Below are 273,465 nucleotides of genomic sequence, written 5' to 3'. Positions count from 1 at the left end.
TTGTTTGCCGTTTTGAGTCTTCTCTGGACAGAGGGGACTTTTGGTCGTACTGCACAATCTTTGAGACTTATTTTGTGACTGTGTAGGGGATGAGATTCCAAAAGCACTTATAGTGTTTATCCTGTATCAAAAATTCGGGAATACTAGCTGAAAACGTAAATGTAACAACTCTTGAATTGTTGACAAACATTTGAGTAGTTGTAGAAAGCAGTCTTTTGAAGACTTTTAAGAGTCACAGCAGTCCAGTTTGGTCGACAAGGGTGATATTTGGAGCAATATGATGTTTTGATCGTTTCGTTTTCTTAAGACGAATTAACTTTTTTAGGCAACAGGAGTAGGCATTAGGGCTGATGCAATTGCTGAAGGAACTGGGTTTTTGGTGATATTACATCTGTGGTGTGGATTTAGTCCCTACGGTGACAGGGTCGCTCAGTAAGGGAATATTCATTTGTGGAACTGTGTTACATATATATGTATTTAGATACCAGAAACTGAACACTTCGCTTTGGGGATGAAATCTTGTAGATATGTCTGACAGACACTTAAGTGAGTTTACTTTTTTAAAAAATTTATTTATTATTCATTTTTGGCTGCATTGGGTCTTCGTTGCTGTGCGCCGCCTTCTCTAGTGGCGGCGAGCCGGCCTCTCATAGCGGTGGCTCCTCTTGTTGCGGAGCTCAGGCTCTAGAGCGCAGGCTCAACAGTTGTGGCGCACGGGCCTAGTTCCTCTGCGGCATGCAGGATCTTCTGGACCAGGGCTCGAACCCGTGTCCCCTGCATTGGCAGGCGGATTCTTAACCACTGCGCCACCAAGGAAGCCCATGAGTAAGTTTACTTTTGACTGATAGAATGAACAAGAAAGAACAGTGCAATGTGGTACCATACCTAACATCACACCTCTAATTTTTTGTTTGTTAGCCTATGTGCTTCCCAAGCTGTATGTGAAACTGCATTACTGCGTGAGTTGTGCCATTCACAGCAAGGTAGTCAGGAATCGTTCTCGGGAAGCCCGGAAGGACCGAACACCTCCACCCCGATTTAGACCTGCTGTGAGTATCTTAAAGGAGATGTGGAAGCCAGAGGGGTAATGGACAAAAGATAAGGAAGGACCCAAGGAATATCAAATTAAGATCTCTGCCTGTGGGTGGGATCAACTAAGTCTGTAAAGACCTACACCTAAACATTTGTTTAGAGATACTTTTGAAGAATAGCTGTAAGAATTTGTTACAGATTGAGTAGTGTAATCTTTTTCCACATTTATTCATGCTTTTATGGCCCAAATACATTGTTAGTGATGGGAGGGTAGTGGTCAGGTTCTTTGAGGGGGGACTCTTCCGTGCATGGTTTCTTAAAATTCTTCATTTCTTTATCTTCCAGGGTGCTGCCCCACGACCTCCACCAAAGCCCATGTAAGGAGCTAAGTTCTTAAAGACTAAAGAAATACTGTTCCCTGGAAAGACAATAAAGTGGAAATTATACTTTATATGGCATGTTGAGTATGTATTGTCAGGTGGAGGGGGGGTGTATGTCATAGAATTAATTACTTTTACCAAGTATTCAGTTGTGGAGTGCCACATGATGTTTTCATGGGGTGAGAAAGCTTATCCAGGTGAGTTAAACCTTTTGTATTTCTGCCTTTGGCCTCCCCAATTTGCATAGCTGAAGGCTGGGGAGAGGAGTTAAGGCATCTGTGAATGTTAGATTAATTCAACCTCGCAAGTAGTTTAAGCTGGGGTCTTTAAAACAGGGAGGAACTAGCAGGGTAAGGAGTGTTATTGAATCAGGAAGTGATTTAGACTGAGGTGTGCATACCCCTGGTGGAGGACAGAAGACTTTATTTACTAGGAGCGGGTGACTTGGATAGCTTAAGGGGTCTGTATTCAGATTTATGTAGCTTAAAGGGTCTGTATTCAGATCCTTCATAAAATTCACCTGTCTACTGTGGTCTGCTGGTAAGCCAGTTCTCACTCAGCCTGCATCTTTCTATGGTACATTGCTCTATGGGGTGAAAATGTACAGGACACGAGGCGTTCCTAGAAATTTGTGGAAGTTCCAAGAGAGGACGTTTCCATGCAAAGTATGGGAAAAGGCTGTACCTAATTTTATCTGTGTGACAATGGTTCATTTGTTCCAGAATTCAGAAATTAGAAAGTTACCGGCTAGGGATATACAGTTGAACCTTGAACAACATGGGTTTAACTCTGTGGGTTGTACTGTTTTGTTTACAATAAACACATACTACACAGTCCACAGTTGTTTGAGTCCTCAGATGGTGAAAGCACAGGCAAATAAGAAGGGGTAACTCTAAAGTTATATAAGGATTTTTGACTGGGTGGTACCCCTAACCTATGTATTGTTCAGGGGTCAAATGTATGTTTATTTGAAAAATTCGTTTGGGAATGGATTGCTAAGGATTTTGCTGGTTAGGTTATGTGATTTTTTTTCCCCCCTGAATTAAGCTAAACTAGGAGCTTGGAAGTTTTGATTAAAATACACATTGTTTGGGAATTCCCTGGCAGTCCAGTGGTTAGGACTTGATACCCTCACTGAGGGCCTGCATTCAATCCCTGGTCCAGGAACTAAAATCCCACATGCTGCACTGTGCAGCCAATAAAAAATAAAAAAAATAAACATTGTGGGAAACGGTTTGTTAAAACACTGAATGTAGGCAAGAGTCTCCATCCGTTGGGGAGACCCACAATATCTGTGCTGCTTCATTCCTCTACACTGTAATGACCCTGTTACACCAGGGATAAAACATTGGATAGAAAAAAAATAGGGTTCAAGGTGAAAATGAATGCTGAACCTGGTGGTCCTAAATCCCAGCTTGCTCAATAAAGCCAGATTCATGTAGTAAATCAGGATCATTTGCGTGCAGAGATTTCTCTTGCGATGTTTATAGGCACAGCTTATCCTTTTCTCAGGGTAGGTCTTAATTGGCTCTCCCATGAGTTTAAAAACTGATTTAAACTAAGAGCCTAAGAGCTAAGAATTGTTTTAGCTGTTTATCTATTGGTACTTGAGGATAATCCCAAACTAACTGATTTTGGAGTACTAGAAGTAACTCACAAAAGGGCTTTTTCCATGTGCTTCAGGTTCTAAAATAGCCCCATCCCACCTCCCAATCCACCAGTTACAAAGAACTCAAATGGTGTCTGATGGGCAACCAGGATATCCAATTTCTACGTATGGGAAAGTTACCTCCTGTATAGACATCCATCTATCCCAGAAAAGAAAGCCACTTAAGTTGTCAGAAGTAGCCCACAGGTCAGTTTGAGTTTCTCAAGGTATTTGGACTGCAAGATCAGCAGCCTTCTCTGCTTAAGCTATCGTGGACTGATGTTCTAGTAGTTGATCACAGAAAAGATGATATAAACCTTTGAGCCCCTGCCTCCACCCGCCACCCTTCACCTCCAACTTAATTTATTGAACTGTTAGGAGGGGGAAAGTTAATTGCAGTCTCAGCACCTCCCTAACATTTCAGATGTGTTCTCCAGTCTCGATGTGTAAAGCCAGGTAGACCCCTCTGGGCTCTTCCAGGCATTGGCCCAATGTGCACCTGTGAGGTATTGGATTTCAGGTCAATTCCCTGTGGTCAAGATTCATTGAGAACCAAAGCAATCTTAGGAAAGAAAAATGGAGCTGGAGGAATCAGGCTCCCTGATTTCAGACTATACTACAAAGCTATAGTAATCAAGACAGTATGGTACTGGCACAAAAACAAATACAGATCAATGGAACAGGATAGAAAGCCCAGAGATAAACCTATGTACATATGGTCACCTTATCTTTGACAAAGGAGGCAAGAATATACAGTGGAGAAAAGACAGCCTCTTCAATAAGTGGAGCTGGGAAAACTGGATAGCTACATGTAGAAGAATGAAATTAGAACACTTCCTTAAAACACTTCCTGACACCATACACAGAAATAAACTCAAAATGGATTAAAGACCTAAATGTAAGGCTAGACACTGTAAACCTCTTAGAGGAAAACAGGCAGAACACTCTGACATAAATCACAGCAAGATCTTTTTCGACCCACCTCCGAGAGTAATGGAAATCAAAAAACAAATGGGACCTAATGAAACTTAAAAGCTTTTGCACAGCAAAGGAAACCATAAACGACGAAAAGACAACCCTTGGAATGGGAGAAAATATTTGCAAACGAAGCAACTGACAAAGGATTAATCTCCAAAATATACAAGTAGCTCATGCAGCTCAATATCAAAAAAACAACCCAATCCAAAAATGTTCGGAAGACCTAAGTAAACATTTCTCCAAAGAAGACATACAGATTGCCAACAAACTTGAAAAGATAACTCTATCACTAATGGTTAGACAAATGCAAATCAAAACCACAATGAGTTATCACCTCACACTGGTCAGAATAGCCATCAAAAAATCTACAAACAGTAAATGCTGGAGAGGGTGTGGAGAAAAGGGAACCCTCTTGCACTGTTGGTGGGAATGTAAACTGTTACAGCCACTATGGAGAACAGTATGGAGGTTCCTTAAAAAACTAAAAGTAGAACTACCATGTGACCCAGCAATCCCACTACTGGGCATATACCCTGAGAAAACCATAATTCAAAAAGAGACATGCACCACAATGTTCATTGCAGCACTATTTAACAATAGCCAGGACATGGAAGCAGCCTAAGTGTCCATCGACAGATGAATGGATAAAGAAGATGTGGCACATAGTATACAATGGAATATTACTCTGCCATAAAAGGAAACGAAATTGAGTTATTTGTAGTGAGGTGGATGGACCTAGAGTCTGTCATACGGAGTGAAGTATGTCAGAAAAACAAGTACCGTATGCTGACGCACGTATATGGAATCTAATGAAACAGTACTGGTGAACCTAGTGGCAAGGCAGGAATAAAGACGTAGAGAACGGACTCAACGCAGTGGGGGAAGGGGAAGCTGGGATGAAGTAAGAGATGGCTAGTGGGAAGCTGCTGCATAACACAGGGAGATCAGCTGGATGCTTTGTGAAGACATAGAGGGGTCTTAGAGACCCCTCTAGGTCATAGAGAGGATGGGAGAGAGGCTCAAGAGGGAGGGGATATGGGGATATATGAATACTTACAGTTGATTCACTTTGTTGTACAACAGATACTAACACAACATAGTAAAGCAATTATACTCCAATAAAGACATTAAAAAAAATTCATTGAGGTCCTGAAACACCCTTTCCTTCAACCTCAATTCCTGGATTTTCACTTTTCTTTGCCTACCTCTCCATAGCTTAGCATGTATGAGGAAAAAATTATTCACTGCCTATCACACTATTTAGGTTAATGTGTTTTTTAGTTTACACATTTAGCTTATTTATTCTTTCAGTAACTGTTAGGTGTAGAGGGGTGTGCATTTCATATGCACTAACAAGCTAATAGGCCTCTCAACAGAGACTGAGCAATAGATGAAAGCATGGGCTAAAGTCTACTTTCATTTATTTGTTCAGTAAATACTAATTGCCCATGTGCTTGGCACTTTGCTTCTGAGTCCAGGTTGCCTATTAAAACAGAGGCGTCCAGGGACTTCCCTGGTGGTCCAGTGGTTAAGACTCCACGTTTCCTCTGGGGGAGCACGGGTACCATCCTTGGTCAGGGAATAGCGAGGCCAAAGAAAAAACAAAACAGAGGCATCCGGTTAAGAACCTAAGAGAGCTGAGTCGCGCCTCTGACACATTGATCTGTGTGACCTTCGCTGAGTTACCTAACCTCTCTGTCTTCAATTTTCTAATCTTTAGGACAGTCATTCCTATATCATAGTATTTTGATGTAGTTTAAGTAATATAAAATATTTATTAAGTACCTACTATGTGCCAGACATTTCTAAGTGCTAAAGACATAAGCAGTGATCAAGTTCCTGGTCTCAGAGCTTTTTTAAAGAAAAAATTTTATTTATTTTTTGCTGCGTTGGGTCTTCGTTGCTGCGCGTGGGCTTTCTCTAGTTGCGGTGAGCGGAGGCTACTCTTCGTTGCGGTGCACAGGCTTCTCACTGCGGTGGCTTCTCTCGTTGAGGAGTACGGGCTCTAGGTGCGCAGGCTTCAGTAGTCGTGGCATGTGGGCTCAGTAGTTGTGGCTCGCGGGCTCTAGAGCTAAGGCTCAGTAGTTGTGGTGCACAGGCTTAGTTGCTCTGAGGCATGTGGGATCTTCCCGGACCAGGGCACGAACCCGTGTGCCCTGTGTTGGCAGGCGGATTCTCAACCACAGCTCCACCAGGGAAGCCCTTTTTTTTTTTTTTTTTTTTTTTTTAAACAAGCTTTTATTGAGAAATATCTTCGACATTATTTTGGGAATTGTCCTCCTTCTCAAGAGTGTATCTGTCTTTGTCTCTCTCTCTCCCCCTTATAAATCTAAATGTTATTTCATCACTAAATGAAATATATTAATAAAAAATACAGAGAGGAACATATTTAATGAGCAGACTTTTAAAAGATGATTCATATTCAATAGATCTCTATGTAGGGAAGCCCTTTTTTTTTTTTTTTTTTTTTTTTTGCGGTACGCGGGCCTCTCACTGTTGTGGCCTCTCCCGTTGCGGAGCACAGGCTCCGGACGCGCAGGCTCAGCGGCCATGGCTCACGGGCCTAGCCGCTCCGTACATGTGGGATCTTCCCGGACCAGGGCATGAACCCGTGTCCCCTGCATCGGCCGGCGGACTCTCAACCACTGCGCCACCAGGGAAGTCCAGGAAGCCCTTTTTTTGCTTATTGATATCCAATTGTTGCAGCACTATTTGTTGAAAAGACTATCCCTTCTTTATTGCATTTCTTTGCACTTTTGTCAAAAATCAATTCACTATATATTTGTAGGACTATTTCTGGACTCTTTTCTCTTCCATTGATCTATTTGTCTGTCTTTATGCCAGTACCATATTATCTTGACCACTGAGGCTTTATAATAAGTGCTCCCTCAGGTTGTACTCCTGGCTAATTCCTTCTCATCTTTGGCCCTCAGCCAAGACCACATTACTCTTAGAAGCCCTCTCTGACACCTCCAAACAAGAGTTGCTGCTCCTTTCTGCTCTCCCATTGCACCTATCCCAGCATTGGTCTCCCTTTATGGTTACTGATGGTTTGTCTCCCTTTCCATATAGATCGTAAGCTCTTTGAGGACACGACCTCCAGGGGTCCCAGAAGCACTGTTTGAAAAATATTGGAAACAAAACAAAACGAAACCCCACACACAAATGCTATAATTGCAGAATAGCTCCAAAAGCAAAGAATGTGACACTGAAGAAACCAAACCGTTGGCTATTAGGAAGTATCATCATGTAACCATGTAATGGGAATAATTCCTTTGCTGATGTTAAGAAGGAGACTGAGAGTGCAAATACATAAGGTGCAAAAATGCTGGTATTGAAAACCGAGCATAGAAAAGTTGAGGACCCTTATCTTAACCACCTAGAATGGCCAGTGGGGACAGAGGCTTAGAATCTGCTGCCCAGATCCTCTGAGGACTTTCCCTTCCAGCCCCTCTGTTCCACTGGAGCGGGTACGCGGGCCTCTCACTGTTGTAGCCTCTTCCGTTGCGGAGCACAGGCTCCAGATGCGCAGGCTCAGCGGCCATGGCTCACGGGCCCAGCCGCTCCACGGCATGTGGGATCTTCCCAGACCGGGGCACGAACCTGTGTCCCCTGCATCGGCAGGCGGACTCTCAACCACTGCGCCACCAGGGAAGCCCCTAGGTGCTTTTACCTCCCAACTCTGGCATAGTTCAAATGTACCTTGCCTTCTGTATGAAGGTCATGATTTTCTGGTTATTCCTGCTCTCCCATTTCTAATCTTTTTTTTTTTAACATCTTTATAGAGGTATAAAGATATAATTATATATCTTTATATATAAGATATAATTGCTTTACATTGTTATGTTAGTTGTTGCTGTATTACAAAGTCAATCAGCTATATGTATGCATATATCCCCTCCCTCTTGCATCTCCCTCCCACCCTCCCTATCCCACTCCTCTAGGTGGTCACAAAGCACCTGAGTTGATCTCCCTGTGCTATGCGGCTGCTTCCTACTACCTGTTTTACATTTGGTAGTGTATATATGTCAATGCCACCCTCTCACTTCGTCCCAGTTTACCCTTTCCCCTCCCTGTGTCCTCAAGTCCACTCTCTACATCTGCGTCTTTATTCCTGTCCTGCCCCTAGGTTCTAATATTTAAACACAATAAATTGCGAAGCCCAGATTTGGACCTATCCAATTCCAAATTCTGCCTTCTTTATCCTTCGCTGAGCTGTCTCCTAAAGCGAAAGTGCCAATCTATGTATTTCTTTTTTTAAAACATTTATTTATTTATTTTTGTCTGCGTTTGGGTCTCTGTTGCGGAGCATGGGCTTTAGGTACGCGGGCTTCAGTAGTTGTGGCTCGCGGGCTCTAGAGCGCAGACTCAGTAGTTGTGGTGCACGGGCTTAGTTGCTCCGCAGCATGTGGGATCTTCCCGGACTAGGGCTGAAACCTGCATCTCCTGCATTGGCAGGCAGATTCTTAACCACTGCACCACCAGGGAAATTCTGTGTATGTATTTTGAGCAGCACCTATCCCCAGCAAAAGAATCAACATCAGTTACTTCTGTGGGACAGTCCCTCCTAAGTTAACTCAGGAGACCAAAGTATAAAACTGAGGGTTGTTTAATCAAAACAGGATTAGGGCTGAAGTAGTAATTTGCCCCTCTCTACTCTAGGGACAATTTTATCTAGGAAAAATCGTTTCTGTATAAACACAGCACACCCTCTATTACTCTATAAGCAGGATACCTTCCTACTAACCTTTCTAAATTGTCATTTAAAAAAACAAAAATGAATTTGCAAAAAAAAAGCATTTGCTGTGTTTGTACATGGAACAGTTCTGGAGGATTCTCAAGAAACGGTAGCAGTGGTTGCCTCCAGGCTGTGGACACTGGTCCAAGCCATCATCGCCTCTCACCTAGATTACAGCAGTGACCTCATAACTGGTCCTCTTGCCCCTACTCTCACCCCTTATAGTTGATTCACTACACAGCAACAAGACTTGATTATTTAGACAAATAAACCCAATCCTGTCACTCCCCGACTCAAATCCTTCTAATAAGCTTCGTTCTGCAATTAAAGTAAAATCCCAGCTCCGTGCTGTGAATGTGAGCCTCTGCATGATGTGGCTCCTCGCTTCTTCTCTGACCGCCTGCCCAGGACCCTCTCTGCTCCAGCCACATGGACTTCCTTCTTTCTGTTCCTCAGACACTCCAAGTTCATTCCTACCTCAGGGCCTGTGCTCTTGCGGGTTGCTCTGCCGGGAATGCTCTTCCTTCAGATCAACCACAACTGGTCCTTCTTGTCACTCAAGGCTTGGTGCACGTGTCACCCGACAGAATCCCCCTCTGAGGATTCTGTCTAAAGAAGCCCCTCCCCAGGCACACCAGTGGTCACTTCCCCAGTGCCTTGTTTTGTTTATGTCATGCCACTTACTACTGCAGTTATTTCTTGAGTTGTCTGTTGACTGTCTACCCTCCCTAGAATGTAAGCTCCTTGAGGGCAGAGGCCTTATCTCGTTTTACTACTGTTTACTCAGTGTTTAGAACAGTGCATGGCACTGAATCAATGAATGATGTCTGAGGTCACATAGGAAGGTTTCAGGTCGTGGACTGTTTTGTTAGTTCCCACGGTTGCTGTAACAAATTACCACAAAGCTTGAAACAACACAGATTTATCATCTTACAGTTCTAGATGTCAAAAGTATGAAATGGGGGCTTCCCTGGTGGCGCAGTGGTTAAGAATCTGCCTGCCAATGCAGGGGACATGGGTTCGAGCCCTGGTCCAGGAAGATCCCACATGCCGTGGAGCAACTAAACCTGTGCACCACAACTACTGAGCCTGTGCTCTAGAGCCCAGGAGCCACAACTACTGAAGCCCGTGCTCTGCAACAAGAGAAACCACCACAATGAGAAGCCCGCGCACCGCAACGAAGAGTAGGCCCCACTCACTGCAACTAGAGAAAGCTCGCATGCAGCAACGAAGACCCAACGCAGCCAAAAAATTTTTTTAAAATTTAAAAAAACAGGGCTTCCCTGGTGATGCAGTGGTTGAGAGTCCGCCTGCCGATGCAGGGGACACGGGTTTGTGCCCCGGTCTGGGAAGATCCCACATGCTGCGGAGCGGCTGGGCCCGTGAGCCATGGCCGCTGAGCCTGCGTGTCCGGAGCCTGTGCTCCACAACGGGAGAGGCCACAACAGTGAGAGGCCCGCGTACCACACACACACAAAAAAAAACAATTAAAAAAAAACAATAAACAAAAAACACAATTAGAACAAGGGAGGGACTTCCCTGTTGGTCCAGTGGGTAAGACTCTGCGCTCCCCATGCAGAGGGCCTGGTTCGATCCCTGGTCAGGGAAATAGATCCCACATGCATGCTGCAACTGAGAGTCCGCATGCTGCAACGAAGATCCCACGTGCCACAACTAAGACCTGGCACGGCCTAAATAAATAAATATTTTAAAAAGAAAAACAAGGGAATGACCCTGGCATAAACTACGTGGTCCAGAGGACTGACTGCAGTGAGAAGGACTCTGGGATCTCCCCTCTGCTCAGGACACGTGGCTGTCATTCTAGCTGAAGGCTTTTCTCAAACTGACCCCTTTAAACATAGGCAGTTCATTGTATGTGAATTATGCCCCAATAAAGCTGTTTAAGAAGAAATGTCTTTCTCCATAAAGAGACCATCTGGACCAATCCCATCATATCTCCCCTTCCTTCCTTCCTTCCTTCCTTCCTTCCTTCCTTCCTTCCTTCCTTCCTCCCTCCCTCCCTCCCTCCCTCTTTCCCTCCCTCCCTCTCTCCCTTCCCTCCTTCCTTCCTTCCTTCCTCCCTCCCTCCCTCTTTGGCTCCCTCCCTCTCTCCCTCTCTCCCTCCCTCCCTCTCTCCCTCTCTCCCTTCCCTCCTTCCTTCCTTCCTCCCTCCCTCTCTCCTTCCCTCCTCCTTCCTTCCTTCCTCCCTCCCTGCCTCATTCCCTCCCTCTCTCTCTCCCTTCCTTCCTTCCTTCCTTCCTCCCTCCCTCCCTCTTTGGCTCCCTCCCTCTCTCCCTCTCTCCCTCCCTCCCTCTCTCCCTTCCCTCCTTCCTTCCTTCCTCCCTCCCTCTCTCCCTTCCCTCCTTCCTTCCTTCCTCCCTCCCTGCCTCATTCCCTCCCTCTCTCTCTCCCTTCCTTCCTTCCTTCCTCCCTCCCTCCCTCCCTCTCTCCCTTCCTTCCCTCCTTCCTTCCTTCCTCCCTCTCTCCCTTCTTTCCTTCCTTCCTCCCTCCCTCTCTCCCTTCCTTCCTTCCTTCCTTCCTTCTTTCCTCCCTCCCTGCCTCTCTCCCTCCCTCCCTCCCTCCCTCCCTTCCCTCCTTCCTTCCTTCCTCCCTCCCTCCCTCTTTCGCTCCCTCCCTCCCTCCCTCTTTTGCTCCCTCCCTCCCTCCCTCTCTCCCTTCCCTCCTTCCTTCCTTCCTCCCTCCCTCTCTCCCTTCCCTCCTTCCTTCCTTCCTCCCTCCCTCCCTCTTTCGCTCCCTCCCTCCCTCCCTCTTTTGCTCCCTCCCTCCCTCCCTCTCTCCCTTCCCTCCTTCCTTCCTTCCTCCCTCCCTCTCTCCCTTCCTTCCTTCCTTCCTCCCTCCCTCCCTCTCTCCCTTCCTTCCCTCCTTCCTTCCTTCCTTCCTCCCTCCCTCCCTCTCTCCCTTCTTTCCTTCCTTCCTCCCTCCCTCCCTGCCTCTCTCCCTCCCTCCCTCCCTCCCTCCCTCCCTCCCTTCCTTCTCCCCATTCAGTCCGACACTGCTGTATGCCTCCTTGCCCACCACAGTCCCAGCCTGTTCCCTCTGCTCTAACTGCCTCCTCTGTGCTCTTCTGAATCCCCACTTTGTGATGAGCACCCTCGGAAGACTCCTTTGTCTCTTGACCTTAACTGAAACCTACCTGTGTCTGTCCAGAGCACACCTCTTTGCTGGCTGCCTTCTCCGGGTTTCTCTCATACTCCAAATAACTCAGGGGCAGGGGGTTGGGGTAGTGTCCCATTTGCTCCTTAATGTCTTACAGACCACCCACTACTCCCTTCTGCTGGCAACCCCTCTGCTCTTTACAGACTCACTCAGTCAGGCTCTGACACCCTCTCCCTCCATGATGCTCTTGTTCGCCCCTCAGGTCACTGACTCTTACTCACTGAAAACTTCAGCTCCTGATTCACTGTCTTCTTCTGCAGACCATCCTCTTTTATTATTCTTAGTGCCCTCAACATCCATTTGGATCTCCCATCTAATACTCTGACTTCTCAGTTTCTTGACCACCTTGCCCTCCGTGATCTTTCCTCTATCCCACCAGTCATAACTTAGACCTTGGCATCACCAAAAAACTGTGCCATCTTAGAAACTTCAAACTTAGCTCTCCAATAACCACCTCACCTTCAGGTCACTGGCTCAACCATGCTTACCTCAATAGTTTGTCTCCTTCACATTCACCTCCAATCCATAGATCCTACTATTTCCTGAGCATCCAACAGTCTCACCTACTTCTCCAAAAATCTTGGTTTCTTTAATGGGAAATGGCCATTAGAGGACTTCCCTGGTGGCACAGTGGTTAAGAATCTGCCTGCCAATGCAAGGGGACACAGGTTCGAGCCCTGGTCTGGGAAGATCCCACATGCTGCAGAGCAACTAAGCCCCTGCGCCACAGCTACTGAGCCTGCACTCTAGAGCCCATGAGCCACAACTACTGAGCCCACGTGCCACAGCTAACTGAAGCCCACGTGCCGAGAGCCCATGCTCCGCAACAAGGGAAGCCACTGCAATGAGAAGCCCTCGCACCGCAACGAAGAGTAGCCCCTGCTCCCTGCAACTAGAGGAAGCCCACGCGCAGCAATGAAGACCCAATGCAGACAAAAATAAATAAATAAATATTTTAAAAAATGGCCGTTAGAGAGCACCATGAACTAGGAGAACTCATTACTATCACGTTGGTCACTCTAGGTCTTCTCAGTGGACAAAGCTATGTATGTATAGTGTTCATACTGACTTTTCTAGTTCAAATTTGGAACTATAAAACTACCAAAAAAATCTATATTTTCTTTCTTCCATCAAAAATTGTGGTTCTTTGGGAGTTCCTTGGTGGTCTAATGGTTAGGATTCGGTGCTTTCACGGCTGGGGCCTGGGTTCAATCCCTCGCTGGGAAACTGAGATCCCTGCAAGCTGTGCAGCACAGAAAAAAAAAAAAAAAGTGCTCCTTCTTAGAGATTGCCCCTAAGTTTACATGATGCTGTTTCTTCCCAGGTTCTAAATCACATGCTTCACACTCTAGCCACAGGCAAACAGGCACTAAACAGGCATTAGTCAGAATTAGCTGGAAGTTGAAGACTTGAGTCTTTGATGTGTCTGGATGAATTTTTTTGTTTTGCTAGTGGGTATATGTTTTCATCTGTGGATGACTTGCTTGGAGTGCAGGTTTTGGAGACCTTTTATATAAAGGTATGAAGAGTTGGGTTGGCTACAAGGCATGGAACAAGGAGTTTCAAGCAAGGGCAGACCTGCTCTTACCCTGAAGATTTCAAAGGCATTAATGACAGCAGTAATCTTGCAGCTTACTAGTTGACAGGCAGCTGGATGGATGCTCATGGGACAGAAGATCAAACAACTTTCAATTTTAATAAATCTCTATAAACCAAATAATAATAATCATGGTTCTTAAGGGCACAGAAATAGAGAAATAGAATATTTCATAATTTCTTATTTGCTTTACCCCACATTACACAGTCTCAGAATACACCAGTAATACCACCTCCACCAATTATGATTACTGAAAACAGATTAAAAAAATTTTTTGTAATGCCATCCCCATTCTCCTCCCATTTTTTATGGTTATAATATCTACATTGTCAGATCATATGGTCATTACATACTACTATACTCTCTCTTTTAACCTTTATTCAGTCTCAGTTCTGCAAATAAATAATATTACAATGTTCACACACAACACTTATGTTGATGTCTCTCTAGGAAGTTTGGTTGTCTGAAGTGCATTTGCTAGTGGATTTCTTAGGAAAGACTCATGGGAACAATACTCCCCGAGTTCCTCCATATTGGTAACAATTTGTCTGTGGCCATTATAGTTGAAGGTTAGTTTGCTTTGGCTCACATGTACTTTTCTTGAATATTTAAAATATGTCAACTTCATTTTTTTCTTACATAAAGCACTGCTGTCAGAAAGTCTCATAATTATCTAACTTGTCACTTATGAATCATACTCTTTTTGTCTGGTCATGGATTTTTTTTTTCCTATAAGTCTAGTAATTTTATTAGAATATGTCTTGGTGTTGGTCATTCTAGGTCAAAGTTTTTAAGTATCTTCTATATTCTTTTAATATGTAGTTCTGAAATTTTTAATTTTAGGAAAAGTTTTCTTGAGTAGTATTTGGTGTTTTTTTTCTGTCCCCTTGCTTTGTTTTTCTTTTTCAGAGATTTCTATTAACCTGTTAGTGGGGTCCATGAAGACACTCAAAGAAAGTTACCTAAGGATAATTGGAGATGAGGCCTTTGGCAGGTGATTGGGTCATTAGGGTGGAGCCCTCATGATGAGATTAGTGCCCTTATAAGAAGAGACAGGAGAGACTTTGCTTCCTCTCTCTCAGCCATGTGAGGATACAGGGAGAAGGTGGCTGTCTATAAGCCAGGAAGTGGGTCCTCCTCAAACACTGGATCTACAAAGCCTTGATCTTAGACTCACCCTCTAGAACGATGAGAAATAAATGGTTGTCATTTAAGCCAAAAAAAATAAATAAATAAAAGACAATATGAGCCAAGGGTTGTATAATATCTTCCTTTTCCGTCTTTAACATTATCATTTTCTCTTAAATCCTCTTAACTTCATTTCTTTTTACTTTAAAAATTTACCTCTTTTTCATCTTTTTTTAAGGCATTATTTATTGTGTTTATTTTCTCATCATGTTCCTCATAGTTTAGTCTTTTTTTTTTTTTTTTGGTCTCTCTGTGTGGCTTGCAAGATCTTAGTTCCCCGACCAGGGATTGAACCCAGGCCCTCAGCAGTGAAAGCGCAGAATCCTAACCCCTGGACCGCCAGGGAATTCCCTAGTCTTCATTTCTAAAATGTTTTTTCTTTTATTCTAATTTTTCCTCGAGTTCTACCACTTTAAGCATTTTTGATGTTGTTAATTTCATCCATTTTGTGTGCCTATTTCTCTGGCATGCTTTCTTTGTCTGTAGGGATGCTTTTCTGTTTCTGATTCTCTTTTTTCTAATAGAAATTTTGTATAGGATTTAACTTGTTACTTTCTGTTGCTCATTTTTACCTGAATTTAATATTTTGAAGGATTTGTTCAGATAGCTTTCCTATCTAGACAGAGCTCCCTCTTCTGCTGCTTTGAGTAGTGTTCAGAAATATAGTGGCTTGCTGTCTGAGATTTCCAGCTTCGTACCGCACCCTACTTTTCTCCGGACCTTCTCTTCCTTTGTCTCTGTTGTCCCTGTCCTGCTCAACTTTGATTCCTCTCTCATCAGTCTTTCTTCAGTATGGGGCCTATCCTGAAAGGAAGCCCTGGATAGTCAGTTTGGAGAGTTCAAAGGGGGTGAAGTTACTCCAAACTCTTCAGTCCTTACTGACATGCACAGGCCCTTGTCTTCGCCCGCCACTGGGGGGGTGCAAAACCTCTCTCTGTTTCAGCTGCCATTGTCAGATTGGCCTGCCAGGCTTTCTGTTTGGAGCTTCTCCTGTTCTCATATTCTCTGACACCCCGGTTGCTTCCTCAGCTCTCTCCTGCATAGACACCCATAACAAGCAGGTCCTGTGACTTTCGGTGTTCATTCTCATTGCTTGTATTTTGGGGTTTGTGGGGATACCTTGTCATCTAATTTTTTTATAAATGTTGCCCATGGGACTTCCCTGGTGGTGCAGTGGTTAAGAATCCGCCTGCCAATGCAGGGGACACAGGTTCGAGCCCTGGTGGGGGAAGATCCCATATGCTGCGGAGCAACTAAGCTCATGTGCCACAACTACTGAGCCTGCGCTCTAGAGCCCGGGAGCCACAACTGTTGAAGCCCTCACGCCTAGAGCCCGTGATCCGCAATGAGAAGCCCGCGCACCGCAAGGAAGAGTAGCCGCCGCTCGTGGCAACTAGAGAAAGACCGCACGCAGCAACAAACACCAAACGCAGCCAAAAATAAATAAAAATACAAATAAATAAGTTTATATATTAAAAAAGAAGAATGTAAGTTCCATGAGAGCTCAGGAACAGCACCTGGCAATATAGTTGGGGCTCAGTAAATATTTGGTGAAAGAAAAATGTTCCACAAAAAGCAGCTTATTTTGAGGTTGAGAGAAAAGGGTCAGTTTATGGCAGATACACAAAGCGGGATAGAGAAGTGGTAAGAGATAAGGCTGGAGGATTGGACCACATCAGTGTAGGGCCTTGTAAGCCAATTAAGGAGTTTGCCCTTTATCCTGAAGGCAATGAAAATCCTTTAAAAGATTTTAAGCAAGGGAGTGGTCTGATGAAATTTCTGGGTTTTTTAATACAGATTTTTACCTTTTAATACATTTATATATTTATTTATTTTTGGCTGCCTTGGGTCTTCGTTGCTGTGCACGGGCTTTCTCTAGTTGCGGCGAGCAGGGGTTACTCTTCGTTGTGGTGCGCGGGCTTCTCATTGCAGTGGCTTCTCTTGTTGTGGAGCATGGGCTCTAGGTGCGTGAGCTTCAGTAGTTGTGGCACGCGGGCTCAGTAGTAGTGGCACATGGGCTTAGTTGCTCCTCAGCATGTGCAATCTTCCTGGACCAGGGATTGAAACTGTGTCCCCTGCATTGGCAGGCAGGTTCTTAACCACTGCGCCACCAGGGAAGTCCCAAATTTCTGGTTCTTTTTGTTGTTTTTTTTTTTAACATCACAAACTTCAGTAAGGAGAATGGATTGTGGGAGACAAAACTGGAGACAAGATTAGAATCCATGGGACTAGTCCAGCATTTGAATATAAATGATGAATAAAAAACTGAATATAGTGATCTGATTTTCAGATAGCTTGCCCAGTGGAAAACATAATCAGAATCCAAAAAGCAATAGAATGGCCAGAAGAAGGATGAATCTCACAGAGATGATAATTAGCCAAGATAAATGAAAGCTCATTCGTTCAGGCCCCCAATTCATAACTGATGAACAAGGATAGGCTGGTTTAATAACAGCTTGTCGAAGATAAATATTATGTGATATCACATACGTGGAATCTAAAAACTAATACAAATGAACTTATTTACAAAACAGAAACACTCACTGACATAGAAAACAAACTTATTCCAAAGGGGAAAGTGGGAGAGGGATAAATGAGGAGTATGGGATTAACAGATACATAGCGCTATATACAAAATAAACAATAAGGATTTATTTTATAGCACACGGAACTATATTCAATATCTTATAATAACCTATAATGGAAAAGAATCTGAAAAAGAATATATATATGTATAACTAAAACATTTTGCTGTACACATGAAATTAACACAGTGTTATAAATCAACTATAGTCCAATTAAGAAAAAATAATAGCTTGTGTAACAGCAACACTATATGAAGTGACACTATGATGAAACTAACCAAAAATGTTAGTTTACTTTTTTAAAAAACAAAAGTATTTTGTTTTTAAAATTCACATTGAGATATAATTCACGTATGATATAATTAACTCATTAAAAGTGTACAATTCAGTGGTTTTTAGTATATTCACAGATATGTGCAACCATCACTACAGTCAATTTTAGAACATTTCCATCACCTCAAAAAGAAACCTCATACCTATTCGCTATCATCCTCCTACCCCCAGTCATCCGTTTCCTAGCCCTAAGCAACCACTAATCTACTTTCTGTCTCTATGGATTACCCTTTTCAGGACTTTCATAAAAATATAATTATATAATATGTGGCCTTTTCTGACTGGCTTCTTTCATTTAGCATAATGTTTTCAAGGTTCATTGAAGTTGTAGCATTTATAAATACTCCATTCTTTTTATGGGCAAATAATATTCAATTGTGTGGATACACCACATTTGGTTTATCCATTTTCTGTTGATAGACATTTGGGTTGTTTCCATTGTAGGGTAGGCAGAAATTTACCTCTATCCATCTTAGGTCCTCAGCTAGGGCTCTTTAACAAAAAGATGGATTAACGAGAGAAAAACAAACAAGTTTATTAACACATGCAGTGCATATCACACATGAGAAACTTCAACGAAGAGTAACTCGAAGCAATGACTTAGAACTCTGGCTAATATGGCATCTTCAAGAAAAAAACAATAAATTTGTGGAGAAATGATAGGACAAAGGAAAAGGGTTTTATAATGAGAACCTGCTGTATAGCACAGGGAACGCTCCTTAATGCTCTGTGGTGACCTAAATGGGAAGGAAATCCAAAAACGAGGGGATGTACGTATACATATAGCTGATTCACTTAACATTGTAAACATTATAGCTGACTAACACAACATTGTAAAGCAACTCTACCCCCAATTAAAAATATATAAATAAATAAAGGAAAAGGGTTTTAGGCTTCTAAGGGTGGCCAACTGTGGGAAGATAAATATATGCGAGGAAACTAATGGAGTGAAGTTTGTTTGCAGATTTCTCTGGTGCTCTCTCTGGGCTGATAAGCATCTAGAGTGTCTCTAGTAAAGGAGAATTTATATCCTGCCTTCAGGCAGAAAAGGAGGAGTGTAGAGAGAGAAAGCTTTTTCTGTGTTTGCTTTATTCTTTTTTTTTTTTTAATATTTATTTATTTATTTGGCTGTGCCGGGTCTTAGTTGCGGCATGTGGGATATAGTTCCCTGACCAGGGATCAAACCCAGGCCCCCTGCATTGGGAGCACGGAGTCTTAGCCACTCGACCACCAGGGAAGTTTCTGTGTTTGCTTTTTGCCTTCAGCTCAAAATAATTTTTTTTGTCAAAGAGGCATATTTTGAGATGATATATTCTGATTTCCTTCACCATCTTTTGGCTAGTATAAATAATGCTGTAATAAATATTCGTGTACAAGTTTTGGTGGGAACATATGTTTTCATTTCTCTTGGGTATATAACCAGAAATGGAATTGCTGGGTCATTTAATTTAGGCTTTGGCTCCATTAATAGACATAGTGTTCAGGATGTGCTAAGTGATAACCCCATCTGTCATCTGATATTCAGTCTTGGGCTACACACTTTAACAAACTGGACCACGTACAACCAAGAGAGACAGGGGCAATAAAGAAGAGATTGTTAAGCGAGTCACTTGAAGAACAGTGGGAAGACCTGGAGACATTTGGCTGGAGAAAAGAAAACGAAAGGGGAAAAGAGAGACATCGTCAAATATCTGAAGAGTTGTGACATAGAAGAGGGATTAACCAGAGGACAGAATGAGGCCTACTTGATAGAAGTTACAGAGAAATATAATTGGTCTGATGATTTTCCTTCCTTCCTTTCTTCTTTCCTTCTTTCCTTTCCAATTATTTTATTTTTTGACTATATAAAACATGAACAAAACAGAAAGTACAAAAGGATATACAAGTGATGTCTTGCATTCAGTTCCCCTTCTTATAGGCAGTTTCTTGCATATCCTTCAAGATATACTTTAAACATATGTAAACAGATTTTTTACATACATATATATATATATATATATTTTTTTTTTTTTTTTGGCTGTGCCACACGGCATGCAGGATCTTCCCTGACCAGGGATCTTCCCCATGCCCCCTACATTGGGAGCATGGAGCCTTAACCACTGGACCGCCAGGGAAGTCCAGATTTTTTACTTTTTAAAAAGAAATTTTGGGGAATTACCTGGTGGTCCGGTGGTTAGGACTCAGCGCTTTCACTGCTGGGGCCCAGGTTCCATCCCTGGTTGGGGAACGAAGATCCTGAAAGCCGGTGTGGTGTGGCTAAAAAAAAAAGAGAAAGAAATTTTGTGGTTTTATTATTTTTTTATTATTATTATTTTTTTTTGCGGTACGCGGGCCTCTCACTGTTGTGGCCTCTCCCGTTGCGGAGCACAGGCTCCGGACGCGCAGGCTCAGCGGCCATGGCTCACGGGCCCAGCCGCTCCGTGGCATGTGGGATCTTCCCGTGCCCCTGCATTGGCAGGCGGACTCTCAACCACTGCGCCACCAGGGAAGCCCAAATATTGTGCTTTTAGAGAGAGTAAAAACATTTCTAACTCTCATAGTGGCCCAACCCTGTAATGACTGCCTAAGGCATTCCCTATCCTGGGGCTATTTGGGGAAAATTGGCAAACAATCATCCTTTAATCTTCTGGGGTATCCTTCTCTTGCAGTTTATTTGTTGGAGAAACTTGGATTGTTGTCCTATAAAATTTCCTGCATTCTGAATTTTGCTGACTGTGTGGTATCTTTCCTTTGGCCTATGAATTTGTTGTAAATTGGTATTGGATTGAGAGGCTGATCAGATTCAGATTTGATTATTTTGGTAAGACTCCTTCATAGATGATAGTGAGTTCTTCCATCAGGAGGCATATAATATCTGGTTACCTCTTTTTGTGATGTTAGCAACTGTTGTTGCTCAAGGCTTAAATCCATACATTCATTAGGAGTTGCAAAATGGTGATATTATAATATCCCTTCTTCATTTATTGGCTGGCGTATTCTGTTAATGAGAAACTTCCCCTCAGAGTAGTAGTAGGCTACTCTGATGTATAGTTCATATAGGAAAGGCAAGATAAATGTTTGATACTTGATCAAAAGTTTTTAAAATAATGGGTTGGTTCCCTCTTATCTTCCAATGATGACTACTTCATATTTCTTAAAAGAACATTATGAATTCATGGATTTATTTCTATTTAATGTGCTCTAACCCATTGTGGTTATTATCCTAGTTACACTGAGATGGTTACATTGGGATTCTCTTCAGGTTGGCTCTTGAGTTCTTCTGATATAACGTTAGTAGTTTTTGATAGCTTCTCCCATTGTCTCTTCAATCCATTATAAATCAAGTTTAATCCACACCATTTGAGAGAAATTTGTTAAAGTCTTCAAAAACCTCCATATGTGATCAAATCTCTGGCCAGTTCTCAATCCTCACCCTTCTTGCCCTCCCAGCAGTATTTGTCCCTGCTTATTAAAAGTCTTTCTTTGCTTTTCTTCTGAGACACTCTTCTCTCTTGGTTTTCCTCCTACTTCATGGACACATTTGCTCTCTGTCTTCTTTGAGGGATCTTCCCCACTTCCTAACCTAGGGAGTGAGAGTAGACAGTGAAACAGTTCAAGGACTGAGCCCTAAGACCCTTCACCATTTAGAGATCAAAAAGAAGAGGAAGATATAGCAAAGGAAGAGCAAACTAAACCTAAAGCTAGCACAAAGAAGGAAATAATAAAGATTAGAGCAGAGGTAAATGAAATAGAGAATAGAAAAATAATAGAGAGGGACTTCCCTGGTGGTCCAGTGGTTAAGAATCCGCCTTCCAATGCAGGGGATGTAGGTAAGATTCCACAGGCTGTGGGGCAACTAAGGGCACGCGCTCTAGAGCCTGTGGGCCACAGCTAGAGAGCCTGCGAGCTCTGGAGCCCCTGTGCCACAACTAGAGAGAAGCTCGCATGCCGCAATGAAGATCCCACGTGCTGCAAGACCCAATGCAGCCAAATAAATAAATAAATACTTCTTTTTATTTTATTTATTTATTTTTCTGCGGTATGCGGGCCTCTCATTGTTGTGGCCTCTCCCGTTGCGGAGCACAGGCTCCGGACACGCAGGCTCAGCGGCCATGGTTCACGGGCCTAGCCGCTGCGTGGCATGTGGGATCTTCCCGTGCCCCTGCATCGGCAGGCGAACTCTCAACCACTGCGCCACCAGGGAAGCCCAATAAATACTTCTTTTTTTAAAAAAAGAAAAATAATGGAGAGAATAAGTGAATCCCAAAGTTAATTATTTGAAAAGAACAAAATTGACAAACCTTTAACTAGTCTAAGAAAAAGAGAGAGAGACACAAATAACTAAAATCAGAAATAAAAGTGGAGCCATTACTACCAACCTTACAGAAATAAAAGGACTGTAAGAGAATACTGTGAACAATTGTACACCAACAAATTAGATTACCTAGATGAAATGAGCAAATCCATGGAACACAGGAATTACCAAAACTGACCCAAGAAGAAATAAAAAGTCTGAACCTACCTATAACAAGTAGAGATATTGAATCAGTAACCAAAACCCTCCCAACTGAAAAAATGTCCAGGACTAGGCTTCACTGGTAAAATCTACCAAACATTTTAAAAACTGACATCAATGCTTCTCAAACTCTTAAGAGAAGGAAGAAGAAAAAGGAGAAGGTGAGAGAAGAAGAAAATCCCTAACTCATTCTGTGAGGCCAACATTACCCCAGTACCAAAGCCAGAAAAAGACATCACAAGAAAAGAAAATTACAATCAGGGTCATTCCGTTCATTCAAAATATTGTACAACCACCACCTCTATGTAGTTCTAAAACGTTTTCATCACCCCCAAATAAAACCCCATATCTGTAAGCAGTTACTCCCTGTACCACTCTATCCCTAGCCCTGGCAACCCCAATCTTTCTGTTTTTATGGATTTATCTATTCTGGATAATTTATATAAAAGGGATCAAACAATACGATCTTTTAAGCAGGCTTTCTTTCACTTAGCATAATGTTTGCAAGGTTGTTTTTGTTTGCTTGTTTGTTTGTTTTTGGCGGCACCATACGGCATGCAGGAATCTTAGTTCCCCCAACCAGGGATCAAACCGAAGCCGGGACTTCCCTGATGGCACAGTGGCCAATGCAGGGTACACAGGTTCGAGCCCTGGTCGGGAAAGATCCCACATGCTGCGGAGCAACTAAGCCCGTGCACCACAACTACTGAGCCTGTGCTCTACAGCCTGCAAGCCACAACTACTGAAGCCCGCGCGCCTAGAGCCCGTGCTCCGCAACAACAGAAGCCACGGCAATGAGAAGCCTGCGCACCGCAACGAAGAGTAGCCCCTCCTCGCCACAACTAGAAAAAGCCTGAGTGCAGCAACAAAGACCCAATGCAGCCTAAAATCAATCAATCAATCAATCAATCAATAAAACGTTGTTCTCTCTTAAAAAAAGACGGCTTCCCTGGTGGCGCAGTGGTTGAGAGTCCGTCTGCCGATGCAGGGCACATGGGTTCGTGCCCCGGTCCGGGAAGATCCCACATGCCGCGGAGCCGCTGGGCCCGTGAGCCATGGCCGCTGAGCCTGTGCGTCCGGAGCCTGTGCTCCGCGACGGGAGAGGCCACGACAGTGAGAGGCCCGCGTACCACAAAAAAAAAAAAAAAAAGAAAGAAAGAAAGAAACCGAACCCGTGCCCCCTGCAGTGGGAGCATGGAGTCTGAACCACTGGACCACCAGGAAAGCCCCCAATGTTTTCAAGGTTTGTATCATTAGGTATGATATTTGCTGTAGATTTTTGGTAAGCACCCTCTATCAAATTTTTTAAAGTTCTTATCTATTCCTAGTTTGTTAATTTTTTTAATTTCTAATTTTAAAATTTATTTTTTATATTTTGGCCGCGCAGCCTGCAGGGTCTTAGTTCCCCGACAGGGATCGAACCCGGGCCTCAGCAGTGAAAGCACCAAGTCCTAATCACTGGACTGCCAGGGAATTCCCATGTTTTTTCAAAAATCATCAAAGGGTGTTGCATTTTATCAAATAGTTTTTCTGCATTCATAGAGAGGATTACATGATTTTTCTCCTTTATACTGTTAATGTAGTAAATTATATTATTTGGTTTTCCAGTGTTAAACCACACTGGAATTACTGAAATAAACCCAACCTGACTACAATGTTTTATAATTTTAGCCTATCAATGGGTTCTGTTTGCTAATATTTTGAGTAGCTAATATTTTGCATCAAAGTTAATGAGAGATGGGCCTGTAATTTTCCTATTTCTTAATAAATTTGTTCAGGTTATATTGTCTCATAAAATGAATGGGAAATTGTTTCCTTTTTTCTATTATCTAGAAAAGTTTTTGTAAGATCGTCCCTAAATGGAATAATTCACTAGTACATCTATTGGGGTCTAGAATTTTCTTGTGGGAAAGTTTTTATATTATGTATTCAATTTCTTTAATAGATACAGAACCATTCAGAATTTTTTGTTACTTCTTTGATCAGTTTAGGTAAGTTTTGTTTTCCTAAGAATGTTTCTATTTCAACCAATTTTTAAAATTTAATAAAGTTACTTATAATATCCTCTTGTTATCTGTAGAATCTATAGGAAGTCTCCTTTTTTATTTCTGATATTGGAACAAACTTAGCTTTGTTGATCTTCAACACTGCATATTTATTTTGTATTTCGTTAGTTTCAGCTCTTTTTTTTTTTAATTAATTTAGTTTATTCTTGACTGCGGTTGGGTCTTAGTTGCAGCACATGGGATCTTCGTTGTGGCATGTGGGATCTTTCATTGTGGCACGTGGGCTTCTCTCTAGTTGTGGCGTGAGGGTTTTCTCTCCCTAGTTTCGGCACCCGGACTTCGTTGCCCAATGGCATATGGGATCTTAGTTCCCTGGCCAGGGATCGAACCCGCGTCCCTAGAGTCGGAAGGCAGACACTTTACCACTGGAGCACCAGGGAAGTCCCAGTTTCAGCTCTTATCTTTATTATTTACTTTCCTCTACCTTCTTTGGGTTTTTTTCTCTTTTTCTGACTTCTCGAAATGGATGCCTATGGCTAGGGCCACCATACTGGACAACAAAGATCTAAAGGATGCAAAGGTAATGGTCCCCATTGTATCTTAATTTAATTCACCAATCTGGTCCCTGCAAAAAAAACAATAGATCCTGGAGGATTACAGTGAACTATTGCAAACTCAACCAACTACTTGCTCTAATTGCAGCTGCTTTGCCACATGTGGTATCATTGCTAGAACAGAAAAATAGCTAGGCCTCAACTACATGGTATGCAACCATTGCTCTGGCAAACACATTCTTTTCCATTCCTATCAGAAAGGAGAACAAAAATAGTTCACATTCACTTGGAAAAGGCAACAATATGCATTTACAGTCTTGCCCCAAGGTTATGTTAAATCTCCTGCCCTCTGTCAGAAAATAATCTAAAGAGACCTGACCAGCTGTACATCTCTCAGAACATCATTATACTGATCTGCTATATTGATAACATCATGTAAATTGGACTGGTTGAGCAGGAAGTGGCAAGTATGTCAGATGCCTTTTGGTAAGACACTTGCTCTCCAGAGGGTGAGATGCTAACTTTTTTCAGAGTTCCCTCCAGATTAGTTGCAGCATTGTGACTGCTCAGCTGTCCAACTTCTCCTTTCCAATCCTGTTTCCTTCCTTTCCTGCAAGTGTTGATCCCAAGAGCACTCACTAATAAACTGCCTGCCATCTAATCTCCACTTTAGAATTGGCTTCTCTGGAAACTCAACCCATGATCAAGGGAAAAGCTTTACCAGGCAAAAATAAACCATAAGCAAATTGGGATTTTAATGTGATAAAATTCAAGGCAAATAATTATGGAACAAAGGAGAGAGTATTACATAACAATAAAATAAAGAGAACAAGAAAATATAGCCATCATAAATGTGTTTGCCAATGTAGCCTCAAAATATATAAATTTTAATAGTTAATTTTGGGCTTCCCTGGTGGCACAGTGGTTAAGAATCCACCTGCCAATGCAGGGGACACGGGTTCGAGCCCTGCTTGGGGAAGATCCTACATTCCGTGGAGCAACTAAGCCCATGCACCACAACTACTGAGCCTGTGCTCTAGAGCCTGGGAGCCACAACTACTGATCCCGGGTGCCACAACTACTGAAGCCTGCGCGGCTAGAACCCATGCTCTGCAACAAGAAAAGGCACCTCAGTGAGAAGCCCACGCACCGCAGCGAAGAGTAGCCCTGCTTGCCGCAACTAGAGAAAGCCTGCATGCAGCAACGAAGACCCAATGCAGCCAAAAAATTAATTAGTTAATTAAAAAAAGACAAACAATAAGCAAAGATATAAATAAAAGATCTGAATAATACAATTAATAAGCTCAATATACTATATATGAAGAATTCTACATATAACAAATAGATAATACACTTTTTCTAGCACATGTGAAACATTTACAAAAAATGACTACAAAATTACAAAGGAAGGTTAATATTACATTAAAAAAAATCAGTATCGGGCTTCCCTGGTGGCGCAGTGGTTGAGAGTCCGCCTGCCGATGCAGGGGACATGGGTTCGTGCCCCGGTCTGGGAAGATCCCACATGCCGCGGAGCGGCTGGGCCCGTGAGCCATGGCCCTTGAGCCTGCGCGTCTGGAGCCTGTGCTCCGCGGCGGGAGAGGCCACAGCAGTGAGAGGCCCGCATACCGCAAAAAAAAAAAAAAAAAAAATCAGTATTACACAGCCTATGTTCTATGACTTTAATGCAATAACATGAGAAATTACTAAGCAAAGGATAACTTTTTAAAGTTGACAAATGTCTGGAAACTAAAAACATACTATTAGTAGTAAACTTTGTGTTAAAAAAGAGAAATTATGAAATACTTTAAATAAAAGTTTATCAAATAATCTAGGATACAACGAAAGCTTTAATTAGAGCTGTAGAATGTTAAATATACTTGAAAGAAAGCAAAAATTTTGGAAACTAATGAACAAAGCATTCAACTCAAGAATGAATCAACTATTAGAACTGGAGTTTTTAACATACCCTCTCAGACAAACAATAAGGTGAAATACAGAAAATCTGAAGGATATCGTTAAAAAGGTAAATCTGTGAGATATATGAAGATGAAATAAGAATAAAGAGGCGACTTCCTTGGTCCAGCTTTTAAGACTCCATGCTCCCAATGCACGGGGCCTGGGTTCGATCCCTGGTCGGGGAACCGGATCCCGCATGCCGCAACTACAGATCCTGCACGCGGCAATGAAGATCCAGCACATGGCAACTAAGACCCGGTGCAACCAAATAAATAAATAAATATTTTTAAAAAAGAATAAAGAGGATCATGTAATCAATGAACAAGAGAGGAAACAAAAAGAGAACTCTAGCTAGAATGATAAACAGGACCAAAAAAAAAAAAATGCAGATAAGCAAATTACAAAATGAAAATGGAACACAGACTGCACAGATACAACACAAACACAATAGGTTTTTTTTTTAATGTTAATTTAAATGTAGGTTTCCATTATGGCTTATCACAGGATATTGAATATAGTTCCCTATGCTATACAGTAGGACCTTGTAGTTTATCCAGCCTATATATAATAGTTTGCATTTGCTAATCCCACACTCCCAATCCTTCCCTCCCCCACCCCCCTCCTTGGCAACCACAAGTCTGTTCTCTATATTTGTGAGCCTGTTTTTGTTTCATAGATATGTTCATTTGTGTCATATTTTAGATTCCACATATAAGTGATATCATATGGTATTTGTCTTTCTCTTTCTGATTTCCTTCGCTTAGTATGATAATCTCTAGGTCTATCCATGTTGCTGCAAATGGCATTATTTCATTCTTTTTAATGGCTGAGTAATATTCCAGTGTATGTATATACCACCTCTTCTTTATCCATTCATCTGTCAATGGACATTTAGGTTATTTCCATGTTTTGGCTATCGTAAATAGTGCTGCTATGAGCATAGAGGTGCATGTATCTTTTTGAACTACAGTTTTATCTGGGTATGTGCCCAGGAGTGGGATTGCTGGATCATATGGCAATTCTAATTTTAGGTTTTTTTTAAATTAATTTTTATTGGAGTATAGTTGCTTTACAGTGCTGTGTTAGTTTCTACTGTACAGCTATACTTATACATATATCCCCACGTTTTTGGATTTCCTTCCCATTTAGGTCACCACAGAGCACTGAGTAGAGTTCCCTGAGCTATACATTAGGTTCTTACTAGTTATCTGTTTTATACATAGTATCAATAGTATATATATATGTCAATCCCAATCTCCCAATTCATCCCTTCCCACTTTCCTCCCTTGGTGTCCATATGCTTGTTCTCTACATCTGTGTCTCTATTTCTGCTTTGCAAATAAGATGATCTATGCCATTTTTCTAGATTCCACATATATGCGTTAATATATGATATTTGTTTTTCTCTTCCTGAATTACTTCACTCAGTATGACAGTCTCTAGGTCCATCCACATCTCTACAAATGACCCAATTTCATTCCTTTTTATGGCCGAGTAATATTCCATTGTATATATGTACCACATCTTTATCCATTCCTCTGCTGATGGACATTTAGGTTGCTTCCATGTCCTGGCTATTGTAAATCGTGCTGCAATGACATTGGGGTGCATGTGTCTTTTTGAATTATGGTTTTCTCAGGGTATATGCCCAGTAGTGGGATCGCTGGGTCATATGGTAGTTCTATTTTCGTTTTTTAAGGAACCTCCATACTGTTCTCCATAGTGGCTGCATTATTTTTAGTTCTTTGAGGAACCTCCATACTGTTTTCCATAATGGCTGTACCAATTACATTCCCACCAATAGTGTAAGAGGGTTCCCTTTTCTCCACACCCTCTCCAAGCATTTATTACTGTAGACTTTTTTTTTTTTTTTTTTTTTTTTTGCGGTACGTGGGCCTCTCACTATTGTGGCCTCTCCCGTTGCGGAGCGCAGGCTCAGTGGCCATGGCTCACGGGCCTAGCCGCTCCGCGGCATGTGGGATCTTCCCGGACTGGGGCACGAACCTGTGTCCCCTGCATCGGCAGGCGGACTCTCAACCACTGCGCCACCAGGGAAGCTCTATTGTAGACTTTTTAATGATGGGCATTCTTACTGCTGTGAGGTGGTACCTCGTTGTTTTTATTTGCATTTCTCTAATAATTAGCATTTTTTCGTGTGCCTATTGGCCACCTGTGTGTCTTCTTTGGAGAAATGTCTATTTAGGTCTTCTGGGGGAATTCCCTGGCGGTCCAGTGGTTAGGAGTCCGAGCTTTCATTGCCAAGGTCTAGGTTTGATCCCTGGTCAGGGAACTAAGTAAGATCCCATATGCCGCATGGCGCAGCCAAAAAAAAAAAAAAAAAAATTTAGGTCTTCTGCGCATTTTTTGATTGGGTTTTGTTTGTTTTGTTTGTTGTTGTTATTATTGAACTGTAGGAGTTGCTTGTATATTTTGGAAATTAAGCCCTTGTTGGTAGCATCGTTTGCAAATATTTTCTCCCAGTCCGTAGGTTGTGTTTTCGTTTTGTTTATGTTTTCCTTTGCTGTGCAAAAGCTTATAAGTTTGATTAGGTCCCATTTGTTTAATTTTACTTTTATTTCTATTGCCCTTGGAGACTGATCTAACAAAACATTGGTATGGGGACTTCCCTGGTGGCACAGTGGTTAAGAATCTGCCTGCCAATGCAGGGGACACGGGTTCGAGCCCTGGTCCAGGAAGATCCCACATGCCCAGGAGCAACTAAGCCTGTGTGCCACAACTACTGAGCCTGTGCTCTGGAGCCCTTCAGCCACAACTACTAAGCCTGTGTGCCTCAACTACTGAAGCCCACGCACCTAGAGCCCCTGCTCCGCAACGGAGAAGCCACCGCAATGAGAAGCCCAAGCACAAAGAGTAGCCCCCGCTCACCACAACTAGAGAAAACCTGTGTGCAGCAACAAAGACCCAACGCAGCCAAAAAAAAAAAAGCAACAATGGTATGATTTATATCAGAGAATGTTTTGCCTACGTTCTCTTCTAGGAGTTTTATGGTGTCATGTCATATTTAAGTCTTTAAGCCATTTTGAGTTTATTTTGACACAACAGTTTTTTAAAATTTTACTTACTAGATTACTGGTTTATTGTAAAAGGATACAACTCAGGGAGCAGCCTGATGGAAGAGATGTATAAGGCAAAGTATGTGGGAGTTTCCATGCCCTCTCCAGGTGCCACTCTCCCCACATGTCCACATGTTCACCAACTCAGAAGCTCCCACAACAGATTTTTTAAAAAATAATAACAATATTGGACTTCCCTGGAGGTCCAGTGGTTAAGACTTCTCGCTTGCACTGCAGGGGGCACAGGTTCGATCCCTGGTCTGGGTAATATTCCACATGCTGTTTGGCCAAAAAACAAAACAGAACAAAACCAACAAAACGATATTATTAATAACCATACACTAATGAATTTATAAGTCTAGGTGAAATGGATAAATTTCTGGGAAAATATAAATAGCAAAATGGATCGAGAAGGAATTTAAAACCAGCAAGCATTAAAGAAATGTAATGTTAATCAAAGGGACTTCCCTGGCAGTCCAGTGGTTAGGACTCCGTGCTTTCACTGCCATGGGCCCGGAGCAGCCATAAACAAACAAACAAATAAATAAATAAAGGTTTGAAAAATAAATAAATAAAATGTTAATCAAAGACTTTCCTGCCAAAAGTTTTGACCCAGGTGATTTTACAGATATGTTCTACTGATTTTCAAGAACAGTTTCTTACTACTTCATGCAAGTTTTTCAGAAACTAGAAAAGGAGTGTGCAGACAATTATTATTATTATTATTTTTATTTTATTTTATTTTATTTTATTTGTTTTTTGCAGTACGCGGGCCTCTCACTGTTGTGGCCTCTCCCGTTGCTGAGCACAGGCTCCGGACGCGCAGGCTCAGCGGCCATGGCTCACAGGCCCAGCCGCTCCGCGGCATGTGGGATCTTCCCGGACCGGGGCACGAACCCATGTACCCTGCATCGGCAGGCAGACTCTCAACCACTGCGCCACCAGGGAAGCCCCAGACAATTATTTTTTAATATACTAAGTTAACTAGTATTTTACTTAGGACACTTGTATATACACACATAAGTATAAGATGTATATATATATACATATACGTAAGATGGACCAGTAACATTCATTTCATGCGTTTTCATTATCCAGTTTTAGGATCAAGATAACAACTATTGGTTGGGTAATATTCATGCTGTACTCAGAAATTTTTTTTTAAATAAATTTTAATTAATTTATTTGTGGCTGCATTGGGTCTTCGTTGCTGCACGCTTGCTTTCTCTAGTTGTGGCAAGCAGGGGCTACTCTTCGTTGTGGTGCGCAGGCTTCTCATCACAGTGGCTTCTCTTGTTGCAGAGCATGGGCTCTAAGCACGCGGGCTTCAGTAGTTGTGGCACTCGGGTTCAGTAGTTGTGGCTCCCGGGCTCTAGAGCACAGGCTCAGTAGTTGTGGCACATGGGCTTAGTTGCTCAGCGGCATGTGGGATCTTCCTGGACCAGGGCTCGAACCCGTGTCCCCTGAATTGGCAGGCAGATTCTTAACCACTGCACCACCAGGGAAGTCCCAGAAATTATTTTTTATTTTTATTTTTTGCCCCAAGGCATGTCGGATCTTATTTCCCTGACCAGGCATCAAATCCGCACCCCCTACATTGGAAAGATGGAGTCTTAACCACTGGACTGCCAGGGAAGTCCCCAGAAATCTTTTTAATGTTCTTATTAGTTGTAATTGTGTATGTGCGGTTTTGTTTGTTTGTTTTTGCATTAATCACTCTTGCAGGGGCTCTTTTGTTTTTGTTTTTTGGTGCGGGGGCCGCACCGGGTGTGCATTCAGGATCTTAGTTCCCCACCAGGGATCGAACCAGCACCCCCTGTAGTGGAAGCCTGGAGTCTTAACCACTGGACCGCCAAGGAAGTCCCTGCAGGGGCTTTATGTTAAATGAAACTTACTTGGCATATACGTTTTACCTCTTCTAAGTGTTTATTTAACAAGGTCCATTTCAAAGGATTCTGTATGTAAAATACCTCCCCTGAAGTTTTCTCCCCTAAAAAATAACTTTTTAAAAAAATGCCTAGTTTTTCTAACTATGTAGTACTAGAATTTTTTAGTATTAAAAATTTACTACTATCGGGACTTCCCTAGTGGTGCAGTGGTTAAGAATCCACCTACCAATGCAGGGGACACAGGTTCGAGCAAGGGACACGGGCTCAAGCCCTAGTCGGGGAATATCCCACATGCCATGGAGCAGCTAAGCCCGTGTGCCACAACTACTGAGCCTGCGCTCTAGAGCCCGCGAGCCACAATCACTGAACTCGTGAACCACAACTACTGAAGCCCGTTCGCCTAGAGCCCATGCTCCACAACAAGAGAAGCCACTGCAATGAGAAGCACGCGCACTGCAACGAGGAGTAGCCCCTCTCGCCGCAACTAGAGAAAGCCTGCACGCAGCAACAAAGACCCAACTGCAGCCAAAAATAAATAAATTAAAAAAAAATTTTACTACTATCAACAAATGATGCTGGAACAACTGGGCATACACATGCTGGTGTGGGGCAGGGGGAGATAATGGGGAAGGAGGAATTGCCAAAAGGCACAAGGAAATTCTCCTGGGTGATGGATATGTTCATTATTTTGATTGTGGTTATGTATGTCAAAACATCACATTGTAGACTTGATATATGTGCAGTTTATTGTATATTAATTATATCTCAATTATACCTCAATAAATCGTTGCCAGGGTGGGGAAGTCTTTAAACATATCAAGATCAGAAACCATAAGAATAATAGTGACTAATTAGATTATACCAAAATTAAGGATTTCATAATTGACAGCTAATGATAAAATTTAGGAAGAGATATTTGCAATGTCTAAAATCAATGAAGGACTAATATGGTAAATACATATACACTAAACTGCTACAGGGAATTCCCTGGCAGTCCAGTGGTTAGGAGTCGGCACTTTCACTGCCGGGGCCTGGGTTCAGTCCCTGGTAGGGGAAATAAGATCCTGCAAGCCAAGTGGTGCAGCCAAAATAAATAAATGAATAAAATAAACTGCTACAAATCAATTTTTTTAAATGGGAATCTCAATAGAAAAATAGGCAAAGGAGGGCTTCCCTGGTGGCGCAGTGGTTGAGAGTCCGCCTGCCGATGCAGGGGACACGGGTTCATGCCCCGGTCTGGGAAGATCCCACATGCCGCAGAGCGGCTAGGCCCGTGCTGAGCCTGCGCGTCCGGAGCCTGTGCTCCGCAACGTGAGAGGCCACAACAGTGAGAGGCCCACGTACCGCAAAAAAAAAAAAAAAGAAAGAAAAGAAAAAGAAAAATAGGCAAAGGAAAATGAATAGGCAATTCATAAAAGGAAAACCAAAAGTAAGAAAAAATTTGAGATGTTCAAACACATTAAAGAAATGCAATGAGATTTTTTGTTGTTGTTGTTGTTGTTGTATGTGGGCCTCCCACTGTTGTGGCCTCCCCTGTTGCGGAGCACAGGCTCCGGAAGCGCAGGCTCAGCGGCCATGGCTCACGGGCCCAGCTGCTCCGCAGCATGTGGGATCTTCCCGGACCGGGGCACGAACCCACGTCCCCTGTATCGGCAGGCGGACTCTCAACCACTGTGCCACTAGGGAAGCCCTTTGTGTGTGTGTGTGTGTGTGTGTGTGTGTGTGTGGCAATGAGGTATTTTTAATTCATGGCAACTTGGAAATTTGAGTAATGTCAAGGACTTCCCTGGTGGTGCAGTGGTTAAGAATCTGCCTGCCAATGTAGGGGACACGGGTTCGAGTCCTGACTCGGGAAGATCCCACATGCCATGGAGAAACTAAGTCCGTGTGCCACAACTACTGAACCCACATACCACAACTATTGAAGCCTGTGTGCCTAAAGCCCGTGCTCCAGAGAAGCCACTGCAATGAGAAGCCTGCACTCAGCAAGGAAGAGCAGCCCCTGAGAGCCACAACTAGAGAAAGCCCCGCGGGCAGCAACGAAGACCCAACGCAGCCAAAAATAAATAAATAAAAATAACGTCAAGTATTGGCAAGAAGGTTGGGATATAGAAATCCCATTATTAATGGTGTGACATTCCAGAGACTGTGGAGCTCAATATGCAGAAGAAATTATCACAGAAACAAAGCAGACATGTGCGTACAAGGATATTTATTGCAGCATCGCTTGTGGTAGCAGGAAGCTGGAGGCAATCATTGGAGTAGTGAACAAATAAAGGATAGGGATTCCCACAATAGAGTATCTTGCAGCAGTTAGGAGCAAAGGACTAGAAGGCCATGAGGGGCGTGGTCAGAGAAAGTTTGTTTTGTTTTATTTTTTTAAGATGGTAGATATTACAGCATACTTGTATGCTAATAGGAATGATCTAGTAGAGAGAAAAATTGATAATACAGGAGAAAGGGGATAATACAGGAAAAAGACAAGAAGAAATGGACTGACGGGGCTTCCCTGGTGGCTCAGTGGTTAAGAATCCGCCTGCCGGTGCAGGGGACATGGGTTCGAGCTCTGGTCCCAGAAGATCCCACATGCCGCGGAGCAACTAAGTCTGTGCGCCACCACTACTGATCCTGCACTCTAGAGCCCGCGTGCCATAACTACTGAGTCCGTGTGCCACAACTACTGAAGCCCACATGCCTACAGCCCAAGCTCCGGAACAAGAGAAGCCACAGCAATGAGAAGCCCGCGCACTGCAACAAAGTATAGTCCCCGCTCACCACAACTAAAGAAGGCGGGTGCAGCAACGAAGACCCAATGCAGCCAAAAATAAATAAATAAATTAATTAATTAATTAAAGAAATGGACTGAGGTGTAGAACTGGAGGGTGGGGGTGAGGGTGGGGTGAGGGATGGGAATGGGAGAGTGACAGTTAGCTTAAATAGCAGCAATGACAATTCACTGTAACAAGATGGAAGTCAGAATACATAAGTGAGGATGGAGGTAATTTGGCCAGATTGGTGTGAGATAGATAAGGATGTCTTCTTTTGATTACTTTTCACAATAAAACAAGAACCAAAGGAAAAATAAAGGGATGCTGGATAACTGCAGAGAGCGTTCGTAAATAAAGCCTCCCTTCCTTCATTTATTGAGTCAGAGCAGCACCCAACAGAGATGGCCCCTTACTTGTCAGCTTTATCCAATGTTTACATCCCTGATGTTTAGCATAATGTACGGAAGAATGGATACCAGCAAGCACACCTGGCTATCTAGTCGGGGAGGAGAGGGTTAGGGTTGGTGATAACAGGAAGAAATACAGCTAGCTTTCAGTAATGAAGACCTCCCTGTCTTTTCTCAGTAAATACAAACGACAACCTTTAAGTAAATATGACTGCTCTACAAACAAAGAAACTAAGGAGGGTTTCCTCCTTCAGAACCAGAGCCTGAAGACTAACTAAGTCAAGGTGGATGAGTGATAAAATGAAAGTCCCCTTAAGTGCTGTTAGCTCAGTTATCACGGCAGTTTGATTCTGAGCAGGGGAAGCTCCAGTCTCGGAGTGACAGACGAAATCCTAGCAAAAAACCGAAGTCCCTTCTTCTGATCACCTGATCATCTCAGCATTGTCACCGGGTGGATGACCTTGGAGTAGTCTACATTTCCAGTTCTGTAAACTAGAGTGAAGTCCCCTAGGTCACATAATTTTTATGTTAAGTGAAACATTATCTAAGTTGAGGAAGCACTTGAAAACCACGTGGTATATGTATGTATGTGTTAATGTTGCTATTACTATTATGACTGTTATGTAAGTGGTCAGGGCAAGAGCAACGCCCAGAGGGCAAAGGTAGCCTCCAGAGAGGTAGCCTCCCCAGAGAATGGGCCCTCTAGGATGAAGATCGATACAAAGCAAGTTTAAAGAATTTTAGCCAGTAATCTTTGCTCGGAGTGAGAGGTGGAATTTTTCTTAATCAAAGTTGAAATGTTCTCGAAGTCTTCAGGCTTGAAACTCCGGGGAAGATAATTAGGGTCTCTGGGCAAGATCCGGAATGCAACGCCGTGTGGGGCCTCACTGCCGCCGGTTGGGCACCAGGGGGTGCCCGTCGGATCCACTTGGAGTCTGGCTAGGTTTGGGGCAGCCCCTCGCTGTGCGCCCCACCGCCTCTGGCCAGAATCCTGGAGCTAGTGCTGGAGGTGCCCAGGGTTCATGCCTTTGGGGGACGCAGTCTCTAGTGCCCTCTCCGCGTCCCCCTCCTTCTCCTCTCCAGCGACAGCCCGGGCCCGGAAGGCCTGGGAAAGTGAGCGCCTGTGGTGGGAACGCTGGCCGCCCCGACGGCGCGGTCCGACCCCAGTGTGCAAGGGGAGGCAGCTGTTCTCCCAGGCGGCCTTGGGGGGCAGCAGAGGGGACGGCGACAGGTGCGGGAGCCCCTCCCGGAGTGGAAGTGAAAAGGCGGGCTTCGGGGTCTGTTCCCAGGCTGGAAGCCACCCCCGCCCCCCAACCAAATCCCCGGGAGAGGCCGGGCCGGCGCCGGGTCTGGAGGAGGAAGCGGCCGGAGACACTGCAATTTCACGCGGCCTCTGGGGCTCGGGTTCCTCGGCAGGGTGCATGAGTTATGGGGTTTCGAGGCGGTTCCGGGGAAACTGAGGTGGCCTGAGCGGGCGGCAAAAACACCCTCCCCCTCAAAAACACACTCGGAGAGAAGCATTCACATTCAGACGGAAAATCCCCCAAGTGACCCAACCGGCTAGGGGAGTTGAGTGATTTGGTTAGTGGGCGAGGCCAACTTGCAGGGGGTCGGGCTTTGGAGCGCTCTCCCCACCCCCATTACCTTTCTCCTTTGGAAGCATTTGGGGGCGTTTGGAATCTTGGCCTCCCCTTACTTCAGCTCCCGGAGAAAAATTAGGGCGAGACCCGTCCTGGATCTGCGCGGCCAAGTTGCCGGGCACTGGGGCGTGGGGCGCGCTCGGGGCGGGCCGCAGAGGCTCCAGCAATCGCTACTCCAGCCTCGCGCCCGAGGGGGCGCGGCCGAGATTCACCCCCTCCCCCTGCGCTCCCTTGCAGACTACACCCCTCCCCTGCCATCCCGCCCCAAACTCCGGCTCCGGCTCCGGTTGCAGTTTGCAACCTCCTCTGCCGCCGCTACCAAGTCTCCGGCGGCTCAGGTGGCTCCGCTTAGATGTCCTAGTCCAGGGCCGCCCCCCGGCCGGATTGGGCTGGGCTCCCCTCACTCTCCGCTGGAGTCATGAGAGCGAACGGGGCTCTGCAGGTGCTGGGCTTCCTCCTCAGCCTGGCCCGGGGCTCCGAGGTGGGCAACTCGCAGGCAGGTAAGCGGTGCGGGAGCACCGGCAGGCTCGGAACCTGGGATTCCGAGACAAATTCGCGGGGTGCCGGAGGCCAGGGGCAGGAGCTCGGGCTGTGCGAGGCTGGGGGTGCGGAGCCCCGGCGCGCTGGGGCCCCCTGGGCGGAGACCGTCAGGATCAGGTTCTCGGCGTGGTCCGGGCGGGGACGGGATTCCCGAACCACTACCTTGCCCCGGCCACCTCCTCCCTGCCGTGTCGCGGACCCTCTGATTTGTCTCTCCGGATAGGGCTGATGCCGAAACAGTTCACACTTCTGAGGGGCCCTGCAGGGAGGGGAGCTGGGACCTCCATTCTGTAAACGTGAGGGGATGATTGGAGGTGGAGATCTTGGAAAGAGCGGGTCAGGGAAGGGGGGGGTTCTCGGTTTGTTCCCAACCTCCTGCCCCCAGGGGCTCAAAAACCTCCAGTTTTGTTGTTTTGCCGGCAGGGCGGAGCTGTGGAAGGGGGGAGGTTGTTGTTGTCTACTGTTGGAAAACAAGAGAGGCACCTCCTCTTCCGTGAGTGGGCCTGCCCTGTGGAGAGCTGAGATTAACCCAAGGGCCAAGTCCAGGTGACAGCAGGGTGAGAGGCCCCGCAGAGGCTGACTGGCCTCTTTCTCTCAAAATAATAAAGTTAGCTGGTCCCCGACTTGACCAAACTTTTTTGTCAAGACCCAGATCAATTCAACTAATACTTATTGAGCATCTACTATGTACAAAGCACTGAGCCAGGAGCTATAGGGTCAAGGACTTCCAGACGCTATTTCTCTCTGTCTTTTCTCTCGCCAACCTGAGGGCCAACAGGGCACCTGTCCTGTCTTCTGAGCTCCCTGTCCTTGGGGTGGGGCATCCTTCTTAGGCCCAGAGTCACCCCCACCCCCATTCTGTTTATTGTCTGGCTGTCTCTAGCAGTCTAGACAAGAGTCAGATTGCTCCTCTGTTCCTCCTCCCACTCCCATGCCAGCTGAGCCCACCTCTTTGGGGTGTCTCTGGGACCATGGACACCTGAGGGGTGCTGGGGTTGCTGGCACTGGAGGAACCCTGTTGATTTCCTCCCCTCCCCCCAGATCTCGGCTTGGGGTTTGGCACAGTCAGGGCCCCTTCCCCAGGGTGGGAGTGGGAGAAACACCTGTGCTTCCCTCACAGTTGCTGGGCCTAAATTTAGACCCTGGGATCTTGAGATGTGAACACTCCCAGCTGGTGGAGGGCGGGGGTCTGGGGATTGGAGTGGGAGAGACTGAGTAAAGTGACTGTGTATCACTGTCCCATCCAGACCCCTGGAATCTTCAGCTGGGAACCCAGGAGTCCCAGATCCTGGCCACCTTCCCTGAGGGAGACAGGAGGCAGGCATGGTTGGGTCTCTTTACCCTTTATCTGGATCCTGCAGCCTCTGGGCATCCGGCCCTGTCTCAGTCCTTCTATAGCCCCTTTGTCCTGGCTGTGATGGGGGGTGGGGGACTTTGGAGAGGAGGCCTCTGGTTAAGGAGGGGCTGGAGATTCTTGCTGTGACCCACCCCAGTGCTCTTTACCAAAGGGGGGGTCTGTGCCACTGGCCCTCCCTGTGCCCCTAATCCCTGCGTATAGCAGGGACTTTCTAATTCCCCTACCCCCCCTCTCCTCCCCAAGCTGCCTGGTTCCTCCTCAGAGGTGCTGTTCATACTCTCTTCCCACCCAGCCCTTTGCTCCTATTTGTGTAATATGGACTTTACCCTCAGGGTGGCAGGGAACTGGGATCTCCAACACCGTAGCCTCCCAAGCACAGACACAAAGTTTGCACAAACACATATGGGCAGGTGGAATGGATGGGGCCACCTGAAATCCTTCCAAATAAGGAAACCCAAGGACAGAACCAGTGTAGATTTCTGGGCCAATAGGGGAGCTGTGTACGTGTACAAGTGTGTGTGTGTGTGTGTGTGTGTGTGTGTGTGTGTGTGTGTGTGTACACGCCCACACCCCACTTCCCTGTGCAGAAATCGTGGCTCCCTTATCTGGGGAGAAGGGTTGGCGCCTTCACTTGGAAGAGGGGGTGTCCTGCCAGGAAGGGGGTTGGGGTGGCGCTGTTCCAGAAACGACTAACCTCCTAGTCGTTTCGTTTTCAACCCAAGGACCCTAGAGTTCCCAGGCTCCTCTGGGAGCTCCCAGCCTGTTTACCCCTCTGCTGGGTCTAGCTCACCCCTTTCCCTTCATGGGGTGTGATAGGGAATGGGAGCCCTTCAAAGGTCAGGTGGTCAGACTAGGGGTGCATCAGGGAGGAGGTGTTGGGGCCTCACCAATCTCCCTCCCTCCATTCACTCCTGCCTCCCACTAGGCTGCCACTGCCTCAGGGAAGGGTGGCTGGGACAGGTGGTATCTAACCCCCTCCCCACGGTCTTTCACTGAGCCAGAGGAGAGACAAGTTGTAGGGAGGGCTTCAGGGTCCAACATTTCCCATAGCCCCTATGTCCTCCATACTTACAAAGTAAAGTGAACCCCCAAGACTGACATGCCTCATGTACCTCGAGTCTAGGCTGTCCCTAATGTGAGTGAGAGTGCCATGTTGGAAACATTCTTTTTTTAAATTATTATTAATTAATTTATTTATTTTTGGCTGTGTTGGGTCTTCGTTTTCTGGGCAAGGGCTTTCTCTAGTTGCGGCAAATGGGGGCCACTCTTCATCGCGGTGCGCGGGCCTCTCACTATCGCGGCCTCTCTTGTTGCGGAGCACAGGCTCCGGATGCGCAGGCTCAGCGGCCATGGCTCACGGGCCCAGTTGCTCCACGGCATGTGGGATCTTCCCAGACCGGGGCTCGAACCCGTGTCCCCTGCATTGGCAGGCAGATTCTCAACCACTGCGCCACCAGGGAAGCCCTGGAAGGCTTCTTAATGAATCTCCTCTGACGATGAAATTGGGTAGAAGGCTTAGAATGGAGGCAGTCGGCTGCTGTTTCCATCCGGCTTCTCTGTATTTGCTGAAAAATACTCTAGGGCTGGAAAGTGTGATGCTGAGGGAGCTGGAGTGGGCTGGGACGGGGAGCAGAGTGAGAGGAAAGCCAGAGTTGATGAAGGGGGTGCGAGGTGGGCAGTCAGCTCCCTATCTTCCAGCTTTATAGACAGAGCTCACACTGAGCCCCCCACACTACCACCAGAGGCCCCCTGCCAGTGAGGTCACTCGTCTGAGCCCAAGGCTTGAGGGGAGAGAGGGGGCCAGCGGCTGAGGACAGGGTGTCTGGGGACAGGGTGGGGCAGCCCCCTCCTCCTAAATAGAATCGCCTCATTGTGGGCCGTACCGTGGCCCCAGGCACTGCCCCCGCCCTCTGCCCCCATCCCACCCTCAGTAGACACAATAGGGGCTGTGTGCTGCCCCAAAGAGATATTTATTCCAGGACCTAGAGAGGCAGGATGGGGGTAGAGAAGTGCCCTGGTTGGAGCGGGGGAGGGAAGAGGAGGGTAACCAAGCTGTGGTCCTTTTCTAACTTCTTTCTAGGGAGGGGAAAACAACCCCACATCCTCCTTGATTAACTCCTTAGCATCTAAAGTAGTACCCAGTAGAGGCACAGAGGAGGCCCAGGTGGGAAAAGGCAATCTTTCACCTTCCTGTTCAGGGGGCCAGTGAAGGGATTCTGGGAAAAGAGGAAGTTGAGGCTCTCAGTCTGGCCTTGCCATCTGCCTCTAGGGCGGAGGCTTGGAGGCAGCTGCCTCTGATCGTGCTAAATGTTACTGGAAGAGGGCAACCAAGGGGTGGTCCTGGGGGACAGGGCCGAAAACTTGTGTCCAGGCCTCTGCCATTCTTACCTCCACTTGGAACAGTGTGCCCTGGGACTCTGAATGGGCTGAGTGTGACCGGCGATGCCGAGAACCAGTACCAGACACTGTACAAGCTCTACGAGAGGTGTGAGGTGGTGATGGGGAACCTGGAGATCGTGCTCACAGGACACAATGCTGACCTCTCCTTCCTGCAGGTTAGAGTGCCGACCTCCTTCCTCGACCTCTTCCCCCTTGTCCTCCCTACAGAAGCCTCTTTCCTGTCCTCAGGGCTGGAGTTGAGCATTCCTAAGACTCCATGGTTCCTAAGATCCAAGCCAGTGTGTTTATGGGGCAATGATTGGAATCTGGGGCCTGTGGACTGGTCGCTGTAGCCGGGGATGCACAGGGGCTGGCCCTGAGAAGGGGGCAGGGGCACGTGGGGTTCTGCACCAGGGACCAAGAGGCACCTGAGGAGGTGAGGAAGGGATAAGCAAGGACCCTCCTGGCCTGAGGAGCCCTGAGAAGGAAAGGCTAGGAGCCTAGAATTCCTCGGTTATTTCTACAGCTTGTCTTCACTTGCAGAAGTCGTGTGGCGCCTGCTACTCCCTACTCCAAAACAGGACTTGGAAAAAATTAGAGGAGCTAGAGCTTCCTCAGTGCCTTAGGGAGGGAAAGCGGATTGACACTTCTTGCCCCACTCTCCCTCTCACCCACACGATCTGCTCCATCACAGTGGATCCGAGAAGTGACCGGCTACGTCCTTGTGGCCATGAATGAGTTCTCTACGCTGCCACTGCCCAACCTCCGAGTGGTGCGGGGGACCCAGGTCTACGATGGGAAGTTTGCCATCTTTGTCATGTTGAACTACAACACCAACTCCAGCCATGCTCTGCGCCAGCTCCGCTTTACTCAGCTCACTGGTCAGTTCCTGATGATTCCTTCCAGGCCTGCCCCTCAGCCAACCTGCTGACAGGTGCCTCTTTGATGATGACCCAAGACTGCTCCCTCTAAGTACCCCCGTTCAACGTGCCCACCACCTTGACCACCACGGTCTAAAGGTCCACTCCTCCTTAAATGATAGAGGGTCCTAACAGGGAGCTGAGGCATCTATCCCCAGGGAGGGTCCTTATGTCCTGGTGGGGCTGGAGTTGGAGCTGAGGCTGTTACACATTCTTCTAACTTCCGAGTACAGTGTCCCTTGATGTCCCTCCTTCCCTGGGAATGGGAATCCTCCCTCCCGCCCTCACAAGTCGCCCCAAGCTGGAGGACTAGAGGGGTTAAATACCACCTGGCCACCTTCTGATTCTGCCTGTCCCAGTCAGTTGAAAAACACACAGGTAGGGCACGCGGGGGTGGGGAGGTGTGGATTTGAGTCAGGGATCTACTCTCCTTCTTTCCCTTCCCCTCCCCAACTCGCTAAACCGGATCTGGACAGGTGTCTGAGGGGGAAGGACTTTCTTTTGGCCTGCTCCTCTTACAAGGCGCGCCTCCTCTGCAGTTTGGATTTAATTGGACATATCCGCCTGCCCATGTCCTCTGCTCAGACTGGTGGGGAGGCAGGGAGAAGGAGGACTTCCCTGACTAGCCCTTGACCCCGGCACTTCTCTTCCCTACCTCAGAGATTCTGTCAGGGGGCGTTTACATTGAGAAGAATGATAAACTTTGTCACATGGACACAGTTGACTGGAGGGACATCGTGCGGGACCGAGAAGCCGAGATAGTGGTGAAGGACAATGGCAGGACCTGTGAGTGGCCATGATCAAGACTGCCCCCTTGCCCCCACCCAACCAGAGTGACTCCTTTCCCCTCATCAGTATGTCCCTAATGTGAACCAGCTGCCACTGAACAAACCTTGGGCTCTAACCCAAGGAGCCTGCCAGGAGGGAGCAGGTCAGTCCCCTAGAACCCGAACCGCAGAAGCAGCGTGTGAAGGAAAGGGGCTAAAGAACTCTGTGCTCTGAGTGGGAAGCCAGGTCTCTGGACTGCACATCCATTTCTCTTTCCACTCCTACATCGTTGCTTCTTAGAACCTACCTAGCCCTGACCGCAGTCTGCCACTCCCTGTCCACTCACTCACACATATTCCTACTGGGTTCAGTTTGCCAAGAAGAACCAAATTCCTGGGTTGGGACTGGGCTGAGTGAGGCATGTGCCCCGGGCCCTCCCCTCAGCTGCCCTGTGGGTGGTGTGGAGGCGCGGCTCCACCCCTTGCTGACAGGTTCACTTGAGCCCAGCCCAGCTCCGCTGGGGTAAGGAGGGATGCTGCCCTGGCTCTTCGCTTCCCGGGACTGGGTGCCTGTGTGCTGACATCATACCCTGTTGATCTGAGCAAGCCTTTCTGACAGCCGCTTGTGCTACTTTCCCTCCCAACCAGGTCCCCCCTGTCATGAGGTCTGCAAGGGGCGATGCTGGGGTCCTGGACCAGAAGACTGCCAGACACGTGGGTTTACTTCATTTTAAAGACTTCAAACTCATATACACTTTCATATCCTTGCCCACCCCAGCCTGTGTCGACAGGGGGTAGCGATGAGCCTCTAAGGCAAGAGGGTGAGAGATAGCCTCAGAATTCAGTCCTGTGAGCCCTGACAGCTGTGCTTTCTCTCCGTCCGTAGTGACCAAGACCATCTGTGCCCCTCAGTGTAATGGTCACTGCTTTGGGCCGAACCCCAACCAGTGCTGCCACGACGAGTGTGCAGGGGGCTGCTCGGGCCCTCAGGACACAGACTGCTTTGTACGTACTGTTACCACCGCTTGCCTGTTCTGAAATGGGATGTGGGCTTTGGGGAGGAAGTAGGGGTCCATATGTAACATGAGTCTTATGAGCCTTCTGTGTTCCTAGGCCTGCCGGCTCTTCAATGACAGTGGAGCCTGTGTACGCCAGTGTCCACAGCCTCTTGTCTACAACAAGCTAACTTTCCAGCTGGAACCCAATCCCCACACCAAGTATCAGTATGGAGGAGTTTGTGTAGCCAGCTGTCCCCGTAAGTGTCTGAAGGGAAGGAACAATGGTAGTGGAACGAGGATTTTACATGAAATTTTAGGAGGCAAAATGGATCAAGTTGGGTGGTTAATAGAGGATATAGAGGGCAATTGGTTGTGATCATCTAGTCACCCCTAATGAATGACCCCTATGTCCCGTTCCCGCATCTATCTCCCCATGACTTCCAGCAATTGCTCCTAGCTCTGCTCTTTGGATCCAAAGAGCAAAGGGCCTTTCTAATCCATGAGACAGCACTTAAGGAACCTCGGGTGGTCGATTGGAGCAAATGCAGTGCAGAGCAGGAGGAAGGAGGTTCAGTTAGTTGGTAGTTGGCAGTGTTCCTCCCTCATCTCTAATGGTGCCCTCCTCCCTCCTAGATAACTTTGTGGTGGATCAAACATCTTGTGTCAGGGCTTGTCCTCCTGACAAAATGGAAGTAGATAAAAATGGACTCAAGATATGTGAACCTTGTGGGGGTCTGTGCCCCAAAGGTGAGTAAGAGATGGTAAGGAGTTGGTGAAGAGCTACCCTTTCCCCTGAGCCTACTCAGACTCCACCCCCCACACCCCCTCCCCAGTGAGCCTCTTCTGTGTTTACAGCTTGTGAGGGGACGGGCTCTGGGAGCCGCTTCCAGACTGTGGACTCGAGCAACATTGATGGATTTGTGAACTGCACCAAGATCCTGGGCAACCTGGACTTTCTTATCACCGGCCTCAATGGGTTAGAGATTCTGCTTTCATCCCCTGATCCCCCACCCCATCCACCTGCTCACGGTTCATTGCATTGGTTCAAGCCTTCGTATGTGGAGCTGATCAGGAATCTAGATCATAAAATCTTAGAGGCCACAAAGGACCTGACAGTGCTTAACTCCCCAGCCAGGGCTTGAATCCCCTCAGATACCCCTAAGCAATCCAGCCAGCTGAGTGGCAAGGGACAGGGACGTTGTGTCCTCCTTCTTAAAGGTTTCTAAATGTTCTTACTTAAATTGGATAAAAATCTGTCTCATGACTTCCAGCTGTTTCCCCTAGTTCTGCTTCTTGGTTTGGAGCCACAAAGAGCAAAGGGACATTCTAATCCATAGGACAGCATTTACAGTGAGTGAGTGAGTGAGTGAGTGTGTGTGTGTGAGTGTGTGTGTGAAACGTTAGGGCCACCTGTCTACTTTGGACAAACTTTTAGATCTAAAGTTGCAAAAAATGGTATAAAGATTTCCCATACACTCTTTACTCAGATCCCCCAAATGTTACCAATGTACCACATGTTTATCATTTCTGTCTCTACACACCACACACACTATATATACATGCTCTTGTTTTTCTGAACCACTTGAAGGTAAATTTCCAGACATGGTGTCCCCTCACCCCACTGAAATACACATTTCAGTGTGTATTCCTTGAAAACAAGAACATTTTCTTACAAAACCATAGTACAATTGTTTAAATCGGGAAATTAGCATTGATACAAAATGTTATCTAATCTACAGACCTTAATCACATTTCGCTAATAGTCTTGCTCACGTCCTGGATCACACATTTACATTTGGTGTCTCTTCAGTCTCCTTTAATCTGTCACAGGTCATGACCTTGACATTGCTGATAGAGTACAGGTCAGGTGATTGGTAGTGTGTTCCTCAGTTGGGGTTTATCTAATGTTGCCTCACACTTAGCTTCAAGTTATGCATTTTGATAGGAATACTACAGTTGTATTCTCAGTGCAAAGTATCAAGGAGGCACATGATGTTGATTTGTTCCATCATTGGTGATGATACCTCTGGTCACTTGGTTAAGGGGGCGTCTGCCAGCTTTTCTACTGTAAAGTTACTATTTTCCCTTTGCAATTAATAAGTATCTTGTGGGGAGATATTTGCCTGAAGCAGTTTTTATGAGAATTGCCAAATGATGATTTTCTAACTCCATTATTCCTCCTGTATTTATTTGTAGGCATTCTCGTGTGAGGGAGAGCCTTCCCTTCCTGTTTATTTACTTACTTGTTTGTGTGTTTAATCTGTGTGGATACTTGTTTTAGTCAACATTTCAGAGTCTCTTACAATCATCATTCCAGTTGTCCTTGGTCTGTTCATTGTGGGGCCCCTTCATGATGGCTCCTGTGTTCTTTGGGCTTATACCCCTCATTCTTTGAGCATTTCCTTACTTTTTTGCACAGGATGCTGTAGGCTCATGTTATATTTCTCCTGCCTCAGCCATTTCTCCCAAGAGTCCTGTTTCCTTTTAGTGGAGAACGCTGTTTGGAAACTAAGTTCTGAGGCTAGGCGTGCTCACTGCTACTTGGTTATGCCTCTACCTTGTTGACTGGTTTTTACTGTTCTCCTCAGAGACCCCTGGCACAAGATACCTGCTCTGGACCCTGAGAAGCTCAATGTCTTCCGGACAGTGCGGGAGATCACAGGTGAATGGGAGGAGAGCCTGCCCTTACTGAGTATACCACTTGAGAAAATCATGTGCCAGGCGTCAGGGGAGGGACCGGGCAAACCTGAGGAAGGAAGGGGAGAGGCTCCCCACTCATGTGCCCCTCTCCAACCCCTCAGGTTACCTGAACATCCAGTCCTGGCCTCCCCACATGCACAATTTCAGTGTCTTTTCCAACCTGACGACCATTGGGGGCCGAAGCCTCTACAAGTGAGTAAGGGGTGTGGAGGTCGTCGCATCTCCAGGCAAAGAACCCAGTTTCTCAGGCATCCTTGAGTGAAATGCAAGGCATGGTCTCATACAGTGGGAGTTTGATGGGGCAAAGGCTAAAGGAGGGGGGAGTCCCTCTCAGTGGGTTGATTAGCCCAGAGCAAATTTGTTGGATGGAAATGAATCCACTGCGTGCTCAGGTTTTCCTCTGTAGTCTCCCCTCTCATCCAGTCTCCTTGTTCTCAGCCGGGGCTTCTCACTGTTGATCATGAAGAATTTGAATGTAACATCTCTGGGCCTCCGATCCTTGAAAGAAATTAGTGCTGGGCGTATCTACATAAGTGCCAATCGACAGCTCTGCTACCACCATTCTTTGAACTGGACCAGGCTGCTTCGGGGGCCTTCGGAAGAGAGACTGGACATCAAGCATAATCGGCCCCGCAGAGACTGCGGTGAGGGAAAGGGCCCACGGACGGGGCGGTGGAATCAGGCAGGAGAGGGGTATAAGGGCTGCTCTGCCCTGCAAGTGGGAGTAGGGATGGGGGACAGAGCCAAGGAGAGGGGGACATTAGGCTGGAAGCAGTAATGAGCAAGAGTTCAGGAACAGGCTTGTTAGGAGACCTCAGACTCCTCCTAACCCACCCCTTCCTTTCCAGTGGCAGAAGGCAAAGTGTGTGACCCACTGTGCTCCTCTGGGGGATGCTGGGGCCCAGGCCCCAGTCAGTGCCTATCTTGCCGAAACTACAGCCGAGGAGGTGTCTGTGTGACCCACTGCAACTTTCTGAATGGGTACAGTGAGGGGGGAGAGTCAAGAAGGGGTTGGGGGATGGACCCAAGGGATGGAGCTGTTCACGTGGCACCTGAAAGCCTTTAGACAACTTTCTGTATATGCCTTGGTGGGAATTAGGTAGGAGGCCCTGTGGTTGGGAGATCAGAGCATAAAGGTCAGGCCTTGGAAGTGACCCACCTCCCTTTACCCCCGGCCCCCCACTGCAGGGAGCCTCGTGAGTTTGCCCATGAAGCTGAATGCTTTTCCTGCCACCCGGAATGCCAACCCATGGAGGGCACTACCACGTGCAATGGCTCGGTACAGTAGCAGCACCAGGATCTCTAAGGGAGAGAGGGCGGGGCAACACTGGAGGGTCTAGGGAATGATATGGCCAAATTTCAAGGCCATAGAGAGGCACAGGGAGGTCAGATAATGCTAGGGTCTGTGAATGGAGGATCCTAAATGGCTGGGCTAGTTCTTGTTGGGAAGTGTGGAATTGATCTTGGAATACCATACTTCCTGACCTTCTCTCTTCCACCCAGGGCTCTGATGCTTGTGCCCAGTGTGCCCATTTTCGAGATGGGCCCCACTGTGTGAGCAGCTGCCCCTTTGGAGTCCTCGGTGCCAAGGGCCCCATCTATAAGTACCCAGATGCTCAGAATGAATGTCGGCCCTGTCATGAGAACTGCACCCAGGGGTCAGTGATGGGATGATAAAAGGGTGTTGGCAGAGGGGTAAGAGTACAGAACTAGAGGGAAAGAAGATGGTGAGGAGAGCAGAAAGAAAGAAGGAACTATGACTTAAGAACCACTCCCAGCTGTGTAGTGAAGGATTGGAGAAAGGGAAACTCAGTAACAGCACAAAATGACGCTACAATTTGGGGAACCTGGAATAACCTCAGCTCAGGGGAGTTTCATTCAAGAGAGGGACTCAGGGAGGATTGGTGAGCCAGAGATGGGAGCCATGTCTTGGGATATGCTTTGGGCTTCAGGATGGGATGCCATGGTAGGGTCTGAAACAATGTACGTTGAGAGTGTTGGAATTGAGCTTCCTGTGGAAGTTTACCAAGCTCCCATTTAAGGAGGTGACTTTCTTCTCCAGGTGTAAGGGACCAGAGCTACAAGACTGTTTAGGCCAAACACTGGCACTGATCAGGTATGGTGGGCTTGGAGATTTAGGGAGCTGGGAATATTTGGGGAAGGGCCGTTACCTCCTGGGAAGATTAAGTCTCTATTCATTCTGGCCCTCTATATACAGGCTACTATCACTGGACCTGGGGACACAAGAATCCAGGCTTCTGGTCTTCCCTTCCTAAGATTAACTTGCAGTAGTCTTGGGGTGGAGATTGAGGTTAACCCCTTCATATTGCTCAAGGATATATGTAGATGTGAATGTTAACTTCTTGCCCCAGATCTGCGCTATACCTTTAGTACAGGTGTAAATGACATTTGTAAGGGAAGTGTAGACCCAGGATAATTCTGGGCTTCTCTGTCCCACAGCAAAACCCATCTGGCAATGGCTTTAACAGTGGTAGTAGGATTGGCAGTGATTTTCCTGATCCTGGGCAGCACTTTTCTCTATTGGCGTGGGCGCCGGATTCAGAATAAGAGGGCTATGAGGCGCTACTTGGAACGGGGTGAGGTGAGTGCCTAGCTTACCCTTGAAACATACCCTATACCATCACCCTTTAAGATCCTCTTCCTTCCCCAGAGCTTTGATCCCTTTCTTCAAGGAGGTAGTATGGTCCATTAGAAAGGACTCTGGCCAGAGAAATGGGAGACATGAATTCTAGTCCTGATTTTGCCATTAATATGCTGTATGACTTTGAAGAAGTTAGCTTCCTTCTCTGTGCCTCAGTTTATGCATGTATACAGAGGAAATAATAACATTCATCCTTACAAGGTGGCTGTAAGGGTAAAAGGGGATGATGTATGTGAAAGTGCTTTGAAAAACAGAGAGAATTGTATAAAAGTACTCAAGGTGATAGTATTACCAACTCTCTCCCAACAAAGGGAAAACCTGACCCTCTTGATTTCTGGTCTCATGAACACAAACGACTTCCTCAATCCTCAGGTCTTTTATTCCCCCATATGCCTGCAATGCTTTCCAAGACTAGAGACATTCCTCTTCCTGCTCCCACCCCTTTGGGCTTTGCTGCTCTTGGCATCCACCTCTGGGGAGGGGGTTGGAGAGGGACATGGGAGTGGGCTTTCCTGAGTACCTCCTTTCCATCTGTTCCAGAGCGTAGAGCCTCTGGATCCCAGTGAGAAGGCTAACAAAGTCTCGGCCAGAATCTTCAAGGAAACAGAGCTGAAGAAGCTTAAAGTGCTGGGCTCGGGCGTCTTCGGAACTGTGCACAAAGTGAGTGGCCCACAGGAAGTCTGGGGAGGTGGGAAAAGGATCTAGGGCAAAGGAGGGAAAGATTCAGAGACAGGACTAGCCTGGGGAGAATGACCTTAGGCTGACTCCTGCCCAAAATTTCCCAGGGAGTGTGGATTCCTGAGGGTGAATCGATCAAGATTCCAGTCTGCATTAAAGTCATTGAGGACAAGAGTGGACGGCAAAGTTTTCAAGCTGTGACGGACGTAAGTGAAGGCAGGGTGTTCTGTGTGCCACTAGGAGAGGGTTGATATTAGATACGATTATGTAGAAGCACGGTCTCGTGTTAGCAGATACTGTGTTAGCCATGTTGATGTCTTCGAATGTTGGGGGAGCCCTGGTCTGGTTTTATGTGACCCTGTTTGTTCCCAGGATGACCCTTCTTGTGTCTCTTAGCATATGCTGGCCATTGGCAGCCTCGACCATGCTCACATTGTACGGCTGCTGGGACTGTGCCCAGGGTCATCTCTGCAGCTCATCACTCAGTACCTGCCTCTGGGCTCCCTGCTGGATCATGTGAGACAACACCGTGGGGCACTGGGGCCACAGCTGCTGCTCAACTGGGGAGTACAAATTGCCAAGGTGAGAGGAGACTGGAGGAGTTCTAAGATGAAACTGCCTGTGGGCCCACAGGGAGGGGACCAGGAGGTTCAAGTGTTGAGAGGTGCCTTAGGGTTTGAGGTGATTCTGAAGCTCAAGGACCAATTTCCCCAACCTTGAGAATACTTCCTTCCCTATAGGGAATGTACTACCTTGAGGAACATGGTATGGTGCACAGGAACCTGGCTGCCCGAAATGTGCTACTGAAATCACCTAGTCAGGTTCAGGTGGCAGATTTTGGGGTTGCTGACTTGCTGCCCCCTGATGATAAGCAGCTACTGCACAGTGAGACCAAGGTAAGGTGACACAAAGGCTGGGTAAGGAGGCAGGGGTGGAGTGAAGCATGGGGACGGGAAGTACTCTGTGGTCTCTTTGAGAGGCTAGCAGATGCTGCAGGGTTAGTCCAAGGAGAAGAACCTGGAGATGCCAGAAATAAAAGTTTAGAGAGCAGCAAAGAACGACGGAGAACATGGGTTTAGAAATGCTAAGAAAATGTGTGGAAATCAGCTGGTGACACCTTTGTCTTTAATCCCCCAGACTCCAATTAAGTGGATGGCCCTCGAGAGTATCCACTTTGGGAAATACACACACCAGAGTGACGTCTGGAGCTATGGTCAGTCCATCTGGATGCCCACCATACCATCACTGGTCCAAATTCCAAAGATGCCTTTTGAGACCCTTTCTTAGAATCTCTAAGCCCTTCAGATCCTGGGTCAGATCAAGTTCTGCCTTCTCTTCATCTGCATGCCCATGTCTACTATTTTGCCATCAACTAGTCATGTCTTCCTATACCAGGAGTGACAGTTTGGGAGCTGATGACCTTTGGGGCAGAGCCCTATGCAGGGCTGCGACTGGCTGAAGTACCAGATCTGCTGGAGAAGGGGGAGCGGTTGGCACAGCCCCAGATCTGTACCATTGACGTCTACATGGTCATGGTCAAGTGTGAGTTACCTGCTGATTTCAGCCTTTTTTTTTTTACTCCATTATTGCTTCATTGGACTGAAAACCTAAAAAGCATAGATAAACAATGCTCAGTGATGAAAAGTGAATACCCAGGACAGCGGTGCATGCCCCAAACGGTCTCCGCCCAATAAACACTAAGCACTCTCCACATTATTGATGCCAATGGCATCTACGTGGATGTCAGGCTCCCCACACGAAGATGAGGGAACAAAGCGTCAGCCATTTTCTAAGTAGCTTCCCTCCCTACTCCACTCCCCTCTTATCGCTCTCCTTCCTACATCTTACCCCAGGTTGGATGATTGATGAGAACATTCGCCCAACCTTTAAAGAACTAGCCAATGAGTTCACCAGGATGGCCCGAGACCCACCACGGTACCTGGTCATAAAGGTGAGTGGAGATTAGGAGGTGCCAAGGAGATCTAGAGAAAAGGGAACTTGGCTGGAACCAGGATGTACCTTAACAATCAACCACCTGCCCTCACAGAGAGAGAGTGGGCCTGGAATTCCGCCTGGGGCAGAGCCCCCTGCTCTAACAAACAAGGAACTGGAGGAAGTAGAGCTGGAGCCAGAACTAGACCTAGACCTGGAGTTGGAGGCAGAGGAGGAGAACTTGGCAACCACACTAGGCTCTGCCCTTAGCCTGCCACTTGGAACACTTACTCGGCCACGTGGGGTGAGATTTTCCAGTTTCCCAAGACTTTCTGCACCCTAAGCCCTCTGTACACCTGCGCCCTCACGAATCCCACAGATGTCCATATTAACTATTCAAAGGCCGCTGTGGTGAGTAGATTTCTCTCTTAATCTAAACTTCTTCCTCACTTGTTTCATCCTAGAGCCAGAGCCTTGTAAGTCCATCATCGGGATATATGCCTATGAACCAGGGGAATCTTGGGGAGGCTGCCCAGGTAAGGTCTGTCTCTTTAAGAGGATGCCAAGAGGCTGGGTGGCAGTGTCTTAGGATTGATAGGGGTAGTGTGGGAGACTTTAGAAACCTCTGAGGTTTAATCAGTGTCCTACAAAACAGAAGGCACTGAACGACCCAAGCTCCTTCTAAACAAATCTCTCTTCTTCCCTCATTTCTGTGTAAATCTCCATGTATTATTTTCCTCCTTAGAAGTCTGCAGTTCGTGGGTGTAGTGAACGGTGCCACCGTCCAGCCTCTCTGCACCCAGTGCCACGGGGACGCCTGGCATCAGAGTCATCGGAGGGCCATGTGACAGGCTCTGAGGCCGAGCTCCAGGAGAAGGTATCCATGTGTAGAAGCCGGAGCCGGAGCCCACGGCCACGAGGAGACAGTGCCTACCATTCCCAGCGCCACAGCCTGCTTACTCCTGTCACCCCACAGTCCCCACCAGGGTTAGAGGAAGAGGATGTCAATGGTTATGTCATGCCAGATGCACACCTCAAAGGTGCCTGACTTTCTGTAGCGCTTTCCTCAAATCTTTCTCTAATCCTCCTTCCACAGGCTCCTCTTGATCCTTCTGTCTTCTCTGATCATATCCCTCCCTATTCATTTTTTCCTAAGACTCCCCCACTCCTCACTGCCTATTACAATGAAGTAATACCACATACCTAGCCTCTCTTCTCAACCCTCAGGCACCTCCTCCCGGGAAGGCACCCTTTCTTCAGTGGGTCTCAGTTCTGTCCTGGGTACTGAAGAAGAAGATGACGACGACGAGTATGAATACATGAACCGGAGGAGAAAGTGCAGTTCATCTCGTCCCCCTAGGCCAAGTTCCCTTGAGGAGCTGGGTTACGAGTACATGGATGTGGGATCAGACCTCAGTGCTTCCCTGGGCAGCACACAGAGTTGCCCGCTCAACCCCGTGCCCACCATGCCCAACGCCAGCACAACTCCGGATGAAGATTATGAATATATGAATCGGCGACGTGGTGGAGGAGGTCCTGGGGGGGATTATGCAGCCATGGAGGCCTGCCCAGCAGCTGAGCAAGGGTATGAAGAAATGAGAGCTTTCCAGGGGCCTGTACACCATGGCCCCCAGGTCCATTATGCCCGCCTCAAAACTCTACGTAGTTTAGAAGCCACTGACTCTGCCTTTGATAACCCCGATTACTGGCATAGCCGGCTTTTCCCCAAGGCTAATGCCCAGAGAACATAACCCCTGCTCACTGAGGTACTCAGGGAGCATCTGATGGCAGCTAGTGCCTCTGGAGGGTACCCCTCTTCTCCTTAGTCTGTCTCCCTCACAGATCTCAGCCCCATTTCCCTAGTCCTAGACAATTCCAATCAACCTTTGGAGGCCTTAAACACTCGGACACAAAATTCTTGTGGTATTAGCCAGCTTTGCACTTTTTCTCTTTCCCAAACCCAGGAAAGGAGATGGTTTTCCCTATTTTATGTGCTTTCCCAGTCCCATTCCTCAACTTCCTTGGGGGAACTCCCTGGCGATATGAAGGATTACTCCCCATGTCCCTTTCTCTTAGACTCTGACTTGTTGAGACTAGGCTTTAAAGTGTGCCTTTGTTGCCCATCAGACTTCGAAGGAAGAGGAAAGGGGGAAACCTGGCAGGGGAAAGCAAAATTTTGGCTTGTGACCCTTAACCCCCTAGAAAAAATGAGAAGCTTAAAATCTTGTGAAGAGGTTGGGAGTAGATATTAATGATTACTATTAACTGAGCATTTACTATGTGTTGAGCATCATGCTAAACTTTACCAACATTATCTAACTTAATCCTTGACACCAATTCTGTATGCTAGGTATTATCCCATTTTACAAATAAGGAAACTGAGCCTTAAAGAGATTAAGTAAATCAAATAGCAGGTCCGGATTCAAGATTTTCCAATGCATGTGCTCTTACTGTAAAGTATCAAGGAAAACTGATATATAAGTCAGAGCCCTTGAAGGGGCATTGTCTTCTTGTTTTTGCACTGAATCAAGTCTAACTCCAGCAACTACAGCCTGCTCCTACACCCAGACTTCTTATCTCAGAAGGTGGGAGTAGGGGGTGGTCAGAAGGAAAAATAACTGGGCATCTCTGTGTAAACCATAACCTACATGTGCTGTATATGATCTCCACCCAAGGGACGGATTCACAGTGGTCCCAAGAGCCACTTTTAGGAGCTATTCTCATCCAGTAGTGGGAAGCTTCCAGGTGGCATAGAAAGAGGACCCAGCTTCAGACTTCTGTCCCCATGGATGGGAAACTGGGGGTATCTGTTGTTAGCCCTGAAGTTTTTTTGTTTTGTTTTTATACGTCTGAATAAAAATGCCAACGTTTTTGCAGCTTCTTGTCTGTCAAATAAAAACCTTTAGTGTGTGAGGTAGACCGCCCCTTTTCTCTGTCCCTCAGCAGTGGATAGCTACCACTATATGCTTCTTTCTCTGTCTCCTGATAGGCCTACTCGGCCCCATGTAGCTTTCTCCAGCCCTACTTTTCCTTATTCCCTTAAGACCAGCATAGGGCACAGTCCTTCTCACTTAAGGGTTTTACTAGGAATCTACAGGGCAACCAACTGGGAATAACAAAACAAGCAAAAACAACACGTTTAGGAAGTTAGAAAAAGCCCTAAGAGGTGGAATACTGAAAACGCAAATGTTTTAGAACTCCCATTCTCTTAAATCTCCGTGAACACTTCCCCTAGGTGCCATCAAAGCCTGTTGTTAAACAATAGTGCCATCTTCAGTGGGAGTCCCGTCTCTAGATTGGGAGGCTGTAAACGGATAATCCTTCAGAAGTCTGGCTGCTCAGTTAGCCTCTGCTGCACAGACTCCTGATCTCCTTCCACACCCGCTCTGCCCCTCCCCGTTCTCGCAGCACCTGAGGACGAGCGGACTGGCCGGGCCGGTCCCTCCTGCCACTCCAGGGATCCGGGGAAGGCCGTACGCGCCCTTAACGCAATCTCCCCGACTCGCCTCTGTTCGGCTCCACCCTGCCCCGCAGCCTCCAAACACACTTCCCCGCCGTAGCTCCGCCCCTTCTCCCTTAGCCCGTCCCTCTCTATTACGGGTTCTCGCTCAGCGCTCCTGGTGATTGTGGTTTTTCCGGGAGAGACCACGCTTTTACTCACGCTCTCCAACGGCTCCGCCTTCCCGCCGGAGCCTGACCCTTCCCAGCGTGCTCGGCGATTCCGGCGTGCGAGGCCCTCGGAGGGCAAGGCCCCAGGGCCTGGCTTAGGGACGCGAAAGGCAGACTGGGAATTGTAGTTTGATAGCCCGCGAGGGGGGCTAGAGGCTGGCGGTAGGAGGGACTCGTTGTCCCAGCGTGCCCTGCGCCTCAGCCCGCGCGCTCGCAGTTTCTCGCTCTCGCCCGCCCTCCGCTCCCTAGCTTGCTCGCGCTTTTGCTCGCGCTCTCCTCGCGGATCGAAGGGACTGTGGCTACAGCCTGTGGCTGGGAAGGGCGACAGAGGCGGCGGTTCAGGAGAAACGAAGCTGCAGGGGTGGTGGTGGTGGGAAGATGTCGGGCGAGGACGAGCAGCAGGAGCAAACTATCGCCGAGGACCTGGTCGTGACCAAGTATAAGATGGGGGGCGACATTGCCAACCGTGAGTGCGGCCTCAGGGGTCCGGAGATCGAGGCTGGGAGGGAGGGGCAAGGGGGACGGTGTTGAGCTGGCCCCTGAGGGGCTGGAGCGGTGGGGTCATGCAGTGTGGGCTAGTGAGGGCCCCGCGCAGGTTTGCTGGAGGTGGCGTGGTGGGGAGGCTCCGTGTCACGCCTGGGACCTGAGAGGCTAGGCCTGGGCTGGAGTCTCTGGAGATGCGGGCGGGCGAGCGGGCGGCCGGGAGGGGCGGAGAGCTGGGCCTCCGGCCGGCTCCAGCCCTAGGTGGTTGGTAAGGAGGCGAGGCGTATCTCTTGCCCCTCACCCTTCAGTCCGGATCTCTGTCTCTGATTTTGGCAGCAACGAAGCCATCTCGAAAAGGAAGAGCCCCTCTATTTCGTAGCGGCTCTCCGCCGTCAGGAGCCTAGCCGGCACGTGTTGCCAGGTCCCCTGCGGATCGCCGGCTCTCTCCGCTGTGGTCCCTGACACCAGCTTCCCTACCACGTGCTTTGTTGTAGTTTTTCGTTCTTTACTTCAGCTCCTTCCTTGATGGGGGCCGCCTTCTACTCTTGGGCCAGCTCAGGGACCGTTGGAGGGCACCCCATAACTCTTGGAGATGTATCTCACTGTTCTCGAAGTTATTCATCACTACCTCCAATCTGCGCAGATGGCTTTAGTTAGTCGTCAAATTTGATTGTTCTCAAGGGTTTCACAATTTTAGGAGTGTTTTGAGGTCCTCCCCCCAACTAGGCAAACCTGTGAATAGTACTGTTAAAGGGGGGACTGATGTTAGAATCTCAGAATATTAGGACTGTGCTCTGACTTACTCAGTAGCTGCCCCTGCCACTCTGGACAGATGTCTCACTTTCTGACTTCTCTTTTTCCAATTTAAAACCCAGTTAGGGGGACAGAAAGTGCTTGTCTTTGGGCTTTTAAATGGTTTTGACAGTAAAGATAGGCATTTAGGATGCCTTTGATCCTATGGCTGAAAACCTGAGGTTTTCAGACTTCCAAAGAATCACCAAAACTTGGATCACAGAAATCAAATCTGAAGTCCAGGATGGGCCGCGGAGAGGGTATCCGGTGAACAAAACAATGCTTTATAACATAATGGACATGGAGTGGTTTGAATCAGAAAAAAAATTTTTTCCCTCTTGCAGTTTATAACTTCTGAGGCACTTGTGATTCCAGATACCAGTTTGAAACTCTTTTGGGTCACATACCTCTTTGAAACCTGCTAAAAGCAGAGCTTGCTGAAGCTCAGGGACCTTAGTTTAAGTCTCCTTGACTTGTTATTTGAAGAAATAAGTTTACATAAATTGGGATTACTAACATCTAATTGGGGTGTCTGGGAAGGGAAGAAGGTAGCATTTAACGGTGCATCAGCTTGGAGTCAGCAATTGCATGTCTATCTTCCTGTTGTCCCTGACGCCTATAAATTTCCTCCAGGCTGCTTTGCATGTATGTTGGATACCTTGGTGAGAACCCCCTTAAAGTTCATAATCCTGTCCTACCACACCACAGATACCATCTTTGAAAGTCTCCCTTGCCTAAGGAGACAGATGGTGCATACCCAGTTGTCACACTATATAAGGGAGGAAAGGGAGTGTTGGCTTTTTTATTTCAGGAAAGGAAGGTAGAGATTTCGAGATTATAGGGAGGTACATTGCAAGAGACAAAACTTATTCCCTCTTTCATCCTTTGAGCAATGGCACTAGGGAATATTAGAAACTCTAAGTCCAACTTCTAGGTGTTTCTTGGATGGTAACTTAGACAACACATGCAGGACTGATACGGGGTTCTGTTCCCAGGGGTACTTCGGTCTTTGGTGGAAGCATCCTGTTCAGGTGTGTCGGTACTGAGCCTGTGTGAGAAAGGTGATGCCATGATAATGGAAGAGACAGGGAAGATTTTCAAAAAAGAAAAAGAAATGAAGAAAGGTAAAAATAATCCCTCACGAATTTCCTAAGTTTGACCCTTATTCAGTCCTGTTTGTTTTATTGTAATGATGCAACCCCTACCCCAGCACTCGTTGAGATATTTGGAAATTTGGAATGGCAGGGGGGATTCAAGCAGTTTCCCACCCAATCCAAATTGATCAAACTTAAGCAAGACCCTGAAGAAAATCCACTCATCTTTCTGAGGGGCAACAGGGCTCCAAGAGAGTGAGCAAGGCAGTAAGGCTGATTGTCTCTTTACAGGTATTGCCTTTCCCACCAGCATTTCAGTAAATAACTGTGTATGTCACTTCTCCCCTTTGAAGAGCGACCAGGACTATATTCTCAAGGAAGGTGACTTGGTAAAAATGTAAGCTTAAACTATTTTAGAGCACTTGTCTTCTTCCTAAGCATTCACAGTAGTGCCAGTTGCTAATGCTGTACTCTGCTCTTGCCTTTCAGCGACCTTGGGGTCCATGTGGATGGCTTCATCGCTAATGTGGCTCACACTTTTGTGGTTGATGTAGCTCTGGTAGGTGGACCACTTTGAACGCTGTTCAGCCAGTGGGGAGTGGGGGAGGGCGCACTGCTGCTTGCTTCTTATCCCCAGCCCCACCACCACGCAAGTTTTGAGAGAGTATCTAGAGAAATGAAAGAGGAAAGGGTGTTTTCTCTCCTGACCACTGGCTGCGTGATGGACACAAACAGATATTAACTGAAAGACCAGCTGTGTTAAAGAGCTTTCCAGGAAGGCACTCACTGCATTTCCTTATCTACAGGGGACCCAAGTAACAGGGCGGAAAGCAGATGTCATTAAGGCAGCTCACCTTTGTGCTGAAGCTGCCCTACGCCTGGTCAAACCTGGAAACCAGGTAAGCTGTTGAGTCCAACTCCAAAGCTTGTTAGAGCCAAAGATGCATTAGGCATCTACAGCTATTCTATACTGAAAGAGAAGAGGCAGGAATTAAAGAGTAATACCAAAGAGCAGTTAAATCTGAGTGCCTACCTTAGATGGTATCGTGCTAGGTGTAAGGGGATATGTGGTCCCTTTCTCATGGAGCCTGTAGAGATCCTTTTTCATATTTTGAATGTGCATCTTTCCCCAAAATAATTTGAGATAGAGAGCTTACAATAAAACACAGATACCACAGTTTTAAAACTCAATTTTAGAAGCTTATAAAACAAAAATCATAATAGTACCAGTAAATTGGTGGCAAAGAGGCCAAAGCCCCTTGCAAGACAAAATTAGGAAGCCCAGGGATCATAAACTGCTCATGAATTCATACAATTTAGTGTGTTAGACTATTAATGGAGATTTTTCTCTAACGCTTAGATTTCAGAGACCTGTTCAATACTTAAAGCATCCTCTTTTTTTCTGTGCTCTCTTCTTTACACTTTTCATCAGTTTGTCCCCATTGTAACTTAATTGCATCATTTTTACTTAAACCTCTGTTGTAGGTTTCTTACAGTGGTACCTACTTCGTAGAGCTACCATAAAGCACTTTGAACAGTACTTGGCACATAGTAAGCCCTTGTGTCAGCTATTATTATTTTGCACGTTAATTATTTTTATTATTTATATACTGTGTCTTTTCATTATTTATATTGTGTCTTTTCACTGAAAGGTACTGTTAATGTAGTGGCTGTTGTCTAGCTGTGACATTAGACTTTCTGAATTCTCACCCTGTTGCCACCCCATACTGATTTTAAATAACTTCAAGTTCAAATTTCCTCATCTGTAAAGTGGGGAAAATTAAATTGTGCCTTATTATCACATGGCTGTGAAGATTGAGATCATCCATGTAAAAAAGAGTTTCTATACCCTTTCAACAGGTTAGAATTCCAGGTATAATGGACTAAACACTATGGTCAGAAAACCTGGGTTTATACCAGGTTCTTTTGGTTAACTGGTTTAACCCTGGGCAAATCATCATGTAACCTTTCTGAGCCTCAGTTTCCTCCTCTAGATTGGGTTGTAGATCTGCACTATTCACCTTAGAGAATCATTATCTAAGTAGACCATCTTCGTGAAAGTGCTTTGTAAAATGGTATGCAAATGTTATTTCTAGGTTGTAGGGATGATAGGGCCTATGAAATGAAAAACCAATGCGAATCATTGCACTTGCTTGAGGATATTAGATCTCTCAGTTCTTTTTTTTTTTTTTTTTTGTGGTACGCGGGCCTCTCACTGTTGTGGCCTCTCCCACTGCGGAGCACAGGCTCCGGACGTGCAGGCTCAACGGCCATGGCTCACGGGCCTAGCCGCTGCACGGCATGTGGGATCTTCCTGGACCGGGGCACGAACCCGTGTCCCCTGCATTGGCAGGCGGACTCTCAACCAGTGCGCCACAAGGGAAGCCCTCTCAGTTCTTTTATGCTTCTTGTTCTCATGGTAGACAACTTACTAGCCCGTGTATCTTATCTTTTATTTGATCTTGTACTTCTAGAACACACAAGTGACAGAAGCCTGGAACAAAGTTGCCCACTCATTTAATTGCACACCAATAGAAGGTGAGACCTCAGATAGTAGGGTTGGGGGTCTAAGTATGAGTGGTTTTGCAGAATTAAGACTTTTGCTCCCTTGAGGATCCATCTTGGCTCTGACATAATCCAAGCCAAAAACCTCAGTGCCCTGTGTTTCCATAGCCAGGCACTTTGCTCTTATTACTTGGGTGGGTGGGTTGGAAACCTTTTGGGATTCTAGGTGAGTGGTACCATAGACTTTGTCCAATCTGCAGGTATGCTGTCACACCAATTGAAGCAGCATGTCATCGATGGAGAGAAAACCATTATCCAGAATCCCACAGACCAGCAGAAGTAGGTGCCCTGTATGCCACCCTGTACCTTCTGTCATACCAGACTAGTCATGAATTTATCCTTCCATACTCCAGGCTAATCTTTTTTTTTTTTTTTCAGGCTAATCTTATCTACTTTCTACTCTAAACTCCAGGAATTATTTATTGCTCTTTATGGTTCCCTTTCTGTTCCTTTTAGGAAGGACCATGAGAAAGTTGAATTTGAGGTACATGAAGTATATGCTGTGGATGTTCTCGTCAGCTCAGGAGAGGGCAAGGTGAGGAATGTTTACCAGAGCTAGCAGGGTGGGGGGGTGGTGCTGAGGGTGTGTTCCAAGAGCACCAGACCAAAATGTGATCTTTTTTAGGCCAAGGATGCAGGACAGAGAACCACCATTTACAAAAGAGACCCTTCTAAGCAGTATGGCCTGAAAATGAAAACTTCTCGTGCCTTCTTCAGTGAGGTTGAAAGGCGTTTTGATGCCATGCCTTTTACTTTAAGGTACTACTGCACTTACAAGCTCAGGGCTTGGAACCAGTCTGACCCATAGACCACACACCCAGGAGCACTCTTTTATTTATTTATTTATTTTTAATTTATTTTATTTATTTATTTTTGGCTGCGTTGGGTCTTCCTTGCACGCGCGTGCTTTCTCTAGTTGCGGCGAGCGGGGGCTACTCTTCGTTGCGCTGCGCGGGCCTCTCATTGCGGTGGCTTCTCTTGTTGCGGAGCACGGGCTGTAGTCACGTGGGCTTCAGTAGTTGTGGCTCGCGAGCTCTAGAGCGCAGGCTCAGTAGTTGTGGTGCCAGGACTTAGTTGCTCCGTGGCATGTGGGAACTTCCCGGCCCAGAGCTCGAACCCTTGTCCCCTGCATTGGCTGGCGGATTCTTAACCTCTGTGCCACCAGGGAAGCCCCCAGGAGCACTCTTCCTTCCCCCACCTTTCCCTCCCTCTCTCTCCTTTCCTGCCTAGACTTGTAGCTCCAGCCTGTGTGCATGCCTTCTCCCCTCTGCCATCTCCCTCTCATAGAAGGTAGTGTAAAAAAGCAATCCTACGCATGATTTCTGCCTGAGGGTAGGAGTTATTTAAAAACATGAGCAAAATGGTAAGACATGATAAGGAGATAAGGATACCTGAATTTGTCTCTCCCTCCCTAGAGCATTTGAAGATGAGAAGAAGGCCCGCATGGGTGTGGTGGAGTGCGCCAAACACGAACTGCTACAACCATTTAATGTTCTCTATGAGAAGGAGGGTGAGTTCTAAGAAGAGAGTTGTACTTTGGAGCCCCTGATTATGGTCCCCTCCTCCCTATAGCTCACAGAAAAGAGGATGGATGACAAGGGAACATTTTATCAAAATACTTTGTTTCTCTCATAGGTGAATTTGTTGCCCAGTTTAAATTTACAGTTTTGCTTATGCCCAATGGCCCCATGCGGATAACCAGTGGTCCCTTTGAGCCTGACCTTTATAAGTCTGAGATGGAGGTCCAGGATGCAGAGCTCAAGGTTAGTGTGGGATGGAAAGGGGCGGGCACGTGGCACTTGTCTTGGGAGTGAGGAATAAGTGATGGGAAGGTCCTGAAGAGAGCTACAGTGCTGAGAGTAGCACTTGGTGTTTGCTCCACATTCCTCAAAATTTGTTTTCCTTCTTCTATATGTTCCAGGCCCTCCTCCAGAGTTCGGCAAGTCGGAAAACCCAGAAAAAGAAAAAAAAGAAGGTTCGTTACAGTCATCCCTCTCTGGCAGGGTGAACCTGATCCCTCTTTATTCCACCTTCCTGGGTCATGGTGGGTGTATAGATTTCTGTATGTCCTTATTTCTCCCCGTCTCAGCCCTGACCTAGAGAATTAGGATATTTTTGTCCTTGGTCCCCCAGACACTACCCTAAGTTGTTGGAAACTGACATGTCTTCTCCCTCTCCTTTCCATGAATATAGGCCTCTAAGACTGCAGAGAATGCCACCAGTGGGGAAACTTTAGAAGAAAATGAAGCTGGGGACTGAGGTGGGTCCCATCTCCCCAGCTTGCCACTCCTGCCTCATCCCCTTCCCACCACACCCCAGGCTCTGTGAAATGCAGTTCGTCTTCTCCACCCAGGACCACCAGCAGAGCGGGGTCTCCCTGTCCTCGTCCCAGTCCCCCAACCCAGCCCCCTTCCAACAACAACCAGCTCCAACTGACTCTGGTCTTGGGAGGCCAGGCTTCCCAGCCATCGAAGACTACTTTAAATAGAAAAGAGAAATTGAATAATAAAATCAGGAGTCAAAATCCATCGTCTTCAAGCCCCTCTTTCTAGCCTTTTTCTACTATTCTCTGCTTGGTCGAGGTTTATGACCCTACAACAGAACGGGGAAGAGGCTAAAGTAGCCGCCACCACTAAAAACTCAGCTGAAATGTTTTTATACCACTCCAGCGTCAGCATTTTCCCATCTGTTGGGGCTTGTTCCTCTCTCTTGTCCCACTCTCCCCAAGTATTTTATCAGGGCTCAAAATAGAGGAGCTATTCTTCAGACTGTTTTTCTTCACATGTGGCAGATTCCTTTTATGATCCAGGCTGTCTAGTCAGGCCCCTCCCATTTTTAGGAGCTGGAGCCTGCGTTTACCAAGGGATTCTCATCTATCAAATGGATCCTCATTTGTAAATCTTTGTAGTCAATTTTGTTCTGCAGGACATTTTTTTCCCCCTCCACAAGGCTGTAAAGAAGTAATCCATCTCAACCATGTCCATTTCTTTGGAGTCAGTGGGATTCCTCCCTTGCTCTATCTTAGAAACCTGAGTCGGAAGCTCCACTGTGGTTTTGTTCCCTGTATGAAATATTTTGACCTCCCTTTCTTGAAAGAAAGACCTGGAACCAGAGGAGCAGACTGATTGAAGAGACAAAACTCCTGGCTTTCTGAAGCTGTGGACTTGGATGAATTGCTAGGGGTTTGGAGAGAAAGTTGACGAATTTCAGTACCTCTGGCATGCTGTCCCAGGGAACTAGGGCTCCCGCTAACTTACAAGGTTTTTAAACACATTGAAAATGACATGGCGTTAAAATAAATTTTGATTTGCTCATAATCATGTGTCTTTGTTTGCTGCTCTTATTTGATGGCGGTGGGAGAGTGTGAGTTGAAGTGGTGATCATTTGGAACCTGTTTTGTTTTGTTTTGTTTTGTTTTGTTTGGCATGCAGAATCTTAGTTCCCCTACCAGGGATTGAACCCATACGGAATCTTAACCACTGGACTGCCAGGGAAGTCCCTGGAACCAGTTTTCTATAGCCATATTTTACCTTTCTAAAACAAGGAATACCTTGAGTTGGGGGGACATAAATCCTGGATTCTCTGAAAAGAGTACGTTTTCTATGGGAGTTTGTGATTTAGTTTTCTGACGTAAAAACATAAACCTTGCTGCCGACACTGTTCGGGACATTAATGTTTACTGCAAAAAGTAAGAACACTGTATGCAAGTGATTATCTTGATTTAGGAAGCCAGGAAGAATGCATTTAGTGTTATGCAATTTTTCAGGGCCAGCCTGAGATTGGATGGGTAATTTGTATTAGAGCTGCTTCCGCATGAGGCATTGCTGACCTGAAGATACTATGCTGAGTGAAACTGAACACATCCCTTCATGAGAACTTACAGAGAGTGGGCAATCAACAGGTGAGAGCCCAGTGGATTTGATATAAAAACAATCCTGGGGTTTTTTGTTTTCAAACACATTACCGTCTGCTGGTGACAATACTAGAACCGCTTAGGCACTTGGAACAAGGGCCCTAAATTTAGAAACCTTGTTTTTCCAGAGCTAAAAAGTGAAATTTTATAAAGGGAAACCACTAAAAAAGGGATTATAACAAGCCGTACCGTATCTTACAGTGAATAAGGTGAAGTCTGTATGATGAAGAGTTCTCTTTCATCCATAACTGTAGCCAAATCTTTGGGTGTCTTTTCCGGGTACTTCTGACCTAACCATACCGTGAGACTGGGAAGTTGTCTTGCCACCAAATACCATTCTTGCCCTAAAGAAACGTGTAGCTCATCTTGCTTCCCCTCTGTCCATTGATTTGATCTTCACCCTATGCAGAAGGAGAATCACTTAAGTATTTTCTGAACAAGATGCATCGTGGCCAGGAATATAGTGATAATCTGCCTCAGGCATTGTAGAGAAAGACCGGACTTGGCTAGGAAAAGAGTTTATCTTCGATTGTTACAAAGTTCTCTGTAGTATGACAGCTTTCTCGACTCCTCACTTTACATCCTTTCAATGTTCTGAAATCTTAGGACCTTTGTAAGTTCCAAGATCGAATCTCCCTGCAGCAATTTAGTTTAGAAAATAAGGTAAACCAGTAAAACAAATCAGGAGTTTTTGTTCAATCTGCACCTATCCATAGTAAAATGGAGGATATCGCCAACAAACTGCAACTCCCATGAAGCAATGAGAGGGAAGGCGGAAGTAGCTGCCCTTTGCTCGTTTGCACCTCTAGGTCTCTTATTGGAAATATGTGCTCATATTTAAATAATATAGTATCCTCATAATAAAACTGGGGAAAGGGGAATTTTGTAACTCAAACTCAAAATACTGTTTTCCAACAGAACTTTCCTAATTCAATCACTTCTCAGATACCTAAGGCCGAAACCCATTGTTACTCCCCGCGGGCAGCCCCGCCCCTAGGGGCAGGGCGAGACAGCGGAAATGACGACAATGAGCGTTCCATTAAATATCCGTAGGCGGGCCTGTAGTCCTCTCTCGGCCTTAGCGCCATCTTCGGAGGTGAGTGTCTGTGCTGCTGTGTTCGGTTTCCGAGTACAATCCACTAACATCTGATCTCTGCAGTTACCATCGTTATAGCAGACTAACTGCAGACTTTTTTTCTTTCCCCGTAGAAACCTCCGCGCCATGAGAGCGAAGGTAAGCAGTCCCTGGCAGTGATCTGAGGCTGCTAAGAATTGGCGATTGTGGGGGTAGACCTTGGCAAGGGAAGTCCGCCATCGTTCCGGGATCGCTGGGTTCTCAAGGGTGCCCAAGATATGTTGGGAGAGGAAGGATAGTTTGGGGAGAAGCAAAGGAAGTGGTGGGTAAGTGCTGTGGTGAGAGAGGCTGGGAGTGCGAGAGAGGGCGGGAGTAGAAGAGCGCATGCGGGATTCGGGGTTTCACGTCTGGGATCCGGGTGGGAGTCCAAATTGTTGATATGGTTACTCATATAATGCTCTTCATATCCCTGCCTAAACTTGTTACTAAAACTAATGATACCTTGTTTTATTGTCTGCCTCTGGTTATGATCGGTTGCCAGTGGAGGAAGAAGCGAATGCGCAGGTATGCTGAGACATTTCCAGTACAGGAGGGGGGAAGTGGAGCGCGCCTTGGATAAAACTTGGGAGGAACATTTGGTTTAGAAATCTAAAACAACTTTAGGTGAAAAACGTTATGAGCATTGACTGGCCAAAGCCAGGAGTTGGGACACAAGACGGTAGCATCGTATTGTTGATTTTACCCCTCCCTTGTGTTGTCTAGATGTAAAATGGGAGGGAAAGACTGAGCTCGGGTTTGTGGGCAGGAGGTGTATACTTATGTCTGGTTTTCAGGCTGAAGCGCAAAAGAAGAAAGATGAGGCAGAGGTCCAAGTAAACTTGTACACCCATGGAAGCCACAGGAGCAGAAACACGGGAAGCCAGAGGCCAGGGACGCTGGTACAAATTGTTGGACTGCTTGCCTACTGTCTAGAATTTGTCTCAGTGGATCTGGAACATCGATGGCCATTCTGATCGCCTCGACCGCCTTTGAGAGACCCACTTTGCTCGTATCAAAACGGCCCCTTTTGGCCCTTTGCCCTGGACCTTTTGACATACTGGACTAGTTCTATTCTCAGTTGTGGCTGAATGTAACATGTAACAATAAATCATATCTTTTGCTGTCTTAGCTGAAGAAAAAAATTCGCCTTGTGTGTTATGTGATTTTTATGGTTCCATTGGCTGGGGATTCTGTACCAGTACAGTCGACCTCTCTACCCCGTGATGTAGAGGAAGTCAAGCAAGCTCCTTAGGCTGCAAGTCGGGTGTGGGGGTTCTGGCCCTCGGAGCTGCTGGAGCATTGGGTGCCCTTTACTTCCTGGAAAGGGTGTTACACACGTCAGGGAGAGTGTTCAAGCTGATCTCGCGGGCACAGGGGCAAAATGTGGTTCCCCTCCTCCCTTGTCTAGGCCTGCATTACAAAGTCGTTTTGGGGGCTCTTGGCTGTTGGGTCAGGTTGCCATGGTGACACGCAAAGCTTGCTGGGAACTTCCTGCGGCTTGTCGCGCAAGTACTTCGCACACCATAGAGTGTGGTTCCGGGTCTGGTGGCTAGAGTGTCATTTCTTCCGCAGGAAGCGGAAGGGCGATAGGGTAGGCGGCTCTTTGTCGAAGCTAGAGGACCGGCAGGCGGCAGCAGCAACTACGGCGGCGGCGGCAGGTGAGGGAGGCGGGAGACTTAGGTGGAGGCCGCGCCCGGAGGGGAGGAGTCGGGGCCGGCCCAGCGGCTGGGCTCGGCCGGGCTACACAAGGCCCCCCAGGACCGACTTGGCTCTTCCTCACGTATCAGGGCCGAATCCCTTTTCTGACTGACCCCGCTTCGCGAGTAAACGCCAGCTCTGTGACGTCACAGCCCTGCCCATCCCCTCTGCTTGATGTCACCTGGAGTCCCCTTCCCCGCTTCACTAAGTGCTCCGTTTAGTGTCCTATTCACCTGGTCCCCGGCTGAGCTCCGGCGGCACTGCACAGAACCTGCCAGGCTAGAGACATGCTGCGGTAAACTCCTAGGACTTTTTTCGCAAACTCTGGGGTGTTGAGAAGCGTCACAGTCACCGCCCTCAAGTCTAATCCGCCATCCCATTGCACTGTCAGTCGCTGCCCTTGCACGGCTCCCTGTTCGGAGTTCCTAACCCCAACCCTAGGCCGGGCTTTGATCCCCACATCCTCCTTCACCTTGAGACGGGGTGCCCCTCACGCTTTGTTCACTTAGGGCTGGTTTTCCAACCCGTCCTCCTAGGCTCTCCAAATTAGTTCTGTTCCTTACTACTCTCTTCTTACTGGCAGCTTCTCCCTTTGACAGGGGAAGTTCAATTTGAATCCTAAGGAAATCTTGACGTGCCCAGAGCTCTTGCCATTTTGTCAGACTTCATTCTTATAACAACCACCCCGTAGTTCTCCATTCTTACCCCTTCTCACACCCAAGTCTCTGTTTTTCTCCTGTTCAGAACCCAGCAGTGATGTGGAGGTGGAGACCCACAGGAGCCCCGGACTTCACCTGAGCTACCTCAGGTATCAAACAATCCTGGGAAAGTTGGGTGGGGAGGAATATCAGATATGATTATCAGCTTCTGGTGGGACTTGTAACACGGGTCAGGCTTGGATAGATGCCATTTATTTTTCACCAGGTCATTTCCCTTTTAGTGAAAATTTGTGTCTTCTCTTTTCCCACTCTTTTTTGCTTGATTGTTTCTGTCTTTCTGAGACTACCTCCCTTTGGAGGAAGATGACCCCTCTTTTACAGATTTTCTTGCAACTCTGGCCTGTGACCTAGTCGGTTCATTTTAGGGTTCATTTTGTCTTGAAGGCAAAGTCAAGGCAATGGACCGGGTGGTTGGGGGCGGTCAAGGCCAAAGAAATTGGAAAGATTCCCTTATACTCAAGGGGAAACAATATAAAGGTTTCCTATTTGAACAGCAGGGGGAGCCTGAAAAGGCTAGGAAAGGCTTAGGAGGTCAGACACGTGGTAGCAGGGACTCCTAGTCTTGTTGGCTGTGGGGAGAGGACAGCGCTAGAACCAGGGCAGTGGACTGACGTTCTTGAGCTCTTTTGGGAAAGAGGAGACTTTAAAAGCTTTTATAGAGTCTGTAAGTAAAGAGCATCTTTATAGGGCAAGGAATGGTATGGTTTGATGTCAGTGGGATCTTCCGATGGAGGGGTAGGAGGGGTATAGAATGGGGAAAGAAAAGTCACTTGTTCCTGTGAAAGTAACTCCTTCCTATTGCCTTGATCTTGCCACAAATGGTTTTGTCCTTTTGAGGTCTATAAGTAGAGATTCCAGCTGTAGAACTCTTCCCCTGAAATGGAGGGGGAGGGGGCTGACCACCCTAGAGTTGAGAATAATGGTAATATGGGAGAGAATACCAAAAAATGACAGGTTTAGGTATTGCCCTAAAGCTGGTGATACCAGTCTTTCTACTCAGGATTTCGTGGGGTCTAGAGATCTGATAACTTCACAGAGTCCTCACCTGAGATCCCATGGAAGAGGGGGTCAGGGAAGTAATGTCACCAGTACTCCATTATCCACGGCCCTTAGTAGCTCAGCAGCTTATCTTAGCCACTGTTCTCAGTCTCCTCTTAGCCTAATGAGACACCAACAGCAGTTTTAATTTTGATTCCACAACTTTAATAAGGTCAGTTCAGAAGGGGAAATAAAATCCAACACTGTTCTCTCCCTGCTCTCTCCTTGGCATATCACCATTAGTGAGATGAGGTAGCTTCACCCCAGCTCCCTCCCTCCGACAGCCAGGCAAGTGTGAATCATTCTGACCTAGACCAGGTGCACAGGGCCTGGGCAAGACTTCTGACAAGCCAGCCAGTCCAGGCAGAATTCTCATCTGTTAGATTCTCCATCTCCAGAGCCATTATGCCTCTGGCCTGCCTCTTGCTGGACTGCCTGCCGTACAGTCAGCAAGAGTTTGGCCTCACTGGAGGACTCCTGTTTGACACAGCTCTCCTCTTTCCTAGCAGTCACCAAGGGTGGCAAGAAAAGGAAGAAAGCCCTGAGTTGGGGGGGACCAGGATGCCTGACCGGGACAGCTATGCCAACGGCACTGGGAGCAGCGGTGGAGGCCCTGGAGGCGGTGGCAGCGAGGAGGCCAGTGGGACAGGGGCAGGCAGTGGCGGGGCCAGCTCAGATGCTATCTGTAGAGACTTCCTGAGGAATGTGTGCAAGCGAGGCAAGCGTTGCCGCTATCGCCATCCGGACATGAGTGAGGTGTCCAACTTGGGGGTGAGCAAAAACGAGTTCATCTTCTGCCATGACTTCCAGAACAAGGAGTGTAGCCGCCCAAACTGCCGATTCATCCATGGCTCCAAGGAGGATGAGGATGGCTATAAGAAGACAGGAGAACTGCCCCCTCGGCTGAGGCAGAAAGTGGCAGCCGGCCTGGGCCTTTCACCAGCTGACCTACCAAATGGGAAGGAGGAGGTCCCTATCTGCCGTGACTTTCTCAAGGGTGATTGCCAGAGAGGCGCCAAGTGCAAGTTCCGTCACCTGCAGCGGGATTTTGAGTTTGATGCCCGAGGTGGAGGAGGTGCTGGTGGTGGGGGCTCAACAGGCCCAGTTCCCCCAGGACGACGTCATGACCTCTATGATATCTACGACCTCCCTGACAGGGGCTTTGAGGACCATGAGCCAGGCCCCAAGCGCCGGCGAGGTGGATGCTGCCCTCCAGATGGCCCCCATTTTGAATCATATGAATACAGCCTGGCTCCACCCCGAGGGGTGGAGTGCAGGCTACTAGAGGAAGAGAATGCCATGCTCAGGAAGCGGGTAGAGGAGCTAAAGAAGCAGGTCAGCAACCTTCTGGCCACCAACGAGGTACTGCTGGAACAAAATGCCCAGTTCCGCAATCAGGCTAAGGTCATGACCCTGAGCTCCACTGCACCAGCAACTGAGCAGACTCTGGCCCCCACCGTGGGCACTGTCGCCACTTTTAACCATGGCATCGCCCAGACTCACACTACTCTCAGCAGCCAGGCTCTACAGCCTCGCCCCGTGTCCCAGCAAGAACTGGTGGCCCCTGCGGGAGCTCCAGCCGCTCCCCCAGCTAATGCTGCACCGCCTGCTGCTCCACCCCCCCCACCCCCACACTTGAACCCAGAGATCACGCCACTGTCGGCTGCTCTGGCTCAAACAATTGCCCAGGGAATGGCACCCCCACCTGTCTCCATGGCTCCTGTGGCTGTATCTGTGGCTCCTGTGGCTGTATCGATGGCCCAACCCTTGGCAGGAATCACAATGAGCCACACCACCACTCCCATGGTGACTTACCCCATCGCCTCCCAGAGCATGCGTATCACAGCCATGCCACACTGATGGGGCTAATGGACATTCCCCTGGTATAGCCTCCCAGGGCTGGGGTCGAGGGGCCCTTACCTACCCACTCGCCTAGCCCTCCCAGGCCCTGTCCAAAGGGCTCACTCATGAACTAGGACAAGAGACTACAGGAGTTTGCTTCTGAGCAGGGGTTGGGTTGGTGTGTTTTCTCTCACCTCCCTTTTATGAGGGTCCTCTTGTCCATCTTCTAGCCTCACAGAGGGGGCTTGCATAGGAATGCAGACTGAAGCCAGCAGAGGAAGGACTGACTGAGGGGTTGTGTGTTCTCTGATGGGAATTTGGGGGACATCGTTGGTCTTGTCCTCTCTTCTGCACAGCACAGGTTCCAGCACTGGCTTTGGAAGAAAAAAATACCCTGCCCAGAGGGGAAGCCAGGAAAGATTGGGAAGTGGGTGGCCAGGAGAGAAGGCCTGATAGGAGCCTTCAGACAATTTGGGGCCTAGCTGAGTTGGACAATACAGGAACTGCTCCTGGGCCCATGGGAAGGCGGGGACCATAGTACTCCAGCCCAAAGACTAGGGGAGCATTCATTACCTTGGCTTGGCCTGGACATCCATAGGGCAGGGCCCACCACGTTCCAAAGAAATAAAAAAATATATTTTTAACAAATGGAGGCAGTGAAAACTTGCTTAGATATTCTGTGTGGAAGATGGGAGCAGTAAATTGATCTCCTGCCAAAATGAAATAAAGACCCCACTCTCACATAGTGGTAAGGATGGATGGAGGCCAGTGAAGAAGGGTAGGGACCCAGAACAAGATCAGATGGGGCTTTGGGGAAGGTATGTTGTGAGGTAAAAACATTGGAGCCACCTAGTCTTGTTTAAAAATAGTCCCATCTGTTTTGGTTTCTATCTGCAGGAACTATTCACAGGTTGCCTTAGTAACCAGGGCTCCTAGGGTCATTTAGGGGGCAGGTACTAAGAAGGGTGGATGTGCTGGGACATGGGAATGGGATATGTATCGACAGATCCTTCCCTTATTCAAACAGAGCAGGGCAGGTGGCAGTTGCTCTCTGAGTTGACAGCAGTTGATGTAACTCCTACCCCATCCCTTCCTCAGTCACCAGTGCCTTAAGCCTTCAAGGCTTAAGAGGTGCTGGGGAAAGGAGAGTTCTTCTGGGGACACAAGCCTCAGGGTTCGTCCCTTTCTTCCCTCTGCCTCCACATAGAACCACAGAGGTTTTAAATCCAATTAAGAGTCAGTAAGGCCAAGGGTCTCAGTAGCCAAACCTCAGTTCCTCCTCAGCTCATGGCTGATGGAGGGGAAACAACTCAAGTGTCTATGGGACAGTGGATTTGGGGGTAGAGAGAGTGATCCTGGTTTGTTCTTTCCCCATGATATCTGCTGCTACCTCTTGCTCTCTTGTCTGGTTGATCACTCAGGTTACACCTGGGGTTGGAGATGGTGGGCTAGGTTAAGGCCAGTCATTTAAAAAAAAGGGGGGGGGGGGCGGTGCTGCAGCACGAAAGACTAAAAATGGGCAAATACTGAAATATTGTTTGTGGATTCTAAAAACCACATATTGATAAGCCTGATGTTGATTTTCTGGCACAATTCTGGTTTATTAAAAGAGATGGTTTATGAGCATTTAGACAAATGTGATCATAGATATCAACATGAATTCATCCTAGCCAAACCCTGACAAGCTAACTTTATTATTTTTTTGCCAAGTATCTCTAAAGAGATAGATTTGGGAAACTGTAGATGTCGTATGTACTTTATTAACGTGCTCCAGCTAAAGACCACCAGGAATACACCTGCAATTGAACAAGTTGGGTTTAATGCTCATTGCAGTGATGGAGAGAGGATGCCATTTGGAACCACGGTGTGTCTTGCAAGAGGGTGTTAGGAAGGACCCTACAGGACTTGAACTTCATTAAGTGAGTCGGGGGAAGGTTCAAGGAAGTGGAGCTTCACTCTAAATTGAGTGCTGTCAGGGAAGCAGGGAAAATTTTATAATTGCATATCTTTATCTTCTCTAGAAAAAGGGCAGACTAAAGTGAAGCTGAAGCTGCATTAGCTGGGAGAGGGGGATGTTTGGTGTTTTGTGGTTTGCACACTGACCTTGTCTAGTGCTTAAACAAAATTGTGAAGTGATCTTGTTTTTTGCCTCACTTCATCACAGTCACTGAGTAGTCTTGTCTGATATTGGTGTTTTGTGAGATTGTGTCCAACAGTACCTGTGAGCCCAGGTCAGATCCTAATAATTCCAAAGCCTAGCTGTGTCAGGCCAGCTCCCAGATGTCAGGAACTGCTTTCCTCTTTCTCACCTGCTAAGTCATTGCAGATAAGAGAATAATTATGGGTCAGTTAACAGTAGAGTTTGATGGAATCAAAACTGAACATTTGTGCCTAGTAAATGTTGACTAGTACATTCATGTTAGAGAAATCCCTAGTCTCTAGTGATATACCCAAGGGCTATGGTTTTTTTTTTTTAATTGTATAAAAATATGAAAAGCCCAGTTACCAACAGTAACACAAGGAAACACTAAGTAATATGGAAAGTGTCTGTAACTTGTATTGACTAAATTAATACAAAGGGTCAATTTGGACTGACCGACCTTCCCTCTAAAAATTGCTTGAGCCTATCTGAGAAACAAATGCAGAGATCTATATTAGCAATAATTCATGTGAGAACAACATGGGACTTCCAATTGGCTGCAAAAAATTAAAATCTTATTCTTCATAATATGTCAGTTAATAAATATCAAGAGGCTGCTATGTTCTAGGTACCTTTCTAGAAACTCCATAAGGGTAAAAGAACCATAGTGCTGCATTGTAAATATAGTAGTTCTACCACGTCTATCTGAGTGGAACCAGTTCTGAAGTATTGTGTGTTCTTCTAAATAGTTTTTGCAGAGGGCCATTGGCAAACCAGTGGGGTATCTGAAAAAAACTGGCAAGAGAAGACTGAGGGTTGACCAAATAGATGTCTTCAGATATATGAAGGGCTACCTTATGGAGAAAAAGGTCCTGTGTTGCTGCATAGGAAATAAGCAGAGAGTTCTAGAAAAATTGCTAACATGTGAGTACTTAATATAAACCAAGGTACTGTGTTAGGCACTTTACATGCAATATTTCACTGACACAATGGGCATTATTATTATACTTGTTTTGCAGAGGAGAAAGACTTAAAGAGGGTAATCAACCCAAGTCTCCACAACTAGTAAGGAATGGAACTAGGAATCTCTTCAGGCAGTCTGACTCCAGACTCGGCATAAGAAAGTTCTAATGATAGCCATCCAGCAATGGAACCACTACTTTCCAGTAACTTACAAGGAATAATACAGAGGAAGTTTCCTCAAATCCCGTTGCCCCTTCCATCTTGGAGAGTAGGCTGGGACCAGATTACCACATCCAACCCTGGGAGGCAGCTGTAGTTTACATATAAATGCAGATTGCAAAACCAGGAAGTCTAAGTGCTCTCCTCGCTGAGACACTTCCTCTAACAAATGGCCATCCTTTTTCATGTTACCCACTTACTGCTTATCACCACCAGGTGGCACCTGGGCAGCAGAATTGTCAATGGGCGGGGACCCATCTTGTTTACTTGTTCCGGTGCCTTGCAGCTGCTGATTCTGTGGCTCCTGGGCCCCAGCTGGGAAGAGACCTTCCTGGGGATGAGCTTTTGTCCTCCATACACTGTCTTCAGTAGGAGGATCTGATGATCTAGATAGGATGAGAAAGGGGAAAAGTTTGAAAAGGAACTTCCATAGGTCACCCTCTTCATCCCCCAGCCTAAGGGATCCCTTCCCCTACTCCAGTGTTTGGCAAATTTCAGTTTATAGGGAGGTTTCCTTCTGAGGATGTTCATCCATTTTCCTGCTATAGTTCTGGTTCATCAAGTTGGTGGGCACTCACCTCCTCCAAACTCCTTGAGCTCCTTTTTTACCTGCTCATCTCTGAGAATACAGAGAACATAGGAGGCAGATGGAAAACTGTTCCTTACACAGTTCTGCAAACTGAAAGAAGCAGTTTAGATACTGTTTCAGAGAAGTAGAGAAAGGGAAGTGAGAAAATTTAAGATTAAGGGAGGGAGGGATAAGTTTTAAACAGCTTTGATGAAACATAGCCTGATGAAATCTATGTCCTGCAGAGCCAGATAAAATTTAACAGCTGTAAACCAAACAGAATAACACAAGCCCCACATACCTCGCATTAGAAGGTAATCATGACCAATCTGTCCCTCCTGGGCTTCCAATCAGTCCAGTTTCTAAGTCCCTGGACAACAGTACACCTCTAAGTCCAGTTAACTAGTAACAAGAGTCATCATCAATATACCCTGCATTTTTTCCTTCCTAAACCTACACAGTGCGATGTAGAACTTAGTTCTACATCTGACTGTATTCTAAACCTTCCTTATAACCCAGGCAAATGAGAAACAGAATTGTCTCATTACTCTTGATTTCCCATTTTAGTGTCCTAGCAGTTCCTCAGGGTCAGGAATTCTTGGAAAATGTAATCATTTCTGCGGCAGCTGAGACCCCACCCCCCTTGGAGCCAATTTAGTTTTAATTTGCTCTTTAAAATAGAGATGACTAATTCTTGGACATAGAATGAACTAACTTGGAGATTTCTAAAGAGAAATAAAGCCTCACTTCCTATTCACTCCGCTTTTTTCCCCCCTCCCTCTTGCCTGAAGGCTAGATTATCTCAATTCTGTAATTTTCGGGTTCTCCAGTTTTCTCTAGAGTCTGTCGTTACACTGCATAGACAAAATAGAGGACTGGGAACAAGATAAACAGGGTCGATCATCGAACACTTTCATTCCAAATAGGGTAATTTACTTTCCTTTTATAAGGACAACCAGCAAAAAAAAAAGTAGAAGGATAAGGAATGTGCTTAAAGTATGAAAACGTGGGAAAGGAGACAAATGAACATGTAGGAATCGCAGACCAAGTTCTGCCAAACCGTCTGAAGGGAGGGGAAGGAAATCCCGACGCTCCACAACCCCTCAACTTCGCAACTCCAGCTCTCTCTAAAACAGAGTAATTGCCGGTGCGGCTCTGCATGACGTCATACCATAGGCACTCCAATCCCACGTGGGGGAGCTCCTGGTCCCGCCTCTCCTCTTGAAATTGTACGCCGCTCCTCCCCCTCTTTCTGGCTAATCTCATGCTGCTCTTTAGCCTTTTTTCTCCTTTTCCCGCCATCTCAGACCGCCCATCTTGGCACTCCGGTCCAATCAGGAAGGTACTGCCTCTCCCGAGCCCTTTCCTCTCCCCGAGGCAGGGGGCGGGGTTTCGGTCTTTTGACTCCACCTTCATCTATGCGGCACGGACCAACCCGAACCGTCAGAACGAATGGGCGTGGCTCTAAGTCCCCTCCCCCATTCTGGGGTTTATGGTTTGTAGGCGGGGAATCTGGTCTCAGAAGTAGGCAACCTCTAGCTGGTCGCTGGGTCGGGCGGGTCCTCCCAGAGGTGGCAGCATGGACCGCTCTCCTGGAGACCGCCCCAGCCCAGTGGACCAGCCCTACGTTCCCTCCGACCCCCATGACCAGCCTCCCACTGCTCACGCAAAGCTGGACCAGAGTTCTGGGAACCAACCTGCCGGCCCAGGCGCCGCGGGTGAGGCCTTGGCGGTGCTGACTTCGTTCGGGCGGCGGTTGCTGGTGCTGGTGCCGGTGTACCTGGCCGGGGCAATAGGACTCAGCGTGGGTTTTGTGCTCTTCGGCCTCGCCCTCTACCTGGGCTGGCGCCGGGTCCGCGAGGAGAAAGAACGGAGCCTTCGAGTAGCGCGACAGCTGCTGGATGATGAGGAGAGGCTCACGACGAAAACTCTTTACATGAGCCATCGAGAACTACCTGCCTGGGTGAGCGACCACCCTCAATCCTCAGTGCAGCATAGTCCCCTTCTTGCCCCTTAGTTCTCGGGCTCTCCCTCCCTATCCTTAAAGTCAGCTCCGCATCTTGGGACGATGGGCCCCAGACTTTCCCCTTTGGCCCGCTAGCCTCTTACCTGCAGGGACGCGCCACTCTTTGGACCGACTATCCACTACCTGCCCCCCCTTCCACACGCCCGGATCCCGATTCTTCCACAGAATCAGGACTTCTTCCTCTACGCTTGGGCAAGAGCAATAACATTTGGGGAGCCCGTCTCAGCCGTGGCTCTTCCTCCAACCAAACCGCTCGAACGCCCCTCCTCGTTTCTGGTGCCACTCACACTGCTCCTGGGCGTCCCTGTTCCCGTTGCCGCTCAGTGGGTTCCCTCCTCTTTCCTGTCCTCCCCAAGACTTTTTTTTTTTTTAAACCTATTTAAGGCCATAAGGTTCTTCTCCCTCTTCCCGCTCATATCCCGAGACCCTCCCCGGGAGCATTGCCCAGTCGAGCTCCCGCACCCGGATGGACCCTCCGGCCCTAGCCTTCCAGCCTCAGGCGGCCTGGCCGCAGCGCAGCGGAGGCGGCTGCTGGACAAAGGGCGGGGGTACTGGGGGGAGGGTAGTGTGACTGCTGCAGTGCCCGCTGCCGCACTCCACCGCCCCTGGCCGGCCCCACCCTTTTCCGGGCTGCGGGCTGCGCCTGCTGGGTTGGGGCCAGGACCCTATTTCTACGCCCCCTCTCCTGTGGTAAGGGCCCTCGATGGCTTCTCAGGCCTTGCAGATGCCGAGCCCGTTACCCGGCCCTTCCCGGCCCCTCCCTTCCTGCTCCTCCCAGCAGAGGTGCCTGCCTGGGGGAATCAAAGTTGACACTAGGCAGGGCTTCCCTGGTGGCACAGTGGTTAGGGGTCCGCCTGCCGATGCAAGGGACACGGGTTCGTGCCCCGGTCCGGGAGGATCCCGCATGCCGGGATCGTGAGCCATGGCCGCTGAGCCTGCGCGTCCGCAGCCTGTGTTCCGCAACGGGAGGGGCCGCGGTGGTGAGAGGCCCGCGTACCGAAAAAGTTGACACTAGGCAAACACAGCTATGCTTCCCAGACCCTGGACTGGGGAGGAGAAAGGGGAAGAAATGGTCCCATGGGACTTGTAGCCCAGGCAGCAAGAGTCTCTGTTCTTCCTACTTCTCATCATGGAAACTAATTTTCCTCCTAAAGCAACTACCCCTCCTCCTCCCCCAGTACAAAGCACAGGTGTCCTTCCTTCCCATCAAGAGTAACACCGATTAAAAAGAAAGAAAACACCAGCCTGGCCCTGTATAGCTCTTCTGGCCCCTCCCTAACACAGGAGCCGCATCCTGCTTCACCTCTTGGTGTAGAAGCCCCAGTTCGAGGGGCAGAGGGAAGGCTGGTAAAAGGAACCAGGACTTCTCCAATCCCAGGATTTCCTCCTCAAACTCTGATTTGTCAGGACCTCCCCCTCCGGAAAGAATGTGCCCTTCTCTTCCCTCCTCCTCCTCTCTGCCCCAGCAGCTGTCATCGTTTCACACCCCTGAGCTATCTGCAAAGCAACTTTGTGTGGCTGACACTGTCAGCTCCCAGGGCCCCAAACCCCCTGGAGGAATGAATCCTCAGGACATCCCGGCCCCTCCCCCAACCCCTGGGTGTGAGGAGGCCCTGTCACACTTAGCTTTCCTTAGTGAGCATCCACCTGGCATCTTAGGAAACTACGGGCAGAGGACAGTGCTCCTCACTATCTCCACGTTCTCCACCTCCAGGTCAGCTTCCCAGATGTGGAAAAAGCTGAGTGGCTAAATAAGGTGAGGGTTGCTTGTCTTGGGTTTTGTTTTTCCTGAGGGGGAATGGGGTTCGCTCTCTTGTCAGACCCTGCCACGCTTCAAATCTAGCCTCCCCATGGGGAGGAGTCTGAAGGAACTTGCCTTTAGAGGGAAGGCAGTGCTCTCCTATGACAAGCTCCCTTTCCTCCCAGATTGTGGCCCAGGTCTGGCCCTTCCTGGGCCAGTATATGGAGAAGCTTTTGGCCGAAACTGTGGCCCCAGCTGTTCGAGGATCTAACCCCCACCTGCAAACATTTACATTTACACGAGTGGAATTGGGTGAAAAGGTACGTGTGTAGGAGGGAAAGTAACGACAGGGAAGAGATGGAGCAGGGGAGATGGGTGGCCCAAAGGGGCCTTTCCCTCCCCTCTCAAGCATTCATCTCTGCAGCCACTGCGCATCGTAGGAGTCAGGGTTCACCCTGCTCAGAGGAAAGAACAGATCCTGCTGGACTTGAACATCAGGTAATGCCACTCACCACTCTTCCCGATTCCCTTTCCTGGTCACTCTGACTACTTCACTCCCCTTACCCACTTCAGCCTAGTACTAATCCTCTGTTCTCTTCCTCACCAACTCCCAGCTACGTAGGTGATGTACAGATCGATGTGGAAGTGAAGAAATATTTCTGCAAAGCAGGAGTCAAGGGCATGCAGGTGGGGCAGTTGTCAGGGGCCTCCATAAGAAGCCTTTGCCCTAAGTTTCATTAGATATGGGGAAGTGGGAGGTTGGGAAAACCAAGGCTGGGGAGGTCTGGGAGGGAAAGAAGGCCGTTTCTGAGGAAAGGCTTTGTTCGTCTCTTCCTGCCCCAGCTGCAGGGTGTCCTACGGGTGATTCTTGAACCACTCATTGGGAACCTTCCTATCGTGGGGGCTGTGTCGATGTTCTTTATCCGACGCCCGGTAAGGGAAAACGTTGAGGAGGGGTAGGGAAGCGGGGGAAGCAGAGAGGACTGGAAGCTATGGGGAATGGGGGAGGGAACTGACAAGTAGGCTGAGGGTCTGGCAACTGTTGGATGGGTGTGACCATGCCACCATATGCTCTGTCCCGATCCCCCTGCTCTTTGCTTCCAGACCCTAGATATCAACTGGACAGGGATGACCAACCTGCTGGATATCCCAGGACTCAGGTATGAAGGATTTATCGAGCACCTGCTAAGTGTTCCAGCCCTGGTTTGGGGGTTTAAGGGATACAGAGCAGTAAAAGATGCAGCTGATGCCCTCTAAGAGCCTTGACCGTAGTTGGGGAGATCAGACAAATACCCCTGAAAAGTTTCATACTGTGATTTTTCTTCTGTGGGGGGACTGTGCATTTTGGTAGAGAATGAAGTGGGCTACAGACTCCTCAGCCAGGGCAAAGGGCAAAAGAAGAGCTGCGATGGCAGTGAGGAGGGGACAGAGCAGTAGGTGGGAAATCAGGGTAGAAGAGAAGCAAAAAGGTATTTTCAAGAAAGGACTTCCCTCTAGCTTTAAGGTCTCTCTTGGTTGTGGGAAACATAGTTGGCGGTGGGGAAATATTGACACACTCACCTCCTTTTCCAATCCCCCATTCAGCTCCCTCTCTGACACCATGATCATGGATTCCATCGCTGCCTTTCTTGTGTTGCCCAACCGATTATTGGTGCCCCTTGTGCCTGACCTTCAAGATGTGGCCCAGTTGCGTTCCCCTCTTCCCAGGGTATGGTCTCTCCCCTATTAGATAGATCATTCTCTCAGGAACCCTGTGGTGGGTCTTTAATTTCTCACAATATGATTCCTACCCTCAGGGCATTATTCGGATTCACCTGCTAGCCGCTCGAGGGCTGAGTTCCAAGGACAAATACGTAAAGGGCCTGATTGAGGGCAAGTCAGACCCCTACGCACTGGTGCGAGTAGGCACCCAGACATTCTGCAGTCGTGTCATTGATGAGGAACTCAACCCCCAGTGGGGAGAGACTTATGAGGTGGGAGAGCCAACAAGTGGGGCTATGTCAGATGGGGAGGCTCCAGGAGATTTGAGAGAATATGCTGATTGGATGATCTTCACACCTGCGGACCCTCATCCCTCTGTGTTCTTCAGGTTATGGTACACGAGGTCCCAGGACAGGAAATTGAGGTGGAAGTGTTTGACAAGGATCCAGACAAAGATGACTTTCTGGGCAGGTGAGACTCTGCCTGTGTTAGGATTCTAAATCCCCAGGGCCACCAAGGTCTCAGAGGTACTTATAATCCTTTTCCAGGCCTGGGAATCATATTTTCATTTTCCTTCCCAGCCTTCCCACCCCTCATCCCCACCACACACACATGCATATATATTTCCGGAGGGTAAGAAGGGAGTCTGAGATGTGCCAGTTATTTCTGTGTGGATGAGAAGGGGGCCAGTGAATGACATGTTGCTAATTGTAACACTCCCCTCTTTTCCCTTTCACTGCCCCCAGAATGAAGCTGGATGTAGGGAAAGTATTGCAGGCTGGAGTAATGGATGAAGTAAGTTGAGAGAAGAGGAAGGTGGAGGGTGCTGTCCCCCATTGTGTAGACGGTGGTTGCTACATTGGTGGGGAAGAGATTGGGTGTATATGATCTCTACTATACCTCACTTCTACCTCTCCCTCCAGTGGTTCCCTCTACAAAGTGGGCAAGGCCAAGTTCACTTAAGGCTAGAATGGCTTTCACTTTTGCCGGATGCAGAAAAACTGGAGCAGGTAACTAACACTGAAAACAGGAAGCTAGCAGGGGAGAAATACATAGCTAGAAGTATGGGGGGCTGGAGGGATGAAGGTCTGACTACTACCACCCCACACCAGGTTCTACAGTGGAACCGAGGAGTCTCCTCCCACCCGGAGCCCCCATCAGCTGCCATCTTAGTTGTCTATCTGGATCGGGCCCAGGATCTTCCTGTGAGTGTGGCTTCTGAGGGCAGGTGAACAGGAAGCCATGGGTGCAGCATTCCCACACTCTCCCTTCCCCTGGCCTGCTCTGCTTCAGTAGCAACAACATGTAACACAAGGGTTCCAAAGAGGGGGTCCAGGAGTACGATTTTTTTTTTTTTTTTTTGGCCTGCGTTGGGTCTCGTTGCTGTGTGCGGCCTTTCTCTAGTTACAGCGAGCGGGGGCTACTCTTCATTGCAGTGTGCGGGCTTCTCATTGTCGTGGCTTCTCTTGTTGTGGAGCATGGGCTTTAGGCGCACGGGCTTCAGTAGTTGTGGCACGTGGGCTCTAGAGTGCAGGCTCAGTAGTTGTGGCGCATGGGCTTAGTTGCTCCGCGGCATGTGGGATCTTCCTGGACCAGGGCTTGAACCCGTGTCCCCTGCATTGGCAAGTGGATTCTTAACCACTGCGCCACCAGGGAAGTCCCGTGAGTTATATTTTTAAATTATCTATTCAATCGATGTTTTCTAACTATTTGTATAAAGTTGTTCATAATATTCGCTTATAATCTTTATTTATTTTATTTATTTATTTTTGGCTGCATTGGGTCTTTGTTGCTGTGTGCAAGCTTTGTCTAGTTGCAGCGAGCAGGGGCTACTCTTCATTGCAGTGTGCGGGCTTCTCATTGTCGTGGCTTCTCTTGTTGCGGAGCACAGGCTCTAGGTGCACAGGCTCAGTAGTTGTGGCTCGCGGGCTCTAGAGCGCAAGCTCAGTAGTTGCAGTGCATGGGCTTAGTTGCTCTGCAGCATGTGGGATCTTCCCGCAACAGGGCTCAAACCCGTGTGCCCTGCATTGGCAGGTGGATTCTTAACCACTGTGCCACCAGGGAAGCACGAGGGGAAGGATTCTGATGACAGCTGTCCTTCCTTCACTGAAACAAAAACAAAAACAACCAAGATAGTGACTTCTGAATTCTACCCCCCCACAGCTGAAGAAGGGGAACAAGGAGCCCAACCCCATGGTACAGCTGTCAATTCAGGATGTGACCCAGGAGAGCAAGGTGAGGGCCAGGACAAGGATATCATTGTGCCAGGTGTCGTGTGTGTGTGGGGACAGGAGGAGGGAGGACTGTTCTTGGGATGAAGTGTTCTCTTTAGGATGCCTGTAAGAGGAAGGGTTTTCTGGAGAAACAGGACTGGGACTGTGGCATGTACCTTGATTACATCCTGCACATCTCCAGGCTGTCTATAACACCAACTGCCCGGTGTGGGAGGCGGCCTTCCGGTTCTTCCTGCAAGACCCTCGAAGCCAGGAGCTCGATGTGCAGGTGAGAGAATCACCTATCAGTCCCTCCTCGATACCCTATTCTGTCTTCTCAGATCTGCACCATTTCTTCTCTCCATCTTCTCCTTTGATCTCTATTTTCTCTTCTTGTTTTTTTTTTCGGCTGTGCCGTGTGGCTTTCGGGATATTAGTTCCCTGATCGGGGATGGAACCCAGGCCCTTGGCAGTGAGATCACGGAGTCCTAACCACTAGGCCACCAGGGAATTCCATGATCTCTATTTTCAGTCCACCTACCTAGACTCTCCACCTCTTCTACTCTCCACGGTTCCCCACCTGTCTCTCTAGAATCATTTTTATAACTGAGAATTGTGCACTTAAAATGAGTGATTTTTGTGGTATGTAAATTATGCCTCAAAAAAATTATTTTTTAAAAGAAGAGAAGGGGACTTCCCTGGTGGTCCAGTGGTTGAGACTGCGCTCCCACTGCAGGGGGCACAGGTTCAATCCCTGGTTGGGGAACTAAGATCCCATATGCTATGCGGCACAGCCAAAAACTAAACAAAAACCCTGTTAAAAGAAGAGAGGAACATATTGAGCACCAGCTAGACACCTAGCACTTTTTTTTTTCTGGTTTATTTTTATTTGATTTTAACTTTTTTTTTTAATTTTTAATTTGACATTGGAGTATAGGGTTAGCACAACATTGTGTTAGTTTCAGATGTACATCAAAGTGATTTAGTTATACGTATTCATATACCTATTTTTTTCAGATTCTATTCCTATATAGGTCATTACAGAGTACTGAGTAGAGTTCCCTGTGCTATATAGTAGGTCCTTATTGATTATCTGTTTTACATAGAGTAGTGTGCATATGCCAGTCCCAGCCTCCCTTACATAGAGTAGTGTGCATATGCCAGTCCCAGCCTCCCAGACATCTAGCACTTTTAAGGTCATAGAAAAATCACAAAATACAGTATCTGCCCTCACGAAGCTTACTGGCTAGTTTCAGAGAGGAGACAAACATATATAACCATCTAAGAATGATTCAACATTAATCATTGGGAGTAAAATACCCATAGTATAGTGCTTAGGATGGCCAGAGAAAGGTACAGAGGCTGGAGTAACTAGAGAGTCTTTGTGAAGGAAGTAGGATTTTCAGAGGGTCTTAAAGTATCAGTAGGATTTAAATAGGCAGAGAAGAGCAGAATGAGAACTTTCCAGGTAATGAGACCAGAAAGAGCAAAGGAGGAAGGGACTGTAGAGTAGGCAGAGGACTGTAAAAGGATGGCCTGGAGTGGAGCAAAAGGTTTGATTGGCACAGAGAGAATGAGTTGCAGCTGCGTCATCATTTCCGCAGTCTACCTCCCTTTTCCCTAATCCCTCACTCCATCCCCTCCTCCTGTGCCTATAGGTGAAGGATGACTCCAGGGCCCTGACTTTAGGGGCGTTGACCCTGCCTCTGGCTCGCCTGCTGACTGCCCCTGAACTCACCCTGGACCAGTGGTTCCAGCTCAGCAGCTCTGGCCCAAACTCCCGGCTGTACATGAAACTGGTTATGAGGGTATGGAGGTAGAGGGGAAGGGCCTCGTGGATTCCTGGTGGTATTAAGAGTAAGGAAAGGGGATCCTCTACGATGAAATGAGCTAGTGTATCTGAAAGCATCTAGCAGACGCACAAAAAATGTTTGTTGATCTAACTGGGGGAAGACATGGTGTCTGAGTTGGGTGAGTGTGGAGTGAACCCCCCAGAGATAAGCACAGCCAAGGCAGGGACCTAGTTTCCCTGTCAGAGCCCCTGCTCTGCCCCGCCCCCCCCAGCCCCCACATACCTTGCCTGCTGGTGGCTAAATGCACTGCTTTGATTTGACAATCACACTACCCTTCCCAGCTCTTGTACTTGGATTCATCAGAAGTGCGCTTCCCTGCTGTGCCTAGTACTCCTGGAGCTTGGGACCTGGACGACGAGAGCCCCCAGACAGGCAGCAGTGTGGATGCCCCACCTCGACCCAGTCACACTACTCCTGACAGTAACTTTGGGACGGAGGTAAGTCTATATCTGGAAAGTACTGGAGTCTGTTTGCCCACCCTACGTGCGCAAAGCCTGTTTCAGGGTTGGGTCTGACAGTATTCTCTCTTTGACCGCCACCTGGTGCCCCATCTGTCCCTTTTACAGAATGTGCTTCGGATTCATGTATTAGAGGCCCAGGACCTGATTGCCAAAGACCGTTTCTTGGGGGGATTAGTGAAGGGGAAGTCAGACCCCTATGTCAAACTAAAGCTGGGAGGACGAAGCTTCCGGAGCCGTGTTGTTCGGGAAGATCTCAATCCCCGTTGGAACGAGGTCTTTGAGGTCAGAATTGAGGGCTAAGACTCTTCCCAGTCTTGCCCCATTCCTCCCCCAGCTCTGAGAGTGGTCTAAAAAACTTCTGGGGTTCAGTTGACTGGGGGAGGTGTCCAGTCATTCTGAGAAGAAAACGAAAGGATCCCACTATTTTCTCCCACTAGGTGATCGTCACATCAATTCCAGGCCAAGAGCTAGAGGTTGAAGTTTTTGACAAGGACCTGGACAAGGATGACTTTCTGGGCAGGTGAGGCGGTCGGGGGGCGTCCAGCGGGGAAGATGGGCTGGGCCTCTGTAGACCTTGGAGACAAAAGACTTGGCTCTTGACCATAGACCTTAATCTTTCTCCTCTACAGGTGTAAAGTGAGTCTCACCACAGTCCTAAACAATGGCTTCCTCGATGAGGTGAGCATGGAATTAGAATCAGCAGTCTGTCCTGATCTTGACGCATGGTTCATTCTCATAGTTCCTGTCCCCACGCCCCCAAGTCTTAACCCTGCCCACTTCCACAGTGGCTGACCCTGGAGGATGTCCCATCTGGCCGCCTACACTTGTGTCTGGAGCGTCTGACCCCCCGTCCCACTGCTGCTGAGTTAGAGGAGGTAAGGAAAGATGCTGGAGGAAGGAAGGGACCCAAGATGGGTCAAGGTAAACTCTTCTATGAGCTTTTAAGGCATATGCCAGGCCCCAGAGTGTCAGTTACCACTCCCCAGCTCCCATGTGTCCTTCCCCAGGTGCTGCAGGTGAACAGTTTGATCCAGACTCAGAAGAGTGCAGAACTGGCGGCGGCCCTGCTCTCCGTCTACCTGGAGCGGGCTGAGGACCTGCCGGTGAGATATGCTCCCCACGCCCCATAGCTCCCTGGCCCTTCTTCTACATCCCTCAGGTTTGGATGCTCCTAGTGTATTTGGAATAGTAAATTCCAAATTCCTCTCTCCCAGGGTGGTGCTGGGGTGGGAAGAATTTTCTGTTCGAGGCCAGGAGGGTGAGGGCTGTCAAGTGGAGACATGGGGACATGGGCCACTGGCTGTGGATGTAATTTGTGAGGGGAGGGGGGAATCTGCCTAACTGGTCCAAATTTAAGAATAACATTCTCTTTCCAGCTCCGAAAAGGTACCAAGCCTCCCAGCCCTTATGCTACTATTGCCGTGGGAGATACTTCTCATAAAACTAAGGTATTAGGAAATGCTGCAGGACTAAGAATGGGAGGGATGAGAGGCGTAGAGGAGAAAATGTCAACACTGATCATACCCCTCATCTCCACCAGACTGTTTCCCAAACGTCAGCCCCTGTCTGGGATGAGAGTGCCTCCTTTCTCATCAGGAAACCAAACTCTGAGAGCCTGGAGTTGCAGGTACCGTAAATTCATTCTACAAACATTTTGCAGATTGCTGTCACAGGCCAGGCACTGAACCAGGCACAGGGCATTCAGAGATAAAAGATGTTCTTATCTTTTTGGAGCTCACACTCTTCTTTTAGGAGAAAAATAACCAGAGAATACTTCCTGACTGATAACTGCTGAGGTAAAGGCAGTGTAGGGAAAAAAGGAGGGGTTCTAACTCAGACAAGGGAAAAGGTGAGGTAAGAAAGATAGTAAGAAAGGCGTCCTTAGCTTAAGGGTAAATAGGCCCTGACCAAGAAAAGAAGGACAGGAAAACTCTTAAGGCTGAGAAGGGAATGGAGGAGAAAGAAGGCAAATTATACATTATAGAGGCAGGAAAGAGCAAGATCACAAAAAAATTATGCTAAGAATTTGGATTTTATCCTAAAGGCATAGGGAAACATTTGAAGGAATGAGAGGTAGCATTCAGATTTGCATCTTAGGAAGATGGTGTCGACATCAGGGTAAAAAAATGAACTGAAGGAAGGAAGCACTGGAGGCAGGTAGGTCACTTAAGAGACTGTTAGAGTAATTGAAGCGAGAACTGACAAAGGCCAGATAGTGTTTGGTGGTTATTTTGACATGGAGGGGGAAGAGGAACAAAGAACACCTTAGGTGTTAACTCCTGGGGTTTTAGTGTGGATGGACAGATAAAGGTGCCATTGCCAACACGGGGAATGCACCGAGCAGGAGTTTTTGAAATTGAGATGTCTGAGGGCTGTCCAAGGGGAGACAGCCATCTGGAAGGTAGATCTGTGGCCCACTGTGGTGTTCCTCCCTCTCCCTCTTGTTTGAGCATCATGAGCAAGCAACAGGTAGCAGCTGCAGTCACAAGCGTGAGTGAGATCTCTCAGGGCGTGTGTAGAGTGAAAAGAAGACAAAGGTTGGACATGCTGGGCGCTGCAACAGAAGGGCAGATGGAGGAAGAAGAGCACTGAAGTGTGGCCAGGGTGGTGGGACGCTCCCCAGGAGAGAGTGGGTTCCAGAAGCCAAAAGAAGAGTGTTTCAAAAGACAGGAAGTGGTCAAATGTTACTGAGAGGTAAAATTAGGTGACTGAAAACTATTCACTGACTTTTAAAACTAGGAGGTCACTGATGACTGGAGCAACTTCAGTGGCTGGAATGGAGTAGAAGCTAGATTTCAGTGGGTCGAAGGGTGACCAAAAAGTGAAGAGGTATGGGAGGTGGGGAGAGGATGGGGGAAGGTAATATAGGAGTGCTGACTTTCTCTATATGGAGTAAGTCAAATACCTTCCAAAGTTGATAGAACAGTAAGTAGAGAATTACATGAATAGAAACCAACAGAATGTCAAATAATGCGACTATTAACAACACTGGCAGAGGTAGAGAAGAGATGTAAATAAGCTCAATTTGTCATCTTGAATAGCAGGGAATCAGTAGATATTAAAGTTGGCAAATTCTGAAATAGAGGTATAAACATATTAGTTAGAATTACGCCAGAACAAAGAAAATAGGAAGGGCTCATTACATTTGGAGTATGGACATGAGGACAGGATGGGCAGGAAACAATTTTATTCTATTTTTACTATTCTTTTTTCTACCCTATGCAGGTATTACTGGGATAATTTGTGAAAGCTTAGGAAGTAAAGATAGTACAGTCTACTCTGGTTAAAAAAGAAAGGGAAGCAGGGAAGTGGGACCAGCAGCAACTATTACCACAGCTCCCCTGCCCTTCACGAAGGGGAGTCTCTCCAAAACCACTCAAGTGTCCAAGCATTTGGACCTGGAATGCCAGGATTAAATCACTTCTCTCTCTCTCTTTTTTGCCTCTGGCCTCGCTCTGCGGCTTGCGGGTTCCCCTACGAGGGATCAAACCCGGGCCCTGGCGGTGAAAGCGCCAAGTCCTAACCACTGGATCGCCAGGGACCTACCCAAATCACTTCTCTCTTGACGGCAGTCCTGTTGCTCCACAGGTTCAGGGTGAGGGGACTGGCGCATTGGGCTCGTTATCCCTGCCCCTCTCTGAGCTCCTCGTGGCTGACCGGCTCTGCTTGGACCACTGGTTTACGCTCAGCAATGGTCCAGGGCAGGTGCTACTGAGAGCACAGCTCAGGGTGAGTGCCAGGAGACAGTGGGCAAGGGGAGGGAGGGCGGGAGCAGAGGGTCGTGTCCTTCTAGCCCGGGAGCGGAAGGACTCTGCGTGCTGCTTTCTTGTTTACCTAGATCCTGGTGTCCCAGCACTCAGGGGTGGAAGCTTACAGCCACAGCTCCTCATCTCTAAGCGAAGAACCGGAGCTCTGGGGAGGACTCCCTCACATCACTTCCTCAGCCCCAGAGCTCCGGCAGCGCCTAACACACAGTGACAGGTAAAGCGCTGGGTCGGAAAGATGGGACTCAGTCAAGGATACAAAGGATAAGCTACAGACTCCCGAGGCACTACCTCCTCCCAACGCTATCTCCATCTCTCCACAGTCCCCTTGAGGCTCCAGCCGGGCCTCTAGGCCAGGTGAAACTCACTGTTTGGTACTACAGTGAAGAACGAAAGCTGATCAGCATCGTTCACAGCTGCCGGTGAGACTCCATCCCTCACATCCTCCAGGTTCTCCCCGTCCCTCCCCTCAGGTTGCCTCATCACCTCCTTCCTCCTGTCACAGGGCCCTTCGACAAAATGGACGGGATCCCCCCGACCCCTACGTGTCACTGTTGCTACTGCCAGACAAGAACCGGGGTACCAAGAGGAAGAGCTCACAGAAGAAGAGGACCCTAAATCCTGAATTCGATGAACGGTCAGTCAGTGAGCATTCAAGTGAAGAGATGGCAGGCTCGGGAAGGGCCCCTTCCCCTAACCCCAGTCCCTCCTCAGGTTTGAGTGGGAATTGCCCCTGGATGAGGCCCTTCGGCGAAAGCTGGATGTCTCTGTGAAGTCTAGTTCCTCCTTCATGTCAAGAGAGCGTGAGCTGCTGGGGAAGGTAAGAAGAGGGCAAAGGTGGACCAGGCAAAGGTGAGAGTTAGAAGTTGCTGGTGGAAAGGCTTGTAGTCCCTATTAGGGAGTAAGCACCCTGGTGACATTACTTTACAGATGTACTTTATAGTACTTTACTACCCAATTACCTCTGCACTGGTTTGGGACCAGAAGTGTGTCAAGGTAGGATGTGGTCTTTGGAAACATCAAAAGTAACATCTCACCCCTACTATCCCCCAACACAGGTGCAGTTGGACCTCACTGAGATAGACCTTTCCCAGGGTGCAGCCCAGTGGTGAGTGTCTGATGAGCTGGGGATGGGCTTGGATGCTTAAGTAGGAAAAATCCCAATCATAGGAGGGAAAAAGGATGTAACCCAAGCTGAGAACCACTGATCCTCGGAAGTATAAGAGCCCTCAGATCTTGTCTCATTTGTAAGAGGACACAGAAGTCATCTTTCTACCTGAGCCCTCTCTGCTTGTTCCCACAGGTATGACCTCATGGATGACAAGGACAAGGGCAGCTCCTAGGAGCCGGAGATTACCAGCCTGACTGCTCTGTCTCCTTGCCTCGCCTCTCGCTGCATCACCGCCTCAATGTGATGAGCCTAAAGGTTGGGGCCCGGGGGCAGAGCCTGCACCCCTCAGCCCTCTCACCTCCCAGGCCCATGCTAGGGCCTTTGCGTGACCAAAGAGGAGGACCGTATGTTACCCTTTACTGCACGGCCTTCATCCTTCTGGGCTCCTGGGGCAGGGACGTGAGCTGGCTATCTCCTGCTCTGCCTGCACATTCTCCTTTCCGCCCAGCTCCTCAGGGCCTTCTGTGTCTGTGCCTGGCCACTGGCAGTGGCATTAGCTCATGCCAAATACAGCTTTTTGAAAGACCTTTTTTCTCCTTCTTCCCAAACAGCAGTCAGGGAGGGTGGAAAGGCTAACCTCTCCAGCTGAGAGCCTCTTGGACTACTGCATGCAGCAAATGTACAGCCACCCAAACCCCATGTCCAGTTCTATACCCACTTTCCTCAAGCCTGTCCTGAAAATTACACCTGCTGTGTTGACTAGGGCCAGCCAGTCTCTTGAATCACTCTGGGAACAGTAGATTCCATCAACGCCTTCAGGTAGCCAATACCAGTCTTGGTGTGGGGCCTCTAGCTGGTGCTGTACAGGGGGCTTTGGAGGACCCAGGACAGCAGAGCCAATTTTCTGTCCAGGTGCCTAGGCTGTTAACTCACTGACTAGAAATGAATCTCTTAGCTTTGTACCAACTCTGCCAATCCACTGTATCTTACATTAAACGTCATACTCAAATCATCTGTGGCTCTTTTCCTTAAGGGCAGAGAATCCAGCCTACCCATCAGGTGTTTATTCCAAGTGTCAAAAGCCTTTATTCAGTTCACAAATGATGTCTGTTTATATTTTTAACAACTGATTATCAGTTTTTTTTTTGTTTTTTTTTTTTTGCGGTACGCGGGCCTCTCACTGCTGTGGCCTCTCCCGTCGCGGAGCACAGGCTCCGGACGCGCAGGCTCAGCGGCCATGGCTCACGGGCCCAGCCGCTCCGCGGCATGTGGGATCTTCCCGGACTGGGGCACGAACCCGCGTCCCCTGCATCGGCAGGCGGAGTCTCAACCACTGCGCCACCAGGGGAGCCCCCTGATTATCAGTTTATTAAAAAAGTTGATTTAAAACATCTGCCATGGTGACTTCAACCTCGACTCCTGGCTCAGTACTGATGGAAGTAATCTTATTAACAATCGCAGAAGGACTGTGCGTGTCACTGAGTCGCTGTGGATCCTCACCTGAAAAATGATCCCAAGTCCTAGAGCCTTCACCACAGGAATTTTCCTTGTAGTTATTCTCACAGTCTTGGTGGGCATCCGTCCTTTCCCCTTGAGAGTCTTTTCCTTTGCGCCTCTGATCAAGTCAGCACATACCTTCTCCGAAGACATTACGCTGTAGCTGCTTAGAGTAATTCTAAGTCAGTGAATCTCCACCTCTGGTTCTCAGAGTCTCTCTTTAAGAGCCAGGCCGTGGTGCAGCTTCCTGACCAACTTGTTCCTCCGTGAGAGCAAACGGTGGTGAGGTAGGCGCAGGTGGACTGGAGCTCCCTGCAGCTGAGACTGCTTCTTAGAGATTGAGTCAAGTTCATTAGTGGTCAGAACCTACTGTGGATGCAATCACCAAGATTGTTGGTAGCGTTCAGGGTGGTCAAGGGACCTGTGTGAATTAGCTGCTATTGAGTTTCTGGTGCGATTCATTCCCAGTCACAGTGATGAAGTCTGTTACCGATTATTATCCTCTGGGCTTTCCAGGGAAAGGATTCCTAAACCTGGTGAACTTGGAAGCTCTGTGCCACAGCACAGGGTCACACAGTATCAGTGGCATGTTCAGCCACATCCAAAAGGGCTTAAGGCCCCACCCAATGGGCAGCTACATGAGAAATATTTTATACCCATTCAGAGCTGCTCACCCTGAGCTCAGCTCCTTTCGGGACCCTTCCTGGAATGCAAGCTAGAGAGACTGTGCCCTATCCCTTCTAATTACCACGTGAAGGGAGAGTGAGATGGAGGAAGAGTGAACTACTGAAAACTGAGTCACTGGAATAGGAACTTGGAGATTCCATAACTGCCTCAGGGGAGCTTTATCATCTTCTCTGGAATTTAAGATGCTGTCCACTGGGAGGAGAGGAAAGGCTCAAGGGAAAGAACTAAACTCAGCTTCCAAGGAGTTGTCAAAATCCACCTTATTAGCAAAAGCTGAATTTAAACTCTATGCCATTGGGACTTCCCTGTTGGCACAGTGGTTAAGAATCCACCTGCCAATGCAGGAGACACGGGCTCAATCCCTGGTCCAGGTAGATCCCACATGCTGCAGAGCAAGTAAGCCAGTGCGCCACAACTACTGAGCCTGCGCTCTAGAGCCCGTGAGCCACAACCACTGAAGCCCATGTGCCCAGAGCCCGTGCTCCATGACAAGAGAAGCCACTACAATGAGAAGCCCCCGCACCACAACAAAGAGTAGCCCCAGCTCGCCGCACCTATAGAAAGCCCATGCGCAGCAACGAAGACCCAACACAGCCAAATATATATATATAAATAAATAAAAGAAACTTTATTAAAAAAATAAAAATAAACTCTATGCCATCAACTAACTCAGCTCCTAATTTTTTTTCCCAATAACTCCTTGGTACTCACTGCTGGTTCTTCTGCCATCTCTACTTCCTCCCCATAAACTTAAGAGCCTTGGCTGTGAGCAAGAAGTCTCTGTTGCCCTTCCCCAGACCCAAAAACTGAAGGGGTGAAAACCCCCAAAACACAGGGCAGAGGAACTTATATTTCTAAGGTCTCTCGTTTTATTATTCAATACTGGGCATGTAGCCCAAGGCCTGCTGTTCTAGCTGGCTTCAGAGATCTTGCAATGTGTGATTTTAAGAAGCACTCTTTACCTAGTTCATCACTTCCAAGTAATTACAATTCCAGAAAACTAAAGGACATGGCACAAATTCTTCCATCCCAGAAGGGTCCCTACTCTTTCCCAACCTTTTCAAGTTCAGGATACATAAGAGAAGAAGTACTGATCTACGTATTAAATACAAGATGAGACACAATTCAGTACACTGTTGCTCTTACACAAAGATGAAGTAAACTAAGGGTCATTAATCACAGGAATTAAACAAATGCTAATTTGTTATTTCTCAAACAGCTGGTCTTTGACACTGGCACCTCTTCCAGAGAAAGGCAGAGATGATGGCATATGGGTACACTGTCACTGATGTTTACAAATACTGCCCTCTTGGAATGTGGCTTTATTGGCCCAAACAACATGCTGTAGTTAACTGGGTGTGGCAACACATTTGTCTACCCGCCATTTGCCCCTCTTCCCTACCTACAGAACCCCAGAGCATTCTTAGTGGCATGGCAGTGTGCCAGCCCCAAGGGATTAATCACAATCCTCTTTGCTGGATACTCACTTTCCCAGCCTCCACTGCAACTCCGAGTGGCTCTATGATCCAGCTCTGGTCAATAAGATGTAAGAGGAATACACCTGGGGATGGAGCGCCAACAGAAGAGAGCCCTCACTGCTCCCTTCCTTTCTGCTTGGGTCATTAGTGGGAAGATGTGGCGCCTGGAGCTGCAAAGCTTTCTTTAAGGCCTGAGGTCGCTAACACAAGGAAGAAAAGCTAACATGATAACAGAGATACATATTTTATAAATTAGAGTTATATTATAACCTGCTTTTTTCACTTAACACATAAGCATTTTTACACTTCATTAAATATTCCTTGAAAATATAATTTATAATGGTCACAATGTGTACAGTTCCTTAGAATGATTGCCCCATAGTTTAACTGATTCTCTATTGTCAGAAATGAAGGTAGTTCTGCTTTGCTATTCACTGTGGGAACACAAAAGTATACACATCTCAAATGATTTCCTTAGGATAAGTATAATTGGTGGGTCAACTTATGTACTTTAATGACTTTTTTTTTTTTTGGCCACGCCACGTGGCTTGTGGGATCTTAGTTCCCCAACCAGGGACTGAACCCAGGCCCTCAGCACTGAAAGTGCAGAGTCCTAACCACTGGACCACCAGGGAATTCCCTAACGACTTTTATTTTTTTTAATTTTTATTTTTTTTTATTTTTGGCTGCATTGGGTCTTTGTTGCTGCGCGCGGGCTTTCTCTAGTTGCGTCAAGCAGGGGCTACTCTTAGTTGCACTGGGCAGGCTTCTCATTGCAGTGGCTTCCCTTGTTGCGGAGCACAGGCTCTAGGTGTGTGGGCTTCAGCAGTTGTGGCATGCGGGCTCAGCAGTTGTGGCTCGTGGGCTCTAGACCGCAGGCTCAGTAGTTGTGGCACACAGAAGTCCCCTAACGATTTTTAGTACAGTCTTCCAAACTACATTCTAAGGAAATTATATGAATTCTCTACTCCCACCAGCATTACACAAAAATGTTTTCCTATATTCTCTTTTGGATATTACAATTTTAAAAATCTTTGCCAAATGATGGGCAAAATTTTGCCTACTTTTACAGATTTTTCCTGTCTCTTCCCTCACTATCAGATTACCAATTGTCATTTCTGGGTGAAATTAGTAAGCTTTCTCTCCAGTAGCAGTCCCCCTACCTGTCAATTTTCTAATCTTCGGCAGGAATTCAGAAAACATTTGTGGAGCATTGCACTAGAAAGGTACTACTGAAATGTAAAGGTAAGACTGCCCTAAAGAACTAAAAACCAATCTGACACACAACACAAAGGCAACAAAAGCAAAAATAAACAAGTGGGACTACATCAAACTAAAAAATTTCTGTATAGCAAAAGAAACAACCTACTGAATGGGAGAAAATATTTGCAAATCACTTATCTGATAAGAGACTGATATCCAAAATATATAAAGAACTCAAACAACTCAAAAGCAAAAAACCACAAATAACCTGTTTAAAAAAATGGACATAAGATCTGAATAGACATTTTTCCAAAGAAGACATACAGATGGCCAATAGGTACATGAAAAGGTGCTCAACATCACTAATCATCGGGGAAATGCAAATCAAAACCACAATGAGGTATCACCTCATACCTGTTAGAATGACTATTATCAAAAAGACAGGACTTCCCTGGTGGTGCAGTGGTTAAGAATCCGCCTGCCAATGCAGGGGACATGGGTTGGAGCCCTGGTCCGGGAAGATCCCACATGCCGCAGAGCAACTAAGCCTGTGCGCCACAACTACTGAACCTGCGTGCCACAACTACTGAAGCCCACGAGCCTAGAGCCCATGCTCCACAAGGAGAAGCCACCACAATTAGAAGCCTGCACACCGCCAGGAAGAGTAACCCCTGCTCGCTGCAACTAGAGAAAGCCCGCATGCAGTAACAAAGACCCAACGCAGCCAAAAAAAACAAAAACAAAAAACAAACAACGATGCCACAACTAAGAGGTGGTGCAGCCAAAATAAACAAATAAATATATTTTTTACAAAGCTAGAAGTCATGATGCCATAACTACTTCTACTTGGCAAACTGCCAAAAGGCAGCCATAAAGGAAAGGAGGAGTAAAAAGATCAGATAAAACACATCTTCGAAATCAACTTCTGTGTAAGTGATGAAAGACACTAAAAGGCATCTGTTATGCCCTCACCCAGTCTTGTAACCAACCATATTATACAACCCATTTCTGTTCTTCCAAGCTTTCCCCAACCAGCATACATCACTTCTGCACTGCCCATAAAGTTAACTTATGCCTCACCTTTCTGACCTCCCGAGGGTTTTCTACTCTGACCCACTGCCTGCAGGCCCATGCAAGCCCCAATGTCCAGCAAGGTATGCCGCCAGGGCATTTACTGATTCAGCAAGTGAAGTTGGGCCTGCCTGGGCTGGTTCCCTCCCGACACAGATGAGACCTTTGATGAACATCTGGGGGATGTACAACAGAGGGAATATCACCAATATTTATAATAACTATAAATGGAGTATAACCTTTAAAAATTGTGAATCACTGTTGTACACCTGAAACTTCTGTAATATTGTACAACTATACCTCAATTAAAAAAAAAAAAAACAGATCTAAAAAACAAACAATCTCCGGAAAAGAGATGTCCAATGCTGGGAAGAGATGTCTTAGTCACGGGCTGGAGAACCCAGTCCTCCACTCCAAGGAGACCTGTGAGGAACCGACAAGGTGGCTGGCGCATACGCGGCGCAGAATGGAGAAATCTCAACTTAGAGACTGGGGCAGGTGACCCGGCTCAATTCCAAAATTTAACACTTACTTCAACTACCAGTTCATATCAAAAACTGTTCCAAGTCACTGTTCCAAGTCACTGTTCCAAGTCACACGGCTACTCAACAGCTTCTGTTCTCTTTCTACCAAACCGCAAGAGGAAGCTAGAGACCGCACCACTCTGCCCCGGGCAGTAAACGCTTCCTACTATTTGACCTCCATCCGGCCGGCTGCCACTGCAGCCTTTCCCCACGTTCTGCGTTCTCACCAGTGGATTCAGGAAAATATCCCCGCCCACACTAAACGCGTAACGCAGGCCTGAGCAAGGGAGATATCCTGAGGGACCGCGCGCGGTTTTAGGGTCAGGGAAGAGGATTGTAAAGTGCTCACTGCCTTTCGGTTCCGGGACAAGAATCACTTCCCAACGACCGTGAGTCACCAACCGCCGCCGCGGGCCGGAAGTCACTGAGCCGGCGTCCGCCCTGCTATGTAGGGCGGCGTTTCCCGTGAGCCCGCGGGCGCGCGAGGACTACGACTCCCGGCATGCTCAGAGGCCACGGGAATTAACCCTTCAGGGCCCGCGGATGCCCTGCGCCCCGCCTCCGCCCCTTACCTGGACCCCGCAGGGTGAGTTTTGGGGCGCTGGGGAGGGACTCTTTCCTTTATTTAAGGCTTAGGGGTGTGTGTGATGTACTCCCGGCTGGAGGAATGATTCTGACTTTCCTAAAATGAGACAATTTGCAGTAATGACATTCAAATTCTTTATTTGCGAGTGGGAGACCCAGCATCAACTCTCTGAATCCCAGGGCCTAAGAGGTATCACTACTATCTTCCTCAGAATGCTATCTAAATCGTCTCCTTCTTTACCCCCAGAACAAAAGTAACCAGCAACCCATCCCCTCTTCCGTACTCCCCCCATCGACTTTCACCCTTCCCCAGCGCCCCCAGCAAGGTTTGTAACCTGGCTACTGAGTCAGGGTTTTATTATCCCTCCGGTTGGGTGTGAGTACTCATGGAGCCCAGGGGACCTCTCGCATCGTTTTGGATTAGAGATTTTAGAAATTAGGCCCTTTGCCTCTCAGAGCCTGCCCTTCCCCCCAGGTGCCACCACGGAGTCCCTGCAGGTTCAGCAGGCACCCTACCTTTGTCTGACTTGAATGACCATAAGCTTGTGGACAAGGTTCGTTCCTTGATCCTTGCCTTCATCCCCACCTCTAAAACAACACTGGACACAGGGTACAATGCGGGGGGTGGGGGTCACACTCTTCTGTTGCTATTCTTTCTCTATATTGTGCAAAGTTCCAGTTCTGGGCTGGGAGGTAGGGGGTTAGGGACTTGAGGTATTAAGGATTATTAGGCTGTGGGGCCAACTACCCTGCTCCTCATCCATGGTAAGAGGGAAATGGAAGGGCTGGTTGTTTCCTTCTCCTTTCGCTACTCCCAGATTCCACTTGAACAATCCCAGTTCACAAGGCCCCCATCCCTGCCTCAGCCTTCAGGAGTCTAAAGCTGCTAGGAAAAAGGGCTATTCTGAGTCAGGCGGTTGGGGGCCTGAAATGCCTGGATGCCCTTCTTTGCCTCACCCCTATTTCAGTGTTTGTCACTGGCAAGCATCCTATCCTCACCCTGGAGGTTACCTCCCCCATTCGGGGCAGTCTCTGGCCTCCTCCTCCCCCCCCTCCCCCCCAAAGCGGCCATTGTTCTGGTCAGCATTTGGGGCGGGGTGGACAGAAGGGAGAAGACCTTGGGGCAGGAGTCCTGAACTGTAGGAGGCCAGGGGAGTGAGGGCAGGCCGTCATATCTCTCCTCTATCTCACCCTCCCCACAGCCAACTGGCTCCCTGCCCCTGCCCCCGCCCCTTGACATCCCAGACTCCCTGGCTATTTAAACAGAGATGGGTGCCCCCATCAGCACACTGTCCTTTGGCCACCGGACATCATGCCTCCCAAGAAGGATGTTCCCGTGAAGAAACCAGCAGGACCCTCTATCCCCAAGCCTGCTGCCAAGCCAGCAGCAGGGGCCCCTCCAGCCAAGACCAAGGCTGAGCCAGTGCCAGCACCAGTGCCAGCTGTCCTTCCAACCCCTGGGAAAACCCAGGAGCCCCCCATCGATCTCTCCAAAGTGGTGGTGAGTCCCTGGAAAATGAGAAAAGAGTTTGGAGGGGGTGGTACAAGGGTGGGATACAGCCTAGGGGACTAGGGGTATCTAGAAGGTAGGGAATCGGTAAGCACTGGATAACAGTGGCGCTTTCTCTTAGTACCCCATTTGGAAGCATCCAGGCTTATGACTCTGCTGTTGTCTTTGTTGTCACGTGTGTGTATGTACACACCCACACCCCCCCACCTTCTCACCGACCCTCCTGCTGGAGGCAGGGCCTGTAAGATGGGGAACATCTGGGTTCTGAGGACAGTTTCAAGGTGAAGGGAGGGAGCTGCTGCCTGTGCCTGGCTGACTATTCAACACTAAAGGCCACAGCTCTGAACCCCAGGAGGAAAGGCTGAAGAGGACAGACTTGTTAGACAATCACAGCTGGGGGCCAGGGGTAAATTTAGCTTTTGTTCAGCCCCCAGTTATGTGAGGGATGCAGGGCTCAGGGCAGTAGAGGGAGGGGAACAGGTGGCATGGGATTAACCCCGTTCCCTGGAAACCCTCCCCCCAATAATTCCTCCTCTTGGGATTCTCCCAAGGTCTGGAGCTGGGAATGGGACTGAGGTGGCTGGGCTCCCAGCCTGGTCCCTTTGGCCCCCTCCCCAGAAGTGGCTGCCAGTTGGTCGGGAGGAGTGTTGGAGAGGAATTGAATGAGCCCTGTCATCTCTCCTCACCTGCTCTTTTCTTCCACAGATCGAGTTTAACAAGGACCAGCTGGAGGGTGAGGCGAAGCCCCTGAGCCCACTGTCCATCCCAAGTCCCTCTTCAGATCCTCCTTCTATTCCCCTAACTCCATTCCTGACCTTGAAAACTCCCACACTAGTACTCTTTGTGTTCCCCGTTCTGCTCAGCTCAAGCACATAGTTTCTGAATCTCCTTTCTCCTGGTGGTGATGGGACCCCTTGTCAACACTGACCCCTCCTTATACTTCAGAGTTCAAGGAGGCCTTCGAGCTGTTTGACCGAGTAGGGGATGGAAAGATCCAGTACAGCCAGTGTGGGGATGTGATGAGGGCCCTGGGCCAGAACCCTACCAACGCCGAGGTGCTCAAGGTCCTGGGGAACCCCAAGAGTGATGGTAAGGGGACCTCTGGGACGATGCGGGTTTTCAGTTTGGTGGTGGAACCGAGGAATGTTGGTAAGGTGACAAAAAATGCTGAGGTGGGTCCCAGGACTTTAGAAACTGTCAGACGCAGGGGCAGAAAAGCATCGTGAATGTTGAAGGGATAAAACCCTTCATGGTGGGTATGGGAGCTGGGTCCTGGGTGACACTACAGTGACCTCTCCTTCACTTCTCTGATCTCCAGAGCTGAAGTCCCGGCGTGTGGACTTTGAGACTTTCCTGCCCATGCTCCAGGCAGTGGCCAAGAGCCGGGACCAAGGCACATACCAGGACTACCTGGAGGGGCTTCGGGTGTTTGACAAAGAGGCGAATGGCAAAGTCATGGGAGCAGAGCTCAGACATGTCCTCACCACCCTGGGTGAGGCAGGCACCAGAACTCCTGTGGGGCTGAGAGAAGGGGGTGAACTAAGGAGAAGCTTGGCTAAGTAGGCAGAGCCAGGGAGGGATTACTTTCCTGCAGATCATGGGCAGGAGACTGAGAAGGTCAGAGCCTTGGGGACAGTCTGAAGGTCTTACTCCTGTGGAGGCTAAAGTGTGTGGGCTGCAGATGCCTCCCAAAGGGCAGAGGAAAGGGGATGAGGTGGGAGATTTGAGTTTCGGTTTTGGAAGAGATGGTCGTACTCTATGATATGGTATGTCTCTTAATCCTCTGGAATTCAGTTTCCTTATCTGTCAAAACTTTCACCGGGTGTAACTGAGGTGAAACGGAAAGCAAGATTCAGGGACACGTTCAAGGCATGCTCATTACAGGGAGAGGATTCTCTTGGGGGACTGTTGCTGTGGGCAAGTCTCCAGGGTGGAAGAAGAGGAGGTACCACTCAGAAGAAAGAGGCCTAGGTTGATGAGGGAGGGAAGGCAGGGGCTAAAACGCCGTGTCTGGGGCTCAGGAGAGAAGATGACTGAAGAGGAGGTGGAGGCAGTTCTGGCAGGACATGAGGACAGCAACGGCTGCATCAACTATGAAGGTGAGGGGCCAGAGGAGCAGAAGGGACAGGGGAAGCGGGGAGGCAGGAAGTTCGAGGTATGTGGGTGAGGCATCCTGGGACCCATATTATCTAAAGTCAGGTGGATTATCATCAGGCCAGCTTCTGCAGCCCCTCTTGCCTCCTCTCTCTGCAGCCTTCCTGAAGCACATCCTAAGCGTCTGAGCTCCACAGGTAGGGCCCTCCCACTTCGCCTTGAGAGGCAAGCCTCCTTCCCTTCCCTCAGCCAGGGTGCAAAAGCAGGGAAGTACGTCTGCATGTCCTGCTGCGCGAGAGCTCCAGGATTTGGCAACTTTCATCTTTTTCCACAGGTGCAGTGGGGTCGGATACTTCCCCCCTCCCGCCCCCGCAGGCGAAAGCAAGTTCCTGCCACCAGGAGGCTATTGTTTCAAAATAAAGAGACGGTTCCTCCCTTGGTCTCCGACTCTTGCTTTCTTTATAGGTGGGGGAGGGAAGGAAGGAAAGGGAGGGCTCTCTTCTCCCCCCACCCCTCCCCAATCCGACAACCTCTGACTTTCTTGCTTCTCGGAGGAGCAGATTCCTCGCGCCCCACTCCACCCTCTTCTGCAGTTTCTGTGCCCCAGTTAGGGCTGCTCAGGAGAAATGAACAGCAGTGGGTGCCGCCCACCTCATTACTAATATAGCAGCGTCATCTGCATAAACCCGGGCCAGGATTCCTATTGGCTGGGTCGCCTGGGGGTGACGTAATTGGGACGTACTAAGACTAGGGTTGGGCCCGGAACCGGAGCCATTACTGCAGGAAAAGGTCCCGCAGAGCTGAGCAGTCAAGATGGTGGGGCCCAGCGCTGGGAAGATGAGCGGGATTTGGGGCGAGAGGCGGGAAGCCGGGGATAGGGGGCGGGGAGAAGGCAAAAGGTAGGGGGTAAAGGAACCTGAGGGCCTTAAAGGTTGGAGGTGGGGTTGGAGTGTCGGGGATCCTGTCCTGCTGGGAAGCGGGTCCCCAGCATGGAACGGGAGTTTGTGGTTCAGAGTTCTTGGGACGGGGATAGAAGCTTGGGGGATTGGAGTTAAGATGCTGACCGCTCCCCTCTTCTCTGAGCAGTGTGACTTCACCGAGGACCAGACCGCAGGTAGGTAATCTGACCCCTATTGAGGTCATGCTTCGGGAGAAGGACACTCCCTCTAGCACCCTCCAGCCACCTGTCTTCTCTTCAGCACCCCCAGGGGAGTACTTCGTGGATTCCCTTCTCCCTCCTTCTGGATCTTCCATTTTCTTTTCTCACTCTTTCTTCCTCCCTTCCCTTGTACTCTAGATCTGAGCCCCAAGCACTGGGTGAGTTTTAGGTGGTGTGGGCATGTGAAACAACTTGGTCACTAATGCCTGTTGTGTGTGGGGCTTGGGGACTGTGTATTAAGCTGCCTGTGCTCCCCTGTTCCTTAGTTAGCTACTTCTGCCTCTTTTCTCCTCCTGTGATAACTTTCCCCCTCCCCCAGCTTGGAATCGTGAAGGCTGTAGACAGCAGTGACCTGTTACTTTGTGAAAATGGAACAGGGGAGTTTGCTGAGGATACTTCTTTGTAGCTGTACTCTCTGAAAGGTCTCTGTACTGGAGGGGTGGGAAGTGGCAGGCTGGGATGACCCCAGTCCCAGGCTGCTGCTCCCACTTCCTTATAAGGACAGGGCCCAGACAGGGCGGTGGCAAATCCCTGCCCTGAGTAGTGAGGTGAGGAGGCTGGGCAGGCTACTGCAGGCGGAGGGTATGTAAATGGCTGGTACCTCTGCCAAGGGGAGGAAGGCCGGGTATTTATGTGGGACACCTGAGTCGGAGGAAGGGACGCTGGATCACTTAGAGGGTTTGGGTGCACAGCGGCATAAATATCTGGTTTCCTCAGCATGATCAAAGTGGAATGGGCCGCAGGGGCTGTAAGGGAGGGTTTGGGTCAACCCCCACGTGCCCAGTGCTGATGTTTCTGAATCCTCAGAGTTCAAGGAGGCCTTCCAGCTGTTTGACCGAACAGGGGATGGCAAGATCCTGTACAGCCAGTGTGGGGACGTGATGAGGGCCCTGGGCCAGAACCCCACCAACGCCGAGGTGCTCAAGGTCTTGGGGAACCCCAAGAGTGATGGTGAGGGTCCTTAAGAATAACTCTGCAGTGTGGTAGTGGGTCTGCAGTCCTTAGCTGATGGCTTCGCTTTGTCTTCTTAGGCCCTGAACTCAAGCAGCTCTTGTCTAGCAAATCCCAGATAAGATTTCTCCTGCCTTGAGTGGGAACCACATAATCCCCAGTCCTGAGGATGCATGTGACTTTGCTTCCACCTCCTTTATGGCAGAGATGAACGTGAAGGTGCTGGACTTTGAGCACTTCCTGCCCATGCTGCAGACTGTGGCCAAGAACAAGGACCAGGGCACCTACGAGGACTACGTTGAAGGCCTTCGGGTGTTTGACAAGGAAGGGAACGGCACGGTCATGGGTGCTGAGATCCGGCATGTTCTCGTCACACTGGGTAAGGCTCTGCCCTTCCTTCTTGAGCTGAGGTGCCACCTGATAGACCTCACGTGTCACCCAATTCCAGTACGCTCACTCTTTCTTCCCCTCTGCAGGTGAGAAGATGACAGAGGAAGAAGTAGAGATGCTGGTGGCGGGGCATGAGGACAGCAATGGTTGTATCAACTATGAAGGTGAGGGACTAACTGGGGTCTCACGGAGGAAGCAGCCATACAGGGCAGGTCAAGTGCAGCATTTGGGGCTTTCCCTGTCCCTGGATTCAGGCTCCAAAAAGTGCCAACAGGCAAAGGGCAGGGCCCAGCCCAGCCCAGCCCAGGAGTGGGAGGCCAGGGGGGTATGACAGGAAAGGAAGGGCTTATGTGGCATGAAGGGTGGGAAAGGGATGGGAAGTAAAATAAATGGATGTCTAATCCCTCGCCGCCTGACCCCTTCACCCCATGTCTGTGTCTTGTCTTCACCATTAATGTCTCTTCCTTCCTGCAGCGTTTGTGAGGCATATCCTGTCGGGGTGACGGGCCCATGGGGCGGGTACGGCTCCTCCCAGCCCCTCTTCTCTAGTTGACCTCCCCAGTGTTTTTCTTCCCAGCCTTTGCTCTCTAGCCCCTGCCCTTCCCCTACTACCATCTGACTTCCTCCTGGCATGTGTCTGCATGGAGCTGACTGGGGAGGGGAGGGGTTCCTCAAAGAGGAAGACAGCCTGGGGGTGTGGTACCTCCTTCTCCCCTAGAATGGGCTGAGGTTTTGCTTCTTAGGGCGCTGGTGTCTGGGAACTCACACCAGCCTATCCCAGTCTTGCTTCATGGTCATCCTTTAGCCCGGGAGCACGGGCAGCTGGCAGCGGGGGGTGGGTTGCCTGTCCCACTGTGCTACTGTAGCTGAAGTCTCTTTCCCGTCCTTCTGCTGGGCAGCTCGGAGGTACCCTAACCCAAAACTCTGTCTTCTCCTCCCGCCAATGGCTGACAGTAGCTGTAGGTGTAGTTGAGAACTCTTCTGCCTCTGCTGTGTTCTTGCTGCTCAGGGTGGGGTGGGGAAATAACAGCTGGTGGGAGGGGAACTGGGGGCTGAGAGGACTGGCCAGACTCAAGGTGGCCCCTCTGCAAACTGACCCCAAGGTTGGTTGCTGTGGGCACATTCCTTCTTAGGCTACCTTTGTGGTCTTGTGGTCTCCTGGCCCCTGGTGGACCCCTCCCCTTGGCCCTGCTCCCTGGATCACCCCCTCTCCTTTCCACAGAGCTCGTCCGCATGGTGCTGAATGGCTGAGGACGTTCCCAGTGTGCACGGAAACCACGCCTTCCCTGTGGGAGACTGTGTATGTAGCCCCGGAGGCCTCCTAGGTGCTCTTGTCACAGTAGTTTTCCCAGATTGTCTCTCTTGGATGATGTTTGCCTTCAGCATTCACCAAATAAACTTGCTCTCTGCCCTACATGCGGTTCTGCTTTCCTTCCTGAGCAGGGTGAAGGGGAGGACAGTCTGGGGTCAATGGACCAGAGGCTGGGGAAAGCCGGCCGGCAAAGGGCCTCTAGGAACCATCTTTGCCTGATTTAAGAAATGCTGGCCTTAGTTATTGATGCTACAAAGGCTACCCCTTGGGGATTAGGAAAGCCATAAATCCCTGTAGCACCAACGCTGGCCACCCTTGTGCCATCCCATATGGTGCCGAGTCCTCTCCTAGCCCTCCCCAGCACTGAAGGCCTTTTGTCGGGGAGCCCGGGGAGTGTTTATTGGCACGAAAGCCAGGCCATATTAGCACTGCCTGAGCCTGTCTCACTTCAGCAGGGCTAGGGGCCAACAGTAACAAGTAGCTGAGATGCCTGCCTTCTCCCCGCCTAATAAGGGAAGATATGAAGCCACCACTTCTGAAAGGATAAATAGACAAAATCTCTGGGATGTGAGGATGTCCTTCCAAGTCTTAAATGGCTATTTTGAGGGCAGGTGAGAGAGAGCCTCTGCCCAGTCCCTGCACCAGTCGTACAGTCTGGACAGCTGTGCTGCCCTTGGCCTGTTTGTTTGGGAGAGAGGCCCAGTGCCTCTGCAGCCCCACCGATCGCCACTGCGAAAGACTCCAGGAGTGCTGCCCACAGCCTGATTCCCCACCCCCCCCGCCCGGCCTAACAGCCACAGGTAAGAGAACACAGAAGGCATCCACAGATGGAACTGAAAGCAAATTAATTTATAAAAAAAAAAAAAAAAGAAAAAAAGAAAAAGAAGAAGAAAGAAAAAAGAGAAAATTTACAGAAAACTTTTGAACAGAAGAAAGGTGCCAAGACGCAGAGGAAGAGAAATATGGGGACACGAGGAACACAAGGCCTCGTGGGAGGAACCAGGAAGAACTGGTGGAGAGCCTGGAGTCACTTTCGCCTTCACACCAAGGACGAAGAGCGGGGAGCTGGTACTGGGGGCACTGGGATCCGGGGAGCAGAGCTGAGCCATGAGCTGCGAGCAGGGGGTCGGCCCTACCCTAGGTCGGGCACCCCCTCCCCGGCTGCTGCCCCAAATCCCAAGGAATCCCTAGCTACTGCCAGCCACGGCTCTGATGGTCTTGGTGGGAGAGGGAAGAGGTGAGCGGGGTGACCCACCCAGCCCTAAGAAGGAGGTGCTTAAGTGCTTTTGACAATTTCACGTTTTTAGGACTTCCCATCCTCTTAGAGCCCCTCTCCACATCTTCTGGGAGCCCGCTCGCTGACAGAGCCCAGGCAGGAGGCAGCATAGCCCCGAGCGCCCTTTCTTCCTCTACTGCCTGCCACAGGAACCCCCAAAATGTGTCCCCACCAAATACACATACGCTGACATCAACTACGCAGGAGACTTTAAAACACAAAGCTGACATTCAGAGGGAAAGGGGCCATTGGCTGAGCTGGGGTGGCCTAAAACAGCAACACCGAGGAAGCAGCAGAAGAGATTAGTGGGAATAAACTGGGGGTGGGGTGGCCAAGGGGGTTCGGGAGCTGCCTCAGTCACTAACGAGAGGCCGGAGGAGACAGGTATCTGCACCCTGTTCTATCCCCAGAGCTCTCCCCAGAACCTAAATTCCCCTTTCCTAAAACTCACCTCCCTCCTCAAAATATGTAAAAGTTGGATTTTTTCCACTGGGTGGAGGGAGCTCCAATGTGGCTTTTTTAAAATCTCTACTTCCTTTTAAAGAGCTTCACTTTTTTTCAATCCATAAAAAATGCAATAGTTTTGAGGGGATGTACCCTTAGAAGTGGTTAATTAGAGCCTTGTATAAACACTTCCCCCAGCCCTTCCTTTGAGGGCAGCATCCCCATCCTATCTTCTCTCCCAGACATTAGAAACATCTTTTCAACAGAAGTCCTTGAATAATCCAATATAAAAGTGCATGCCTCTGACAGGCATGGTGGGGGCTTTGGAGGGGCAGGAGGAGCTTTCCTTACGTAGTGATGAACTCTCCAGGCTGGGGAAGGGTCCCAGTGGTGGGGAGAGGGCTGTTCCTGGAACCTTGATATCCATGGGGGGTGAGGGAGAGAGATGTCTGGCTGGCTCCTCACTGTGTGGGTGGCACAGGGGTGACTGTGCCTGGACTCGGGGCCGTGGGGTCTGGAGGCAGGGGGGTGCCTGGGTCTGTGGAGAGAAGGGAGCTGCATCAGCTGGGGTGAGCAGGAGAGAGGGCTCCAGACCCAGGCCACCAGACAAACAACCGGGCATGGCATGCAATGGACAGGAGGTGAAAGAGTACCCACGGTGTACAACTTCCTTTCCCCGACACCCTTTCCCACCATACGCTGGGAAAACTGGGATACCCCAAATCATCCTTCTGCCCCCAAGGGAACTCTCTACATGGGGCACTTGAACGTGACGGGAACAAGCAAAGGGAACGCCAATCATCATGCAGACAAGTAGCCGTTTTTCCAGTTTACAACGGAGATGCTCTGTGCCACAGGACTCCTCCATGACCCACCAGTGAAAGGCCCCAGCGTCATCCCAGGGGTGGCAGCTGCCAGGCTGGGGAATGGTGGAGGACAGCCAGAGAGGCCCTTCCCTCCTGTGTTCTAATTTTACCAGAGCGTTCAAAAAGGGATTGTGGAAGCTCTAGTACCTGAGCCCACCCCCCCCTGCCCTCCAGCCCTCCACGTGGACCCCTCTCCCTCACCCTTCTCCCCTCCAGGACCCTTCTCACCTGGCAGTGGGCTGGCACTGGGCAGGAGGTTGCCCTGAACAGCTGCCACAATGGCAGGGCTCTGGGCTGCGGCGGATCCGAGCCCCGGCCCAAGAGGCAAAGAAGATGGCATGGTGGTGGTCGCCGGCAGGTTAGGATGTAGAGGGTTCGCCATGGACACAGGCAGGTTAGGGGGGGGGAGAGTGGCCGGGGCGAACGGGAGATGGTGGTGATGCCCATGCAGGTTAGGAGGAGGGGGGAGGTTAATACTGATGGAGTCGGCTAGGCTACCAAATGGGATGATGGATGGAGCAGGGGGGGGAGGCGGCATGCCAAAAGGCAAACCCAAAGGAGCATTACCCGCCACGCCTGGGTGCCCGCTGCCTGGCACTGCCCCTGGCATCATTGAGGGAGGAGTTTGTTGGTTGGGGAACGGTGAGGGGCCTGGGAATGAAAAGGAGAGATCGAGAAGATTAGAAGCATACAATCTCACTTGCCAACTCACTTTCACAGCGAGGATAACCTCGTCACTCCTAGGTGCCACCTTCCTTTTTCCTGATACTAGAATAAGTGGTAAAGCCTTGGAACAAAATTCCCAAAGTCTGGGACTGGGGAGGGATCCCTGCTGGCTTAGGGATATAACCAAGGTCAATCTACAGAAATCGAGGCTGAGCCTCATCTCCAGTCCTATCCCATATCCCCTCTGAGGGGAACTGGCACGGTCACCCGGATCCCTCCAGTCAGCGAGAGCTTCAGAACCCATCACTCACCGTGGGGTCCAGGGGGGGGTACCCCTGGTGGGACTGCCCCAGGCTGGGGGGCTCCAGCTGTTTGCTGCTGCTGTGGCACTGCAGTTGACCCTGCCTGCCCAATCTGTTCAGAGGGGCCCAAGCTTCCGGGAGGGGCCCCACTGCCCGCAGAGGCAGGGGCCATGGAGGCTGGAGCCAGAGCCAGGCCGTGGACAGCGGGTGGCCCAGCAGCGCCCGCAGGTGGGACAGGCTGGGAGCCCGGGGGCAGGGCTTGCGGGGGCGGCTGCTGCTGTTGGTGCATTTGCTGGAAGTGCTGCTGCCGGGCCCTCATCTCCGCGTACTTCAGCTGCTCCATGTGGAAGGCTTGTCTGTCGGCCAGGAGCTGCTGCCTCTGATACTCCAGCTGCCAGAGCCAACGAAGAACGGTTACTCGGGTTCAGGAGACCCCAGAGGCAAACGCCTTGTCCCCTGCTTTGTCTTCTGACAAACCCAGACTCTCGTTCTGCCAGTTCCCCACGCCAAATCTCACCCTTGTGCTTGGCTTCCTCCGTGCTCCCCCGCCCTCCCCTCTCCAATTCCCCCCACCAGGTCTTCTGGCTGCCCGCTGGCTTCTCACTGCAGTGGACTTAATCTGGTGGCAGCCCTTGCTCATTTCAGCTCCAAAGCTTTGAATCTGTCGTTACTTTAATCTGGAAAACCCCTCCAGTTCCTCTTGTCAAATCATGTTCTTTTCTTCCTTCAAAACTGGAGAAAAACTCACCACTCTTAGGAAGCCATCCCAGATCAAATCCCTAGCCTCTGAGCTTCAGCCTTTATTTCGTTCTCTCTCAGGACTTTTATACTTAATTGGAGACCTCTTAATTTGCATTTGTCAGATACCTGAAGCATTAACTGGTTTTGATGTCTCCATATTGTATGTTTGATATCTTCTATTGGGGAGATCAGGGTCAGAGTCCCTGTCTTCTAGTTCTTTTATATCTTCTCAAAATCAAAATGATTCAACACCTTGTCCATCCCATTCCCTTTCCAAGTTCACCTCCTGGATCTGAAGCCCTTACCCTCTCATCACGCCTTAAACCTGTTCAATCACTCAACAAATCTCTATTGGGAGTCTACTATGGGCCAAGCACCCTTCAAGGACCTGGAGATGCAGCAGTCAAAGAACCGACTAGAATGTGACCCCGGAGCTGACCTTCTGTGGGACCTCGGTCTCCAGGCTGCACCTGTGGATTGCTTATCCCCAGCTGCCTGGGCTGACTCCGGCTCCGGCCTGGGCTAGCCCGCTCTGCTGTGTTGCCCTGTTGGCCTCAGGCTCTCTGCACTGCTGCTCCCTCCATCCTAAACTGGGGCCCAGCCCAGTGTCAAGGTGGGACCCCACCAACACCCAGGGGACACAACTCACTGCTTCTCGCTCCCGGTCCATGATCGTCTCTAGCTCCTCAAAGTGCCGGAGTTTGATTTCCAACTTTTTCATCTGGGTCTCCACCAGCAGGGCCACCAGAGATTTGATCTTCCTCTCCTCAACGGCAGCCAAGTGCTAAGGAAGGAGGGGTGGGGCGGCCCGTCAGTGGGAGGACCCAGCTGAAGACGTTCCGGGACTGAGAAGGGTAGCATGGAGGCTGCCAGGTTTCAAGAAAGAACTTGCTGTGGTCACAACCCAGAAAGCAGCACAGGCTTGACCGATATTTTTAAAAGAACATGAAGAGAGAGAGAGAGTGGCAAAGGATAAGACAAGGTCAAATAATTAGAGGGTGAAAACAGGCCCAATGGTAAAGGCTTAAAAAAGCTTAGAGAAGAGATGACCGAGTCTCCCTCTCACGATCAAAAGGGAAAGGAAACAGGCCAGCGTCGTTTAAGGATGACAAGAAAGGATTTCTTCCAGGTGACGTGAGATGAGGGAAGGGGCACCTCCTCCCCTGGGTCTCTGGTCCTCACCTTGGCCTTCACGGCAGCGGCAGCCAGGGCAGCGGCCGCAGCGGTGGAGAGGTTGCCCTCGCCGATGTCACGCTCCACCTTCGTCTTCCTTTCCCCCTCCGACTCCACCACTTCCTTCAGCACTTCCTCCTGCCCTTCCTTGGGCTCCTTCTCCTTCTCAGGATCAACTGGGCCAGGAAAAGGGTCTTGAGCCCTACAGCCTCGCTTCCTTCCTGGACCCCAACCACCATGCTCGAGGCTCACCTATCGGGTCCCCGTCACTCTTCTCTGACTCCTTCTCGCTGTCGCCGTCTTTCCCTTTCTCATCATCCTTCTTGGGCGCCTCGCTGGTCTTCTCCTTTGCTTCTTCCTCTATAGCCCCAACTCCTTCTCGTGGTTCCTGGAGTCCCAGGAAAGGGGGGAGCATCAGGGCGCTGGTTCGCACACAGAGGGCCCAGACCAGGAACTGAGTTTACGCCTCTTACTTGGGAGGTCCAGCCCAGCCTGCCTGAGCTGAACGGAGCCGGCTCCCCCCACCGCGGTCCACGCCTGTCCCCTCTGCCCTCCCAGCCTGTGTGGGTCCCGCTATACCTTGGGCTCCTTCTTCTCCTCTGTGGCCTGGCCCTCCGCCCGCGCCTCGTCAGTCCCGCTCTCCTCTGGGCCCGGGGGAGAGGAAACGGGAAATGTCTGACACAGTCTGTCTACAACGCTCTTCCAACAGCCCCTTCTCCTAGCCAAGATCTTACTGGGAGGACCAGTGGGGAGCCACGGTACCTAAGGTAAAGCCCTGGGAAAAACAAAAGCCCCACCAATTCTCCCCATTCGTCTTGTGCTCTGAGGCCAAGTGGACGCAGGGATGGTGTGGGGAGGCCAGGTGGCTCAGGCTCTTGGTAAAAAGGGAGGAGTCCGGGAACGTGCCAGGTCTTACCAATCCGCTCAGGCTCATCAGAGGTGGTTCCTGCAATGCCACTGCTTTCCAGACCAAAGGCTGGGTCTGCTTTGCCTGTCACTTTGGCTGCTTCCTCCACTTTCCGAACGTGGGCCTCCACCAAGGCTGTGGGTACCTCTTCCTTCATTTTGGAGAACTCTTCTGTAAGACCCAGAGAGGGTGAGGCTGGGAGCGGGCGGTAGGCAGTTCTGGCTCTCCCTGTGAGAGCTTCCTCACAAGCCCAGCTCTTCATCTACACCTTCATGGAGCTGGACAGGTGCCTGGGCTGATGCCAGCAGCAGACAAGGCCAGGAAGGCAGCCAAACTTGAGGGGGTTTCACGGCCTGAGTACCCAGCCCTTCAAACGCAAACCGAGAGGGCCAGGACCCCTCCGCATTACCTAGGGCTGACTTCGCAGCAGCGGAGGCCACGCGAGGGTCGACGACAGAGGCCAGGAAGGCCACGGTGCTCATCACAGGGTTGCCGGACTGGCTGAAGGGGATGGGCTGGTAGGCCAGGGGGCCCAGGGAGGCCTCTGAGTCCTCCAGGTACGGGTCTTCAATGGGAAGCCGAAGAAAATGCAAGATGCATTCGTCCTGTGTGCGGCTTCCCACGTGCTCTGATACTTTGTTCCAGTCATCTTTGTACATTTCCAGTGCCTGGTGGTGGTGGAGACACAACCTCACTTAGCCACTTTCCTTGAAGGTCAACACCCCCATCCCACTAAACGGAGCTGCTTCAAAGCTCTCTGGGTTGTGGTATTTGTGTACTCTGCTGGATCCAAGGGGGATCTGCAAGTAGCACTAAGAAAGGACAAGGGGTTAACGAAATGGTCCCAGTCCCTGGCCTGGAGCTGGTCCTTGGGGCAGGTGCAGTGGGCGCCAGGAAAGAGAGAGGCTGGGGCAAGATCATGCTCTCCCCACTCACGAGTGCAGCCGGCCCCCTGGCCACTTCCGTTTTCATAGGGCTCCCCTTCCCTTGCCCTACTTACCTCCAGGAGTAGCAGGGTCTCCTGTTCTGTCCACTCTCGAGTGGCACTGGCCGCAGCTTTGCTCTGCAGGGGAAACACAGGTGGGTCAGAGGGAGGAGCCCGCAGCCTCAAGGAGCGAAGGTGCACCACGCCCAGGCAGCCCGCACCTCCGTACCTTGGAGGGGACGTTCTTCTTTGTGTACATGTCCGTGCGCAGCCCAAAGTTCTGCATGTCTGTCGGTTTCTCCTTGCCTTTATCAGGGAAGTTGAGCATTTGCTGGGAAGCAGAGGTCTGCTATTTGTGGAGGGGAAAGAAAGAGGTGAGTCCGAGTGACTGCCAGGAGCCAGGGGCAGACAGAGAGACAGGACAGACAGAAGGAGCTTCCTTCCCACAGCCAGGGACACCCCTGGGCGGGACTTCCTCCCTCACTGCTGTAGCTCCTCTGCTCTCATGGCTCTTCTTCCCGGGCAGGGGCCCCCCAATAAAGGGGCAAATAAGAAGCCCAGCGGGGTCTACACCCCACCTACCAGCTCTGGCTTGCCCTTAGCCGTCTCTGGCACCAAGTCATCCAGCTCTTTGCCCTTTCGCCCAGCCTTGGTATCAGCATCAACCTGGCGGCCCTGGGGGACAGAGCTTGGCGTCATGGAGGCTGGGCAGGAAAAGACCAGGCCGAGGCCCTGGAGGCCTCAAGAGCAAATGCCGGGCAGCTCGCAAGCTTGGGGGGCACTCATGCCACTGTTCCGTACTCCCTTAATGATTGTTTAGATCTGTAGTTGGCATGATATCCACTTGTATTCACATGGATCTTTACAGGTTCTCTTAGGATTTAGGAGCTGAACAAGTAGGCTCTAACCCTACACGTGTGACCTTGGGCAAGCCACGTAACTTTTCTTAATTTTTGTGATGTATGAAATGGAAGTGGAAAAAAAATGGAAGTGACAAAAATTATGAAGCAAAAATGAAAAAATGTTGGAAACGTGACAAAGTTAAAAAATTTCATGCAACTTAATTTTAAGCCATTTTTCTCTATCCGCTCCGTCCCCTAATTAGCCTGTCTGCTCCCCAAGGACAAGAAGCATCTCTTCTGCCTCAGCAAGTCCTCACAGTCTTGGGCACAAAGGCTGAGAGAGGGTGCTAAATACATGGGGCTGATTCCTGTGGCCCTTTGCATCCCCTGGGAAAGGAAGAAGCCTCAAAACACTCCTGAACCATTACCCTAAAAAACCAGAAAAAGAAAAGTACGAAGAAGCCCCGTTTTGCCCAATCCCACCCTGTCCCCACAGCCCCTCGCCCTACCTGCGGGGTCTTGGGCTGCAGAGGCACCAGCCCAGACGGTGTGTCAGCCAAGACGTGGAAGTGCGAGGTGGGCGGAGGCCCCATTGGTGTTGGTCGACTCTCGGCATCCACCTGGTAGTTAATAAGACCCCACTGTTCTAGGAAGGCATGGACTCTGTGAGGAGAGAGGCAGAGACACGGTCACACACGGGGAGGAGGGCTGGGGTGGAGCTGGGGCACCCTCTTCTCCACTCCTCCCACTCCCTGGGAAATACCGCCTCCTCCCAGCACCTATATGCCAGTGACACCCACGTCCACATCCACAGCGGGAGCCTCTCTCCATACCCACCCAGCTACTAAACATCTCCCCTTGCATTATCTCGCTGGGTAGGCTCCTTCACTACGGACGCGCCCCTCCTCCATTCCTCCGCACTTCCGAGAGCGCCCCTGCCATTCCCTAAATCACCCGTACCCGAACCTGAACTTCGCCTTTCTCTAGAGATGTTCTTTCCTGCTCGTCCCCTATGCTCCTTGCCGGCCTCTCTACATCAGCCAAGAGACATCTGTGGGCATTCATCCTCAGGTACCCGCTGCCCCTCAGCTGCAGACCCACCTCATGATGGCACAGACATCACCCGCCAGGTTCCTGCGGCAGGCAGTGGACGTGAGATACTCTTGGGGGTTCAGCCGGTAAGTGTCGATCATGAAGTTTCGATAGGCCAGGTAGCTTAGAAAAGAGAGAGATGAACGATGAGAGGGCTGAAGGGTAGGTAAAACGATAAGAGAGCTAAGGACTCCTCCTGTGTGACAGACAGAGAAGAACACCGCAGCTGACTCAATACACACTGCGGGTCACTGTGTGCTAGACACGAGGGGTTCAAACCTTTGATGGGGTTTTTAGTTAAATGAGTTATCTCCTTAGCTGTACTTGGGGATGTTTCATCCAACGTTTTTTGGCTGTGCCACTCGGCTTGCAGGATCTCAGTTCTCTGACCAGGGATTGAACCCAGGCCACCGCAATGAAAGCCTGGAATCCTAACCACTAGGCCACCAGGGAACTCCCTCAATCCAACTTTTGAAAAGGAATCAAAAGGTAAGAGAAAGTGCCCTTAATTCCAAAGGCAGCTGTTAAAGGGAAGTCCTGATCGGTGCCTCCACCTCCTCAGCATGGCGTAGTCTTGAGAAAACGTGTGTCAAAGGTGGAAAGGTCTAAGTTCAAATCCTAGTTCTATTGTGATGGCCTTCAACTTTTTGAACCTCAGTCTCCTCATCTGTAAAATGAAGTGTCTATTGAGAATTAGAAAGGTCTGTAGAGGTTTAGAACAGTGCCGGGCACACTGTACTAGCCCCCAAAATGGTAGCTATTGTGTGGTATAGTGTAAAATTTGAAAACATGAGCCAGACTAAAGGACTCAGATCCCAGCTTTACTACTCAAGAGCTGTGTGACCTTAAGCAAGTGACTTAACACCTCTACACCTCAGTTTCCTTATCACTAAACTGAAGATAACAGGACCTACTTCTAAAGCTGACATGAATATTAAATTATTCAAGGTATGTAGGACACTTAGGATAACGCCTGGGAGACAGTAAGCTCTCAATACATGTAGGCAATTATCATTTACTGTTTTACACCAAGAGTGCAAAGTGTAGAACAGTTCTAGTTCCAACTCTGCCTGCAGATCAAGTTGCACTCCTGTCATCTGTCACTACTTCCTCTGGAGAGAGTAAGGCTTTTTCACACACTGTTCTCCCCAGGAAGAGGAGGAGGAGAGAACCATACCAGGCTTCAGGGAAAGAAACATGGTGGAAGGGAAGGTGGCCCCGGAGCAGGGAGTGGGGAAGCTGAGGAGCAGCTGGGAAGCCAGCTGGTTCAGTCCTCAGAGGGCCTGGGCTCAGCACTAAGTCCCACCTGCCTCACCATATATATCCTGGAGCATCCCTAACCATGGAAAACACCAAACTGAAGCCAGGCAGATTTGGCCCGGCAGGAGGAGCCTTGAAGGAGATGAAGACTTCTGAGCCCCAAGCCCAGACTTTACAAAACACATCTCTCCATCCCTTAAATTCACAGACTTGGGTCTTAATAGTTCCTCCTCCCATTTTTTCCTATCAAAACCTACTCTAAGGGACCAATAGCAGTCAGTTATATTTTAGTCAAAGCTACTACTTATGCTAGAGACATGTGCATTTTAGACAGCATGAGTAATTATGGATGGAGAGGCTCTGTAGGCACCGGAGCAGATACCTGTTTTGAGCAGAAGAGGCATATGCTTAACATGGCCCCCAGGCAAATCCTAGAGAGCAGTGGTCACAGTGCTGGGCTGAGGCTGCCTGTGGGCAGAGACCATGTCTCTGTAAGCCTAGCACAGTGCCTGGCTCATGGAAGGAGCTCAAGAAATGTTTGCCACACTGGACTGGGAGGAACGAATGGGGACACAGGAGGCAGAGCATCATGAGCTGAGATTTCCTTACATTTCTGGAGTCTTGGACTTGTTCTTGCCGTTGAAGAACTCAGGGAGAGCCCGCCGCTCTATGGCATGAACACTGCAAGACAAGAAAGGGTGCATTCGGAGGCTCTAGAGGAGAGATGAGACCCCAAAGGGAGGAAAAGCCTGGAAGATGGGGCAGCAGGAAGGAATGAGACGCTTGGGGAGAACTCTCCGCCAGGGCTGGAAGACTCTGAGACCAGGAGCTTCCCTAAAACTGAACTGTACCCCGGTCTACCTGGCTGAGGAAGAGGTAACTCATTTGGAGGCAGGAGGAGGAACAACATGTTGATCTGTGGAGCAGGAAAATGAGGATTTAGTGAGAAGGTGGAGCACCGATACCTATTATAGTCAAACCAGGCAGCATAGCTTGGGATGATGATGTGATGGGTCTGTTCGGTCACGTTGTCCTCATGCAGGTCCGGATTCTTGGTCTGCTCCCCCTTGTTCCCCGTGCTGTTCTCATCCTCATCCTGCGAGTATGGAGGCTGCTGGACTCTCAGCATTCCCATCTTGCCCCTAGCAACCCCCTGCTTCTCCTATACCCCAGGAATGTGGGCACTAAAGACGGGATGGGAATGAACAGTTCTGGGCCCCGGGACTCAAAGCGTCAGAGTTTTGAGCAACAGCTAGAAATCGGGTGGGAGAAGTCTGGGCAGTGGAAAGTTCTGGGTAGAAGGAACTTTATAATCACAAGTCAGAATCACATAGAGAGGTAGGGCCTCTCTAAACTGGCTCCACCTTGCCCGTGGTCTCCATGCTTTCATCCTCTTGTTCATCTGAAAGAGAGAGACAGCAAGATAGCAGGCTGGAGCCTCCTCAGGGGCCACAGAACTAGTGTGCTTTCGGAAAGGCCCCGGCAGGCTAGGGGCAGGTGGCAGCCTCCCCTCCCCGCCTTTAGGCGTTGACCACCTGCCCCAAGCTCCCCATCTTACCCAGGTCAGTCATGGTGCCTCCTTTGACTGGGGCTGACTCCGAGTCCTTCTTAGTATTGACTGCCAGGGGAGAGAGTCATTTTCACAGACAGGTTCTGCCTAAATCAAGCCCTCGCCTCTCCACTGCTAACAGTTCCAGAGAGCTCACTTTCTCCAAAAGCTTGCCCCATCTGATCACAAAACGTAGCAACTTCCTCCAGTCACAATCATTCTGTGGCTTGAAACTTTCTCCCCTTCCTGCCACTTTCTCCCCTTCCCCAACCAAAAATTCATTTAACTCAACTTTTTTCTTATAAAGAAGCATCTTCTACTCTATGAACATTCATCAATCATTCTTGTCTTTGATTGGCCCTTATCTCCATTCATGTGTCTGTAAGTTCTTCATGGACTGAGACAGAGTCTGACCAAATCACTCTGTAGAGGAGTAGTTGGATCTTAAACATTTTTGAAAGCAGAGGACATTTTCCTCCACTGAATTCATACACAGCAGCTCAGGAGAAAACATAAATAGAGAGGAGAGCTGCTCTGATTGATGAGGGGGTGGAAGCCGGAACTCCTCTCTCTCAGTGGCCTCCCCTATCCTACTCCAGAAACCCACTCCTGGATGTCTATGGAATATAGACTGTAAACCAGTACTGCAGAGCAATGGTCTCCAAAATGGGGACGCAAAAGAGGGTCCACTGAAATACAGGCAAAGAATATCAGAACCTCTCTTTATATTTTTTAATCTTATCCTCTACATTTGCCCATTTTTAGACAATGTATGTGTTTTATAACGCTCCTAAAGTAGTGGTAAATAGTACACGTGTATAATTTGTGCTCAAATATATTTTACTGACGGTGTGTAATAAAAAAGAGTTTGGAGACAGAGCACAGTCCACAACTCAGATACGGATATGAAGTTCAAGGCTTGTCTGATGAAAATGGTTTCAGTAACCAGCTAAGCTGAAGGGAAAGATCCTCTACACCTGGAGCTGGGCCTGGGAAGTCAGCCCACCCAGGGGGTTTGACACAGGAAGAGCCGGACAGGGAGCGGGGGCCCAGGAGCTTGGTCTGGCCCATACCTGTCTTGGGCAATGTCACCTCTTCCACATTGGGGACCGGTGAGGGCTCATCCATGTCCTTTGTCAGGTCTTCTTGCTCCTCTTCTCTGTGGCCACGCTTTGACTTGGTGTAAGGTGTTGAGGGACTGGGAAGGAAAGAGAGTGAAAGAGAATCTAGTCACCCCTGGACAAGGAATCCCTGGAAGGTGAGGTCCAATGGAAGGGAAGCAAGAAAGACTCCCAAAGAGACGGTGAGGTACAACATGATAAATATAATTAACACTGCCGTACGGTACACATGAAAGTTGTTAAGACAGGAAATCCTGGGAGTTCTCAGCACAAGAAAAAAAAATGTTTTTACTTATTTATTTTTCTATTTCTTTAATTTATTATCTACATGAGACGATAGATGTTCACCAAATGTATCATGATAATCACTTCATGATGTATGTAAACCAGATCATGATACTGTATTCCTTAAACTTATACAGGGCTGTATGTCAACTACACCTCAATAAAACTGGAAGGAAATAAAAAAGGGAGAGAGAATCCTGAGGGCAGAGCTGAGCAAAGAGAAACCCATCACTACAGAGTAATGGGAAGAGGCAAAGGCCTTTCATTTGGAGATTAAGCTCTCTGTGAGTTTACTAGTGGCCGGGATCAGAAGTATCCACTGGACAGCTGAAGACCTCCTCATCCTCCCGCTCAGGCTCAGCCAGGTCAGGGCCCAGTGGTTACGGGAGGCAATTTGTCCTTCCTTCCTTCACCATGGTGTGGACAGAGCAGTAAAGGCGGGGGCGGGTTAGGGGCTGGCCTACCCTTTCTTAGCATTCTTCTTCTTAGCTTCTGGGGTCGGTGAAGGGGATGGGGAGCGCTTCCTCTTCTTATAGTTCCCCCCCTTCTTGTCCCGTCGATCCGAATCTGGGCTGTTCACCTGCAGGTTGGAGAATTGGGGCAAATGTCAGCCAACAATCTCCAGCAAAGACCTGTTCTGGGACTTGTGCTAAGGGATCAAGGAGAAAAGAAGAGCTTTCACCTCATCCGTCAGTGTCTTGGCTGAAATCTTCTTTCGGCGGGAGACAGGGTTTTTGTCATCATTTACTTCATAGTCTTCCTCATTCATCCATTCATTGAAGGTGTCTGTGTCCAGGATCCACTTTGCATGAACCTGAAGTACAAAGGCAGACTGTCCTGGAGAGAGGCCTGGAAGCCCCAGTTCTGTCTGCGGATCCTTAACAGAGGAGCCCAAGGGCACAGGAGCCTCTGCTTCACCTCCAAAAAGTGGTCTGGCCCTGGCATTCTTCTTGGGGGAGGGAGCACAGACAAGAAAAGCTCACCTTCCTAGGTTTCTCAGGAGTCGGAGCATCTTCCACAGATGCTTCAATTTCACTGGCTGGGATCCACGTGTCGTAACTGCCACGGGAAATTGAGCATAAAGCACAATCAATGGGATAGAGTTGTGGAAAAATAAAGTGCAAACCTTTTACCTTTCTCATTTACAAAAAGTATGGGTTGTTGGGTTATTTGTTGGTATGATTATTTTTCCAATTAATATTGGGATTCTTTTCACTATAAAGTAATAAAAATGACTATAAAATACTTCAAAAATAGAAAAGAATCACTCTAACACAAGTTCTTGTGACCCAGTAACTTTTTCTGTACAATTTTGTTTTTATATAATTGCATTGATACTAGATGTTATCGTACGTCCTACTTTTTGCAATATTTATCTACAAATCACGTGTTATCTCTATCAGTTTAAAGATTGCAAAATAGCCCACTGACTAGATATATAAATTTGCTGAAACATTTTCCCACTGTTAGATATTGAGATTATTTCTAATGTTTACTTACCAAAAATTATACTACGCTAACCATTTCACACAGAAAGCCCCAATCCTTTTAGACTAAGCCTTGTCCAATAAGTCCAAACTTCCCCCAAGACAGAGGATTCGCGTAATAGGTGGGAGGAGAACAAATTAACGTGAGACCTAAAAATAACCCTCGAAGAGTGCCTTCTCGCTTTACTAGATGTTCTAGGGCTTCTCAGTCTGGCTCTTGTACTTAAACCTGCCCCAGGAACCCATCCTCACCTGTCAGGATAGTAGCCCCAGTGCAGAAGAACCTGCTTATCCCTCTTCATGACTGGCCGTACCCATTCCTCTGGGGATAGAGATAGAGCAGAGAGAAACATAAGCTAAAGGGAGATACACACAAAATAACTCTGTACACAACTCCTGTTGCAGCAGGGGATCTGGAAATAGGAACAAAGGTGGTAAGAGGATTCAGGGCTGAAAGGAGAGAGGAGCCCAGGCACTGCATAGCTGCTAAGCAGTCCTCCACCTCCTAGTCCAAGCTGTCCACTGCAGTGACCAAGAAAACCCTGGTCTCACCTTCCTCCAGGTTCCCTGGGACAGGATACACAACATGGGAGGCATTGTTCTTATCCTCAGTGACCGTTCCCTGGATGGCACAAGGAGAAGCAGGTAAGTATGGTCCCCTCCGAATTACTCATGGATGTAAATAAACCAAAGTAAGGTTTAACCACAGATCTGCCTTCCTCATCATATTTTGCTCAGAATGGTATCGAAGTTGGTTTGCATTCTCTAAGCACACATCAGCTAAGTGGCAGAGAGAAACAGCTGGGATTGTGCAAATAATGGAGACAAATCAAAGAATTTTAAATTGCAGATAATCCTCTGAGTAGATAATCTGTCACACATGGGAAACGTACAGTCGATTTTATGTCCCTGTATGTCCCAACAACATCTGCTTGTTATTATAGAGTTCCAAAGAGCAAAGATTTCATTGATCTGAAACCAGGCAACCTCTAGCTCAGTGGAAGTAGATGCTCTTCCCCCAGGCGCATGCGGTCTCTAGGAACAGTGATCCAAATCTGCCAAGACTGGGAAATGGGAGGAACAGCGAAAGAGAGGCTCAAGGCTTTCATTCTAATACCTTTCCAAGTAGGTAGAGCTACCTCAGGGCTGCTGCTTGTACGGAAAACTTCAGAAAGAGAGTCATGGGGTTTCTAAAACCTCTCCTGACCCACCCACTCACCTGATGTCTCTTGATAATGTCTTTTAATTTCCCTAGCAGTTTGGGTTCAATTTCTGGGCACAGAAAAATGTTAGGTCGAGACAGGCAATTATTCTGTAGGGAGAAGAAATAAATGGGATGAGATTACAGGGAAGGGGTTTTGGATTCTCACCAAGGGAAGGGAGATGGATGGAGGAGGTTCCTATTACCTGCACCAAGGATTTCTCAATGGTCATGAACATTTCCACGTTGCGGTCCATGCGTGATGGATTCTGGAAATCGTAACGCCGCCTTGTAAAGAGGCAATAATCTAGTGAGTGGTATAGCTCAAGTCTGGGGATGAGGTCAGAGTATGTGACTTTTTTAACATGGGAAATTAGGAGGCAATCGTGCCCTCAGCTTTGCCAAAATCACCTGGGATCTGGGGTTCACTGATCATAACTCCGTGAATCACTTTGTACTTAGTGCGAAAGGACAAAGAAAAGCTTGAGATGCCAACCTAAGAATCCCTTTTCCTCTACAATACACACACTGATGCACATACACATACTCACTCATTCTTGGAGACTATTTTGGCTCTGACTCCCAGCCAACCTAGCAGGTCAGGCCTACTGACCTAGCAAAGTAAGAGACTTGCAAGAATGACTAGGCTCTCCCACCCCACAAAGACCCCAGGGAATCATAAAGGGGGATTCCCTCTAAACTACATGTAAGAAGCACAGAGAGAAGAGAAGGCATCTCACCATCCCTGGTCACTCTTGAATTTGTAGGCAGCTGCAAGTATGTGGCACAGGGAGCCTCCTGCTTTGAAATCTAGGAAACATTTGATCTACAAAATTGAGAAGGGAAGAAGTATGTGAGAGTTACATCCTAAATTTTCTTATGACTTTAACAATCCTTTCACAAAATCCTATGCTGAATTGATCTCCCTCTTGAAGCTGGAATTCTTTAACACCTGTGCCATTCTATCATGAGGCCTGGAAGAGAGGAGAGAAAGAAACCAATATTCACAAAGCCCCGCCATGTGCTTTACTGGGTTACCTCGTTAACCATTACAGAAACCCTACAAGGTAGGTGTATTAATCCCATGGAGAGATGAAGAAACCAAGACTCAAAAGGTATAAATGGCTTGTCCAAGATCACAGAGACACCAAGTGGCAGAGCCAGGATTTGAACACAAGCTTGTGCAAATCCAAATCTCATATGTTTTAACCATGCCATGAGTTTCATGACTGAGCTTAGACACCGTGAGATAACCTGTTGCACAGAATATTCCTAGGACAAAGGGAATGGTAAACTGGGGACTCTGCTAAGCCAGTAACACCCCAACCAGGGAAAGGGATGGTAGGAAATAACCCAAATCTCAAAAATTACGAAATTTACAAAAACACAAAAAAAACAACTCCCTCTCAGGTTTGGAGGCTTTGCCCCCGTGCTTTTTGCACTCACCGGCAGTTTAGTGAGCGGTGCATTGCTGACATGTTTGCCAAAAACTTCTTCCTGAAATTGTAGCAACTGTACAACCAGGCTAGACAGGGACTTGTTGGTAGGTGGTTCAGCTTGTATATACTGGGGAAACAGGGAAAAGGAAAGAAAAATAGACCCCAGATCAATTATCCACCATCTCCCTTATTTCTTCCCCAGGAGCTCTGGAAGCATCTGGGGCAGAAAGAAATAGTGTCTTCTTCCCCCACGTGTCTAGTCTCTAAAAAGAAAATGGCAGAAGGAAGGCCCTAGATGCCCCTCACCAAGAAGTTGAAATTCTGCTGCCTCCAGCCTAGGTTACCAGTCTTTGGTGTTGGAGGTAAAGGCAGTCTCCTACTCTCCCTCAGCAACACCCTAAAAATGGAGTTGCAGGACCCTGATCTCTAGACAACAGCACTGAGAGTTGTAAAATTCTGAAGATTCACGGAGTTCAGGCCACAGAAGCAACATTTTCAAGGCTCTAAGCGAGACAACAGTCTACTCCTTGGGGTAACTTTGTGGAAGGTCAAGATTCCCTCGATAATACAGCCTAATAAAAAAGATGCAAGGAAGTAAGGTAGGGCAAATGGACTGAGAGAATAGTTTGTACATTCTGCTTCTGCTAGGACTGGGCACAAATGTCTTCAGAGGCCTTGCTAGATGGAAAAAAAAGACCAGCTACTACCCAGCCTGGTGGGAAATAGCAAGACATCTGTCCTTTCTGAGGAAACTGTATCGGAGACAAGCAACCCTGGGCCTTCTTAAATATTTCCATATTATGCTACCTAGCATCCTAGCCTTCTGTTCTCATTTAAAAACTGTGCCAAGAGGCTAACTTTCTCTTTACCTTTTGACCCCTTTTTCCTCAACCCTGATCACAGAGAAAAGTGCACCTTTCAGTGGGAGGTGTAAAGAGATCCCTGAAAGAAAAGGCAAATGACAGAGAGCTAAGAGCTTGAAAGCTGAACCAGGTCACAGGCTGTCAACCCCCCCAGGGCCACAGACTAAGCCCCTAGACTGATCTCCCTTCCAAAAGGTCAAAGGTAGATGACTGGGAACCAGAGCCTCACGCTGGGGTACAGACAAGCCACAGACCCAGCAGCTGTTTGTCAAGATCCTGACACCCAGAGAGACCTCCCAGGCTCATGACCAGGATCAGGGGGGCGTTCTCCTAAACCACCCATCACACTTCCGACAGGCTGCAAAGCTGGGCAGGAAGAACTGGGGAGCTGAAGGAAAGTCAGAAAGAGAACCCCTAACTGGGGGTAGTGAGAAGGAAGAAGGGCAGACCATCTCCAGAGAAAAGCCCTATGTAGAGATGCTCCTTTCAACCAGGCCTATAGACAAAGACACCACCAGGAAGAGGTCTGGTAGAAAAGACAGGTAAGGCTTGAACCCTTTGTTCACTACATTATATCTCCTGTTATGGGATGGGGGACTACGGACATAAAGTGTGTCCTAGACTCTGAACCCCAAACCCAAGGCAATGCAAGGCCAGGTGGTGAGGTGACTTCAATGTGAAGCTGAGGAATGGTTTTATAAGGGGTAGCTGCCCAGGAACTCATATACCCTGACTCCCAAAGAGGTTCTGTTGCCCCTTGTACGGAGATGGGGGACGAGCGATAGACAGGTGATCCCGGGGTGGGGGCCTTTTTCAGGCTGATGAGCAGTCGAGGGCCTGCTCTGTAGCTGTTTACCCTCCCGCTTTCATCATCTCTCTGAACACACACAAAGCACCGGGGAGGCCTCAGCCTTGCTGGTACCTGGCCCCGTGGGGAGCTCTGGCGGGCACCGTGCCGGGCACGCTGTGTGTGTGTGGGGGGGGTGTGCATTCGGCACCCCGTCCACCCCCGGCCGTCTCTCCCGGAAAAGCCCGCAAAGCGATGGCTTATGGAGGGTGGGCAGCTGGCACCGGGACCCGCCGGGCCAGCGGAGAAAAACAAGGGGCAGAGGGCGCAGCAGTGGGGGCGGGGGCTGGAATCAGAGGCTGGGGGGGGCGGTAAAAGAGGCTGGAGGAGGGGCGCGGGGCGGCGGAGGGCGCGCTGGGGCCGCTCAGGACGCCGCGGGGGAGGGGCCGCGGGCCGCGGGCCGCGGGAGGGTGGGCAGGATCCGGGGGGGCCGCGGGCCCTCGGTCCCTTTGTCCCGCCCCCGGGCCCCGCGCGGCCCTGCCCGCGTACCTTTTTGTAGTTCTTGCCGAGCCAGAGCCGCACGTTGTCGAACTGGGTCACGGTGTCCGCGGCCTCGTAGTACTTCACGTTGGGGCCGCCGTCCTTCTTCCGCACCGCCATCTTCTCGGGCTCGGGCCCCGCCGCCGCCCGCCCCGCTCAGCTCCCGCCTCCTCCTCCGCCCGCCTCCCGCCGCCTCCCGCCGCCGCCGCGGCCGCCGCCTCCCGCCGCCTAGGATGGCCCCGGCCCGCGCAGCGCCCCCTGCCGGCTGGTCGCACGCGGCGGCGGCGGAGCGCGGGGCGCTGGGCGGACCCTGGCGGCCTCCCCGGCGGCGGCGGCGGCGGCGGCGGTGGGAGCTGCCGGAGCTTCGGGGAGGAGGCTGTTTCCTGGAGGGGGCGCACACTCCCCTGAGATCGCCCTTTACCGACCTGAAGCCTTTTCTCTTCTTGTCTTTCAGCCCGGGAAGTGGGGTACCTCTCTATCCTACCCCAAGGGGATGCCCGTGGCATGAGAAGCCCCCAGCCCATAGCTCCGGGTAGTCCTCACCTTGCCCATTTCTAACCCCACGGAACCCCTAATCCCAAGGAACCCCGGACCCCTTTCCGCAAGAAGTTCTTTCCTTTCATCCATCCCCAGGAGTTCCCCGTTTACGCTCTTTCTGAGCCTCCTTCGCCCCTAAGGCCATGTCCCAGGTCCGCCTCTCACTCCGTAACCCGAGGAGTCCCCTAGCCGCTACCCTGGGGGCCCAGCCCCTCCTCTCCAACTGCTTCCTCTGCAGGCCTCACCGTCGCCTCCTGAATAGCTTTACGCTCCTTGAGACCCTCATCTTCGTGGGGCGGGAGACCCTCCTTCCTTGGGTCACCCGGTCCACCAGACTCTATTCCTCTGAGCGGCGTGGAGGAAGAGGTAAGGAGCGGGGCGGGAGGAGGTCACAGGGTGTGTGTGTTTGGGCCTGGCCCGGCTTCCCTGTGTCGCACTCCCTCCGGGTCGCTATGCGGACCCCTTCTGTAAATGCGCGGCGGAGAGTGGTTTTGGAAGTCACGGTGGCCGAGTGGTTAAGGCGTTGGACTCGAAATCCAATGGGGTTTCCCCGCACAGGTTCGAATCCTGTTCGTGACGGCCGCTTTTTTTTTTTTCTCCTCAAGAGTGTGTGAAGGGAGCCCCTTGTCTTCCACGTGTCTTTCGTGCACTTCCCTTTGTCTCAGAAACAGAAGCCAGAAGGTCTCACCTCTGGATTTGGGGGGAGGGGGCGGGAATGAGGGTGACCATGAGAAGCGTAATTATGCACCACTGTATTTATTGGCTGCTAGGATACAAGGCACTTTCAGAGTTCTGTAACTTCAGCTTTGCAAGCAGAGTTTTGGCATACCTTGTTTCATTCTTTTGGGAGGGCATAGCAAAGGATTTGGTTGAAGAAAGGTTAAGTTTTGTTCGGGAATGTGAATAACTGTTGTGCTATAATAGTCAAAACTGGAGTTTCCAGGTAAAGAGGGCACCTCTGGATTTCATGACCAGACGTCACATCTTGTAGGCCTGATTACAAAGAAGACCCGGGAAACAAGGCATTCTCTCACTGGGATTGCTGTGAAGAGCTGCACCTCAGGTATCACAGGGCTAGTGGGGAGTAACCTATTGAATCATGAACGCTGCCAATCTAGCTGGAGCCAGAGTGTGCGAAGATAACTCACTTTTTATTGAGTGCTCATTATGTGTTCTAAATTCTCCATGTATTGGCTCGGTGCTTTGTGACAGCCTGGAGGGGTGGGATAGGGAGGGTGGGAGGGAGGGAGACGCAAGAGGGAAGAGATATGGGAACATATGTATATGTATAACTGATTCACTTTGTTATAAAGCAGAAACTAACACACCATTGTAAAGTAATTATACCCCAATAAAGATGTTAAAAAATAAATAAATAAAAAAATAAAAAAAAAATAAATTCTCCATGTTCCAAGTTCCTAGCTAGGGTATTAATCCTTCTCTAGCCTCTAACCCTCCTGTACTCACCTCAGCTCGTTCTTCCTATTCCCAATTGCTCACTGTGGGGAATATCTAGGATACCTGTTGAAGATGTTCTCTTTGTATTTTATTTCTTGCACAGCCACATCTCCAAGAAGGTTCCCCAGGGGGCAGGGGGGTTCAAAGGTAATTCACAGAGCTTTTTACACATTTACACTTTGGAGTTTCCCACCTTCCTATCATTGCTTATGCTGTTTTTTCCATTCATGCTGTTTTTCCCTCACCACTTCCTTCCCCCTGGCCCCCACACCATTATTATTTTCCATCCTCCCCGTCTTTTTACCCCTCCTCTTTGAGGTTCTTGATTACAACAGCTAGAACTTACCACCACCATCCACTAGGTTGAATGCAAGGCATCTCCTTTGACACGCTTCTGCAAAAATTAATTAAAATAAAATAAAACAAGTTACATTATTCTACCTCCTAAATAGTCTCAACTGTGTCCACTTTTCTCAGAGGTGAGTGCAGGCTGGACCCACCACTTGCTGAAGGTAGGGGTACTTTTGAGGACCACATGAGTTGATGTATATATAAAGCTTCACTAAAGCATCCACACTACCCCGGTTTAAGGTAGCCGGGGACCTTAAACCCTTCCATGGTTGCTTTTTGTATTTCATGATCTGGTCCCTTTTTTTCTCCCCACTTTTTCATATTCACTACATTTCATCCACTGGTATTCTGTTAGTTCCTGGTGGCATATAGTATTTTTCTGTGTTCATGCTGCTCTCTGCCTGAAATAATCTTTCTCATCCTTACCTTCTTCTCAGTCTCCACTTAAATGTTGGTTCTCCTGGGAAGTCTTCTCTAACCACCTGTCTCCCACCATATCCTATTCTCTAATCTTTCTATGTGAAATCCTTCTTCCCCCATAGAATATACACTCTTGGCACATATAAGCCACTCCAAAAAAACCTTTTTGCGTACATGGGTGTTTTTTAACATAGTCATGTGTACATGCTTTAATCTTCACTCAGACTGGACTGTAAGCTTCTTGAGAGTAAGGACTGTGTATTTTATTTGTTTGTACCTCCTCTACTAGGCCTTAGACATAGATGTGATAAAAAAAAATGTACTGAATGAATAGAATCTAATAGGTTCTGTACTGGACTTCCTACCAAATCCCATTTTGCACACACTCTCAAATTTAAATATCTGAAGAGCCAAGACCAAAATTGACCAGCAGAGGGCAACCGACAACTATGTTGTGAAGAGAAGAAGGCCCCCATGGTTTACAAAATGGAGGATCTGGACCCAGAATAAACTGGCTGAGGTTGTTTGGTACTTGAGATACTACTTTTCACTCTCAGATGCTTGACTTGTAACTCTGGAGGTGAGAGGCCAAGACTTTGAACCTTCCTGTACAATAGATAATTTCAAATTGTAACCATCCCCATAGCCCACCACCCACACAATTCCTTCACCCTTCCATCCCAACAAATCCTCTGTCTCTATCCTTATATTTTTCTTTGTGTTGCATAACCAGGCCCCCTTTCTCACTATTCTTACGTATTTACTACATTCTACCCACTGGCATTCTTCATTTTCTGGTTCAGTATTTGGCCTTGCTCTTCTGAGCTGAAGTTACCTTCTGCACCTTGGCTTGCAGTCCCACTCATTTCAACCTCCTAAGGAAGCTTCCATGAATATCCTTCCATAACAAGTTAAAATTCGCCTACTCTACTCATTCAATCCTTAATTAATTTAGGACAAACAATACTATACCTTCACTTGACACTTTCAAATCACCATGTTGTTTTCTACTCTTTTTTTTTTTTTTAAATAAAATGTGTATCCTCTGGGACTTCCCTGGTGGTCCAGTGGTTAAGACTCTGAGCTTCCAATGCAGGGGGCCTGGGTTCGATCCCTGGTCAGGGAACTAGATTCCGCATGCTGCAACTAAGACCCGGTGCAGCCAAATAAATTAAAAAGTAAATAAAATAAAATAAAATGTATACCCTCTGCCTCCAGCTCCATGCTATCTTTAATAGCCTGTGGTAGAAAACTTTGCTATGTTTGAAACCACTGATTTCTTACTGGGCTTGAGAGACATTGTACTTCCTTGCTTTTCTCGTAGAACACTGTTTCTCCATCTCATTTTCTCCCTTCTTCTGAGGAGTTTTACTAAAGCTTCATTCTTTTCCCTCCTCGAGAAAGAGAAACCCCAAGCTACCATTCCAGGCATGGCCTCTCAGCCACACCATCGTCCTATATCTCCAGCTGCCTATATGTCTGCACAGCTGACCTAATGTCACCTAAAACAGCAGTCCCCAACCTTCTTGGCACCAGGGACCGGTTTCGCGGAAGATGGAAGATGATTCTTCCACGGACAGGGGTTGGGGGGGATGGTTCAGGTGGCAGTGTGAGCCATGGGGGGCGGCAGATGAAGCTTCGCTGGCTCGCCCCGCCACTCCCCTCCTGCTGTGCAGACCCTTACCGGTCTGAGGCCTGGGGGTTGGGGACTCCGACCTAAAACACAAACAATACTTTTTCTTTCCCAGAATCACATTCTCAACTTTTTCCATTTGTTAGTACTATTCTCTCAATTCCATCTATTTCCAACCTTAAGAATTATCAGACATTTTCTATTCTGCCATGCCCATCATTCATCAATCATTGCTTCCTCCATCACATCATCTATTTCATGCTTGTGTTACAATGGCCTTCCAGGTGCCCCAGTTTCACCACACTTAAATCTCTAAAACACTGCTTTCATCGTATTAATCCCGTCTAGGGATTTCAGTGCCCTATCTGTTCAAACACATGCTCCTATTATCAATATGCCTTGCCTAAATCACCCATTTTTTAAATCCTTAATTCTTTCCAGTAAGATACCCTAATCTAATCAGGCTGGGTGTCTCCACATCACAGCCTAATTCCTTCCTTCTGTCTCTTCACCTTAAAACCAATGACTAGCTAATGCCACCCTATACTGATTTTTTCAGCTACAAATTCTTAGATCTTAATCCAAATTGCTTTTATGTGACTAAAAAGCTAGTGTGGGGAAATCTAACACACAGGAACTTATTATCCCCTTGCAAGTTGTTGACTTGTTCCAAATGTTAAGAGGCTTGGATCTCTGAAGTTTATCCAGTAAAGCAAATCATTAGAGGACTTGAGCTGAAATGATCTCAACCTACACTTATTTCAGGAATGCTCTCATAGCACAAAACATTTCTGGAACTCCTTCACAGCTAGTTTATGAGCCACATTTAAATGATTCATTACTTCAAAATTACTTTAAAAAAAAAAGCTGAGCACTAGCCACCTTTATCATGCATCTGTTTTCCAGATTCTGTTCCAGATTACTTCTGGAAGTCCCTAAGGTCACATTCTTCGCTTTCTTCGCGTTCACTCTAGTGGCTGTATTCATTCCTGGAATTTCTTGATCACCTTTGGGAAGATAACTCCCAAATCCACGTCTTTAACCCTAACTTCTTTCTCTTAAGCTGTAGACCCACATTTCCTTTTTCTGGCTAACCCCCTCTTATGGGGAAGCACTTCCAACCGATTGTTCCCCAAATGAGCTCATTACTTCACCCCGGAAACCTGCTCATCCTCTTCTCCCTATTCAGGTTAACGACACTTTCCTCTCATTCACAGATTAGAAACCTCTGTCTTTATCTGTGACTCATCTTTAGTTACATGCCCCTTGTTATGTGCACTGGTTGGGAGCCCAGGCTCTGGAATGACTTTCTGGGTTCAAATCCCAGTTCTTACTATTAGCTACGTGAATTTTGTCCTTTGTCTCGGTTTCCCCACATAGAAAATGGACATGATAATAGTCTTTTTTTATAAAGCTGCTGGGATGACTAGATGTTTAATATTTAGTTCGTGACTCACGGTACGTGCTCAACCTGGCTGTTAGCCCCTTTCCTCATTGCCAATATCTGATCCTATTTGGAACTCAGCTCCAATGATTCCTGAGAAAACTTCCCTCCTGCATCCCACCAGGTAGACAGTTGACCCCTTTCCTCCTGTTGTCCCATTGTACTTAATTCCTACCTATTAGCAATATGCTATTCTGTATTTCCCGTTATTTGTTCAAGTGTACGTCACCTAAGCTTTAAATTCCTTTCAAGGAATATACAATTATTTGTGTATCTCAAATGCCTAGAACCACGTCTGGCACTTGACTGGCATGCTGTAAATGTTGGCTGAGTGAATCTGGTCAGTTACTAAGGCCTGTTGATTTTTCTCCCCTCATGTCTCTGTCCTCTTTCCTGGTCTATTTCAAGTTCTAATCCTCTCACATGAATTACTGCAAAGCTTACTAATATTGTCACCAAATTTTCATTGTTTTCCCATCGTCATCAGAATCATGAATTGGAAGTCACTCCTCTTCTCAAAAACCTACCTGTAAAACTGAAGTCCAAATTCCCTGCCATGTATTCAAGGCCTACCAAGAATTGTCCCTAAATTATCTTTAGTTTTATCTTCCATTACTTCCTTCAACAAACTCTATGCTTCAGATTACACTAGTCTGTTCCCTCTTCAACATGTCCTTCACCTTCACTTGTTTTTATTCATGGTATTATCTCAGCTTAAAATAGAGATTGCAAACTCTGGTCTACTCCCAGAGAGATCAGTACCTTACCCAAGGTTACACATCACAGAGCTGTTGTCCTTGAAGTCTGGGCTCCTAGCCACTCCACTATCTTGCCTTCACATCTCCAGACCAAAACATCTCCAAATATGGCCCACAGGGACCAGAAGCATCATGTGAAAAATGCCAGTCTCTGAGTATCGGGCCCACTAAGCCCCACTCCCAGGTGATTCTGATGAAGTATAGAATTAATGACCTCTGCTCTAGAAATGGATCTTCCCTGACCACCAGATCTAGGGCAGAAACCCTGCTTTGTGTCTGTCCTGACCCTTACCCCAGTTTGTAATTACATTAATTACAGTTTGTAATTACATCTCCCCTTTTCCCAATTTATTTTTCTCCTAGGACTCATGCTACCAAACATAACATGTTTTTCTTATTATCTTGTTTCTTGTCTGTCTCCTCAACCAGAGTTTTACAGCCAGGAGGGCAGGGGCTTTGGTTGTTTTGTCACAGCTGTATGTATCTCCAGCACACAGGACAGTGCCTGGAGCTCCATAAGTATGGGTTGAATAAACTGATGAGTAAGTAAAAAAAAACAAAAAAACAAAAAAACTCTGGTGGATTCTATGTTTTTGTTTTGTTTTATTCTTTTTTTGGCCCACATTAAAAAAAAATATATTGAGCCAACATTTAAAAGTTGTGACATTTAGCATAAACATTAGGATGTCCAAAAGTTCTTGAAAAAATAATAGGGGCAATGTTGGGCCCCTGTTCTTGTATAGCAGTGACCAATCAGAGCTGCACTGCCTGCTGCCCATTCGCTCAGGGCACATATTTGTCGCCTAGCCAGTTTCAAAAATCTCTCTCAACAAATACAAGCGTACAGTGAAGAGATTAGGCTAATGGTGGGACAACTGGACCTATGTCCTGATGTTACACAACATAAAGAACATCTCTCCTGTGATGTCTTTTATCCCCAGAACTGGTTAATTTGAATCTCTCTGACTCTAGGGGATTCCCTGGTGGTCCAGTGTTTCGGACTCTGCGCTTTCACTGCTGAGGGCCCAGATTCAATCCCTGGTCCGGGAACTAAGATCCCACAAGCCACGCAGTGTGGCCAAAAAAAAAATAATAATAATCATAATCTCTCTGACTCTAGATCTAATCCTGTTTAGGAAAAATAGGGGTTAGAGGAATAAGTTAAAGGACGCTGTGAAGAAGCAATCAGTCAAATCCGAGACCACTCTAAACAACTGGCCCAATTCTCTTCAACAAATAAGTGTTACCAAAAAAAGGTTGTTCCAGGAATCCAGACTGAGAGAGTTAAAACACATAACCTTCTGTAATGGCATGGTTCCTGGATTGGATCCAGGGTTGGACAAAAATCAGCTCTAAAAGTACTTTTCTTAGACCAACTGGGGAAGGGTGAACATAGATTTGTATTAGATTAAGGATACGTTGTTAACTTTAAGCATTTGTTATTTTGGCAACGTAGAAAGATGTTCTGAATTTTCAAATGTATATACTAAAGTAAAAAAACAACAAACCCTCTCTACTTCCCTGCCCACTGTCCTGACCTTAAAAGTCTAGAACAGGTTGGCACATTTTGTGTAAAGGACCAAATAGCACATTTTAGGCTTTGTGGTCCGTAGTTCTATGGCAACTACTCAGCTCTACTGCTGTAATCTAAAAGCAGCCATAGACAATACACATAACACAAATGGGCATGGCTGTGTTCCAGTAAAACTCTTCCCACAAAATCAGGCAGCAGCATGCAACCTGTAGTTTGCCAACCTCTGATCTAAAACAAATACACCTCTTGGAGAAGTCTTTCCTGGAACCTATCAGAATCAGTGGCTTTATCTTCCCTCTGCTCACATATTGCTTGTGGTAAGATCCACTTCCCACATTTATGATGTCTTCTTATACACTCATCTCAATTAGGGAGTAAGTTCTTTGAAGGTAGGTGCCATTTGGCTACATGAACCACCCCCCCCAGCCCCACCCTAGTGAGTTCTTGGCGAATAGATATTCAATGAATACTGTTTCCAAAAAACCAAATCTACCTTAAAAGGAAGATTTGGCATCATTCATGACATTCAAAAGAATGAGCAGCAGGTTCTAAAAGTAATTTTGAAGCTTAAAAAAAAAAAAAAAGCACTACCGGTCTCATTAGAGTACATATATTGCCACTTGTGCTCTATACTGTGATACGTTCATCAGTATCTTCTAATCAGACCTCGTATGTATGAAAGTGTAGTAAATTCAGTGGGCACAGGAATGTCCTTATGCTTTTCTTTTTGGCGCCACTAAAGTATCTAGAGTGCTATTAGATTTGTGTTAGGTGCACGATAAATGCTCAACAAATTTATAATATGGTACACTGTGATAAAAGAGTTTCTTTCTCATGATAGGGAGGTGGCAGCAAATGCCTACAAAAGGGTTTATCAAGATTTGACAACCACAGCAGGTGCAGTCATTCCAGGTTCCTTTCCTCCTGTGTACTTTCTTGGTTAGGAGACACTGGGGGTGGAGGCTTCCCTGCCTTCAATGGAATCCCAGATTCCAAAGCAAAGGTGTTTGTGGGACAAGGGGGAAAGGTACTTGCATATCGTCTATAGAAAATGTCCGCAAATCCCAGAACACATAGGGAAGACATGGATTTGGAGCAAAGGTAAACCCTGAAAAGAGCACAATTCAGATGACAGGTGAGAGTGCTTCAGCTGTGCAGAACAGGAGTCAGGAGAGAAGGATGTAGGAGGGTACACAAGGCAAAGAAGATATGAGGTGCACACTCCTCCCAGATAGAACTCCTCCTAAAACAGAGGTTAGTTCTAAGACAAGAGTAGGTTACAAAGCAAGGAAGAAGTCAGGGGAATTAAGGTGAGAGAAAGGCCAAAGCAGAGGAGAACCTTCATGAGGGGAGTGATGTGAATTAAGAATTGAGAGAGTTGAGTAAAAGATTTATTATTAGTGCAGTCAACACCATGGAACAGCACATATATAACACAACTAGCAACCTGCAGAGACACTAGTGCAAAGGGTAGGGAAGCCTTAACTGAGCTTCCTGGCTCCATCTTAGGGTGACAACAGGAGGGTATGGGCCTGGGTAAGGCAGGCAGGGGCAGAGGGGAGTGGAAGAAATGTAGTAACCAGACTAAGTATAGCAGCGTTTTCAAATTCCTGAGCACAATGTCCTGGAGCTGGAACATATGACTGTTCCTCACCCCCTTCAAGCTGTATTCCCTCCTCCCCACAGTTCCAGTGGAGCCATGACCCAGCTACCCAGACCTACCACAAGCTGGCCTGGAAAAAGCTCCAAAAAGAGAAGCTTTATGGCCTCTCTCTCCAGCCCCACTTCCACCTGCATATCACGATAATCATACCCACTATTCCTCCCCTTCTCTTACTCTGCTAGTCACCCCAGGGATTAAGGAATGCCCTGGGCATCCCGAAATGCAGCTGAAGTCCTAAGGGGATACGGGTGAGACAGCACAGCCTGTACTCAGACATAATTTCTATCCCATCTTGCCTGATGAAGCTTAGAACCCAGCTATATATATATCTCCAAGGAAACCGGGTGTTGGGGGGAGTGGCGGGCAGGATTTCTTCAAAATTAATACTCGAAGTCCAGAGTTTTACAGTGAGACCCTAGATGGGCTGGGAGCAAAGTTCTCCAGAGGGCACAGCCATTGATGCGGGACTGTCACATCCATCACTGGAATAGAGGAAGCTCCTCATCTCAGATGGGCTATGGAGGACTGGGGCAGACTTCAGTTCAGCCAAGGGCTCCCTTAGCCTTTCCTATATTAAAGCCAAAGGTTGTGCTGAAAAGGAAAAACATAAGACAGACCCCATCCCCGTCCCACCCTATCCAAAGATCCCCACAATAGGAACAGCAAAAGAAAAGTTTTAAGTTTTGTAAATTTTTTTTTCTTTTTCCTTTCTTAAAAAAAAAAAAGTAAATAAATTAAATTGCCAACAATGTGGCTGGGCTGGAAAAGTGGGGTAGCCATAATCAGGCCATTCTTAAAAAAGAAAAACTGTGAGGGAGGGAGTGAAATATAAACAAACAATGGCCAAAGAAAATTATCAAAATAACTAGTTACAATCACAGGGCTGAGAGAGAGGAGTCTATGGAACTATTATGGCCTGTGCCAGAGGCAGTGCCTACCCAATTTCAGCAAAAGCCAGAGAGCTGCTTCCTGCTGAGCATATTCACCCCAATGGACTAACCCCTCACCCCAACCCTGTCATTCCCTAATCGTGAGAAAGTGTAGGAAAGAAGAGCTCATCTGGAAATTTTCGGCATCCCCACCTGCACACCTGCAGACCCGGCGGGAGCCCACACCTTTAAGGTGGGCTGAACAGGGTATTGCTTGGCACAGAGGTCCAGTCTTCCCCTAAGGGCCACCAGCGATGGCCTACTGGCCTCATTATTTCTAGGGTTTTGTTCCATCCTTACCATTTCTTTAGGATGTCTGCTCCCCAGAGCTGCCCCCTAAATGCTGTTTAGAGAGTCAAAGGCCTGCCTGCTCTGGATTCCCTGGTTTTGGAGGAGGGGAACAGTTAGAGATGCCTCACTCCATCCTGATCCTCTAGAGAAAATGAGTATCTTTGTGCTTTCTGAAAACATCTGGAACCAGGACCCTAGGCAGGAAAACAGAAATAGAGGTGGGGACTTTCCCAACCAGATGGAAAATATACAGACAAATTTTAGGGGAAGAAATTAGGCAAATGGAGGGAATCTGGGTTTCCCACCTGAAAGCCTGAGCAGAGTGCCCTGGGGCCCTCTTCAGTGGCAGAAGAGCAGGGAGATGTGTGGCTCTAGCGTTAGCCACGGAATTAAGGAAAGTGGGGAGGACTCAGGGCCCCGCTGCTGGAGTGACAGGATTTTCTGATTTTCATCTCTTCCAGATAGCCCGTCGAGATCTCCTATATCTCTTCCACGCCATGCGCAAATATCATGACAAGCCCTGGCTCCTGCACCATGTCATCACCCATGTGCTGGTTCTCACAGGCCATCACGACAACAGCCTGCTTGCCAGGGATGCGCTTGGCCACGTAGTTCTCATAGTAACGCCGGTTCATCTGTCTTGTCTCTAGTGTGGCCAGACCCTGGGGCCAGCTACGCTCATGGGCATTTTCGATCAGCTCGTTGACAATAGACGCAGGACAGCCACTCTCCACCAGGGAGCGCTTGATTACAGCCTGGAGTACAGCATCTGGGGTGGAGATCATCCCTCCCCAGCGGGTCACTCGTGCCGGCTGCAGGGAGTTCACCCACCTGTGTGGAGGGAGTTGGAGGTGGTCAGTCCAGCTCGTCCCCTTTCTCTGCATTGGCTTTTCTCCTAATAGGAACGACTGCCTGCTCTGCACTCAACCTAACTCGATTCCTCCTTCTTTCCTTCCATCATTAGTTCAGAAACTCCAGATCTTTCCCTAGTTGGTCCCATCCGAGTGTCACCACATGTTACTCACCAGATTAAACTCCACGAGAGTAGGGTTCCTGTTATTTTTCTTAAAAATCCCAATACTTAGCACATGGTGCCTGGCATGTAGTAAGTGCTCAACAAATGTGTACTGAATGAAGCAATTATTCCTCTATACTGTGTCCCTCGCAGCACTATTTGCACTATACAGACTGACTCACAGTTTAGTCTATGAACTATGCAGAACTCCAGAACTGAAAGGGATCTTAGACTTCGCTTGTTTACTTCACTTGTTTTCGCTGTATTTTAGATCACTTTCCTGGATTTGTACTCTCTTCTTCTCTGAACTGTAAGCTCCCTGAAGTCAGGGACAATATCTTCTCTTTTTGGTCTTCCTAGCACTCCCACAGCCTTTAATACAGGGCTTTGTACATGTGGGTACCCATCTAACTCTTGGGTAAGCTTTCCCTTCCAACCACCCAAAAGAATATGAGATCCTCTGCTAGGGTTGAAGGTTATCGCCTCCTCCTCTGGCCCTGTTCTTCATCCCAACACCTGAGAAGCAGTGGCCCCAGCCCAGGCCTCTTCTTACCCTCCCCCCAGGGCTCAGTGCCAGGACGTGGGATGAATGACTCCACGTCCTGAGTGACACTCACTCTAGGATCTCGTTGTACTCAATCGTCTCCTCCAGGCTCTGAAGGTTGGGGTTGACACTGCGAATTGCACGCATGTACGCCTTGAGAAGCTGGATGTCTCGTTTCTGTGGGCGGGGGGGGGGAGGAGAACAAGGGATAATGGCTAAGACAGACAGTAGATGAGAGACAAAAGTTTGTCTGAGAATGAGGGAAATGGAGAGATCTGAGGAACAACCAGAGTGGAAGCTTCATGAAGACAGGGATACGACTGTATCATTCCCAGCTGTATCCCCAGTGCTTAGCATAGTGCCTTCAAGGGAAGGCATTTGATAAATGTTAAGTAAATGAATGCCACTGATGGGATGAAGGGAAGCAAGAAGAGCTCCAGCCTGATTCACTGCTATGCACAGGCAGAGTATCCACTGACCAGGCTCTCAAGCGCACGCACAGATCTGCCGCTCACATCCACGCCTGCCACCCACAGGCCACGGGCGCGAGGTTATCTGCATGTGAAAGACGTGTGCTGCCCTGTGTTCTCTGCGCCCTACCTGCTCTGCCAGCTGGTGTTTGTGTTCTGCTGAGGTCTTTTCCAGCTCTGCAATTCGTGTCTGCTGCTGCTGTACCACTGAGCGCAGGTGCTTAATGCAGTTGTGGTTTGGCAGCTCATCTTTGGGCATCTCCAGGCTGCCACCCAGGGTGGGAAAAGAACAGGATAGGAGCATTAATGGGACATGTGAGCAAAGGCAGATAACTGCTGAGAGGGCTTTTTCCTACCTGAAATGACTAACATTCATTCATTTCCAACATTCAGGCGCCCTCTTGCTTATTGCCTTCATTTCCTTCTCCCCAGCTCTCCCTCGTCCCTTTGCTGTCTACTTCCTCTGGGCCTCTTTCCCTGTCTAAGACAGTGTTTCATCTCCCACGTGGCTCTCCTCTCCTCCTACAGATTCTGCCTGTGCACTCATTCCTTCTGAGAATCCCTAGATTCACAGCCCTAGCTATCAGTATTTAATCAAATATTTCACACCTCAAAGAAAGAAAAAATAGGACAACAAGGAATATGAGAAGCCTGGATATTAGAGCAGTCAATCTGACAAAGAGAAAAGTAGTACTGGATGAAAGGGAGGAATAAAGTATATCAGTCTTTAGTGGTATCACAGAGATTGCTGAATTGCTGTCTCCCTTCTTTCATTAAAGCAAGAGCAAAAAGATCGTAGCTCGGAAAGCAGCACGGGTGAGATCTTGGAGCAGGGAGCCAGGGGGGCCAGGAACACTCCTTGCCTGCAGGGGACCTCTTCAGCTAGCGAGCAGGGGATCCAGAGACAGGGGTATAAACAGGAAGGCCCTTATCTGTGTGGGCGGAAGAAGGGCAGGAATCTTACCCACAGCCCTGTTCACAGGTCACAGGCCGTTTTGGGTTGTGCTCACAGTCACTGAGGTGAGACATGAGGTTGTCAAGCCGGACAATAGCACTGCAGCCAAACACAGCGTTGTCGCAGGCGATCTGCAGCTTTGACAACATGTTCCGCATGATCCGAGGTACTGGGCGCAGGTGGGCGACCGTCACAACACTCCGGTCCACCGGACACGTCTGCTGCTGAGAGAACCACTGGGTGATGCAGGCGTTGCAGAAAGCATGCTCGCAGTGAGGCGCCTAGACGGGAGAGCAGCGCAAAAGGGGCACAAGAGAATTAGCAGGAGCTAAGAGCCTGGGTACGATTAACTCCGCAAAGCCAATCAAGCCTCTGCGCAGCTTCTAGGACCAGAGGTCCCTGGGGTCACAGCAAAATATAGATCTACTATGGGCAAGGCATTGTGGCGGACAGGCTTCAGATATGTTTCCTGTGCCCAATAGTCCAAATGGATTGTGACATAAGACAAACAAGTAAAAAGTTATATAACAGTAAGAGATATAAATAATATTCCAGGACAATGAGAGAGAGGACATAAGGTAGTCAATTTTTTTTTTTTTTTGCGGTACGCGGGCCTCTCACTGCCGTGGCCTCTCGCGTTGCGGAGCACAGGCTCCGGACACGCAGGCTCAGCAGCCATGGCTGACGGGCCCAGCCACTCCGCGACATGTGGGATCTTCCCAGACCGGGGCACGAACCCGTGTCCCCTGCATTGGCAGGCGGACTCTCAACCAGTGCGCCACCAGGGAGGCCCAGTAGTCAACATTAATTGCCAACTGGATTACATACTCAATAATTGCCAAAGAAATCCAGAGGAGGGTGAGATCTTTCCAGTCTAGGTCAATCAGGGCAGGTATTTATGGACAGGACAGAATCTGATATGGGTCTTGAGGGATAAGTAGAGAGGAGGCGGGGGCAGAGATTTACTGGCAAAAGTTCAAAAAAAATTTTTTTTTGGCCACACCAAGTGGCTTGCGGGATATCAGTTCCCCGACCAGGGATTGAACGTGAGCCACAGCAGTGAAAGTGCTGATTCCTTAACCACTAGACCACCAGGGAACTCCCCCAAGTTCTTATTTTATGAGGCCCAACCTGAGGCGTTGCCCTGAGTCCCAATGACCAGGGCTACCCTCCAAAACAGGACTAGATTTTTGTAGAATCACATTCTTTTCAGTTTCACAAAGATCATATTTCAGCCTACTTCCTCGATAATGCAAAGAGAGAGGACTCTCTGGCCTCTGTGGAGATACAATCTGGCCTCCAGCATGGGACAAACACAGTAGGCACTCACTAGATGTTGATGCATGGATGAATGACTCGAGCACTTATTATGTCCCAAACATTTTGCTACATGCTTAAGATAAAAAAAACAGACAGTTTCTGCCTTCAAGATGCTCACAGACACCAAAGACTGTAACACAGAAAGGCTTCATAAGGAAAGAAGTCATTCTCAATATCATTAATCCAACTGTCAGTACATTTTTATTTTTCACTTAAAGACATATTTGATTCTTTTCAAAATCTTATAGGCCCTCTCTCCAAAAAAAAATCCTGTTTGTCTACTTTTCCCCGTCTGTACTGCCGATAACCCAGTTCAAACGATCATCTCTCATCTATATTATTATGTCTTCTAACTGGTTTTCCTACTTCTACCTTGCCTCTTTATAATCCATCCTACATTCAGCAGCTGTGATTGTTTAAAAAGGCAAACTAGATCATGCTTAAAATTTTACAATGGTTTCCGATTACACTTAAAATAAATCCAAACTCCTGCTCAGGACTTATAAAATTGTTTGATCTGGCCCTGTGCCTCTGGCCTCTCCTCACCTCACATCATGCTCCCAGCACTGACTTCAGCCATTCTGGCTTTCTCTCTGTTCCCTGTCCACACCCTGCTCATTCCTGTCTCTTGCTTTTGCTGCTCCCCTTTGCCAGAATGGCCCCTTATCATTCAGATCTCAGCTCAACTGAACCTCTTTGGTGACCTTCCTGTCTAAACCTGCCACCTCTGCAGAAGTATATAGAATGCAGTACCTTTTGTGTAAGAAAGGTAGGCAAATATACATATACATTCATACTTGCTTGTATCTGCCCACACACACACTGGAAGGATACCAAATAAACTAGTAAAAATGGTTATCTATGGGGGGATTAGGTGGACTGGGACAAAGATGGATGCAAGACTGTTCACCATATCTCTTTTTTTTTTTTTCACCATATATCTTTTTATACTGTTTTGACTTCTGAACCATATGAATTTATTATCTATTCAAAAAATAAATAAATATGATGTAGGGAAATCAGCATCCCTAGCAGAGGCTTTCTACCCTTGGAAATGTGTCTGGAACCTGGCCTGCTCCTCAGAAGGTAAAGCCTGAGTCCGGGCGGGAGGGGGGAGGTTCTGCCTTAGTCACCAACTGCCACTGACTTCTCCACATGTGACTCACCTCAAATGATAGTGCTAGAAAACAGACAAGGCCCTGCCAGGGTGGGGAGGGAACTGACATACCCCATGACCTCTTGACACCACCAGGAGAGCTTGCTCCACACCCAGCCAATCTGCTTCTAATGGTCCAGGGCTAGCTGCCACTGGAATGCAGTCTGATTTTCATTCAGCTCAGGCATCTGTTCTCCTTTGGGTAGTTGAAAACTGGAGAGTAAGAATAAACTCCAAGAATCAAGGGGAGCCCCAGGGAGTGGTATTAGCAGTGAGTGGGGGAAGGGTCATGCGACCTCACTAACTGGTGTCCTGGTTTGGAAAATGGGATTATCTCCAGCTAGCCAGGAGCGGCAGAGGATTAATTGGTATTTACAGAGTATAGGCAATAAGGACCGTGCAGAATGGTGTCCCATGAATACAACGGTTAAGAATTCATCTCACTCATTATACTTGCCTGGTAATCATGAGCTTCTCCTCATACCTGCCCCAGGAAGATACAATTATCTCTGGTCTGGCAAAGCCGGTAGAGAAATGACCTAGTGAAGGTGGCAGCTTTCATATCAAAATGCAGAGTACATGGCTGCATCAAAAACTTTTTTTTTTTCAGTAAATCCCAGGAAGAAACTAGGTCAGTTCACACAGTTCCCCACCTGCGATTTGTTAAACAGTACGCAGGCCCGCAGGAAGACCGGCTGATTACCTGAAACACTGTATCATGAAAATGGAGAGAGAACTTATTAGAAGAGTCCAGGAGTTCAGTCATGGGTAGGAAGATGGAACCTAGTCAGAGCCCCTGAAGAGAAAAAGAAGCTACCAAACTACTGTCAAGAGGACAGAAACAGTTGACCATTTTACAGCACACAAGTCTCACAGTGACCTCTGAAGAAAATCTGAACCACTGTACTTCTGTGGTGTCCACCTCTCGACAGACTCTGGAAGGCCCTATTCCTCTCGTAGCGGCCACTGCTCCTTTGCACCAAACCTCTATTCTGTGTGTGTCAGGAGTGCGGGGAGTGGGGGACGGGGGACCTGAACACAGTGGCCCCATTTCCTATGAATATATATTTTTTAAATTTCCAAATGTTCCAATTATGTTTTTCTTTTCATATATATAAATTCATTTATTTATCTATTTTTGGCTGCGTTGGGTCTTCGTTGCTGTGCACAGGCTTTCTCTAGTTGCAGAGAGCAGGGGCTACTCTTGGTTGTGTGCATGGGCTTCTCATTGCGGTGGCTTCTCTTGTTGTGGAGCACAGGCTCTAGGCACGTGGGCTTCAGTAGTTGCAGCATGTGGGCTCAGTAGTTGTGGCTCGTGGGCTGTAGAACGCAGGCTCAGTAGTTGTGGCGCACAGGCTTAGATGCTCTGCAGCATGTGGGATCTTGCCAGACCAGGGATCAAATCCGTGTCCCCTGCATTGGCAGGCGGATTCTTAACCACTGCACCACCAGGGAAGTCCCTGAATATTTTGTACTAGCTCCACTGCCATCTACTGCCCCACCAAACCTGCCATCAGACCGACTCACCTGGACTGGCTCCTCCAAGACTCCACTGCAAATAGGACAGATAAGGTCTTCGTCAACATCCCCCTGGAAACGGGTTACATCATACCCCATGTCTCATCACTGAAACCCAGGTCCTGGAATGAACAACAGAGGAAAAAAGAGGCCAGTTCAGAAGATTACAGGTATGTGCCAACTTGATCTCATTGCCAAGATTCGTTCATTTGTCCGATAAATATTTGCTGAGAGCTTACTATGTGACAGTCATTTGGGTGGGGGGGGGAGCTGACTCAAGAAATTTAATTCTAATGAGAAAAGATTTTATATAAATATACACTTAAAATATGAAGTGATAGGCTTCCCTGGTGGCGCAGTGGTTGAGAGTCTGCCTGCCGATGCAGGTGACGCGGGTTCGTGCCCCGGTCCGGGAGGATCCCACATGCCGCGGAGGGGCTGGGCCTGTGGACCATGGCCGCTGGGCCTGTGCGTCCGGAGCCTGTGCTCCGCAACGGGAGAGGCCACGGCAGTGAGAGGCCCGCGTACCGGAAAAAAAAAAAAAAAAAAAAAGAAGTGATAAATGCTTTTAGGGTGAGCACAGGGCACTATGAGGCCAAGAGATGTGGATACCTGACCCAGGCCGAAAGGAGAGGGAGGCTGAGAAGTTTTCCAGGACACCAGTGGGACGAGCAAGAAGTTAGCTAGGTTGTGTGTGGGGGGCGGGGGGAGCCAGGGCAGGGTGGGGCATTAGGGTTTTAGGCACATGAAAGAGCATATTAAGAGCCCAGAAGGGAACTTCCCTGGTGGTCCAGTGCTTAGGAATCCGCCTTTCAATGCAGGGAACGCAGGTTCGATCCCTGGTCCGGGAACTAAGATCCCATGTGCCCTGGGGCAACTAACCCCGTGCCGCAACTACTGAGCCCACGTGCCACAACTAGAGAGCCCACATGCTCTGAAGCCCACGCGCCACAACTAGAGAGAAGCCTGCATGCCGCAAGGAGGGGCCTGCGTGCCACAACTAAAGAGTCCATGTGCTGCAACTAAGACTCGACGTAGCCAAAAATAAATAAATTAATTAAAATAAATATTTTTAAAAAAAAGGTAAGAGGGGATATGATGAGTTCAGGCAACTGTAAGTGGTTCAGAAAAAGTTCGATCTGAGGGGTGCAAGAGAGGGAGTGTCAAAATACAAGGCTGGGAAGGCAAGTAAGGGCCAGGCCATGAGAAGTCTTATGTAAGGAGTTTGGACTTTACCCTGAAGGCTATGGGGAGCCACTGAAACACTTAAAAGGAATGATGTGATAAAAGTTCTTTTTTAGAATCACTCTGTAAACAGGGGTGAGATTAGAGACAGGAAGAACATCTAGGCAGGAGAGAAGTAGTGAGAGTCTGAATTTAGGTGGTGGTGATGGGAGGGAAGTTCAGGAGAACAAAGACTCAAAGAGCAGCGAGGCTGCCATGCCCCTTCTTTGGGCTCCTAAGGGTCAAACCCAAACAAGACATCACTGAACAGTAAGTGAAATTCCCCTGTGGACATCCAGCCAGTGGGCTAATTGGAGCAAGGATGGGTACCTGATATAAGGGCAGACAATCTGCAGACCAGCCATCAGCTGTGATGTCCTGAAAAAAATGAGCTGAGTCAATCATGTAGTTCTCAGGAATTCAGAATCAGGCTGTTCAATTTAAAAGGGTGGGGAGTGAGGGATTTCCCTGGTGGTCCAGTGCCACGGCCCAGGTTTGACCCTTGGTCAGGGAACCAAGATCCCACAAGCTTCGTGGCATGCCAAAAATTAAAAATAAATAAATAAAATTTAAAAATAAATAAATAAATAAAAGGGTGGGGAATGGGATGGATGCAGAGAGGCCTTGATAGGTCAAGTGCAAGCTAAAGTACAGCACTGGACTGAGTCAAGACTGACTGGATTTAGATGCCCGGTTCTACTACTCATTAGCTGTGTGACCTTGGGCAGGCTTACGTATACTTCCTAAGCCTGCATGGCTTTTTTCTTTTTTTTTGCAGTACGTGGGCCTCTCACTGTTGTGGCCTCTCCCGTTGTGGAGCACAGGCTCCAGACGTGCAGGCTCAGCGGCCATGGCTTACGGGCCCAGCCGCTCCGCAGCATGTGGGATCCTCCTGGACCGGGGCACGAACCCGTGTCCCCTGCATTGGCAGGCGGACTCTCAACCACTGCGCCACCAGGGAAGCCCTGCACGGCTTTTTAAACAGATAACATTGGTATAAGTAACAACAGAAGTGACTCTCACAGAGTTGCCCTCAAAGAAACAATACATATAAAACATTTAGCACAATGCCTGCTGGCACATACTAGGCACTCAATACACAAGAGTAACCATTATTTAGGTATACTTTTTTTTTTTTTTTTTTTGTCCAAGCCACACGGCATCTTTGTTCCCCAGCCAGGAATCCAACCCGTGCTACCTGCAGTGGAAGTGCGGAGTCCTAACCACTGGACTGCCAGGGAATTCCCTATTTATGTACATATCTAATTTCTACTACTTGATTAAAAATTCCTTAAGAGTAGGAACTCAAGTGCTACATCCAATTTAGCACCAAGCACAGTTCTTTACAAAACAGTAAAATGTCTGGTGTGATTAAATGTTGCTTTAACTGGAAGTTTCCCAGCAGAGTACAGTGGACATGTATTTTGCCTACCTAACATCCCATTCTCTGTAAACAGCATCACAATTTTCCTTCAGGAATCAGAACCTGTTTCCTAGTGGACATGTGACCCAACCTAGGACAGTGAGAGAGATGCCTGGGACTTCTACTGGAACTCTCATGGTGTTTGCATAGCGGTAGGATGTATAATTCAGAGTGGTCAGTGGCCATCTCTGCCATTAATGAGGACAGCCTACTTACAGAATGACGCCATAATTGGGAATTCCCTGGTGGTCCAGTGGTTAGGGCTCTGCACTTCCACTGCAGGGGGCATGGGTTCAATCTCTGGTCGGGGAACTAAAATCCCACATGTCACACAGCATGGCCAAAAAAAAAAAAAAATGATGCCATAATGAAGAAAGCAGAGCTGAGAAATCAAATTCAGGTGAAATCATTTGAGGGCCTGGATTCAGCCATGCCTGACGCCACAATCATTTTCTGAACATAAGTTACATGAGTCAGTAAATTCCCTATTATGTTTAGGCTGGTTTGAGCTGGGTTTTTATCTCTTTAAACTGACAAAAATCCTGATTAATGTAGGCTAATGGAGACAAGAAATCACAAGGCTCACTTTGGAACCACTTATTTTTCTTTACCCATTTTGTATAGGAACAACGATACCCAATGACACTGCTACAATTACACTGACCTCCATCACCACCACTTCTCTGTATTTTTGTTCCTCCATCTCTAGGGCCTAAGTTCAGGGCCTTGGGCTTACTAACAATCCCCCTGAAATTGTCACTCTAAACCACCTTGGTCTGGCTATCTTCCTCTAAAATAGGGATATCCATCTATTTGTCTCTCCTCAGACCTCTGACCTTCTGTTCCTATGCCAACATTCCCTTGAATAATCCATCAACAGTAATGGATTAGAGTGAGTACATGAAGGGTAATATTAAAGACATCATAAAGTGAAATGTGAAACCCAGAACTAAGGCCCCTTGTGATTCTCCTTGTTGCAACTCACTGAACTGAACAATGAGGACAGTGGTAAGACAGCCAAGAGCAGTCCAGTGTCACTGTCCTGTGGACCTCCACTATTGAGAGCTGTAGTGCAGACCATGGCGTTGTTCACTTTAGGAATTCTACTCCCTTTCTCTTTCATCCACGTGGCTCCAGGAGAAGCTGCCTCACTAGTACTGTGAGACTTTAACCTAGGCAGCAGCTGACTGGGACAAGGGTGAGCATGCAACCCAAGCAGGGCCAATGGATCCTATCTCTGAGAATTTGAGCTTGATACCAAGAAAGATGAGTTGGTCTTTCTTTGCCTGTCATGTGGACTGAGGAAGACAAATCTACAGAAGGAAAGAAAAGACTGAAACAGACACAGTGAGAAAGGTCTGGATGAGAGCTGGAAAGTCCTGAGGCTTCAGAGTGACTGGTTTGTTCCCAAGACCCAGTTGCCTTCCTATCTTTGGCTTCTGCAAGACACCTCTTTTTTTTGTTTGTTTTTTCTCGGTACGCGGGCCTCTCATTGTTGTGGCCTCTCCCATTGCGGAGCAGGCTCCGGACGCGCACGCTCAGTGGCCATGGCTCACGGGGCCAGCCGCACCGCGGCATGTGGGATCTTCGCGGACTGGGGCACGAACCTGTGTCCCCTGCATTGGCAGGTGGACTCTCATCCACTGCGCCACCAGGGAAGCCCTGTGTATCCTCTTTTTGCTTAAGCTTTGAGTTGGGCTTCTGTACCTTTTAAAATTTTATTTATTTATTTATTTGGCTGCACCGGGTCTTAGTTGTGGCAAGCAGGATCTTCGTTGCCGTGTGCAGTATCTTTAGTTGCGGCATGCAGGATCTTTTAGTTGCAGCGTGTGGACTCTTAGTTGCGGCATGCGGGATCTAGTTCCTTGACCGGGGATCGAACCCAGGCCCCCTGTATTGGGAGCACGGAGCCTTAACCACTGGACCAGGGGGGAAGTCCCTGCACTTCTGTATCTTACAGCCAAAAGAATCCTGGCTCAAACAACAACAAAGAGACAGCATACAGCATTAGAAGTTTGGAGAGGGATAGTTTAAATTAGGACTAATGAAGGCGGTAGGACACTAGGATTAGAATTAATCTGAAAGCTATGGGAGCACCTGAAGGATTTTTGTTGACATAAATTTACAGGGTTTAATTTTTTATCTTGACAATTTCAGACTTACAAAGATCCCATATATCCTTCATACAGACTCCCTAAATGTTAACATTTAACCACATTTATTTTATCATTGCTATATATATACACTGATAGATGGATAAAAATTTTCTGAACTGCTTAAGAGTAAACTGTAGACTTGATGCTTTTAACCCTAAATAACTTTACTGTGTACTGTATTTCCTAAAAAGAATATTATTTTATATATTGATAGTAAGATTATGAAAATCAGGAAATTAACATTGATGTAATACTATATTTACAAACCTTTTTTCCAATTTTTCCAACTGTCCCAATAATCTCCTTTAGCAAAAGAACATTCAAGATTATGCTGAATTATGTTATGCACTGAATTGTCAAGCTTCTTTAATCGTTTAACTGAAAAAGTTACTAAATCTTTTTTGTCTTTCATAAATTTGACATTTTTAAGAATACACACCAGGTATATGAGAATGTCTCTCAATTTGGATTTGTCTGATGTTTCCTCATGATTAAATTCAGGTTTCATTTTGGGCAAAAATAGCAAGGAAGTGGCATCGTGTTCTCAATGCATCATATCAGGAGCACATAATGTTGATTTGTACTGTTCCTGGTGATACTAACTCTGACCCTTTGGTTAAGTGCTGTCTGTCAGGTTTCTCTACTCTAAGAGTTATTATTTTTTCCTTTGTAATTAGTATAAATGTTGTAGGGGAGATTCTTTAAGTGTGTGTACACCTGAAGGATTTTTAAGAAATTGACATGATCAGCTTTCTGTTTTAGGCTGGCAGATTCTGGTAACTGTACAGAAAATATAGGGGGTAGGGAAGATTAGAGAAAGTGAGACCTTTGTAGGAGTTTATTTAAAATTCAGATTAAGAAAAAGTATAAAGGCTCAAACCAAGACATTTCAGAGAAGGAATCAGGAATCAAGCAGTCCAGTGGTTGGGACTCTGCGCTTCTACTGCGGGGGGGCCCGGGTTCGATCCCTGGTTGGGGAACTAGGATCCCACAAGCTGGGTAGCGTGGCCAAAAAAAAAATAACATAAACAAATAAAAATTTAAAAAGAAGGAATCTGAATCTATATTAGTTCAGGAAGTAATAAAAAGATGACTCTTTTGTTTCTGCCTTGGCTAAGTAGTGGTGAATTCTTATTTACCAATATAAGAATTAAAAAAAAAAAAAGATCTGGATGGGGTAAAAAAACAATGATCCTAGTTTTAGACATGTACAGTTTGAGATTCCAAGTAGAAATCATGAAGGTAGTAGCTGATGGGTTTTCAGAGGCCACACAGGGAAAGTATACAGAATGAAAACAGAAAATAAGGGTTGGTCTGAAGACTATAGAACCCTGGGGAGCACTGACTCTTTGCTTATTTTTTTAGTTTTTCTTTTTTCACAAGTATATATGACTATATTTTCATTTTAAAAAAATACAGCCTCTCGGGACTTCCCTGGTGGCGCAGTGGTTAAGAATCCGCCTGCCAATGCAGGGAACACGCGTTCGAGCCCTGGTCTAGGAAGATACCACATGCTGCGGAGCAACTAAGCCCGTGCGCCACAACTACTAAGCCTGGGCTCTAGAGCCCGCGAGTCACAACTGCTGAAGCCCACACACCTAGAGCCCGTGCTCTGCAACAAGAGAAGCCACCGCAATGAGAAGCCCGCACACCACAACCAAGAGTAGCCCCCGCTCACCACAACTAGAGAAAGCCCACGAGCAGCAACGAAGACCCAAGGCAGCCAAAAATAAATAAATAAATCTATATTAAAAAAAAAAAAAGAATATAGCCTCTCTTCCCACCTTCCTCTCCCCATCCATTGACTGGTGAACATTCATTCTTTCAACTGCCCTTCTTTGCTATACAGATTCTTCTTTCGGCTGTGCTGCACTACATGGGGGATCTTAGTTCCCCAGGGATCGAACCCGCGCCCCCTGCAGTGGAAGCACGGAGTCTTAACCACTGGACCTCCAGGGAAGTTGCACAGATTCACGTATGAGTAAGACAGATAAGGTTCTTTCTCTCATGTAGTTTATATTCTAGTGGTAAGAATTTCCAATCCACCAGTCTAAGCCTTGATTACAACGTATTCTGCCATTATCCTCTCATGACTGAAGTTTGCCTGACTGCCAAGTGTTCCCCTGAAACAAATCACGTTGCAGTTAACACCCCTTGTAACAAGATTTTTTGGAGCACAAGAACAAATCTCTCTCCTAGGACAGATTCCACTGAGAGGTGGAACTGCGGCACTGAATGGTGTGCCTGCTATTTGCTTTCCTAGAGACACTTCCATAGGATACTCTGGAAAGGCCTTTTCAATTTACACCACCAACAACAGTGCATGAAAATACTTTATCAGTGACATTTTAAAAGGGGGACAAAAAGGAGCCTGCAAAAGAAGACTGAGAAAGATTGGCCAGAGATAAGAGAAAATCCTGGAGAGAAGATGGTCACAAAAGTTAAGGGAGTTGGGGGTGTAGGGAGCGGGGAGGGAAAGGGGAATGCTTGTTTCATGAGTAGAGTTTCAGCTTTGCAAGATGAAAAAGTTCCAGAGATCTGTTTCACAACAATGTGAATATACTTAACATTACTGAACTATATACTCTCAAAAATGGTTAAGGTGGTAAATTTTATGTTATGTGTTCCCCCCCACACACACACAAAAGCTAAGGAAGTAGAATGCTTAGAGGGAAAAGAAGTGTCAAAAACTGCAAACACAAGTCAAATTAAAAAAAGCAAAAACTGCCAGGATGTGGGACTGTGGACACCACAGCAGAAGGCGGTTCCATGGAGTTGGGTGGCACTGTGGCGAGCAGTTTCAGTGAGGCACTGGGAGTGGAAGACAGACTGCAGTGGCTCACAGTGAACAGGTGAGACAGAGAGATGGGGACTGAAGACAACCCTGTCGAAAGCTTGATTTCCAAGGAAGGAAAAGAGAGAGAACCAGCTAGAGGAGCACTGGAGGCTGAGGAAGTGGGTTGTGTAGGGGTGTTTTTCCTTATGATGAGAAAGGCTTGAGGATGTTTATGAACTGAGAGGAAAGCACTAGTGAAGAAGGAAAAGTAAAGATGGGAGAGAATCTGGTCACTGGGGAAAAGGTAGGAAGGAGTTCTGGAATTATGTTAAACAGGAAGAGGGACACACTTAAAGCAGGAAAAAAGAAAAGATGGTACCAAAAGAGGCCCAGATAGTTTTTCAAAAATCACACCCGTAAACTTTTAAAATTCAGATAATCACTTACTCATTTAAGTGAACAGTGAAGGTATAGTTATGCTTAATTATGGTGATGTAAGCCCATCTGATGGAATAGCATATCTATTTTTATTTATTTATTTATTTATTTATTTATTTTTGCGGTACGCGGGCCTCTCACTGCTGCGGCCTCTCCCGTTGCAGAGCACAGGCTCCGGACGCGCAGGGTCAGCGGCCATGGCTCATGGGTCCAGCCGCTCCGCGGCATGTGGGATCTTCCCGGACCGGGGCACGAACCCGTCTCCCCTGCATCGGCAGGCGGACTCTCAACCACTGCGCCACCAGGGAAGCCCAGCATATCTATTTTTAAATGATGCTTATGAGGAATATACAGTAACATGATACAATAATAGATGAAAAAAGTAGTACACAAATTTGAATACAGATCTGTTTAAAAACGTATATATTGGGCTTCCCTGGTGGCGCAGTGGTTGAGAGTCCGCCTGCCGATGCAGGGGAGACGGGTTCGTGCCCCGGTCCGGGAAGATCCCACATGCCGTGGAGCGGCTGGGCGCGTGAGCCATGGCCGCTGAGCCTGCGCGTCTGGAGCCTGTGCTCCGCAGCGGGAGAGGCCGCAGCAGTGAGAGGCCCATGTACCGCAAAAACAAAACAAAACGAAAACGTATATATTTATAAATAATCCATGTACAAAGAGACCAGAAAGAATTATCAAAATAACAATTGTTTTATTTAGGTGTAGGACTAAGAATAATGTTTTTCTTCTATTTTTAACTATCATTTTATTGAGCATACATTTTTTTGTCATAATTCAGCTTTAAACAGTCTTCCACAAATATGGAAAAAAATTTTTTTCAATTTAGAAATTACTTAAGAGTAAAAAGTATAGGAATGTTTTTACTTTTGAAGTTCAGGAATAAAAGGTGACAGAATTTGATCTCACCCAGAAGTTTTCCCTATTGACTTAATTCAGACAGTCTTATTTTTGCATTGAGAGTTAGAATGGACCATAAGAGACCATCTAGTTTAACATCCCAGGGCTGGAATCCTCTCCACAGTACCCAACAGTCACTCACCCTGTGCTTTGACAGTCCAGGGAAAGGCCAAGATAGGGTGCAGCAGGAGCACAGATGAGAAATATCTAGCCTAAACTCAAATCTCCCATAGCATTCTAGAATGCCTATGTCCCTCTAAAACAGGGTACCCGGAGCTTCACCTGTGGACTGACCAATATGAACACAATGGGACTATTAGCACCTTTCCTCTCTACTTCAATTAATGCAAACTGACACTGGTTAGTGCTGTTCTGGATGATAGCTACCGCCATTCTCATAGTCAAGACAAACACACAGAGTTGGGATGAAAGGAAGGCACAAGAGAAAGAGTCAAGAATAGGTGCTACCTGAGACAGCCTCTACATGATAGCAAAAATATCACCAAATATCCATAATTCACCTGTTGAACTGCTAACTTTATAATATCTACCTCAAATAAACAAATTGTAATCTGGTTTCTCTACAATAGCTATTAAATCAATCAGAGGAAAAAAATTATTGCTGCCTTAAAATGAACCAGGTATGAAGTCTTCCAAGATACACTAAGAGAAAAAAACTACAGTATATAATAGTACATGTAAATGTGCCACCATGATGTGCCACATAAATGTGCCAAAAATAATATGTATGTGACTATGCTTTCATATGCATGGAACTCTCCACAAGGATACATAAGAAACTGCCAACAGTGGTTGCTGCTGAGGAAGGGTCATTAAGGGACAGGAACAGGGGGAAAATTTTAATTTCCTCAGTTATCCCTTTGTACCTTTGAAAAAGATTTTCTCTGTGTGTTCACTCAATATTCAAATAAAGAAATAAATTTATAATTATCCTAAATTGTGAAAGTATCAATATTAAGATTAAATCAAAAAATATGTCCAAAATACTCAAGGTCACATATACTATGTATGTCATTTATGTCATATAACATATACAACATATACATATAACATGTAATATACTATAGCAAGGTCTGGAAAAAATGTACTCTTGCAAGAAAAAGTTAATCAAGGTGAATCATAACAAAACACCAATGTCCTAAAAAAGCATATATATATATATATATATATATATATCGGGCCCAGCCGCTCCGTGGCATGTGGGATCTTTCCGGACTGGGGCACGAACCCGTGTCCCCTGCATCGGCAGGCGGACTCTCAACCACTGCACCACCAGGGAAGCCCCTAAAAAAAGTATATTTTTTTACCTTTTACCTAGCAATCCTAATTCCAGTAACTTAGCCTAGGGAAATAATTACACAAGTGTACAAAACAATATACTAAGTTGTTTATCTAAACATTGTTTATAATAGCAAAAAAAAAATCAGAAATGACACAAATATCCAGTATAATTCCTTACATCCATAAAATGGGATACAATGTAGCATTAATATAACTTAGATATATTTGTTTTTATTAATATTTATTTATTTAGATTTTTTCAATTTATTCATTACTTATATATAAGTAAAATAACACATACATATTATATATACTATAGTGCCATGTTTGTTAAAAAATTTTATGTGTGTACACACTTATATTGGAGAGCATCTAGAAGGATATATATTAGAGAAGCTGTCTCTAAGTGTAGAATTTTAGTACTTTTATTTTATTTATTTTTTGCGGTACGCGGGCTTCTCACTGTTGTGGCCTCTCCCGTTGCGGAGCACAGGCTCTGGACGCGCAGGTTCAGCGGCCAAGGCTCACGGGCCTAGCCGCTCCGCGGCATGTGGGATCTTCCCGGACCAGGGCACAAACCCACGTCCCCTGCATCGGCAGGCGGACTCTCAACCACTGCACCACCAGGGAAGCCCTATCAGTACTTTTAATTTCACTCACAGTTTGTTTTTTGTTCTTTTTAATTTTATTTATTTATTTTTGACTGCGTTGGGTCTTCATTGCTGTGCGCAGGCTTTCTCTAGGTGTGGCGAGCGGGGGCTATTCTTTGTTGCAGAGCACCGGCACGGGCTCTAGGCACTCAGGCTTCAGTAGCTGTGGCGCACGGGCTTAGCTGCTCTGCTGCATGTGGGATCTTCCCGCACCGGGGCTTGAACCCGTGTCCACTGCACTGGCAGGCAGGTTTTTAACCACTTTGCCACCAGAGAAATCCCTCACAGTTTTGCTCTTAGTTTTTCCTCCTCTTTTATTTTTTTTTAAACAGTGATCATGTTTTACTTATATAATTAAATAATAATTAAATCAATATTTATTATTTCTATATGCTAGCCACAATTCTAAGCATTTCTCGTGTATTAACTCAACTAATTATTAAAATAACTCTATGAGTTACTCTGTGTGAGGTCGGCATTACCATGATCCACATTTTACAGATGAAAAACAGATGCAGAAAGGTTAGAAAGCTTCTTCAAAATCATATAGCTAACAGGTGGTGGAGACAGATTCCAACCCAGGCAGACTGGCCCCAGAGCTCAAGCCTTTAACTGCAGTGCTAAACTGCCTCTCAAACTGAAAAATGCAAGTTGCAAAAATAGTATGGTCCCATTTTGTACAGTATGGTCCCATTTTTATAAAAACTGTTTTTTTAAAGTGGTATATGTAGCGTATACATTTTAAAAATCTAGATGCTGAGATTATACTTTTGATCTATGTTATATATTTCTGCAAGATTTAATTATTTTTAAAAATCAGCAAGGGGCAAAAATTAAAACAGTACCCTTTTCTCCCTTGTTGCTATGGGGCAATGCAGAAAGCAGGCTGAGAGCCTGTATTGTATAGCTTCACTGTGCTTTCATTTTAAAACAGTGCTAACAATGTTATCTTAAGGGGGAATACAAATTCTGAAAAGTTATCATAATGGGGTCTCAGGGGATCCTACATCGCCAAAAGAAACAGCAGAGAACTTCCCCAAAGAAACAGCCTCAGTTGGTGCAGAGATGGCCAGAGGGTGTGGGAAGCCACCAGCCAGGCTTAGGAGTTGCAAAGTTCCTACTATAAAGTCAAGGTTTACAAAACTCTGCAAAGATGCTGGGCATCGTTCTTTCTAAATAGAAACCTCCACTTTATCTGCTTGGAGATGCTCCTGTTTTATCCACCCTCCTATAACTATATCCTTTCAGAGGTGTGGCCTCGAGAATTAAGGGGAAATTTAGATTTCGATTCTGATTAGGGCATTTCCTATTTGTCATCTATGGGAAACAAATGTTGAAGTGGTTATACACAATCTTGGAATCTAGCTCCTTGCCTCGTCTTGCCCTGCCCCTAAGTAGACAGTCAAGCTGACAGGCTAGGCTCCTTGACTATTCCTTCTACCCTCGGGGACTCTCAACACTGCTGTAGGGCTGTCACTGGGGTGGGTTATCATTTCAAGGGGGATGCAGTACAAGAACTCAACCACTCACTGCCCTAGGGACAGAAGCCTTAATAAAACCGAAACCACGGGGACCTCAAGAGTCACAGCCAGTGACCACATCCACTGGAAGCACAGTTTCCTAGATCTCCTCCTTGAGTTACGGAATAGGAAAAGGCCTTGGAAGGTTTTACTCAAGTTGGGGAGCTGAACTAAAGTAGCACTGAGGTGTCCCTTTAGACTTATAGGAGTTCTGCCAAATTCCCTGATTTGAACATCCTGAACCCAAACCCAAAACTGCATTCCCAACAGGCCAGAACCAAACCAGGTAATTATGTTGCTATACTTCCTCACTGTTACACTGGGATGTCTCTCTATATTCCTGGTCAGCATTATTATAAAAATGTGAGAACTTTATTAGACCCCTTCCTATACCCTTTTAACTTACTGTTGCAGTTGTTTTCACTGTTCTACCCCTAGAGAGAGCTAGGAATTCAAAACAGATTGTTTCTGGGCTTCCCTGGTGGTACAGTGGTTAAGAATACACCTGCCAATGCAGGGGACACAGGTTCCAGCCCTAGTCCGGGAAGATCCCACATGCCACAGAGCAACTAAGCCCGTGAGCCACAACTACTAAGCCTGCGCTCTAAAGCCCACAAGCCACAACTATTGAGCCCACATGGCACAACTACTGAAGCCCGTGTGCCTAGAGCCCGCGCTCCGCAACAAGAGAAGCCACTGCAATGAGAAGCCCGTGCACTGCAAAGAAGAGTAGCCCCCACTCGCTGCAGCTAGAGAAAGCCCACGTGCAGCAACAAAGACCCAATGCAGCCAAAAATAAATAAATTTAAAAAAACAGATTGTTTCTAACAGAGCCTGAACATTTATCCTCCCTTATTCAGGGTTTCTTGAACCCACGTACAGGTGTACAAACCATGCACATTCACACACACACACACACACACACATACATAGGCGCACACACACGAAACGTTACAGCAACCACTCCAACCCATTTAGAGTAACTGGGCATGCTGTCACCAATTCGTGGCAAAAGCATACAGGTAAAAGCCAAGTATATGTGCTGTAGTCTCCTTCTAATTCTCTCTCCTCCATGCCCTAAATACAGCAAAGGTGCAGAGGGCTGAGGATTCAGCCCAATTACTACAAATCACCAGACACATAGGAAAAGGGCCCCATAACCTGCCCCAGTGTAATGAAACAGGTGACTCCTAGGAATTTCACCCTAGTGAAGAAAGTAGGTGGTGGAGGGTGTCTCACAGGTGTCCCTAAAACATTTTATCTTATCTCTCTGTCTCCCAATAAAGAAATAGATCTGGAAAAAAAGAAAACTGAGTTGAGAATCTAGAAACCTGAGTCCTAGTTCTAGCTATATTACCGACCAATGTGTAGCCTTGGGCAAGTTACTTAACCTCTCTGGGCCTCAGTTCCCTTTACTCCACATGAAATGAAACATCTGAAACTACATAAATTCTACATAAGTACAAGAATAGGCTAAATTAGGGGATAATTATATGATAAAAGGTGCCCTGGCTTTATGAGAGCAAAGTCTGGCCTTGCTCTCTTTTGGCAACTCTCTTCACTTTCTAAGTGAAAAAAGTGGTCTTTTTCATTTAAGCAGTAGAATCCTTAGAGTGAAGTTACTCCCCCTCTTAGAGAACTGAGCTCTTAGGAACTCAGGTTCCTCATTGCCTCTAAAGTCCCATTTAATTCCAGAATGCTGTGATCCAGACTAGATTTAGCACAGGAGATTTTTAAAGTTAGGCTTCTTCAGCACGTTTTAATTGGTTCAATTTAAAAAAGAATCCAGAGGGCACACAATTCTTCCAGAACTCCCAACTAACAACTCTAACACCTAAAGTGAGGCTTACCAGGCCTCAAAGACCAGCAAGGACCTCCCACTGGATCACCAGCACCAAGCACTATTTGTGTGGTTACCCCAAACCTCATCTTCATCCTATATACACAGCCCCCTTGCCAGTATAGACATGTAAAAGAAACGGAAAACACAATCCTTGTCCTCAAACTAAGTGCAGGCTTCAGCCCAATGGCTGAGTACACAGGATATAAAACACATAAAAAGAGTAAAATTTACTAAGCAATTTACCAACAAATAAAAGTTAATAGTTCACGTAAGACATAAGTATGCAAAGAAGAACAGATTGATGTGGGTTAATCACAGAAAGTTTTATGCAAAAAAGAGTTTTGAGAATCAGGTTTTCAAGAGCAGAAGGAACCCGGATTGGCAGAGAAGAGGGTTCTAGCCAGGAATGGGATTCTGAATCAAGGCTCTTTACCTTCCAAGTGTTGGGGGCAGGTTCCCTGTTCACAAGGCTCCAACCCCCTGATGCTTCCACTCAGTGCCACTCAGGAGACGTTCCCAGTAACCCATCTTGTTGGCTATTCTCCGACTGAGTCTTCCTTCCTAGGGACAAGCTCCATTGCCAAGGGGATGGATGTGATGTCACAATCAGGAGCACTCTATTAATAGGAACAAGGAAGAAAAAGGTGAGTCAGGAGAACTACCTGCACTTGGCAGTGAAACTAGACAGACTGGGATCTGGTGGTTGGTTGAGGAGGACGAGACAACTCCACTAAGAACTATAGGTTTCAAGGCTAGGCATCCAGGCTACCCTCTAAGGAGTGAGACCATCAGCTAAGGAATCACACGCACAGACCAGGTGATTCAAACATAGCTGAGAGGGGGAGAGAAAGGGACAAGAAGAAAGGTAGGGAAGAGGAGCTGTTTGAGACAGAAAAAGGTTCTTTTATTCAGTGCATACAACTAAAAGTAATGTCACTGAGTCTAAATCTGTGGCTGTACAATGCAGAGAGCAATGAAAGCTTACATGCACAGTATGATGCTTTAATGTTTCCAGAGTGCTTTCACATAAATTATTTCATATAAAAAGAATTCTGTCCTACTCTCCACTTGAAAAATACTGTTTCATAAGAAGATGCTCAAGAATGTTGGTACAGGTGCAATTCTACTTCCAAGTCCAGAAATATTCCTGAGGGGATCAGGCTTTAAAAGAAAAAAATGAAGAGGCAGTGAATCAGGAAATTATTCTAGGGTAGGAAACTGGAAAGACTACAGGTAGCAGTATGATTAAGCTGACCAGACTCTCATTACTAAAAGGATGAAACTAAGTAGAAGGAGACAAGGCTTCAGACGCAGAATAGAAACTATTCAAATTCCTTTCCTTACCTTCACATCTATCAATGTTAACGGCTATCTTAGAAAGGATCACGATTTTTAGTCATAAAACAGAGACCATTTCATCCTGAGTCTGGTATACGTGCTCATTAGTTTACTATGTTCATCAGCCATAACACATTAGTGTGGTATTTTAAAACTAATCAGAGGATAAAAGTGCAAGGCCAGATCCACTTTCTCTTCCCTGTAGTTGGAGGTGGGGGGAAGTTGATCTGTCTCTCCCATCCATAATACAGAGGAGGGTATAATGCTTCTTCCATTTGACCACAGCAACCGCCTGGCACAAGCACCTGCACGTCAAGAAATGCTTCCAGGAGCCAGTGCTGTTGGCTATGTTCAGTCTTCCAGTGACAAGTTTCAGACTCAGAAAGCAAACAGTTATCTAGCCTGGGAAAACCAATCGTCCTTCACTGCTCCCTTGACCAGAACAAAACAGGATTTTTCAACTGAGAGGAGGACCAGGAGTCAGGAGACTTGGGTTCTGGTCCCAGCTCTACCCACTGTATGGCTTTTAACAAGCCATGTATCCCTTCTGTAATTTTCAATTTCTTCACCTGTCAAGTAGGGAAAATGATAACTGCCTTATCGACCTTACATATTGTCCAGGAAAAGCAAATGACATAATAAATGTGAAAGCATACTGAATACCGCTATTCATAGGTAAGGTATTTGTAGTAACAGACTGCAAAATAAATTTAGAGTACTGAGGGCCCATGAGGAAATGCTTGAAAGAAGCCTGTTCTTTCTTTCCCATTACTGGGAACCAGACACAGCCACAAAGCCAGCTGGACACACAGGGCAGTAACATTATTGCATCACTCAGATTCCCTACCATTCCTATCTGGGGATAACTATCAGCCTGCAACATTATCAGCTTCTTGCTCTATTGTCAGACTAAAACCACCTGTATAGGAAGGGATTAGACTATCACTACCACAGCCCAGTCCCCAAGAACAGTGATTCAGTGGTCTCTAACAGCCACATTTGCTACTAGGTAGAATGAAGTCAGTTTCTGAATGGAGATGTCTGTCAGTCCCTCAGGCAAAACACCCTCACCCCTCTCAGCTTTCTGCTCCTTCTCCGGCCCCCTCCTTCCCAATCGTCAATTTCCTCTGCGTTCTGGTTTGGAGAAGGCTTTCCGGTGTGTGAAGTGTGTGAAGAGGGACTGGCAATCCAGGGCAGGGATGTAAGGAATGTGAGATTCCTTCATGGAGGGGTGGGAGGGAGAGGGGGGAAGGAATGGAGGAGGAAGACAAGGCTGTCAAAGACAAGGCATGGGAGAGGAGCCAAGCTATGGCGCTTCGAGGGCGGGGGTTCAGGTTCCGACGCCCCTGCCCACACTGACCCCCAGTATGTTCCCTGCCTCCCCTTCCGGCCCGTCAATCATTGCCCATTTAAACACCACGTGGTTCCCCCAATTCGCCCCCCTCCCTGTCCTCCAGCCAGCCCAGGCCCCCTCCCGCACTTCCTAAGGCTCCCCCACTCCAATGGACCTCCCCAACAACCCACCCATCAGCGCCCCTTTATCACCTCTAGACTCCTCCCTATTACTGCTCCCTTCCTCCATTTTTCATCTTTACTCCCATCCCTCCTCCTGACCTCCAATAGCTCGAACCCCCGTCCCAACCCCGCTGGGACCTTGCCCCCTCCCCTCCCACACCCTCTTTTAGGTGGGAGCTCGCGCAGGCGCCGTACGCACCGCCCTGGAAGCGGTCTGGACTCTCCGTACCCAGGCCTGGCTGGAGCTGAGGCTGCAGCGGCCAAGGGATAGCCAGGGTGCCGGGTCCCAGCTTTTCCTGGGAGGGGAAGGGGAAGGGGAAGAAGACGAGAGATGGTTCCGACCACTCTTCGCGGTGTGGGACAGATCCCTTGCCCCGCCCACCGCTGCTACGCAACCTAGCGGAAGCTCGTCACCAAACTCCGCCTCTTTGTTTAACTCAGCCCCGAACTAGAAGCCACAAGCGGCCAACGAGGTGAGTGGAAGGCTAGCCAGGCCTCCGCTCTAGAACGGAAGTCTTTATGGTCCCAGCGAGAACTAGATAGCCATTTGGGAGGGAGAGCTCTATGTTCTTCCCAGCGTGAGCGTCAGCGGCAGAGCTGGAGGCCGACTCTCCCGGAGCGCGAGACTTCGCTTTGGAGGGGTGCACGTGTTCGTGCCCTAAAGCTGATGCGGCTTGCTGCGAGATCGTCTCTAGGAGGCTGGCCTGCAGTGACCTGCCGTCTCCTCGGTCCCTCTCCCGTTTCCAGAGCTGTGGTCAGCATCCCGGAGCCTCCCGATCTTATGACTCATGGTCATGGGAGTGGATATGTAGTCAACAAGGCGACCACGGGGTGGGGAATGGGGGAGTGTCTGACCGGACAACTTTGATCTAGGGTTGCCCGCCTCTCTCCCAGTCGCACTCCTGACGTCTTTACGTCGGCCATCCAAACACTTGTACAGTTCCCTGAAACACCTAACGGGAGAGGAGGGAGATAAAATGTCCCTCTTCCCGGGTTGTGGTTTGATTTCCTTAGGGTACAGCACCATGGCTGGGGGTGTGGGCGGGAGAGAACTTGAGCTCCGAGGAAAGTCAAGGTGGACCCTAAAGCCCTCTAGGAGAAGGTAAGGGATTGATTAAGCAAACCAAGGCATTACAATTACATGGCCTCTTAGGCTAATCTGATAGTAAGCAGTATTTGATATGGATATTCGCCAAGCAAATGGTAATGCACACGTACGTATATTGTTTATATATAATTGGTCTATAGACAACATTACAGAGCTAGCTGCCTTTTGTTGACTATGTAACAAGTCTCAAAGGGAACTAAGGTTTCGGGCCTCTTTTCAGTCTCTGAGGGGACCCTGAGATCTAGTGAGATAAGTGCATTAGGAACAGGTGCCTTTCAAACTGTGAGAGTCTAATGCAAATGTTGCTTTCGGTGCCCCAGATTCCATTACTTCCAAAGGGGGAGGGGGTGAGTCTGCCTGTTGTCTGTCTCTGCTGTGAATGCTGCTTTTTCCAGAGATCTTGACCAAGCTGGATAGTGCATTAAAGTTGAGGACCCCAAATCAGGAATAAAGATGAGAGTTAAAGCAGTTGGAGAAGAGGAGGAAACTTCCTGCTGTGTGCTAGACACAGCTTCTTATATAACTTCTTTTTCTCGTCTGCAAAATGAAATCACATATTGAAGAACTGTCGAGAAAAGAAGTGATGAGCCGGGTTTCATACTTTTGTCCGCCGGATTCCAAAAACCGTTGGTTCTTTTTCCACTGGGTCACGTCTAGGAGAAACAAATCTTAGTGCATTCTCCTAGTCAAGTGGAGGAAAATTGGTACCTGAGACGCCCCCTGGTGGTCCACGTGTTTTCTTGCGCAGCCAACCCTCTCCCGGGCTCCTTTAATACCTAAAATCCCACCCGCTTCGCGGCGCGTGAATCTCGGATCGCGATTGGCCGGGTGGGGACTGGAGGCGGGACGCGGGGGGGGCGGTGCTGATTGGCTGGAGGAGGCCCGCCGGGGGAAACTTCCGGGAATGTTCGCACTCCAGCGTTCCATTGGTCCGCATCCGGCGGCGGCGGGGCCTTTGGCTCCCCCTGCGGGCGGCTCAGTGGGGTGCAGTGTACGGCGGGCAGGCTGGGTGGGTAGTGGGCTGCGGGTCGGGGAGAGGATGCACCGAGTCCCCGGTTGTCCAGATGAGGGTTCGGGAGGGTTTGGCGAGTGAGATTCCATTCCTTGGCTCCGCACCAGGTTTCCTGCCCCCGTGTGCGTCGGCTTCTCTACTTCGGGGCTTGATACTGAAAGAGCATCCCGGGAGGGGGCTTCCAGCCCAGAAGCAGTCTATCCAGAGACACCCCCGAATTCTGATCTTGAAGTTGGAAGCCCCTGGGGAAGTTCGTTTCTACCCTTTTAGAAGAGTTAGAGGGTTTGAGGCTGCCTGACCCCAGCCTAGTGTGATAGGTAGGCCTTGCGAAGTGGACATGGGGGCGAAGGCTCCAAGCGTTGAACCTTCGTCCCCTTTTCCCCCTTCTAGTGGGGTGCTGAGGCTCGGGCAGCATGACGACGGAGACCTTCGTGAAGGATATCAAGCCCGGGCTCAAGAACCTGAACCTCATCTTCATTGTGCTGGAGACAGGTGGTTCTGCTGGCGCGGTGGGCCCCCTGCGCGCATTCTCGGGGTTGGGGGCCAGGAGGGGGGGAACATCACCTCTGTTCTTAACTTGCACCCGGCACAGCAGGGCGCACCACAGGACTGCTCACGCCCAGTCTCCTCGCCCCCACCCGGAGAGTTGCAGTGTAGGGTAGATGGATGGAACGCTTGTCAGATCTAAGCCTCCAGTGCCTCTTGGGCCTCTTCCCACACGTGTGGGCCCTCTCCATGGTGCTGGCCCCTCCCTCACCTGCCCCAGGGATTTGACTTTGCCCTGTTTGTACACCTTTTTCCTCACTCCACCAATATCTAGACCTCATCCCTCTGATCACCACCAGCCCCATTTATTTGACCATCCACCCCCTAACCCCATTGTTCTGTTCCCTCCAGGCCGAGTGACCAAGACAAAGGACGGGCACGAGGTTCGGACCTGCAAAGTGGCAGACAAAACTGGCAGCATCAATATCTCCGTCTGGGACGACGTGGGCAACCTGATCCAGCCTGGGGATATTATCCGGCTCACCAAAGGGTAAGCCATCAGGTGACTTCTGGCTATTCAAGGGCAGTAACGGGGTGGGGGGGGGGCGGGGGGATTAACAGTCCCTGTAACTCGAATCCTGCTTTTTGTGACCCCACAGGTACGCTTCAGTGTTCAAAGGTTGTCTGACATTGTACACTGGCCGTGGGGGTGATCTTCAAAAGATTGGAGAGTAAGTGCTGTCTTGGAGCTGGGGATGTAGAAGCACCAGGCCAAGGAGAGAAGTTTGAGGTTTGCAAGGAGACAGCATAAGGGTGTGCATTCCCTGTCCTGTACCTGGACCTTTCTGAGGTTTCCAGAGTAGCCCAGAGGTTGGGCCTGAGGCTTTGCCACTTTCTCCCCTTGCAGATTCTGTATGGTTTATTCTGAGGTTCCTAACTTCAGTGAGCCAAATCCAGAATACAGTGCCCAGCAGGCACCCAACAAGACGGTGAGTCCCATGGCTGTGATGTGTGGAAGGAGGGCAGGTCAGGCCAAGAAGCATGGTAGGGAGTAAGGTCTGAATGTGTCATTTGTGCCTTCAGGTGCAGAACGATAGCAGCCCTACGGCTCCCCAGCCTACCACCGGACCCCCCGCCACTTCTCCAGGTAAACCTGTTCCTTCCATCCACTGGCCCTCCTAGTTCTAATCTCCCCAGCCTGGAAAGATGCATTGCCCTCATCCCTTTTCCAGATCTCTCTTCTCTCAATATATCCTCTTGCACCCAATTCTCCCAGTTCTTTTGCAAGTCCCTGGGGTGAAAAGATTTGGGGCCATGTTTCTATCACTGATAGAGCTCCCTTTTGCCACTGCCACTCAAAGGCAAAAATGAGAGCAGTTTCTCCACAAAGACTGCCCTCTTTCATTCTAGCTTGTTCCTCTCTGCTTCTTCTCTGGCAGAACCTTGCCTTTGTTCCCCTTGCCTATTTTGATTCATTATCAGTTCTGATACACTGTTACTTACAGGACTCAGCATGGAGTCCACACTGCACAACTTTAAGCACTAAATAGTTCCCCTTTAGGGTTGCCACTTTCTGGAAAACTAAAGGCCCTGCTTCTAGGCCTTGGCCCTCAGGATTATGGTTCTTCCAACTCAGAAGCCCCTGCTTTTGGTCTCTTGAGGAATTTGGCTTACTGCAGATCATCAGCTTTTGATTAGAATCACTCACCAACATCATTTCCTTCGTCTCCTGGCTTCTCCTTAGGAACCTGGTTTTTATTGCTCTTTTCTCCTTCTGGGTCATCTCGCAGCTGACCCTACCACTCCTGGGTGTTTGTCTCTCTCTTGCCTCTGATCCATGCCTTATGTTTCTCCCTGTGACACTAGGCTTCAGGCTTCCTCTACCCTTCCTCAGTCTGTGTCTGCATCCCCAGTTACCATGGTTTCCAAAATTTTCTGTGTCAGAACCACTCAGGGTCACGGTGTTTTTTAGGAACACCGTGAAATAACAACATTTAATTCCACCACAAAAGAGTAGCATCCATGTTTTCAACTGAAAATATGACTATTACGTATTCTCAGGTCTCCATAACTCCATAATTTATAAAATTATTTTAAATAAGGTACACTTAAGCTTGTTTGTCCCTAATATTCATTTGCCAGATGTTTATTCACTTTGTCATCTGCTAACAGGTACAGAAGGTTTTAAAAAAACATGTGTGGCATAAAAATGATGACTTCCTACATACTCCTCACTTCTTCTGTGAATTAAGGAAGGGGCTTTATTCTTCCATTTTTGGCTGCAGATATCTTAGTCTGATGGAGCAGAAGGATTCAGCAGGGATATGGGTAGGGTTCATGACGCCCTATGTATGTGAGAGGCAGGCCTCTGCCTTCATTTAACAAGCATTTATAGATGAGGAATGCCAAGGAAAAAACATAGCACTTGCCTTGAGGAGCTTGCAGTCCATGAAAGGAATAGTCCCACAGACAACAGTTGTAACACACTGTGGTAAGTGTGGTGATAATGATTTGCACAGCTAAGGTAGTTCAAGGAAACCATCGAACACTGAAAATATACACAAAAATGTTGTCTGTTATTTTGGGGGTGTGAGAGTATGTATAATAGTTTTTTTGCTTACTCTGTGAGAGTATGTATAATAGTTTTTGTACTTATTCTTATTTCTGTTTTCCCAAGTGAACATGTATCATTGTGATACACACCACCACACTTTTTTCTTTCTTTCTTTTTTTTAAGATCCTTCTTACATTTTAAGATAGAAACTTCAGGCCCTTCCTTTCCCAATGCTTCTCCAGTCTTACAGTCACTTTTGGTCAAGGGTTCTTTTGTCGGTGGTCCTTGAGCCTAGAACTAAACAGCTATTTCTAGATCTGACTCCTAATGATACAGAGATGGATAAAAGAGAAAAAAAAAATATCGGGAATTCCCCACAGTCCAGTGGTCAGGACTCCGCGCTTTCGCGGCTGAGGGCCCAGGTTCAATCTCTGGTTTGGGGAACTAAGATTCCACAAGCTGCGTGGCGCAGCCAAAAAAAAAAACACACAATTAAAAACAAAAAAGGAAGAAAAAATATCATACGACAGTTCATGCAGCAACTGCCAAAATGATGATTGCATCTTTTGGGGCCCCATTCCTACAACTCACATCCTTTGCACTTGGTCCCACAGCATCAGTGTGCAGCTGTGCTCGGTGGAGACTGTGCTGCCTGCTGGGGCTGGAGGCAGGCCTTGGGGATGGATGCCTGCCTACCTTAGTTCTCTAATTCCGGTTTTTCTTCCCCTTCTCCCACAACTAGCCTCTGAGAGCCAGAACGGGAATGGACTGAGCACCCCACCAGGTCCTGGTGGTGGCCCACACCCCCCTCACACTCCCCCCCACCCCCCCACCCCCCGAATTACCCGAAGCCAGCCCAACCACACGCCTGCCGGCCCTCCTGGCCCCTCCAGCAGCCCTGTCAGTAATGGCAAAGAAACCCGGAGGAGCAGCAAGAGATAGCAAGACATTATTCCTCCCTGCCACCAGCCACAACCCAGGTGTCTGCTAGAGAACACAGCTTTCTACTGGGCTGCTGGCTTTTGGGGGCAGGGGGTGTGTAGGAGTATTTTAGCCACTAAACTTCACTGGAGGGGTGGTGAGCAGTGGCCTTATCCGCCCTCAGCCCATAGTCCCCTCCTTGTCAGCTGAAGCGGCCTGTCCCCTGGGAGTCCGGGCCCTCTGCCTCCCCGCCTTCCTCTTTAGAAATGACGGTTACAGTCTGATCCTTGGGTCTGTGATGTGGAAGTTTAATTGAATCCCTCCTTCCTAATAAATGTTACCACTCTGTACTGGACTCCTTTGCTCTTTGTGGGAAAATGAAGAGGTCGGCAGCTGGGCATTTGGGAGAGTGGGGTGTCCCTAGGAGGTGGAGGGGAGATAGGTTACAGGCAAGGCCCGGGCAAAGGAGGCCTGCCCCTTTAAGGTAGTGCCCCTCCCCTGCCCCCTCCCTGCCGGTGACCCTTGTCCGCCTGCCTGCCTACCCCCCACAGCTGGAACCAAGAAGACTGTGTCCCCCTTCCTCTGGGCGTCCTTCCTGTTTCCTGCTGTCAGGTAATGCCGACCTCGACCCCCTGGGCCGGTCACCCCAGTCAGACTGTGCTCCCCAACCTTAAGCCAGGTCAGACATCTGAGGAGGCACAGATACTCCTTTCCTCTTCCCACCAGAGCGTCCCCTCTCGTGGTCATAGATTCCCAGAGGTCTGGCTCTTACTCTTCTGGGATGAGGAAGTGCTAAAAACAATTTCTTCCCCACGCATCTGGGGTTGCCACTTATCTGCCTCTTTACCCTCCTCTCCAGCTTAGGGACACCTGGGTCCAACCTTCCCAGGGAATGTGGGGATGGGGGTTGGAGATGAATGAAACCCGATGCCATATGTAAGGTAGGTGAGGTGGGAGTGTAGGCAGGGAGAGGCTAAGACGGTACCACCTGGGTTGGGGTGTAAATTATTTAGAAGAAAAGCCCAGGCCCTGGTTCTCCTTGGCCATGTGGCTTTTTCAGGGGCAGAGGGTGGCCCCTCCCTACTCAGGGGCCCAGCCAAGACTGACCTTTGACCCCCACCCCAGAGACCAGTGAACCATTAACTCTTCTCTGATGTAAGCCTTCCCACACTGGCACCTCCCTGGCCCCGCCCCCAGGCAGGTGGGCTAGGAGTGGGGGCTTGTCCATCCCAGCCCTCTATCTGACATGGCCTCCGATCTACCTGGGCAGCTGGAGGCTGAGCCTGGCTCCCCTCCACAACCCAGGAACCTCTAAGTGTCCACAGCGAGGCCTCATGGGGACCTGAGGTGACGGCTCTCACACTGCCAGTTGGGGGTGAGGCCCTGGGGATTGAGGGGGGATAGAGAGGTGGGGTGAGGTTGAGGGGTGGGGTCTGGGGGATAGGGGAGGGACAGGGACAGGTCAGCTCTGGATCAGGTGAGGGGAGTGTTCTGGTTCAGGGAAGGTGTTCTAGGAACTGGGAAGCAAGAGGCTGCTCAGAAGGAGGCAAGGGGGAGGAAGGAAGGAGGCTGCCGCTGCAGCGTTCGAGGAGGGGGCGGTGTGAGGAGTGCAGGCTCCCCGGGCCCTGGGCTGGACAGCAGGGCAGGAGCCCCAGCCCCTCCTCCTTGTTCTTCCAGGGCACGGTCCTCAGAATGTTCCTGGAGGAGTAGAAGCCGGAACCAGAGCCTCTAACCCTGTCCCCCCGATAATGGGGCCCCCAGTGAGTCATCTGCTGGCTGGCCTGTGTGTGTGGGTGGCCTTGGGCTGGGTAGGGGGCTCAGCCCCCTACCTGGGCCCTGCTGAGCAGGAGCAGAACCATTACCTGGCCCAGCTGTTTGGCCTGTATGGGGAGAATGGGACGCTGACTGCAGGGGGCCTAGCGAGGCTTCTCCACAGCCTGGGGCTAGGCCGAGTTCAGGCCCTCCACCTGGGACACCACGGGCCTCCAGCTGGTCAGGCTACACCCCCAGCTGGAGACAATTCCACGCACAGGTACTAACCCCTCTCCCCACCCCAAAATGTCACACCCCAGCTCTTCTCAGTACTTGGATCAGTCTCCTCCGGTTGCCTAGCTCTGGCTTCCTAAAATCAGATTCCTGGAATTACAGATTTTTCAGAACCTGATTCGTTACATCCTTTCACAGCCCCTTTCTGAGAGAACATGAGTAAGTCTGACTTTGTTATCCATCCACTCTAGGCCCCAGGACCCCGAGCTGAGTGTGGACATCTGGGCAGGGCTGCCCCTGCACCCCCCTGGATGGGGTGACCTGGAGGAGACCGAGGCCCCAGCACCACCCCATGGGCCAGCCCCATCGGGCCTGGGCCTCTTTCACAGGCTTCTGCTGCTGGACCATTCACTGGCTGACCATCTGAATGAGGATGTGAGTCTGATGATCTGTAGCGAGGGAAAAGGAGCCATGGCATTTAGATGGCCTGAAATGTTTAAAAAGTCAGTCATTTGGGGATTCCCTGGTGGCACAGTGGTTGAGAGTCCGCCTGCTGATGCAGGGGATGCGGGTTCGTGACCTGTTCCGGGAAGATCCCACATGCCGCGGAGCGGCTGGGCCCATGAGCCATGGCCGCTGGGCCTGCGCGTCCGGAGCCTGTGCTCCACAACGGGAGAGGCCACGACAGTGAGAGGCCCGCGTACCACACCAAAAAAAGTCATTTTAAATGGTTACTTAAAAAAAAATCCGGGTGTGATCTTAGGGTATGTTATTCCAGTAGTGAAATATGTCTCCTCTGGGCTCAGAGTAGATAAACCCATACCCCAAGCTCCAAGACTTGGTTTAGGGGCCACACTTGGCAAAGCAGAGAATTCAGAGAAGCAGCCCAGGGTAGCCTCTGGGGCTGGTTATCTGGAGAACGCGGCCTGCAGGCGGCAGATGGCTGTCTTCATCCAGAAAGTCGGTGAACTTGTTCCATGTACACCAGAGGGCAGCCAAAGCCAACCTGAAACAGGCCTGGTGAGGTGAGCACCCCATCCCAGGAAGCATTCCAGCCAAGGCTGGTTGAACGAGTGACAGGGCTGCTGAGAGGACGGCAGCATGGCATTTTAGGTTCTTTTCCCTTCTAAGATTCTGCAATGGAGGGCTCTAGTTGTCCAACCAATTCCATCACCAAATTCATGAGACATCAGGGGCTTGGGAGGGAGGGAGATGATGGCGATGTTCACTAGCACCCAATCTGTACCGAACTGAATGTTTGCGTTGGTTTGAATATTCACTAATAATTAACACACACTGATTATACCTAACTGTCCCGAGTCCCTGATGCACCTGCCAGTGTGAGCAAAGGGGACCCTGGGAGAGACCCAGGAGCCCATGCAATGGAAGGGCAGACATTAAAGATCTGAGTCACAGTTCTCAGCAATTCCCCAATGTGTGACCTCCAACTCCACTTCCCTAGTGTCTGAATGGCTCCCAGCTGCTGGTCAATTTTGGCTTGAGCCCTGCTGCTCCTCTGACCCCTCGTCAGTTTGCTCTGCTGTGTCCAGCCCTGCTTTATCAGATTGACAGCCGTGTCTGCATCCGGGCCCCAGCTCCAACACCCCCAGGGGATCTGCTATCTGGTCAGTAGGGGAGAGCAAGTGGTGGGGCACCTGAATCCTGTCGGGAGTGGGGCTCAAGCCAAGAAAGGGGGTTCGTTGGGGTCCCGCCTCCCCTTGCAGCATTCCCTTTAAGGCCTCCCTTTCAGCCGTGCCTAACTTCAGCCCCTGATTCTCCCCAGCCCTGGTTCATAGTGCCCTGGCGGTCCTGCTGCTCAGCCTGCCTGCTCCCCTCTCCTTGCTGCTGCTGCGGCTCCTGGGACCTCATCTGTTGCAGCCCCTGCTGGGCTTCCTGGGGGCCCTGGCCGTGGGCACTCTTTGTGGGGACGCCCTGCTACACCTGCTGCCACATGTACGTGAAGCCCCTTTCCTGTCCCCCTGCCCTAGGGGTGGACAGCCTCCATGGAGCCAGTGTGTTCCCAGTCATAGGACATCCTCTCTCCCACCCCAGCTTCAGCCCACAGCTGCCTTCTAGTAGAGCGTATGAGTGAAGGCTCACCACCTCTCTCCACCGTCTCAGGAGGGGGATGCTGTCGGGTGCAGGTGCTTCCAGAGTCTGCCCTGACCGCCTCTCTGTCAGGCGCAAGGAGGGCAGCATGCTGGACCTGGCGGGCAGCCAGAGGAGGACCTGGGACCAGGACTGTCGGTGCTTGGTGGTCTCTTTCTTCTCTTCGTCCTGGAGAACATGCTAGGGCTTTTGCGGCGACGAGGGCTCAAGCCAGTGAGTGACACCCTTTTGTCTTCTTCCTGCCGAGACCAGAGTCCTAGCCAAGAACTGGCCACTCAAGCCAGGAGGTGAGGGGCCAAGTGCGCTCCTGGCTCTGACGTTTGCTTGACTGTGCAGGACCTGACAGCTAACAGGGAGTGGGTTGGGGCTCCTCAGCATAGGCCCGGGACTTCCGGCCAAACGGCCTCCTCTCCTGAGTTCAAGTCAACAAGAAACAGAGAGGTGCCAGCCTGGGAAGAGAGCAGAGGCCAGAGAACATCCCCAAGTGGCAGAGGTGGGACCAGGTGTTCACCTTCCCTGCTGGCAGCCTGACCGCTCCTTAGCCCCCAGCTCTGCTGCCTCCTCCCTCAGGAGGGACACCCTCCCATTTCAGAGGTGCTGCCAGCGAAAAAGAAAGGATCTCAGAACTCCAAACCTGGACCCAGAGGATGGCAGTGGGATGGTGCTTCGGCCCCTGCAGGCAGTTCCAGGTGACCGGCGGAGGACATGAAGAGCGGGCCCTGGCTCCCAGCTCTCACTCGCAGCCACCAACACGGCTCTTTTCCTCCTTCCCACAGAGCCAGGGGCTCAGGGCCAGAGGGAGCAGGACAGCCAGCCCCCAGCAGTCCTGGCCCCTCCTGGGCGCCAAGGCCACAGTCATGGATGTCAGGGTAGCGGTGGCACCAATATCACGTGGATGGTCCTCCTGGGGGATGGTCTGCACAACTTCACTGATGGGCTGGCCATAGGTGTGAGGCGGGGGAGGGAGGGAGGGGAAGGACGGGGGAGGGAGGGAGAGGGTAGGCCTCCTAGTTACTGGATGGGGCAGGGAGAGAGCTACCATGTGGGGGGCGGGCGGGGAATGGGAGGACCACAGAGGGAATGCAGGCCCCAGCCTCCTCCGGGGAGAGCTTCCTTCCAGACTGACCACCTCCCATCCTGCCCACCCAGGCACTGCCTTCTCTGATGGCTTCTCCAGTGGCCTCAGCACCACCATAGCAGTCTTCTGCCACGAGCTGCCCCATGAACTGGGTAGGAATGGCAGGAGCGGAGTGGGGTCGACTCCAGAAAGGAGAGACTTCCAAGGGGTGGAACTTGGAGGCTGGCGGTGACGTGGGTGAGGGGCAGCCCTGGCGTACTCCCTCCTACCCTGTTCTCTCTCCCCACAGGTGACTTCGCGATGCTGCTCCAGGCAGGGCTGCCCTTCCGGCGGCTGCTGCTGCTGAGCCTGGTGTCTGGAGTCCTGGGACTGGGGGGTGCAGCCCTGGGGGTGGGGCTCAGTTTGGGCCCTGTCCCCCTCACGCCCTGGGTGTTTGGGGTCACTGCCGGGGTCTTCCTCTACGTGGCCCTTGTGGACATGGTGAGGTGTGGGGTAGTGCGGAGAAACCAAGGGAAGCGGGGTGGGTGTAGAGGAGAGGGAAGTATCAGTCCCACTGCTTCCCCCTTGGCCCCCCAGAAGGGTGGCTGGACTACATGAGAAACAGGGGTGTGGAAGAACTTGGGTGGGGGAGAGCTGCTGACATCTCCCTCTCCTGTTTTAGGAGCAGAGACAAGGCCAGGATCCTGATGTTGTTATTTTCTTTCAGCTACCAGCCCTGCTTCGTCCACCTGGGCCCCTCCCTACGCTCCATGTGCTACTGCAGGGGCTGGGGCTGCTGCTGGGGGGTGGCCTCATGCTCACCATAGCCCTGCTGGAGGAGCAGCTGTGGCCTCTGGTCTCTGATGGCTGATGGGGGCCAGTGGAAAGGCGTCCAGGTTGCCCTTCCTTCCCCCCAACCACAGGAATGGAGGCGGGACACAGGGCCAGTAGGAGCAACAGGATTTTAATAAACAGAACCCATCCCAAAGCCATGACTACGACAGTTGTACTTGCACCAAAACAGCATAGAAAACCAGGATGTGGCAGGAGGAGGGCTCAAAGCAGGTATGGGGAGGAGGGGCCTGGAGGGTGCAGGATGCATCCATCTGCGGGGAGAGCATTGTGCTTTAGCCCAGAGAGGAAGGGGAGGGGTGAGGCAAATGCACCAAGGTCCCCACTTTTTCCTGCTGCCCTCAGCACCCTGGGGATACAGGCATCTGGGCAGGTCTGCCCTTTATTGCTGCCCACCAGCATGAAACACACCCCGACCCCAACGCTAGCACCACAGGTGAGTCCAGGGCAGGGAGAAGGGCAGGAAGGGGAACATTGCTTAGAGAAAGATTCAACTAGAATCCAGTGAATTGTGCTCAGTTCTCTTTACTTCCTACAACCGAGTACATGGGTCACAGGATGGAGGGAGCAACAGGACAGGGGACATGCCCCTCAGTGCCCCCAACGCACCCTTGCACACAGGAATGGTGGTGTCTGCAGCATCACAGGTCATGCAGGGCACGGGGAAGGGGAGGTTCACACACACGTAGACGCCCACAGCGGGTACCAGACAGAGAACACCCCTGAATATACACAGCTGTACACAGGGAACCCCCAGGTCCCCAACCCAACCCTCTCCCCTGTCTTGCCGTCCCCCAGGCAGGAGGAACTGTATTGCTTTGAGAGAGCCACCCTGGGGGTTGCTCTGCCAGGCACCCTCCCCTCCCACCCACCCCCGTTTTGGCACATCTGCAAGACACACGGCAGCGAGAGTAGGCACCCTCCCTCCCAGGCTTCTGTGGCTTGGAGTGGAGGAAGGGGGTAGGAGACTTTCATCCGCCATCTTTCCCCCAGCCCTTCCCAAACCCCTACCAAACCCACTCCAGCCAGAACCCACCCCCACCCCCCAAACACACACACACAAAGCTGAGCTATCCAGGAATACAGGGGAACAAGGAGATTGTCCGGGATGGGAGCAGAGGCAGTGGGGAGAAAGGACTGGAAGCAGAGACCCCACCCTGGCGTGGGGTAAGACTGGCACACAGCTACTTTAGTGCAATTGGAGAGGGTGCCCAGAGTGAGGGATGGAGGCAGGAGGGCCAGGCTAGGCTCCCCAGGGAAAGGGCCTAGCAGGAGTGAGCGAGGGCCAAAGGTGGACCCTCTCGTCACCGCCACCCTCTGCCCTCCCAAACGCAGTGACAGTGTCCCCCTCACACCTAAGTGGGCAACAGCAGCCTCGGAGTCAGTACCTTCAAGTAATTCATGGAGCAGACCCTCCCCACCCCAGCTTCCTCCCATCTCTGGGATTTGGTCGCTTCTCTAGGGGTTGGGTCGGGAGGAGGGGGTCCCCAAGTCAGACCCTTCCCTCTCTACCTCCCTCTTCCCAGACCACTGGGCTTGGTCCTCAAAGATTCCGCACCTCGGCCCAATCTGGGTCAAGGCCGAGGAGGGCTGGAGCCGCCACGGTCAGAGGGGAAGGGGCTGCTTTGCTCCTCATCCCTCCCTCTTAAAAGGTGGGGTTCAGACTAGGTGGGCTGGGGCCCCATACTGGAGTGCCCCAGGAGGAGGGGTTCTGGGCTAGGGTCTGTAAGGCTATTTTCCTTTGCGGCAGGAAGGGGAGGTGGGGGATGAACGCTTGGTGTGGGGAGAGGTGAGAAATGGCGGAGGGAAGGAGGAAGGGGCCTCCCCCTGGGGCAGTCAGGGCGTCACTCGGACGAAGTCACACTCACGTGCACAAGGTCCCGAGCACGCCTGCTCCCAGCCCCTCCTGCCTGGCCCCCACGCCCCCTCCCAGGACGCCCTCCAAGACCCCAGAGGAGGTTTTGGGGGCACACAGCTGCAGAACCGTTCGCTCTGGCCCCACGACCCCCGGCCCAGCCCCGCCTCCTCTCCCCTTCTAGGTCCAGGGAGTCGGAAGGTGCTCGGGTGGGCAGACAGGTGGAAACAGTATTGAGTTTTCCTTTGGTTACATATTGAAGGCAAAGGTGAGCTGGACTTACAGTCAAAACAGATAGGGATGAGGAAGGAAGAGGGGCCACGGCTGGGAATGGAGAGGGAGGTAGGCCCTCCTCAGCCCCTCCACCCCAAGGAACACATGTCTAGGTGGGTGGCAGTCCCTCAGTCTCACCTCTCCCACCCCCACAGCACCAAACAAAAGGAGAAGCCCCCTCCCCCAGGGGCTGCTCCCTACCCCAACCTGGGCTGTACATTCAGTGGTTCTCAGCAGTCCTATGGCTCAGGGGGCCGCGGGGTGGGGAGGTGGCCCGTCAGTCTCCGCTGGACAGTGGCAGTGACCCGGGCCTGTTGGTCCGTGCTGGGACCCACAGTTTGTGCCATTTGTCTTTCTGAAGGATAGTACACAACCCTACCAAAGCCACCGGCCAACCAGAAACATCTCCCCCAAAATCAGAAACTAAAAACTGGCTCTTTTTCATCTCACCCTCTGATTCACACATCTGTTTCCCTGTCTCCTATGTAGCCCTCGCTCTGTCTCCTTTGCTGGGACCTGGGGCTGCTCCCAGGGTCCTCACTTAAAATAGGCCTTTTCTCAAAAGTGCTTATTACTTGAAGCAAGTGCTTTAGAGCTGCAGTGGGGAGAGGGGGAGGGGGAGAGGGAGGGCGAAGGGAAGGAGATGATTCCTCCCCACCCTACCCCCTTAAGATTGGGGGGCATTCTGCCTGCTTTACTTCTCCACACCCGTTTAAGTCAAAGAGGTCTTTTTAAAAACAACAACAACAACAACTTAACATTAAAATAAATATGCAGTGGCCATGAGAATGGTCAAAATGCTTCAAAAAAAAACACTAGGGGCTGGGGAGCCCAGGGTGGGGTGTGGGATTTCCTTTGGCATAAGGAGAGGAGGCTGCTCGTCCTGCTGGCCTCCTCACAGCCACATGAGGAGGGACAGAGGACTCCCCGCGACCTGCCCCAGCACTGCTGACGGTGTGCTGAAGGCGCAGCAGGGAATGGGCAGCCACCAGAAATCTCATCTAGCAAAACGGTGGGGCTCCTGACAAATAACTCAGATTCTTCCTGTCATCACCGAACATTGATAAAGGAGAACACGACTGAAACCCCAGGAGTTTTCTCTGGAGGACACGTCTCTCTGCTCCCCCTGCCCCCCGCCACCTAATTCCCAGCACCAAAATGAGAGGGAGGGGGTGGAACAGGAAGATTTTATGAGAGAACTGAAGTTAAGGGCAAGCTTTGCAGAACCAGCAGGACTGGAGGTGGGGGGCTGCAGCCCTTAAGAGAGGTCACATTGATTGTCGTACAGGGGAGGGCAGGGTGCGAAGGGAGGTGGGCGAGAGGGGCGTTGCAAGGCCCTTTGGCTTTGAAAACAAAAATAAAAACTAAAAGCTGCACAATCCTTCTCATCAATAATGGTCATCTGGAAGCTTTGAAATGGTTTAGGAACTGAGCGTTGGGAGGAGCAAGACACAGAGAGAGAGGGGATAAAAAAGGGACCATGACAAAAAGAATGAGGACTTGGACAAACACCCCAGGCTTCATGAAACCAGCATGAGGTATGGTTAAGGGTATCTGTTAGGGACGGAGGAGTCCCTGGGATGCCCCTCTCCCCTCAGCCCACCCTTGGCAAGGGTGGCAAGACGTGCAGCGGACACAACTGAAAAGGGGGTAAGATCATGAATAAAGCAAGCACGGGTGGGGGAAGGAGACCGAGGGACCCCCAAGGGGGAGGCCCTGTACTGTGTAAACGAAGCCTGTCCAGTTCTCAGGGGACAATACTGATGGCAGCCAAACTGGGCGAGGGTGCACTGGGGGGTGGGGGGGTAGAGGGAGCATGACCTCTATTCAAGTTCTGTGTCTTGGCCCCTGGCTGAGGTATTGAGTGTGAGGAAGGGAACACTGGGCTGAGGGAGCGGGTCCAACTGTCCAGGAGGCTTAGCTAGGAGATGGATGGACAGGGCGTCTGAAGGGACCAGGGCCAAATTCAATGCTACATTTAGAGAGAAAACTGCCCCCTCCTCACTCCAGCCCAGTTTGGCTTTTGGGGTACGACTTCCGGGAATCTTCTCAGTGCAGCCCTTAGCTCAATCCCTTCTCTCCCCGCTGCTGGGAAGGCAGGAACCAAGCCTCAGTATCTACTTGTCGCTCCCTAGATCAGAACTTCATCCTCACACCGGAGGGGAAGCCTGGGTCCCCGAGTAGCCATGGTCCCTAGTCGCCCTGCCCCTCCCTCTTTGGCTTCAGATCAGGAGTGACTGGGGGCAGTGGGTACTCTTGGAAATAACAGAAGGTGGCAGCAGACGGGGGGCACAGAGGAACTGTGGGATTGGGGGGCACAGGAGGAAGAACACAGTCCCTCCCTCCACACACATGCAAACACATGCCTGAAACACAGAAGACACACTAGGGCTGTGGTTTTGAAATGGGCAGGAAATTAATTTGTTTCTTCCCCTAAAGGATAAAATGCTTACTTAAAAATTCATGACAAGCCTCAAAGTTAAGGGAGAGGAGAGCCAGAGAGGGAATGGCCACAGGCTCTGCCCTCCGGAAAGAAGTTAAAAGAAAGAAGCAAGGTTAAAGTGCGTGGTCAGGGGGCCAGGCCAGGAGGGGGAGGGAAGCAGGGCGGGGCAGGCTGTGGGGGCAGGACCAGCCCTTGATTTGCATATGAGGAGCCAGGGAGCGTGCAGGACTGGGGCCCAGGTACAGTAGTTGCTGCTTCAAGTGTTTTGCATTTGAACTTTGGGGGTGATGGGATACAGAAGTGGGGGAAAAGCTCCAGGCCCCAGTGCTAAATACCCTCCCCCCTCGTCCGCTAGCTGCCCCTGAAGGGGGAGGGGGACACCCCCAGAGTGCTCACACAGTACCAGAAATTAAGGCTTCTCACTGCTGCGGGGATGGAGGGGGGATGGAGGGGCCGGCCAAGCAGGGAGGCAGTGATGGGTATGGAAGAAGAGGTGGGGATCTGCCTGGCAGGAGCATGGAGAAGGGGACAGAGAGGAGAGTCAACGGGAAGAGTGGGGGCAGCTGGCAGCAGAAAGGGAGACCGGAGAGAGGGGATAAAAGAGAGGGGGAGCCAGGCATCGAGCGATCATTTTGGGACACTTGGCAGAAGGGGTTGCCCTGGGGGTACCAAGGGCCTGGGGTGCTCCCTGTTGGTCCCAGACCCCTGCCAGGCCAGGATAGTGTGGCAAAGGGGTGAGCAGCTGCTCCCCAGTGCTTTTTCCCCCCTCCGCCCCCCAACCCAGTCGTGTTCTCCTTTAAAGTGCCCTAAATGTATAGACTTTTTCTAAATAAATAGAATAAGATATCAAGCCACCGGCAGGGGGAGGGGCACGGGAGGGGGCTACTCGGAGTAGCAGCCATCTAACCCAATGGCGCCATGCCGCTCCTGGCTGTAGGGGCAGGAGGCCCCGTGGGGCAGGGCACCGCAGCCACCCACCGTCTTGGCTGCTGCGATGCCACAGTTCTTGAGCAGGCTGAAGCTGAAAGGACTGACGGCGTCCTTGGGTGGGAAAGGCTTCATGGTGGAAAGGATCAAGGCCAGGCAGTCTGCCACATCTTTGTTGGGGGCGCAGGCCAATGCCGGGGTGTGACCTGCAGAGCAAAGGGGAGAACTGAGCCCCAGGGTCCTGTACCCCTGGCTCCCCATCCACCCGCCCCTGGGCCCTGAGCTCTCTTATCTGTGGAGGGGAGCCAAGTCAGGCAAGCACCCAGCATGGTCAGAACTCAAGGGCTATAAGGGCCCAGGGAGGCTGACAGGCAGACTGTCCCAGCGTGGGGTAAAGAACAGAGCCAGCCTGGGGGACAGGAGGCTGGGAGGCTGAGGTGTGCGGGAGGTCTTCCTGAGGAACCTGCTGGCTCCATCTAGTTCCGTCAGACTCCCCTCAGAGACTCTAGCGTATCGGTGTTGGGTCCCTGCTCTGAAGAGTTCCCTTGGGAAGAAAATCCAGTTTATTCACCAGCAAGCTTAAGAAGTCACCTCCTGAAGAACGAATGTCCCTGACCCCAAAGCCCGGAGGGGCAGGGAGCTCCAGACCCCACCCACCTTCTTCATCCACAGCCAGCACTGTGGCCCCACGACTCAGCAGGGCCTGCACCACAGAAGCTAGACCGTTCCGGGCGGCAATGTGTAGGGGCCTTGGAAGAAAGGAAGAAGGAGCATGAAGTCGGGGCAATGGCAAGCTGCCCTTCCGCCCTCAGCCAGAGTCGCAACGCTGCTGAGCGAGCACTGTGAGTTCCAGGGGGCCCCTGGAACATGGGCCGCAACTTCCTCACCCACCTCTCCTGCCCCCCGCCCCCGAGCCAAGAGCCCCCTCCCCAGGGCACTCACATCTGCAGCGCACTGTTGGTAGCATTGATAAGGCCAAGGTCTTGGGTTTCTGCCAGGATCATGAGGGCACATTTCTCGTGGCCCTGAGGGAGAGGGACAGAGAGCGAAGACTTGTGAAGTGGAAGGATGACAATAGGAGCTGAGGGGGCAGCAAGAGGACAGAAAACTATCCCACCAGTCAGACAGTCTGGACAATCCTGCCTTCCGCCGGGCCCTCTCTCCAGTCACCAGGCCCAGCCCCTTACACAGCCCCACCTGCACTGCCGGTGGTACCTTGCTACAGGCCAAGTGGAGGGCAGTGTTCTTGTTCTCATCCAGCACAGTAAGGTCTGCCTTCCCTCGATACAGCAGAAATTCTACAAGAGAAAGGAGGCAGAGGGGGCTGACGCTCCCTTCCAGAGCCGTGCCGGCCTGGCTCTGCACCCTCCTGTCTGCATACCCTTTGCACCCCATCTGCAGAGGGTGAAACATCCAAAGACATGCCTCCTGCCTCCTAAACCCCACAGGCAGGGCTGACCCGTCTGGCGAAAACCCAGGGGCGCACCTCCCTTCCACACGCGGCCCCTACACACCCACAGCAGCGGTCTGCCCATTCTCAGCCGCCGTCATGAGCGCGGTGCGGCCAGTGTGGTCAGTGGCGTTCACCTCGGCTTGATGCTGCAGCAGCATCCGGAGCCCAGAGACGTTGTCCGCGAAGGCAGCGGCGTGAAGAGGGGTCCTGTGGGGAGGGGGTCAGGGCAGAGTGAAACAGGGAAGACCCTCTCTCCTGAGCAGCAAGAGGAAGCCAGAGGCAACGGAGGTTTCTCCCCAAGCCTCCCACCACTCACCGTCCTTTGGCATCTCGGCTGTTCACAATCTTGGCACCCAGAGCTCCCAGCAGCATCTCTGTGGTGCTGTCCTGATTATTAATTCTGGGGGAAGAGGAAGGGTCAGCAAGAGGGGCAGGGGAAATGGACCGCCTGTCCTAAGCCCAGGTCACAGACCCCTGAGTGGGGCTGCGGTATAGGAAGGGACTTACACTGCACAGTGCAAAGGAGTGAAGGGGTTTCCTTCCAGGTATGAAAACGGGCTGTGTTCAAGTAACAACTCCAGACAATCTTCATGTCCTGGGTATGAGGAAGGAAGAGTGGTGATGGAGAGAAATGACAACGAGGTCCCCTCCATCTGTCCTGTGCCATCTCTCAACACTCCATTCTACTTCCAGATCCAGAGCAACCCAGGTCCCTCCCTCAACCCACTAGTCCCTGTCTGCCCTCCCCTACACCCCACACACACAGCTGTGCCTACAAAGGCCCCAGAGCCACACCAGTGTAGGAGGCCCAGTGCATGGGCGAGTATCCGCTGTAATCCACCCCGGTATCCAGGGGGTCTGTGGAAAGGGCAGCCTGCAGCAGGGTCCGCAGTACTGCAGTGTGGCCACAGGCTGAGGCCAGATGAATGGGCGTGCGGCCCTTGAAGTCTCGGCACAGCACGAATGCATCGTGGTCCAGCAGGGCGGCCAGGCAGTCCTCACAGCCAGTCACTGCCTGTGGGGGACATGGGGGTGTGGCTGGAACTCCCTTTCCAACGGCCAGTCACTGGGGCTGGCCCAGGAGCAGGAACCAACTCCAGGGCTCCAATCCTCGTCTTTGCAGCAATGATTCTAAGTGTTAGGGATGAGCATCTCCTTCCCTGACTCTATGCCAACTGACAATCAGGGTGGTGAGAGTTAATCCTGGCCTTCTGTAGTGGGAGACTGAGTCAGAGAATCCCGTGGGATGAGGAGGAGGCAGCTTTAGGACAGGCGATGGTGGAGAAGGACCAGGCCGTGGCATCATTATCCAACAGGACAGGGCCAGCTGGGTACCCTGGGGCAGAGTCTGGGTGGTGAGCAGGTGGCTGTATGTGATTACAGAGCAAGGTAATCAGGGAGATCAGCTGCCGATGTCAGCTACTCATCCTGGAGCAAATACAGTAAGGCCCACTGAGAGCCCGGGCACAAGATCCTGGCCCACGTGCTAGACAATCTAATGTCCTACTGTCGTGCTCCCGCGTCCAGGCCCTTCTGTGAGGGACCCTACCCGGGAGCTCACTCACCCCACGGTGGAGGGCAGTGCGGCCCCGGAGGTCAGCAGCATCAGCTGTGGATCCTTTCTCTAGCAGCAGATGTACACAGTCCACGTGGCCATTCATGATGGCCAGCATCAGTGGGGTTCTACAGAGGGGGCAAGAAAAGGGTGAGGGCCTGGCAGGGATGGGAACCCTGCACCCCACCCCTGGCCGACACTCACTGTCCATAGGCATCCATGACATCTGTGATGTCAGCTCTTTCCCCACTGTCGATCAGCAAGTGCAGGGAATCAGTGTGGCCAGAGGCAGCTAGGAGAAGAGGGGGTCTGTGTCAGGGCATGGTCGAGGCAAGAAGGCCAGGTGAAGGGTGGAGGTTATGGGAAGACCTGCGGCAGGGAGAAATCTTGGGGGATAGGAGGCTACGAATCAGAACTTGCAGTTTCCATCTTCCTCGCCCTACTCCATCCCAACCCCAGTCCCCTCGGTTCAGGAGGGATCTGGGGACCAGTCTTGGAGGAGGCCTGGAGTGACAAGGGGAGGGAGCAGCCCAAAGGGCGCACTCACCAGCAGCGTGCAGGGGTGTCCACTTGCGCTTGCGCTCCTTGATGAGGGCAGAGGCGCCATGGGCCGTTAGCACCTCCACGCACTCAGTGGAGCCTCGCTCAGTGGCCAGGAAGAGCGCGGTCCGGCCCTTGTGGTCCCTTACATCCAGATTCACCAGCGTCTCGGCCAGTGTCTTCAGGGCTTCACAGTGACCGTTGTAGGCCTGGAGGGGTGCAGGCAACCAATGGATACAGCTCGGGACACTGTCCCCACTCTGCTCTTGGGGCCCACAGGGAGACTCCAGGCAACAGGCCTCCCCGTGAGCTCCCTGGGCCCCTCTCCAGACCACTGCCTGCTTGCGACATCCCCACAAGAAGGCAGAAGCAAGGACAGATTCACACGTGCTTATACCTGTGTGCCAGCCTGGGGCAGGTAGGGACAAGGAAGGCAAGAGGAAAAGACCTGGGACTCACAGCTAAGTGCAAAGGGCTGACTGGAATGGTGCTCTCTACATCCTCCAGGCAGTTAAAGGACATTTCTAAGAGCTGCAATGGACAGAATAGTAGGTGCTGAGGTTCTGGTATTCCCAAGATATTACCCCTTGACCCCACCCACAGCAACCCCCAAAGCCCCTGGATCTAGAGACCACATTTGATTCAACCACCCCTTGGTTTGAGAATCCACAGATACCAAAGTAGACTGTGTGCTGTGCCCTGCCCTGCTCCTCTCCCCCAGGCCAGGTCCCACACGTACCAGTTCGAGGTTCTGTCTATTGCCATAGGCGGCTGCATAGTGCACGGCTGTGTAGCCCTGCCTGTCCCGCAGGGAGGGGTCTGCACCGTTATCCAGTAAGAATTCCAAACAGCTGGGGGACAGGAGTAGACTGTGAGGAGGGGACAGGCCCAGCCAGGGAGGGCACAGTTTGAGAGGAGCAGAGGAGAGGGCAAGGGAGCCCCTCCAGGCCTAGCTGGCCAACACCCATCCCCCACTCTTGGTAGGCTAACTCCTGACCATTCAAGCCCAGACCCAGACCTACCACCTCCAGGTCTGCCCTGAACCACTCTTGCTTCAATGCCCTCCTCTATCCTTTGAATGCTCTCCTAGAGAACCTGGAGCACAGTTATCAGTCACCAACCTGTGATCGACACACTCTCCCCCCACCTCCAGGCATACTGACCCCTGCCTTCTCCTCCCAGCCCGCCTGAAAAGGCCTACTCATCTCATACTCGCTCCCAGAATCCTCTTCTCTGGGAGGCCTTCCCCAAACTTCCCAGTTAGGTGCCTCCTCCCCTCTATTCCCCGGCACCACTCTTATAGCTCAGTAGTAGTTGTACTAGTAGAAATATTGATACAGCATTTAACACTTACAATGTGTCAAACACTGTTCTAAGCACTTCACGTGTATTAAATCACTTAATCTTCATACTGATCCTTTGAGATAGCTATCATTCTTATCTCTACTATGGTTGAGGAAACTGAGGCACAGAGAGGTTAAGTTACTTGCCAAAGATCACATAGTTGAGCCTCTTGGATTTTAAATATCTTTTAAAAAAAATAAATAAACCCTTGGGCTTCCCTGGTGGCGCAGTGGTTGAGAGCCCGCCTGCCGATGCAGGGGACACGGGTTCGTGCCCCGGTCCGGGAAGATCCTACATGCCGCGGAGCGGCTGGGCCCGTGAGCCATGGCCGCTGAGCCTGCGCGTCCGGAGCCTGTGCTCCGCAAGGGGAGAGGCCACAGCAGTGAGAGGCCCGCGTACCACAAAAAAATAAATAATAAATTAAAAAAATAAATAAACCCTTTATTTATAACAGTCTTAGACTTACAGAAAAATTGTGAGGATAATACAGTTTCCATAAATTCCTCACCCAGTTTCCCCTATTATTAACATCTTACACTAGAATGTATACAGTACAGAAATTTGGGGTAATTCATCTTCTATCCTTACCACCCAGCACATTACTTGGTACCTATTAAGTAAATACTCAAGTAATGCTCGTGGAATAAGCAAATGAATTTGTGTTTAGCTTTTCTGATTCCCTCAAGAAGACCATCCATTCCTTGAAGGAAGGAACTATGTCTCCTACTTCTGTCTGTACCCACAGTGCTTGGTCCAGGACTAAACTCAGGGTGCAAAGCAGCAGCAGGGTGGTGGTGGGAGAATAACAGGGCCAGAGTCGACACTGCTGGGAAAGCACACCCTGGGGGTCTCCTCGGCTACTCACAAGAAGGCCTCCTTCCTGCGGGACTCCTTCAGTGGCTCGTCCTCTTCAGCATCGTGGCTGGAAGATGAGTGGGGCTCCGCCCTGGGGGAGGAGAGTGAAGAAGTCTGGGGGGCGCTCAGGGAGGAGAGTGGGGCTGAGAAGAGCAAAGCGGGCGCCTCACCTCCTGTAGGTGTCGGAGGCGGCAGCGTAATGGAGCGGAGAGCAACCTTTACAGTCAGCCTCATTGACGCCTGCCCCGGCGGTCACCAGTGTGACGGCGCACTGGTAGCTGCCATTGGCGGCTGCATAGTGCAGTGGGGTCCTGGGGAGAAGTGAAGGAGGGTGGGTAAAAGAATCGGGGGCAGATCCAAATGCAACCAGATGTGCAGCCCAAAGCTGCTTCGTAATATTCTCCTCACTTAGTCTCCGACTCCCCACCCTGCCCTCCATCACTTGTCTCTCTGATCGGATGTTCCTTATGTATATATACTCCTGCACGTTAACACACCTTCCAAATTTGTCTCTCCTCCTCAAGTCAGCTCCACTGCTCAACAGCAAATTAAGACATTCAACATTCCTAAAAGGAAGGAGGATGAAGGTTAAGGGGAGAAAGAGGGCTCAAGGAGAAGCCACAGGATTCTCCCCAGGGAGGGGCTGAAGGAGGATGGAACTGGACAGCCCTTTCTGCTGCCACTGCTCTCACTGTGATGGGGGGAGCTCTGGGCAGGAAAGAAGAAGGGGCCCAGACCCCTGCCCAGCCTCCTTCTCAAGGCCTGAGACAGAGGGAAGAAAACTCACCCTCCAGAAGCAGCAGCATGAAGACAGGTACGGCCAAGGTTGTCAGGTGTATTGATGTCAAACCCAGCTGAAAGAACGTGCTCATTGCTGAGTGAGGATACAATGCTGTACAGCTGACCTGAAGGGGCAGAACAGCCACAGATCCCATCTGAGGGCTCTGAGCAGAGCCGGGAAGGGCCTCTGCTCTCCTGCCCACCTGCCCAACCCCCGAACCAGTTAGCTCATACCTGAGGAAAGAAGCTTACGACAACAGTCAGAGAATCCAAAGAGAACAGCTAAGTGCAAGGGGAACATGTCGTGGATGCCACGCCTGGGGAGAAGGGGAGGGACTCAGTCCTTGGGTCAAGGAGGGACCAGATGCAGACCTCTTTTCTGTGGCCTACCACCAGCCTAGATCTGAGGCAGCCTGGAAGTGGGGTCAGTGGTCCGGACTCACCGGGCGGTATCCGCGCCGTTGGTCATGAGGGTGCTGATGAGCAGCTCGTGTCCATAGCGAGCGGCCACGTGCAGTGGCGTGTTCCCAAATTTGTCGGCACAATCAATCTCACTGCCTGAAAGGGGGGACGCACACCCACACACTCAGACCTTTGGCTTCAGACCACTCACACTAGTTAGCTACTGTCTGAGTGCTTGTTACGTGCCAGAGGCCAGGCTAAGCCTTCTACACGTTATCTCGTTTGTCAGCCTGAGGGGGCTGGGCAGGCAGAGCAGGGCCATTTCCACAGGTGTCTTGCTCAGAGCTTCAGGTGCCCATCCTGACTGGAAGATGGGGTGGGGGGTGGAATGAGGAAGAAAAGGTGTTTCTAGGGATGAGTTCTCTGAGGGGGGAAAAGAGATCACAAAGTCTTCCAGGTCCATACCATTCTGGATGAGGATCTGGGAGCGGGTGAAACGGCCATGGATGGCTGCCATGTGCAGAGGACTTTTCCCTTCTTTGCTCTGTGGAAACATGGCATTTTTTTTTTTCCTAGTGCAAAGCATGGAGAGTGCCCTGTTCCCCCTTCCAAAGGACACGTCTCTGAGGACGGGGTGATCATATGGACATCTCAGCCCACATTTTCCTGGGCCCCTGGGAAGGACTGATCAACCCAGGACGCAAGCGGACCATTCCCCATAGAGTTATCCAGAACAAAAGATATGGTCAGCACCCCCAGAGCCAGGCCCCTCTCCCCACTGGTCTCAGACTCATCCCTTCAGGCACCTGGTAGTTGACATCAGCCCCGTTATTGACCAACAGCTCCAAGCAGAGCGCGCCATTGGTGGAGACCGCAGCCACATGCAGTGGTGTAAAGCCCTTGTCATTTGGCTGGTTGACATTGGCTCCTGCGTTCACCAGCTCGATAGCCACAGCATCCTGGCCCAGGTAGCAGGCGATGTGCAAAGCTGTGTTTCCAAAAGCGTTGGGCTCATCAATCTGGATTTCCAGGGGTGAGGGTAAGGGGATAAGGGAGATATCAGTTTAAACAAAGTGGAAGCCAGCACAGATAGCCTAGAGAATCCCAGAAATCCAACGACTGCCTCAGACCCCTCAGGTTCCAGACCCTAAGACTGGGGGCACTACTGCTTAAGACAAGCATTGCTCAGATCCTCTCACCACATCTTCCCGACCTCCCCAAACCACACCAGCAATCCCAGCGCCTTCCTATCTCCCTAACAGACTCCGACCTCCAGCTCCCTGCCCTTACCCCCAGCCCCACCCCGTGCTCAGCACCCTGACCTCAGCCCCCATCCGTAGCAAGTACTTCACCACTTCAATCTGGCCACTGGCAGCAGCTGTATGGAGCAGCCCATAGCCCTTGCGGTCCTTGCAGCCAAGGTCTGCTCCCCGTGCCACCAGCAGTTTCAGGACCTCCAAATGCCCTGGGAAAAGACAGTACGCTCTCAAGGAGGTGGAAGGTGAACTCTAGGGCCCTGAGCACTCCATCCCTGCCCTAGGAATCCCAAATCCTGCTCTCCCCGTGATTCTCTTCTCACCTAGAAAAGCCGCCCAGTGCAGAGGCTGCCGCTCCTTTTTGTCACAGACATTCAGGCTGGCTCCCTTACTGAGGAGCAGGTTCACCGTCTGTTTCAGGACATGAAAGACACCTGTTTAGAGCCAGGTTCATGCCTTCAACATACCTAATTAGGGGCAGAGCCCTTAGCACCTGAAAAGGCTGAGGCAGCCTAATGTCTCTGTTTTTGGGCAGAACAATCTGGAGAACTAGAGGGAACAGAGAAAGCAGGCACTAAGGAGATCCCAGGTAGATTTGGAAGTCTGAGGTAAACTTAAGGGAGTCTCTTCAGGTAATTCGGTGGTTTTTAAACTCTTTTGAAGTCTTCTAAATGTGCTGAAAGACACGGACTCTCACTTCAGAAAAAACCACGTATGCAAACATTCTCCATGCAACTTCAGAGACTTTACCACCCTCCTGAGGTCCAAGTCAAGAATTTCCATCCAACCCAACCATTCATTTGGTGCTTGAGCCCAAGTGTTTATATAATCATCTGGGCTGCTGCTCCCCAGGCCTAATGGCCCGGAGGCAGGGGAAGGTGAGCCGGAAGGGAAGGAAGAAGGCACGAGGCTGGGCGTGGACGGGAGCGGTCCTCACCTCCAGATGCCCACTATGCACTGCGTGGTGCAGGGCACTGCGCCCGCTCCTGTCAGCCACGTTGAGGCTGCTCAATAATGGTGCCAGAGCCTCAGCACACTTGGTGGCCCGGTTGGCAGCGGCCACATGCAATGGTGTCTGCCACAGCTTGTCCCGGGCGTTCACATCTGCTGAATGTGCCAGCAGCAATCCCAGCACCTTCTGTTGAGGGGCAGGCGATAGGAGAGAAGATAGAGGGGGAGCAGGAGGTGAACCAACAGGAGGAGGGGCGAACAGGTCAGCACAGCACATGTGACCCCATCTCCCCACTCCCCCGGCAGAGAGTCTCTCCTCATTTTTTCCAACATACCTAGCCTTTCAATACCTACTTTCCATCTTCTGGAACTTCTTAGAGCTTAAAATCTTCCCTCCCTTGCTGAGGAAAACGTGGATCTCCTCCTCAAGCCACCTGATATTGTTCATAACCCAAACCCTGAAAATCTTCACCCATATATACAGCCACTACCAAGCAAATCCACACATGTAGAGGATCCCAATCCCCTACCACTTTTAGGAAAGATAAATGTTCCCGCTACATTAATCCCCAGATACCCCCCTTCAGCCCTTCCATATGCATCAGAATCATTTCCATTACCTAGGTAAGCAAACAGATACTAGCTCCTCTCCAAAACCCAGGCTAAAATACCCCTCCTATTCACCACCCACCCCATTCCCATTGGCCTCAGTCCCTCCCCCTGGTGGCTGGAGCCAGGGAAGTGACTACCAAGCCAAGAAGGTCATCTCTTCCCACTCTTCAGGGTTGAGGGACCCAACTGATGGGGCATGTTTGAGCCTCGTGGTGTCAACTTTCATGCTGCTTGAGGGGCAGGGATGCAACAAATCACCACCCCCATCCCTCCATCACAAGGAAAGAAATCTCAGTGCCCAGAGGGGGATCAGACTCCATGGTGGCCCCCCAGGGAGGGATGAGTCACTAAGGCCTGGCAGCAGGGCCCCCTGCAGTCTGCCAGCCCAGTGTTAAGCTCTCCCCTGACGTCACATCAGCTAGCAACACTCAGCCCCCCCTTACCAGCCAGTTCTAGGGGTAGGAGGGAGGGGCCAAGGTCTGGTCTCCTCTGGACCTGGGGATAGACCAACTTGTAGGGCAGAGGACTAAGGCTCTCCAACCCTTATCTTCCAACCTTTAACCAAGTCATCCTCTTTGGAAGGGAGAAAAGAGGTGGGAGGCCAGTACCTCATTTCGGGAGGCAGCAGCACGATGAAGAGGGGTCAGCCACAGTGTGTCCTTAGCATTGACGTTAGCACCTGTGGGGATATAATATGCTCTTTTGGTGGGAGGTGGAGAGCAGGTGGGGAAGAAAGCCAGTAATCAGGCCAGAGAATCTGGATGGAGACGGAAGCTTGCCTGGACCAAGCACCAGAGGACAATCCTTGGATACGACAAAAAGGCTCCTCCCTCAGGTCCCCTCCCTAGCTGCCACACCTTCTAGCTCCCTACTTTCACCTGACATCAGTAGCAACTGGAGGATGGGGACATCGCCTACGTAGGCAGCAGCATGAAGTGGGGTTCGCCTCTCTTGGTCCTAGGAAGGCAGAGAAGAGGAGCAGCTGTAGGGGTGAACGATCCAGGACCCAAGCCCAAGTCTTCGTGCTCCAGGCCTTTCCCCACAACCTCTTCCCACAGGTTCTGCAGCCTCCTAAACCCCAGTCCTAGGTCAAAGCAAGCACCGAGGGAGGGTGGAGTCAGGGGGTGGGCGCCACGGCCCGCGAAGCAGTCTCCTTCTGCCAGGAGGGGTGGAGGCGCTGCAGACACGGATGGTTCAGAAGAGAACACTGTTTCTGGGCATCCTCAGCCCTACTGGTCTCTGCTCTAAGCCTGACCTGCTCTCCATCCCCAAATGTAGAGCAGTTGCCCATCCCAGGGTGGAAAGAGCTGCGGCCTCACCCGAGCCGAGGAAACACGGAGCCGCCCCATTGGTGGGGAGGGGTCCTGCACACCAGGGCCCAGATTACCGGCTCGCCATCCTCCCTGATCTCAACTCACCAGCACATTGATGTTCTCCTTCTGCGAGAGGAGGGAACGCACTTCCTCCACATCTCGGCTAAAGATGGCCTGGACCAGGGGCGGCTGCAGGGAGAACCGGTTTTCAGGGAGCGGGCCGGAGCGGAACCGGGGAGTGGGGTGGGGGACACCGGGTTTGGGCGGGGGGCGACGCTGGAGGGACTCTGCTCTGGGGTCCTGGCCGCAGGAGGCTTCCGCGGTGTCCCCGCCGGTCACCAGGCCCCCAAGGACACCGGCTTGGTTGAGGGGAGCGCGGCGTGGGGCGGGGCGGGAGCCCCGGGCTCGGGCCCAGCCTAGGCCGCACATCCCTGGGCTCGCGTGGCGGCGGCGTCGGGCCCTGGAAGGAGGAAGCGAGCAAGGGCAGGAGGGCTGACCTGGTCCGTGATGCTGAGGATCCCCATGGCCCGGCCCGGGCTCCGTCCGCATCGAGCTCCCGGCGGCGGCGGCAGCGGCTCCACCGGGGACACGGGCGGCCCAGGCGGCGGCTGCGGCGGCGGCTGCGGGGAGAGCGCAGCCCCGCCTACCAGGGGGCGGGAGCGGGAGCCCGCAGCGCTCCCTGGCGGCCCTTCTGGGCCCGGCCGCAGGGCGCTTGCCGCGCAGGCTGCCCCAGGCCGCGGCGCCCTCCGCCCCGCCCTGGCGGTCCCATAGGCTCGGGTGACCCCAACCTCGGCCGCTGGTTACCCGGCTCCCCAGGCCAGCGGCGCCGTGCTCTCCGCTCCAGTCTGGCGACCCGGGGGATTCTCCACAAAACCCTAGCGGCAACTCAGGCCGCGGCCCTGCTGCGGTGCCTTGCAACCTGAGGACCAAATGGCTGGCCCGATCTCACCCAGCCCAAAATGCCTCCTCCGAGCTAACGCCTCCCGTCCACGATTACACACCTCAGAATCCCCAAAGACTTGGGGAAGCAGGGCGTGGAGATCTGGGGGTTATATATGGCAATAGCCCCAGGGAAGGGAAGGCGCGTATCTCCACTGGCAGTGACAAGAGTTGGGTAGAAAGGAAAGAGCAAAAGTGCCAAGCTGCGGAGAAAAAAACACAAAAAAACAAGGACTCTTAGCTGCAGAAAAACCCCACAGAGAGGACAGGCTAGCTGGCAGTTGAAGGAGGGCTCCAAGGCCAACAGAAGCGGGCTTTTCGATTCCCTAATTACTGCACTGCCAGGTTAAGGTGGCTACACTTCAAAAGGCTCAATCGGGTTTCTCCCCCTAAAATGGTCGGGGTGCTTCCCCTCCTCCATTGGAGAGGCCAGAGAGCGGCCAGTCAGGTAAGATCTGGATGGAGTTCATCCCATCCCAAAAAGGGAAAAAGAGAGAAGAAAAGTGGATATTGAAAAATTGGTACAGTTTATACAGGGTGATTCAGGGTCCTGTTCAGAGCTCAGCAACTCAATATATGCGTTCTAAGAAAGGAACACATTTAGGAAAGAGCATAGCAGGATGGCCCCCTGTCAAGGCAGAGGTATAAAAGCCCCCTTCTTTGCTCTCAACAATCTATGCCCCTCATTACCTTCAGGATCTTGATCCCTGGAAAGATACACAAGACAAGTGTCAGTGGTTTTTCCTGGAGAGAGAAACTGGGGAACTGGGAATAAGGAATGAGAGGAAAAATTACCTATCACTATAAACCTGTAAATTTTTTGAATTTTTACCATTTTGAAAATAAAATTCACAGTTTTACTGAAAACTTACCTCTTCCAGGAAGTCTTCCCTGGTTAACAGTTCTTTCCCTTTTGTTAGGTCTCCTTATCACTTCCATACTTAGTTTACACTATCACAGTCAGGTTGCTCTTTTTGGGTTTTGTTTTTTAACTTTTTTTTAATTGAGATATAGTTGATGTACAACATTATATGTTACAGATGTACAACAGTGATTCACATTTTTAAAGGTTATACTTCATTTATAGTTATTATAAAATACTGGCTATATTCTCTGTGTTGTAGTCACAATCAGGTTTAAATTGCTCATCTTTGTTGTTCATTTCACCTTACATCTTTGACATACAGGAGTCCAATGTTCCAGAAGGGATTTTAAACTCCTTGTTAGCCAGAGTCCTCCAACACAGGACTGTATATTGGTTTTTTGATTTTTGTGTTTTTTATAAATTTATTTATTTATTTTTGGCTGCATTGGGTCTTCATTGCTGAGTGTGGGCTTTTCTCCAGTTGTGGAGAGCGGGGTCTACTCTTCGTTGCGGTGCGCAGGCTTCTCATCTTGGTGGCTTCTCTTGTTGCGGAGCACGGGCTCTAGGTGCGTAGGCTTCAGTAGTTGTGGCTCGCAGGCTCTAGAGTGCAGGCTCAGTAGTTGTGGCCCACGGGCTTAGTTGCTCCGCGGCATGTAGGATCTTCCAGTACCAGGGCTCGAACCTGTCCGTGTCCCCTGCATTGACAGGCAGATTCTTAACAACTGCAACACCAGGGAAGCCCCCTATTGGTTTTGTTTTCTATGGGGAAAAAAAAGGATGCTCAAGCAGAGCAGCACATGGGAACAGACACAATATTTGATGATGATCATGAAGATGAGGCTGAAGAAGTAGAAACTGAAGGTAGCTGGGGATCTGATGTATATGGGTGTTGGGATATGCTGACTTGGCTAGTGGGTATGATGGACGTTCCAGGAAGGGCTAAGCTAGTATATGGTCCAGAGGATGGGGAAAAGGGGACTACATGGCCTCCAATGCCCAAAATAGCTTTTGGTAACCTGCGGAATTGGAGTCAGGGGTTGAGCTGGGGTCACGTGCCTGATTCTGGCTCCTGAGTGGAGGTGAACAAGGAAGTTTGCCAGCCAGGTTCTCTGGGCAGCTGGAAGAAGGAAGAAGGGCTAGAAGAGTTATTTTTAATATTATTCAGAGCACAGAAAGAGGATTTCCCAGGAGGGAAAAAAGGAATATGATATAGGTAACACAGTTACTTCCAGGGCTCAGGGAGATGCACAGTGTGGGGGAGGAGGAGGCCGGAAGTGGTGGCAAAGCCCTCTTATGCAAATAGTCATTCTGTATTCCACTACTGAATTCATATTTGGATAACTCTAGGCAGATGCCTGCCTGTCTTTAAGCCTCAGTTTTCATTCTTCTAACAAATGTCTACTGAGAATTCACCATTGTATTCAGCCCTATACTAACTGGTTTGGAGGTAGAAACTTAGAAGTAATGGTGTCGGGAATTCCCTGGTGGTCCAGTGGTTGGGACTCTGTGCTTTCACTGCCAAGGGCGGGAACTAAGAGCCTACAAGCCACGAGGTGCAGCCAAAAAAAGAAAAAGAAAAAAAAAAATATATATATATATACATACATATATAATGGTAGGTTAAGAAAAAGTAATAGGGGCTTCCCTGGTGGTGCAGTGGTTGAGAGTCCGCCTGCCGATGCAGGGGACACGGGTTCGTGCCCCGGTCCGGGAAGATCCCACATGCCGCAGAGCGGCTGGGCCCGTGAGCCATGGCCGCTGAGCCTGCGCATCCAGAGTCTGTGCTCCGCAACGGGAGAGGCCACAACAGTCAGAGGCCCGCGTACCGCAAAAAAAAAAAAAAAGTAATAGTGTCTATTTTTGTGGAGTTTCTAACCTAGAAGAACATACACATGCACATGAAACAACTAGAGAATATAGGATTCATGCTACTTTATGTGGCATTATGTGTTCAGAATAATGTCTAGAGATGGGTTCAGTCAAGAGGGTCTTCCTGGAGGAGGTGTGTTTTGAGTCAGTACTTGAAGGAAGTTATCGATGTAGAATGATATGGAAATGGCAGGAAATTGGTTGTTTCAAGTACAGGGAATGAACTAGGAAAAGCTTAAATGGCAATAATTACCTAATCTAATTAGTAGGGGGGGACAACAAGCAAACTGGCTTGGCAGGCCTATTGTACCTTGGAGATTCTGCAGCAGTTAACTCGGTTAAGGCATAGTGTTAATGAGGTCACAGTTTAGTTATGTATCCCAGTTAATTTCTGTCTTTTATCCGGTCAGATCCTTACTCCTCACTCTAAGCAGCTGTCTCACATATGTAAGCACTTGGTCAGAGAGGCTGGACAAGAGAGTGGGGTTGGAAAGAGTAAATCTGTCCCTCAAGATCATATGCCCTTCTGAGAGTGGCTCCCAATTATCATCTTCGAACTGGAAGGAGATACTGTATCTTGTTGGGGGGAGGGTTCTGAGGGAAAAAGAAGAAATGTTAAAAGAGAAAAAGAAGTGAGATCATTCCCCAATTTGGGACTTCATGTATAAATAATTTAACATAAGGATTGAAATGCCTTCCTTACAAAATGGCAAATGTAAACCAGAGTTCAAGGGAGGGTTTTGCTCCTTGAAATCCAGATAAAATGGGCTCACACTTTATTTATTAATTTGTTTATTTTGGCTGCGCCGGGTCTTAGCTGCAGCATGCAGACTTCTTAGTTGCAACATGTGGACCCTTAGCAGCAGCATGCACGCGGGACCTAGTTCCCCGACCAGGGATTGAACCCGGGCCCCCTGCATTAGAAGCACAGCTGAGTCTTACCCACTGGACCACCAGGGAAGTCCCAAAATGGGCTCAAGCTTTAAAATTCAATCCATATCCAGTGGAATTCTGCAAATGAATGCCAGTCTCAAGGAGTGGGAAGAGTTGGAAGGTTTACATCTGTTTTCAGGCCCCTGTTTCTGGACAAGATCTCTCTCTTCCCTACCAATTAGACCCTAAAGGCAACAGTCTAATTATTTCATCCTCCCACCCTAACCCTCACAACACTACTCAGATAAAACTTTCCTGAATGTGGAGAGCATGACTGAAGACTTATGCTCTAAAGACTAAAGCAGAGGAGGGGCTTGCACTGTAATAACAAAAACATCTTTAAATGCAACAGCAGACACCACCATTCTTAAAATGTCCTTCCTTTACTCCACTGTGGCAGAATTTCAAGAGCTCTACCCACCTAGATCCAGTCTCCGATTGCTGATTTCTCTCTCTTCTCTCTCTCTCTTCTGTTCTCCCCACTTTTATCAAGGGCCCTTTTTTTCTCCTTGTATCATGATTGAAAGCAGTGTAGTGACATTTCCTTGCCTGGGTTCAGGTTCCTGCCCATGAGGTCTCACCTCTATCAAGTGCACACTTTTCCAGGCAAAGACGGTTCTCTCCCATAAAAGTAAGTCTGGTTCTTCTCACCCCGACTTCTTTCTATAAATATTAAAAGAGAAAACTATGCAAAGTCTTAGCCCAGATCTTGGAACATTAATTTCCTTTCTCAAAGATGCAAAGCACAGCACTAGGTACTATGTGCTACAAAGATGAATGGAACTTCTAACTATAAACAAGGCAGAATATAGTAAAGTCTCTAAGACAGACGTTCAGAAGACCAACGGCATATGCTGTTGACATGACCAAGAAGTCGCTTCTGTGCTTATGTACCAGGTCCGTGACCACAGACTCGGCAAGTAGCTTGCCTGGTGAGCTCGCTCCACGGAGCCATCTCTGCAGCTTCTCAAACACCCCCTCCAGCGCCCTTTCTCGCCAGAGGGGCGAAACTACATCTCCCGACAGGCCGCGTGGTCCCCTTCCTTCCCCCCTCTCTAGGTTCCGAGCCATGGCAACGGCGTGACGTGGGGTTACTGGGAGCTGCGGGAGCAGCGGTAGCGGCTTCAGTTCTAGGCTACCCGGCCGCCCGGGCAGGAACAGAGAGAGAGGAGCTACCGCCCAACGCCGCCCCTGCGCTCGGGGGCCCTGAACCCGCCCGGCTGCCGCTAACCTCCGTTCTTCCTCTGGACTGAGGAGTGCGCAGCTGGTATCAGAGCCGAGAGGGCAAGGGAGGGCAGCGCGCATGGCCTCGGCAGGCGCGCGGCGACTCCCGGCCGGGACGCGCGCGACGGCCAGGGGCTGCAGCGGCCTCTCCCGGCGCCCGGCCCCGCCCCCGGTCCCTCCGCGACCGCCGGTTCCAATGAGGTGAGAGGGAGATGCGGACGTCGGGGCTGGAGCTAAAGGGGTCGCCCAGGACCCCGAAGTTGCAGCTCTGGGTGCAGGCACGGCGGGAGGGCGGCTACGGTCATACCTTGGGGTCTAATGTAGAGCTTTAGGGAATGCTTTTGCAAGTTATTCGCGAGGCAAAGTCTTCGAGGTGGGTGCCCAACCACTTCTTGTCCCTCGCGGGTGCCCTGGCAACAGCGGGCTTGGCGAAGTCCCGGGGACTGTGATGCTTCCTGAGAATCCTCGCTTTCAGCAGTAGGGTAGCCTCCAGTCAAAGGCACCTGGCACATCACATGCATCCCGCTTTTCCCCAACTCCTCCCCCGGCACTGTCCTCCGCCGCCCTCGACCTTTCGCACTCGTGACTGCTTGGCCAAGGGAGCCTGGCGGGCTGCAGCAGGTGCTAGGCGAAAAGCTTGTTTGGACGACCTTCCTCTGGGATGCGCCCCTCTTCCCCTTCACCTGGGAATGGTTGAGGAACACAAGGAAAGAATCGTAACGTGTCTCTCCTTTCCTTTTGGCCTTAGATTTCTGATCTCCTGCAGCCTCTTCTTGCCCCGGGCTGCCCAGGTCTTGGCGGCTGAGGCTGGCTTACCTCCCAGCCGTTCCTTCATGGGCTTTGCTGCCCCCTTCACCAACAAGCGAAAGACTTACTCCGAGCGTAGGATCATGGGGTGAGCATCCCCTCCTGTCCAGCAGCCCTCCACATTCACTTTCTCGCCAAACAAAAAGCATGTACAGGCTGGAACGTAAGGGTAGCCATAGTGGGCAAGATCCCTGGCCGTCCCATGCTTCCCAGCTATATTACTGATCCTTTATCCTCCTCTGCCAGCCTTCCAACCTTAATTCCCCCCTTCCTGGTTGCTGTGCCTGTGCATTGTGAAACATGACTACAATTGGACAATAACATAAGACAACAGGATATTATTTCTCTGCTGACCTGACTTTAGGTACTCTGAGCACAATATGAGTTAACACTTTACTGAGCACTTACTACTGCTAGCAGGCTGCTTAGGTGTTTTACCATAGATTTTCTCATTTGATCCTTTCAACAAACTTACGAATCAATTACTATTACCTATGATTCACAGAGGAGATACGGAGACAGTAATAATTTACCTAGGGCCACACTGTCATAGAGCTGGGATTTGAGTCCTTTTGTGAATCATCAGTAAAATCGACCTCTGTTCTCCCTAGATGGTCTTAGCATCAAAATAGTAAATGCAAAAGCACTCTGTAAACTGCAAAACTTAAGGTAACACTAACGTCATGGAGATTTGCACATTTGCTTTTGCAAAGTCATTTATCCAGGCTTATTTGGCATCTCTAGTTCCTGAAGGTGCATGATTAGTGGGCATGGGGGGGAGAGTGCCTAGAGCAAGGAGGAACGTCACCCATCTGGCAGTTCCTTGGCCTCTCTCTGATTCCTTCCCCTAGGTACTCAATGCAGGAGATGTACGAGGTGGTAGCCAATGTCCAGGAGTATCGTGAGTTTGTGCCCTGGTGTAAGAAGTCTTTGGTGGTATCCAGCCGCAAAGGTCACCTGAAGGCCCAGTTGGAGGTTGGCTTTCCACCTGTTATGGAACGTTATACTTCTGCTGTTTCCATGGTCAAACCTCACATGGTCAAGGTGAGGCCTGTCTGGGAGGGATTGATCAGGAAGTTTTTTGTGTTCTCTGGCATTTTTACGTTTAAAGGCTATTGTGGCTTTCCTTGTAATGAATTTTTATCTCCACGTGCCAAATATTTCCCTAATAAAATATTAGGAGAGGAAAATGGCTTTCAATTCCTTCTTATAGCCTCCTATACCTGATACAGGTTTAATTCCATCATAATATTGTTTAACTACCTGATGGTCCTATTCTAGGCTGTTTGCACCGACGGCAAGCTCTTCAACCACTTAGAGACCATTTGGCGGTTCAGTCCTGGTATTCCTGCCTATCCCCGAACTTGCACTGTGGACTTCTGGGTGAGTCAGGAGGCTGTATAGCACAGGGCTACAACTGGGTTGTGGGGGGCTGAGCTGAGGTACTGTGACAGTTATTTCACAAGTCAATGACACTCTTCACAGGTCTGAGCTTGTATCAAACTTGTACTTTATACTCAGTCCCAGGGCCTTTGAGGGGATCTAATGAACTGGAGCGGGAGGAAAAGGCACTGAATAGTATCCTTGCATTTGGCCAGGGACTATCCAACATGGTCTTGAAGAGTTTCTGTTTCTTACCCATTCCCAGATTTCCTTTGAATTTCGTTCTCTGCTGCACTCCCAGCTGGCCACCATGTTTTTTGATGAGGTTGTCAAACGGAATGTCACTGCCTTCGAGCGCCGGGCAGCAACCAAGTTTGGTCCAGAAACAGCCATCCCCCGTGAACTGATGTTCCATGAGGTGCACCAAACTTGAGGCAAAGGATTGTTCCCTAGCCTCACCTCTCCTCTCCCTCCTCACCCAATTCTCTTATTTATTTCATTTAGCTCCTGCTCCAATCTGAGAGAAGAGTCTATGTTCATAATACTGTTCTTCCACTCAAACTGGGCTCTAAGCTGGCTGGAAATGCTGGGGGAAAGAAAAGGCAGGGAAGTATGGAAAGGAATGCTTAGTATGGAAAGTAGTATGGAAGTATGGAAAGGAAAGTATGCTTAGGAAAGGGTCAGGCTCATCTCGAGAGCCCATATGCCTGATGCCTGCAACCTTCTCACACTGAATTATAATCAGGACTGTATGGTTGTCTCTGAGCTCTTGTCAAGGTGCCTTAGTGTCTGACCAGGGGAAGACAGCAACTTTTCTTAGGACTGAATAAACTGAATTCCTTTCTCTGACACAGAGCTACTGGGTAGTCAGTAACTTTGCCTGCTCTTGGTGAAGGGGCAGGATAAGAACCCTGATAAATAAAGGGATATTTGCTTGTGGCAGGGGATGAGGAGGGAGGTTTACTATTTTTAATGCCCTCAGCCCCTCAGGAGATGCCTGAGATCTGGCCCCAGCTTGAAATCTGTATGACCTCACTTTAAGAATAGTTCCATGCTGCCTGGCTAGTGGAGAGCAAGGGGCTTTCTCCCCATCATAGCCACAGGGGGAAAGGAGCAAAAGAGCACTGAACAGTTATACTCTTGGGTTGTACCTTATTCTTCCACTCCTGAGTTTTTATAAAATTTCAATAAATTAATTGTGACAGTATGAATTTGACTTTTATATATTGCTTCTCGGGAATAATGTAGCTATAGTAGAGTAGTAGAAAGTCATGGCTTCCTTCCCTAGGGGAGTGAAGGTGCAAGAAGTCCTCTTGGACACAGTGTCCCTGCTAACTATAGTAGCACATTCTACAAGCCAGGACCTAGTACCCACTCCCTTGCCTATTTATAGACTTTTTCAGAAGGTCAGTTGCAGCAGGAGTCTCAGGACAGAGTAATCTGGTCTCAGACCTCCCATATAACTGATGTCCTCCAGACCACCTCTTATTCTGGGGGATCCTTAAGGGAAGCTGCAAAGAACTGGCATTTCACGAAGTACCAGAGCCCTCTAGAGGCTCAGATCCTGAGTCAGTAGTTCTACCTTAACTGCCCTTGGTATAGTTTGTTCCTTTCACCCAATGGGCTGGACCAGCTTCCTTGGATTAGTCACATAAGCAGTTGTGACGTCTCAGCTACAGTCCTTGAGTGTTCTACCTTACGACAAATTTAGGAAGGATAGGGGCTAAAGATCAAGGACTTCTAACCATGAAGACAGACAGCAATCTCCTTTGGAAATCTCATAGGGAACCTGTCTTCTGATTAGCGTAAATGAATGCCAAACCTACCTCAAGATAAAAAAGATGCACAGCATAACATAACCCACCAAGTCCAGGATCTTGCTAGCCAGAATCCTTACCTCATAATAGAGATTGTCCCAGGCCTTATTTACTAGGCTCAAGCATTGTTAATAAAAACATTTATTTTGCATTTTATACAGAACAACCTGAAGTCTGCATCATGACTTGACAGTTACCCAGGGGTTTACAGACAGTATTATCCATCTCAACAGCGTGGTTCTGGGGATTTGGGATCCACACAAACACAGGCAGGAGTTGCGAGGGAGGAAGGGGGCACAGCAGGAGTGTATTTTTAATCCTTTCTTGAAAAGAAAAGGCAGTAGAGCATTCTGAGTCACTGGAAACCTGTGCATATGGGGCTTCTAAAACAAACACTGTACTGTGAGCTCTTGGGGAAGGGGCAGGATAAGAACCCTGATAAATAAAAGGATATTTGCTTGTGGCAGGGGATGAGGAGGGAGGTTTACTATTTTTAATGCCCTCAGCCCCAGTACCTCATATTCAAAGGAGACCATGTCCAATCTCATTTCCCTGTTCAGAAAGAGGTGCTAGTACCCCTGGGATCAGGCCATGAAGATATCATGCTGGTAATTCCCAAGTCCCTGTTCTACAGCCCACAGCATATTAAAGGGGAAAGAAAAAAGGTCAGAGGGTAGTGGCTTGTGTTCCAGGGAAGTAAAAAGCTTGGTTGATATTAAGCCCTGATAAAGCCAAATAATGGGAAAGACCACAATATCATACAGTGCTGTATACAACCTGCTGAAAGAGGTCTCTAGTAGGGACCAAGAGGGGAAGGTCCAGAGCAACCTTGGCTTGAGGTGCAGCAGGTATAGAAAATCTGGAAAGAGGTGAGTATTCAAGTAACAGGGAATAGAACACTCCCAGATCTTAATTTCAATGGGATAATTTAAAAAAGAGAAATAAAAATCAAACACTGGGTGCCAGTCACAACAAATACCATGGCCTTTATGATCACCTGGTATCATTAAAAACAAACAAACAAAAAAAGCCAAAGCATAACCAATCGGTCTTGCTAGGAAGTGTCTGTGTGCATGGGAGAGGTTAATGGGGCTTGGTACAGGTGACAATCCAACATGATTCCTATGGAAACAGAAGGGGCAGGGTCCTGGTTTGCTGGCCTATTAAGGGGTGGGCAGAGTAGAACCAAAAGCTCTGCTGAAGTGACTGCAGATTCTCTGCAACCAGCTTTGACCTAGGGAAAGATCTTACTCTGGAGATTGGGTGGGGGCACGGGTAAACCTAACCCGTACCACATGCATTAGTCCTGGTCATCCTATAGTTGATGGGCAACTCATACCAGGCCGGGGAAAAGAGCTGGTTAGGGAAAAAGGGGTTACTTTTCATCTTTTAAAATCTTAGTTAATATCTTAACCTCAAACTTATCATCAGTGCCTCAGATACAATTTAATCTTAAGTCTTTAGAAGCCCCCTGAAACAAAATTATACTTTTTTTTTTCTTTAATATCCCTCACTTTCTGGTAGCTAGTTTCCTCCCAGTCTTCAGTTTCACCCTGACTTAGAGTCCACAAACTTCATCAGACCGTCTGTGCTCATGGACTTGGGCCTCTCTAGAGGGAAGCCTAGGGCTCGGCTCCAGATGAGCTGTGCTAATACACCCAGTGCCCGTGATACCCCAAACAGGACTGTGTAGTAATTCATCTCCGTCATGCCATAGTACTGTAAGGTAAAAGAGAAAAAAGTTTTGTTAAAGGCCCACAGGTAGTGGCATGTACAAGTCCAGATTGATTAAAAGCCTTAACCCAGTTAGCCTTAAATAGAAATGACTGGGAAAAGTATAGCAACTGGATTCTGAAAGGAAAGCACCCCTTTCCTCCAGCCCACACCTCCCCCACCATAGGCAACTTTAACAAAAGCGTAAGGAAAGAGGTGTGAGAGTCCTTGCTCTGACTAGGGAGTTGATTTTGTGCATGGCAGAGAATAGTAAGGTTTGGTATAAATTAGAGGAAAGCAGGGAAAGGAGGACTCACCTGGAGCAGTACCCCACTATGAGCATCTACATTGGGCCAAGGATTCTTGGCCTTGCCCTGCTCTAGGAGGACATTGGGCACAATCTTGTACAGCTGAGCAACCAGCTTAAACATGGGGTCCTGAGGCAGGTGTTTCAGAGCAAACTCTCGTTGACAGGTATATCGTGGATCAGTCTTCCTTAGTACTGCATGGCCATAGCCTGGGACAACCTGCAAAGGATAGGGGGGGAAAACCAGTTGTATTCTCAGGTAGAAATTTTTGTCTTTTCTGCATTCTTTGGGGTAGACAAATGGAAAAAAAATCTCCTCTAATTTAGGGAGTTATCTCATTCTTTTCTCCTTCATTCTTCCAAATTATAGAACTTGAGTCTTGGCTTCTTTCCTAGTTGCTAAGCATCTCTGCTTACCCGTCCTGAGTTGAGTGTGTTCCAGATATAGTCTCGTAACTTCTCATCTGACACATCTTTGCCAACTTCCTTCTGTAGTTGTGTCAGCCAGACAAGTACTTCCTGTGGGTAAGGTTTGGAGAATAAAAGAGTGTCAATGCATATGCCAGGAGAGAACGCCAGGATCAGAAACAAAGCATGGGAGTAAGAAAAACACGGAGCAGGAGAAGAAAAAGAACAGTCTTACCTGATTTGCCAGTCCATGCAGGGGCCCTGCCAGCCCATTCATGGCTGCTGCGAAGGACAAGTAGGGGTCTGAAAGGGCACTGCCCACCAAGTGGCTGGTATGGGCACTTACATTGCCACCCTCATGGTCACTGTGGGGAAGTAAGAAAGGAGAATCAAGGCCAAGAGAAAGGAGAAAAAAGGGGCAGATTATTGAAACACAGTCCTTGCTGTTCTCTTATTGTCACATACTAGCCTAGCTATGGATTCACACCAGCCTATAGCTAGTCACTTATACATAAGCTCTTGTAAGAGATGTCCCAATCTTATCATCAGCCTTTGTTCACTAATCCACAGGGCTGGAGAGGTTACTGCTTGATGATGCCTGGCCTGCGTGCCAAGCTCCCTGACTCTCACTGCAGCTTTAACAGCAATGGCCAGAAGAGGGAGCTCCTGGAAAGCCAAAGGACCTGTCTAATGTGAGCAGCTAGTACCTTTTCCTAGCCAGAAGCACTATCTTACCCTTAGCGTGGTTATGGTAATTTTTCTAGACCTCCTGACCTTCTTTACCAGACCCCGATCTTGCCTTGTACCATCCCATACGCTGTGTTTCCATCTCCTTGCTGCCTACCACCTGTTAAGGAGTTTGGGTTTTTTTGGCATGCTGCATGACATACAGGATCTTAATTCCCCGACCAGGGATGGAACCCACGCCCCCCTGCAGTGGAAGCGCAGAGTCTTAACTACTTAGCTACTACTGCCAGGGAAGTCCCAAGGAGTTTTCCTTAATATTCACCACCAATCCAGGCACCTGGTGGCTATGGTTGCTGGGTCTCCCTCACCTGTGGATGGTGAGGTACAAGCGCATGAGCTCCGTGAACTGAGCGTCAGTATAGCCTAACATGTTGGTGAAATTGTGGGACCAGTCCAGCTTAGAATCAATGGCCCCAATACTGCTGCCCTCTCGATAGAGATTCCGGTAGATCTTTGCTGCAACACAAGGTAGCTTTGCAATCAGATCCATACAGTCTTCATAAATCAACTGATGGGGAGAAGAGGAAAATGGAGAAAAAAAGAAGAGGAATTATCAACAAGGAAGAATTAGGCAGGGATGGTGTTTGTTCTCTATGGACTGGGCTATTTGGATTGATGATTCTATGGGTGATTATAAATGGAGTATAACAACAATGGCCATTTAACTGAATAACTGTTATGACCCAGGCACCGCATTAAGGGATTTATACAAACTATCTCATGTGTATTAAAACATTATTCCCAATTTTTTCCCATTCTACAAAGTATATAATGACCTCCATTTTAAAAGGTGAACTGAGGCTCAGAGCATTCAGTTAAATGCCAGAGTCAGATTTTGAACCCTTATATGTTTAACCATGATCTTTTCCACTACATGACATTGCATTCAAAGAATGTGCTATGACACTAGGTTTTTAATAATTCTATGTTCCATCTTTCAAGGAAAATTCACCATATATGCCAAGGGTCAAACAGTGGCATTCAATTGTTAGTTATGAACAAAGGCTTCCATTTTTTAAGCACTTACTATATAACAGGTACTGTGCTAGATATATTATTTTCATTTTTTTCTTTTCTTACAATAGTCCTGTAAGGTAACATAGCCTTCATTTGTAAAAACTGGGGCACAAGGTTACCCACTCGGCTAATAAGCATCATCTAGCTTAAATAATTATTAACTCATGGCCATGCTTGTTTCATCCATACCCTTACTTTCCCCTCTCATCTCCCAAATTATTTTGAGTGAACCCCAGATATCATATATAACATGTAAGTATTTAAGCATGTATCTCTAAAAGATAAAGGTCCTTCATAATCGAAATCACAAAACAATTATCCTACTGAAAAGAATTTAACAATTCTTCAGTATCATTAACTATCTACTCAGTATTCAAGTCTCCCCCCCACCTCATTCATTTATTATAAAGCTCCCCCTCATTTGTCTGTTTCACTGAAAATAGCCCACATTGCAATTGTATGACATGTCTCTGGAGTCTTTTTTTTATTTTTTTATTTATTTTTATTTTTTTTGAAGTCTTTTAAATTAATTTAAGTTCCCTCTTATGCTGTCCTTTTTTTACTCTGCAGTTTATTTGTGGAAAATCAGATCATTTGTCCTGTAGAATTTCCCACAGTTTAGATTTTGCTAGTTATATACCTGTGATGTCATTTAACATGTCCCTCTATCCACTGTATTTCCGACAGACTGATAGAGCTAGAGGTTTGAGCAGATTCATGTTCAATTTCTTTAGCAAGACTTTTTTTTTTTTTTTTTTTGCGGTACGCGGGCCTCTCACTGTTGTGGCCTCTCCCGTTGCAGAGCACAGACTCTGGACGCGCAGGCTCAGCGGCCATGGCTCACGGGCCTAGCCGCTCCGCGGCATGTGGGATCTTCCCGGACTGGGGCACGAACCCGTGTCCCCTGCATCGGCAGGCGGACTCTCAACCACTGCGCCAACCAGGGAAGCCCAGCAAGACTTTTTGATGAATAGTGCTGTGTTCATTTATTAAGAGAAACATATAATATCTGGTTGTCTTTTTGTGATGTTAATAGCGTGCTCAACTTTTACGTCTCAATTTTATCTTCTCATAGGGATTTTCTTTTAGGGAGGGCGACAGGGTTTGAGTAGTTTTTGGGTTTTCTTGGCCACGCTGTGAGGCTTGTGCGATCTTAGTTCCCAGACCAGGGATCGAACTCGTGCCCCCTGCAGTGGAAGGGAAGCATGGAGTGCTAACCAGTGGACCGCCATGGAATTCCCAAGTTTTTTCTTTTTCTTCTTCTTTTTTTTTTTTTGCGGTATCCGGGCCTCTCACTGTTGTGGCCTCTCCCGCTGTGGAGCACAGGTTCCGGACGCACAGGCTCAGCGGCCATGGCTCACTGGCCTAGCCGCTCCGCGGCATGTGTGATCTTCCCAGACCAGAGCACGAACCTGTGTCCCCTGCATCGGCAGGTGGACTCTCAACCACTGCGCCACCAGGGAAGCCCCCAAGTTTTTTCTTTTAATAACAAAAAAATTCAGGAATTCCCTGGCGGTCCAGTGGTTAGGACTCGGTGCTTTCACTGCCAGGGCCTGGGTTCAATTCCTGGTTGGGAAAGATCCTACAAGCCATGAGATGCGGCCAAAAAAAAAAACACAAAACGAAACAATAAAAATTTCTACTTTCAGTCACAGTACATTGAAAGCGTGGAGAAAATACTTGCTGAATGACATTACATTGTGCTGTCCTATCAAGCTAACTGGCTAAATGTTCCTGTAAGAAGTCATCAGGTTTTGGTAGTTTTGTTGGAACAAAGAACAAAATCTATAATAACTAGCCTAAATGAGATAATCTCTGTGAAGTCATCTATTACTCAAGCACTCAGCGAATTTTGTCAATGCCACCAAGATTCAATGAGAATACTGCCAAAATTAAAAAGCTACTTGAAGCAAGAAGTACTTAGCTAACACTTGCAAGTTCTCAGGAGATTATTTACATGATAATCATACTATTAACCATACCTTCTTGCAGATTCACATCCCCCAAGGAAGTAGGTTATTTCCAGAAGCCTGCATCAAGGATATGCAGTTCTAAGGGACCTGGATTCATTAGCAGAATGCCAAGAACAAGATCCTGGGCTAGGCAGACTGTTATCTGTGGAGTATGTACTAACTTTTAAAATCATTTGTAGAGTATGAATGACCACAACATAAAGAAACTACAAAAAGAGGACTGTTTCAACTTCTACCACTGAGGATGAAGTTTATAAAGCAGCAAGTATCAGACCAGGTATGACAGTGTGGAATCTTTACCCTGCTTTTTGTAGTGGTAAAGCTGTACAGTCAAGTGGTTAAATAAAGAAACAAACACACTGACAGAGAACGCCTCCTTATTTCTTCTTCTTCTTCTTCTTCTTTTTTTTTTTGCGGTATCCGGGCCTCTCACTGTTGTGGCCTCTCCCGTTGCGGAGCACAGGCTCCGGACGCACAGGCTCAGTGGCCACGGCTCACGGGCCCAGCCGCTCCGCGGCATGTGGGATCTTCCCGGATCAGGGCATGAACCCGTGTCCCCTGCATCGGCAGGCGTACTCTCAACCACTGCGCCACCAGGGAAGCCCCCTTATTTCTTCTTTAATAAACTAAGACTGAGGTGCTATTTAGCTACTGGTACTAACTCATTCTTCATCTTTAAACCCTCAGAAAAAAAGACAAATCACGCCACCATCACAACTGCCTGGAATAAAGGTAACAAAACTGACCATAATCATCATTGTGAGCCAGCATCTCCAGTGCTAGAGAAATTCTGACCAAGTATTTAGCTATCAGTCATTTAAAAAAAAATCTTTATTGGAGTATAGTTGACTTACAATGTTGTGTTAGCTATCAGTCATTATAAAGAAGACACAGAAAAAGAGGAGATCCAGTATTAATGGTGAAGAGACCCTAGAGTGAAGCAAACTCAAGTCTCAATCTGCTGTCTACCAGTTACTAGCTGCATGACCCTAGGCAAGCTACTTATTTTCTCTAATCTTCAGCTTTCCCATTCAGTAAAATGACATCAGTGACATCTACCTCATGGGGCTGTTCCGATGATTAAATCAGATAATGAATATAAAACATTTAAGCTAATATTTGGCATGCTTTCAAGAGTTGTTAGGTGTTGGGATGATGATTTTATTATAGACTAAACAGCTTCAAAACCTACATATACTGTTCATATGCCTTACTAGAAAAACCTCATCTGTCAGCTACTTTGCAGATTTTACCCAATTCAACAATATCTTAAGGCTACTTCATAATTAAACAGCTGGTGCATCAGAGTAATCTCCTAGTCACGAGTGAAGTTAAGTCAATTAGTAAATTAGTAATAGATGTAACTTTTTCACCTCAATAGATTACACTATTTATCTGAAGTCATGTAAACTGTTACGGAAGGAAAGTTGTAGGAAGATCATCCTCTTGAGGTGTATGTGAAAAACAGCATGAACTGATGATTCTAGTAGAGAATTAGATCACATATACTCCTTAACATAAATTTTTAAACAGAAATAACCAGCTGAATGCTGTCATGTAATTCTACTAAAGTAGCATGGTTAAATTAACCAAGACAGAGAACTAAACTCAAATAGCATGTCTGATCTTTGAGAGAGATAGGATATGGCCGCAAAAGAGCACCAAGCTCCACTAAAGCAGTTCATGGTGCTAATTTTTGTTCAGTGTGAACTTATTAGATGCACATCCTGAGGCTGACAGATATATCAGTATTGCTTAGAAACACTCTCCAGGTTGGCAAAGTCCTGAAATACAATGTTCACCTCAAGACAGCCACCCTCAGATGATATCTCACAAAGAGGTGGCAGGACAACCAATCAATGGCTGTACACTGAAATGGAGGCAATAGCAAGCAGAGAAGAAAAAGATTCATTTTCCTGACTCAATAAAGGACAGTGTGAAGCAATGCAGCATGTTTGGATACCTGGGAAATATCTTATAGGTATTTATTGCAAAGTATGAAGAACTCTACAACAGGCAACACAACAGCACTGTAAGAAGTAACAGGCACTTCTCAGTGGTCAATTTCTAAAAGACAAGTTTTAAAATAGAAGAACTGTTGGCCTTGATTTAACCTTTTCTGTTATGGTGACCCACACAGATAACAATTACTTGAACAGTATTTTAAAAAGAAAATGAAAAGCAACATATTCAGTTTATACAACCTTCTGAACCTGCTGATGTGTGACTTTATAAATGCTTGTGAATAGGTTTAGTTTGCATCATTCCTATACCTTCCTCCTCAAAGCCAACCAGACTAGTATCAATTGCAAACTTTCCCTCTTTCCCCCAACAGCAAACACAATTCTCTACACACAGTTGGCACTGAATAAATACTGATCAATCCAATGAAGTGGGATTTGCCAAAACCCCAAGGAGATTTCATCAGACCAGTGGGCCATGCTACTCTGTGCCTTGCCTCATAGTGAACTCTTTGGGGACCTTCTCCTGGTTAAAAATCCTTTAGTGTATCTGCTTTGCAGAAAGGAACTTTTCTCTTCCTATACTACCTGTCTCTAAATAAGAAACAAAAGAAAATGAGATGTCCTTCTGTAAACTTAGCCAGATAAATTGTACTTTACCCAGTGTTTGTGAGTATGTGGGGTATTGGAAAGAGGATGGAAGGAATTATGTCCTATGCACTAGGACAAGGCCCAACAATCTTCTCATACTCTAACCACAGAGTTCGAACTATTAAGATCACATTTCATTTTCAGAGAATAAAGCTCATTTGCTTTTTGGATCCTACTTCCAGGATACTAACCACCCTTCCACTCCTGACAGGTATCTTGAGTGGGTTAGTCCAAACTGTGGCTGACTGGCATTAGTCCTCCTAGCCTCCAGAGTTGCCTTAGCTGCCATTCTTCCAAATTCTCAGGGTTCTCCTTATCTGGGGACTTCCCTGGTGGCGCAGTGGTTAAGAATCCACCTGCCAATGCAGGGGACACGGGTGTGAGCCCTGGTCTGGGAAGATCCCACATGCTGTGGAGCAACTAAGCCCACGTGCCACAACTACTGAGCCTGCGTGCCACAAGTACTGAAGCCCGAGCGCCTAGAGCCCATGCTCCGCAACAAGAAGCCATCACAATGAGAAGCCTGTGCACCACAACAAAGAGTAGCCCCTACTCACTGCAACTAGAGAAACCCCGTGCACAGCAACAAAGACCCAACGCAGAAATAAATGAATGAATGAATGAATGAATGGTTCTCCTTATTTGAAGAGAAGGAGAAGGGACCCTTTGGGGCCAGAGTGAGACTACTCTGCAAAACCTTCCTCGGGGGCTCTGCAGTTAAGTCACATCTTTTTCAATGTTCCAACAGCACAGTGTACACACCTCTATTCCAGCAAGATTACTGAATTGTAGTTTCTTTTTTTTTTTAAATAAATTGATTTATTTTATTTATATTTATTTTTGGCTGCACTGGGTCTTCACTGCTGTGCGCGGGCTCTCTCTAGCTGCGGCGAGCGGGGGCTACTCTTCATTGTGGTGTGCGGGCTTCTCTGCGGCAGCCTCTCTCGTTGTGGAGCACGGGCTCTAGGCACATGGGCCTCGGTAGTTGTGACATGCAGGCTCAGCAGCTGTGGTGCGCAACTCAGTGGTTGTGGCACACAGGCCCAGTTGCTCCGTGGCATGTGAGATCCTCCTGGACCAGGGCTCGAACCCATGTCCCTTGCATTGGCAGGCGGATTCTCAACCGCTGTGCCACCAGGGAAGCCCATAGTTTCTTTTTTATGTGTATATCACCCTAATTAAATCAATAACCTTGGTGATAGAAAGCATGCTTCATTTATCTTTGTAATTCCAAAGACGGATAAAAAGCAAGCCTACAGTAAAATTCTTTTAAATGAGTTTCTGGCATAACTCAGGGTAGTAATTTTCCGAAGGATTCTACATTCCTTTTTCTTCCTTCACACTCAAGTCCTTTGGATCTCCATCAAACATCAATCATCACAGCAAAGTTTCCTACCTCCCAGTACTTGGTTCGGTTGATACCCTCTGCATATGCTCGGGCAAAGTTGCTTTCACTGTTGAGAGCTGTAATGGCTGCACTGAGCTGAGACATGGGGTGTAGATTAGTGGGAAAGTTGTCCAGCATGGTGACCACATGGGAAGGCAGAGCTGCCCTCTTTGCCCACTCTTCTGAGAGCCAAGATACCTGTGAAAGGGAGACATTGTTCAAAACACTAGGCAAGGAAAAAAGAAAAAGAAGAGAAATTAAAAAACAATGGGAATTCCCTGGCGGTCTAGTGGTTACGACTCGGCACTCTCACTGCTGGGGGCCCAGGTTCAATTCCGGGGAAATAAGATCTTGCAAGCTGTGCTGTGCAGCCAAAATTAAAAATAAAAAAATAAAATAAAAAGACAGTGACCTCTAAGTAAAGAAAATCCAAGAGAATTCAATACAGTCCACTTACACAGCAGAACTCTACTCTGATTCCTTCCCCTCTATAAACTACCACCCATAACCAGATCAGGATTCAGTGTCTGAGATTAGAGAAAGGCAAAGAAGGAGGTGAATGAGAAGCGCTAGTGTCCTTCTGCTTACCTGTTCCTCTGTTGGGATTTGTCCAGTTACCAGCAGCCAAAATAATCCCTCTGGCAGGGGTTCTTCCCCACCCTTAGCCTTGGGCAGCACTTTCTGGCATTCAGGGATACTGTAGCCTCGAAAACGGATGCCCTTGAGGGAGAAGAGTAAGGATTACAACTCTTAAGTTTGTTAGCTTCAAAGTCACATAATTGACTGATCCCACTTTCATCAGACCTGTCAACAAGTTAGAACTTTTTTTTTTTTTGCGGTACGCGGGCCTCTCACTGTTGTGGCCTCTCCCGTTGCGAAGCACAGGCTCTGGACGCGCAGGCTCAGCGGCCATGGCTCACAGGCCCAGCCGCTCCGCGGCATGTGGGGTCCCCCTGGACCGGGGCACGAACCCGTGTCCCCTGCATCGGCAGGCGGACTCTCAACTACTGCGCCATCAGGGAAGCCCAAGTTAGAACTTTTAAAGAGCAAATCTTTAGGTAACTTACTCCTGCTTTGTACTTTTAGTTTTACTAGTTGATATATTAGAAAGGTAAACTCGCTCTTTAGTTATTCCATATATACCTATTTTCACCTTCCAAGATATACAGGTAGGTGCTTTATTTTGTTCTCCGCACCCTTAGTGGTCTAAGCCAGAGGTCCCCAGAACCCTGGTGCTGGTCCACGGCCTGTTAGGAACCAGGCTGCACAGCAGGGGGTGAGCGGCAGGCGAGCGAGTGAAGCTTCACCTGTATTTACAGCCACTCCCCATCACTGGCATTACTGCCTGAGCTCCGCCTCCTGTCAGCATTATGGTGAGTTGAATAATTATTTCATTATATATTACAATGTAATACTAATAGAATTAAAGTGCACAATAAATGTAATGCCCTTGAATCATCCAGAAACCATCACCCCTGACCCATCCACAGAAAAACTGTCTTCCAAAAAACTGGTCCCTGGTGCAAAAAAAGGTTGGGGACTGCTGGTCTAATCCATGGTGTGCACAATGGTCAGTAAAATCAGTGGTTATTAGTGATTGATATGAGGATCTCTTACCTCATCAGGATCAAGAACTGATGTTTCATATACCAATCCCTTCATGCCTCTCATGCCACCATACATCTAAAGAAAAGAAGAGGATGTAACCAGTTGTCTGAATAATTCAGGCTAGAGCTTGTTAGTGCTTCATGGGACCTGGGAGAGGAAATTTATTCTCTGACTTGCAAGACTTCATTTGGGAGAAGATTTCTGAGGAGTTAACTTACTATAGAATGGAACTTTAAAAGGAAGACTGCTAACGCTGGAAATGATTTTTTTAAGTTGAGAAATCACTACCTTTAGTTAGTATTTTTGCCTCTGCTCCCTTTTCTTATTGTTTTTTCTCCTGCCCACTTTTATCCCCTCATTCCCACCGACCGAAGTAAAAAGAATGGGATTGACTGTAGGGAAAGGAGATGGAGACCAATGGCTAAACACTGTTGTGAAATTATCATCTGAGCTGCTTAGACTCTTAGGACTGAAGAAGAAACGATCCTAAAGCTGTTCTAGAAGGCCTGCTAGAGCTGTGGTTTAACTGGATGATCAGCACAGCATCAACTCAAAGACAGAGAGCCTTGGGCCCAAAAGCTAAGGGGTTGGGAAGAGGAATAAAAACTTCATTTATCCCTCCCATACATGAATTAGGTTAGCCTCAACTATTAAATTTATAGAAAAGAATAGGCTAATTTCTAACAAACGCCATAAGCTTCAACATTTCCTTATGTGGGACAGACTGCTTTGAACAATCAGTGAAGAGGATGGTACTTTTGTTGAAGCATATTACAGAGCTACTTTTTGCAGGCAAAACGCTACAACCCTTACCATGTCCACAGTAATTTGGCCCACCACCGTCTTGCCATGTTGCTGCTTGAAGGTCTTAATTCTGGCCTGCTCCTTAGGTATCAGATCAGCCAATATGTCTTTCAAATTCTAAAACGAGAAGTAGAGAGGCTAAGTGATGATCAAAATATTGATTAGATTTCTGCAAAGTAGGTATGTTAAGACTGCTTTTTAGAATTTGACTTTCTCTACCTGCCAGGGAAGTCTGGTCAACTTCTCTATACAGATGAGGGTAAAATTAGGCACAGCAAGAAGGGAATGGGGAGTTGTTTAATGGGTACAGTTTCAATTCGGGAAGATGAAAAAGTTTTGGCCATGAATAGTGATGATGGTTGCCCAATAATGTGAATTACTTACTGCCATTAAATTATAAACTTAAGAATAGTCTAATTTCTAACCAATAGCATAAGCGCCAACATTTCCTTGTATGGGACAGATAGTCACTGAAGAGAATGGTACTTTTGTTGAAGTACATTACAGAGCTACTTTTCCCAGCCAAAACCCCACAGTCCATATCATGTCCACAGTGCTTCAGCTATCTTAAAGTAGTAGTAGTGATAATACTTGTAACAATAATAACAACTGGAAACCTCCAGGAGATACTCAGGATAATGATGAGAGGCTGAGTAGTAGCCCACCACCCCTCCCCATCCCAGGGTCAAGCTGCCTCAATGATTCTCAGTCCTCTTTTCCAAACCTTACCGTGGAAGAAGCACTGGCATGCCGGGCAGCAAGAACAAGACAGGATGCATTCTGCAAAGAAAACACAAAACCTTATGCAATTGTCCTCCCTCCTATGTATTAAAAAGGAGTTACAGTGACTCAACCTCTCTTCATTTTAGCCTCTAAGGACAGTCTGACATAAGAAAGCTATAAAAGGCCTCGAGCAACCTGGAAAGAGTTACCAGTCTGGAAGCAACAGCTTCATTAGCATTCCCTGAAGAGACTCTCCCATCACCTGGGTTCTACGGCTGGGTTTGCTAGGCACAGAAGAAATGTCAGAGAGGCAGTTGTTAAAGTACCCAGTCCATCCCACTCTAGTCGACAGTAGCTCTGAGAAAAGCAAATGAGAAAACTGATCAATTACTTAACCCAGCTGGTAAGGTTTCTTCAGCACCTAGCCTTTTGGCAACACTTCAACCTCTCCAGTCTAGGAGAGCCCACAGGTGGAAGCAGCCTTTTACAACACTACCTGATATGCTCCTGAAAAAAGCACAGAGAAAACAGAATATCTACAAAGCAACAACCAACAGACTGCTCAACTGCAATGGAAACTAGAAAAATGGTAAATTATCTTTAAAATACTGAGAGAAAATAATTACTAAGCTAGAGTTGTGTACCCAGGTGAGGAAGAAATCTTAAAGGGGGTGAAATAAAGACATTTCAGGTAAACAAAACCTGAGAGTTTATCACCTACACACCTGTACCAAAGGAATTTTTTCTTTTAAATTGAGGTATAGTTGACGTACTGTATTATATAAGTTTCAGGTATACAACATAGTGATTCACAGTTTTTTTAAAAAAGATTTATTATTTATTTTTGGCTGCACTGGGTCTTAGAGGCGGCACCCAGGATCTTCCGTTGTAGCGTGAGAGCTCTTCGTTGTGGTGCGCGGGCTTCTCTCTAGCTTCTCTCTAGCTGCGGGTTTTCTCTTCTCTAGTTGTGGCACATAGACTCCAGGGTGCGTGGGCTCTGCAGTTTGAGGTGCGTGGGCTCTGTAGTTTGAGGCACATGGGCTCTAGTTGAGGCGTGCGAGCTCAGTAGTTGTGGCACAGGAGCTCAGTAGTTGTGGCACGCGGGCATAGTTGCCCCATAGCATGTGGGATCTTAGTTCCCTGACCAGGGATCGAACCCACGTCCCCTGCATTGGAGGTGGATTCTTTACCACTGACCACCAGGGAAGTGCCCTGATTCACAATTTTTTTTTTGATTAATTTTTAAAGGTTATATTCCATTTATAGTTATTATACAATACTGGCTATATTCCCTGTGCTGTACAATATATCCTTATAGTTTATTTTATACTTAGTTTGGATCTCTTAACCCCCTACCCCATCTTTCCCCTCCCCACACTGTACCACTATAGTTTATTCTCTATATCAGTGTCTTTTTCTTTTTTGTTATAGTCACTAGTTTTCTTTTTTAGATTCCACATATAAGTGATCAGTATCTGTCTTTCTCTGACTTATTTCACTCACATAATATACTCCAACTCCATCCATATTGCTGCAAATGGCAAAATTTCACTCTTTTTTATGGTTGAGTAGTATTCCATTGTATATATACAACACTGCTTCTTTATCCATTCATCTCTTGATGGACACTTAGGTGGCTTCCATATCTTGGCAATTGTAAATATAAATAGTGTAGCTAGGCTATGTTTAGAGATAGATTTCTCCCCCCAAGAAAAACAACTTTCTATGAAGATTGCTGAGTTGCAACAGAAAGTTCAACACTGCCTTTGAAAAAGACAACCAGGGACTTCCCTGGTGGTCCAGAATCCACCTTCCAATGCAGGGGACACAGGTTCGATCCCTGGTTGGGGAACTAAGATCCCACATGCTGCAGGGCAACTAAGACCTCAGGCCACAACTAGAGAGCCTGCACACCACAACTACTGAGCCCATGTACCGCAACTAGAGAAGCCTGCACACTGTAATGAAGACCGAGCACTGCCAAATAAATAAACAAAAATAAAAATAATACCTAACTTGTAGTGTTTAAAAAAAAAGAAAGACAACCAGTTATACTACTACCAAGTTGTAAGGACTGAGGCAAGGAGGTTGACTTTTCTTCACAAGATTTTTTTCTCTCTTTTTTATTTTTTGGCTGTGCGCAGCACGTGGGATCTTAGTTCCTGGACCAGGGATCGAACCTGTGCCCCCTGCATTAGAGCATGGAGTCTTAAGCACTGGACCACCAGGGAAGTCCCCACAAGATTATTTTGAAGATAAAATGATATTGTCAAAATAAGCCCCAGTGTCCTCATCTATAAAATGGTGCTGATAACTACCACACATCTCACAGGGTTGCCTTGTGACGATTAAATTACAATGGATGTGGAAGCACCATGCAAACTAAAGATTACACACACACACACACAAACTGTGGAGAAAGTCTACATTTCTCCTCCTTTCACCAAAAGGTCAGAGACACCTTTTCTAGTAACTACAGTCATCCCTCAGTATTCAAGGGGGGATTGGTTCCAGGACCCCCTACCCCCAACAGATAGCCAAAATCCGAGGAAGCTCAAGTTCTTTATATAAAATGTTGTAGTATTTGCATATAACCTAATAAGCACATCCTTCCATATACTTTGTTGCTGTGCACGGGCTTTCTCTAGTGGCGGGTGAGTGGGGGCTACTCTTCGTTGCGGTGCGCAGGTTTCTAATTGTGATGGCTTCTCTTGTTGCACAGCAGGGCTCTAGGCGCATGGGCTTCAGTAGTTGTGGCACGCAGGCTCAGCAGTTGTGGCACGTGGGCTCTAGAGCGCAGGCTCAGTAGTTGTGGCACATGGGCTTAGTTGCTCCGCAGCATGTGGGATCCTTCCGGAGCAGGGCTTGAACCTGTGTCCCCCACACTGGCAGGCGGATTCTTTTTTTTTTTTTTTTAAACATCTTTATTGGAGTATAATTGCTTTACAATGGCATGTTAGTTTCTGCTTTATAACAAAGTGAGTCAGCTATACATATACATATATCCCCATATCTCTTCCCTCTTGCGTCTCCCTCCCACCCTCCTTATCCCACCCCTCTAGGTGGTCACAAAGCACTGAGCTGATCTCCCTGTGGCTGCTTACCACTAGCTATTTTACATTTGGCAGTATATATAAGTCCATGCCACTCTCTCACTTCGTCCCAGCTTACCCCTCCCCCTCCCCGTGTCCTCAAGTCCATTCTCTACATCTGCGTCTTTATTCCTGTCCTGCCCCTAGGTTCTTCAGGACCATTTTTTTTTTTTAAGATTCCATATATATGTGTTAGCATACAGGATTTGTTTTTCTCTTTCTGACTTACCCCACTCTGTATGACAGACTCTAGGTCCATCCACCTCACTACAAATAACTCAATTTCGTTTCTTTTTATGGCCGAGTAATATTCCATTGTATATATATGCCTCATCTTCTTTATCCATTTATCTGTCGATGGACACTTAAGTTGCTCCCATGTCCTGGCTATTGTAAATGGAGCTGCAATGAACCAGGTTGCTCCCATGTCCTGGCTATTGTAAATGGAGCTGCAACGAACCTTGTAGTACATGACTCTTTTTGAATTATGGTTTTCTCAGGGTATATGCCCAGTAGTGGGATTGCTGGGTCATATGGTAGTTCCATTTTTAATTTTTTAAGGAACCTCCATGCTGTTCTCCATAGTGGCTGTATCAATTTACATTCCCACTAACAGTGCAAGAGGGTTCCCTTTTTTCCACACCCTCTCCACCATTTGTTGTTTGTAGATTTTTTGATGATGACCATTCTGACTGGTGTGAGGTGATACCTCATTGTAGTTTTGATTTGCATTTCTCTAATGATTAGTGATGTTGAGCATCCTTTCGTGTGTTTGTTGGCAATCTGTATATCTTCTTTGGAGAAATGACTATTTAGGTCTTCTGCCCATTTTTGGATTGGGTTGTCTGTTGTTTTGATATTGAACTGCATGAGCTGCTTGTAAATTTTGGAGATTAATCCTTGGTCAGTTGCTTCATTTGCAAATATTTTCTCCCATTCTGAGGTTTGTCTTTTCATCTTGTTTATGGTTTCCTTTGCTGCGCAAAAGCTTTTAAGTTTCATCAGGTCCCATTTGTTTATTTTCGTTTTTATTTCCATTTCTCTAGAAGGTGGGTCAAAAAGGATCTTGCTGTGATTTATGTCAGAGTGTTCTGCCTGTTTTCCTCTAAGAGTTTTATAGTGTCTGGCCTTACATTTAGGTCTTTAATCCATTTTGAGTTTTTTGTGTGTGTGTGTACGGTGTTAGGGAGTGTTCTAATTTCATTCTTTTACATGTAGCTGTCCAGTTTTCCCAGCACCACTTATTGAAGAGGCTGTCTTTTCTCCATGGTATATTCTTGTGGCAGGCGGATTCTTAACCACTGCACCACCAGGGAAGTCGCCTTCCATATACTTTTTCTTTTTTAAAAAATTTATTTATTTTATTATTATTTTAAAATTAATTAATTAATTTATGGCTGTGTTGGGTCTTCGTTTCTGTGCGAGGGCTTTCTCTAGTTGTGGCAAGCGAGGGCCACTCTTCATCACGGTGTGTGGGCCTCTATCGCGGCCTCTCTTGTTGCGGAGCACAGGCTCCAGACGCGCAGGCTCAGTAATTGTGGCTCACGGGCCCAGTTGCTCTGCAGCATGTGGGATCTTCCCAGACCAGGGCTCAAACCCGTGTCCACTGCATTGACAGGCAGATTCTCAACCACTGTACCACCAGGGAAGTCCCCTTCCATATACTTTTTATTTATTTATTTATTTATTTATTTAATTTTTGGCTGTGTTGGGTCTTCCTTGCTGCGTGCGTGCTTTCTCTATTTGCAGCAAGCAGGGGCTACTTGTTGTTGCGGTGCATGGGCTTCTCATTGCGGTGGCTTCTCTTGTTGTAGAGCACGGGCTCTAGGCACGCGGGCTTCAGTAGCTGTGGCTCACGGGCTCTAGAGGGCAAGCTCAGTAGTTGTGGCACACGGGCTTCTTTGCTCCGCAGCATGTGGGATCTTCCCAGACCAGGGCTTGAACCCATGTCCCCTGAATTGGCAGGCGGATTCTTAACCAGTGAGCCACCAGGGAAGCCCTTCTTCCATATACTTTAAAATCACCTCTAAATTACTTACAATACCTAATGCACTATAAATGCTATATAGTTGTAAATACAAAGTAAATGTTATGCAAATCGTTGTCAGCACGCATGTGGCAAATTCAAGTTTTACTTTTTGGAACTTTCTGGAATTTTTAATTTATTTAATTTATTTATTTTTGACTTCATTGGGTCTTTGTTGCTGCACGCAGGCTTTCCCTAGTTGTGGCGAGCAGGGGCTACTCTTTGTTGCAGTGCGCGGGCTTCTCATTGCAGTGGCTTCTCTTGTTGTGGAGCATGGGCTCTAGGAATGTGAGCTTCAGTAGTTGTGACACGTGGGCTCTAGAGCGCAGGCTCAGTAGCTGTGGTGCACGGGCTTAGTTGCTCCATGGCATGTGGGATCTTCCCGGACCAGGGCTCAAACCCGTGTCACCTGCATTGGCAGGTGGATTCTTAACCACTGCGCCACCAGGGAAACCTCTCTGGAATTTTTTTTTAAAATATTTTTGATCTACAGTTGGTTGTACCCACAGACGCAGAACCTGTGGATGCAGAACCCACAGATGCAGAACCCACAAAGAGCCGACTGTATTGCATTGCTGTCTGGTCGTGCTGAAAATCATTTGAACTAGTGTTACTGTATAAATTCCAAAACACTACATGCCTAAGGTGAGAGTTAGTAGGGCCTGAGGCTTTTTAGAAGTTAGTACCCCTCTTTCTGTTGGGGCAGGAGGGAGAAATGAAAAGGGAAGAGACCCTTCAGAAAATGTTATTTTAAAAAGAATCAATCCAAAGCTAAATTCAGAGAGCAGAAAACAAGCGAATATGGCCCTAAAACAAAGGGGGAACACCTCAACTTGTTTACCAGGGCTGCCTGCAACTCCTTTCATTAACTTCCTAAACCATCTCCTCTAGCTCACTGAGGACCATTTGGGCAGAAAGCACGCAGCACAAACAGCCCTTTAGCCTGTTCATCTTACACAGGGCGCGTGGGAGCCAGACGCAGCACTTAAGAAATAACGTTCCTGGGGACTTCCCTGGTGGTCCAGTGGCTAAGACTCCGCGCTCCCAATGTAGGGGGCTTGGGTTCAATCCCTGGTCAGGGAACTAGATCCCATATGCCGCAACTAAAAGAGTCTGCATGCCACAACTAAAGATCCCGCATGTCTCAACGAAGATCCTGCGTGCTTCAACGAAGATCCAAGGCAGCCAAATAAATTAATTTAAAAAAAAAAAGAACTTTGCTTTTTCTTACTAGTCACCAAAAAGTGAACAAGGGAAAACCTGTGAATAAGTTCAAACTATGGTTCTACAGTGCTAACCATGTTCAAGCTATTCCATGCTCCATGGTCCCACAGATTCCCTATAATAGAGGCCCTATCTCCCAGAGACCACATCAGCACTCAACAGACCTTTTAATTGTGGGTAGTTTGTTGTTGTGGTTCTGTTTTGTTTTTAAAGAGGCTATAGGGAAACATACCATCATAGAGAAAAAAGAAGTTGAAATCTCTCCATAATGATAATTTTTCCACTTCTAAACCATGCTGAAGTTTCTGTAATGGCTGGCTGCTTCATTGGCAAGAGGAAGGATTATAAGAAGAATAGTTTAAAGTTAAATCTTAGGCAAAAGAAAAAAAATCTATCCAAGCTCAGCAGACAGAATGAGAGCCAGACAAAAACAGTTTTTTCCCCTTGTGAGAGAGAACTACTAGAATCAACGAGCTTCCTTCTCCTTTTACTTCATTTAAGGTAAAAAAAAGAAAAAAAGAAATCAGAAAGAAAAGGGTGGAAGGTCACCTAACAAGGCTGTAAGAATGAAACATCATTTAAAGGTGTCAGATAGGTCATGACTGCTGCTTAGTTATAGTCAATTCTCAGATCTTTTTATATGAATGCTACTTTAAAGGAATGGTTGGGGAAGAGGAACTTGCAACTAAACTATCACCCCACTTCCACCACCAGCAAAGTCTTAATTTCCTTTGTAGAGAGTGTCTTTGCCATTTAATGAGGCACCTCAAAAGTAATTTAAGGAGAGCTGATCTCAACTGTCCCTAACCTCCATCAGCAACACTTCTTAGCCAGATCTCCAATTTGCAAAGCAATGCTAGTTTGTGGAGAGCGTGGCTATGTAGCTATAGAATAAAGCTAGTATATTGTGTTCCTACTACATTTCTGGCTGTGTGACCCTAGCCAAGTCATTTAATCTTTCTGTGCTTCAATTTCCTTATCTGTAAAATGAGAACAATCTACCCAAAAAGAATTCAGAGTAATGATAGTAAAGATGATCCAAGATCTTGGAAAAAGAATAGAGGCACAGATCAAGAAGATACAAGAAATGTTTAACAAAGACCTAGAAAAACTAAAGAACAAATAAACAATACAATAACTGAAATAAAAAATGCACTAGAAGGAATCAGTAGCAGAATAAGTGAGACAGAAGAACGGATAAGCAAGCTGGAAGACAAAATGGTGGAAATCACTGCCGCAGAACAGAATAAAGAAAAAAGAATGAAAAGAAATGAGGACAGTCTCAGAGACCTCTGGGACAACATTAAACGCACCAACATTCGCATTATATGGGTCCCAGAAGGAGAAGGAGAGAGGGGGAGAGGGGAAGAGGGGGAGAGGGGGGGAGAAAGGACCTGAGAAAATATTTGTAAAATGGGAACAGTAATAGTACCTGCTATGAGTACCTGCTATGAGAATTAATTAGGTCAATATTTACTTAAAATCATGCCTGACACACAGCAAGTGCTCTGTATTTATTATATAATAAATGTAGAAAATTAAATAGTATGGCCACTTTCTAGCATTCTTCAATGTCAAATTTAGTCATATTTTAGCTCACCCTGCAACCTAGGGAAAAAACTAAAGAAATATGAAGGATTTTAAAAGCAGCAATTCATTGATATGACCACCCAAAAGGCTACAATAGGAAAAATTCAAGTTAGGACAACTTTATCTAATGATGTAGAAGACAGAGCACAAAGCACATGCCTTGGAATTAGGAAAGGAAATTTGGGTTCTAGTCCCAGCTCCATTACTAAATAACTGAGACATCCAAAGCAAACAACTAACTACTGTTTCCCTTTTCCTCTCCACATTTAGGATAACACTCAAGCTACTTAGCTCAAAGTCTGATTCTAAGGCTCCAACAAGGACATATATGTAAAGGTACTCAAAAGCCTTGCTATTTAAAATATGAATGCCTAGCCTGCAATACAAGCATTACTTGGAGCTTGTCAGACATGCAGAATCTTGGGCCTCACCTCAGACCTACTGAATCCAAATCTCCAGTTTAACAAACTCACTAAGTGATTCCTATGAACAATAAAGTTTAAGAAACATCCATGGTTTAAAGCATTAAGCAAGGAAGCAGAAGGGTAGAATATAAAGAGCCTGGGATATGGTGTTATCAAGGGTCAAGTCCTAAATCCAGGTTCTGCCACTATCCTGCTGTGCTACCATGGCTGTATGACCTAACTTCTAGTTTCAATTTTCACACCTCTAAACTGGTAACAACAAAGCCAACTGCAGGGTAGACAAGTAGACTATATGAAATCATTTGCATGAAGGCATCTGGAACAGTGCCTTCTGTATAGCTGAGATCAATAAATATCTGTTTCTTAGAAATGTGTTGGCCTATTACCTACCAACTCATGTCACAATTTTCTCGTGGAGTTGGATTCCAGGAAAGAGGCAGTCAAGCCTGAGGAAGGGGTGAATGGATAATTCCCTCTAGCTGTAGAACAGGAAATAAAGCCCCAATTTCCTAAGGGCCTCCTGACCAAGAGAAGAGTCTCAAGGAGAGGAAACAAATTTAACTAACCATAATCCCCACCAGCAAGCAAATCTAGACAGGAGATGTTAGAGGACTGTCGTACCCTAGGCTACATACCTCATTTCATCTACTCCTGGCTGCCAAGGAAAGCTGCTAAATGGCTTTGTATAGTACATCCAAGCTATACTCACAGATGCAACAGGCAGATTACAAATCTCTGAGTCATCCCTGAACTTTCACCTCCCAGCTCCTCCCCCAGTTCTGGAGGTGTGGCAGCGGGGCTTTTGGCTTCTGGTTGCATGCCACGTGTAAAGTCATCCTACTGGAACAGCACCTGTCAGGTGAATCAGGGAGTCACCTCACTCAATAGGTCAGCTCCTTCATGGGGAGAAATGGAGAGCGCTACTTCCGAAGATAAGGGCCTGGCTCACAATGTCTGACAGCCAGGATTCTCTACAGGATGGGGGTATCGCAATCACTAAAAGGATTTTCAACCCTCATATGCTGCCACCCCTTGCAATAACTCTTTTAGTGAGCTGGCTATTATTGATAGAAATGGGCTGTAGCTCTCAAATGTGCTATGCTAGGATGGAAAAATATAATTAAAGGAACCTCTATCTTAAAGGGCCAAGGGAGGAAAAGGACAAATAATACATGCAGGAAATTCTGCCAAAGACTTGCTTATAATACTTAGGGTATTTCTGGAATAGGGTATTGGCGAAATCACTTAACAAAAATCAATTAAAACTACTCCCTTCTCGGGACTTCCCTGGTGGTCCAGTAGTTAAGAATCTGCCTTCCAAAGCAGGGGACGCGGGTTCAATCCCTGGTCGGGGAACTAAGATCCCACATGCCACAGGGCAACTAAACCCTTGTGCTGCAACTACTGAGCCCGTGTGCTCTGGAGCCTGCGCACCCCAACTAGAGAGCCAAACTAGAGAGAAGCCCACGCACCGCAACTACTGAGCCTACGCACTGTGGAGCCCATAGAGAAGCCCAAGCGCTGCAAGGAAGACCCAGCGCAGCCAAAAAAAACAAAAACAAAAACAAACTACTCCCTTCTCCCCCAAATTCTGGGAACAGTAGAATACCATTTGGATAAGCACTTACTCAATAATGTGGTTATTTCTCTTATTCCTCCTAGCCTATTATCATCATCGATCCACATCTAGGACCCTTACTCTACATGGGAAAAGCCAAATTTCCTTTGATTCCCTATCCTAGGCACATTCAGAACATATCCTGCCACATATCCAGGAGCTCCAACAAACTTGTGAGATTACAAACTACTGTGTATAAAATTAATAGGCTACAAGGATATATTGTACAGCATAGGGAATATAGCCAATACATTATAATAGCTATAAATGGAGTATAATCTAAAAAATGTTGAATCACTATGTTGTATACCTGAAACTAATATAATATTGTAAATCAACTATACCTCAATTTAAAAATTAAAAAAAAAAACTTGTGAGGGCTTCCCTGGTGGCGCAGTGGTTGAGAGTCCGCCTGCCAATGCAGGGGACGCGGGTTTGTGCCCCGGTCCGGGAAGATCCCACATGCCGCGGAGCGGCTGGGCCCGTGAGCCATGGCCGCTGAGCCCGGGCGTCCGGAGCCTGTGCTCCGCAACGGGAGAGGCCACAACAGTGAGAGGCCCGCGTACTGCCAAAAAAAAAAAAAAAACAAAAAAAACTTGTGAGAGATGCTCCTGATTTTATTAGAGCCTTGTCCTTCATCAATAAAAGATCAGAGCTTGCCAAGCCAGAACTGGCTTAGTTGATGAAGCAAATATAATTCACTAATAACTGTAGGAAAAATCTTGTGCTACAAAGGCTTCCAATGCAGAAGAAACAACTTGCATTAAGTGAAAAAGAACACACATAGGACAAAGGCTCCTCTCTCCCCAGAACCAGGTCAGAGAACTAAAGCCATTTAACATCTGTGTTTCACAATGGTGATACTGGAAGTCTGCCTGCACTACTTGGTCAGGCCACTTAATAGCCTGAGCAATCTTCAGATTTCATACTGTGATGCCCTTCATACTCACAAGAGTTTCCTTAATAATTCTGCCGAACTCTCATTGTCTAACAGACCCTTTGCTAAAGGTTCGCTGATTATTCAGTGAAGAAGACGGGAAAGGACACCAATTCAGACTCAGAAAAGAATCGAGTCCTAATTTTCCTTTCAGAGAAATTCTTACTGTTCTTTAACAAATAGTTGCTGAACATCTACTTATTATGTGCACACTAAGCATACACTACTGAATAAAGTATATAGGATCTGTCACTGTACTACTTTTTCAGGAACTAGAAACTGTTCCCTCACTTCTACTAGTTCTTACAATGCTTTGTTTCAGGGATTTACAAGAAACTTTTCCTAAGGCATTTGAAAAAAAGGCCTAGGAAGACAAACCCAGAGAAATAGTCTAAATCAGACTATTTCTTAGAATAGTTATTTCTGAAGTCATTTAAAATAATCACTAAAAAAAAAAAAAAAGTCAAAACACTCAAAGCTTCATATATACATTAAACACAGTTGGCCCAACTGGAGGGGATCACCAAGCAGTCAAATGAGACACTTGAAAAAATACAAGTTTCCAGATCCATCCCACCTTTGCTGAATCAGAATCTGAAGGTAGGATTCATGAATGTGCAATGTGAAGAAGCACCTCAGGTGATGACGCCCACTGTGAACTTACTTACGGAGCTTTTTTTTTTTTTTTTTTGCGGTACGTGGGCCTCTCACTGCTGCGGCCTCTCCTGTTGCGGAGCACAGGCTCCGGACGCACAGCCTCAGTGGCCATGTCACGGGCCCAGACGCTCCGCGGCATGTGGGCTCTTCCCGGACCAGGGCACGAACCTGTGTCCCCTGCATCGGCAGGCAGACTCTCAACCACTGTGCCACCAGGGAAGCCCGTAGCTTTTTAAATGATAACATGTTAAGGACTTCCCTGGGGCGCAGTGGTTAAGAATCTGCCTGCCAATGCAGGAGACACAGGTTCGAGCCCTGGTCCAGGAAGATCCCACATGTTGTAGAGCAACTCAGCCCGTGTGCCACAACTACTGAGCCCATGTGCTGCAACTACTAAAGCCCGCATACCTAGAGGCCATGCTCTGCAACAAGAGAAGCCCACACACCACAACAAAGAGTAGCCCCCTCCTGCTGCAACTAGAGAAAGCCCACGTGCAGCAACGAAGACGCAATGCAGCCAAAAATAAATAAATAAAATTAATTAAAAAAAATGATAACATGTTAAAAGAAATATAGGAACTTAGGCAAGTTGAGGGAGAACTGAAAGACAGTCAGATCCTAAGAGCCATTGCTAAAGCTGCCTCACTACTGTTTTTAATTTCACTCAAATCCTATTCAACTCTATCACATAGGGCACTGAAAAGAGGGCAGAAGGAATTACTCTGTGGCTTTAGGGAGATCCACCAAGTCTGGTTTCCTGCCTTCTGCCCACTTGCACTCTAAGAACTAGGAATGCCAGCCTTCCCTTCTCTGATTATCCACTTCACCACGGCTCACCTCAATGCCTCCCCACACCCATGCATTCACCTGCTACCAATCTAAAGACCACTAGGAAGAACAAATGCAATCATACCACCATTAGCACATGATGAGGATTTATTCTCCATTTTTCATCTTTGGTCCATCTAGTAAGCGTCAAGGAATTGCCATTACTTTGGGTAGGCTGATAATCAAAATGAAGGCAAAGAGATTTGAGTGCTTGCCCTTAGAAGTTTGGGGCTTTAAGCCTAACTAACATTTCACAGGACAAAACTGACTCAGTTTTGTAGAACCCAATTTCAGACTAGGATTTATACAAGAGATGTGCAGTGGTGTACGTCTGCTGTAGAGGAATCACGGGTATTAAGAGTCTTGAGAAAGTCTAGGAATAATCTAGAAACATTTCTGGATTGATTTACGCAAAGTTATCAAACATCCTAGCTTGGAGGAGCAATTCTCAATGACACAAGAAGCAACTAGGGTTGGTTAAGTCACTTTGGCATGAATCCAAAAGTTAACTGGTGGCCCTACTCTAATTCCCAACCCAGATCACCTATGAAAAGACAGTATTTACAGCACAAAGCTAAGGCACCCACAGCTAATACCATTGCTTAGTAGAAATTCATTCAGGTAAACAAGAAGTCAAAATAATCTCAAGGCTCTGAAACAGGTGGTCTCTCCAACTCAGGTGTTCATTAAATTACCTGACAGTGGGGCTTCCCTGGTGGCGCAGAGGTTGAGAATCTGCCTGCTAATGCAGGGGACATGGGTTCGAGCCCTGGTCTGGGAAGATCCCACATGCCGCGGAGCGACTAGGCCTGTGAGCCACAACTACTGAGCCTGCGCGTCTGGAGCCTGTGCTCCGCAACAAGCGAGGCCACGACAGTGAGAGGCCCGCGCACCGTGATGAAGAGCGGCCCCCGCTTGCCACAACCAGAGAAAGCCAACACAGCCAAAAATAAAAATAAATAAATTAAAAAGAAGGCTCAACATTAAAAAAAAAAATCATTAAAAAAAAAAATTACCTGACAGTGGGAAGGAACAACAGTGGAACAACAGAACAATGACTAGTATTTGTGTCTCTTGGCAAGGTCAAAAAAATTTCTCAGAAAAGCGAACTACACCTGACCTTGAGAATCACAGTAGCAGGCTAGAAGACTATTTTTGCCTTCTAAAGCCTACCTTACTAGCAAAAGTAAAATTGAGTACTGCAGACTAATCTGGAAAGCTCAGGCAGGTGCTAGCAATGCTGACAAACTGAAAGGCTTCTTGGTATCCTGGCTGTTAACTGCTTAGATCTCAGAAAGTTTCTACTCCTCAATCTGATAGGCTTTATTAGTTTTAAGGGTCGAAAGCCTTCTAATGGCTTCCAATATACAGGTTTTTGGGATCCTCAGGTCCGTCTCTAACAGGAAAGTAAACAAAACAGTAATGATCACTACAGTTAGGTAGCCCTGTCAACCCAAAAGCTTTCTTTTCTTTTTTTTTTTTTGCGGTACGCGGGCCTCTCACTGTTGTGGCCTCTCCCGTTGAGGAGCCTGCAGGCTCTGTGGCCGTGGCTCACGGGCGCAGCCGCTCCGCAGCATGTGGGATCTTCCCAGACCGGGGCACGAACCCGTGTCCCCTGCATTGGCAGGCGGACTCTCAACCACTGCGCCACCAGGGAAGCCCAACCCAAAAGCTTTCTGAGTTTCCTCAGAGGTTTAAGAGGCAAAATAAATTCGAACGTAAATTCTAAAGGCTTTTTCAAACTGTAGGGTTAGATTATCTGGTCTGGGTTAGCAGCTCTGGAATGAGCTAATTATAGTGTCCCCTATTCTGCCAAAACACTATCTAGAACTTGCTTCATTTCCCAAGAGGCTTCCTTACCCTGGTCTCTGGCAGCAGAAGAAACTACCGTCAGGTAAGACAAGTATCTCCCAAATGATCAGCCTCCACCTTGCTGCTGAGTACCTGGAAGAACCTGTAAATCCTACATGCTTCACCTTATCACCAACCATGCAAGATAACACAGTAAGCCAAAACAATTCTAAGGTTTCCCTTCCTCCCCTCAGGTGCTGGCAACTTTAATCTGTCTGCAGAAGAGAAAGTATAAGTTCTTTGCAGGAGTCAAGGTCACTTGTGGGACTGTCCCTGCTTGGATTAGAAGGCTGGGACTCCCTCAGTACACCAGTTTCTCTGTTTAAAGAGCCAAGTTGCCCAGAGACAAAAGTAATTTTGGCAATATGAAATTGAAAGCACCATTACCTGCAACAATATTCCTGATTCCAACGGCAACAAAAGTCAAGTAAGGGGCCCCAAAGAATAAGAGGAATCTTTCCTAGGTAGAGCAGACTTAAGAGCAACAGCAAAACCTGAGTGAGCAAGTAGTAGGACCTGTCATGTAACCTTGGAATTACTATTTCCTGCCCAATATCTTCACTTGCCAGCCTGCGGTTTGGGGGAAAAACCTTTCTGTTTTTTTCTCCAATCATATGTGATAATCATGCAGAAGCTTTCACACAAGCGCTCCACCCAACCCAAGCTCCTCCTATATAAAGAGTAAGTGCAACAGTCCCAAGGACAAAGAGGACCCGAGTAGCATTCCTCTAGCAGGAACTGCTATGCTTGGTCACTAAAGGCTTAAATAACTGGGTTGGAGAAATGGAAATGGAAGCAGGAAGTTCAAAAACTGACAAGGCCCTCTCTACAAAGCAGAAGCCGAAATTAGCCAAGGCTCCAGCTCTGGCCCAGGGGTAGAGTGAGCACACCTGCTCACCCCTGCCACTTCTCTTACCCCGCCCCTTCCTCCAAACAGGCTCTTTCCCTAACTCCAACGGAACACAACACCTGTGTTCTCCACTCCTTCTTTTTCCAAGGCCAAGCATCCCCGCCTCTTCCACCCCAGACAGGCAGGGTGACAGCTGGGTCCGGCCTTCCCACAGGCCCAAGAACGCAGGCCGGGGCGTGCAGAGCTCAACACCCCCAGGGGCCGAGAGGCAGTGAAGCACGTGACCCTGTGAGCGCCACGCAGGGCTGGCGGCCAGCCAAGCGCAAGGCCCCTTTAAGATGCGCTGGGGTGCGCCTGGGTAGGGGAGGGAGACCCCGGCGCTAGTGGGCCTGCAGTCGCCTCAGCCCCACCCTGGGACAGCGCGCTCTCTCCTAGTTGCTCACCTTAGCTCCGAAGAGCCGGGCGGCCGCAGTGAGTAAAGCCATGGTGGGCGAACTCGGGGATCTGACGGGGAGGGAAGGAGGGAACAGAACTGCGGTAGGAACGGGAGCCGCCGCCGCCGCCGCCGCACCAGAGGCCGCACCGACGAGGGGAACAAGGTTGAAAGGAGGCGGCTGAGGGAAAGGGTAAACGAGCCGGCAGCGGCGCCCAGCCCGGGGTCCTCAGTGAGGCTCCGCCTACCGCCCGGAACCCGCTCCCGCCCCCTCTCAAGGGATTCGCCCCGGGCTCAGCCATTGGTCCAGTGTGCATGGGGGGGCGGGCCCTAAGACGTTGACAGCAGTTGTGGCTGGGAGGATTGGACCGTCCGGGGTAAGCTAATTAACGGTGGATGGGCGGGGGAAGCGTGTAGGTGGTTAAGTATGTGCCTGAGAACTCAGTTAACTTACTTAGGCTTTTCCCCTTATCCTTAACACCTTTGAGGTTAATTGTGAGGTGGCTATCAGAGAAAAAGCCCCAAGGACTTCGACCTTTGAAGGTCCTCGGAAGCCAACCCCTTAATACACTATCACGACAACTGATCCTAATCCCTTGGTGTGCTTTCTTGAACGTCTTTGGTCAATGACTTAATGGCCATAGAGGTGACATCATGTGGACACAGGCTATGATGCCCGAGTTAGCTACTTGGTGGAAATCATTTGAGGTAAGCCATGGTATTATAGATACCAACAGACCCAGAATGTGGAGAAGGAAAGCAAAGGCAGGAGCCTGAATATCCAGTGGTCTTTGCCAGCTGTCAGTTCTGTGACTAATGCCAGGAAACCCGTCTCACAAACGCCCCCTTAATATGAAGCTTTCCAGTGCAGTCCAGAGCCTCTGGGTCCTGGGTATTAGTCTCACTGCCACTCCAGTCACATAGCCCCACACAAACGGTCCACCCCACATCTAGCCAAAATATCAGGAGCTGCAGACCAACCCCTCATCCAAAATCACCTCCCTTTTTGTCACATCACTCCTGTCACTCCCATAGGGCCTCTGGACCTTTATACCTGCTTGGCTATATTCGATACACTCTTATCCTCTGCTCCCCAGAGACCATTAAATGAACCATGGCACTGAAGTGATCTACATCATTCTTGACTCATTCTTTTGGGTAGACAAGAACTTAGGACCTTTCTACCTTGCTAAGATATCATTGTCATTGACCCAAGGGCAGAGAGGAATGACCCAAGGCCCAAGTGGACAGCCCTTTTATCTCCTCACATAGAAGTAACAAAGTTCAGAGGTCTCAGTACCATCTAAGCCGGGTTTAGACAGATCCTGTTTATAAAGAACCTAGTTTATAGCTTGGACTTGGAAAAAGAGAAAGAAACATGCCGTTTTCTCTTCCGGGGTTTCCTTATACTCAGCTTTACACCTACCAACCAATGCTTCTCTGGCTTGGGGATCAGATGGGTAGATCTTAGAAACTTCATAAAGAGAAGCCAAGCAGCGCCCCAGGGGAGCACTGACCTCAGCTATCTCCTCGGTGACTTCAAAGCTCCACTGATCAATATTTGCTCCCAATTTAGCATCTCACAGAGGATTTCCTCCTAACCCTAGAATAGTCTGACCTGGTTTCTTCTCTCTGGTTAATTATCCACAGAGACTAGCCCGCAGGCCAGAGGACTGAGCTCCAGTGCCCCAAGTGGCAGGAGGCATTCTCAGGGTGAGGCTACCAAAGGGATAATTACGGAGTGGCCATAAGGGTAACCTATTTTGGAGCTCTAGTGATTGGAGGAAGGGTGGGGAACAATAATGCTCACAGTGTCCTGGAGCCTAGTGTCCTGAGGACTTTATGGACTTATTTTGAAGTTGTTCAGTCCTGACATCCACTGCTATAAGGCCAATGGGAAAGCCCAGGACTCAAAGGGACTAAATGGTATCTCCCAGGAGCTGGCTTAGAGCCTTTCTCTGAACATGGTTGGGACCTGGGGAGATGGGAAGAAAGTTAAGGGAGAAGGATTAGCATGAATAAAGGAGCCAAGCGAACTCTAGGTCCAAATACAACTAAGTGCCTGAGAACTGGAGGGGACAAGGGAGAGAAGGGTGAGCATCGAGGTCATCTTGACGTTTGGAATGACCTCTTTAAAATGGACAGAGGCAATGGTGCCCCCTGGTGGCCAAGGATAAGTGGGAGAATGCAGATGGAACTTAAACTCATATCAGTAAACCAAACTCCTTTTTTTAATGGGTAGCAGCTAAAATTTATTAAGTACTTCCTATTTCCAGAAACTATCTAAATGTGGTACATGCATTACCTTAATTAATCCTCACAACTCTAAGGGATGTAGGTAATGGTAGTAGCTTTACAGAGGAGGAAACCAAAGTTTAGATAAAGTATCCTACTCAGGACCATAGCTTGTAATTGGCATTGCTAGAATTCAGACCTAGGTTGGCCTCACTCCAGAAGCTGTATTTTAACTACTAAGCTGTATTGTTTATATGGTGCTGACTGTAAATTATCAGCTGCAACTCAGGAAGGAGACTTTGAGTCATTGTTAACAGTCTCTTGGGCACATTAGCTCAGTGTGTTGCTATATTTAAAGATATTTTAAAAGATAAGGAACTATAGGGAATTCCCTGGTGGTCCAGTGGTTAGGACTCCTCGCTTCCAATGCAGGGGGCATGTGTTCAATCCTTGATCTGGGAACTAAGATCCCGCAAGCCGTGGGGTGCAGCCAAAAAAAAAAAAAAAAGATACCTGAAATACATGATAAATGACGACCTTCCCAGAATACAGGTAAGGAGAGACAAACATTTAGCACCTAAAAAGACCAGGGGGATAGAATGGGCTTCTTACAAGGAATAATCAGGCTGGGAAAATGGCTGAAAAGAGGATATAGTGCTTTTTCACTGTAGATTATTAGACTCAGAGGGCATGTGTTCAAACTTGAAGGTAGTTTTCAAACAAATAAAAGAAGTAGTACTTTACAGAGCCACTGGGGACTACATGGAGACTCCATCGGCCTAGGGATAAGATGATTGCTAGGGCTGAAGCTTTGGCTCTCCCACCCCTCTTTGAGCTTGGTTTCTTCCTCTGCAAATGGGAGTAACATCTAGTATTTGTTAGAGCTGTAAAGATTAAATAAGTGTGTGTATGCGCTTGTTATATGAGTATTTAACATATACTAGTTCTTTTTCCCTTGCTATTCATCTCTGTCCTATATTTAAAGGAATCTTGTTCTTGCTCGGAATCCTTTCCACAGCAAAAACAAATCCTCTAAAACTTATTTTTAAGGACTAGATTTTCATATAATACATTTTCCTGGTCACACCTGGATCTCATTTAACACTGTCTTTGGGAATTCCCTGGCGGTCCAGTGGTTAGGACTCTGCACTTTCACTGCCAAGGGCCCGGCGTTGGTTGGGGAACTAAGATCCCATAAGCCTCGTGGTGTGGCAAACAAACAAACAAAAAAACAAAAAACACTGTCACACTGTCTTCGGGAATATTTCTTTAAAAGCTAACATTTTTCTGATAAACTCATTTACGAGGTATCTAAAATTTAAGGTGTAAACAGATATGCAGGGTTGAGTATATGCTCTACCGAATACTAGGCTAGAATAATTTTAGTAGCCTCCAGAAAGGTTCAGATAAATTCATGGATTCCTTGTGCTAACCTATGACATGAATTAAGAGATATGCAAAGTATATCCTCCTGAGGATCAAGTCAAGGATGATAATGTCCACTCTTCCCTATGTAAGACACATGCCTGTGTCCCAATGGCAAAGACTCTTGGGCTGGAGAATTCTTAACGGCTGTTCTCCAGCCAATGACAAACTAGTGAGGAACATCACAAGTAACTTGTTACTGATTAACATTAAATTTGTTTTATTTATTAAAACTTGCAAATAACTTGCTTTTTTTGTAAATTACAACAGCTTCAAGTTCCCTATAAGAGTACTCTCACTTACATTTCTGATAAGCTTTCTGGTGGAAGAGAAAGAACTTACAGACACCAAGCAGCAATAGACAGAATCCTGGGTATACTCATAGGGGAATGAAGCAAGTGAACATCATTCATGTGCATCACAGAAGAAATAAAGCTTAGTAACAGCTGGTCTGGAAAACTGATTTGACAGGATACAGCATTTCTTATGACTGACAAGAGAAGAAGGAATTAGCACTAGACCCTGAATTTAGTTGTCAACTAATATCAGGGTGCTTGCTCTGAGCTAGTTAATTGTTAGATTTCATAGGGATTTGTGGTACAAGAAAGCTTTGTTGAACACATTCATTCCGTGTGCCAGGCTTAGTGTAAGGTATTAAGAGAAAAAGAAGACGTAAAACAGAAGCTACTTCACAGCTATATTAGATCAGATTGACACTTGGGAACATTAGCTTATAGATCCAGTTTTGCCACTACATACAGGACTTGAGGACCTGTGGTTTCTCTGGGCCTCAGTTTCTTTATCTGTAAAATCAGTTACTTCATCTACAAAGGTGAACTAGATGACTTCCAAGGGCCTTTAGATTCTAAAGTGCTGAAAGTCTTTGAAATGTAATAAACCTGAATAACGGGTGTTCTCTCCCTGAGGCATTCCTGGGACAAATGTTCCATTCCAAACCCTGAGACAGCCACACCTCAGGATTAGGGTGTTTAAGAATCTCCTCAAAGAAGGTATCCTTTATATTTTCATCCCTATGCCCCAGTACAGAATCTCTACACACAGAAAATGGGGACACACTTATGGTCCACATTGACAATGGCTAGTGATAGAGATGATAAAGGTATACTTTACTGTTGCTTTGGCATCAAATCTGAAAGCTTAGACCAGCAAGCAAGGCCTTTCCTTAAATAACATTCCTTACCTCACTTCTCCCTATCTGATAAAGCCCTTACTTTTCAGCTGAGCTGATCACATCCATTTGCTCTTTCCTGTGTGCTCTTGCCGATCCCTCCATCTGGAAGGGTAGGGAGGGTAGAAAAATCCATTTCCTTCAGGACTGAGCTCTATCTTACTTTATGTTTCATCAGTATGAATACAAGTAATTTCTAGAATCCTATACTACCATACACTTATTTATGTTCCCTAGCTTATTCATAGAGGTTCCTCTTCTCACTATAATTAGACTCTAAACACATCAAATTGAATAAGCACGGAATAAATGCTTATCTAGTTTGTGAGTCCAGCAGGAATCTCAGATAACAAAAGAATGAAAGCTTCAGGCTCCTCCTCCTTTAGCGCTATACCATTCCCAAAGCTCTTCCTTCCCTTCCCTTTTCTTTCCTGTCTGGAATCTCCTATTTTCAAGCCTAATTTAAGGGCCAATTCTGGGCATGAAAAGACAACACGGTTCATACTTTTGGTTTCATATTTTTTCAGTTCATTTCAGTAAAAACATAATATAAAAGGCATTGCCACCCTCTCCCCTCCTGGGGGTGATCCATCAAGCTTGTCAGTCTGGGCCGCTCCAGTGGTTCATAGCTCATCATGCGATATGTGCAGGGCATGGTCACATAGATCTGCAAATAGCACATGACAGTTTCAAAGAAAATGCCACTCTCATACTGATATATGCCACTATCAAGAAAATATCCCAAAACAAACTGACACACACACTGACCACCACTTTTCAGAGCATATGCTTTTTCTTTCCAAGATTTTTTGATGTGGACCATTTTTTAAAGTCTTTATTGAATTTGTTACAGTATTGTTTCTGTTTCATGTTTTGGTTCTTTGGCCTTGAGGCATGTGGGAATCTTCGCTCCCTGACCAGGGATCGAACCCGCACCCCCTGCACTGGAAGATGAAGTCTTAACCACTGGACCGCCAGGGAAGTCCCCGGAGCATATGCTTTTAAATGACAAAACATTCCTACCGTCCTCTCACCAGTATCTCACTCAGGTGAGGGAGCCACAAATTCTGAAAGCCAACGGGAAAAGAATGGAGAGGAACAACCCAAGTCCCTAAGCCTAAGTAATGGAAGCCAACTCTTGAGCTAACATCAGAGGTTGGAGGAGGGGGTATTAGGGGGGTGTTGGAGGAGCAGGGGTGGGACACACACTAGAGGATGTGGGTTCCACAGGGATGTGAGGACAGGAGGTAAAGTGGGAATAGCTTACCTGTTCGCTTACTACAGAGTTTGTCTTTAACATTGTCAGCCTCTCGGGAAAAGAATTCAATGAGTTCATCCTCGTATTCCTCCACAATGCTCTCACACTGTCAACCCAAGGGAGAAAGGAGTGAGAGAAGACAGCAAGGGAAGCCTCTGGTCTCCACCTCCAGAGAGGAGGACAAGGACATTAATCCAACTTTCCACTTGGGCTCTCCAATAATTCCCCTAGTTTCCAAGAACTGGCTACCCACTCCCATAGCTCACCGCGAACTTGAGGGTGCCACTGATGTCTGAATCAATTCGGATCCCCTGTTGGTCCAGTTCATTGGATTCTCCATTCCGGCCCACTACACGTACGTAGTTCTTGCGGTGGGTGGAAGGGTCAATCTGTTCCCCATACTCCTTCATCCGGTCGCATACCTCCTCTAGCAGCTCTGTGAGGTGGGCCTCTGAGCGAGCATAAGGCACCTAGAAATGTCCTCAGCCTTGGGTCACATTTTTCTACCTCTGTACATTAGTAATTTATATCCTTACTTTTCCTTCCAAATCTAGCTCAACCAACCTATTCTAAAAAGCCTTCCCTAATTTAAAAACAGTATGATTTGTGTAGTTCCAAAGTCCTTTCAAATATGTGATCTTATTTACCTCATTATACAAACCTAAAAAATAAAATAGGTGTCATTAGCTCCAAATTATAAATAAACAACCTCTTTGATTAACCTTAGTCAACTATGTGTTCTCTTCCTTTGAATTCTTTTAATTCTTATGGCTGTAAGGTAATGATTTTCTTTTTTGTATTAAAATGAGGCTAATACCTGCCCTTAATAGGAGGAGAGCATTAGAGAGGCAGTATGGGCTTTGAAGATAACAACTATTAAAGCATTTCACAAGCATCATAACCTTAACATCTCCCAAATGCCCACAGGGTACAGCTTTCTGTCTGTGTTATGTTTCCACCTGAAATAAATTTCCTAAATGTAAGGATAAGACCTATTTTTTCGAATGAATGTTTGTTTGTATACCATACTGCCATAGTGAAAACACAAGTCACGTGGATTAAGGATGTGGAGAAGGGGGCTGATCAAGGTTCCCTGTCTGCTAACGACTTCTACAACAGAAATAAAGTATTAGGGTTTGGAGCCAAGGAAGCAAATTCCAGCCTCTTCCAAATAAGACAGCCCAATCTTTTAGATACCTATGTGGGTCAATGTTTTCTACATTCCTATTAAACTAAGGTCCTTCTTAGTTAGAGTGAGCTATTTTATTTGGGGGAACAGTCAGTTACCTCCACCACTGACTGGCTGCCATCTGGATTGATTCGGAAAGAGCCCATCTGAATGGTCTTCTTGGGATCCACCTGGGCAATTTCCCACTCTAGTTCATCCACCAGAGCCCTGCAAGCTGGTGCAAGGGGGGGCAGGGGGTGGGGAGAGAAAGGAATCAACCCAGGGACTTCCACTCATCCTTCTCCCAGGCCTTGGATCCCATGCCCTCCAAGGCTCTATCTTCCCCACCCACTCTTCCTCCCGTTTCTTTTGTGCCTTTACCTCCACAGTGTAGATCCTGGCTCCTCCGGGCCCCGACAGCTCCCAGCAGGGCCCCCAGAAGCAGGGCCAGCAAACCCCAGCCCTTCATCTTTAGCGCAATGGGGTTGCTCCACCTGGGTTTGGATTGGAATAAAGCATAGGTGTGAGGAGCCAGCTCCATTCTCCCCTGTACCTCGCCCCCCACCCCCACCCCCCGCCCAATCCTTCATCCCAAGGCCTACAAAGGCCTCAGTGTGATCTGGCTCTACTTTCCAGGAAATGGCCCGGACACAAAGGGGCTCCTCTGTTCTGGCGCTCGAGGCTCCGGACGCTCCGGGGCGGTGGGTGAGAGCGCTGAGCTCGGAACGTGGGGCTTAGCCCCAGACACTACGTCGACAGGTGAGGCCTTGGATGTTGGTACTTAAGCGTCCGCTGCCTAGGATTCACAGGGCTATGTGGCAGCCATGGGTTGGTGGCTAGGATTAAGCAAGGACGACAGGCACAGAGGAGCTGCTGGCAAGGAGAGTAGCTGATTCTGGCCAGGAGGTGGCGAGGTGGCTGGCTGACGAGAGGAGCACTCGATAACTAGGGCCTATTTGGACCCAGCACCGAGACTGCTGCATCCCCACCTCCAGCCTATAAGCTATTCCCCGTGCGGGCCAGCCCCCTTTCTAATGACCCCACCACTGCCTTCTATCCAGTGCAACCCCGACCCTCAGTGCCACTCGCATCCGTCCCACCTCTGCTCCCAGGGCCGCCGCCGTGGCCCAGGCGCTGGAAGACAGCCGGACTCTCACTTTAGCTCCCGACCCTAGCACCTGGCTGCGGGAAAGTGGGGCTGTCCAGGCTTCTCCAGAGCGCTCCTGCGCTTTCCAGACACGGGGTGCCCCGGCGACTGCCTGAGCCAGCACCTCGAGCCCTAAGTGGACGCCTAAGCAGGTCTCAGATGCGCTACGGTACGAGTCCCACACTAGAGACCGACCCCAAACCCGCCCCTCCAAACTCTCGCGCGAACAGGCAGCGTAGGAGCGGCTCCCAGGCGGCAAGGACCCCGGTGGATCGCAGGACCCAGACTTGCGTGGCGAGCAGCTCCACGTGACCACCGGGGGCGGTCAGCCGAAGAGGAGTGGCTTGAAGCAGAGTCAGAACCTGACGTGGTGCACGGAGGCGGTCAGGCTCGCGCGTGCCAATCTAGGTGGGCTCGGACCTTCAAAAAGAAAGGTGTGCCGCTAGCCAGTGAGAAGCCCTGGTTTCAATCCCCAGAAAACTACATCCCCCAGGAAGCACTGCGGCACCACACAGTCTTTATTACTAGCTACAGATTTTAAGATGTCCTGGGACCTGTAGTTTGTCAGTTTCTCCAGCTCCCCTTTTACACGTAACAGGGAAACCATACTGTACGTCTTAAAAGAACCCGACCTTAGGGTTCTAGGCAGCCACAGCAAAGACCTAACACTGCCCAGGAAAGGCATTCTCCTCCAATATCCTAAATTTTGGACTCCAGAGTTTTACCTTCATTTCTGGGTGTAAATTTGAAAGCCTTAGTTTTTTCCAGTTGTAACAGAAACACAGAGAGGAGAGCTGAAGTCAAGAGAACCCCACACGCACACATTTCTAATGAGATAGATGACACTCAATAATATTTTTGTTTTTATTTTATAAAACATGCAGTTTAAGACAAAAATTTTTTAAAAATAACAAGAAAACAAAACCTGGAACAGGAGAGTGGATGGAAGACAGATGCTTCTCAGCTGTCAACAGGAGTGAAGCCAGCAGTGAAGCTTTGTCTAGGACCCAAAGGCCCTTTCGGCAATAATAATGTTGGCAACACTGGTTTGCTTGGGACCACCAGACTCTAAATGCTGGCCCCTCCAGGCAACCCTCAAGCAGTCAGACTTAAGCTAGGTCTTGAGCTATTGTTGTATCCTGTCATTGTCCGGGACTTCAGTACTTAGCCAACTAGAAACTGAGAGTTTTGGTTCCAGGAGCTTCTTTGCCTGGGCATTAATTACCCAGGATATCTATTAAGAATATGAATTACTTTCCATCTGGGTCAATTCTAGACTCTGTTTCTGGCCCACTATTTTGCAAAGGATGAAAAAGGAATCTGGCTCCTAGACCCTTTGCAACAGTTCTGCTGCATTCCAGTTCTATTAATAGCACCATCTGTAGACCCTGAGCAAGTCCAATTCTGGAAGTAGACAGGGTATAGCCAACTTGGGAAGCCATCTCCCACTTCTAGGGCCACAGAAGACTGAAGGGAGAGGGAATTGTTCGTTGGGAGAGGGTGAGGTCAGAGCGCCAGCACTGAAGAGAAGACAGCTGCATCTGTCAGAGACAAAACAAAGAGCATTGACTCCTAAGATGAGTGGAGAAAAAGCACCTGGGGTACTTCTTATGAAGGAAAAATGCAAGAGGAAAGAGGGCGTGGACCTGCCCCAAACATTTTAGAACTTGGCAAGAAGAGGTTAGGACCAATAGAGAGTTTCAATAATAAAATCAATTTCACTGAATGTTTTGAGGATTAAGTGCTTTGTAAACTGTTAAGTGCTTTATATTACAACCTGTTGGGGCGGGACTGTTGTTAACATCATCATCATTCTTATTACGGTGGGTATAATCTTCACATATACAATCAAAACCCACCCAGTCCAGTTTCCCCTGTCCCATCCCAGGCCTTACTCTTGGGACTTGTCTGGCCCTCGGGCTCAGGCACCTTCCAGTCCATCTTTCGGCCTTTCTCGTAAAGGCCCTTGAGCACTTTGTGGAAGGACTCAGGCTCAGTGCCATTTTTGCTTAGTTCCAGATACTTTCGGTAAAGCTGAAGGGCTGTGCGGGCATCCTCAATACTGTCATGGGTCTCCCCTTGAATCTTCAAGTCTGGGGAAAGTAGAGGTGGAATAGTTTGGGGCCTAGCAAAGGGAGATAAGGACATGTCCTCTACTCACACTCCCAACTCCCAATAAACAACAACAACAAAAACCTGACTACCCTTAAGGGAAAGAGCCAAACATCAACCCTAGTGCACAGAAGGGATACTGAAGCTAATTAAATTCATCAGTAACTCTCACCACTAACCCAGGGTCGCAGCTACTCCCCTTGGCCTCTCACACATTTTCATGCTCTTGCTGACCACAGCAAGAGCTACAAGGCAGAGCAACTCACCCAGAAAGTACCAAGCAAGGAATCGCAGGGAAATCATTCGTTTTCGGGGCATGTGAAATAGATAAACAGTGTCAAGGACTTGGTCCTTGGGCACCTGCCAGGGATAAAAGAGTGGGAGACTGAAGGTAGGGGATCCATAATTTCCCATTTTCCAAAAGCACAATGTATACCCTGGGGGGCCCACACACAAAGAAAGACTCTTAAAAGAGCCCTGCCCGAACCATGAGGTTGATGACCCGGAAGTCCTTCTGCAGACCGTGACCCACAAACTTGACTCCAATGTCTATGAGAAAACGAAGCTTTAAGTAGGTAGACTTTAGAGTTGTAAGGTGCTTAGAGGAAATCTTGGCATCAAGGTCTCCTGGCTTTATCCCTGAGTACTGAGTCAAGTAATCCACCACCTAGGGATAGAGAAAAGGTCAAGTGACCCAGGAAACGAGGTGCACAGTTCCCCCTGCCACTCTTCCCTGGGTTCTAGGGCACTCTATATAAGCACAGGGTCTCTCTCACTTGCATCTCCACATCCTATTACCTGCTCCTGGGTAGAGATGTAGTCATCAATGAAGGGGATACCCTCATTGGGTCCCTGGCCCCTAACGCAGGTAATCCTCGCTACTGACATCTGGCTTGGCTTGATGGTAGACTTGGTGCCATCGCTGCGCAGCTCTGCTTCTTCCTATATGAGAAGAGTTCATAAGGAAATCAGAGAAATGCTTATGACTCCTAATATCCCCAGAGTTCTGTTCTAACACCCCACACTTTTTGGTCTTGGTTACCTCATTAAGGGTGACAAACTCAGCGTCCAGGCCCACCAAGTCCCCAACCTGTGGCATCTCATTCAGCATCAGGGGAATAAAGGTCGTATGTGTTTTCCGCTGCTTCCGTGCTAATGAGGCTTCAGCCAGCAGAACACTTGCCTCGATGGGGTTCTTAACTGGAAGGGAGAATCCAGAAGACAAGATGGCTCGGGAGAGGGAAGTGACCAGGGGAGGGAAGCTGGAGTGGCTACCAGAGACCAGGTCTACACTGTTATCCCAATAATCAAAGCATGTGAGTAAAAAGATCATGTCTGATGGACAGAGGAGGTAGACGGAACAGGTCAAATCAGAAAATTATCGGGAAATATGCTAAAAAAAGCCAAAAAAGTTAACAGAGAGGAAGGAATAAGATTCTCACTTTAGACTTTACCTTAGTAAATCCAGAAAACTAAAGTTACAGAGAAACTATGGTTTAAAGGCATCAAAAAGGGACTTAATAAGGAGTTCATCACCAAAAAAAGAGATCTTCACTTGGGGATAAGAATGGTTAGTCTCAAAATCATAACCTTAGCCATTTTGATCACACTTCCCCCCCATCACCTCTTCCCTCGACACCCTCAGTATCTCCAGATTCTAAATTTAAGGCCTAATGAGCAGGAATTGCTCTACTGTCCCTGGAAATATTAACACTGGTCACCAGTCCTAATCTTAACAAGCTATTTCCCAGATCTCTTCCTGAGACCAATCTAATTGCCCACACCCTTGGATCTACACTGTACCACTTACTGTTCAGGTTGTATTTGGAATTAAGATTCCTTTTGATGTAATAAAGGATAGCAGGCACTTTCCAATTCATGTCAAACTGCACAGCTTCATGCTATAAAAGAAAAAGCACTTAATGGCCTACATATATGCCCCTTTTCCCTTTATCCCAAGTCAGAGAGAAGACAGGACTCAGGTGCTATTTTTAGCTCTGCTTTTTATTATTGAGGCCCCATCCCTCCCTCTGAATCTGCCTGGCACTCTCTCAGGCACTGAGGATGAGGATGCTAAAAAAAAGGGAGATGAAAGGGGGAACGGAATGTATTACAACTAACCTTATCAATAGGTTCAATGAGAAAGTCGTTGAAGAGATACCACTGCTGGTGGGTAACACCCTGTGGAGATACAGAGACACAGTGATGCCAAAGTGATGGCTGGAGCATTCTGGCTCAGACTTAAGATAAGGACAGACCTGGGACTCCACTGTGGCCACCACCAGGAGTGTCCCTGCCCTGTATTACCTCACTCACCTCCTTGCGCTGGTGGTAGGTCTCTCCAACTTTGATGTGAGCCACCAGGCTGCCCCCTGTGCGTGAGTCCAGGATGTGTACCACAGTAGCCATCAGGTCATACACATAGACACCATGCTCCTCCTCTGCCCTGGCTGGGCCCCACTGTGAGGGGGGTACCCAGGCTGCTAAGCTAAGTTTAAGGATGAGGAAGGAAGGGGAATGGGGATAGAGGACAGGGAGTCTGGGGTATAGGGATGGGGGACGAGGGTGGGTTCTTTCCATCCTAGCCCATCTATGACTCCCAACACTGAACTGAGTCACTCTGGAAAAGCCCACAACTGGTGAATACTAGGCCCTATTCCCTTTTTTCCCCTATGCTAAATTCCACCTTCCCCTTGCCTTGCTTCTGCCCCGACCTTCTCTCTTTTTTTTTTTTTTTTTTTTTTTTGGGCCGCGCCACGCGGCTTATGGGATTCTAGTTCCGGACCAGGGATCGAACTCGGGGCCCCAGCAGTGAAAGCGCCGAGTCCTAACGACTGGACCGCCAGGGAATTCCCGGACCTTCTCTCCCTTATTCCCCCTCCTCTTCCCAGTTTTTCAACAACCTGCATCTCATCCCCATCAGTCCAATTGCAAACATCCAGCCCTTTGTTCTTGGTCATCTTCATTCGAATGGAGAAAGGAAGCCAGACATTCTTCAACTCCTCAATGGAGGGACACATCAGCATGCCCTCTGGACTCCCTAGTTCCTTCCTATCAGGACAGGAGAATTGGAAATTTGTTCTGAGGAGATCTGACCAGTGACAAGAGAAGCCCCTGAGTAGTTCAATCCTTTGACCACTCTATAGACAATACCTACCAATCAGCCAAAGCAAACTCCTTATTCTTGGAGATTTCCCCACCATGCTTCTTTATTGCTATCTTGAAGGCAACCTGAACACAAAGGAGAAAATATCCAATTCCTCAGGAACATTAATCATATATGGAAGTCAAAAGAGGGAAGAACTAAAAAGTACTCCTAAAGTCCTGTTTCCAGACTCAGTCCTTACCTCAGCCTGCATTCTCCAGAAATCAGCTTCTTTCAAGCTGTTCACCTCACAATTGATGACAAGAATATCTGGGAGATGGCAGATGTTGCGGGTCTGAATCTGAGAGGATAAAACAAACAAGGAATGGCAGGCGGCCTACAGAGAGAGAAACCTGGACATGAACAGTTAAGCCTGGATCTGCATCCTCCAGTTGGAGTTCTTCCCACTCCCTATAGATCGCTGGATGGCGGTGCTGACCCAGCCAGTCCCAGATGAGACCATGGCCGAGTCCCCAACATGGCAGGACTCTAGTCCAGTGCAACAGCCCACTCACCGTGGGCTGGTACTTTTCACAGTTGTCACACCAGGCCTGTGTATTCTGCTCCAGGCAGATGCTTCGCTTCAGCACCTGAGCAAAGTCACAGTTCTTCCCAGTTTTATCTGAGGGGAAACTGGATGCTTCATTCCAGGTCCTCCCTGTACCCACTGTTAGCCCCCCAACACCCTCTCCTTGATGTTACAGGCCATCTGGGGGAGCCTCCCCAACCCAGCTGCAGGGTATACCAGTGTTGCTACCCTCAGGGTAGGAGAGCGTGAAGAGCAGGGTGGATGAGGCTCGCACGGTCTCACTGCCACAGCGGCAGAGGCTGCAGTTTTCCATCTCACAGCTGAACAACTGCCCAATGACAGAGTCTCCCGATGAGCAAAAGCTGCTAAGAGTGGGGAGGGCAATATAGGCACACTGAGGGAGTTAGGAGACCCTTTAAGTCACAGTGGGGCTTATCATGGGGGCTTTAACTATTCCTGTCCCAATTCCATACCTGCCTCCAGCACCTCGATAAGCCTGGGGTACTTCCAGCTCCTGCAAATCTTGATGCAGTTGAGTGAGAATGAAGCGATTCCACCTCTGAATGAGCCTGGCCAGATTGCCCTTGCCTGAAGCCTCATCCGAGTCAGCCAAAATCAGACCAAGGGCCGAGGCCTCAGGAATGGTGCGGAACGCCCGAAGAAAATTACTGCCCTGGAATCCAGGAAGTGTGTTGGTGGAAAAGGGTTATTTTCTCTTTTGTGGCCATCTGCAGAGTGATGACCCTGCCTACTGTCCACCTCCCTTCCCCTTTTATTGTCCCAGGTCTCCAGGCACTGACCTGACAAGGGTCACCTCGGGAGAGGTCCAACATGTGGAAGAGGAAGCCCAGCTCACATGCTAGGCAGAACTCCTTCTGGCAAAGGTGGTTCTGGATTAGACAGCGAACAGGCTCCAGGAAATAGAGCACCTGGAGGGAAGAGCAGGAGATATGATGCAGACAACTGGTACAGGGAGGAAGAGAAATCGGAAGGTTAAGAGATGGTGGAGAATACAGAGCTGGAGTCCACTGAAGAAGCAGAGCTCACAGAGGAGACCTGAAGGCTGAGGGGCAAGAAAGAATGGTAGAGGAGGTCTAAGTGGACTTGGCTGGGGAGACCTGGAAAAAGACGAGGGGTTGGGGGGCCCACAGAGAAAAAGAAAAGCAGTAGCCACGTTCAAATCGCAGGAACACCCAGCCTTACCTGGATCATGCAGTTACAGTAGGCATTGGGGATGTGGGGCTCTAATCCAGCAAACAGCGTCTTATTGTAGTGTTTGAAGTCAAAGTCCTCCAGCCCTAGCTTGGAGTATTTGATGGTCACCTGAAGCAGAAACAGTCTGAGCAAGAGGAAGACACCCTCAGAGTCCCCTAAATCTTTGCAGTAGCCATAACCTTCCCCCAAACCTCCCTCCTGAGTCCAGAGTGATAGGTGAAGGCTTCCTGAATGAGCCCTTCAATTCTTTCTCATGTGACCCCCTTCCCCGGGAACCTTTCCCCACATCCCAGAAGGCCCATTCCTTGGTATCCCCCAGCACCTTGCGGTATTTCTTAGAGACCATGTGGCGATGTGGCTCCTCTTCCCGCCCTATTGGTGACTCAGTGACCTGGCTGAAGCTGTCAAATTCACTGTCAGACTCCTTGAGTCGGTAAGGAATCTAGGGTTTTTAAAAAGAGGTAGCCTCGTTGGATGTGTATAATCGTCTTCGGTTTCCCCCTACCTTTATTCCAACACTGAAGCTATCATCACCAAGTCCTGAACCTTCTAATTTCATGGGATTTTCAGCATCCACTGCTTCCTTTTCATTCCCACTGCCACCACCCTACCTCATCACAGCTGGACAATGCCGATGGCTTCCACACTGGGCTCCCCCGCGTGCACTCTGTCCAGCATGCCGCCACCAGACTACCCCACCCAGAATGGCCCTTTCGGTGCATCACTTCTGCTATACACTGGTATGCAAGGCTTCACGACTGGCCCCTTTCCAAACTTCATCTCTCACTGTTTGCCAATACTAACAGCCACTCCAGCATAATCCCTGTCAGGCCTTCTGAGACTTCAGTAACACTGTTCTCTCATCTTGAAAGCCTCCCCTGTTACCATCTACTTGCCCGTCTTTCACCTTTCCAGCTCAACATCCACCTCTTTTAGTACTGCCCTCCCTGACCACTCTAGCCCAGAGTACAGTTTTCCCTCTAAACAGCTCTCGCACTGAATGCTTCTAACGTTCCTTTAGCATTTAATGATAAAACATAAATAATTTCTGCTATGCACAGGTCTTACCTTCACCAACCGAACACTAAACTTCTTAAGAGCAAGGACCCTATCTTTTATGTTTCTGAACCCTAACACCTAGTATAGTACCTTCAATTCAGCAGGCTTCAAAAAACCTTTACTGACTGACTAAAAGCAAATAGTAATGAGAAGGGACTTCCCTGGCGGCACAGTGGTTAAGAATCCGCCTGCCAATGCAGGGGACACGGGTTCGAGCCCTGGTCCGGAAAGATCCCACATGCCGCGGAGCAACTAAGCCCGTGTGCCACAACTACTGAGCCTGCGCTCTAGAGCCCGTGAGCCACAACTATTGAGCCCACATGCCACAACTACTGAAGCCTGCACTCCGCAACAAGAAGCCACCGCAATGAGATGCCCGCGCACCACAACAAAGAGTAGCCCCTGCTCGCTGCAACTAGAGGAAGCCTGCGCACAGCAACGAAGACCCAACGCAGCCAAAAATAAATAAATAAATAAATAAAATTTATTTTAAAAAAATTAATGAGAACTACCAAAGGAAAAAGACAGGAGAAACACCAATGGCCTGGGGTGGGGGCTGACCCTCTCCTCTCTGAACATACCTGATTGCGCAGCCTGGTGCGGGGGTTGGGTGCATAGCCAATGAAGCCCACCTTCTTCATGGTGCGCAGAATCTCTGCATCCACAGGGGGTGCTCGCCTATAATGTAGCATAGTTCTAGGGCTTGAAGGTTGTGGTGTCTGCCCATTCAGCCCCAATCCCCAAGGGACCAGAAAAAAAAAGAAAATACTGAGAGTAGACAAAAATCAGGAAAGAAGTAGAATAATAACACGGCTTGCAGAGAATCCTGGTATCTTGGCCCTTTCCCCCTCCCTCCTTTTGGCCCAGGGGTGAGGTACAACCTGGGAGCTGGAGCGGAGTTGGCAGCAGGCCAATCAGAGAGAAGCGTGTCAGTGGTGAGTGGGACAGGGATGAGGGAAAGAGGCAGCAGGTCCTGGCTCCAGTCCAGAGGAGGCAGTGAGTCCACGAGACAAGGCAAAGCAAACTCGGTCTCACGGGAGTAGGGGTTGAAGGAAGGCTCAGGGGAATCAGTCCAGAGATGCACACAGCCCTCAGAATCCCCAAAGGCGAGGGCCTGCTTGCTGGCTGACACGTCAAACGTCATTAGCAGAGGCCCCACAGGATTCACGTGAAAGATGTCTGCTGGATTGGCCAGCCCTGTGGGCTCACAAAACTGGCACTGCCCTAGGAGGGAGAAGGAAGCCCACTAAGCCCTGGAAGATGAAAGGGAGCCATCCTTTTATGCCGTTCCTACCCTCTTCCCCTGGTATCAAGCAAAGATGGGCCCCAAATCCATTTCTAGAGATAAGAGAAAGTACCATCTGATGCCTTCCCATAAACCACAGGGAGGTTTACTACCCAGCAAAGGACAGTTCTAAAGTTGTTTTGCCTGCTCTACCTATATTTTTTGCATATGTGTTCTTCACACTCGGAGAAAATAAAAGCTCTAATCTCTTACCAAACCTAAGTGAGACCCTGAGATCCCTCAGAAAGGTTACTTTTTCCCCAACAAAGAAATTCCAGGGAGCACACTTCTTCTCGTGCCTAGTTCCCCTTCACTCATTAACTCCTCCTACCCCATCCTACATCCCCTTCATACCTGACTGGGAGATGATAGCAAGACGAGAAGTATATGTAGGGATGAAGCGTAAGAAGGCAGGATCCACATGAACTTGAAGTGGTGTGATGGCACGCATCATGCGTAGATCATACACCTTAAGGAAACGGTCACAGGCCAGGCCAGTGAGGCGGCTGGAGAAACCACAAGTGGCTAGCAAGTTGCCGTGCACATCAAAATCCGACAGACTCCCTGAGAAGGCATCAAACTCATGCTCCACCTTAAAAGTACGGAGGTCTCGCAGGGAAACCTGAAGAAGAGAGAACTTGGTTATCTGCCAGCGCTGCTATCAGGAAGAGGACCTGCCACCTACCCAACCTTGTGAGGCCCCTACCCAAAGAACTACGGCTCTGGGCTTCCCTGGTGGCGCAGTGGTGGAGAGTCCGCCTGCCGATGCAGGGGACACAGGTTCGTGCCCCGGTCCGGGAAGATCCCACATGCTGCGGAGCGGCTGGGCCCGGGGGCCATGGCCACTGAGCCTGTGCGTCCGGAGCCTGTGCTCCGCAACGGGAGAGGCCACAGCAGGGAGAGGCCCGCGTACCGCAAAAAAACAAAAAACAAAAAATACAAAACCAAAACAAAACAAAAAAAACTACGGCTCTAGGATACAGGCAATTAAAGCATAAAAAAAAAGCAAAAACAGACGCCAAGAGCCGGATGGGACCCCAAAGAGAGCTCTTGTTTACCCCTTTGCCTCTGAGATACCCATTTACAACAGAAAACATCAGGCTTGAAAGATAATCTCATAGTATAACATGGCTAAGTAGGAACTCAATCCACTCCTCCCACCCTCCAACTACAGCCCCAGAAATGAGGAAAAGGCAGAGCCCAATCACATATCTGGTGAAACAGGCCCCATGGTGGGAGGAAAAGTGGAACGTAGTCAGTCACCCTGCCAGATGTGTGGCCACAGAAGAAGAAGCGATTCGTCTGTCTCATGATAGTGACTCCAGGTGTCTCAACTGCATACTGTGGAGGGAAGCGGGAGAAACCAGTGAGCATGATTCTTCCCACAGACCAAAGGAACAGAAAGGTCGCACACATCACAGGCATTTCCAGCTTATACTCCCCCCAATAACCTCAGGCCCTGCTTGTACCTTCTGAGTCTCCTGGACAGTGTTAAGGTCAATCTCCAATATGTGGTTCTGCAGCCCACCAACGAGCAGAGTGCTGCTGTCAGTCAGCAGCAGACTGTGCATATCTTCACTCTCATCCAGCCTGTGAGAGAGGAAAAGCTAAGGGGCCAGGGTCTCAAAAGTTTCCAATTCTCTAGACTTCCCACTCTGTGAGGGACCCTCTTTCCCAGTCCAGAGGTGAGAAACTACTTACAGGTAATCAAATATAATAAGGCCTCCACGGGCCATATACTTCAGGTTGTTCTTGGTAAGAAAAAGGATGCCATTCTCCAGGCTTTGGATCTGCCGAATGTCATCACTGCCATTGACCTGAAATGATGAGTAGCGTTCCAAAGCTGGGCCGAAAAATGACGTGGCATGGCCCTGTAGTGGACAAAAAGATGAGAGACATCCTGAGTGGAGGGGCAAGGCCATCCCAGATACAAATCAGAGACTGGACATTGCTCAGTTTTTCTCCATTCTTGCCTGGCCTTTCTGGCTAGCAGTGACTAAGGAATAAGGCTGAGCACCAATCTTAGTGATAAAAACACTGATAATACTATCTTATGTTTAATGCTTTACAAAGTAGTTCTATAAACTCTACCTCATTTTATCCTCACAATGTCCTTGCTGAATAGGTAATGGCTCAGTTGGTTAGAACAGTGCTCAGAAGGTCAGGGACGTGGGTCCAATCCTCCAATGGCCAGCTGGCTTTCTTATGTTCCACAGTCTTTTTTTTTTGTTTAATAAATTTATTTATTTAATTTTTGCCTGCTTTGGGTCTTCGTTGATGTGCGCGGGCTTTCTCTAGTTGTGGTGAACGGGGGCTACTCTTCATTGTGGAGCATGGGCTTCTCACTGCGGTGGCTTCTCTTGTTGCGGAGCATGGGATCGAGGCTCACGAACTTCAGTAGTTGCAGCACGCAGGCTCAGTAGTTGTGGCTCGTGGGCTCTAGAGCGCAGGCTCAGTAGTTGTGGCGCACGGGCTTAGTTGCCCTGCAGCATGTGGGATCCTCCCGGACTAGGGCTCAAACCCGTGTCCCCTGCATTGGCAGGCGGATTCTTAACCACTGCGCCACCAGGGAAGTCCCCACAGTCAAGTCATAATCTCTACCAGCCAACTGGGAAATGTGTACTGTGGGTCACAGGCTGGAATAGAGAGAATGTGAAACTCATGCCATCCTTGGCTCCTATGACATCATCCACTCCTGGTTTCTCTCCTGACTCTTAGCTCACTATCTTCTCCTTACGTGCAACCCTTATGACCACTCTTGAAACATGGCTATTCCCAGCCCACTATCTTCTCACTCTACTTTTCTTCCTAGATAATCTCACCTACTCTTAAGGTTTTAACCATTCATCTTAAAGTTGATGAATCCTACTTTTCTCCTCTAGCCCAGACCACTGCCTCAAGCTTCAGACTCATACATCCAAATACCTACTATATGTCTCTCTTTAGATATCCCATGAGAACCTCAAACTTGTTACATCCTAAATCAAATTCACCATCTTGGGCTTCCCTGGTGGGGCAGTGGTTAAGAATCCACCTGCCAATGCAGGGGACATCGGTTCGAGCCCTGGTCCGGGAAGATCGCACATGCCGCAGGGCAACTAAGCCTGTGTGACACAACTACTGAGCCTGCGCTCTAGAGCCCACGAGTGTTGCAACTACTGAAGCCTGCGAGCCTAGAGCCCGTGCTCCGCAACAAGAGAAGCCACAGCAGTGAGAAGCCCGCACACCACAACGAAGAGTAGCCCCCGCTGGCAACAACTAGAGAAAGCCCGCACGCAGCAACGGAGACCCAACGCAGCCAAAAATAAATTAATTTAAAAAAAAAATTCACCATCTTTACTCCATTTCAATTCCTCTTAACTGTATTCCCTATGGTACCATGATCTACTCAGTGGAGTAAGTCACTGGTAGTTGACTTAAATCTTATTTATTTTACTTCCTAAATATTTCTCAAATCTGTTCTCATGGATAAATTTCTACAGGGCTTCATTCAGGCCTTCAATGTACTTTATGTGAACTACTACAACATACTGCACACTGAGTCCTGCCCCATTCCCCTTAAATCAAACTCTATACTGCTACCTCAGCACTCCACCTAAGACGCAAACCGGACCTTGTCTTTCTGGATAAAAACCTTCAGTGGACTGAAGAATCAGTCCAACTCTTTTAGCATAGCATATGAGGTTTTTTAGAATGTTCTCCCCCCGATATCTGCATGGCTCCCTCCCTCCCTTCTAGGGAGATTAGAATGGACATCCTGGCCTGCATCCAGGTCTCTACTCAAATGTGACTTTATCAGAGAGCCCTTCCCTTGACCAACTATGTAAAATAGCAACACCTCCCACCCTTCGATACCTCAACTCCCTTATTCCACTGTATTTTTCTTAAGGATTCTAAGCAACACCTGATATGTCATAAATATATTTGTGTTGCCTTTTAAAATGCTTATTCCAAACTTAGACCCCAGAGCAAGGTCTGGCACCTTAAAGGTGCTCAAAACACACTGGCTGAAGAAATGTCTAACTCTTCAGCTTCATCGTCTAGTCCAGTAAACCCTACTTGCTTACAGTTCCTGCGCTCCGCAATCATCATGCTATATAATATCTTGGGAATCACTGTTTTACCCCGTTGCTTTTGCCAAGATAGCATTTCCTCCTCTTCTTCACCTGACTCCTACTCATCCTTCAAGACTCAACGCAGGTGTCACTTCCTTCTGGAGATCCTCTAATCCTCTTCTATGCTCACCAACACTCAGTACGTATTTTCACACTGGCATTTATTACTTTATATCCTAAATTCATAATTATTAAGTGAAACATTTTAGTTTCTTTTAAAGTGCCATAAAATTATCTGTTCATATGTTTTTTTGTTTTCCTCGTCCCGTGAACTCCTTGAGGGCAAGGATTATGTTTTATTCAGCTTTATTCCCTGGGCCTAGCCTGCCAGTAGACACTGCCTACTGAATTGAGTATATTACCCAAAAAAACCACTCATTCCAATGGACAAACAATTCCCGCCCTATGGAAGGTAAATTAGTAAACCAAGGATACCATGTTATTTCTCACAAAATCTTTGGGCTCCCTAGCATATTGGCAATATTGATACATTTTAAGAAATTAACAATGATAACTGCTCCCAGAGAGATTATAATCAGCCAAAGACAAAATGATTCCATGTAACACATGCAGAAACATGCACTAAACATTCTATAATTAGGGAATTCCCTGGTGGTCCAGTGGTTAGGACTTGGCGCTTTCACTGCCAGGGCCCGGGTTTGATCCCTGGTTGGGGGTACTAAGATCCCACAAGCCACGCGGCACGGCCAGAAAAGAAAATATTCTATAATTATAAAAATGGAAAACAGAGGAGGAGCATTAGAGACTATATTTAGATGGCTATAGGCTAACTGATGTGTACAGTTATTAAGATTAATCAAAGCATGGAATGGGCAAATTGTGGTAGAACTGGGATGCCTTCTGAAAAAGAACACCTATGTAAAGCATCTCTGGATCCTATGACTCCCTCTTTCTCCCTCCACTCCCCTCCTCTTGGCTTGACTTGGAGACCCAGCTAACTTTCATCACCTCAACTCAGTTCTGGCTCCCTGCAAAGCATCTGTTCTTGGGTTAAAACCAGATAAAAGACCTCCAACATCTCCATCCAGCCATTACAAAGGAGTACAGTTCTTACCCCATGGCTTCCCACCCACAGCATCTCCTCGTGCAAGTCAAAGTGGGAGACGGAGACAGGCACACCCACTTCAGCCACCACACTGTGCAACTCAGAGTAGACACCTTCCATTATGTGCACTGACTCCTGGACGGGAAGAGCCTCTAAGGCCACTCCCTCCGGGTCCAGCTCCACATTCTGTAGCAGACTGGGGTTCAGGTGGGCATCCAGGACAGGATCCAGGGTAGAATGCATGGCTGGAGCATACTCTGCTAGTCCAGGGTCCAGAACCTCGAAGTTCATGATGATGATGATGATGATGGCAGCAGATCAGACCCGTGTCACACCCTCCCTTGCCACAGCCCCTTTGGATGTCTGACCCAGCCTTCAGCAGGATGACACCAGTGGACCTAGAATGGACATCCTTACCTGCAAAGGGAAAGAGATAGCTGAGTCAGGGGTAGGCCCAGGTACCTGTATTTAGGGTGTTCCAAGTTTTACCGGCAGGGAGGAGATGATACAGGCAGAAAATGTGAGAATGCTAGGCACGGGACGAACAAGCAGGAAGGGAATGGGCATTGGGATAGAGGTGGGAGAAGTGCTGTCCCTTCCTCTTCTCCTCTAGGCACTCTGTACTCCCCACCACCCCACTAACTTAATCCCTGACTTCCCTTTCACCTCTCTTCAGGCCTGCTCACTTGCCTGGTTCATCTCTGAACCATCAGTAGTAAGAGCAGCAACTGCGGGGGTAGGGGTTAGGTAGAGGGAGCTAACGTGCTTGTTTCCCAGAATTAGGGGTGGGGGTAGGTGGTTGAGAGGGGAGACCAAGAGAAGTCAATTTCCCAGAATCCTCTGCAATGTTACCCAGGATTCTCTAGGGGAAAATAAGAATGGCCAGTTACCCACAGTTGGGGCGGGGGTAGGGGTACGTGATGGAAATAGCTAGTTACCCAGAATTCTCTGGGGGAACCAGAAAAATCAATTACCCATAATTCTCCCCCGGCGGCGGGGAGGGGAGGGATTAGGGAAGGGGTCAGATGTGTTCCCGGGATGCTTACGGGGATTGGGTCATTACCAAGATTTCTCCATGGCGGATATTTTGGAGCGCGTGGAATTAAAACGAGTACGGGGGAGAACAAGCGCCGTCAGCTCCGCGGGAAATTCCAGTTTCCCCAATTCTCCCCCGCGCCTCTGGTTCAACCAAACTCCACGACGGAAAAGACGGCGCACTCCCAGTCGTCGCTTCCAATCAGGAAGGGCTAGGGGCTCACCTCAGCCAATCGGAAGGAGCCAGGTACAGCCCGCCCCGCGAGAAGACGTGTGACACGGGAGCTGGGCAAAAGCAAGAGATACGGGGGGCGGGTAGGGACAAATGTAGTCAGACCTTGTCCCTGTTTGTTGCGTTAGAAAGTAACCTCTTCTCTTTTAAGCCTTCTTTAAACAAAATTAGAGAGCCCCAGGCTTGCAGATCGAACTTTCATGCTCCCTATAGCTTTAGAAACTAGAATAAGGGGCGCCCAAGGCAAAGCATTGGGAATCGATTGCTGGGTATTCCCAGTATGGCCCAGTCCACCCCCTCTTCCCGTGGTGCTCTTGTGAGCACTCCGCCACCTCCGACCCTGTAACCCCCGAAACTCGCTGGCATTTCCTATCATTTCCAGGCATGGGAGAGAAAAAAGGAAGCGGGAGGCAGCCTCCTAACACGGCCCAAGTAGCTGTATCTTCTATGATTCTAAAGGCAACCGTCTGAAACTCCCATCTGTGATTGTTCCCTCCCCAGAGGCGCCGGTAATATTTCCAGGGAACAGGACTCCTCAGCTATCAAATTCCCCTAGCTCGTGGAGCTGGACATTATTCCTCAGAGGGACAGGGCATAGCAAATTGAGACATTTGCCTTCCCCAAACTCTTACAGATTTAGCGTCAGCACTTAGGGATTCTTGGGGTCCAACTCTGAGCTTGAACTGCTTTGGAATAGATCCAGGTTGTTAGATGTCTGTGGGGTATTTTAGCTCAGTTTCTAAAGGCCACATAGAGGGCCTCTGGTGGAAGGAATTCCTCATAGAGGATACAGTTTTAAAGCATTTCTCTCTCTCAATAAAGACTGGTAAATAGACCTTCATAAAAGAACCCAAGAATTTAGTTTTCCAGGACTCAGAGGGGTTCTAGACTTGTCAGAGGTCATTGATGGAGAGAAAAACACCTTAACTCAGAGGGTCTCTCAAACTGGTCTGACTTCAGAGGTCCCTAGATTTAAAATCTTGTAAAAAGATGGGTGCTGAGAGACAGGGACAGTACCTACCCTTGAGAAATTTCTATATTGAGGTCTCTAAGAAAGGCTCAACAGTGAGAATTAAAGGGCCTGAGATGCCAGATATACCTGGGCTAAATGAGCTACTTTATTAAGATGCTTAGTGTTGCCTCAGTGTCCAATATAATGGAATGACTGAGAATGCAGGATCTGGAGTCTGCACTGTAATTCTGGCCACTTAATAGTGATCTTAGGCAAATTACTTATCTCTGCACCTCAGTTTCCTCATCTGTAATATGGTGATAACGATAGTACCTATCTAATTGTGTTGTTGTGAGAATTAAATGGGTTAATATATGAAAAGTGCTTAAACTAAGTACTTGGCATAAAGTGAGAGTTGGATATAAGCCATCATTACTAACCACCTCGGGAAACTTCAACTGGATTTGGCGTCTGGGCATCCAACTGGAAAGGCCTGTTTGTCAGTATAATTTGCATTAACGGTTGAGGTCCTGCTGACGTCAAGGTCTCCTTGCAGCTCCAGGTCAGACCTAGTCCTGGAAGTAGTTCCTGTCACACAACAGTCCCACAATCGCCCCACCAACCTTGCTTCCTTCCCAACTCCCGAAGCACCAGGAAGTGAAACAAAGCCCCATGCCTCCAACTCACCCTTGTCCCTCTCATCCCATCCCCCAGCGTTCCACTTCCTCCTCCTGCTTTTCACCTTCCATCTCCTATCCTATAGGGCTCCCAGAATGGGAACCAGAGGCAGGAAAAGCATGGGAGACATTATACAAAAGTGAGGTGAGCTCCCCTACCCCCACCCCCACCCCCAATTTCCTTATTTCATTTGTATTCACCAGTGTAACGAGAGGCAAACCATTTCTCACTCAAACTGAGGTAACCTCTCTGATGCTGCAAATGTTTTATCCAAAGGGTGGATTTACCGCAGAGTCATATTCGAATCAGAGGTTTCATTGGGCAGTTTTGAATAGTCCTATGAGAAGGGAGACCTCTATCGAGGGTGTTTCTCAGAGAAAAAGGGTCAATCTCTTGGAAAGCCTTTGGGAGCCATCTGTGTGGTCATCCATGGCCTCATTCTGACGTCCAGATTGTCCTGGGACCCTCCAGTGGGGTTGGGGCAGTCCCAGATTTGGACCACCTTCCACTCCCACGCCCAACTTCACAGTCTCAGCCGTTTCACTGAATGTTGCATCAGGGATGGTGATGAAATCAGTGTCAGCGGATTTTACCCATGGATGCAACAGGCTGAAGGACCAGCCAGGGTCATTGACACTGTGCACCTTCAACTACCCAGAACCCTGGACTTTCTAGCCACGGTGAAGGGCTGGGTGCTGGAATATCTCAGTTGGATTTCTAGCCCTTGCTTACACTGGTGTCCCCCACCCCCAAATCACCTGAATCCCACAGAGCCCAAGAAACTTAGGCCACTAAGGTTGAGGAATCAGATGGTTCTTAGCAACAGCTCTTTCCTTCCAACAGCCCTCCTAGCCTCCAGAGTGAGGCCTGAAGTGAGGGAGCAATAATACCTTATACCGAACTTATGTGGTTTCCCAGTTCACAAAGTGCCTTCATGTCCATTGTCTCCCAGTGAAAATAACACCGTTCTCAACAGAGACTAAGAAGCCCCCTTATTCTTAGATTGAGGGCATCAGGTGGGAACCAAACTTCATTCCAAACTGAGCTTGCCATCCTATTGGGAGATAAATGAATGCTTCTGTTTTGATTTTTACTCAGGCAGGCAGGGGTGAGGAAATTAGGTTTGAAGGGAGGGAAGATATAGCTTAGAGAGGCAAAAAGATGAGGGAAAGGTTAAGCAGGAAGGAACTTGAGACTAGATTCATTTAAATATTCGTTACTCCCACCCCACCCCCTTCTACAGCCTCTTTGATTCCTGGAGAGCATTACACGTTAAGTCCCATCCCAGGCCTCCAGTCACGGCAACCACACGACTCATTTCCCCTGGAACTGAGGCTACTTACCTGGGCTCCCCACGGAGGGAGATGATGCAGGGAGGGGAATCCCACCTGCTGTGAGTCACCTGCTAGTATAAAGGGCGGGTCTTACAATGCAGGGAGCTTAAAAAGAGACTCAGAGACAAGGGGAGAAAATCTACAGAAAGCAGCTCAGAAACTTGGTGAACGACAGAGGGAACCAAACCAGAGACGCACAGAACAAAGAGAATCAGGCTCAGAGCAAGGGGAAGTGGACAGAGATTCCACAGGGACTGCAAGGCACAGAGCCAGCCAGATCTGAGAAGCAGGCAACGAGATGCTGGGGAGCAGAGCTGTGCTGCTGCTGCTGCTGCCCTGGATTGCTCGGGGCCGGGCTGCGCCTCAGGGCAGCAGCCCTGCTTGGGTTCGGGGCCAGCAGCTCTCACAGCAGCTCTGCATGCTGGCCTGGAGTGCACATCAACCAATGGGACATGTGGTGAGTGGCAGCCTCTGGGACCAAACAGGAGCCTATCCAAGCCCTCCAAGGCTGCAGTGGAAGACTCTGTGGCCTAGGGTGGAAACTGGAGGGTTGAAAGCCATCAGAGGGTAAGAGAGGACAGGGGAGTGGGGTTCCAGGGAGAGTCACAGCCTGAGGATCCAGGTGGGGTTTGAAAGTACTTCTTTCTTTACTCTTCCCACCTCTCCTCCATTCCAGGATCTACCAAGAGAGGAAGATGATGAGACTACAAATCATGTCCCCCATATCCAGTGTGAGGATGGCTGTGATCCACAAGGACTCAGGGACAACAGTCAGGTACTAAGATGAGGCTGGGCTGCAAGGAAGAGGGGACTGGGGACAGAGCTGGACACCATGGTGAATTAGTAAAAGTTGTATCTGTCCTTGTCCATTCAGCCTGCTATAACAACAAACCATAGACTCAGTGGTTTATAAACAACAGACATTTATTTTTTATTTTAAAAAATAAATTTATTTTTAAATTTTTTATTTATTTTTGGCTGCGTTGGGTCTTTGTGGCTGCGTGTGGGCTTTCTCTAGTTGCGGTGAGCGGGGGCTACTCTTCGTTGCAGTGTGTGGGCTCTATTGCAGTGGCTTCTCTTGCTGCGGAGTATGGGCTCTAGGTGCGTGGGCTTCAGTAGTCGTGGCACACGGGCTTAGCTGCTCCGCGGCACGTGGGATCTTCCTGGACCAGGGCTTGAACCCGTGTCCCCTGCTATTGGCAGGCGGATTCTTAACCACTGTGCCACCAAGGAAGCCCACCACAGACATTTATTTCTCACAGTTCTGGAGGCTGCAAGTCCGAGATTAAGGTGCCAGCATGGTTGAGTGAGGGCCCTCTTCAGGTTGCAGACTTCTTGTCTCCTCACATTGTGGAAGTGATTAGGGAGTTCTGTGGGTCTCCTTTATAAGAGCAATAATCCCATTCTTGAGGGCTCCATCCTCATGACCTAATAACCCCCCAAGGGTCCCACTTCCTAATACAGTCACACGGGGATCAGGATATCAAAATATGAATTTTCTGGGGACACAAACATTCATATCACAGCCGTTTCTAAGAATGGCAAATATCAGATGGGTCTTTGGTGAAGTAATTAGAAAGTATCTTTTTTCTTTTCCTTTCTCTTTTCCTTCCTTCCTTCCTTCTTCTCACTCTTTGCTTTCCCCTCCTTTTTTTCTCTTTCTTTCCTTCCTTCCTTTTTTCTTTTTCTCTCTTCCTCTCCCTCTCTTTTTTGTTTTTGGTGTTCTTTTTGGCTGCGCTGAGTGACATGCGGGATCTTAGTTCCCCAACCCGGGATCAAACCCATGCCCCCTACAGTGGAAGCACGGAGTCTTAACCACTGGACCACCAGGGAAGTCCCTGTATCTGTTTTCTTTCACTGCTTTCTTTTCTCCCCAGTCCTGCTTGCAAAGGATCCACCAAGGCTTGGTTTTTTACGAGAAGCTGCTGGGCTCAGATATTTTCACAGGGGAGCCTTCGCTACTCCCCGATGGCCCTGTGGGCCAGCTTCATGCCTCCCTACTGGGCCTCAGGGAACTCTTGCAGGTATGAACTAGGGGCCTGGAGAAGTGGGGCTTGCAGGTGTCAGAGACAGGGCCTGGCGGGGGAGTGAAGGATCTAGAGTCCTCTCTGATTGTGTCCTGTGTCCTTTCAGCCCGAGGGTCACCACTGGGAGATTGAGCAGACTCCAAGCCCCAGTCCCAGCCAGCCGTGGCAGCGCCTCCTTCTCCGCCTCAAGATCCTTCGCAGCCTCCAGGCCTTTGTGGCTGTAGCTGCCAGGGTCTTTGCCCATGGAGCAGCAACTCTGAGCCCCTAAGCCAGCAGCTTAAGGATGGCACCCAGACCTCCACGGCTCAGCAATGCTAAGATGAATTTATCAGCCTAGACACCTGTGAGCCAACAAGTTAATCAGTCCATTAATTTTAACAGGACTTGCTCTGTTGAAAAATTACCAAAACTGACTTATGATGCTGACCTAGAACAGGGTGAATATTTATTACATGGGAAGGGAAATTTTGGGATTATTTATCGTCATGGCAGCAGTTTGGGGAGGAGGATTATTTATTATATTTATACTGAATTATGCACTTTTTTCAATAAAGACTTATTTATGTGGATATCTAAGTCTAATTTCTAGGCTTGTTAGTAAAAAGAAACAGAACGGAAAAACAGGGCCAAAGGACTACAAAATGCATCCTTCTACTCTGCAGGGCTACGGTGGAGAGGGATCTTTCCTCATGACCCCTTGGTATATAGAGTAACCGTGATCTTTTTGGCCTTAATCCCTACATGGCTAAGCAAGCTGAATGAGATTACAAGGGACTGTGATTAGGAAGTGGGGGTCCTAAGTGTGGCCCTCTCTTGCTCCCTGACCCAGGGCTTCCTTCCCTGCTTTCCTGGCCAAGAGTGTATTTGGCCAAAGACAGGAGTTCTGAATCACTGCAGGATCAGAAGTCAGAGCTGTTTTGAGCAGAAAGGGCACTCCAGGAAGATGAAGTAGGCACTAGGTTAGTCTTATCAGCTACTAAAATGTTGAAAGCCTTCCATATTGGAAAGAAGCCACTGCCCTGAGCCCTCCAAGTACCTCCTAACTGTTCTGGCCTGCTCTCAAATTCCTATACCTCCCAGCACAGCAGGCAGCCTCCAGGCTCCTAGCTGGAGCTATGGGTAACATCTGTTCTGATTCATTGGTGACTGTTCCTTACCCTTATTATGCTTCTACCTCTCACTCCAAATCCCACGGTTAACCCAGTTTAGAAGGAGCACATGCCTGATTTCCCATCCTTGGAGAGCAACATCATGATGTGAGAGGTAGGAGGGGCAAAATATATGGAAAGAACAGAGAAAATGTAGTTTCTAGTAGTCAGAAGGAATCAAGGGCCCATCTGTGTAGAAATGGCTGCGAGGGAAGACGTAAGCTTCATCCACGGTGTTCTGGCCAGCCAACAGTGGGTCACCATTTGGCATGATTTCTTCAATCTTCATGCTGTTTCTGAAGACTAGATAGTCCAGAGAAAGAAGTCAGGCCCTGATCTTAGGCAAGGAGTTCCCAAAGCAGCAGGGAAAGTGAGAGAGGATGGCAGCAGAGGCCTAGACAGGGCCTGAGGGGGTCACTTAGGTGGGGCGGGGGAGGCGTGTGTGTATTTCGTAACAAAAGGAATCACAGGGATATAAGCCTTTCTCCAATGAGGAGCTCAGAACTGTCTTTTTCTGTAGTGGGTGAGGGAGGGGAGTTGGGAACGGGAATGTGTCCCCTCTTCCCTAGCCCCATCTCATCACTTACTTTCCATGTCCTCAGTGTTCAAGTGTCTCAGATCATGGGGCAAATCCGGCTCTGGCAGTGGCTGTGAAATAGGCTCTGGAATAGGCTCCAGCTTCAGTCCTGGTCCCAGGTCTGGCTCTGGGACTCTCTGTGACACCTCGCCTAGTGTGGACTCCAGCACGGGCTCCAGAGTGGACTCCAGTGTGGGCTCCAGAGTGGACTCCAGCACAGGCTCCAGAGTGGACTCCAGCACAGGCTCCAGAGTGGACTCCAGCACGGGCTCCAGAGTGGGCTCCAGAGTGGACTCCAGTGCTGGCCCCAAATCCAGCCCTGCCTCCAGCAGTGGCTCTAAGTCCAGGCCCGGCCCTGGCTCTGGCCCTGGTGCCAGCCCTAGATCCAGCTCGAATGACTCCAGTTCTGGCTCCAGCTTAAGCTCCGGCAGTTGTTGCAGCTCATCCACCTGTCTGGATACCCCAATACAGACAAAGGAGCAGGGCTCAGTCGTTTAGGTAAAGTGGGGAATGGTAGAGAAAGCAGAGGCTATCTCTCTAGTCTAAAAGGCAATAGAGCAGAGGGCTTAAGGTTAACCAGAGGTTTAAATCCTATCATTTACGAGTTGGGTGACCTTAGGCAAAGTGACCTAACCTCTCTGACCTCAGATTTATCATCTGTAAAAAGGGAACAACAATACCTCATAATACCTGAGAGGCAGTAAGATGTTAAAAGCAGGGCTTTGGAATTTGACAGACCTGGATCATTGATTAGCCATGTATCTTAGGCATGCCACTTCACCACGCTAAACCTCAGGTTCCTCAGCTGAAAACAGTAATAACAGTATCTTCTGCCTCATAGGACAATTATGAAGATTCAATAAATGAGAAAATGAACACAAAGCATTTAGCCCAGTGCCTGGAACATAATAAACTTCCATTAAATGTGGCTGTTATCATTCATTACTGGCTCAAATGGGTTCTCATAAGGATTAAATTTTGAAAATGTTCTAAAAAAATCTAGTACCATGCTTGGCATTAAGTAGATGTCCATTAACATCAATGATTATGACTATTATTATCAGGGAACCCCTGTGGAGACAACCTAAGGATGGCAGCAGGAAAACAGAGAGGAGAGAGACTAAAAGAGCAGGAAACAAACCCAGAAGGCTGGGGAGTGTGGGTCAGTAGGAAAGAAGGCTGGAGAGACCGGAATTGGGCAGGTTTGGGTCACTATATCAGCCAAAAAGAGTTAGGGAAGATGGGCAAAGAGTTCACATCTCACCTGTTAGAGACCACAATGAGCTTATGTTTCAGGTATTTCTTCCGCTCCTGGAGATTAACTATGGGGGACAGACACAGGAGGCAGGGGAGGTCAGGAGATTGGACACATAGCCCCAGGGTCCCCTAGTGCAGGTGGTCCTGACAGTCATGTCTCCCTACTAACTAGCAGTGTCCCACAGACAAAGCCCTTAACTTCTTTGGATATCAGTTTTCCCACGCTGAAAGGAAAGAGTTGGATGTGTGGATGCCTGTGGATCCTTGCACTCTACCAGTGAAGTATATCAATGCTTCTCACCTTTCTCCTGGGAGTAGCGCCCAAAAGCCTCATCCCGGGGGATTCGTGGGTAGAGGAAGCACAGTGGGTTCTCAGGTATGTTCTCCTCAGTGAGCAGCTGGTACTGGCTGATGATTTTGGCCAGCGGGAGTGACTGCAGCACCTCCTTGGTGAAGGGCTGCACAGAGTAGATGAGCACCTTATCTGGAGAGTGGATACAGGAACAGGCAGGCTTGAGGGAAGAGGCTGGGCCTGGGAGCTCCCCACCCTGGCTGCCCAACAACAAATCTGCTGAGGGACTCAGGACAGAGCCAGGGAAGCCAAGGGCAGAGGGGCAGCAAGAGAGGCTGTGGAGACAGGAGGGCAGGGCAGCTGACCATCATCTTGGTGTTCCACCCAGGAGCAGGTAATGCCCCCTTCCAATGTTTCACTGAAGCGCAGCAGAAAGGTGCCAGAGATGGTCTTCTTCAGCAGCCGGCGCTCCTGGCTCCGGCTTACAAAGCCCATGATGTGTCTGCAGCACAGAGAGCAGCTGTGAGGCCCTCCTGCCTCCTGCTCCCCTTGTAGAGGGACAGACTGCCAGGTCTGGGCCCTGGCTCTGCCACCTTGTTACAAACTGTTCCATGTTGGCCAAGTCATTTCACTTTACTGACAATATCCACCTCCCAGGGTTGGAAGAGGTGTGAAGCTGCGGTGAGGTCACACAGATGAAAAGCACCTTGTAAAAGGCAAAGTGCTACACAAATGGGCAGGCAGTGTGGTGGAAAGAGCATAGGCGTGAGGTCAGACAGGCCTCGGTTTGAATCTCAGCTCTGCCCCTGGTGTAAGTCCTTTAACCTCTCTGAGCTTTCATTTCCTCCCTTGAGGGTGGCAACACCCATCACCCAGCAAGGTTATAAGGATTACGTGAGAGAATTCATAAAAAGCACCCCGCAGGCTCTGGAACACAGTGGATGCTAGACAAATACGGGCTAGGAGACTATTACTGCAAACGTGAGGGGGTTATGACCTGGCACCAGGTTCTGCTCTCTCCCCCTATTTGCCACATGAGGGCGCACAGAGTCCAGTCTCAAGCAGAGAAAGGCGGCAGGGAAGAGAGGGAGGCTGACCAAGGCCTTACCCATCGTTCCAGAGATCCTTCAGGTGGTCATGTACCAGGTCCAGAATTTTGTCGAGCCATGTCCAGAACGGTAGCTTGCCAGGGGGGCTCTCTCGCTGAAGGAGGAATGGAAAGGCAGGAAGAGATGTGGAACTGCCCTGGGTGTGGGGAAGGACTAGTAATTGGATGGGGGCCAAGGTCTAGCTGCACAGGATGCAGAGAGTTACCTTAACGAAATTGACCCAGGACAACAAGTCACCCTCAGTCTTGGAGTTCTGCCCTGTGGGCAGACAGACAGTTGAGATGACAGAAGGCAGGGCCAAGGGTCCTGGGACAGAAAGGATGGCGGGTGCGGGCAGACAAAGGCTGGGGAAACGCTGAGAGAAAAGAAGGTCTGTACCAAACAGCTTGTCCCGCAGCATGCCAAGCTGGTCCGAGTTGAGGCCTCGGCCCACGTAGGAGGAGAACTGCCAACTGAGAGCAGGGCCCAGCAAGTCCCAGGGGGCCTTGGCGGGGCTGGAGAAGAACTGCTGATTCTGCAGAGGTAGGAAGGGACCGGGTGGCTCAGAAGTAGTGCCCTCACACCAAGCTTCCACGCCCCTCCTTGCCACCCTTCACCTGTTGGCCCCCACCGCCTACCTGGGGGTCTGAGCTGAGCAGATTGAACCAGAGAACCGAGGCCCAGGCGACTGAGAGTTGGTTCATGTTAGAAATAATCACCACAGGAAGGGTGTCTGTCTGGGGAGGAGACAGAAATCACAGAAGAGGGATGTGATGTTTCCAGCTGTAGACATCTGTCAAGGGCAGACAATATTCCACCCTGAGAGGCTTCTGCTTAACCCCTCCTTAGGTCTTTCCCCAAACGCACTCCATTTTCACTCACTTTCAGTTCCTGCTTCAGACCCTGGTAGGTGTATCTGACTGTGAAGCTGATAATGTGCAGTTCCTCTGTCACGGCTAGCAGCCCCTGGGACAGCAGAAGACACAGTGATCAGCGTGCCTTTTGGTAAGTTCCTCCTGCCCCCCAACCCCCTGTCCAGGCCTCACCTTATTGCTGCCCTTTCCTGAACTACCTGAACGCTGCTCCATCAGTGTCTGTGAATTGAGGGGAGGGAGAGAGAAGGCCAGAGCAAGGACCCCAGGGTCCCTGGAACCCCTGCTTTGCCCTCAGGACTTCCCAAGGCCTGGGAACTTCCTCCAGCTTGTTCGATCGGACTACAACCTTAAGATACCATCCCTTCTTACCAGGTAGCCGAAGTCCCAAATTAAGCCCTGACTCTGCCCTTTCTCAGGAGTCAAAGTTTTCTGGTTTGAGGTCAGAATGTTGAACTTCCGGAAGCTATTCCAAGGAGGAAGAAGATATATGCAGGTCAGGAGCAGAGTTATTCTAAAAACTCAGCAGGAAAATAACAAAAGTTCCACTTCATTTCAGACCTCCCCTTCTCCCTCTGTCCATACACCACCCAAATCAACCTCCTCCTTGTTTGTGTCCCCATCAGGGCTGCCACATGTGATGGTACAGGTCATGCAGTGCACAAAAGTTTGCAGTGTCCTTGTCAGGCACCTACCCTTGTGATTCAGGAGGATTTCTGTAAAGAAAAAAAAAAATCACTGGGAAGCAAAATAGTGTAGAAGTTAGGAATTTGGTCTGTGGAATCAGACAGACCCGGGTTCAAACCCAAATCTGCAGCTCACCAGCTATGTGGCCTTGCACTAGAGACATAAATTATCTGAACTTGTTTCCTCATTTGAATAGTGCCTTGATAATACCTAACTCATGGGGTTCCTGTGACAATTTTATTTTATTTATTTATTTTTATTATTATTATTATTTTTTTGCAGTACGCGGGCCTCTCACTGTTGTGGCCTCTCCCGTTGCAGAGCACAGGCTCCGGACGCGCAGGCTCAGCGGCCACGGCTCACGGGCCCAGCCGCTCCGTGGCATGTGGGATCTTCCCGGACCGGGGCACGAACCCGTGTCCCCTGCATCGGCAGGTGGACTCTCAACCACTGCGCCACCAGGGAAGCCCCCTGTGACAACTTTAAATTGGGTACTTGACAAGCTACATGTCACGTAGTAAGCACTCAACAAAAGAGATGAGCTATTTCTATGAGGTAGGGATGGAAGGGAAAAGAACACAGCCCCAGGGCCCTGTTGTGAAGAGTAGGTGCCTCCTCCACCCCACCACCCCACTTCCTGGCCACCCCTTGGTCCCACCCTTCACCTGCCCCAACTTACCTGTCAATGGAGACTTCTGCAGTCAGTGACTCATTGCCTTCCTGGAGTCTCACCAGCAGCCTGCAAGGGAGGGAAGGAGATGGGGGAAAGTGGTCAACTTCAATCTCCTGGATAGACCAGATGTTTGAAAAAAACAAGGGAAGAGATTAGAAGAGGTAAGGAGATTGAGGGGAAAAGAGAGAAGAAACAGCCAAGAGTGGGAAGATTTGTAAAACCAGAAAGCATCAGTGCCAGGGCTGGTAAAAGGAAGTAGGAATGAGTTCTGAAATGCCAACCTTGTTCGGACGGTGAACTTGCTCCCAGTCTTGAGGATGAGGGGTCGATGGGGAGTTTGGGGCATGCAGGGCTGGGTTTCTACTACAAAGGCTCTGGGGAGATGTGGAGAGAATATATAGAGGTCAGTATCTGTAAGAATGGCTCCCCTTGTCCCTTCCCTCTGGCCTCCCTCGAGGTCCCTCCCTGGCCTCTAGACCTGTGGAGCAGGCGAAGTAGCAGCTCTGTGACCTGGGCCTTCCGCAGATCCACCCCTTCGATCAGAGGGTCCCCCTGATAGGTGACCATGTGACTCAATCCCGTCAGCTCCTTCAGCAGCTGCCGCAGATGAAACAACAGCTTTGCTCCAGCTGTGAACCTGGGTGACAGAATTCAAGGGAGAAAGAATCCATCAGTTTCCTGGAATCCCCAAACAGGCTCCAAGAGCTCCCCTTTAACTATGTGGAAAGTCAGAAACTGATTGGGACAAAAAAGAATCCAGGAAACATGTGAAAGATTTTTCAACTTTGTTCATAACCTAAGGAACGAATATCAAAGCCGCTTTCACATATAAAATTGATAAAAGATTTATTAACATAATAAAGCTAACTTTCACATGATGCTTGATATGTACTTTTTTTTTTTTTTTTTTGCGATACCCGGGCCTCTCACTGTTGTGGCCTCTCCCGTTGCGGAGCACAGGCTCTGGACGCGCAGGCTCAGCGGCCATGGCTCACGGGCCCAGCCGCTCCGTGGCATGTGGGATCCTCCCAGACCGGGGCACGAACCCGTGTCCCCTGCATCGGCAGGCGGCAGGCGGACGCTCAACCACTGCGCCACCAGGGAAGCCCTGATATGTACTTTTTATTCTAAGTGCTTCACACATCTTCATGCATAGGGTTAATTCTTACAACAACCCTATGAGGTAGGTACTATTATTATCCCTATTTTACAGATGGTAAAGCTGAGGCACAGAAAGATTAAAGTGACTTGCTCAAGGTCATAAAACTAGTAAGGGATGAAGTTGTATGTGTTTTACTGTCTATATAATAAGAAATAATAATAATAGGCAATATGGTAACAGGAAGACAATTATCCACTACATAAGAGCAAACAGATTGGGATAGCAGTTTGGAACTATTTTTTTAAAAAGCTTCAGGGTACTTCCCTGGTGGTCCAGTGGTTAAGACTCCACACTTCCAATGCAAGGGGCGCGGGTTCAATCCCTAGTCGGGGAACTAAAATCCCACATGCTGCGTGGTGTGGCCAAAAAATATATAAAAAATAAAAAGCTTCAAAAAATGTATATACATTTTGCAGTATTCCATTTCTAAGATATATCCTAAGGAAATAATCAGACAAACAAATGGACAAAGACAGATGTTCATAATTCATAGCTTTGTTTTCTGTAATAGAAAAATTAGAAACAATTGGTATTGGGTATGTAAATTATGGCATATTGACATCATGGAATACTATGCAACCATTAAAAATGATATAGACACAAATTTTTGACAAGAAAAAATTTTCAAAAACATTAAATTATAAAAATTACAAGACAGTATATATATGATATAATCTGAGTTCTGTTTAAAATAGATGTATATTTGTGAATATGCACCAGGAAAATCTGGAAAAATGTATTCAAAAGCATTAACAGGGGACTTCCCTGGTGGTCCAATGGTTAAGACTTCACCTTCCAATGCAGGGGGTGTGGGTTCGATCCCTGGTTGGGGAGCTAAGATCCCACATGCCTCACAGCCAAAAAACCAAAACATAAAACAGAAGCAATACTGTAACAAATTCAATAAAGACTTTAAAAATGGTCCATATCAAAAAATTTTTTTTGAAAAGCATTAATAGTGGTTACCTCTGAATGATCAGATTATGCACACGGGTAATTTTTACTTTTTTTCTCTTGTAAGTTTTCTGAAATTTTTCCAATTAGTATATTTTATATTTACAATCAGAAAAAGAAATACAGCTCTTTGTATTAAAAACAATGAAACAAAAGAACAACACAGTAACAGCATCACCACCAAGAAAAGGTATTGGGTTGGCCAAAAAGTTCATTCAGTTTTAAGTAAAAACAAAAAACGCATTTTTCATTTTCACCAAGAATTTTATCGAACAATGCATTCACTAACCAAGCGAACTTTTTGGCCAATCCAATATATACTTTAACCCAGGAATATCACTTCTGATAACTTACATTACAGAAATAACTGGAGATGTAAATAAAGATGGAGCTATGAGGTTATTTACTGTAGCACTGTTTAAAATAGCAAGAAATCACTCACAGGCCATAATTTGCCAACCCCTGTACAAAATGATGAATACATGTGCAACTGTAATGTAAATACTTATCCTGTACCCTAAGCCCTATATAACTGTTTTCAATTTATCTGAAGAGTGGTATATTTTTATTTTTTTATATTAAATTTTATTGGAGAATAGTTGCTTTACAATGTTGTGTTACTTTCTGCTGTACAGCAAAGTGAATCAGCTACATGTATACATATATTCCCTCTTTTTTGGATTTCCTTTCCATTTAGGTCACCACAGAGCACTGAGTAGAGTTCCCTGTTCTATACAGTAGGTTCTCATTAGTTATCTATTTTATACATAGTATCAATAGTGTATATATGTCAATCCCAGTCTCCCAGTTCATTCCACGGGTGCCCCCCCATGGTATATTTTTAATAGTTTAAATTATTATAATAAATTTTCTCATGACAAAATATCTAAATAATAGGTATTTTTCAAATATGTTGAAGGACACATTAGTTATTTTTTTCTACATCACAATAAAATTAATATAAAATAAGGAGTTTACTGGAAAACAAATAAAGAAATTTGTTTAGGGCTTCCCTGGTGGTGCAGCGGGTAAGAATCCGCCTGCCAATGCAGGGGACACAGGTTCAAGCCCTGGTCCGGGAAGATCCCACATGCTGCGGAGCAACCAAGCCTGTGCGCCACAACTACTGAGCCTGCATTCTAGAGCCCAAGAGCCACAACTACTGAGCCCACGTGCCACAACTACTGAAGCCCGCGCGCCTAGAGCCTGTGCTCCGCAACAAGAGAAGCCACCGCAATGAGAAGCCTGTGCACCGCAATGAAGAGTAGCCTCCGTTCACCACAACTAGAGAAAGCCCGCGCACAGCAACGAAGACCCAATACAGCCAAAAAAAGAAAAAAAAAAAAAGTATCATGCGTAGGGACTTCCATGATGGTCCAGTGGTTAAGACTCCACCCTTCCACTGTAGGGGGTGCGGGTTTGATCCCTAGTCGGGGAACGATCCCACATCCCATATGCTGTGTGGCATGGCCAAAAGATGCAAAAAATAAAAGTATCATGGGCATGGGTAAATACGATATAGTGCCAAGTTAAAAAAAACAAACAAACCCACAGGTCTCAAAACAGTATGAACAGTATGATTCAATTTTTGTTTAATAATATTATAGTAGCTACATCTGGATATTAAGGTAACTGGTAATTTTTTTTTTTGGCATTATATTCACTGCACTGAAAAAAAGGTAAAACGATATTTCTCGGGTGATTAAGCAGGAAGGAGAAATCGGATTGTGGATCAATTCATTACTTTCCCCAAAGCAAAGACTGGGCTCTGGGCTCCCTGAGTGGTGAGAATGAAGAGCAGAGCATAGCTGCAGTCAGACAAGGGAGCTGGGATCATTCTGGGGAGCAGAGATTAAGGAGGGCAATATCTCTTGTCATATACAGGGCATTATAACCTACAAAGCACAGGGGGTAGGTAGGACTAGGGCCAGGTGAGCACGAGGGTGGGGAGGTGCCTCTCACCACTTCTCCAACTGCTCCAACCCTCCATCCGGGGGACCTCCAATGCAGGCTTTCTGCTGCTGAACTTTCCACTCCTCCAACTTGGGCAGCAGTAGCTCAATTAGGGTAGTTAATCGGCCTAGCAGTGCTTTGGAGGCATCTAGCACCTCCTATGAAAGACATAAAGTGAGTGCTGAGAGCCTCTCACCATCACCCTCCACCATTCAACCAGGGATGAAGAGACAAAGAAGCCAAGGCTAGGAGGCCCGGGCTCCCGATGCCTCATTTTCCCCAGTTCCCTGCTGCCCACTCCCTCTGTCCTCTGCCACCCACCTTTCTCCTTCTGTCCAGTTCATTGAGCGTTTCCTGCAGAATGTCCTGCTGTCTGGTCTGATGGGGGTCCAAAGAGGGTGTCCTTGCTGGACAACAGGAGCAGGAGTGAGACAAATGCTCAGACCTAGGGCTCCTCCCCTTCTCCTTCCCAGCCCAGACCTCAGCCAGAGTCAGGAGTGGGGAGTTCTGAAGGGAGAAGAAGAAGGGGAACCAACCAAAGCACAGGCACCTCTGGGCCCTCATGCAAATTCTGAATGGTCTTGCTAGAACCAGAAGCCCACTCAATCTGCTAAGGCAGTTTCCCAAGCATCCCCTCCAACATTCACTAGCTGTCCCTCAGCTACACCTCCAGCCTGACCTCTACAACATACCCTGGCACCTCCAGCTTTGCAATGGCAGCAGGACTGTAACCAGCAAGATGCAGCCGAAGGTGATTACTGCTTGCTGGGGCTTTCCCCTTCTGCTCTATTCTACCCTTGGCTTCCCAGTAGGCACCTTTCTCCCACCCCTCAATGTGCTTTCTACCTGAGGTCTGGATCTTATATCGGAAGTAGAAGACATCCTGCTGGTCTTTCAGTTGGCTGATGGATTTCACCAGCTTCTGCAGAGGAGATGAGACCCTGATGAGGCTGCTTCTGTGAGAGGAGGCAGGCTGAGTCCTGCCCACCCTGGCTCTTGCCACATCTACCAACCTCCATCATAGCCTTTAATTCCAGGATCCGGGATTCAATCTCATGCTGCTGGCTCTCCCCAGGTGCTGCAAGGGCTGGTTCTTCTCCTTGCTCCTGAAATAAGAGGCTCTGAGCACATTTCAACTCTGACCTTTCATCCCTGAAATCCAGGCCTGAAATGAAACCACAGGATGTGGAGGGATCTTGTTCTGAGGCAAATTTACTGAGTCCTTTGCAGGATCCCTCTCTACTCCAGGAGCTTTCAACATCACCACCAAATTGTTCTCACCAATTGAGCCCTCTGAGCCTGGGTCAGAATTCTTTTTTCTTCCAGAAGGAGATTAAAGATCATCTCAGCCAATTGGGTAGCACCCTGGGGAAAGGCCTGCAGTAGGAAAAGAGAAAGGACTGATTTAACTTAACTACCATCAATGAACTACCACCTCAGGCCCTCCCCACCAGTGACCTCAGTATTCTCCCCTTCTTCAGGGTCCCAGGCCCTACCCCTTCTCACCACTGGTCCCCCAAACCCTAGCCTCTTTCCAAACAGGTCATCTAGACTATGTCCTTCTCTCTGCCAGTGATCTCCCGAGTCCAGACTCTGTCCCATTTTCCCCAGATCTTCCCCTGTCCTTTGAACCTCCAGGTCCTGTTCTATGTTCCATACCCTAAAACGTACTCCTCTACACTCAGCTGCCATTCCTACTTTGTTATTCCTGGCTCCTCCAAGTACCTGAATGTCCCGATAGAATTTTCGCAAGTTGTGCTGTAGCAACAAACACTCAGGGTCCTGGCTGCAGCGGCTACACTCATAGTTCAGTTGGTCCAAGAAGTGGAAGAACAGCATATTAGCCTTGGCCTCATCATTGCCCAGTGCAGCTTCCTGCCTAGGGACCAGGAAGGACAAGGATTAGTATCTCTGCAGGGTTGCTACCATCTTGAGGCCTTCCAACCCCTTCCTGCCCTTGGTGTCTCCAGGATCCTGGGGGCTCAGAAGAAAGAAATCATTTTCCTCATCCCCCCAACTTCCTGAAGGCCTCACCAGTTCTGATCTTCAATCCAGACAGACAAGTTCTGTCGAATGTCCACCGGCAGGAGGCTATTTGAATAGAGCTGGTGCAGCTGATCCTGAAATGGGCTGTCAAGATTCTGCAGCATCTCCCACTGCGCCATTTGGGGTCTGAGCCTAAAGGATGCATGTTCCCAATTGGAAATTTTGCTGGACTAAACCATCCACAGTCTCGTGATTGTTTATTATTACAAATTTTAAGAAATGTTTAATTATACAGGTAAGAAAAAATACAGAAAAAAAGTAAAGTCTAGATTGACTCCACTCCCAATCTTGGTCCCTTTTCCTCCTCTCCAGAAGTAACCAATATTATCAGTTTGGCGTATATTCTTCCAGGGAGTACTATTTAAGAGCTCCAACACATAGGCCTTTTTGTTTCAATGGTAATTTTCAAACACACAACAAAGTAGAGTGAATAGTACAAGGATCATCCATGTACCCATCATCCAGCTTCAACAAACATGTATGACACTTCCGCAATCTCATGTCATCTATCTCCCCCAATGAATTTATTTTAAATTTATTTGTTCGTGTTTGTATTCACTTATGCTGGAGCATTTAAAGGTCAGTCTTAAGTATTTAAAAAAAGGTTTTTTAAAATTATTTATTTATTTTTGGCCACACCACACGGCATGCAGGATTTTAGTTCCCCCACCAGGGATTGAACCCACTGCAGTGGAAGCGTGGAGTCTTAACCACTAGACCACCAGGGAAGTCTCAGTCTTAAGTATTTATTTCAGCATTATCCCGGCTGGCCCCAAAGCTTTATCAGAGGCTGAACCTCCTTGGAGATAAACTGCTCTCCATGTTGGAAGGAGGAGCTCCATTCTCTAGAAGATGTTTAAGATATTTAAATACTGTGTAAGGGGTCACTGAAAACCTAAGATTGTGACACTTTTATGACTTCTGTCAATCTCTGATTCTTCATGTGGATTATTAAGTTCATGAGAAAATTCACTCAAAACTTGTTCTTGCCTGCCACCAAGCAGGCTGGGAGGAGCCCTTCTCCCTACCTTTCCCCGCCCACTGCCATCTGTCTGTTTAGGAAATCAAAACATCTTGCAGCCTGAACCTAACAAAAAAGAATTAACACCCACGTCTGTGGTCTAAAAAAAGGTCACATGATTTTATTACAAATCAAATGCTTGGGGTGGGAAAGATTCTTTTCCACCAGTACAAATAATCATGAGCTGCCTTTCTACCTCTGGGAAGTAGGAACAAGGGAAGTAAAGAATTGGGCTGGGGCTCCTACTTTTCACTTTAACCCTTTAGTAGTGCTTGACTTTTTACACTAAAAAACAAACGACGAGGCCCCAGCTCCTAAGGAACTAATTGGCTGGTATTAATAAAGCAAGGCGGCAAGTAAACCCTGAGGTTTAAATACGAAAAACAAAACCAAAAAACCTGGCCTTCTTAAATAGATTGCAAGCACGGAGGTTAAGGGCTGTAAACTCCTTTTTTCTCCAGTTATCCAACACTCTTTTAGGCGCGTATTTTGTGCTCAATAAGCTTTTCTGAAAAGAACTCTAGTTTTTTCTTTCTTTTTTTTGGTAAGAATCAAAAATAACAGACCGGAAGGTAAAAGCGTTGGCCAAGACACTGAACCAATGCAACAATGCCAGGTTTCGGGTCTTGGAAGTTGCAGGGGCGTTTCTGGAGGGCGGGGTGCGTTACGGTTGGGGACCTAGGTTGGACAGGAGGATGAAGGAGGCGACAGCTCCTGTTTCAACCTGGGGACAGAGTCTGAATCCTGCGGGGCGTACCCCCCAGGGCCTGCCTGCCCTCTCAGAGAGAAACCCCCGCCTCCACCCACACCCCCACGCACCTTCTCAGGGCCGGTACCTGGTTAGCGTCTCAGCCCCCGCTCCCTCCAGTAGCTGTGGTCCAGGCTTCCGGTTCCCAGAGAGAGCTCTGGCACCAGGGCCTCCCGCGCCGCCCTCGGCTTCGGCCCGCCTCTCGAACCCACCCCCTTGCCACAGGCTTGAGTGAGCGGCTGAACCCCGGAACTCGCCATTCCCATAGAGGCGCCCCGACACTGGCTGCCATTCAGCCAACCTCTTCTCCAGGCTGTGAGTTCATTGGCGCCACCACAACTCCTCCTTCTCCGCGAGGCGGGACAAGCGGAGCTGAAACCACACCTCTAACTGCAGCGATTGGTAGGAAAGCTCAAGTAAGCCCTGCCCCGTATCTGCGGAGGGAGGAATCCAATGAACAGAAGAGCTCGGGACTGAAACAGCTGATTTCCGAGAACCCGCAGAGACGCAGCGGAACCGAGACTGGCTCAGGACCTTGGAGGCGCTGAGCTAACAAGCGAGACGGAATTTCGACATATTGGGACAGGAAGGGGAGGGCTTAAGTAATAACAACAAAACCCACAGAAGCCTATTTATTGTTGGTACCGTGCTAAGCATTAGGACACCGTACCGTTTTTAATTTCCACGAAACCCATTGCATATCACTATTCTTTAGAAATTTAAAAAACTGAGTTTGGAGAAAGAAGGTACTAGTCAATGGTCGCTGAAGCTCTAACAAGTGGAGCCTGGATTCAAAGCCAAATCCTCTGATTCCAAACCACAAACTTTAAAATTTCTACATTTTACAGTACTGCCTTCCTCCTTGATAAAAAAAATCAGAGATTTGGATTTTGAACACACACGTACAACTTGTCAGAATATTAGATCCAGTCATCATGTTTACCACCTTTTTTTTTTTTTTTTGGCTGCACTGCGCTGGCATGCAGGATCTTAGTTTCCCCACCAGGGATCAAACCCGCACCCCCTGCAGTGGAAGTGTGGATTCTTAACCACTGGGCCGCCAGGGAAGTCCCACCACTTCTTTTATAATTGATTGATTGCTGCGCAGCTTACGGGGATCTTAGTTCCCCGACCAGGGATTGAACCTGGCCCCTTGGGCAGTGAAAGAGTGGAGTCCTAACCACCGGACAGCCAAGGAATTCCATACCACCTTCTTTTATATCTCAGTAGTATTCCCATCCCTAGGATCTAAGCCATAGTCATAGAGTAAGGTCCACTGCCAGTAAGGAACTGAACTTACTACTGATACCAAAGGGGCCATGGTAGTTGTTTCTTCCAGGTGACTCAATTTGAGGTGCCCCCCAAGACCTCCTTGCTGGTCTCTGGTGGAGGGCTGTTCACCTCTCTCATTATAATACTGGATCACCCGCTGAACCCCAGCCTTCACTATAGGTTTAAGTGAAGTACTGATCATTACTCCCGTGGGCCCCCCTGACAATCCAGCCATGGCCATCAGAAGTTCATAACCCAGATCTATGACCCCGTCTCGGCCTCGTTCCTTGGCCTTGTCCGAGCAGTTCTGAACAGCATAATACAATGCTGTGCCCAGGTTGTAGAAGGTTCCCACTCCTGGCAACAGCTGGACTACATTGTGCACACTCTGCTCCTGCTCCTGCTCACAGTCCTTGATGGAGAGGGATCGTCGGGCCCTCTCTGGGTCTGGGTGCTCCCTGGCCAACAGCTGCAGAGCAGAGGCCAGGGCATCCACTGACACTCCCGTCCCTGTGCTTCTGCTTTTCTCGAGCTCTTGAAGATGTCTGATGAGGATCTGTGTCGCCTTTACACTCCCCTGGCGGTAGAGCTGAAGCTGCAGGACCCGTACATCAGCTTGACAGCCAGCTTTCTCCAAGGCAATCATCAGGGGCAGGCCTACCAGGAACTTGGGGAGAAGGGCCATGTGGGTGAAGCCAGGCAGGGATTTGGGGAGCAGGGCCCGGCAAGACAATGGGGCTGAGGAAGGTAGCCAGGATCCCAAGGATGAGTGAAGATGCACCAAGACGTTTGTCTGGTTTCCATATGGAATGGCATCCACAGCGTGCAGCAGGAAGCAGCAAAGAAGTAGCTCAGCTGGTACCATGATGAGTCTGAGACCACGCATGTCCGGAGCAGAGTGCACTGGAGACGGGAGAAACCAGAAACATACAAACCGTTTCCGTAAGGACTGTGGTCCAAAAGGAGCCCAGGACTCAGGGAGAAGAACCTCATCTATCACCTCCAAACTTCTGTTCTTTTTAGCTAAAGGACTGAGAAACAGGAAATGCAACCCAATTGTTCCCTCTTGACCTTCTCCATCTTCAGGTCTTCCTCTGCCTGATTTCCACCCACTTAATAGGGAGCCCCAAATTACCACAAAGTCTGGTGATTAAGAAGTAATATGGCTTTGATAGATTTGGTAGCTCCTCGATCCTGTTCTGCCTACTCCTCTGTCGGGTGAAGAAAGTAGATATTGGCTTTCCCCTATTATCAGTAAGAGATGTAATCTCTGCAAATATTTGTCCATTTGTACTGGCTTCTCAAACCTTGTCCCCTTGTCACACACTGGACCTCAGTACCTAAAAACTCTGTTCTTTGGCATTTCCTGCCGGTCCCTGTCACTTTCACACTCCAGCTCATGATAGAAGCTGGGAAACCCAGAATCAGAAGAGGTTAGGTATCTATGATTCTCTTTTCAGTTTAAAAATTAAATTAGCAAAAAAAAAAATTAAATTAGCAAGATTCAGTGTCTCATTGGAGATTTAGTACAAGGTAGATGAATGAGAAAAAAGTTAAAATGCTTCTACGTGTTTCTATTCTGTAGTTTTGCCTTATTTTTAACTTCCCTTTCCAAAGATAGAAATAACGTTATGCAGCCCATAAGAATCTGCTGGACTCATCCATTGTGGATAACAATTGTTTATCCATCAGCTGTTCTCTATGCTGAGAGAGATTGAGCTCCAGTATAATCCACCCAACTTCCACTTGTTTCTTTTACTAATCCAGTCATTCTAATGGATATAATAATGGATCACAGATTTGTGATATCATTGCTTAGCCATTTTTATTAGTTAACAATAAGTGTCTTTAAGCTTTCATCAGATTGTAAATGTTCTGAACATTTGAAGTTTCCTTGAATTATAAATGTAATTATCAATAAAAAAATCAATCTGTCTATGTATCTATTTCTCTGTCTTTCTATCTAGCTAATGTTTTCAATAGCACACTTTTCAACATGTGGAGGGAAATATGAGGGACTGGAGAATAGAAAGAATATGATGAAGTTTCTTTGCGTGCATTCCAAAGATAAAATTATCATTTTTTAAAAGAGGAGAATAGAAAAACAAATGAACAAAGAAACAAAATGGGCATACAGAAGTGTAAGCAACCTATCTATTTAGTTTTTAACACTTCATTAGGGCAAGTCAGCTTCAATGGTGCCTGGGAATTCATTTGGAGGATTGAAATCATATACCTCCTAGAAGCAATTCAAGATTTCAAAAGAATAATTTCTAAGTCATTTGATCTTTGTAACACTTTGTGCTCTACAACGCATCGACAAAGTTCAGGAAAAAAAGTGTTAGGAACCATTGAGTCCTGTGTTTACTTTTCATAACGTTGATGCTTTTTTGTAATGACTTTGAAGAATGAAAACTTATAAAGAGAGGGTAGTAGGAAAGGGTGGAGTGGAGTTTGATAAGAGCTTGTAAGAGACTATTAGCTTAGTGGGCACAGAGTAGAAATAAGATGATTAGAAATTTTAATAACCTACAATGGAAAAGAATCTAAAAACAGCTATAAGTATAAGTATAACTGAATCAGTTTGCTGTACACCTGAAACTAACAACATTGTAAATCAACTATACGTCAATAAAAATTATAAAAACAGAAAAAGAAAGTTAAAATGCTTCTCATGCTTAGACATATTACAGGTACAGTATATGATAACTGAAAGAAAAAATGGAAAATGGAATGTGAAATAAGGACTGAGAGCTACTAAGTGGAGAAAAGCAAGGCTAACACCAGTCACCTGTGTCTTTTAGCACTGG

General features: G+C 48.2%; 19 protein-coding genes, 3 long non-coding RNA genes and 1 other non-coding gene across 63 annotated transcripts in view; 12 read left to right on the top strand and 11 right to left on the bottom strand.

The window, feature by feature from the left end:
- RPS26 (ribosomal protein S26) overlaps positions 1-1,483 on the top strand; it is a 2,324-nt gene extending 841 nt beyond the window's left edge. The window contains exons 3-4 of the mRNA XM_030866680.3: positions 919-1,049; positions 1,378-1,483. Of these exons, the coding sequence (XP_030722540.1) occupies positions 919-1,049; positions 1,378-1,413 (167 nt within the window). The 3' untranslated portion in view covers positions 1,414-1,483. The remainder of the gene's footprint in view (positions 1-918; positions 1,050-1,377) is intronic.
- A 35,235-nt stretch (positions 1,484-36,718) lies between these two features.
- ERBB3 (erb-b2 receptor tyrosine kinase 3) lies at positions 36,719-54,257 on the top strand. The gene is made up of 28 exons (XM_030866642.2): positions 36,719-36,948; positions 40,749-40,900; positions 41,419-41,605; positions 42,305-42,430; positions 43,060-43,125; positions 43,298-43,416; positions 43,525-43,666; positions 44,043-44,156; positions 44,265-44,385; positions 45,998-46,071; positions 46,211-46,301; positions 46,548-46,753; positions 46,958-47,090; positions 47,298-47,388; positions 47,613-47,767; positions 48,172-48,225; positions 48,570-48,711; positions 49,312-49,431; positions 49,557-49,655; positions 49,846-50,031; positions 50,190-50,345; positions 50,587-50,662; positions 50,845-50,991; positions 51,303-51,400; positions 51,497-51,685; positions 51,846-51,917; positions 52,127-52,421; positions 52,609-54,257. Exons 1-28 carry the CDS (start codon positions 36,867-36,869, stop codon positions 53,130-53,132), a joined length of 4,017 nt encoding a protein of 1,338 aa, XP_030722502.1. The 5' UTR covers positions 36,719-36,866; the 3' UTR covers positions 53,133-54,257.
- A 994-nt stretch (positions 54,258-55,251) lies between these two features.
- PA2G4 (proliferation-associated 2G4) lies at positions 55,252-66,155 on the top strand. Of its 3 annotated transcripts, XM_060306263.2 has the most exons (17): positions 55,252-55,516; positions 57,321-57,449; positions 57,711-57,816; positions 57,909-57,978; positions 58,226-58,318; positions 59,894-59,957; positions 60,185-60,263; positions 60,441-60,519; positions 60,610-60,743; positions 61,400-61,494; positions 61,620-61,747; positions 61,906-61,959; positions 62,178-62,244; positions 63,751-63,885; positions 64,843-65,131; positions 65,514-65,536; positions 65,806-66,155. In XM_060306263.2, the coding sequence occupies exons 1-13, from the start codon at positions 55,429-55,431 to the stop codon at positions 62,241-62,243; spliced, it is 1,185 nt and encodes a 394-aa protein (XP_060162246.1). In that variant the 5' UTR covers positions 55,252-55,428; the 3' UTR covers position 62,244; positions 63,751-63,885; positions 64,843-65,131; positions 65,514-65,536; positions 65,806-66,155. The 3 variants fall into 3 exon arrangements, with proteins under 3 accessions (XP_060162246.1, XP_060162248.1, XP_060162247.1); XM_060306265.2 differs by lacking the exons at positions 63,751-63,885; positions 64,843-65,131; positions 65,514-65,536; positions 65,806-66,155 and adding an exon at positions 63,010-63,301; XM_060306264.2 differs by lacking the exons at positions 63,751-63,885; positions 64,843-65,131; positions 65,514-65,536; positions 65,806-66,155 and having other exon boundaries at positions 55,253-55,516; positions 62,178-63,301.
- Positions 66,156-66,593: 438 nt separating this feature from the next.
- On the top strand, positions 66,594-72,475 carry ZC3H10 (zinc finger CCCH-type containing 10). 3 transcript variants are annotated; one of them, XM_060306847.1, is made up of 3 exons: positions 66,594-66,669; positions 67,454-67,517; positions 68,976-72,475. In XM_060306847.1, exon 3 carries the CDS (start codon positions 69,028-69,030, stop codon positions 70,324-70,326), a length of 1,299 nt encoding a protein of 432 aa, XP_060162830.1. In that variant the 5' UTR covers positions 66,594-66,669; positions 67,454-67,517; positions 68,976-69,027; the 3' UTR covers positions 70,327-72,475. The 3 variants fall into 3 exon arrangements, with proteins under 3 accessions (XP_060162830.1, XP_030722519.1, XP_030722517.2); XM_030866659.2 differs by having other exon boundaries at positions 68,973-72,475; XM_030866657.2 differs by lacking the exon at positions 66,594-66,669 and adding an exon at positions 66,886-67,004 and having other exon boundaries at positions 68,973-72,475.
- Positions 68,674-77,093, bottom strand: LOC132598006 (uncharacterized). 4 transcript variants are annotated; one of them, XR_009565615.1, is made up of 4 exons: positions 75,896-76,280; positions 74,209-74,309; positions 70,503-74,016; positions 68,674-69,834 (listed from the first exon to the last, which is right to left on the bottom strand). It is a non-coding gene; the product is annotated as an uncharacterized lncRNA (long non-coding RNA). The 4 variants fall into 4 exon arrangements; XR_011377782.1 differs by lacking the exon at positions 68,674-69,834 and adding an exon at positions 76,512-77,093 and having other exon boundaries at positions 70,126-74,016; positions 75,896-76,092; XR_011377783.1 differs by lacking the exon at positions 68,674-69,834 and adding an exon at positions 76,308-76,497 and having other exon boundaries at positions 70,126-74,016; positions 75,896-76,092.
- Positions 75,676-90,168, top strand: ESYT1 (extended synaptotagmin 1). Its single transcript, XM_030866646.3, has 31 exons — positions 75,676-76,161; positions 77,939-77,980; positions 78,151-78,285; positions 78,390-78,463; positions 78,580-78,652; positions 78,809-78,898; positions 79,070-79,125; positions 79,550-79,673; positions 79,762-79,938; positions 80,055-80,137; positions 80,413-80,461; positions 80,590-80,676; positions 80,779-80,871; positions 81,830-81,901; positions 82,082-82,168; positions 83,538-83,687; positions 84,014-84,169; positions 84,299-84,475; positions 84,631-84,713; positions 84,823-84,871; positions 84,979-85,068; positions 85,201-85,296; positions 85,570-85,641; positions 85,734-85,820; positions 87,782-87,922; positions 88,032-88,174; positions 88,281-88,379; positions 88,463-88,594; positions 88,672-88,777; positions 89,016-89,065; positions 89,261-90,168. The coding sequence occupies exons 1-31, from the start codon at positions 75,778-75,780 to the stop codon at positions 89,298-89,300; spliced, it is 3,297 nt and encodes a 1,098-aa protein (XP_030722506.1). The 5' UTR covers positions 75,676-75,777; the 3' UTR covers positions 89,301-90,168.
- On the bottom strand, positions 81,116-95,969 carry LOC132598005 (uncharacterized). Of its 3 annotated transcripts, XR_009565614.2 has the most exons (4): positions 95,878-95,928; positions 90,569-90,986; positions 82,056-82,693; positions 81,116-81,772 (listed from the first exon to the last, which is right to left on the bottom strand). It is a non-coding gene; the product is annotated as an uncharacterized lncRNA (long non-coding RNA). The 3 variants fall into 3 exon arrangements; XR_011377780.1 differs by lacking the exon at positions 90,569-90,986 and having other exon boundaries at positions 81,373-81,772; positions 95,878-95,969; XR_009565613.2 differs by lacking the exon at positions 95,878-95,928 and having other exon boundaries at positions 81,373-81,772; positions 90,569-92,733.
- MYL6B (myosin light chain 6B) lies at positions 95,957-100,157 on the top strand. 4 transcript variants are annotated; one of them, XM_070046494.1, is made up of 8 exons: positions 96,100-96,114; positions 96,589-96,667; positions 97,380-97,614; positions 98,329-98,356; positions 98,569-98,712; positions 98,942-99,115; positions 99,645-99,722; positions 100,052-100,157. In XM_070046494.1, the coding sequence occupies exons 2-8, from the start codon at positions 96,645-96,647 to the stop codon at positions 100,135-100,137; spliced, it is 768 nt and encodes a 255-aa protein (XP_069902595.1). In that variant the 5' UTR covers positions 96,100-96,114; positions 96,589-96,644; the 3' UTR covers positions 100,138-100,157. The 4 variants fall into 4 exon arrangements, with proteins under 4 accessions (XP_069902596.1, XP_069902597.1, XP_069902595.1 ...); XM_030866668.3 differs by lacking the exon at positions 96,100-96,114 and adding an exon at positions 99,877-99,914; XM_070046495.1 differs by lacking the exon at positions 96,589-96,667 and having other exon boundaries at positions 95,957-96,114.
- A 249-nt stretch (positions 100,158-100,406) lies between these two features.
- Positions 100,407-103,631, top strand: MYL6 (myosin light chain 6). 2 transcript variants are annotated; one of them, XM_030866679.2, is made up of 7 exons: positions 100,407-100,533; positions 100,804-100,831; positions 101,684-101,827; positions 102,033-102,206; positions 102,304-102,381; positions 102,692-102,736; positions 103,440-103,631. In XM_030866679.2, the coding sequence occupies exons 1-6, from the start codon at positions 100,531-100,533 to the stop codon at positions 102,718-102,720; spliced, it is 456 nt and encodes a 151-aa protein (XP_030722539.1). In that variant the 5' UTR covers positions 100,407-100,530; the 3' UTR covers positions 102,721-102,736; positions 103,440-103,631. The 2 variants fall into 2 exon arrangements, with proteins under 2 accessions (XP_030722539.1, XP_030722538.1); XM_030866678.2 differs by lacking the exon at positions 102,692-102,736.
- A 726-nt stretch (positions 103,632-104,357) lies between these two features.
- SMARCC2 (SWI/SNF related BAF chromatin remodeling complex subunit C2) lies at positions 104,358-123,466 on the bottom strand. Of its 7 annotated transcripts, none has more exons than XM_060305718.1 (30): positions 123,305-123,465; positions 121,113-121,232; positions 120,407-120,492; positions 119,873-119,954; positions 119,685-119,777; positions 119,018-119,087; positions 118,718-118,787; positions 117,962-118,037; positions 117,661-117,792; positions 117,443-117,558; positions 116,646-116,770; positions 115,582-115,641; positions 115,388-115,425; positions 114,989-115,119; positions 114,633-114,704; positions 112,773-112,886; positions 112,181-112,334; positions 111,412-111,504; positions 111,059-111,175; positions 110,905-110,967; positions 110,314-110,572; positions 109,914-110,075; positions 109,577-109,641; positions 109,250-109,385; positions 109,007-109,173; positions 108,474-108,608; positions 107,093-107,474; positions 106,683-106,766; positions 106,344-106,409; positions 104,358-105,787 (listed from the first exon to the last, which is right to left on the bottom strand). In XM_060305718.1, exons 1-30 carry the CDS (start codon positions 123,413-123,415, stop codon positions 105,711-105,713), a joined length of 3,456 nt encoding a protein of 1,151 aa, XP_060161701.1. In that variant the 5' UTR covers positions 123,416-123,465; the 3' UTR covers positions 104,358-105,710. The 7 variants fall into 7 exon arrangements, with proteins under 7 accessions (XP_060161701.1, XP_060161700.1, XP_030722512.1 ...); XM_060305717.2 differs by having other exon boundaries at positions 111,059-111,178; positions 123,305-123,464; XM_030866652.2 differs by having other exon boundaries at positions 106,344-106,766; positions 111,059-111,178; positions 123,305-123,466.
- An 863-nt stretch (positions 123,467-124,329) lies between these two features.
- TRNAS-CGA (transfer RNA serine (anticodon CGA)) lies at positions 124,330-124,411 on the top strand. Its single transcript has one exon. It is a non-coding gene; the product is annotated as a tRNA-Ser (tRNA).
- Positions 124,412-132,808: 8,397 nt separating this feature from the next.
- Positions 132,809-159,129, bottom strand: RNF41 (ring finger protein 41). 4 transcript variants are annotated; one of them, XM_030866662.3, is made up of 7 exons: positions 158,588-159,126; positions 155,969-156,152; positions 141,301-141,413; positions 137,307-137,578; positions 136,473-136,608; positions 135,946-136,049; positions 132,809-135,144 (listed from the first exon to the last, which is right to left on the bottom strand). In XM_030866662.3, the coding sequence occupies exons 3-7, from the start codon at positions 141,388-141,390 to the stop codon at positions 134,793-134,795; spliced, it is 954 nt and encodes a 317-aa protein (XP_030722522.1). In that variant the 5' UTR covers positions 141,391-141,413; positions 155,969-156,152; positions 158,588-159,126; the 3' UTR covers positions 132,809-134,792. The 4 variants fall into 4 exon arrangements, with proteins under 4 accessions (XP_030722522.1, XP_030722524.1, XP_060162681.1 ...); XM_030866664.3 differs by having other exon boundaries at positions 158,618-159,126; XM_060306698.1 differs by lacking the exon at positions 155,969-156,152 and having other exon boundaries at positions 158,588-159,129.
- On the top strand, positions 158,838-165,799 carry NABP2 (nucleic acid binding protein 2). 8 transcript variants are annotated; one of them, XM_070046483.1, is made up of 8 exons: positions 160,491-160,630; positions 160,899-161,000; positions 161,406-161,544; positions 161,654-161,725; positions 161,902-161,983; positions 162,078-162,141; positions 165,021-165,081; positions 165,775-165,799. In XM_070046483.1, exons 2-8 carry the CDS (start codon positions 160,922-160,924, stop codon positions 165,782-165,784), a joined length of 507 nt encoding a protein of 168 aa, XP_069902584.1. In that variant the 5' UTR covers positions 160,491-160,630; positions 160,899-160,921; the 3' UTR covers positions 165,785-165,799. The 8 variants fall into 8 exon arrangements, with proteins under 8 accessions (XP_060162683.1, XP_030722532.1, XP_030722534.1 ...); XM_060306700.1 differs by lacking the exons at positions 160,491-160,630; positions 165,021-165,081; positions 165,775-165,799 and adding exons at positions 158,838-158,861; positions 164,291-164,817; XM_030866672.3 differs by lacking the exons at positions 160,491-160,630; positions 165,021-165,081; positions 165,775-165,799 and adding exons at positions 158,896-159,142; positions 164,291-164,817.
- Positions 165,022-170,607, top strand: SLC39A5 (solute carrier family 39 member 5). 2 transcript variants are annotated; one of them, XM_030866654.3, is made up of 11 exons: positions 165,022-165,081; positions 166,147-166,501; positions 166,707-166,890; positions 167,918-168,080; positions 168,239-168,408; positions 168,637-168,777; positions 169,157-169,253; positions 169,341-169,511; positions 169,714-169,794; positions 169,932-170,122; positions 170,349-170,607. In XM_030866654.3, exons 2-11 carry the CDS (start codon positions 166,218-166,220, stop codon positions 170,490-170,492), a joined length of 1,626 nt encoding a protein of 541 aa, XP_030722514.1. In that variant the 5' UTR covers positions 165,022-165,081; positions 166,147-166,217; the 3' UTR covers positions 170,493-170,607. The 2 variants fall into 2 exon arrangements, with proteins under 2 accessions (XP_030722514.1, XP_030722513.1); XM_030866653.3 differs by lacking the exon at positions 165,022-165,081 and adding an exon at positions 165,112-165,844.
- ANKRD52 (ankyrin repeat domain 52) lies at positions 170,567-187,652 on the bottom strand. The gene is made up of 29 exons (XM_030866649.2): positions 187,530-187,652; positions 187,138-187,221; positions 186,598-186,676; positions 186,328-186,398; positions 185,094-185,294; positions 184,480-184,567; positions 184,223-184,365; positions 183,707-183,919; positions 183,366-183,444; positions 182,942-183,056; positions 182,733-182,815; positions 182,506-182,623; positions 182,216-182,284; positions 181,889-182,029; positions 181,729-181,809; positions 180,259-180,370; positions 179,979-180,050; positions 179,527-179,728; positions 179,184-179,271; positions 178,990-179,107; positions 178,220-178,439; positions 177,932-178,019; positions 177,741-177,824; positions 177,486-177,631; positions 177,187-177,269; positions 176,914-176,996; positions 176,629-176,720; positions 176,023-176,177; positions 170,567-170,727 (listed from the first exon to the last, which is right to left on the bottom strand). Exons 1-29 carry the CDS (start codon positions 187,554-187,556, stop codon positions 170,617-170,619), a joined length of 3,246 nt encoding a protein of 1,081 aa, XP_030722509.1. The 5' UTR covers positions 187,557-187,652; the 3' UTR covers positions 170,567-170,616.
- A 169-nt stretch (positions 187,653-187,821) lies between these two features.
- On the bottom strand, positions 187,822-188,965 carry LOC132597989 (uncharacterized). Its single transcript, XR_009565577.1, has 3 exons — positions 188,844-188,965; positions 188,662-188,736; positions 187,822-188,174 (listed from the first exon to the last, which is right to left on the bottom strand). It is a non-coding gene; the product is annotated as an uncharacterized lncRNA (long non-coding RNA).
- Positions 188,966-192,728: 3,763 nt separating this feature from the next.
- On the top strand, positions 192,729-196,259 carry COQ10A (coenzyme Q10A). Its single transcript, XM_030866637.2, has 5 exons — positions 192,729-193,063; positions 193,611-193,757; positions 194,521-194,713; positions 194,951-195,052; positions 195,318-196,259. The coding sequence occupies exons 1-5, from the start codon at positions 192,942-192,944 to the stop codon at positions 195,483-195,485; spliced, it is 732 nt and encodes a 243-aa protein (XP_030722497.2). The 5' UTR covers positions 192,729-192,941; the 3' UTR covers positions 195,486-196,259.
- A 733-nt stretch (positions 196,260-196,992) lies between these two features.
- Positions 196,993-225,935, bottom strand: CS (citrate synthase). The gene is made up of 11 exons (XM_030866636.2): positions 225,710-225,935; positions 210,175-210,225; positions 209,455-209,562; positions 208,651-208,716; positions 207,622-207,753; positions 207,043-207,231; positions 200,353-200,552; positions 199,533-199,662; positions 199,307-199,408; positions 198,900-199,109; positions 196,993-198,588 (listed from the first exon to the last, which is right to left on the bottom strand). The coding sequence occupies exons 1-11, from the start codon at positions 225,749-225,751 to the stop codon at positions 198,418-198,420; spliced, it is 1,401 nt and encodes a 466-aa protein (XP_030722496.1). The 5' UTR covers positions 225,752-225,935; the 3' UTR covers positions 196,993-198,417.
- A 3,624-nt stretch (positions 225,936-229,559) lies between these two features.
- On the bottom strand, positions 229,560-234,575 carry CNPY2 (canopy FGF signaling regulator 2). The gene is made up of 6 exons (XM_030866639.3): positions 234,075-234,575; positions 233,356-233,468; positions 233,094-233,209; positions 232,073-232,276; positions 231,816-231,912; positions 229,560-231,215 (listed from the first exon to the last, which is right to left on the bottom strand). The coding sequence occupies exons 2-6, from the start codon at positions 233,441-233,443 to the stop codon at positions 231,172-231,174; spliced, it is 549 nt and encodes a 182-aa protein (XP_030722499.1). The 5' UTR covers positions 233,444-233,468; positions 234,075-234,575; the 3' UTR covers positions 229,560-231,171.
- Positions 234,576-234,977: 402 nt separating this feature from the next.
- PAN2 (poly(A) specific ribonuclease subunit PAN2) lies at positions 234,978-249,847 on the bottom strand. 8 transcript variants are annotated; one of them, XM_030866625.2, is made up of 26 exons: positions 249,711-249,846; positions 248,657-249,064; positions 245,168-245,337; positions 244,936-245,056; positions 244,730-244,807; positions 243,821-244,088; positions 243,063-243,405; positions 242,763-242,859; positions 241,445-241,564; positions 241,111-241,230; positions 240,708-240,836; positions 240,381-240,580; positions 240,124-240,272; positions 239,894-240,000; positions 239,581-239,679; positions 239,391-239,464; positions 239,137-239,284; positions 238,550-238,693; positions 238,355-238,414; positions 238,044-238,134; positions 237,276-237,433; positions 237,032-237,175; positions 236,721-236,900; positions 236,500-236,593; positions 236,017-236,214; positions 234,978-235,662 (listed from the first exon to the last, which is right to left on the bottom strand). In XM_030866625.2, exons 2-26 carry the CDS (start codon positions 248,936-248,938, stop codon positions 235,628-235,630), a joined length of 3,609 nt encoding a protein of 1,202 aa, XP_030722485.1. In that variant the 5' UTR covers positions 248,939-249,064; positions 249,711-249,846; the 3' UTR covers positions 234,978-235,627. The 8 variants fall into 8 exon arrangements, with proteins under 8 accessions (XP_030722485.1, XP_030722487.1, XP_030722486.1 ...); XM_030866627.2 differs by having other exon boundaries at positions 240,136-240,272; XM_030866626.2 differs by having other exon boundaries at positions 240,124-240,269.
- Positions 249,848-252,790: 2,943 nt separating this feature from the next.
- Positions 252,791-255,596, top strand: IL23A (interleukin 23 subunit alpha). The gene is made up of 4 exons (XM_030866641.2): positions 252,791-253,335; positions 253,555-253,653; positions 254,756-254,902; positions 255,012-255,596. Exons 1-4 carry the CDS (start codon positions 253,177-253,179, stop codon positions 255,171-255,173), a joined length of 567 nt encoding a protein of 188 aa, XP_030722501.1. The 5' UTR covers positions 252,791-253,176; the 3' UTR covers positions 255,174-255,596.
- STAT2 (signal transducer and activator of transcription 2) lies at positions 253,788-269,704 on the bottom strand. 4 transcript variants are annotated; one of them, XM_060306982.1, is made up of 24 exons: positions 269,455-269,704; positions 267,603-267,746; positions 267,294-267,447; positions 266,850-266,945; positions 266,582-266,674; positions 266,415-266,490; positions 265,890-265,975; positions 265,578-265,726; positions 261,978-262,136; positions 261,781-261,873; positions 261,506-261,565; positions 260,835-260,855; positions 260,512-260,605; positions 260,314-260,361; positions 260,150-260,233; positions 259,906-260,004; positions 259,667-259,802; positions 259,494-259,546; positions 259,288-259,382; positions 258,545-258,681; positions 258,189-258,371; positions 257,895-257,952; positions 256,641-257,083; positions 253,788-256,356 (listed from the first exon to the last, which is right to left on the bottom strand). In XM_060306982.1, the coding sequence occupies exons 2-24, from the start codon at positions 267,731-267,733 to the stop codon at positions 256,214-256,216; spliced, it is 2,691 nt and encodes an 896-aa protein (XP_060162965.1). In that variant the 5' UTR covers positions 267,734-267,746; positions 269,455-269,704; the 3' UTR covers positions 253,788-256,213. The 4 variants fall into 4 exon arrangements, with proteins under 4 accessions (XP_060162965.1, XP_060162967.1, XP_060162966.1 ...); XM_060306984.2 differs by having other exon boundaries at positions 266,582-266,671; XM_060306983.1 differs by having other exon boundaries at positions 269,472-269,704.
- An 895-nt stretch (positions 269,705-270,599) lies between these two features.
- On the bottom strand, positions 270,600-271,520 carry APOF (apolipoprotein F). Its single transcript, XM_030866952.2, is given in 3 exon segments — positions 270,600-270,733; positions 270,736-270,794; positions 270,796-271,520. Coding segments are annotated over 3 exon segments (918 nt in total).
- Between the last annotated feature and the right edge of the window lie 1,945 nt (positions 271,521-273,465).

This window comes from Globicephala melas, chromosome 10 (assembly GCF_963455315.2).
Source record: "Globicephala melas chromosome 10, mGloMel1.2, whole genome shotgun sequence".
Lineage (NCBI taxonomy): Eukaryota > Metazoa > Chordata > Mammalia > Artiodactyla > Delphinidae > Globicephala > Globicephala melas.
Note: the sequence above shows the minus strand (reverse complement) of the source record. Positions and strands in the feature narration are given on the sequence as shown.

Bases quoted from the DNA above. Each gene is read 5' to 3' on its own strand.
- COQ10A (XM_030866637.2), top strand. From the start codon at position 192,942: ATGGCCTCGGCAGGCGCGCGGCGACTCCCGGCCGGGACGCGCGCGACG. The intron at 194,714-194,950 runs GTGAGGCCTGTC...GTCCTATTCTAG, and splicing joins TCAAACCTCACATGGTCAAG to GCTGTTTGCACCGACGGCAA. The intron at 195,053-195,317 runs GTGAGTCAGGAG...ACCCATTCCCAG, and splicing joins CTTGCACTGTGGACTTCTGG to ATTTCCTTTGAATTTCGTTC.
- PAN2 (XM_030866625.2), bottom strand. From the start codon at position 248,938: ATGAACTTCGAGGTTCTGGACCCTGGACTAGCAGAGTATGCTCCAGCC. The intron at 244,808-244,935 runs GTACAAGCAGGG...TTCCCTCCACAG, and splicing joins CTGTCCAGGAGACTCAGAAG to TATGCAGTTGAGACACCTGG. The intron at 240,581-240,707 runs GTCAGTGCCTGG...CCTGGATTCCAG, and splicing joins CCCGAGGTGACCCTTGTCAG to GGCAGTAATTTTCTTCGGGC.
- CNPY2 (XM_030866639.3), bottom strand. From the start codon at position 233,443: ATGAAGGGCTGGGGTTTGCTGGCCCTGCTTCTGGGGGCCCTGCTGGGA. The intron at 232,277-233,093 runs GTAACTGACTGT...GGACATTTCTAG, and splicing joins GCAGCCAGTCAGTGGTGGAG to GTGCCTTATGCTCGCTCAGA. The intron at 231,216-231,815 runs GTAAGCTATTCC...TGCTATTTGCAG, and splicing joins ACTCTGTAGTAAGCGAACAG to ATCTATGTGACCATGCCCTG.
- ERBB3 (XM_030866642.2), top strand. From the start codon at position 36,867: ATGAGAGCGAACGGGGCTCTGCAGGTGCTGGGCTTCCTCCTCAGCCTG. The intron at 40,901-41,418 runs GTTAGAGTGCCG...GCTCCATCACAG, and splicing joins CTGACCTCTCCTTCCTGCAG to TGGATCCGAGAAGTGACCGG. The intron at 43,417-43,524 runs GTACGTACTGTT...CTGTGTTCCTAG, and splicing joins CTCAGGACACAGACTGCTTT to GCCTGCCGGCTCTTCAATGA.
- RNF41 (XM_060306698.1), bottom strand. From the start codon at position 141,390: ATGGGGTATGATGTAACCCGTTTCCAGGGGGATGTTGACGAAGACCTT. The intron at 137,579-141,300 runs GTGAGTCGGTCT...TCTCCCGTCTAG, and splicing joins TCTTGGAGGAGCCAGTCCAG to GCGCCTCACTGCGAGCATGC. The intron at 135,145-135,945 runs GTGAGTGTCACT...CCCTCCACACAG, and splicing joins GAGTACAACGAGATCCTAGA to GTGGGTGAACTCCCTGCAGC.
- MYL6B (XM_070046494.1), top strand. From the start codon at position 96,645: ATGACCATAAGCTTGTGGACAAG. The intron at 96,668-97,379 runs GTTCGTTCCTTG...CTATTTAAACAG, and splicing joins ACCATAAGCTTGTGGACAAG to AGATGGGTGCCCCCATCAGC. The intron at 98,713-98,941 runs GTAAGGGGACCT...TCTGATCTCCAG, and splicing joins GGGGAACCCCAAGAGTGATG to AGCTGAAGTCCCGGCGTGTG.
- PA2G4 (XM_060306263.2), top strand. From the start codon at position 55,429: ATGTCGGGCGAGGACGAGCAGCAGGAGCAAACTATCGCCGAGGACCTG. The intron at 55,517-57,320 runs GTGAGTGCGGCC...TTCTGTTCCCAG, and splicing joins GGGGGGCGACATTGCCAACC to GGGTACTTCGGTCTTTGGTG. The intron at 60,264-60,440 runs GTAGGTGCCCTG...TGTTCCTTTTAG, and splicing joins AATCCCACAGACCAGCAGAA to GAAGGACCATGAGAAAGTTG.
- SMARCC2 (XM_030866652.2), bottom strand. From the start codon at position 123,415: ATGGCGGTGCGGAAGAAGGACGGCGGCCCCAACGTGAAGTACTACGAG. The intron at 115,642-116,645 runs GTATGGGCCAGA...CTCCCCTGGCAG, and splicing joins GGTGACATTGCCCAAGACAG to TCAATACTAAGAAGGACTCG. The intron at 110,968-111,058 runs GTACGGAGGTGC...TTTCCCCTGCAG, and splicing joins AGAAGAACGTCCCCTCCAAG to AGCAAAGCTGCGGCCAGTGC.
- SLC39A5 (XM_030866654.3), top strand. From the start codon at position 166,218: ATGGGGCCCCCAGTGAGTCATCTGCTGGCTGGCCTGTGTGTGTGGGTG. The intron at 166,891-167,917 runs GTGAGTCTGATG...CCACTTCCCTAG, and splicing joins CTGACCATCTGAATGAGGAT to TGTCTGAATGGCTCCCAGCT. The intron at 170,123-170,348 runs GTGAGGTGTGGG...ATTTTCTTTCAG, and splicing joins ACGTGGCCCTTGTGGACATG to CTACCAGCCCTGCTTCGTCC.
- ZC3H10 (XM_060306847.1), top strand. From the start codon at position 69,028: ATGCCTGACCGGGACAGCTATGCCAACGGCACTGGGAGCAGCGGTGGA.
- STAT2 (XM_060306982.1), bottom strand. From the start codon at position 267,733: ATGGCGCAGTGGGAGATGCTGCAGAATCTTGACAGCCCATTTCAGGAT. The intron at 266,491-266,581 runs GTTGGTAGATGT...TCTCCTCTGCAG, and splicing joins AATTAAAGGCTATGATGGAG to AAGCTGGTGAAATCCATCAG. The intron at 257,084-257,894 runs GTGAGATGTGAA...TGGGGTATCCAG, and splicing joins CTCATTGTGGTCTCTAACAG to ACAGGTGGATGAGCTGCAAC.
- CS (XM_030866636.2), bottom strand. From the start codon at position 225,751: ATGGCTTTACTCACTGCGGCCGCCCGGCTCTTCGGAGCTAAG. The intron at 208,717-209,454 runs GTAAGGGTTGTA...TCTTTTCTTTAG, and splicing joins GCCAAATTACTGTGGACATG to ATGTATGGTGGCATGAGAGG. The intron at 199,110-199,306 runs GTAAGCAGAGAT...TATCCTTTGCAG, and splicing joins ACACACTCAACTCAGGACGG to GTTGTCCCAGGCTATGGCCA.
- MYL6 (XM_030866678.2), top strand. The intron at 101,828-102,032 runs GTGAGGGTCCTT...CCTTTATGGCAG, and splicing joins GGGGAACCCCAAGAGTGATG to AGATGAACGTGAAGGTGCTG. The intron at 102,207-102,303 runs GTAAGGCTCTGC...TCCCCTCTGCAG, and splicing joins GCATGTTCTCGTCACACTGG to GTGAGAAGATGACAGAGGAA.
- NABP2 (XM_060306700.1), top strand. From the start codon at position 160,922: ATGACGACGGAGACCTTCGTGAAGGATATCAAGCCCGGGCTCAAGAAC. The intron at 161,001-161,405 runs GTGGTTCTGCTG...TGTTCCCTCCAG, and splicing joins CTTCATTGTGCTGGAGACAG to GCCGAGTGACCAAGACAAAG. The intron at 161,726-161,901 runs GTAAGTGCTGTC...CTCCCCTTGCAG, and splicing joins GATCTTCAAAAGATTGGAGA to ATTCTGTATGGTTTATTCTG.
- ESYT1 (XM_030866646.3), top strand. From the start codon at position 75,778: ATGGACCGCTCTCCTGGAGACCGCCCCAGCCCAGTGGACCAGCCCTAC. The intron at 78,899-79,069 runs GTAAGGGAAAAC...CTTTGCTTCCAG, and splicing joins TGTTCTTTATCCGACGCCCG to ACCCTAGATATCAACTGGAC. The intron at 80,138-80,412 runs GTGAGACTCTGC...CACTGCCCCCAG, and splicing joins AAAGATGACTTTCTGGGCAG to AATGAAGCTGGATGTAGGGA.
- IL23A (XM_030866641.2), top strand. From the start codon at position 253,177: ATGCTGGGGAGCAGAGCTGTGCTGCTGCTGCTGCTGCCCTGGATTGCT. The intron at 253,336-253,554 runs GTGAGTGGCAGC...CCTCCATTCCAG, and splicing joins ATCAACCAATGGGACATGTG to GATCTACCAAGAGAGGAAGA. The intron at 254,903-255,011 runs GTATGAACTAGG...GTGTCCTTTCAG, and splicing joins GCCTCAGGGAACTCTTGCAG to CCCGAGGGTCACCACTGGGA.
- ANKRD52 (XM_030866649.2), bottom strand. From the start codon at position 187,556: ATGGGGATCCTCAGCATCACGGACCAG. The intron at 178,440-178,989 runs GTGAGTGAGCTC...TGTCCCCCACAG, and splicing joins GCACTGCCCTCCACCGTGGG to GCAGTGACTGGCTGTGAGGA. The intron at 177,270-177,485 runs GTGTGTAGGGGC...TTTCTCTTGTAG, and splicing joins TGGGCAGACCGCTGCTGTGG to AATTTCTGCTGTATCGAGGG.